The sequence below is a fragment of the Silene latifolia genome, chromosome 2, assembly GCF_048544455.1.
Source record: "Silene latifolia isolate original U9 population chromosome 2, ASM4854445v1, whole genome shotgun sequence".
NCBI classification, from domain to species: Eukaryota; Viridiplantae; Streptophyta; class Magnoliopsida; order Caryophyllales; family Caryophyllaceae; genus Silene; species Silene latifolia.
This window is the reverse complement of record NC_133527.1, coordinates 19,882,259-20,170,616: the sequence shown is the minus strand read 5'-3', so window position 1 is coordinate 20,170,616 and position 288,358 is coordinate 19,882,259. Positions and strand designations below refer to the sequence as shown.

General features: G+C 38.1%; 12 protein-coding genes and 1 long non-coding RNA gene across 25 annotated transcripts; 9 read left to right on the top strand and 4 right to left on the bottom strand.

The window, feature by feature from the left end:
* Window positions 1-99,688: 99,688 nt before the first annotated feature.
* On the top strand, window positions 99,689-100,615 carry LOC141636453 (uncharacterized). Its single transcript, XM_074446747.1, has one exon. It carries the CDS (start codon window positions 99,689-99,691, stop codon window positions 100,613-100,615), a length of 927 nt encoding a protein of 308 aa, XP_074302848.1.
* Window positions 100,616-110,831: 10,216 nt separating this feature from the next.
* Window positions 110,832-151,376, top strand: LOC141642396 (F-box/LRR-repeat protein At3g26922-like). The gene is made up of 4 exons (XM_074451182.1): window positions 110,832-110,911; window positions 145,187-146,181; window positions 150,363-150,533; window positions 150,628-151,376. The coding sequence occupies exons 2-4, from the start codon at window positions 145,204-145,206 to the stop codon at window positions 150,889-150,891; spliced, it is 1,413 nt and encodes a 470-aa protein (XP_074307283.1). The 5' UTR covers window positions 110,832-110,911; window positions 145,187-145,203; the 3' UTR covers window positions 150,892-151,376.
* A 1,499-nt stretch (window positions 151,377-152,875) lies between these two features.
* LOC141642395 (F-box protein At5g03100-like) lies at window positions 152,876-161,430 on the top strand. 3 transcript variants are annotated; one of them, XR_012543301.1, is made up of 5 exons: window positions 152,876-152,967; window positions 153,317-154,902; window positions 156,193-159,078; window positions 160,183-160,331; window positions 160,556-161,430. XR_012543301.1 is itself a non-coding variant. In XM_074451181.1 (3 exons), exons 2-3 carry the CDS (start codon window positions 159,765-159,767, stop codon window positions 160,724-160,726), a joined length of 738 nt encoding a protein of 245 aa, XP_074307282.1. In that variant the 5' UTR covers window positions 157,909-159,078; window positions 159,721-159,764; the 3' UTR covers window positions 160,727-161,430. The 3 variants fall into 3 exon arrangements, 2 of the variants coding, with proteins under 2 accessions (XP_074307282.1, XP_074307281.1); XM_074451181.1 differs by lacking the exons at window positions 152,876-152,967; window positions 153,317-154,902 and having other exon boundaries at window positions 157,909-159,078; window positions 159,721-160,331; XM_074451180.1 differs by lacking the exons at window positions 152,876-152,967; window positions 153,317-154,902 and having other exon boundaries at window positions 158,857-159,078; window positions 159,393-160,331.
* Window positions 161,431-163,300: 1,870 nt separating this feature from the next.
* On the top strand, window positions 163,301-204,896 carry LOC141642394 (uncharacterized). 9 transcript variants are annotated; one of them, XM_074451179.1, is made up of 5 exons: window positions 163,301-163,447; window positions 163,889-164,713; window positions 164,974-166,377; window positions 167,278-167,440; window positions 167,646-168,393. In XM_074451179.1, the coding sequence occupies exons 4-5, from the start codon at window positions 167,300-167,302 to the stop codon at window positions 168,126-168,128; spliced, it is 624 nt and encodes a 207-aa protein (XP_074307280.1). In that variant the 5' UTR covers window positions 163,301-163,447; window positions 163,889-164,713; window positions 164,974-166,377; window positions 167,278-167,299; the 3' UTR covers window positions 168,129-168,393. The 9 variants fall into 9 exon arrangements, 4 of the variants coding, with proteins under 4 accessions (XP_074307280.1, XP_074307278.1, XP_074307277.1 ...); XM_074451177.1 differs by having other exon boundaries at window positions 167,226-167,440; XR_012543299.1 differs by having other exon boundaries at window positions 163,316-163,447; window positions 167,226-167,440; window positions 167,665-168,393.
* On the bottom strand, window positions 171,615-172,577 carry LOC141636437 (uncharacterized). Its single transcript, XM_074446746.1, has 4 exons — window positions 172,460-172,577; window positions 172,206-172,366; window positions 171,987-172,103; window positions 171,615-171,884 (listed from the first exon to the last, which is right to left on the bottom strand). The coding sequence occupies exons 1-4, from the start codon at window positions 172,503-172,505 to the stop codon at window positions 171,615-171,617; spliced, it is 594 nt and encodes a 197-aa protein (XP_074302847.1). The 5' UTR covers window positions 172,506-172,577.
* On the top strand, window positions 184,180-188,800 carry LOC141642392 (F-box/FBD/LRR-repeat protein At5g56420-like). Its single transcript, XM_074451174.1, has 4 exons — window positions 184,180-184,396; window positions 184,711-185,654; window positions 185,852-187,595; window positions 188,417-188,800. The coding sequence occupies exons 1-3, from the start codon at window positions 184,201-184,203 to the stop codon at window positions 186,323-186,325; spliced, it is 1,614 nt and encodes a 537-aa protein (XP_074307275.1). The 5' UTR covers window positions 184,180-184,200; the 3' UTR covers window positions 186,326-187,595; window positions 188,417-188,800.
* Window positions 202,388-204,896, top strand: LOC141642393 (F-box/FBD/LRR-repeat protein At1g13570-like). The gene is made up of 3 exons (XM_074451175.1): window positions 202,388-202,547; window positions 202,758-203,695; window positions 203,954-204,896. Exons 2-3 carry the CDS (start codon window positions 202,775-202,777, stop codon window positions 204,443-204,445), a joined length of 1,413 nt encoding a protein of 470 aa, XP_074307276.1. The 5' UTR covers window positions 202,388-202,547; window positions 202,758-202,774; the 3' UTR covers window positions 204,446-204,896.
* An 18,281-nt stretch (window positions 204,897-223,177) lies between these two features.
* Window positions 223,178-227,783, top strand: LOC141642391 (F-box/LRR-repeat protein 25-like). 3 transcript variants are annotated; one of them, XR_012543295.1, is made up of 4 exons: window positions 223,178-223,367; window positions 223,799-224,724; window positions 225,176-225,790; window positions 227,093-227,783. XR_012543295.1 is itself a non-coding variant. In XM_074451173.1 (3 exons), the coding sequence occupies exons 1-3, from the start codon at window positions 223,313-223,315 to the stop codon at window positions 225,239-225,241; spliced, it is 1,047 nt and encodes a 348-aa protein (XP_074307274.1). In that variant the 5' UTR covers window positions 223,178-223,312; the 3' UTR covers window positions 225,242-226,010. The 3 variants fall into 3 exon arrangements, 1 of the variants encoding a protein (XP_074307274.1); XR_012543294.1 differs by lacking the exon at window positions 227,093-227,783 and adding an exon at window positions 226,316-227,082; XM_074451173.1 differs by lacking the exon at window positions 227,093-227,783 and having other exon boundaries at window positions 225,176-226,010.
* LOC141636421 (F-box/kelch-repeat protein At3g23880-like) lies at window positions 226,309-227,577 on the top strand. Its single transcript, XM_074446745.1, has one exon. The coding sequence runs from the start codon at window positions 226,309-226,311 to the stop codon at window positions 227,575-227,577; it is 1,269 nt and encodes a 422-aa protein (XP_074302846.1).
* Window positions 227,784-230,804: 3,021 nt separating the features above from the next.
* LOC141636405 (uncharacterized) lies at window positions 230,805-231,930 on the bottom strand. Its single transcript, XM_074446744.1, has 2 exons — window positions 231,678-231,930; window positions 230,805-231,589 (listed from the first exon to the last, which is right to left on the bottom strand). Exons 1-2 carry the CDS (start codon window positions 231,928-231,930, stop codon window positions 230,805-230,807), a joined length of 1,038 nt encoding a protein of 345 aa, XP_074302845.1.
* A 29,640-nt stretch (window positions 231,931-261,570) lies between these two features.
* LOC141636359 (F-box/kelch-repeat protein At3g23880-like) lies at window positions 261,571-262,782 on the bottom strand. The gene has a single exon (XM_074446743.1). It carries the CDS (start codon window positions 262,780-262,782, stop codon window positions 261,571-261,573), a length of 1,212 nt encoding a protein of 403 aa, XP_074302844.1.
* Window positions 262,783-276,643: 13,861 nt separating this feature from the next.
* LOC141642390 (F-box/FBD/LRR-repeat protein At5g56420-like) lies at window positions 276,644-279,572 on the top strand. Its single transcript, XM_074451172.1, has 4 exons — window positions 276,644-276,783; window positions 277,722-278,606; window positions 278,698-278,835; window positions 279,106-279,572. Exons 1-4 carry the CDS (start codon window positions 276,715-276,717, stop codon window positions 279,472-279,474), a joined length of 1,461 nt encoding a protein of 486 aa, XP_074307273.1. The 5' UTR covers window positions 276,644-276,714; the 3' UTR covers window positions 279,475-279,572.
* Window positions 279,573-279,996: 424 nt separating this feature from the next.
* LOC141628667 (uncharacterized) lies at window positions 279,997-281,673 on the bottom strand. The gene is made up of 2 exons (XR_012537174.1): window positions 281,368-281,673; window positions 279,997-281,017 (listed from the first exon to the last, which is right to left on the bottom strand). It is a non-coding gene; the product is annotated as an uncharacterized LOC141628667 (long non-coding RNA).
* Between the last annotated feature and the right edge of the window lie 6,685 nt (window positions 281,674-288,358).

Genomic DNA, 288,358 nt, shown 5'->3' with positions numbered 1-288,358 from the left:
AGAGAGCGTTTTGTAGCTTTGCAAAAACGCAAAATGAGGCTAACGAGGTGTGTGGATACCACACTTTTGACTGATTTGGGAATAGAGACGGATGTCCGTCACATATTCGAGACTTTGGGTTTTACGGGGTTGTATAGGCTGAGGAAACACTTCTACCCTTTTCTTACCTTGGAGTTTATGAGCTCCTTTAGCTATGACCCAGCTGCCCAGACCGTTGAGTTTCGGTTGATGAACACCAGTTTCTTGCTTACTATGGACCTTTTTGCTTCTCACCTTGGGTTGGCCAAGCCTCCCAAGGATTCTATCACTGATATTCCTGCTGAGTGCTGTGTCTGCCGCCTAATGCCTTGTCTGACCGGAAAGCCAGCTCCCACCTCAAGCAACATGCTGATTAATGATGTTCAGCATGTTACCTTGAGGATTTTTCTTCGTTCTCTTTCGAACCTCCTTTATGACAGACCGGATATCAGCAAATTGAACAATCATGAGGTGTTGCTTCTGATGTCTTACCTCAACCCGGAGCGGACCAGGAAGGTGGTCTTCAATGCTCCTGCCATCGTCTGTGCTAGCCTGGCTTTGATGGCTACTGCCTCTTCTCGGTACCTGAGTTGTGGCGCTATCGCCACTCGGTTAGCTGAAAAGCTAACCTCCTTTGAGGCTTCTTCGGAGTATGTGCCTCTGGCTACACCGGTGCCTACGATGAACCGTGACTACTATCTCGACCTGAAATGGTTGAGAACTTTGGCCGACGGTAGCCTAGCCTGGAGAGTATGGGGGGTGAGTTGGATGGGGATCCCAGCTCCTGAGCACCTTCCACCGACCGAGCCGTTAGAGCCGGTGGTGACAGCTGTTGACTCCGACGAGGAAGAGGAGGAGGATGATGTGCCCCGCCAGTTGCAGACCTACCTCATTGATGACGCGATTCTAGAGGTGATGCCCGAGCCAAAGAAGGGGGAAAACGCGGCGGTAAGGGAGGAGAGGCCCAGGTTGGGGAGAGGACCCCGTAGAGTGAGAGAGAGGACCGTCGAGACGAGACCACGACCGGTAGCACCACCACAGTAGCACCCTTTTCCGTGCTACCCCTACCTTGACACCCCGGAGACGCGATCGAGTTACTTGGTATAGAGAGTGTCATCTACTTTGACACTCAGAAATGTGCACGAGATGGCGTACACTCAGGGGATTGGGATAGAGGGATCACATCCGGTATGGTGGAGTGGAGTTGGGGACTACAGTGGGGTTTTCCACTCTTACGGGGTGGATCAGTCAGCTTGGGGGGACACCTCAGTCCTTTCCATATGGTGGTTTGACCCCATGGCACGTAGGTCCGGGAGATGGAGCGGGAGTTGATGCAGGTATTGGGTCATCGGAAGCGGGGACTTCATGAGGCGATGGTGGTGGTGATGAGGTGATGGAGGAGGAGCAGCAGTAGCAGCAGGAGGAGTGATACTCCTATTTCTTTATCCTAGTTATGATCGTGATGTTGGATGTTGGTAGTTGTCAGTTGTTAGAACTTTTATTTGCAGATTTGTATGCTTGGCCATAAGGCCGGATTTGCTAGTAGACTTTGTTGCAGGATTTTGTGAGTCGGGAGGTCACTCCGACTCAAGTTATGTGACGATTTTGTATCTATATGTGTTGGTTATGGCAGGTTTCCCCAAAATTTTGACCTATAGGTACTCGACAGAGTACCCCATACTCGGTCGAGTAGCTATAGGTATGGCAGAAAAGAGACATTCTGATCTCGGGGCTACTCGATCGAGTAGCCAAGACACTCGATCGAGTAGCAGGGCACTCGATCGAGTACCACTACATACTCGATCGAGTAACACTGTTACAGGAACTTTTCGAAAATTAAAATTGTTTGATTGTTATATAATTGCAAGTTTGATGTTTAACGTGGTTATTAGTGAGTAATAACATGTTCGGATCGTTTATTTCACATGTTAGAAGTCGTGCTTGGTTTCAGAGCCGTGTTTGCAGCGAATAGTGGAGTTGTGATTCTTCTAATTGTATTCGTTTTACATACGTTTTGTTTACAAGTTATATTTCACCGAATTCTATGTATACACATTCAAATGATACGCTTAACATGCTTTCTCGACGGCGGCTAGTTATTCGGATGAGTTGTGTATGTTTTCTAAATTGATGGGTATATAATTAGTGAGTAATGTCCATAGTAAATAATATAGTTTTAATTTATGTCACGATACATTTAATAAGTAACATGTGTGATACAGTTGGTGGTGAACTTCGGGGACGAAGTTCCTTTTTAGAGGGGAAGAGTAATGTCGCAAAATAAAAAGGCTGATTTTGAGACTATGTTGTTGTTCGTTTATAATGTCTTGTTGATTATTCGCAAAGTTTTCCATTACTTTGGTCACGTTGCTTGTATGAAGTTTGTAATTGGTTACTTTAGTTCGTTGAGTAATTCATACGTTGAAGTGAAAATTGATAGTATGTTTTAAAACACGGTCATGAAGAGACAGTTATGGTGCCATGTGTTGTAATGGAATCGCGTTGTTGAGTCACATGGGGGTATGGTCATGCGACATGTTGATATGAGATGTGTTCCGCGTTGTTGGATACTTTAGTTCGTTGATATGAGATGTATTCCGCGTTGTTGGTTGTTGCTAAGTGAAAGTGTAGGTTCGTGGGTGTTAAGTATTCCAAGTAATGTCTTGTAAGAGTTGACCTATATAGAGTGTTAGAAAGTGATGATGATGACATGGGGGAGGGCATTTCGGGGTAATAGTGACCTGTGTCGAAGAGTAGCGAGGTCGTTGTGTTCCCGTGTCTGGTGCTTTGAGTTAGGTGAGTTGAACTTCGGGGTCGAAGTCCTTTTTAAGGGGGGAAGACTGTTATACCCGCCCTTTTAGGGACCCTTTGACCCGCGTTGACTGACCTTGGGAGCGGGAATAGTTCTTAGAAGTGCGTGCCAAAGCTATCCTGGGTTACGAGTTATGGGTGGTACTCGATAGAGTAGAGGCTACTCGATCGAGTAGCATGGTTACTCGATCGAGTAGGGGGTCACTCGATCGAGTATGTGTGGTACTCGATCGAGTATCGGGTTTTCAGCGAGGGTTTTTAATCGCGTTTTGTTAAATCCGCAAATCATTTCCACCTCATTCCATCTATCCTTTGGTCGCCTCTTTCCCTTCCCTTCACCATAAAACCTCCATGGAAACCCTTTGAAGGTCCTTGTGCCTTAGGAGAGCGTAACTTGAGTCGGGTAGCGGTCTTTTGCCGGGTTTTTCCTTGTAGGTATGTTGTCATCATCCACTACAACGGAAACGCGGGAAACTGACGGAAAAATTAAGCCCATACTGACGGCCTTTCAGTCGATATTTCAATTTCCTGACGGAAATTCCGTCAGGAATCAGGGTCAGCTTATTTCGTCAGTAAAAAACCTGTCCTGACGGAATTTCCGTCAGTCTTTCAAAATACTGACGGATCTGTGACGGGAAATCCGTCTTTATTTTCAGCCCAAAAGTGACGGAATTTCCGTCAGTTTTTGAAAATTACCGACGGAAATTCCGTCGGAGGTCATGACACGTGGATTTTCTGTGATTTCAGTAAAAAAATGGGGATGTTAGCTAGTGACGGAATTTCCGTCAGTAATTTTAAAAAACTGGCGGAAATTCCGTCAGTTCCTGGACACGTGGCACTTTTGTGTTAATTCTGGAAAAATGAAGGGGAAGAGCAGTGACGGAAATTCCGTCAGTTTTTTTAAATTACTGACGGAAATTCCGTCGGTGGTATTAAAATACAAGCATGGAAACAGCAGCCTGCTTCCCAGCCACAATGCGTTTTTTGCATCGTTTCAAATACAGCCACGATGCCTATTTGCATCGTTTCCAATATAACCAAAACCTGCAAAACACATCCAATCGTCGACCGCCAAGCAGGAATCCATTTTCACGTCGACCGCTAATGCGGGAATCAATAGACAACAAAAGAGAAGGGGAGGCAAATTGTTTTACATAAAAACATAGTCAAATTTGTACATTGTCTTACAAATTAAACACGAAAGAGAATTGTCTTACCATGTCTTTCATACTCCCTACTAGACGACAATACTAACTAAACTAAAGTTCTAACCTAAAGGCTCTAACTTAAAGCTCTAAGTTATTATAGGCTCAATAAAACTACCAGTACCTCCAAACCCATCATCACCACCCCCAAGCTCATCCCGTCTATGTGGAGTAGGAAATTGTGAACACGTGTTTGGGGATTGAGATGCTTGCATATCAGCCTAAGCCTTTCTCATTGCCGCCATTTCTTCAGCCTATTCACGAACCTGTCTTTCAAGAGCAACTCGAGCGGCTCGCTCATCATTCATTTGGGTGGAAAGCTGTGAAATCATGCTAGGAGCATAAGAGAAAGACTGTCGGCCAGCTTTGTTAGGAGGAAGATCATACCATATTTGGGCCCCTGTATCTCCGGTCCCAAACATCCGGTTCTTCTCGTCAAAGCCTCCTACAGCCTTGTAGTAGGCCCGAATCTCGTCGGAGACTCCCGGTGGCAATGGCTGACTCATCTCCGCTTGGAAATCACGCTGGAAAAATAGAAAATCGTCAGAAATGATATATATATATATACCTATCTTTATAAGAAAGAGATTATCGTTCTTTGTAATAAAAATAAATATTAAATTAAATACAAGAATTTACCTCAATATCATCCGCTCGAGGGTTAACCCACTCGCCCTTCTTATTTTTCTTCGTCTTCATGAACATCTTATGGGGGGTGGCCTCTTGACCCTGAAATTAGTATGGAAACAAGTAAAATCAAGTATATATTTGTCAATCATATATATTAACCACTTTTTAAAAGCATATAAACAATACTTACCAATTCCTTGAAAGCATCGGAGCAACTCTTCCGACCAAGAGTGTGGGTGCCCAATGCTTTCCCATCTTTCCCACCCGACTTCCTATTTGCCGTGTTGATTTTCGAATGTTTGGCAAAAGTAGGATCATTTGGCCTATTCCTAAGGTTCTCCAACCAAGTACCAGGCACCCACTTTGGCGGTTTCTTGTTATATTTTAGTCCATTAATAAGAGTGGTAATCCGCCTCGTTACCCTCGCCTGCCACTCAGGAATAGGATCATACTCAGGATCGATGGATCTTACATGACTCTGTTTCAAAAACAAGTGTGAAATTAGTTATATAAAACTTATGAAAATTCTTATAAACTTAAGAAAATTATTATAAACTTAAGAAAATTATTATTGAAAAACATAATTACCGCAAAGTAATTCCACATCTTCTGACGCTGTGCGTTACTCGCTTCACCCCACCTAGTGAAGTACTCATCTCCTGTGTTACGGGTGAACGACCAAGTAACATATTTCTTGATTGGTTCGTCATCCCACCTGAAAAACACATAAATATTTGAAATTAAAACTGTAAATGTTAAGTTTTTTAAAAATTAAAAAATTAACATAAACTTACCAAAAATGATCTGGCCGAGCACGGGCCGCTGAGAGAGTCACCTGCATGTTCTCCTGTCTTCGTGATGGAGGTTCAGGATCTTCCTCATTCTCAATCTCGTCGTCCTCCCGATTCTATTGAGATGCATTTGCATTACTATTGCTCCCAAAAACACGGCGAAAAATGTTCGGCATAATCACTGCATGTAAACAATTCAAATTGTTAGTTCAAAAAAAAAATCGTTAGTTCAAAACAACCATTTCTGCAGGGTATATATAAACAATTGAAAAAAACACTATGGAAAACTGTGAACTAATTACCACTTGCCTCTTCTTTAATGCATTTTATTGGCTGAATTGAGAGGTTTCTTATAACCAAACCTTGGAAATTGAAACACACTATTGATGTTAAGCTAAAACGACATGTATAAAACAAAAAAACCAAATAGCCTAGAACGACAAGTAATAAAAAACGGAGGGCAAATTTTATTGAATGTTTAATAATTGTACAATTACAACTAGTCCGCCTCACTATCACTATCACTACAAATCAAAACAGGTTCATCTTCTGAAAAAAGCACTCCTACTTCTTCCTCTGATTCCTCATTTTCGTATCTAATAAGTTCTTCAACTTCATCTTCATCCCCTTCTTCTCCAACGTCTATATCTTCCAACAAAATCGGTGAAATTGAGTGATCATTCACAACCACATCTTCTTGAAAGACACTTTCTTCAATAGGAGCATCAACTTGTGATCTTGCCTTGGTTTTAAAAACCGCGGACCACTGAATACCTTGATTACCTTTCTTAATGGTTGGATAAGGAGCATAACAAACTTGATCGACTTGAAAAGCTGCCACAAATGGGTTATGTCCACGAAGTTTCTTTTTCTCGTTTACATCTACAAGTCCATAAACCTTATGGATACTAAGTCCTTGTAGGGAATTATCAAGCCAATCACATTTAAACAATATAACCCTATAAACCCTTTGCTCGGCATAATAAGAAAGCTCAATTACTTCATTTAGGGTTCCATAGTAGTCCAACCCCATTGCTTAACGTAAACTTCGAAACATAAACTCCCTCCTTATAAGCTCGAAACTTATAGCCGTTGATGGAATACCGTCTCCAAGACTTCACCATGTTACTAGGACCCAATGCTAAAGCTATTATTAGACGATCCTTCAATCTATGAACCTATGAATAAAAAAATGTTAATTAAGTTATATTTTTTTCAATATCTAATAAGAAATCTAAATGTATAGTTCAATTTCAAAGAAAATGTATCATCACTTACTTGATTTCGGAACCATTTCGGAAAACTTTTGTCATGTGATGCCCAAACATCATCAGAGGATGTGACATCAGGAAAATTGATTTTGATATGTGCCTCAAATTCCCTATAAGTAGGGAAAGCATGTTTTAGTTATGTATTAATTACCTTTAAATTCGATCTAATTTGATAATTAAAAAACAATTGAGTAATGATGAAGTATTAACTTACTTTTCATAAGTCTCTAAAAAATCTCCACAGTTCCTTAGCACATAAAAATGAGCTTCTTCATACTCTTTCTCAGTTAAGTACCTCTGTATACATTTCCCGGTTGTAGTTCCCATGTCATCATTGAATAACTCAGGTAACTTAGATTTCAACTGGTCATCGGAATTTACACCAACATCTAAGTCTTTTGCTTTTGTGTCAATGTGATCTTCGAAATAAAAAGAACAGAAATTTGAAATTTCCTCTAACAAAAAAGCGTTGCATATTGAACCCTCCACCCGAGCTTTGTTGCCAATTTTTTTTTATATGATTAAGAAATCTCTCAAATGGATACATCCATCGATATTGAACAGGTCCTCCAACTTTCGCTTCATAAGGTAGGTGAAGAGGCAAATGCTCCATGGAATTGAAAAAAGACGGGGGAAATATCTTCTCTAACTTGCATATTATCTCCGCAATGTTTGACTCCAGACGTTCCATAGAATCAACTCTAATCGTAGAAGTACACAGGTCTCTAAAAAATTGGCTTATCTCAGTTATTGCATTACAAGGACCTGTCGGGAGCAACTCTTTCAAGGCAACGGGGAGTAGTCGTTCCATAAAGACATGACAATCATGACTTTTCATGGAATGTAACACCATCTTTTTATGGTCAACACACCGACTCAAATCTGAAGCATAACCATCCGGGAATTTTAAGTTAGCAACCCAGTCACATAGAGCCTTTTTCTCCGCGGTTGATAAAACAAACCTAGATGATGTGGTCCATTTATAGCAAAGTTCATTAAAGTCTTCTTTACCCTTAGGGTCAAATTTAGTTTTACCTGGTACATCCATGATGGTGTTGATACGTTGTTCAAAAAAAATTTTCTCAATGTGCATAACATCCAAGTTGTGTCGAATCGAAACGTTTTCCAAAGAGGGAAGTTCCCGAAATATGCTTTGTTTCCACCAACCTTCATTCTGATCTTTCAATCTTTTCAATTCTTTATCAAAAGCATCAACTATTTTAGGCAAGTCTTTTACGGATTCCCACACTTCATCACCCGTTAGTTTCGATGCGGCTATGCGATTCTCGGTTTTTTTTTTTTAAGAAAATGCTTACAATTGTCGCGGAAAGAATGATCGTGTCTTAAGAACTCACGGTGACAATCAAACCAACAAACCTTTTTGCTATTTTTAAGCCAAAAAGATCCATGATCATTTTCTGGACAATAAGGACAGGCACGATATCCACTTGTGGACCAACCGAAAAGCATGTCATATGCCGGAAATCGTTGATCGTCCACATTAATGCAGCCTTTAATTGAAAATTTTGTTTCTTAGAGACATCATAGGTGTCCACGCCGGTTTCCCAAAGTTGTTTCAACTCTTTGATCAACGGTTGGAGGAAAACATCTAAATTTGACTTCGGGTTCTTAGGACCGGGAACTAGTAGAGATAAGAACATAAATTGTCTCTTCATGCATAACCAAGGAGGTAAGTTGTACGGAGTCACAATCACGGGCCAACAAGAGTATTTCGTCCCAAATTGCCCAAAAGGTTGAAATCCATCCGTACACAAACCTAGCCTAACATTTCCGGGTTCACTTGCAAAATCTGGATGCTCTCTATCGAAATGCTTCCACGCTTCTCCATCACTTGGATGTGCCATTGTCCCCCTTTCTCTTAATCGAGAGTTTTTGTAGTGCCAACTCATCTCACCTGCTATGTGCTTGGTTGCATATAGTTGTTGTAACCTTAGGCGCAAGCGGAAATAAGTTATTAGTTTACATGGAATTCGCCTCCCACTTGAATTCTTTTTACCTTTATACCGAGATGCACGACACTTTGTACATTCTTCAAGATTAGAATTTTCCTCCCAGAAAAGCATGCATCCATTGATACATGCATCAATCTTTTCATGGGGAAGTTGGAGTCCCTTCAGAACTTTTTAATCTCATTAAAATTGCGCGCCATTTGATTTTCCTTTGGAATTATGTCACCAACGAACGACACAAAACCATTAGCGCATCTAAGAGATATGTTGTTCTCACATTTGAGTGATAACAACCTAGCAAAACTTGCAACAAACTCATATCACTTCCCTCAAACACCGGTTGTTCGGCTTGCTCTAACATTTTAAAGAACGAAGAAACTTGGGGGTTCGGGGTTTCATAACGCACTTCTTCATCGTTAAGGTCATCAGGATTAAGTCGATCCTCTAAAATTTGGTCAACAGTATCACGCAATGCATTTTCCACGAACTCACGGTAAGGATTCTCACTAGCATTTGTACTAGGTAGTTTCTCACCGTGATTTGTCCATACATAATAATTATCGGCGAAACCATACGACCAAAGATGAATTTGAACATCTGCTTTCCTTTTAAAACCTAGGTTTTTGCATTTCTTACACGGACACCTCATTTCACCTAAATTCTTGTACTCACTACTTCCTTCCGCGAATTTAATAAACTCTTTCACCCCCTCTGCATATGCTTTCTTGGGTTTCTTTTTTTCGTCTAATCTTTTATACATCCACTGCCGTACTAATCTTTTCATGTTATTATATATCTACACATTTATATATGTCATTAAAAAAGATAATAACCTAACAACAATTAAAATCAAGCATAATAAACAATAATTTAACATTTTAACCAATATAAATATTGTATTTCTTTGAATTGGGTCCTTATCACTCCAACCTAAACCCATCAATGTACGTTTTAAGTCACTAGCAAACATGTACTTGTGATTTATTAATGAGAAAAAAATTCGGGCAAAGAATTCCCATCCGTTCTCCAAATACACAATATAGAATAAATAATTACTCTACATATGCATTTAGAGAACATTAAAGGAATTGTCACCAAATTCTTTTCTCATTAACAAATCACAAGCACATGTTTACTACCTAAGTGACTTAAAACGTTCAAAGACAGTCCCAAAACGGGGACTATTCAAAAATTACTCCTAGTGAGTAATTTTTGAACGGGTACTAGGTCAATATGAACAATGATTTTAACAATATTAAAAACAAAACATACAACAATGACTACTTTTTCAATTAACATAAACTAACATGATTTACTTTTCATTTTACATATCTAGTCTAATTCATATCTATTCTAATTAACATTTAACAATAATCTAATTTTTAACAATAAAATTAAATATCTATCTTAAGTCAACATGCACACATTAAAAAAAAATATAACTAATAATCTAAATTAACAACATACATTAACAACATACATCCGTCACAACATTGGCTTCTATCCTAAGTCAACATGCATCAACACCAACCCTTTTTCAACAACAATTAAAACAATAACTAATAATCTAAATTAATTAAACTAATTAAAAAAATTAAAAGGAGTAATACCTAATTAACTTGACAAAAAAATGAAAAAGAAGGGGCAGTGGCGGCGGCTGGCGGCGGAGGCGGCGGCTGGCGGAGGAGGCGGCGGCCTACTATTAACAAAAAAAAAAGATAAATAAGAAAAGGAGAAGGAAAAGGATGAAGGAGAAGGAAAAAGATAAAGGAAATAGGAAAAAAAAGATAAAGTTAATTACCTTATAGTGATGGCGACGGCGTGGTGGTGTTGGTGGTGGTGGTGGTGACGCCGGAAGTGGAGGAGGGTGGGTGGTGTCGGGTTTTAAGGAGGTTAGGGTTGACGATTTTTAATTGATTTGGGGGAAATTTGGTAAAGTAAGGGGAAAGTGTTCCCGTGTCTTAGTTTATAAGGGCATCTGACGGATTTTCCGTCAGTAAAATAGAAATCCTGACGGAAATTCCGTCAGTATTCCTATTTTACTGACGGAAAATCCGTCAGATGTCCACTTTAGCAGACAATAATTAAAGTGACTGTACACGTCACAATTATTGGCCCACTGACGGAATATCCGTCAGTTTTTTCAAAATCTTGACGGAATTTCCGTCAGTGGGCCAATTATTGTGACAGCCTGTCATCAACAAAGAATTCAAATATCTTGGCCCACTGACAGAAATTCCGTCAGGATTTTGAAAAAACTGACGGATATTTCGTCAGTGGGCTAACATAATTTCCAGCTGTACTCCAATAGATACTGACGGGATATCCGTCAGGAAACGTTACTGACGGAATTTTCGTCACAAATCCGTCAGTAACCCGTGTTTTCTGACGGCCTCTTTTTTTCGTCGGTAGGGCCGTCACTAACCCGCGTTTTTCTTGTAGTGATCATCCGTATCCTTGTTTTTACAATTAGGGTTTGCTTGATAGTAATAGATGATTGTGTTGTGGTTATAGGCCTTGCTTGACAGCTGGATATGTCGTATGTTGGCATGGATTGGTTGCGATTGCTTAAAGGTAGGTTCGCCTACTCAGTTTCTGTAGATAGTCTAGTGTGTCGATCGTTGTGTCGTTGTTGTTGTGAGGCAGCGTGTATACGATTGTTAGTTGTTGTTGTATTGCAGTGAGTTGTGATTGTTTGTCTCTGGTTCTCGAGATGCGTTCTCGGCTAAGTGGAGTCACTTGGGGGGGTGTCTTCACGCCCTAATTTCGCCCTTCGTGGAATCCGCCACGGAAGAGGGTGGTTTCCAAAAATATTACTTTTGACAAAAGAAATGTACGTAGCTTATTTCCTGCATACGTAACTCATGAATCAAATTCATGAATAAAAAACACGTGGCCTCAAAGACCAATCAAATTTATTTTGGTCCGACCTCTCATACAAACGTCTTTCCGATATTAACTATATTTCCGTGTTAGTGGACAATATAAAAAATATGTCGTCGAGATTATTTAATTAATTATCTCATAATAAATTAAATAACCTTAAACGTTAAATATCGTACCGTAAGTGTGTGACCACATAGGTTCATCGCTAAACCGGTAATAATTAATCTCATTAACTATTAATCGAGGTTGGCGTCTAACAACACTCCCCGACGGCCGGATAGTGTGAATACCAATATTCACTGTACTCGAACCTGGTAAAGGATACTGTATTTATTTCCCTCCATCGTTCCAACTCCGGATCGTCCTAGGGTATGGTTTGACTGTCAAACCCCACTAGACGACCACTATGTTACATGTCGAACATTATTGATCGGGAATGACTTTAAGAAACTTCTTTCTTAAATCATTCGTCTACCCTGGCCAAGGTTTTTATATGACCAATAAGATTAATGACAATATAGAGTTCAAACTCATTACCTTGAGCTGACGGATTCCATCTTGACTCACCACTAATTACATAGGTACTTAATTATACCCAATGACCATTCAACTACCATTTTTACATACTAGGTGTCCGATATCTAAGTACAATAAGTATTCTATTAACTACAATGATGATCTCAGGTCAAAGGATAAAATATACAATTATTCCTTAAGAGAATTTCCACATTGACAGTGCATAGGTAATAATAACCATTTGGGAAATCTCACTGTTGATCACGTTCAATAATCATATCTCCATATGCATTATTTATATTATAACTTAATGAATGAGATCCATAGCATTAATACTCATTCTATGAGTAACGTTATCAATATATTGGTCTATCCGGATTATCATAGTCCCGTTCTGAAGATCCAACGACCAAGAACACTTTTAGACTAAACTTTATAATACTCGACTCTCATTATCATAATCTCCATTATGATGTCAAATATACCAGTTTAATCAAGGATTTATCATCGTATTAATACTTTAATAAGATAATAAGAAAAAGCCATCTAATTATTAATCTCCATTAATAATTACACTGTATGAAATTTGTTCAAAAATGTTTCATAAAGATTGCTCTGGGGTATAGTTCCAACAATTTCCCACTTGACCTAGAGGCAATCGGTCATGAACCTTGATCCTTGATCCTACTTGCGCTTGTCAAACTCCTTTGATAAAAGCGCCTCAGTGAAAGGATCTGCATCATTTCTTTCCCTTACACCTGATGAATTTAAACATCTCCATGTTCGAACATCTCTCTAATCAGGTGATATTTCAGAAGAGCATGTTTAGATTGTTGGTTTGCCCTTGGCTCTTGAGTCTGTGCAATAACTTCTTATAGACACATTGAAGGGACCGCGACACATCACATATAGTAGCGGAAGACAGAAACGCGATCCTTCTGAGACCTATTGAATTTAAAAACTTGTAAAACTGGGTAAAGGGACACATACTTTATGTGTAGACAATAAATTGGTCTAACCCCGAAAATACGGAGTCTCTAGTGTATCCACACCGATAGATAGACTAACGTTCTCAACCCTTGAGACGACCTCGAATATAGAGAAAACACTTATCTCACTTTTATGTATGTATGAGAGTAGGAGGTTTCCAAAAATAATGTAACTTTTTTTTTGTGTCTCGTTCATGGCAAAGCTACACTTCTATTTATAGTGATGGAAAACTTACCCATCAAGCAATGAGACGTCATTGCTTACATAAGCAAAAAATATTATTTTTGACAAAAGAAATGTACGTAGCTTATTGCCTGCATACGTAACTCATGAATCAAATTCATGAATAAAAAACACGTGGCCTCAAAGACCAATCAAATTTATTTTGGTCCGACCTCTCATACAAACGTCTTTCCGATATTAACTATATTTCCGTGTTAGCGGACAATATAAAAAATATGTCGTCGAGATTATTTAATTAATTATCTCATAATAAATTAAATAACCGTAAACGTTAAATATCGTACCGTAAGTGTGTGACCACATAGGTTCATCGCTAAACCGGTAATAATTAATCTCATTAACTATTATCGAGGTTGGCGTCTAACAACACTCCCCGACGGCCGGATAGTGTGAATACCAATATTCACTGTACTCGAACCTGGTAAAGGATACTGTATTTATTTCCCTCCATCGTTCCCACTCCGGATCGTCCTAGGGTATGATTTGACTGTCAAACCCCACTAGACGACCACTACGTTAAATGTCGAACATTATTGATCGAGAATGACTTTAAGACACTCCTTTCTTAAATCATTCGTCTACCCTGGCCAAGGTTTTTGTATGACCAATACGATTAATGACAACATAGAGTTCAAACTCATTACCTTGAGCTGACGGATTCCATCTTGACTCACCACTAATTACATAGGTACTTAATTATACCCAATGACCATTCAACTGGCATTTTTACACACTAGGTGTCCGATATCTAAGTACAATAAGTAGTATATTAACTACAATGATGATCTCAGATCAAAGGATAAAATATACAATTATTCCTTAAGAGAATTTCCACATTGACAGTGCATAGGTAATAATAACCATTTGGGAAATCTCACTGTTGATCACGTTCAATAATCATATCTCCATATGCATTATTTATATTATAACTTAATGAATGAGATCCATTAATACTCATCCTATGAGTAACGTTATCAATATATTGGTCTATCCGGATTATCATAGTCCCGTTCTGAAGATCCAACGACCAAGAACACTTTTAGACTAAACTTTATAATACTCGACTCTCATTATCATAATCTCCATTATGATGTCAAATATACCAGTTTAATCAAGGACTTATCATCGTATTAATACCTTAATAAGATAATAAGAAAAAGCCATCTAATTATTAATCTCCATTAATAATTACATTGTATGAAATTTGTTTAAAAACGTTTCATAACGATTGCTCTGGGGCATAGTTCCAACAATCTTGGTCGTTCCCTTTGCTTTTCATCTTATTACCTATGCACTGTCTATTGTATGTGATACGGGGGTGAAGAAAAGTTAACTAATCTTTTACTTTTAGTCTGGACAACCCAGGGGGTATGACATTTATTAATTTTCTGTCACTAGAGTGGATAAACTCAACTACACTGATAGGTACGACCTGACAACCAGGGGACTATGTAGTGTAGAGCCTGAAATGATTTTATAAGATAAAATCAGATAAAATAATTTGTGAGCAAAAGAGACGGTTATTTTTGGAAGGACTACATAGTCAAACTTGTTTTGTCATACATACACAAAAGTGAGAGAAATGTTCGAACATGGAGTAGTTACATTATGTCAATGTGGAAATTCTCTTAAGGAGTAATTGTATATTTTAATAATATTGTCTAGTTAAGAAATAATAGTGATATCAAGTTTCAAATTTGTTTAGTCATACATACACCTAGTGGGATTGTTTTCTCTATATCCATGCAATGTAAAGTAACGATATGTGTAATTAAAAAGGTGACAAATACAAATGTGTCTCAGGAGGACCGCGTTTCCGTCTTCCGCTGCTACATGTAATGTACCGCGGTCCCTTCAATTGGTATCAGAGCCAATTTTGCATTTACATTTTGTAAATATGGGTCATATTTTGGCTTACGAAAGCGAGAAAAGATCTCGTTATATGTTGGAATGCAGTTTGGCTATACTTGTTTTACGTATGAGCAAACTAACTAGTCTTTTACTGACATGATGGCATATCAATTTGTTTTTCTTTGTTCAATTATTAGTGTAATGATTGCTCTAATTAACATATTGAGTATACTTCATGTCTATGTTATTTTTGGCCACATATAAGAGAAGGATTTTCTTTGTGGTGCATTATTAACAAAGTTTGAGTACTACGGTTATGTGATAACTGTGTACGACAGTTATATAAGATATAATTGTTAAGTGCTAATATACGATATAAAGCACTTGTGTTATTCAAATTGTTTGAATGACATTAAAATTTGACCAAGTAAAAATTATTGAGTTTTTTAATTGATAAAATGTGAGATATTTTGTCAAAGGTTGCCACTCAGGTAGACAATAAAATTATTTTATTTTCGTTTACAAGGTACGACCCGATAAACAGGGGACTTGTCGTTCGGAGATATAATAATATTGTCTATTGTATATGATAGTTCCAACAATCTCCCACTTGACCTAGAGGCAATCGGTCATGAACCTTGATCATAGATCCCACTTGCGCTTATCAAACTCCTTTGATTCAAGCACTTTAGTGAAAGGATCTACATCGTTTCTTTCCCATGTTCGAATATAGAGAAAACAATCCCACTAGGTCTCTTTTAAATATTAACTACAATGAACACTGATAGGTAAATTACACATACGTAAATGCACAATATTTGTTTCATTAAGGAAACAAAATAAGAGTCTCTTGTTTTACGTATGAGCAAACTAACTAGTCTTCAATTGGTATCACATACAATAGACAGTGCATAGGTAAATGGTGAGCAGTGACTTATGCTAGATATACATTGATGTAGCTAGAAGTGACATAATAGGCTAAGTTTTCTTCCATGCTACGTGTACTTGCCTTAAAGAATGCTATTGGTTGACTTATGCAAGATATACATTGATGTAGCCTTAATGGCTAAGAAAACTTTTAATTGTCATATTTTCTTTGTGGTGCATTATTAACAAAGTTTGAGTACTACGGTTATGTGATAAATTGTTGGAACTATGCCCCAGAGCAATTGTTATGAAACGTTTTTTGAACGAATTTCATACAGTGTAATTATTAATGGAGATTAATAATTAGATGGCATTTTCTTATTATCTTATTAAGTGTTAATACGATAATAAGTCCTTGATTAAACTGGTATACTTTACATCATAATGGAGATTATGATAATGAGAGTCGGGTATTGTTATAGAGTTTAGTCTAAAAGTGTTCTTGGTCGTTGGATCATTAGAACGGGACTATGATCATCCGGATAGACCAATATATTGATAACGTTACTCATAGGATGAGTATTAATGAATCTCATTCATTAAGTTATAATATAGATAATGCATATGGAGATATGATTATTGAACGTGATCAACAGTGAGATTTCCCAAATGGTTATTATTACCTATGCACTGTCAATGTGGAAATTCTCTTAAGGAGTAGTTGTATATTTTATCCTTTGACCAGAGATCATCATTGTAGTTAATAGACTACTTATTGTACTTAGATACCGGACACCTAGTGTGTAAAAATGCTAGTTGAATGGTCATTGGGTATATATAAGTACCTATGTAAATTAGTGGTGAGTCAAGATGGAATCCGTCAGCTCAAGGTAATGAGTTTGGACTCTATGTTGTCATATTGTTGGAACTATGCCTCAGAGCAATCGTTATGAAACGTTTTTGAACAAATTTCATACAGTGTAATTATTAATGGAGATTAATAATTAGATGGCTTTTTCTTATTATCTTATTAAGGTATTAATACGATGATAAGTCCTTGATTAAACTGGTATATTTGACATCATAATGGAGATTATGATAATGAGAGTCGAGTATTATAAAGTTTAGTCTAAAAATGTTCTTGGTCATGTGATTTTCAGAATGGGACTATGATAATCCGGATAGACCAATATATTGATAACGTTACTCATAGGATGAGTATTAATGGATCTCATTCATTAAGTTATAATATAAATAATGCATATGGAGATATGATTATTGAACGTGACCAACAGTGAGATTTCCCAAATGGTTATTATTACCTATGCACTGTCAATGTGGAAAATTCTCTTAAGGAGTAGTTGTATATTTTATCCTTTGACCTGAGATCATCATTGTAGTTAATAGACTACTTATTGTACTTAGATACCGGACACCTAGTGTGTAAAAATGCTAGTTGAATGGTCATTGGGTATAATTAAGTACCTATGTAATTAGTGGTGAGTCAAGATGGAATCCGTCAACTCAAGGTAATGAGTTTGAACTCTATGTTGTCATTAATCTTATTGGTTATATAAAACCTTGGCTAGGGTAGACGAATGATTTAAGAAAGTATGTGTCTCTTTACTCAGTTTTACAAGTTTTTAAATGCAATAGGTCTCAGGAGGACCGCGTTTCTGTCTTCCGCTGCTACATGTGATGTACCGCGGTCCCTACAAATGGTATCAGAGCCAATTTTGCATTTACATTTTGTAAATACGGGTAATATTTTGGCTTATGGAAGCGAGAAAAGTTCTCGTTGTATGTTGGAGTGCGGTTTGGCTATACTTGTTTTACGTATGAGCAAACTAGCTAGTCTTGTAGTTACATGATAGCATATCAATTTGTTTTTTCTTTGTTCAATTATTAGTGTAATGATTGCTCTAATTAACATATTGAGTATACTTCATGTCTATGTTATATTTGGCCACATAAAAAAGAAGGGTTCTCTTTGTGGTGCAATATTAACAAAGTTTGATTTCTACAGTTATGCGATAACTGTGTACGACAGTTATATAAGATATAATTGTTAAGTGCTAATGTATATACGATATAAGCACTTGTGTTATTCATGTTTGAATGACATTAAAACTTGACCAATTAAAGATTATTGAGTTTTTTAATTGATAAAATATGAGATATTTTGTCAAAGGTCGCCACTCAGGTAGACAATAAAATTATTTTATTTTCGTTTACAAGAAGCGACCTGACAACCAGGGGGCTTGTAGTTCGGAGATATAATAATATTGTCTATTGTATATGATACAGGGGTGAAGAAAAGTTAACTAATCTTGTACTTTTAGTCTGGACAACCCAGAGGGTATGACATTTATTAATTTTCTGTCACTAGAGTGGATAAACTCAACTACACTAATAGGAACGACCTGACAACCAGGGGACTATGTAGTGTAGAGCCTGAAATAATTTTATAAGATAAAATCAGATGAATTTTAATTATGATGAGAAGCGACCTGACAACCAGGGGACTCATGCATGTTTTAAAATTATTATATATCATTATGAGGAAGTCCATATCATGATGATGTATGATTATGTTCTTATTTTGGATTGTTTTCTTTCCGACTAAGATTTCTCAAAGAAGGCTAGTGGGAGTACAATAATTTTCTTAGTCCTATATGTGGCTAACATATTGCTAATAGGAAATGATGTGCTAACCATGAAAGAGACAAAGATTTGACTATCTGAACAGTTCTCTATGAAGGATATGGGAGAAGCGGCTTATATTCTTGGAATAAGAATCTATGGAGATAGATTCAGGAAGCGGCTATGGCTCTCCCAATCTTTGTACACTGAGATGTTGTACAAGGCCTGGTGTGGCTTACCCGCTAGGAGTAGCGAGTTGGCATCAGGCAATCCGAGTGAGGAACATTGGAAAGTGATGAAAACCATCCTTGAGTACTTGAGAAGAACCAATTCCTCATTTTTGGAGATTGTAAGCTAAAAGTGTTTAGCTATACTAATGCAAGTTTCGCATTAGATAAGGATGACAGCAAGTCTATCTCTGGTTATGTTTTCACCTTGAATGGTAGAAAAGTGAGTCGGAAGAATTCCATAAAAGCTAAAGTAGATGACTCGGTAACCAAAGTAAAGTACTTAGTCGTATGTGATGCTGTTAAGCAAGTCGTTTGGATAAGAAAGTTCTTAACTGAACTTGGTGTTGTTCCTTCAGTGGAGGAAGGTGTTCCTCTATTGTGTGTCAATAAGGAGTTATTGCATAGGCTAAAGAGCCAAGGGCCTACCAACGATCTAAACATGCTCTTCGGAAATTTCACTTGATGAGAGAAATGTTCGAACATGGAGATGTTCAAATTCATCAGGTGTAAGGGAAAGAAATGATGCAGATCCTTTCACTAAGGCGCTTTTATCAAAGGAGTTTGACAAGCGCAAGTTGGATCAACGATCAAGGTTCATGACCGATTGCCTCTAGGTCAAGTGGGAGATTGTTGGAACTATGCCCCAGAGCAATCGTAATGAAACGTTTTTGAACAAATTTCATACAGTGTAATTATTAATGGAGATTAATAATTAGATGGCTTTTGCTTATTATCTTATTAAGGTATTAATACGATGATAAGTCCTTGATTAAACTGGTATATTTGACATCATAATGGAGATTATGATAATAAGAGTCGAGTATTATAAAGTTTAGTCTAAAAATGTTCTTGGTCATGTGATTCTCAGAATGGGACTATGATAATCCGGATAGACCAATATATTGATAACGTTACTCATAGGATGAGTATTAATGGATCTCATTCATTAAGTTATAATATAAATAATGCATATAGAGATATGATTATTGAACGTGACCAACAGTGAGATTTCCCAAATGGTTATTATTACCTATGCACTGTCAATGTGGGAAATTCTCTTAAGGAGTAGTTGTATATTTTATCCTTTGACCTGAGATCATCATTGTAGTTAATAGACTACTTATTGTACTTAGATACCGGACACCTAGTGTGTAAAAATGCTAGTTGAATGGTCATTGGGTATAATTAAGTACCTATGTAATTAGTGGTGAGTCAAGATGGAATCCGTCAACTCAAGGTAATGAGTTTGAACTCTATGTTGTCATTAATCTTATTGGTTATATAAAACCTTGGCCAGGGTAGACGAATGATTTAAGAAAGGAGTTTCTTAAAGTCATTTCCGACCAATAATGATAGGCATGTAACATAGTGGTCGTCTAATGGGGTTTGACAGTCAAACCATACCCTAGGACGATTCGGAGTTGGAACGATGGAGGTAAATAAATACAGTATCCTTCACCAGGTTTGAGTACAGTGAATATTGGTATTCATGCTATCCGGCTGTCGGGGAGTGTTGTTAGACGCCAACCTCGATTAATAGTTAATGAGATTAATTATTACCGGTTTAGCGATGAACCTATGTGGTCACACACTTACGGTGTGATATTTAACGTTTACGGTTATTTAATTTATTATGAGATAATTAATTAAATAATCTCGACGACATATTTTTATATTGTCCGCTAACACTGAAATATAGTTAATATCGGAAAGACGTGTGTATGAGAGACCAAGACGTGATTTGGCCTTGAGGGCCACGTACTAGAATGCACTTGGCAAATTGGCTTTGTGTGTTTTAACATGGCATGTTTATGTGCCATTTGCTTAGTGATTTCTTAATTGTCAAGGAAACAAGTGAAAGCTTATCTAGTATGTGAGAGCCTTAGTGACTAAGCATTCCATTTCTATAAATAAATTGATGTTGTCATTAATCTTATTGGTCATATAAAACCTTGGCCAGGGTAGACGAATGATTTAAGAAAGGAGTTTCTTAAAGTCATTCCCGACCAATAATGATAGACATGTAACATAGTGGTCGTCTAGTGGGGTTTGACAGTCAAACCATACCCAAGGATGATCCGGAGTTGGAACGACAGAGGGATATAAATACAGTATCCTTTACCGGGTTCGAGTACAGTGAAGTACAGTGAATATTGGTATTCACGCTATCCGGCCGTCGGGGAGTGTTGTTAGACGCCAACCTCGATTAATAGTTAATGAGATTAATTGTTACCGGTTTACCGATGAACCTATGTGGTCACACACTTATGGTCGATATTTAACGTTTACGGTTATTTAATTTATTATGAGATAATAAAGGTAAATAATCCCGACGACATGTTTTTATATTGTCCGCTAACACGGAAATATAGTGAATATCGGAAAAATGTGTACATGAGTGGCGAGAAATAGACGGTCTAAAATTTGCCACCAAGTAAATTGTTTTGGATTTGCCTACGTTATTGACCATATCCATCATAGTTGGCATGTCCACGTGTAAATATGTTATATGTGGCAAGGCTAACATTGACCCACCAATGTTATTACTTGGAGGCTAAGTTTTCTTTTTTTTTTCCCTATAAATAGGGTTGTACGCTGCTAGTTTTAAGAATATACAAGAACAAGTTTTGATTCCGTCTTACACTCACACATACACAAAAGTGAGAAAAGTGTTTTCTCTATATCCGAGGTCGTCTCAAGGGTTGAGAACATTAGTTTATCTACCGGTGTGGATACACTAGAGACTCCGTATTTTCGGGGTTAGACCAGTTTATTATCTACACATAAAGTATGTGTCCCTTTACCCAGTTTTACAAGTTTTTAAATGCAATAGGTCTCAGGAGGACCGCGTTTCCGTCTTCCGCTCCTACATGTAATGTACCGCGGTCCCTTCAATTGGTATCAGAACCAATTTTGCATTTACATTTTGTAAATTTGGGTCTCGCGAGAATGGTTCTCGCAATTCGTTGAAAAACGAATCTATTACATGCATGCGTAATTAGCTTTGGTCTATTATGTAGATATAAAAGGCATTTCCACTTTAGTGCTAATCATTGTTTCAAGAATTGCATTTTGATCATTTATTGGTAATATAATGTCATTGTAATGTTTGAGTAACATATGAGTGTGTAAGCTGTTTTAATGCTTATGGTTGCTATTTAGCATACAAAGTATATACTGATAGGAGCCGGCTCTTGTATAAGATATGAGGGTTAGTCTTATTAGTTGGGTTATATTAGATATAGCCAAGTGTATTATTCAAATTGTTTGAGTGACATTAAAACTTGACCAATTAAAGATTATTGAGTTTTTTTTTTTAATTGATAAAATATGAGATATTTTGTCAAACGTTGCCACTCGGGTAGACAATAAAATTATTTTATTTTCGTTTACAAGAAGCGACCTGACAACCAGGGGGCTTGTAGTTCGGAGATAGAATAATATTGTCTATTGTATATTATACGGGGGTGAAGAAAAGTTAACTAATCTTGTACTTTTAGTCTGGACATCCCAGAGGGTATGACATTTATTAATTTTCTGTCACTAGAGTGGATAAACTCAACTACACTAATAGGAACGACCTGACAACCAGGGGAATATGTAGTGTAGAGCCTGAAATGATTTTATAAGATAAAATCAGATGAATTTTAATTATGATGGGAAACGACCTGACAACCAGGGGGCTCATGCATGTTTTAAAATTCTTATATATCATTATGAGGAAGTCCATATCATGATGATTTATGATTATGTTCTTATTGGATTGTTTTCTTTTCGATTAATATTTCTCATGGAGGCTAGTGGGAGCACAGTAATTTTCTTAGTGCTATATGTGGCTGACATATTGCTAATAGGAAATGATGTGCTAACCATGCAAGAGACAGAGATTTGGCTATCTGAACAGTTCTCCATAAAGGTTATGGGAGAAGTAGCTTATATTCTTGGAATAAGAATCTATGGAGATAGATTCACGAAACTGCTTGGGCTCTCTCAATCTTTGTACACTCAGTTGTGATGTTGTACAAGGTTTGATGTTGCTTACCCGCTAGGAGTAGCGAGTAGGCATCAAGTAATCAGGGTGAGGAACATTGAAAAGTGGTGAAAACCATCCTTGAGTACTTGAGAAGGACTAAGGACCAATTCCTCATTTTTGGAGATTGTAAGCTAAAAGTTTTTAGCTGTACTGATGCTATTTTTGGATCGGATAAGGATGATAGCAAGTCTACCTCTAGCTATACTTTAACTTTAAATGGGGAGCAGTGAGTTGGATGAATTCCATAAAATCTAAAGTAGCTGACTCAGTAACCGAAGTAAAGTACTTAGCCGTATGTGATGCTGCTAAGGAAGCCGTTTGGATAAGAAAGTTCTTAATTGAACTTGGTGTTGTTCCTTCAGTGGAGGAAGGTGTTCCTCTATTGTGTGTCAATAAGGAGTTATTGCACAGGCTAAAGAGCCAAGGGTCCATCAACGATCTAAACATGTTCTTCGGAAATTTCACTTGATCAGAGAAATATTCGAACATGGAGATGTTCAAATTCATCAGGTGTAAGGGAAAGAAACGATGCAGATCCTTTCACTAAGGCGCTTTTATCAAAGGAGTTTGACAAGCGCAAGTGGGATCAAGGATCAAGGTTCATGACCGATTGCCTCTAGGTCAAGTGGGAGATTGTTGGAACAACGCCCCAGAGCAATCGTTATGAAACGTTTTTTGAACGAATTTCATACAGTGTAATTATTAATGGAGATTAATAATTAGATGGCATTTTCTTATTATCTTATTAAGTGTTAATACGATGATAAGTCCTTGATTAAACTGTTATACTTGACATCATAATGGAAATTATGATAATGAGAGTCGAGTATTATTATAGAGTTTAGTCTAAAAGTGTTCTTGGTCGTTGGATCATCAGAACGGGACTATGATCATCCGGATAGACCAATATATTGATAACGTTACTCATAGGATGAGTATTTATGGATCTCATTCATTAAGTTATAATATAGATAATGCATATGGAGATATGATTATTGAACGTGATCAACAGTGAGATTTCCCAAATGGTTATTATTACCTATGCACTGTCAATGTGGAAATTCTCTTAAGGAGTTGTTGTATATTTTATCCTTTGACTTGAGATCATCATTGTAGTTAATAGACTACTTATTGTACATAGATACCGGACACCTAGTGTGTAAAAATGCTAGTTGAATGGTCATTGGGTATAATTAAGTACTTATGTAAATTAGTGGTCAGTCAAACCATACCCTAGGATGATCCGGAGTTGGAACGACAGAGGGATATAAATACAGTATCCTTTACCGGGTTCGAGTACAGTGAAGTACAGTGAATATTGGTATTCATGCTATCCGGCCGTCGGGGAGTGTTGTTAGACGCCAACCTCGATTAATAGTTAATGAGATTAATTGTTACCGGTTTAGCGATGAACCTATGTGGTCACACACTTACGGTCGCTATTTAACGTTTACGGTTATTTAATTTATTATGAGATAATAAAGTTAAAAAATCCCGACGACATGTTTTTATATTGTCCGCTAACACGGAAATATAGTGAATATCGGAAAAATGTGTACATGAGTTGCGAGAAATAGACGGTCTGAAATTTGCCACCAAGTAAATTGTTTTGGATTTGCCTACGTTATTGACCATATCCATCATAGTTGGCATGTCCACGTGTAAATATGTTATATGTGGCAAGGCTAACATTGACCCACCAATGCTATTACTTGGAGGCTAAGTTTTCTTGTTTTTTCCCTATAAATAGGGTTGTACTCTGCTAGTTTTAAGAATATACAAGAACAAGTTTTGATTCCGTCTTACACTCATACATACACAAAAGTGAGAAAAGTGTTTTCTCTATATCCGAGGTCGTCTCAAGGGTTGAGAACGTTAGTTTATCTACCGGTGTGGATACACTAGAGACTCCGTATTTTCGGGGTTAGACCAATTTATTATCTACACATAAAGTATGTGTCCCTTTACCCAGTTTTACAAGTTTTTTAAATGCAATAGGTCTCAGGAGGACCGCGTTTCCGTCTTCCACTGCTACATGTAATGTACCGCGGTCCCTTCAATTGGTATAAACTTCATGCTATACAAGTTTCTTACGTGACCTCCAAGGTCAAAACAATATGTCCCGATCTGTTTCTCTAGTGTATCCACACCGGTAGATAAAATAACGTTCTCAACCCTTGAGACGACCTCGGATATAGAGAAAACACTTTTCTCACTTTTGTGTATGTATGAGTGTAAGACGGAATACAAACTTGTTCTTGTATATTCTTAAAACTAGCAGCGTACAACCCTATTTATAGAGAAAAAACAAGAAAACTTAGCCTCCAAGTAATAGCATTGGTGGGTCAATGTTAGCCTTGCCACATATAACATATTTACACGTGGACATGCCAACTATGAAGTCAAGTATGCCAACCTTGATATGCCATCATACGTAAATGGTGAGCAGTGAGTTGTAAGTGTTTTCGGGGTTACCTTAATAATACATTTGTCAAAAAGAAATTACGATATAAGCACTTGTGTTATTCATGCAATGCTACGTGACACTTTTATTTTGTTTCCTTAATGAAACAAATATTGTGCATGTGAGCTACGTATATAATGTAGTCTTAGAGGCTAAGTTTTGTTTGGCTATAAATAGCCAACCTTTTGCTCACAAATTATATACGACTACAAAAATAATAAGATTAATGACAACATAGAGTTCAAACTCATTACCTTGAGCTGACGGATTCCATCTTGACTCACCACTAATTTACATCGGTACTTAATTATACCCAATGACCATTCAACTAACATTTTTACACTCTAGGTGTCCGATATCTAAGTACAATAAGTAGTCTATTAACTACAATGATGATCTCAGGTAAAAGGATAAAATATACAACTACTCCTTAAGAGAATTTCCACATTGACAGTACATAGGTAATAATAACCATTTGGAAAATCTCACTGTTGATCACGTTCAATAATCATATCTCCATATGCATTATCTATATTATAACTTAATAAATGAGATCCATTAATACTCATCCTATGAGTAACGTTATCAATATATTGGTCTATCCGGATGATCATAGTCCCGTTCTGATTATCCAACGACCAAGAACACTTTTAGACTAAACTCTATAACAATACTCGACTCTCATTATCAGAATCTCCATTATGAAGTCAAGTATACCAGTTTAATCCAGGACTTATCATCGTATTAACACTTAATAAGATAATAAGAAAATGCCATCTAATTATTAATCTCCATTAATAATTACACTGTATGAAATTCGTTCAAAAAACGTTTCATAACGATTGCTCTGGGACATAGTTCCAACAATTTATCACATAACCGTAGTACTCAAACTTTGTTAATAACGTACCACAAAGAAAATCCTTCTCTTATATGTGGCCAAAAATAACATAGACATGAAGTATACTCAATATGTTAATTAGAGCAATTATTACACTAATAATTGAACAAAGAAAAACAAATTGATATGCCATCATGTCAGTAAAAGACTAGTTAGTTTGCTCATACGTAAAACAAGTATAGCCAAACTGCACTCCAACATACAACGAGAACTTTTCTCGCTTCCATAAGCCAAAATTGTTGGAACTATGTTATAATAGGCTAAGTTTTCTCTTTTTCTCACAAATTATATACGACAGTTATATAAGATATAATTGTTAAGTGTTAATGTATATACGATATAAGCACTTGTGTTATTCATGTTTGAATGACATTAAAACTTGACCAATTAAATATTATTGAGTTTTAGTTGATAAAATATGAGATATTTTGTCAAAGATTGCCACTCAGATAGACAATAAAATTATTTTGATTTCGTTTACAATATACGGCCTGACAACCAGAGGGTTTGTAGTTCGGAGATATAATAATATTGTCTATTGTATATGATACGGGGGTGAAGAAAAGTTAGCTAATCTTGTACTTTTAGTCTGGACAACCCAAAGGGTATGACATTTATTAATTTTCTGTCACTAGAGTGGATAAACTCAACTACACTAATAGGAACGACCTGACAACCAGGGGACTATGTAGTGTAGAGCCTGCAATGATTTTATAAGATAAAATCAGATGAATTTTAATTATGATGGGAAACGACCTGACAACCAGGGGGCTCATGCATGTTTTAAAATTCTTATATGTCATTATGAGGAAGTCCATATCATGATGATGTATGATTATGTTCTTATTGGATTGTTTTCTTTCCGATTTATATTTCTCAAAGAAGGCTAGTGGGAGTACAGTCATTTTCTTAGTCCTATATGTGGCAAACATATTGCTAATATGAAATGATGTGCTAACCATGAAAGAGACAAAGATTTGACTATCTGAACAGTTCTCCATAAAGGATATGGGAGAAGCGGCTTATATTCTTGGAATAAGAATCTATGGAGATAGATTCAGGAAGCTGCTAGGACTCTCCCAATCTTTGTACACTGAGATGTCAAGTTGTACAAGGCTTGGCGTGGCTTACCCGCTGGGAGTAGCGAGTAGGCATCAGGCAATCCGGGTGAGTAACATTGGAAAGTGGTGAAAACTATCCTTGAGTACTTGAGAAGGACTAAGGACCATTTCCTCATTTTTGGAGATTGTAAGCTAAAAGTGTTTAGCTGTACTGATGCAAGTTTCGCATTGGATAAGGATGATAGCAAGTCTATCTCTGGTTATGTTTTCACCCTAAAAGGTGGAGCAGTGAGTCGGAAGTATTCCATAAAAGCTAAAGTAGCTTACTCGGTAACCGAAGTAAAGTACTTAGCCGTATGTGATGCTGCTAAGGAAGCTGTTTGGATAAGAAAGTTCTTAATTGAACTTGGTATTGTTCCTTCAGTGGAGGAAGGTGTTCCTCTATTGTGTGTCAATAAGGAGTTATTGTACAGGCTAAAAAGCTAAGGGAGAAATTGCTCTGATACCAATTGAAGAGACCGCGGTACATTACATGTAGCAGCGGAAGACGGAAACGCGGTCCTCCTGAGCCAATTTTGCATTTACATTTTTTAAATTTGGGTCTCGCGAGAATAGTTCTCGTAATTCGTTGAGTAACAAAACTATTACATGCATGCGTAATTAGCTTTGGTCTATTATGTGGATATAAAAGGCATTTCCACTTTAGTGCTTGAATCAAAGGAGTAGCGATACTGATGCAAGTTATTGAAGAGACCGCGGTACATCACATGTAGCAGCGGAAGACAGAAACGCGGTCCTCGTGAGACCTATTGCATTTAAAAACTTGTAAAATTGAGTAAATGAACACATACTTTATGTGTAGACAATAAATTGGTCTAACCCCGAAAATACGGATAGCGTGAATACTAATATTCAATGTACTCGAACCTGGTAAAGGATACTGTAATTATTTCCCTCCGTCATTCCAACTCCGGATCGTCCTAGGGTATGGTTTGACTGTCAAACCCCACTAGACGACCACTATGTTACATGTCAATCATTATTAGTCGGGAATGACTTTAAGAAACTCCTTTCTTAAAACATTCGTCTACCCTGGCCAAGGTTTTGATATGACCAATAAGATTAATGACAACATAGAGTTCAAACTCATTACCTTGAGCTGACGGATTCCATCTTGACTCACAACTAATTACATAGGTACTTAATTATACCCAATGACCATTCAACTAGCATTTTTACACACTAGGTGTCCGATATCTAAGTACAATAAGTAGTCTATTAACTACAATGATGATCTCAGGTCAAAGGATATAATATACAACTACTCCTTAAGAGAATTTCCACATTGACAGCGCATAGGTAATAATAACCATTTGGAAAATCTCACTGTTGGTCACGTTCAATAATCATATCTCCATATGCATTATTTATATTATAACTTAATGAATGAGATCCATTAATACTCATCCTATGAGTAACGTTATCAATATATTGGTCTATCCGGATGATCATAGTCCCGTTCTGATGATCCAACGACCAAGAACACTTTTAGACTAAACTCTATAATACTCGACTCTCATTATCATAATCTCTATTATGATGTCAAGTATACCAGTTTAATCAAGGATTTATCATCGTATTAATATCTTAATAAGATAATAAGAAAAATGCCATCTAATTATTAATTTCCATTAATAATTACACTGTATGAAATTTATTCAAAACGTATCATAACGATTGCTCTGGGGCATAGTTCCAACAATCTCCCACTTGACCTAGAGGCAATCGGTCATGAACCTTGATCCTTGATCCCACTTGCGCTTGTCAAACTCCTTTGATAAAAGCGCCTTAGTGAAAGGATCTGCATCGTTTCTTTCCCTTACACCTGATGAATTTGAACATCTCCCTGTTCGAATATTTCTCTGATCAAGTGAAATTTCCGAAGAACATGTTTAGATCGTTGATGGAACCTTGGCTCTTTAGCCTGTGCAATAACTCCTTATTGACACACAATAGAGGAACACCTTCCTCAACTGAAGGAACAACACCAAGTTCAATTAAGAACTTTCTTATCCAAACGGGTTCCTTAGCAGTATCACATACGGCTAAGTACTTTACTTCGGTTACTGAGTCAGCTACTTTAGCTTTTATGGAATTCATCCAACTCACTGCTCACCATTTAAAGTTAAAGCATAGCTAGAGGTAGACTTGATATCATCCTTATCCGATGCAAAACTAGCATCAGTACAGCTAAAAACTTTTAGCTTACAATCTCCAAAAATGAGGAATTGGTCCTTAGTCCTTCTCAAGTACTCAAGGATGGTTTTCACCACTTTTCAATGTTCCTCACCCTGATTACTTGATGCCTACTCGCTACTCATAGCGGGTAAGCCACATCAAACCTTGTACAACATCACAACTGAATGTACAAAGATTGGGAGAGCCCAACCAGTTTTCTGAATCTATATCCATAGATTCTTATTCCAAGAATATAAGCCGCTTCTCCCATAACCTTTATGGAGAACTGTTCAGATAGTCAAATCTCTGTCTCTTGCATGGTTAGCACATCATTTCCTATTAGCAATATGTCAGCCACATATAGCACTAAAAAATTACTGTGCTCCCACTAGCCTCCTTTGAGAAATATTAATCGGAAAGAAAACAATCCAATAAGAACATAATAATAAATCATCATGATATGGACTTCCTCATAATGATATATAAGAATTTTAAAACATGCATGAGCTCCCTGGTTGTTAGGTCGTTTCTCATCATAATTAAAATTTATCTGATTTTATCTTATAAAATCATTTCAGGCTCTACACTACATAGTCCCCTGGTTGTCAGGTCGTACCTATCAGTGTAGTTGAGTTTATCCACTCTAGTGACAGAAAATTAATAAATGTCATACCCTCTGGGTTGTCCAGACTAAAAGTACAAGATTAGTTAACTTTTCTTCACCCCCGTATCACATACAATAGACAATATTATTATATCTCCGAACGACAAGTCTCCTGGTTGTCAGGTCGTACCTTGTAAACGAAAATAAAATAATTTTATTGTCTACCTGAGTGGCAACCTTTGACAAAATATCTCATATTTTATCAATTAAAAAAACTCAATAATCTTTACTTGGTCAAGTTTTAATGTCATTCAAACAATTTGAATAACACAAGTGCTTTATATCGTATATTAGCACTTAACAAGAATATCTTATATAACTGTCGTACACAGTTATCACATAACTGTAGTACTCAAACTTTGTTAATACTGCACCACAAAGAAAATCCTTCTCTTATATGTGGCCAAAAATAACATAGACATGAAGTATACTCAATATGTTAATTAGAGCAATCATTACACTAATAATTGAACAAAGAAAAACAAATTGATATGCCATCATGTCAGTAAAACACTAGTTAGTAAGCCAAAATATGACCCATATTTACAAAATGTAAATGCAAAATTGGCTCTGATACCAATTGAAGAGACCGCGGTACATCACATGTAGCAGCGAAGACAGAAACGCGGTCCTCGTGAGACCTATTGCATTTAAAAACTTGTAAAACTGAGTAAATGGACACATACTTTATGTGTAGACAATAAATTGGTCTAATCCCGAAAATACCGATAGCGTGAATACTAATATTCAATGTACTCGAACCTGGTAAATGATACTGTATTTATTTCCCTCCGTCATTCCAACTCTGGATCGTCCTAGGGTATGGTTTGACTATCAAACCCCACTAGACGACCACTATGTTATATGTCAATCATTATTAGTCGAGAATGACTTTAAGAAACTCCTTTCTTAAAACATTCGTCTACCCTGGCCAAGGTTTTGATATGACCAATAATATTAATGACAACATAGAGTTCAAACTCATTACCTTGAGCTGACGGATTCCATCTTGACTCACCACTAATTACATAGGTACTTAATTATACCCAATGACCATTCAACTAGCATTTTTACACACTAGGTGTCCGATATCTAAGTACAATAAGTAGTCTATTAACTACAATGATGATCTCAGGTCAAAGGATATAATATACAACTACTCCTTAAGAGAATTTCCACATTGAAAGTGCATAGGTAATAATAACCATTTGGGAAATCTCACTGTTGGTCACGTTCAATAATCATATCTCCATATACATTATTTATATTATAACTTAATGAATGAGATCCATTAATACTCATCCTATGAGTAACGTTATCAATATATTGGTCTATCCGGATGATCATAGTCTCGTTCTGATGATCCAACGACCAAGAACACTTTTAGACTAAACTCTATAATACTCGACTCTCATTATCATAATCTCCATTATGATGTCAAGTATACCAGTTTAATCAAGGATTTATCATCGTATTAATATCTTAATAAGATAATAAGAAAAATGCCATCTAATTATTAATCTCCATTAATAATTACACTGTATGAAATTTGTTCAAAACGTTTCATAAGGATTGCTCTGGGGCATAGTTCCAACAATTGGTTGTCAGGTTGTTCCTATTAGTGTAGTTTGGCTACGAAATATGTTATTGAAGGTCGGCATACTTGACTTCATAGTCAAGTATGTGTCCTCCTGAAACGTTAACTTTGTTAATATAATACCTTGTAAATACTACAGGTCGCTTCTCAAACATGAACTTGTAAGTGTTAGTATTATGGAATAATCAGGATGATAACAAGTTTACCTCTAGCTATGCTTTAACTTTAAATGGTGAGCAGTAAGTTGGAAGAATTCCATAAAAGCTAAAGTAGCTGACTCAGTAACCGAAGTAAAGTACTTAGCCGTATGTGATGCTTTAAAGGAAACCGTTTGGATAAGCAAGTTCTTAACTGAACCTGGTGATGTTCCTTCAGTGGAGGAAGGTGTTCCTCTATTGTGTGTAAATAAGGAGTTATTGCATAGGCTAAAAAGCAAAGGGAACGACCAACGATCTAAACATATTCTTCGGAAATTTCACCTGATCAGAGAAATGTTTGAACATGGAGATGTTCAAATTCATCCGGTGTAAGGGAAAGAAATGATGTAGATCCTTTCACTATGGCGCTTTGACCAAAGGAGTTTGACAAGCATCGGTGGAATATAGGATCAAGGTTCATGACCGATTGCCTCTAGGTCAAGTGGGAGATTGTTGGAACTATGCCCCCAGAGCAATCGTTATGAAACGTTTTTGAACGAATTTCATACAGTGTAATTATTAATGGAGATTAATAATTAGATGGAATTTTCTTATTATCTTATTAAGGTGTTAATACGATGATAAATCCTTGATTAAACTGGTATACTTGACATCATAATGGAGATTATGATAATGAGAGTCGACTATTATAGAGTTTAGTCTAAAAGTGTTCTTGGTCGTTGGATCATCAGAATGGGACTATGATAATCCGGATAGACCAATATATTGATAACGTTACTCATAGGATGAGTATTAATGGATCTCATTCATTAAGTTATAATATAAATAATGCATATGGAGATATGATTATTGAACGTGACCAACAGTGAGATTTCCCAAATGGTTATTATTACCTATGCGCTGTCAATGTGGAAAATTCTCTTAAGGAGTAGTTATATATTTTATCCTTTGACCTGAGATCATCATTGTAGTTAATAGACTACTTATTGTACTTAGATACCGGACACCTAGTGTGTAAAAATGCTAGTTGAATGGTCATTGGGTATAATTAAGTACCTATGTAATTAGTGGTGAGTCAAGATGGAATCCGTCAACTCAAGGTAATGAGTTTGAACTCTATGTTGTCATTAATCTTATTGGTTATATAAAACCTTGGCCAGGGTAGACGAATGATTTAAGAAAGGAGTTTCTTAATGTCATTTCCGACCAATAATGATAGGCATGTAACATAGTGGTCGTCTAGTGGGGTTTGACAGTCAAACCATACCCTAGGACGATTCGGAGTTGGAACGATAGAGGAAAATAAATACAGTATCCTTTACCAGGTTCGAGTACAGTGAATATTGGTATTCATGCTATCCGGCCGTCGGGGAGTGTTGTTAGACGCCAACCTCGATTAATAGTTAATGAGATTAATTATTACCGGTTTAGCGATGAACCTTTGTGGTCACACGCTTTTGGTGTGATATTTAACGTTTACGGTTATTTAATTTATTATGAGATAATTAATTAAATAATCTCGACGACATATTTTTATATTGTCCGCTAACACGGAAATATAGTTAATATCGGAAAGACGTGTGTATGAGAGACCAAGACGTGATTTGGCCTTGAGGGCCACGTACTAGAATGCACTTGGCAAATTGGCTTTGTGTTGTTAGCATGGCATGTTTACGTGCCATTTGCTTAGTGATTTCTTAATTGTCAAGGAAACAAGTGAAAGCTTATCTAGTATGTGAGAGCCTTAGTGACTAAGCATTCCATTTCTATAAATAGTGGAATGGCCGTGAATTTTTACAAGCACAATCGAAATGATTTTCGATTTCGTCTTACTCTTAAAATGAGAAAAATATTTTCTCTATATTCCGAGGTCGTCTCAAGGGTTGAGAACGTTAGTCTATCTACCGGTGTGGATACACTAGAGACTCCGTATTTTCGGGGTTAGACCAATTTATTGTCTACGCATAAAATATGTGTCTCTTTACTCAGTTTTACAAGTTTTTAAATGCAATAGGTCTCAGGAGGACTGCGTTTCTGTCTTCCGCTGCTACATGTGATGTACCGCGGTCCCTTCAATTGGTATCCACATCAGACCTCGGATAATAGATAACGGTTATGCTTTAACTTATTTGTTTGTAGAAATTTGTAAATATAATCCTCTATTGGAAGTCAAGTGAATATAATCCGCGTTTCAGATGAATTTTAATTATGATGAGAAGCGACCTAACAACCAGGGGGCTCATGCATGTTTTAAAATTCTTATATATCATTATGAGGAAGTCCATATCATTATGGTGTATGATTATGTTCTTTTTGGATTGTTTTCTTTCCGACTAAGATTTCTCAAAGAAGGCTAGTGGGAGTACAATAATTTTCTTAGTCCTATATGTGGCTATCATATTGCTAATAGGAAATCATGTGCTAACCATGAAAGAGACCAAGACGTGATTTAGCCTTGAGGGCCACGTACTAGAATGCACTTGGCAAATTGCCTTTGTGTTGTTAGCATGGCATGTTTACGTGCCATTTGCTTAGTGATTTCTTAATTGTCAAGGAAACAAGTGAAAGCTTATCTAGTATGTGAGAGCCTTACGTACTTAGATACCGGACACTTAGTGTGTAAAAATGCTAGTTGAATGGTCATTGGGTATAATTAAGTACCTATGTAATTAGTGGTGAGTCAAGATGGAATCCGTCAGCTCAAGGTAATGAGTTTGAACTCTATGTTGTCATTAATCTTATTGGTCATATAAAAACCTTGGCCAGTTCGACATGTTAATTAAGAAATGATGATGATTCATTATGGGATAATGCTAATCATCATAGGCTACGTGCATGCATATGTCATTTGTGAGTTCCTTAGCCAGTTAAAAGGTGACTAATACAACCTTTGCTTGGGCACTAAGTTTCTCTTTTGCCTATAAATAGGCATGGGCCGTGATTATTAAAAATACGACAAAATTTGTTTGTAGAAATTTCTCTCTCTTATAAATACAAAAATGAGAAAAATGTTTTCTCTATTATTCGAGGTCGTCTCAAGGGTTGAAAACGTTAGTCTATCTACCGGTGTGGATACACTAAAGAAAACTAGCAGCGTACAACCCTATTTATAGGGAAAAAACAAGAAAACTTAGTCTCCAAGTAATAGCATTGGTGGGTCAATGTTAGCCTTGCCACATATAACATATTTACACTTGGACATGCCAACTATGATGGATATGGTCAATAACGTAGGCAAATCCAAAACAATTTACTTTGTGGCAAATTTCAGACCGTCTATTTCTCGCAACTCATGTACACATTTTTCCGATATTAACTATATTTCCGTGTTAGCGGACAATATAAAAAATATGTCGTCGGGATTAATTAATTAATTATCTCATAATAAATTAAATAACCGTAAACGTTAAATATCGTACCGTAATTGTGTGACCACATAGGTTCATCGCTAAACCGGTAATAATTAATCTCATTAACTATTAATCGAGGTTGGTGTCTAACAACACTCCCCGACGGCCGGATAGTGTGAATATCAATATTCACTGTACTCGAACCTGGTAAAGGATACTGTATTTATTTCCCTCCATCGTTTCAACTCCGGATCGTCCTAGGGTATGGTTTGACTGTCAAACCCCACTAGACGACCACTATGTTACATGTCGAACATTATTGATCGGGAATGACTTTAAGAAACGCCTTTCTTAAATCATTCGTCTACCCTGGCCAAGGTTTTTATATGACCAATAAGATTAATGACAACATAGAGTTCAAACTCATCACCTTGAGCTGACGGATTCCATCTTGACTCACCACTAATTACATAGGTACTTAATTATACCCAATGACCATTCAACTAGCATTTTTACATACTAGGTGTCCGATATCTAAGTACAATAAGTAGTCTATTAACTACAATGATGATCTCAAGTCAAAGGATAAAATATACAATTATTCCTTAATAGAATTTCCACATTGACAGTGCATAGGTAATAATAACCATTTGGGAAATCTCACTGTTGATCACGTTCAATAATCATATCTCCATATGCATTATTTATATTATAACTTAATGAATGAGATCCATTAATACTCATCCTATGAGTAACGTTATCAATATATTGGTCTATCCGGATTATCATAGTCCCGTTCTGAAGATCCAACGACCAAGAACACTTATAGACTAAACTTTAAAATACTCGACTCTCATTATCATAATCTCCATTATGATGTCAAATATACCAGTTTAATCAAGGACTTATCATCGTATTAATACCATAATAAGATAATAAGAAAAAGCCATCTAATTATTAATCTCCATTAATAATTACACTGTTTGAAATTTGTTCAAAAAAGTTTCATAACGATTGCTCTGTGGCATAGTTCCAACAATTCATGAATTTTATTCATGAGTTACGTATGCATGGCAATAAGCTACGTAGATTTCTTTTGTCAAAAGTAATATTTTTTGCTTATGTAAGCCATGACGTCTCATTGCTTGATGGGCAAGTTTTCCATCACTATAAATAAAAGTGTAGCTTTGCCATGAACGAGACACAAGAAAACACGTGGCCTCAAAGACCAATCAAATTTTTTTTGGTCCGACCTCTCATACAAACGTCTTTCCGATATTAACTATATTTCCGTGTTAGCGGACAATATAAAAAATATGCCGTCGAGATTATTTAATTAATTATCTCATAATAAATTAAATAACCGTAACCGTTAAATATCGTACCATAAGTGTGTGACCACATAGGTTCATCGCTAAACCGGTAATAATTAATCTCATTAACTATTAATCGAGGTTGGCGTCTAACAACACTCCCCGACGGCCGGATAGTGTGAATACCAATATTCACTGTACTCGAACCTGGTAAAGGATACTGTATTTATTTCCTTCCATCGTTCCAACTCCGGATCGTCCTAGGGTATGGTTTGACTGTCAAACCCCACTAGACGACCACTATGTTACATGTCGAACATTATTGATCGGGAATGACTTTAAGAAACTCCTTTCTTAAATCATTCGTCTACCCTGGCCAAGGTTTTTATATGACCAATAAGATTAATGACAACATAGAGTTCAAACTCATCACCTTGAGCTGACGGATTCCATCTTGACTCACCACTAATTACATAGGTACTTAATTATACCCAATGACCATTCAACTATCATTTTTACACATTAGGTGTCCGATATCTAAGTACAATAAGTAGTCTATTAACTACAATGATGATCTCAGGTCAAAAGATAAAATATACAATTATTCCTTAAGAGAATTTCCACATTGACAGTGCATAGGTAATAATAACCATTTGGGAAATCTCACTGTTGATCACGTTCAATAATCATATCTCCATATGCATTATTTATATTATAACTTAATGAATGGGATCCATTAATACTCATCCTATGAGTAACGTTATCAATATATTGGTCTATCCGGATTATCATAGTCCCGTTCTGAAGATCCAACGACCAAGAACACTTTTAGACTAAACTTTATAATACTCGACTCTCATTATCATAATCTCCATTACGATGCCAAATATACTAGTTTAATCAATGACTTATCATCGTATTAATACCTTAATATGATAATAAGAAAAAGCCATCTAATTATTAATCTCCATTAATAATTACACTGTATGAAATTTGTTCAAAAACGTTTCATAACGATTGCTCTGGGGCATAGTTCCAACAATCTCCCACTTGACCTAGAGGCAATCGGTCATGAACCTTGATCCTTGATCCTACTTGCGCTTGTCAAACTCCTTTGATAAAAGCGCCTTAGTGAAAGGATCTGCATCATTTCTTTCCCTTACACCTGATGAATTTGAACATCTCCATGTTCGAACATTTCTCTCATCAAGTGAAATTTCCGAAGAGCATGTTTAGATCGTTGGTAGGCCCTTGGCTCTTTAGCCTATGCAATAACTCCTTATTGACACACAATAGAGGAACACCTTCCTCCACTGAAGGAACAACACCAAGTTCAGTTAAGAACTTTCTTATCCAAACGACTTGCTTAACAGCATCACATACGGCTAAGTACTTTACTTCGGTTACTGAGTCAGCTACTTTAGCTTTTATGGAATTCTTCCAACTCACTGCTCACCATTTAAGGTTAAAGCATAATCAGAGATAGACTTGCTATCATTCTTATCCAATGCGAAACTTGCATCAGTATCGCTAAACACTTTTAGCTCACCATCTCCAAAAAATGAGGAATTGGTCCTTAGTCCTTCTCAAGTACTCAAGGATGGTTTTCACCACTTTCCAATGTTTTTAAATGCAATAGGTCCATGCAATGTAAATGCAAAATTTTTAAATAACCTCGGTCTTAAACAAAATAGTTTATGTGTATGTATGACTAAACAAGTTAAGAACTTGCTTATCCAAACGGTTTCCTTTACAGCATCACATGTTCTTGAATAATTTGTGAGCAAAAGAGAACGGTTATTTGTGAGCAAAAGAGAACGGTTATTTTTAGAGAAAACAATAAATATTATAATAATTAACATATTGAGTATACTTCATGTCTATGTTCAATACGGAGGTTATTTAATAATATTGTCTATTGTATGTAATTATTGTCATATTTATCCAATAGGATTTGTGCAAGTTTAACATTTCTTCATAATTAAGAAAGAAGAAGTAAAGATGAAATTGAGTTTGTAAACCCTCATGGTCATCACGTAGCATAGCCGCCGACTTTGGAAGGCTATAAATAGCCCCCTTCCCCATTCATTTTTGTTAACTCATTGAAACTTGATATCACTATTATTTCTTAACTAGGTCCATGTTAATTAAGTAAGGTATGATTTCGGGATCCTTTATCGTAGAAATAAGTAATAATGTAGTGATTATTGTATAGTATTATCGACCGTATAATGTAATATTATCATTATGTTACTCACATGTTATCTTAACTGTCTTTGTATAAATATATGACTGTCATGTCAGTACTTCTGTTATAATGTACTATTGGCCAATTGTAGCATTCGGAATACGATTACGGGAGAGAGATGACATTATAAATTTATCCTGTGTACATGGAAGGGGGCACGTCCCCATGTGAACTACGGTTCTAATGTAGTGTAGAGCCTGAAATGATTTTATCTTATAAAATCATTTCGTATGATTTTACCTGAATTTTTACAAGCACAATCGAAATGATTTTTACAAATAATCTTATAAATAACCGTAAACGTTACCTTAATAAGATAACTTCTTATTGACACACAATAGAGGATTACCTTCCTCCACTAAAGGAACAACACCAAGTTCTATTAAGAACTTTCTTATCAAAACGGCTTCCTTAACAGCATCACATGCGGCTATGTAAGTAACTTACATAGCCGCATGTGATGCTGTTAAGGAAGCCGTTTTGATAAGAAAGTTCTTAATAGAACTTGGTGTTGTTCCTTTAGTGGAGGAAGGTAATCCTCTATTGTGTGTCAATAAGAAGTTATTTTGATAAGAAAGTTCTTAACCATTTTTTTTATAAAGGTAGTGCAAACCTACGAATAACTATTAATCGAGGTTGGCGTCTAACAACACTCCTCGACGACCGGATAATAATTGTATATTTTATCCTTTGACCTGAGATCATCATTGTAGTTAATAGACTATTTATTGTACTTAGATCCCGGACACCTAGTATGTAAAAATGCTAGTTGAATGGTCATTGGGTATAATTAAGTATTTATGTAATTAGTGGTGAGTCAAGATGGAATCCGTCAGCTCAAGGTAATGAGTTTGAACTCTATGTTGTCATTAATCTTATTGGTCATATAAAAACCTTGGCCAGGGTAGACGAATGATTTTATAAGATAAAATCAGATAACTAGGTCCATGTTAATTAACTAAGGTATGATTTCGGGACCCTTCGTCGTAGAAATCATTAATATTATAATAATTATTGTGTAATATTATCGACTGTGTAATGTTATATTATCATTATGTTACTCACATAATGATGATGAGTTTAAAATGCTCTGATACCAATTGAAGGGACCGCGGTACATTACATGTAGCAGCGGAAGACGGAAACGCGGTCCTCCTGAGACCTATTGCATTTAAAAACTTGTAAAACTGGGTAAAGGGACACATACTTTATGTGTAGATAATAAATTGGTCTAACCCCGAAAATACGGAGTCTCTAGTTTATCCAGACCGGTAGATAAACTAACATTCTCAACCCTTGAGACGACCTCGGATATAGAGAAAACACTTTTCTCACTTTTGTGTATGTATGAGTGTAAGACGGAATCAAAACTTGTTCTTGTATATTCTCAAAACTAGCAGCGTACAACCCTATTTATAGGGAAAAAACAAGAAAACTTAGCCTCCAAGTAATAGCATTGGTGGGTCAATGTTAGCCTTGCCACATATAACATATTTACACGTGGACATGCCAACTATGATGGATATGGTCAATAACGTAGGTAAATCCAAAACAATTTACTTGGTGGCAAATTTTAGACCGTCTATTTCTCGCAACTCATGTCAAACTCCTTTGATAAAAGCGCCTTAGTGAAAGGATCTGCATCATTTCTTTCCCTTACACCTGATGAATTTAAACATCTCCATGTTCGAACATTTCTCTCATCAGGTGAAATTTCCGAAGAGCAAGTTTAGATCGTTGGTAGGCCCTTGGCTCTTTAGCCTATGCAATAACTCCTTATTGACACACAATAGAGGAACACCTTCCTCCACTAAAGGAACAACACCAAGTTCAGTTAAGAACTTTCTTATCCAAACGACTTCCTTAACAGCATCACATACGGCTAAGTACTTTTCTTCGGTTACTGAGTCAGCTACTTTAGCTTTTATGGAATTCTTCCAACTCACTGCTCACCATTTAAGGTTAAAGCATAACCAGAGATAGACTTGCTATCATTCTTATCCAATGGGAAACTTGCATTGATACGTGCCTAATGTATAGTCTTTTTAGCCTATTTCAGCACGTATTTCTATGCATTTTCATATTGTTTTTATGGTATTTTGCCCCGAATTGGCTACTTTGGTTCGTTTTGTCCATTTTGTAGAAATGAACGCGAAAGTAGTGGAATCGTACCCTTTTTCGTCCTTTTTGCATGCATTTAGAGGAGACGGGATTTTCCTGAGTGAGATACTGTGTTTGGAAGCGTCGTGGCACGCAATACGAGGCACTTAGACGCGGACTTGAGCTGAAATGAAGATATAGTTACTCGATCGAGCAGTTTACCACTCGATCGAGTGGTTTTTACTTCCTCTGATGATCGATCGAGTGGTTTTTCACTCGACCCTTAGCTTGCACAAAGACCAAGTCCTCGATCGAGTAACTATTTGGTCGATCGAGTGGTTTTAATCCACTCGATCGAGTGGTTTTGATGGTTTTGGGCTTTAATCAGCCCGCGTGATGTTTTATTTCGCTAAACTTATTTTCTTTTGCTATTTAAGCACGCTTTACTAGGTTAATTAGGATCATCTTTCATACTATCAAACTCTCTACTGTTAAACATTATTACGTTGCTTTTCTTCCTCTACTGTTACTTTATTTCGGGATTGCTTTTACTCGGATTTTGTGTTCTTTACGCCGGATTCGCATTGATTGTAAATCCTTCTCTTCCTTTAATAATAATTAATCATTTGGTTACTTTAATTTTTCTTGTTTGTGTCATTATTTCCTTTGCCCTAATTTTCTTTATTGCAATTTATTGTTTATTTATAATGTTTTCTGGGGAATTTAATTCTTAGTTTAATCACCGATATGAGTAGCTAAACCCCCTTCATGTTGGGATTAGGGGATCTGCGGTAGAAATGCGACGATATAGTGAATGAATTAGACGAATTGATTACGAGACTCTGTCACTATAGCAATTTAATTGTATTTATTCGACTTAGTTGAGTGCACGCTTCTATGTCACCCTTTAATCTGGTTAAAATTAATCCTGGATCGAAAGATTGGACTAAATAGGCCTGCTATAAACAGTAGACTACCCTAATGAGGATGAAAGTTAAGTTAGTGGTATTTTAGGATAGGAAGTGGACCGAAAGGACCTTTCAACATCCGTATCACATTAGTTCGTCTGAATCATTTACAAATTGAAATGTCGCAGTGTAACGCCCCAATTTTTTTAATCGTTAATATATTTCGAAAATAATTTATTAATCAAATAAAATTTGATATTTAAGTATTTAAAGTAAAAATAATTCAAAGAAATATAATTTTATTATATTTTGAAGAAAAGTATTTATTTTGATAGTTTCGAGATGTTTAAAAATAGTTTAAACCGTGTAAAACTTTTTATTTCGAAATAAGGGCGTATCGGGGGGAAAATGACAATTCTTTTGAACGTTGGGTAAACGAATTTGGAAATGGGTCGTATGAATACTCAATTTTCTTGTAATCTCGTGTTTAAGAACTTTGGTCTTGTCGGAATTTGCATTTGACTTACGGTTTTAATTATTATCAAAACGAGTCAAAACCGACTCGAAAAATCCCGACTCAAACCCGCTCTTTCCTCCTTTCCCCTCCCTTTCACGCGTCACTCCCCCTTCCCCTTCATTTTTCTGGTTTTCTTGTTCTTCATCCTCTAACATTTCCCAAAATTATCAAAACACCATTTTCATATACAATTCCAAGGTAAAATCGTCACATCTCCCTCATTTCTACTCGGATTTTCACGAAATTTACATTTCCGGAATCCTCTCGTCGAGATCTACAACCTAGTATGTTTTAATTTCAGTTTTCTTGAAGTTGTTTTAAGACGAATTTTCGGTATTTTCGGTATTTATGTACTTATTATGGTGTTTTATTGTTTAATTAGGTGAAGAATTGGAGGACGAGTTTGGGGACTCGTATATTGTCGAGGATAGCGGCTAGTGCTTGTTAGGGTTTGGGTTTAAGGTGCTAATTGCTCTTTTTCTAGCTTAAGGTAACATATTTCGAGTTACTCGACGAAAGATCGTCACATGCTTTGTTGTTTTTGGATGTTTTGTGATTTTTGGTTTGAGTAGAAATTTTCACATGTTAAAGTTTGATGCATGCATGCTTAATTTATGCCTTTTGTTAGTTTAAGTTAACAAAGTTGAATTGGGAACGATTAATTAGTGTTCAGACGATGTTATAATGAACAAAAATGGAAAAAAGAGAGGTGTAGGGGGGCGGCAGCAGGCCCGGCAGCAGCCCGGCAGGCCCACGGCTGGCCCGGGTCGGCCCGTTGCTTGTTTCGCGGTTTTCCATGCAATGTTCGTCATTTTAGGTTCATTAATGAGATAATTAGAATAAGTAACGTATGGGTAAACTTTTGAATTAAATCAAATTAGTAATAAAAATTATGTTAAAGGTAAAAATTATATTTATTTTGGTAGTTGCACATGTTAGTATAGGTTAGAAAATGAAGTTGTAAAGATTAGGCTCAGAATGAATTATATAGCGATAATTATAATGTTTTGTTGATTGTGCCGAAAACTGAGCCTTAGTCCCTTTGACTGATGCGATGTCAGTTAATTGAGTGATTGGTCAGCCGCAATTTAACCCGCACTGCCGCAGGTCAGGTTGGGTAAAAATTCGGTTGAATGAATTAGATAATCGGCCTTTTTCTTGTTTTAGGCCATTTATTATATTTTTATTTCACATGTGTAATTAGTTGATTTAAGTAGCTTCTTATATTGTAGAAACGGCCCTAGATTCCCTGAAGCCTTTAACATGGTTAATATTGTTAGAATTGGAAATTAGTATTGAATTCTTATTGAGGACACTGTTGGTTTATCTGCTGAATAGACATTTACATAGCCTTTCACATGATAGAATGTTAGCATTTAGGTTGGTAAGTTGGACTTTTTGTCCTCTTATGGTTAAGTGGGTGTCTTACTTGTCTTGTGTGGTGTGGGCTAAAGTATTCAAGTGGGACTAGTGGGACTAGGTCCTAGGTGAGTATTTCGGCCTTCATCATAGATAGGTCTTTATAGTCTTTGACGAGTATATGTTCACTGCTTGATAGCCTTTGTGTTCCTGACTAGTGGATTTATATCCAAGTTGGGGCATGACCTCATTACTTATTTTGATAGTAAGTGGTCAGTTTAAGTACTAGCCAACCCTTTGGTGGACTCCTTAGGGTACTCACTTTGTTTTAGAAAAATTGTGGGTCTTGGGTGCGGTGGTGTGTATCCGCATGTCTAGGTCTGCCATGATTTTAGGCTAGGGTTGTGTTGTGTCTTGGCCATGTTTTATTAATATTAACCGCTGAGCCAAGATACCGGTTCGATTACCTTACCTACCTCGTGGTATAGACTCGAGTTACAGAGTGACTATTGACGGTGCTAAGAACTTATGCATGTCTTTGATATATTGCCCTTTCTTGTATGGTGATTTTATGAATCTTGTAATAGGTGAGCCGTAAGCTTTGGTTACTGATTGATAAAGTTTGGATTACTATTTGTTATATGATTCACATGATAGTTTAGTTTGGTCAGTTTAGGGGTCATAGGTTAGTTTACATGATAATTACATTGTTTATCATATTGTTTACATGTTTTAATACATGTTACATTAATTTTGACGATTCGTGGTCGGAGGACTCGGTTACTCCCCACCGAATTGTGGCTTTCGTGTTTGTATAAAATGCGATTGACAGTTGTTGATGCTTTGTTGGGGTCACGCAGGCGAGCTAGTGAGCATATGGAACCTTGGACCTAGTTTTGGCTATTCTTATAGTAAACCTTTTATCTTTTGGTTTTGTATATAATTTGAAGGGACATATGTCTCCCTTTTCTATTTTGGGTTTGTATCATTACATTTTCTTATCGTTAGCTATGGCATGTAAATTAGTTCGTTAGCATTGCAGGTTTTGGCACCCGCCTCTTGGGAATGTTGGAAATGTTGTGATTGGTTTAGAAAAATTTTTGAAATTACAGGTTTTTGGCTAGTTGAACCAATTACAAACATATCCTACCAGTTTTTCCGTAGAATTTACGCCTTTATTTATCGTTAATTTTTAGGGTGTCACAGTTGGTATCAGAGCTTATTTGCTCCCGACGCACGTTTGTGCACCCCACTTAAAATCACTTGACCTTTAAATAATAAACTTGAGAGATGGGTAGGATGGGTAGATTTAGGATTTTATGTGGTAGTCTATTTGTGATTGCTAATTGTTAGGTACTAATTGATTTTCTCTTTTGTAAGATGGCTCTCCAATAGATGTAGATAATGCAATCTTACCTTAGTCTTCCAATCTCGTTGTTTATTCGTCTTTCATATTCCTCTTCTCTCGCCTTGGTAACTACCTTTCAATTCTTTCTCCCGATTCATCTTAGGTTCGTTTTCTTCTTATAATAAAGCCCATGTGGACATCTTCCTTTTATTCCGCAGGATAGTTCCCTTGTTCAAGAGAACCCGGTTTTGAGAGAATGTATCATTGGAGGGCGTGAACGAGTTGAGAAATTGATTGGTTAAGGTTTGAGTGGTATAGGAGAATATAACTTGGGATCCTTTGGTTAGACTTGTTAGTTGTGCATGATATGAGAGCCTATTGAGTTGAGGAACACCTTTGGATTTATGTCTATTGAGAGCTTATTTGTTATAGATGATTGAGCATGGGTACTACCTTAGCACATAAGATGGAATGAACCTGAGCTACTTCATTTGAGAGTCTTGATGTTTCTTATGGAGAATTAAAGGAATGATAGTTAGCCTTAATCCTTGTAGGCCTTGAAAGGAATACAATAGGACATTGACGTTGCTTAATGGTTTGGTATCGTACTTTGGAATTAGTTAGTTTGTTAAACCTTTTGAGTTGACCAAATTTAGTATAGAGTAGCCCTTGTTGACTTTATTAATCATATCTGAATTTGGGAATTTTGGTGGAAAGTTGTTCGATGTAGTTCGTGAGTTCAAAGATGCGATTCTAATTCATGGTATCGGAGACTAGAAGTATTAAGTGGTGAGATGAGGGAGTAAACAAGCCATGGTACTTGGGGATGACATAGCAAGTGAAGTTCGATGACGAGAATTGTAAAGGAGATACCTTGGGACTTGGATGGTAACAAATGAATTTGTGTGGTGAATTGATTTTGGCTCTTGGAACCAATTGAGTTGAGGAAAACCAACCATTGTGAGTCCTTGTTAATCCTATGATATGGTAGACTTTTGAGTCTTTGTTGAGCACCTTAGTGATGTAACTTTATCATAGCAATCATAAGCTTTGAGGAGTGTTTGGGTTAAGCGGTAACCCTTTCATTATGCCGCTGTTGTTCTCCTCTCCTTCTCTTTAGCATTTGTTGAACCCTGTTTTTATGCCGAAGTTTACGTATCTTCTTCTTGCCCGAAATATCTTCTTAACTCGAGTACCTCTTATTTCTGTCAACCGTTATTTTTACGGTCCGACTCCTTAGTTTCCTAACTCGTCATGCTCATGCATCCTTCGAAAATATTTTACCGTTTCTCTATTCCGTTATAACTCCTTATCTACTTAGTATAGTTGGTACCTTGTTGACCATGTTTACAGAGTTAGTGGGATATGATTTGAGGATTTTTGTATTTTGATTTTTGTCGGGAATTAGTGTAGGAGTTTGTGTCTGTATTTGACCCTGCGATATGAGAGCTAGATTTTGATGGAATTCTTATGATGGCAATGATGTAGTCTCCTTGCGAGTTAAGGTTCGCGTGTTTTGGTGGTATAAGACCCACTTTGGTTTCAATTTGATGATGAGACTAATGGGATTAGTTTACCTGGGTGGAGTATTTCTATGGTTATTTTGGATTTGTTTTGCGATCGTCGTTCGGGATTGTCGTTTGTCATTTGATCCTTACTTTACGGAATTGGGGATTGATAGTTAAGTCTGTGGATTGTTATTGTAAATTTGGACCTTATATTTAATCCTTTGAGGAATCTTTCTATTGGAATTGGAATATTGTTGGGAAGTAGGATAGTGAACCTTGAGTAAACCGATCAGATGATTTGTGTGATGAACCCATTTATCTTATAGTTAGTGCTAATTATGGATTGGATAGTGCAACTTGTTGCTTGTGGGTTGGTTTCAAGCATGAATGCGTTTGAGAATATTGAATCTTGGTAAGGGTATAATATTGTTACTAGTTTCGACTTTGGATTTTGCGTTTGTTTGATGGAGAATACTGGTGGAAACATTTTAATTGGGAAACTGTTAAGTTATAATTGTAGAGGATAGGATTGTCTCAAGGATTAGCTTATGAGTAGACTTGTCGAGGAGTGGTTCAGATGACTCTTTGGATTAGTGTGGCCTCTGGTTGTTGCCCTGTTGATGTTCGGAGGACCTAGTAGGATGACTCTGTGGTTGGATAATTGAGTGAACCTTTCTCGATGTACCGATCTTCCTAATTCCGATCTCCGACAATTGTCATTCTTGCTATTCTGGCTTGTTCCGTTGTGCTCGCCTTTATGGAACTCATTTGACCTCTTGAGTAAAGCGTCTTGTTCGTTGACATCTTTATTGACTTCATCCAAAAATTCCACCTGTAAAAGTTCAATTCCTTCTTGTCTGTTGGGTGTGAGTTCCCTATCGCGACTTGCACTTCTCATTCCCGAGTTGTTTTCCATCTTGCATAGATTCTATATAGTTTGAGTAAACTTTTGGTTCATTTACTTGGAGTAAATTTACAAATTGACCTTTTTCTATAACATTTGAAAATGATTTCTCACTCTCTTTCAACCCTAGTGTTCGATTGGATATCTAAGCTATTTCTCGTTTTGTGTAATGATTCCTTTTCTTACTCTTTTTCCGAGCTACTAAGCCTTATTTAATCATAATTAGTAAAGATAGTATTCTTACTATAGAACTCTAAACTAAGATTTTGGAAATACTTATATGATTTTTAATGGTTTTAACATTAATGAGTGTTTAATCTCGTTGTTGGTGACGTCCCAATAATGGGTTTTCTCATTTATTGGTGTAGAAATATTTTTATATCTTGATATGAATATGGATGTTCTTGTCTGATCAACAAGAGTATCACCGTTTCATTGAAAAGATACCTATATTTTCTTATAACTATAATTTCTCCTTCTAAGTTTCGAGGGCGAAACTTTTTAAAAGGAGGGGTGATTGTAACGCCCCGTAATTTCGGACCGTTAATATATTTCGAAAATAATTTATTAATCAAATAAAATTTGATATTTAAGTATTTAAAGTAAAAATAATTCAAAGAAATATAATTTTATTATATTTTGAAGAAAAGTATTTATTTTGATAGTTTCGAGATGTTTAAAAATAGTTTAAACCGTGTAAAACTTTTTATTTCGAAATAAGGGCGTATCGGGGGGAAAATGACAATTCTTTTGAACGTTGGGTAAACGAATTTGGAAATGGGTCGTATGAATACTCAATTTTCTTGTAATCTCGTGTTTAAGAACTTTGGTCTTGTCGGAATTTGCATTTGACTTACGGTTTTAATTATTATCAAAACGAGTCAAAACCGACTCGAAAAATCCCGACTCAAACCCGCTCTTTCCTCCTTTCCCCTCCCTTTCACGCGTCACTCCCCCTTCCCCTTCATTTTTCTGGTTTTCTTGTTCTTCATCCTCTAACATTTCCCAAAATTATCAAAACACCATTTTCATATACAATTCCAAGGTAAAATCGTCACATCTCCCTCATTTCTACTCGGATTTTCACGAAATTTACATTTCCGGAATCCTCTCGTCGAGATCTACAACCTAGTATGTTTTAATTTTAGTTTTCTTGAAGTTGTTTTAAGACGAATTTTTGGTATTTTCGGTATTTATGTACTTATTATGGTGTTTTATTGTTTAATTAGGTGAAGAATTGGAGGACGAGTTTGGGGACTCGTATATTGTCGAGGATAGCGGCTAGTGCTTGTTAGGGTTTGGGTTTAAGGTGCTAATTGCTCTCTTTCTAGCTTAAGGTAACATATTTCGAGTTACTCGACGAAAGATCGTCACATGCTTTGTTGTTTTTGGATGTTTTGTGATTTTTGGTTTGAGTAGAAATTTTCACATGTTAAAGTTTGATGCATGCATGCTTAATTTATGCCTTTTGTTAGTTTAAGTTAACAAAGTTGAATTGGGAACGATTAATTAGTGTCCAGACGATGTTATAATGAACAAAAATGGAAAAAAGAGAGGTGTAGGGGGCGGCAAAGAGTTCCCAGAAGAAATGGCCAGGCAGCCCACGGCTGGCCCATGGCTGGCCCGGGTCGGCCCGTTGCTTGTTTCGCGTTTTTCCATGCAATGTTCGTCATTTTAGGTTCATTAATGAGATAATTAGAATAAGTAACGTATGGGTAAACTTTTGAATTAAATCAAATTAGTAATAAAAATTATGTTAAAGGTAAAAATTATATTTATTTTGGTAGTTGCACATGTTAGTATAGGTTAGAAAATGAAGTTGTAAAGATTAGGCTCGTAATGAATTATATAGCGATAATTATAATGTTTTGTTGATTGTGCTTGCTTAAAACCGAGCCTTAGTCCCTTTGATCGATGCGATGTCGATTAATTGAGTGATTGGTCACCGCAATTTAACCCGCACTGCCGCAGGTCAGGGGTTGCGGGTAAAAATTCGGTTGAATGAATTAGATAATCGGCCTTTTTCTTGTTTTAGGCCATTTATTATATTTTTATTTCACATGTGTAATTAGTTGATTTAAGTAGCTTCTTATATTGTAGAAACGGCCCTAGATTCCCTGAAGCCTTTAACATGGTTAATATTGTTAGAATTGGAAATTAGTATTGAATTCTTATTGAGGACACTGTTGGTTTATCTGCTGAATAGACATTTATATAGCCTTTCACATGATAGAATGTTAGCATTTAGGTTGGTAAGTTGGACTTTTTGTCCTCTTATGGTTAAGTGGGTGTCTTACTTGTCTTGTGTGGTGTGGGCTAAAGTATTCAAGTGGGACTAGTGGGACTAGGTCCTAGGTGAGTATTTCGGCCTTCATCATAGATAGGTCTTTATAGTCTTTGACGAGTATATGTTCACTGCTTGATAGCCTTTGTGTTCCTGACTAGTGGATTTATATCCAAGTTGGGGCATGACCTCGTTACTTATTTTGATAGTAAGTGGTCAGCTTAAGTACTAGCCAACCCTTTGGTGGACTCCTTAGGGTACTCACTTTGTTTTAGAAAAATTGTGGGTCTTGGGTGCGGTGGTGTGTATCCGCATGTCTAGGTCTCAAGGCAGATTTTAGGCTAGGGTTGTGTTGTGTCTTGGCCATGTTTTATTAATATTAACCGCCGAGCCAAGATACCGGTTCGATTACCTTCCCTACCTCGTGGTATAGACTCGAGTTATTGAGTGACTATTGACGGTGCTAAGAACTTATGCCTGTCTTTGATATATTGCCCTTTCTTGTATGGTGATTTTATGAATCGTAATAGGTGAGTCAGTTTGCGTTCTGATTGATAAAGTTTGGAATACTATTTGTTATATGATTCACATGATAGTTTAGTTTGGTCAGTTTAGGGGTCATAGGTTAGTTTACATGATAATTACATTGTTTATCATATTGTTTACATGTTTTAATACATGTTACATTAATTTTGACGATTCGTGGCTGGGAGGACTCGAAGTTACTCCCCACTGAATTGTGGCTTTCGTGTTTGTATAAAATGCGATTGACAGGTTGTTGATGCTTTGTTGGGGTCACAGACGAGCTAGTGAGCATATGGAACCTTGGACCTAGTTTTGGCTATTCTTATAATAAACCTTTTATCTTTTGGTTTTGTATATAATTTGAAGGGACATATGTCTCCCTTTTCTATTTTGGGTTTGTATCATTACATTTTCTTATCGTTAGCTATGGCATGTAAATTAGTTCGTTAGCATTGCAGGTTTTGGCACCCGCCTCTTGGGAATGTTGGAGATGTTGTGATTGGTTTAGAAAAATTTTTGAAATTACAGGTTTTTGGCTAGTTGAACCAATTACAAACATATCCTACCAGTTTTTCCGTAGAATTTACGCCTTTATTTATTGTTAATTTTTAGGGTGTCACAGCAGGACTACCGTAGTGAACCGAATTTCCGACATGTCCCTCTCCTCTTGATAGTTCAATCATATTTTATTGCCTTTCCTGCTCTTTACTTTATTTCTCTTCCTTTCAAACTTCGTAGTTTAGAACCAAATTCAAACAACCCCCCAATTGTTACCGTAGGATTAGAATTAGACAGCTATAATTACATTACCTCCCTGTGGATTCGATACTCGACTGCCTCTACTACATTTTAGTTGAGACCGTTAGGTTTTATCTTTGATAGGGTTGCGATAGCCGTGTCAAATTTTGGCGCCGTTGCCGGGGAGGCAATTGTTCAATTTATTAGTTGTTTTATTTTTAGTCCTTTTCAGTTTAAGGAACACCCGTTCCTTAAACTATTCTTATATTCCGTTTGTAGTTTCTTCTTATGCGCAGGTCACAGGGTGGTGAATTACTACCATTCAATCCAGAGATTGAGAGAACCTTGCGCGCAAAGAGGAGATTGTTTCAAGATCAACAGTTAGAGGAAGAGTCTGGTTCTCATTCCAGCTTTTACGAGAACGAGCTGTTCGAGGAGGACCCACCTTCTTCTCCAGTTTCATATTCATCAGTTGAAACCGTTACCTCTCCAGACTTTCCCGAAATGGCTGAAGAAGCAACCATTGCTAGTCACTCTGAGCCTACAGCTGCGAAACTCTATAAGGGATTTGTGTTACCAGGGGAGGCAATAAAATCCGAGCCGAAGCCGTCCCTTATCAATTTGGTTGAGAGGAATCAATTTGGGGGAGCTGCAACTGAAGATGCAGCCAAGCACATGGAAATATTCATTGATTATTGCAGTTCCATGTCTCCACCAGCTGGCGTGACTCCTGACCAAGTAAAGGAGACTATGTTTATATTCTCTCTTCGTGATGCTGCACGAGAGTGGTATAGGGATCTGGACCGGGCTGCTCATGGGGTTACCGACTGGAATTCTTTAGCCTTGGCTTTTTATAAGAAGTACTTTTCTGCCTCAAAGACTAATGCTATTAGAGCTCAGATCACGAGCTTTAAACAGGGACCTGACGAGAACTTTCATGAAGCATGGGTTCGTTTCAAGAAGCTGGTGCGAACCATTCCGCACCATGGGTTCGAAAAGTGGAGCCTTTGCAATCAGTTCTATAACGGGCTGTACGATGATCAGAGAACTATTTTGGATGCTGCTGCCAATGGCCGATTTGCTGAGAATATGGGAGAGACTAAAGGGTGGAAGATCATCGATGATTTGGCCACCCATAAGGCTGAATATGGGAACTCCAGAGGCAATCAAAGAAGAGCTGTTGAATCTTCTTCTGTAGCTGCACTTGAAGCTCTCACTGCGAGGTTTGACAAGTATGAGTTAGGAGGAGTTTCCAAGGGAGGGATGTACCAGATTAATGCTGTGACAGACGGTCATTTCGTCTGTAGAAGATGTGGAGGAGAGGGACATGTTTCTGATCATTGTCCCAACTCTTTCGAGTCATGCGCTGCCTTTCAACATTACGGGCAGACGAATACTTACTACGAGCCGAACGTCCATCCCAATTTGAGGTGGAGCAGTCAGAATGTGCTCAATCCCACTGCTCCTCCGAACCAGCAGCAGCCGTATATTCCTCCACACAAGAATCAACAAGGCTATCAGAAGCCTCCTTCTTTCAATCCTCCTAACCATGGTGCATCATCTTCCGGTGGGGTGAATGAAATGGGTGAGCTTAAGTCCATGATGCAAGCCATTACAAAGCAGCTTCAGCTGAGTGATCAACAAAGAAGCTCAAGTGATCAACAGAGAGATGCGTCTATTAAGGCACTTGAAACTCAAGTTGCCCAATTGGCCGCGAATCAGTCCACGAGAAAGCAGGGTCATTTACCGACTCAAAATGAGAAGAATCCACATGAGACGGTAAATCTGATAGAATTGAAAAGTGATCTTTCTTATGAGGGACCGGAAGTGTCGAAATCAGACCCGAGGGAAGCTGTAACTGGTGATGAACAGTGTTCTATTAAGAGAAAAGGGCTCACGACAAAGAAATTACTCGATCGACTGAAATCTGGTGTTCGATCGAGCGGAATTGAGGATGAAAGTTAAGTTAGTGGTATTTTAAGATAGGAAGTGGACCGAAAGGACCTTTCAACATCCGTCTCACATTAGTTCGTCTGAATCATTTACAGATGAGTCGCAGGACTACCGTAGTGAACCGAATTCCCGACATGTCCCTCTCCTCTTGATAGTTCAACCATATTTTATTGCCTTTACTGCTCTTTACTTTATTTCTCTTCCTTTCAAACTTCGTAGTTTAGAACCAAATTCAAACAACCCCCCAATTGTTACCGTAGGATTAGAATTAGACAGCTATAATTACATTACCTCCATGTGGATTCGATACTCGACTGCCTCTACTACATTTTAGTTGAGACCGTTAGGTTTTATCTTTGATAGGGATGCGATAGCCGTGTCAAAGTCCTCGATCGAGTGAACAGGAAGAACAGGTTGGTCGATCGAGTAGTTTATCTACTCGATCGAGTGAAGCAGAAAGTGGAGTTGGTCGATCGAGTGGAAATTGCACTCGATCGACTGACATTGATGAGGAAACTGCTCGATCGAGTGAGCAAATTGGTCGATCGAGTAGTATTGATGACGGGAAGCTTATTCGAGAGCCTGCTAGTGCTCGTTTAAGCGAGAAATCACCGGAAAGACCTCGTTCGAGAGGTAAGAAGCGTCCAAAGGATACAGAACTTGCACCGGAAGATACATTGGAAGCGAGAAACAAGGGACTTGAGATACCTATCACGGTTCCTTTCCCGAGGAGGCTGCAGAACACGAAAGCAAATCAACAATTCGGCAAATTTGTCGAACTTCTGAAAAGCTTAGAAGTCACTGTGCCTTTCACTGAGTTGCTGACAAAGGTACCCTCTTATTTAAAGTTTATGAAAGAAATTTTGAGTCGTAAGAGGAATATTAATGATAGTGAGACCGTAGCTTTTACTGAGGTGGGGTCAGCCCTATTTCAAAATAAGTTACCTCCTAAGCAGTCAGACCCGGGTAGTTTTTCAATTCCGTGTCATATCGGTATGCATTTGATTGATAACGCGCTATGCGATTTAGGCGCTAGCGTGAGTGTCTTACCGCTGTCTCTGGCCAAGAGACTTGGTTTAACAAAGCTGAGTTGCACCAACATGACCATCCACATGGCCGACCGTAGTTTATCACGGCCATTAGGTGTAGTAGAAGACGTACCTGTTCAGATCGGGAAATTCTTTATTCCCGTAGATTTCGTTGTCTTAGACATCCCCGAAGATGCACACACCCCTATTATTTTAAGGAGACCATTTTTGTCTACTGCCCGTGCAGTAATAGACGTCGGGGGTAAGACTTTGACCTTTCAGGTAGGGGACGAGGAGCTGATTTTTCATCAGTCTAAGTTCCGGAGGGCTCCCATGCAAGCTCAGCCTTGCAATGCCCTCTCTTCTATTGTTCCTATTATTGACACTCCAGATGAAAATTTGGAGAAATGCGCTGCTATTGTTAACCCTCCGCCTCAGACTGAGAGCAAAAAGGAGGAAAGTTCGTCTGTTTTCCTTGCTGCAGGTACAGATGAAAGCAATAAGGGAGTTGTCAAAGGACGTTGTGCAACTGTTGTCAGTCAAACTGGAAGTAGGGATGCCAAAGAAGATGACAGAGGAGCAAGGACGAGGAAAGTTCGAGCCTACGTAGATTGGAACTACATTCCTCCTACTGTTTCAAATGGTAATTCAAGCTCATGGAAGTTAAAGAGGACGGTCAATGTTGCTGAGGTGACGTCCTCCAGTCAGAAGCCCACCGAAGGGCTACTGAAATTTGATGGGAATTAAACGGGGAAATGCCCCGTGTAACACTTTGTAATAGATAATTTCTGAATTTCTTTTGAATTTGTTTTATTGCGTTTTAATTAGGACAATTAGTTTTAGACAATTTTTAGCGTAGACGTAAGACTATAGACTGTGCTTTTGCGTATTTGGTATTTTGGGAAATTTTTGCATGTGTTTTTATGCAGGTTTGGGGAAGTTTTACGCATTCCAGAGGAAGAATTGACGAAATTAAAGAGCTTACGCGAGAAAAGTCCTCGATCGAGTACTTTTTGTACTCGATCGAGTGAAAATCCGGTCGATCGAGCACCTTTTCCAGTCGATCGAGCAAAGCAATAAGCTGGACTAGTCGATCGAGTAAAATTTACTCAAGCGAGCAACAGGAACATCAACAGTGCTCGATCGAGCGGTTTAAAATCACTCGATCGAGTGGAAATGAATAGGACGCAGGGAGTGTTTTCCTTAAACTCTTTCTTTTTGTTCTAAGTTCATTTTATTCCCCATTTTTTTCGTCTAACACCCCTATTTGCGATCAATTTCTTCCCCAAATCCCATATTTTCTTGCCCAATTTCCAAATCCGCCACCTACAATCTGTTTCTTGCTAATTGATCTTCAAAAGCCCCTTGATTTCCCCTCTATTTGTGCTCGTCTTCTTGGTTTTAAAAGGGTTTTAGGGTTTGCGGTTTTCATCTCGAAAAATCGCCTATTGTTCTTGTTCTTTGAAGATTAATTGCATTTGTAGGATCATTGTCATCAAGTAAGTGATTCTTTTACCTTCTTTGTATTTTGATTTCGATTATTTCAAATTTTATGAGGTAAAATCGAAGCTAGGGTTCGAAAATTCATGTTGGTCGAATTTTTTCTACTTTAATTGTGTTATTGGCCCTCATTCTTCTTGCTTGATGATTAATCCCAACTCCTCGATGTTTATCACATGCTTAATTCGAATTCCACATGATTTTTGTGATATGGGTTCAGGACAGTCGAGTTTTTCGACTGTCACTTTGGTTTTTTACTGCTGTAATTTATCTAGCTAGCATCTTTGTTGCGATAATGCTGCTGATTGTTGACTGATATCGTACCCCTGTCAATGTTTAGACACTTCCACTCTGAACCCTTTCCTAAAATATGCGATTAGGGCTGTTTAAGTCGAAAATTTCGACTTCCAGACGGTTTATATGCTGCCATGATTTATTTCATTCCAATTGTTTCTTACATGCCGCTGTTGCTAACTGCTTTTCCCGTCCCCTATCGCCATTACATGCTGTAATTCGAAAGTTTGAGGAATTTCTGGGATCACTGTGCTGTAAGAGTCGAATTTTTCGCCTGATAGGGCATTCACATGCTGTCACATGCTGGTTTTACGTGTTGTTTTAGCCACGGTTAGCAGCTATTTTCTTATCATGCCCTTTACCATGTTGCAGGATGGATACTATTTCTTTACCCTCCACTAGTTCGTCCTCCAGCCCGTCCTTGAGCGAGTCAGTGGCCCCTGCTGTTGCCACTACCTCTGCCCTAGTCACCACTGCAGCCCCAGTTTTCCTTGTTTCAGCTAGCTTAGCTGGAAGCTCAGTTCAGGTTGCCACTTCCTCTACGGTCACCACCCCTGCTAGCACTGCTCCTAGTCCCTCTTCAGTGGTGACCACAGCAGCCACTACGTGTACACCAGCCTCTACTTTTGCACCTGTGACGGACTCACCTGCGGTTGCAGCTGCCTTCAGAGCTGCCCTGGTTCCTTACACCGTCCGAGAGCGAGCTGCTGCCTTGCGTTCCAGAGGCCGGGGTCGTAGACAGTCTCGAGCTACGCCAGCTCCTTCTACCTCTACTCCCGCCCCTAGCACTTCTACAGCTACTGTTCCTGCTTCTACTTCTGGGACAGTTACAGTTCGAGGGGACACTTCCCTCGATTCTCACCCAGATTATCCACAGGTACTCTTTGTTAATGCTTTACACTGTGATAAATTTTATAACTTGCTGAAGTGTATACATGTGCCTTCCCGATTTTTGGATAAATCGGCATTAGATAAACTCGGCATTTACGAGTCAGTCTGCACTTTACTACGGGTCACGGGGATGCCTGGGCTCATTACTATGAGAGGCCACACCTTCTTAGAGCTGAGTCTCGAGTTTCTCAGCTCTTTTACCTTCTCCCCAGATGCACATAAGACTGACCCCGACTGTCTTTCAGTCTCCTTCCGGTTGTTTAACCGGACTTTTCCGATGCCTCTAGCGGAGTTTGGTAGGTTGCTTGACCTTACCTCCTCGGGTGTGACATCAGACTCGAGGAAGGTTTACCGTCAGGTTTGGCGGTGCCTGGCCCAGACCCGTTTCCAGGAGCGAAAGCTCCACCAGGTCCACCATCCCCCCGCCCGTTGTTTTCTTAGACTGATGGGGAGCTCTATTTTCGGCCGAAAGGAGCCGAACAACACTACCAACACCGAGCTCTCCATCCCGGGCGGTTATCTGAACGTCGACTGTGAGGGTCCTTTTACCTTCAACATAGCCTACTTGACCGCCCAGTACCTCCATGACCAGGGGAAAAAGGAGGCGGGAACTATTGCTTGCGGTGGCATAGCCACCATTCTTGCCCACCGCCATTTCCCTACCTGGCCACGTGACTTGCAGTACCTCCCGGGAGAGAGGTTACTGAGTCTGGACGCCATGCTCGCTCAGCATTGGCTGACCCCAGACCACCGGACTTGGAAGATTGACGGCTCCTTGTCTGTTGACTTACCTTGTGACAGTCTCCCCCGTCTTGAGCCCTTACCTACTGTGGTAAAGGGCCACCGTCTACCTGCGTTGCCTCTACTTCACCTTCCTCTTCAGTCTCGCCCACCTCCTGCTGCACCTGCCGCTAAGAAGCGGCGACTTGAGACTGGAGAGGGGTCCACACCTTCAGGGAGTACCCAGCCTTCCACGGCTACTCCCGATCCGACCCCTACTCCCACTACTACTACCACTTCTACTCCTGCACCACCTCCCACTGACCAGACACAGACTGAGCCGGTCTTCCCGGCTACTTTTAGACCACCTCCCCCCTTTGTAGCGCCCGCGGTCCAGGAGCAAGGGGGCGCCGTTTACGGTTTGTTGATCGAGCTTGCAGAGCGTCAGGCTCGTATAGAGAGGGACTTAGCTTTGACCCTACACCCTCTGTACGAGTACCACCTGCGGCGACACAGACCGATCCCGGAGGGTTGGCCACACCCTTCCTTCTTCCAGTACCCAGCTGAGGGGTACCCGGCGTCAGAGGAGGAGGAGGAGGAGGACGAGGACCCCGAGGTTGCAGTGGAGAGAGCACGCGCTGAGGAGCGGAGGAGGCGAGAGGAGGCGAGAGGAGGAGGAGGATCCGGAGTACAAGGTGGATGGAGACGACGACGACGACGAGTAGCTACTGGTCTACTCACTTCCCCAGTTTTCTGGCTGGTTTGGGGAAGTTCGTATTTTGTATGTATCTCTTACTCTTTTATTTCGTCTCCTTTATTTTATTATTTTTATTTTGTTGGTTGTATATTCCCGTTCCCCTGTATATATCTGCTGGTGTATGCTGGAGGACAACGAGGGCGTTGTCCGTTTTGGTTTGGGGAGGGTATTGCATCCTTTTGAGTCTGCATCTGCATTTGTTTTGCATCCACGTTTATTTTTCAGCCTTGCATTGTTTTATTTCATTGAAAAATCCAAAAAAAAAAAATTGAAAAATTTCAAAAATTCAAAAAAAATATTCACGTTTATTTCTGCATATAGGTAGAGTCGGAACGGTAGATTCCCATGATGACAATGCACTATAACTTGTCTTTTTGCTTGAGCCTTGCACTTTTATTGATAGTTATTAGCTTTGTCATACGCATAGTCTACGAATTTCTGTTCAAATATAGCTGACTGCTTAGACTTGACCGATAAATTGGCAAACTACTTAAAAATTCTGAGTTTTAGAGCCATAACTGGTGACATTCATGACCAGTTCATTAGGAATTGAGAGTAGTACTCCTTGCATAGCATGTTCATCATTTTTGCACATTCATGACATTCAATTTCTTGTTAAATGCACATATTCGGGTTTGTGGTTGGTGTCACATGCAGGGAGGTGTTTGCAAATTCCCCTTTCCTTATACTTTTCACCCATTTAGCTCCAAATTAGCCAAAACTTGCCTTTTTGACCCATTAGCTACATTCCAAATTAAGCCTGCCTAGTCAAGCTAGTTTAGTATGTTCTTTTGTGGTATGAGTTTTCGTCTGCAGTTTGGCCGTATCCCTTTTGTATGGAGTTGTTGGAAAGTTGAGGAGAAGTAGAAAGAAAGAAAAAAAACGTGAAAGAAAGAAAAAAAAAGGAAAGAAAAAAAAAGAAGGCTGGAACGTGTAAGAAAAGAAAAAAGAGAGGATGTGAAAATGGAGGAAACAGACGTGCTCCTCTTGTCTGAGTTGAGAAGATGTTCGAAGATGTACAATCGAAAAGTTGTTGTTTTGTTTCAGTTAGTTATTTCAGACGGTGTTTAAAAAAGGGAAATTTGTGACCGTCTGACTCCTCCGTTCTATCCCATATTTTTTTTGAGGAGATTGTGTTTTGAGTCCAGTGAGTTTTGTGCCAAATGAAGGGCACTTGTACTTAGTCTTTTAGTCAGTTGAGATTCGGATGGTTTCATTATGGTCCTGTTAGGAACTAGCTTGACGCTTTTACCTCCACATTTCCATAACATGTTTTGCCTTTCTCACCTGAACCTCACTATTCCCAAATCATTTGCAAACCCTCGGCTGTGACGGACATTATTGGTTGGAATGTGTGCATTAGTACTTGAATTGTCTTTCATTTTTGTTGCATGCATGCTATGTAGGTCGCAGTTAGGTGAGTGACTGTCTTTCCTTCTCTCGTTTACATATAACATTCACCCTTTGCTTCATGAGAGAAGAGTGACCACGAGAGAGTCCGATTTGTCGGTCTTGCAAGGTCGAAAGGTTGGCTATATTTCTGAACAGCTTACAATTCGTTTGCGTATTGACTGCTTAGATTTAACTGTTAATTTTTGTTGCATTAAATTGGTTCAAGTAGACAAGTTAAGCTAGCTCTGAGTTATCATTTCCGTTCCATTAGTGTATAGTTTTGAGTTTACTCGAGGACGAGTAAAGGTTCGGTTTGGGGAGATTTGATACGTGCCTAATGTATAGTCTTTTTAGCCTATTTCAGCACGTATTTCTATGCATTTTCATATTGTTTTTATGGTATTTTGCCCCGAATTGGCTACTTTGGTTCGTTTTGTCCATTTTGTAGAAATGAACGCGAAAGTAGTGGAATCGTACCCTTTTTCGTCCTTTTTGCATGCATTTAGAGGAGACGGGATTTTCCTGAGTGAGACACTGTGTTTGGAAGCATCGTGGCACGCAATACGAGGCACTTAGACGCGGACTTGAGCTGAAATGAAGATATAGTTACTCGATCGAGCAGTTTACCACTCGATCGAGTGGTTTTTACTTCCTCTGATGATCGATCGAGTGGTTTTTCACTCGAACCTTAGCTTGCACAAAGACCAAGTCCTCGATCGAGTAACTATTTGGTCGATCGAGTGGATTTTGCTGAAGAGTTGGTCGATCGAGTGGTTTTAATCCACTCGATCGAGTGGTTTTGATGGTTTTGGGCTTTAATCAGCCCGCGTGATGTTTTATTTCGCTAAACTTATTTTCTTTTGCTATTTAAGCACGCTTTACTAGGTTAATTAGGATCATCTTTCATACTATCAAACTCTCTACTGTTAAACATTATTACGTTGCTTTTCTTCCTCTACTGTTACTTTATTTCGGGATTGCTTTTACTCGGATTTTGTGTTCTTTACGCCGGATTCGCATTGATTGTAATTCCTTCTCTTCCTTTAATAATAATTAATCATTTGGTTACTTTAATTTTTCTTGTTTGTGTCATTATTTCCTTTGCCCTAATTTTCTTTATTGCAATTTATTGTTTATTTATAATGTTTTCTGCTGGGAATTTAATTGCTGTTAGTTTAATCACCGATATGAGTAGCTAAACCCCCTTCATGTTGGGATTAGGGGATCTGCGGTAGAAATGCGACGATATAGTGAATGAATTAGACGAATTGATTACGAGACTCTGTCACTATAGCAATTTAATTGTATTTATTCGACTTAGTTGAGTGCACGCTTCTATGTCACCCTTTAATCTGGTTAAAATTAATCCTGGATCGAAAGATTGGACTAAATAGGCCTGCTATAAACAGTAGACTACCCTAATGAGGATGAAAGTTAAGTTAGTGGTATTTTAGGATAGGAAGTGGACCGAAAGGACCTTTCAACATCCGTCTCACATTAGTTCGTCTGAATCATTTACAGCTGAGTCGCAAGACTACCGTAGTGAACCGAATTCCCGACACGTCCCTCTCCTCTTTATAGTTCAATCATATTTTATTGCCTTTACTGCTCTTTACTTTATTTCTCTTCCTTTCAAACTTCGTAGTTTAGAACCAAATTGAAACAACCCCCCAATTGTTACCGTAGGATTAGAATTAGACAGCTATAATTACATTACCTCCCTGTGGATTCGATACTCGACTGCTTCTACTACATTTTAGTTGAGACCGTTAGGTTTTATCTTGATAGGGTTGCGATAGCCGTGTCATGCATCAGTATCGCTAAACACTTTTAGCTCACCATCTCCAAAAAATGAGGAATTGGTCCTTAGTCCTTCTCAAGTACTCAAGGATGGTTTTCACCACTTTCAAATGTTCCTCACCCGGACTGCCTGATGCCTACTCGCTACTCCTAGCGGGTAAGCCACATCAGACCTTGTACAACATGACAGAGTACAAAGATTGGGAGAGCCATAGCAGCTTCCTGAATCTATCTCCATAGATTCTTATTCCAAGAATATAAGCCGCTTCTCCCATATTCTTTATGGAGAATTGTTCAGATAGCCAAATCTTTGTCTCTTGCATGGCTAGCACACCATTTCATATCACCAATATGTCATCCACGTATAACACTAGGAAAATGACTGTACTCCCACTAGCCTTCTTTGAGAAATCTTAGTCGGAAAGAAAACAATCCAATAAGAACATAATCATACATCATCATGATATGGACTTCCTCATAATGATATATAAGAATTTTAAAACATGTATGAGCCCCCTGGTTGTCAGGTCGCTTCTCATAAAATTTATCTGATTTTATCTTATAAAATCATTTCAGGCTCTACACTACATAGTCCCCTGGTTGTCAGGTTGTACCTATCAATGTAGTTGAGTTTATCCACTCTAGTGACAAAAAATTAATAAATGTCATACCCTCTGGGTTGTCCAGACTAAAAGTACAAGATTAATTAACTTTTCTTCACCCCCGTATCACATACAATAGACAATATTATTATATCTCCGAACGACAAGTCCCCTGGTTGTCAGGTCGTACCTTGTAAACGAAAATAAAATAATTTTATTGTCTACCTGAGTGGCAACCTTTGACAAAATATCTCATATTTTATCAATTAAAAAAACTCAATAATCTTTACTTGGTCAAGTTTTAATGTCATTCAAACAATTTGAATAACACAAGTGCTTTATATCGTATATTAGCACTTAACAATTATATCTTATATAACTGTCGTACACAGTTATCACATAACCGTAGTACTCGAACTTTGTTAATAATGCACCACAAAGAAAATCCTTCTCTTATATGTGGCCAAAAATAACATAGACATGAAGTATACTCAATATCTTTATGGGAGTAGCGAGTAGGCAGAGAACGTTAGTCTATCTACCGGTGTGGATACACTAGAGACTCCGTATTTTCGGGGTTAGACCAATTTATTGTCTACGCATAAAGTATGTGTCTCTTTACTCAGTTTTACAAGTTTTTAAATGCAATAGGTCTCAGGAGGACCGCGTTTCCATCTTCCGCTGCTACATGTAATATACCGCGGTCCCTTCAATTGGTATCAGAGCCAATTTTGCATTTACATTTTGTAAATATGGGTCATATTTTGGCTTATGGAAGCGAGAAAAGTTCTCGTTGTATGTTGGAGTGCAGTTTGGCTATACTTGTTTTACGTATGAGCAAACTAGCTAGTCTTGTAGTTACATGATAGCATATCAATTTGTTTTTTTCTATGTTCAATTATTAGTGTAATGATTGCTCTAATTAACATATTGAGTATACTTCATATCTATGTTATATTTGGCCACATATAAAAGAAGGGTTCTCTTTGTGGTGCAATATTAACAAAGTTTGATTACTACAGTTATGCGATAACTGTGTACGACAGTTATATAAGATATAATTGTTAAGTGCTAATGTATATACGATATAAGCACTTGTGTTATTCATGTTTGAATGACATTAAAACTTGACCAATTAAAGATTATTGAGTTTTTTAATTGATAAAATATGAGATATTTTGTCAAAGGTCGCCACTCAGGTAGACAATAAAATTATTTTATTTTCGTTTATAAGAAGCGACCTGACAACCAGGGGGCTTGTAGTTCGGAGATATAATAATATTGTCTATTGTATATGATACGGGGGTGAAGAAAAGTTAACTAATCTTGTACTTTTAGTCTGGACAACCTAGAGGGTATGAGATTTATTAATTTTCTGTCACTAGAGTGGATAAACTCAACTACACTAATAGGAACGACCTGACAACCAGGGGACTATGTAGTGTAGAGCCTGAAATGATTTTATAAGATAAAATCAGATGAATTTTAATTATGATAAGAAGCGACCTGACAACCAGGGGGCTCATGCATGTTTTAAAATTATTATATATCATTATGAGGAAGTCCATATCATGATGATGTATGATTATGTTCTTATTTTGGATTGTTTTCTTTCCGACTAAGATTTCTCAAAGAAGGCTAGTGGGAGTACAATAATTTTCTTAGTCCTATATGTGGCTAACATATTGCTAATAGGAAATGATGTGCTAACCATGAAAGAGACAAAGATTGGACTATCTTAACAGTTCTCCATGAAGGATATGGGAGAAGCGGCTTATATTCTTGGAATAAGAATCTATGGAGATAGATTCAGGAAGCTGTTGTGGCTCTCCCAATCTTTGTACACTGAGATGTTGTACAAGGCCTGGTGTGGCTTACCCGCTAGGAGTAGCGAGTAGGCATCAGGCAATCCGGGTGAGGAACATTGGAAAGCGGTGAAAACCATCCTTTAGTACTTGAGAAGAACCAATTCCTCATTTTTGGAGATTGTAAGCTAAAAGTGTTTAGCTATACTAATGCAAGTTTCGCATTGGATAAGGATGATAGCAGGTCTATCTCTGGTTATGTTTTCACCTTGAATGGTAGAGCAGTGAGTCAGAAGAATTCCATAAAAGCTAAAGTAGCTGACTCGGTAACTGAAGTAAAGTACTTAGCCGTGTGTGATGCTGTAAAGGAAACCGTTTGGATAAGCAAGTTCTTAACTGAACCTGGTGTTGTTCCTTCAGTGGAGGAAGGTGTTCCTCTATTGTGTGTCAATAAGGAGTTATTGTATAGGCTAAAGAGCCAAGGTTCTACCAACGATCTAAAAATGCTCTTGGGAAATTTCACCTAATGAGAGAAATGTTCGAACATGGAGATGTTCAAATTCATCAGGTGTAAGGGAAAGAAATGATGCAGATCCTTTCACTAAGGCGCTTTTATCAAAGGAGTTTGACAAGCGCAAGTTGGATCAAGGATCAAGGTTCATGACCGATTGCCTCTAGGTCAAGTGGGAGATTGTTGGAATTATGCCCCAGAGCAATCGTTATGAAACGTTTTTAAACAAATTTCATACATTGTAATTATTAATGGAGATTAATTATTAGATGGCTTTTTCTTATTATCTTATTAAGGTATTAATACGATGATAAGTCCTTGATTAAACTGGTATATTTGACATCATAATGGAGATTATGATAATGAGAGTCGAGTATTATAAAGTTTAGTCTAAAAATGTTCTTGGTCATGTGATTATCAGAATGGGACTATGATAATTCGGATAGACCAATATATTGATAACGTTACTCATAGGATGAGTATTAATGGATCTCATTCATTAAGTTATAATATAAATAATGCATACGGAGATATGATTATTGAACGTGACCAACAGTGAGATTTCCCAAATGGTTATTATTACCTATGCACTGTCAATGTGAAAAATTCTCTTAAGGAGTAGTTGTATATTTTATCCTTTGACCTGAGATCATCATTGTAGTTAATAGACTACTTATTGTACTTAGATACCGGACACCTAGTGTGTAAAAATGCTAGTTGAATGGTCATTGGGTATAATTCTGTACCTATGTAATTAGTGGTGAGTCAAGATGGAATCCGTCAACTCAAGGTAATGAGTTTGAACTCTATGTTGTCATTAATCTTATTGGTTATATAAAATCTTGGCTAGGGTAGACGAATGATTTAAGAAAGGAGTTTCTTAAAGTCATTTCCGACCAATAATGATAGGCATGTAACATAGTGGTCGTCTAGTGGGGTTTGACAGTCAAACCATACCCTAGGACGATTCGGAGTTGGAACGATGGAGGGAAATAAATACAGTATCCTTTACCAGGTTCGAGTACAGTGAATATTGGTATTCATTCTATCCGGCCGTCGGGGAGTGTTGTTAGACGCCAACCTCGATTAATAGTTAATGAGATTAATTATTACCGGTTTAGCGATGAACCTATGTGGTCACACACTTACGGTGTGATATTTAACGTTTACGGTTATTTAATTTATTATGAGATAATTAATTAAATAATCTCGACGACATATTTTTATATTGTCCGCTAACACGGAAATATAGTTAATATCGGAAAGTCGTTGTATCAGAGATCGGGACGGAAATGGGGATTGGTCTTGGAGACCTCCACGTTGGCATGGATATCCATGTAATGATACATGTCTTGTAAGAGGTGACATAATAGGCTTAGTTTTCTTCCATGCTACGTGTACTTGCCTTAAAGAATGCTATTGGTTGACTTATGCAAGATATACATTGATGTAGCCTTAATGGCTAAGGAAACTTGCCTATAAATACTGCATGTTCGTGTATTTTTTTAAGAAAGGAATACACAACATAATACTAACACTTACAAGTTCGTATATGGTCTTACTCTTATACAAAGAGAAAAGGTATTCCTCTATTGTGTGTCAATAAGGAGTTATTGTACAGGCTAAAAAGCAAAGGGAACGACCAACGATCTAAACATGTTCTTCGGAAATTTCACCTGATCAGAGAAATGTTTGAACATGGAGATGTTCAAATTCACCAGGTTCGAGTACAGTGAAGTACAGTGAATATTGGTATTATTCACGCTATCCGGCCGTCGGGAAGTGTTGTTAGACACCAACCTCGATTAATAGTTAATGAGATTAATTATTACCGGTTTAGTGATGAACCTATGTGGTCACACACTTACGGTGTGATATTTAACGTTTATGGTTATTTAATTTATTATGAGATAATTAATTAAATAATCTCGACAACATATTTTTATATTGTCCGCTAACACGGATCTATAGTTAATATCGAAAAGTCGTTGTATTAGAGATCGAGACGGAAATGGGGATTGGTCTTGGAGACCTCCAAGTTGGCATGGATATCCATGTAATGATACATGTCTTGTAAGAGGTGACATAATAGGCTAAGTTTTCTTCCATGCTACGTGTACTTGCCTTAAATAATGCTATTGGTTGACTTATGCAAGATATACATTGATGTAGCCTTAATGGCTAAGGAAACTTGCCTATAAATACTGCATGTTCGTGTATTTTTTTAATCTCCATTAATAATTACAATTGGTATTGGGTTTTTCATTAAACATGCATGAGCTCCCTGGTTGTCAGGTCGTTTCCCATCATAATTAAAATTCATCTGATTTTATCTTATAAAATCATTTCAGGCTCTACACTACATAGTCCCCTGGTTGTCAGGTCGTACCTATCATTGTAGTTGAGTTTATCCACTCTAGTGACAGAAATTTAATAAATGTCATACCCTATGGGTTGTCCAGATTAAAAGTATAAGATTAGTTAACTTTTCTTCACCCCCGTATCATATACAATAGACAATATTATTATATCTCCGAACTACAAGCCCCCTGGTTGTCAGGTCGCTTCTTGTAAACGAAAATAAAATAATTTTATTGTCTACCTGAGTGGCAACCTTTGACAAAATATCTCATATTTTATCAATTAAAAAACTCAATAATCTTTAACTGGTCAAGTTTTAATGTCACTCAAACAATGAATAACACAAGTGCTTATATCGTATATACATTAGCACTTAACAATTATATCTCGTATAACTGTTGTACACAGTTATCGCATAACTGTATTAGTTTTGGTTGCTATTTAGCATGCAAAGTATATGCTGACAGGAGCCGACTCTTGTATGAGATATGAGGGTTAGTCTTATCAGTTGGGTTATATTAGATATAGCCAAGTGTGTTATTAAATTGTTTAAATGACACATAAAACATGTAGTACTACGGTTATGCGATAACTGTGTACAACATATCAATTTGTTTTCTTTCCGACTAAGATTTCTCAAAGAAGGCTAGTGGGAGTACAGTCATTTTCTTAGTGCTATATGTGGCGGACATCATGTATCCATTAACAAGACCGCGGTACATCACATGTAGCAGCGGAAGACAGAAACGCGGTCTCCTGAGACCTATTGCATTTAAAAACTTGTAAAACTGAGTAAAGAGACACATACTTTATGCGTAGACAATAAATTGGTCTAACCCCGAAAATACGGAGTCTCTAGTGTATCCACACCTGTAGATAGACTAACGTTCTCAACCCTTGAGACGACCTCGGAATATAGAGAAAATACTCTTCTCATTTTAAGAGTAAGACGAAATCGAAAATCCTTTCGATTGTGCTTAAAACATTCACGGCCATTCCACTATTTATAGAAATGGAATGCTTAGTCACTAAGGCTCTCACATACTAGATAAGCTTTCACTTGTTTCCAGCGGACAATATAAAAATATGTCGTCGAGATTATTTAATTAATTATCTCATAATAAATTAAATAACCGTAAACGTTAAATATCACACCGTAAGTGTGTGACCACATAGGTTCATCGCTAAACCGATAATAATTAATCTCATTAACTATTAATCGAGGTTGGCGTCTAACAACACTCCTCGACGGCCGGATAGTGTGAATACCAATATTAACTGTACTCGAACCTGGTAAAGGATACTGTATTTATTTCCCTCCATCGTTCCAACTCCGGATCGTCCTAGGGTATGGTTTGACTGTCAAACCCCACTAGACGACCACTATGTTACATGTCGAACATTATTGATCGGGAATGACTTTAAGAAACTCCTTTCTTAAATCATTCGTTTACCCTGGCCAAGGTCTTTATATGACCAATAAGATTAATGACAACATAGAGTTCAAACTCATTACCTTGAGCTGACGGATTCCATCTTGACTCACCACTAATTACAAATTGAAGGGACCGCGGTACATCACATGTAGCAGCGGAAGACAGAAACACGGTCCTCCTGGGACCTATTGCATTTAAAAACTTTTAAAATTGGGTAAAGGGACACATACTTTATGTGTAGACAATAAATTGGTCTAACCCCGAAAATACGGAGTCTCTAGTGTATCCACACCGATAGATAGACTAACGTTCTCAACCCTTGAGACGACCTCGGATATAGAGAAAACATTTTTTCTCACTTTAGTGTAGATATGAGAGACCACTTTTAGAAACTTGGTTCGTTGTTTCTATAATTTGTGAGCAAAGGTTGGCTATTTATAGCCAAACAAAACTTAGCCTCTAAGACTACAATATAGACGTAGCTCACATGCACATTATTTGCTTCACTTATAAGGAAACAAAATAGGAGTGTCACGTAGCATTGCATGATACACTTCATGCTATACAAGTTTCATACGTGACCTCCAAGGTCAAAACAATATGTCCCGATCTGTTTCTCATACAGACGTTTATCCGAGGTCGTCTAGTGGGGGTTTGACAGTCAAACCATACCCTAGGACGATCCGGAGTTGGAACGACGGAGGGAAATAAATACAGTATCCTTTACCAGGTTCGAGTACAGTGAAGTACAGTGAATATTGGTATTATTCACGCTATCCGGCCGTCGGGGAGTGTTGTTAGACGCCAACCTCGATTAATAGTTAATGAGATTAATTATTACCGGTTTAGTGATGAACCTATGTGGTCACACACTTACGGTCGATATTTAACGTTTTAGATGAATGATTTAAGAAAGGAGTTTCTTAAAGTCATTTCCGACCAATAATGATAGGCATGTAACATAGTGGTCGTCTAGTGGGGTTTGACAGTCAAACCATACCCTAGGACGATTCGGAGTTGGAACGATGGAGGGAAATAAATACAGTATCCTTTACCAGGTTCGAGTACAGTGAAGTACAGTGAATATTGGTATTATTCACGCTATCCGGCCGTCGGGGAGTGTTGTTAGACGCCAACCTCGATTAATAGTTAATGAGATTACTTATTACCAGTTTAGTGATTAACCTATGTGGTCACACACTTACGGTCGATATTTAACGTTTACGGTTATTTAATTTATTATGAGATAATTAATTAAATAATCTCGACGACATATTTTTATATTGTCCGCTAACACGGAAATATAGTTAATATCGGATAAACGTCTGTATGAGAAACAGAATGGGACTATGATAATCCGGATAGACCAATATATTGATAACGGTACTCATGAGATGAGTATTAATGGATCTCATTCATTAAGTTATAATATAGATAATGCATATGGAGATATGATTATTGAACTGACCAACAGTGAGATTTCCCAAATGGTTATTATTACCTATGCTCTGATACCAATTGAAGGGACCGCGGTACATCACATGTAGCAGCGGAAGACAGAAACGCGGTCCTCCTGAGACCTATTGCATTTTAAAACTTATAAAACTGAGTAAAGAGACACATACTTTATGCGTAGACAATAAATTGGTCTAACCCCGAAAATACGGAGTCTCTAGTGTATCCACACTGGTAGATAGACTAACGTTCTCAACCGTTGAGACGACCTCGGAATATAGAGAAAATTCTTTTCTCATTTTAAAAGTAAGACGAAATCGAAAATCATTTCGATTGTGCTTATAAAAATTCCCGGCCATTCCACTATTTATAGAAATGGAATGCTTAGTCACTAAGGCTCTCACATACTAGATAAGCTTTCACTTGTTTCTTTGACAATTAAAAAATCACTAAGCAAATGGCACGTAAACATGCCATGCTAACAACACAAAGCCAATTTGCCAAGTGCATTCTAGTACGTGGCCCTCAAGGCCAAATCACGTCTTGGTCTCTCATACACACGTCTTTCCGATATTAACTATATTTTCGTGTTAGCGGACAATATAAAAATATGTCGTCGAGATTATTTAATTAATTATCTCATAATAAATTAAATAACCGTAAACGTTAAATATCACACCATAAGTGTGTGACCACATAGGTTCATCGCTAAACCGGTAATAATTAATCTCATTAACTATTAATCGAGGTTGGCGTCTAACAACACTCCCCGACGGCCGGATAGCATGAATACCAATATTCACTGTACTCGAACCTGGTAAAGGATACTGTATTTATTTCCCTTCATCGTTCCAACTCCGAATCGTCCTAGGGTATGGTTTGACTGTCAAACCCCACTAGACGACCACTATGTTACATGCCTATCATTATTGGTCGGAAATGACTTTAAGAAACTCCTTTCTTAAATCATTCGTCTACCCTGGCCAAGGTTTTATATAACCAATAAGATTAATGACAACATAGAGTTCAAACTCATTACCTTGAGTTGACGGATTCCATCTTGATTCACCACTAATTACATAGGTACTTAATTATACCCAATGACCATTCAACTAGCATTTTTACACACTAGGTGTCCGGTATCTAAGTACAATAAGTAGTCTATTAACTACAATGATGATCTCAGGTCAAAGGATAGAATATACAATTACTCCTTAAGAGAATTTCCACATTGACAGTGCATAGGTAATAATAACCATTTGGGAAATCTCACTGTTGGTCACGTTCAATAATCATATCTCCATATGCATTATTTATATTATAACTTAATGAATGAGATCCATTAATACTCATCCTATGAGTAACGTTATCAATATATTGGTCTATCCGGATTATCATAGTCCCATTCTGAAAATCACATGACCAAGAACATTTTTAGACTAAACTTTATAATACTCGACTCTCATTATCATAATCTCCATTATGATGTCAAATATACCAGTTTAATCAAGGACTTATCATCGCATTAATACCTTAATAAGATAATAAGAAAAAGCCATCTAATTATTAATCTCCATTAATAATTACACTGTATGAAATTTGTTCAAAAACGTTTCATAACGATTGCTCTGGGGCATAGTTCCAACAGATAAATAGTCGAATACAACAGTCTTCAAATGAGCCTCGTTTTGATATGAGGCCAAACAACTTGTACCAATTATGCCCATATTTCTCCTGTATCGTCATTGTATCGGGTCTAGTGAAGGTATGTGTAATATGCCATGTGCGTTGATTAATATTATTCCCTCCCTTTCAATTTTGTTCCCTTTATCCATTCCTTTTTATTCCACTAGTTGGTTGCACCACGCGTGTTGTACGCGGTATCAAAAGATATTGTAATTGGCTTATTTTATATTTTCATACGGTTGTTGTGAATTAGTTAGCCTTTTCATATAGGCGTAATTTAATATAATTATTATTGAAACCTTATTTTGTGCGCAACATATAAATATCCCGGAGCAACTCGTGTGCGTGTTTAATGTTGTATTTAGCAGTTATATTATGAGTATGGTTATTAATCAAAGTCTTCCTACAATGGAATGTAAAAGTTTCTCTCTAGTTTTCTTTCCCTCTTCTCTCTAAAAAACAAAACCCTAAATCCTCCCCCTTTGTTGCCGCCGTTCTCCTCCTTCCTCCCACCGCCACCCATCAACCCCCTACCATGTCGCCGGGGATGGGGTCTCTCAAGACCCTTCTCCGGCGACCCGTCTCCTCTCTTCCAATTAACCCTCCTCCCCTTTTTTATCCACACCCGGTTCTGGATCGTACGGGTCCGCCCGTTCCTCTCGGTCTGCGTGGTGTATGTGGGCTATTCGGGTCTTATCGGACGAGTTTGTTGAGGTGGTGTGGCAGGGTGGTGCTTGGATCCGGCAGTGTTGTGGGTTGGTAGGGAGGCGGTGGCTTCCGTTTTTTTTCTCCTGTGTTCCGCTTTGTTTCCTTTATGTTTTTGTTTAATTTCCGCTTTCGTTTTTGTTTCGTCTCTCTTTCTGAGGGCTCTGTCCCCGTCTATCGGTGGTGTCCTTCTTTCAGTTTGAGAGCTTTCGTTTTCGGTTCGTTTGCGCGTTTTCTAATAAGTCGCGAGAAGATCGGCGTTGTTATAGATCGTTATATGGTTTTACATATTTTGCCCGATTCATGGCTACAATCAATCACGTCAGAAGAAATGGATACTCGTCAAGGAAGATTCGGAGACCCTCTTATGGATGAAAGCCTTTTGCGGCGAATCGTTGATAGAGACTCTGTTGCAGTGTTTCATTCTTTGAACAATAATTTATTTCCTATGGTTGTAATCGATTTGTATCCGATTGAGCTTGGTATATGTTGTAAATGTCGTATGACGTTTTTTTAATGATAATGATCTTTTCTCAAAAAAAAAAAAAGTCTTCATATAATGGTCATATATTTCGTAAACAATCCTGATTAAACCCTTTGAAATATACCCATATAAAATAAATTGCCTTTGATCACCAATATTTTTTTTGGAAGAATTAAGAATGGAATCTACTCCCTCCAATTCACCATATTCTTCCCTATTTCCTAAAACGGTTATTCAGGTTTTCTTTCCCTTTCTATTTTTGGTAACTTTTTACTCTTATTTTATTCATACCTCTCTCCTATTAGTCTATTACCCCACCCACCCAACTCTTTTAATCCTATTTTATTCCTTACTTTAATATTTGTGGCCCACAATTTATTATTTAACTCTTAATTATTCATCCCTCTCTCCTATCACAAAACCCCACCCAACTTTTTATCAATATAATACTCCATTTCTTAATTCTTGTGCCCAAACTAAAGAGGAAGAAAATAGAGGATTGGAGGGAGTATAATGGTATTAGCCCTTTCATGATATGGGTCATATGAGTTTATAAAATACATTATATTGTTTCGTGAAGTAAGTTAATATAAGCCCATATGAAATTCCTTGGGCCAATGATTTAGTTTGTAGAATCTCACAGTGTTGGATTGTTTACCTATGGCCTTTCAAGTTTGTAAATTCTGGAAAAGGTTGACCTCGCATCATTGTCTTGTTTCTTACTTATTAGGCGTGCGACCATTTGTCTTCGTAGGTCATCTAAAACCCTTCTAAATGTCCAAACTTTGGAAATTCTCTCTACGAGGAACAGTAGAGCAGTAACATACGTGCTCAACATGTGATGCACAGTGTTCGTACAGTACTCTTCTCCCTCTTCTACACTGCTGCTCATTTTCTCTTCATTTCTTCGTCGCTTTGCTGCTGCTCCTTCTCTCTTCGTTTCTTCATCGCTCCTTTCTTAGCCTTATCTCATCCTCATTCTCTAAATTGATTCTCTTATCCTTATCTCATCCTCATTCACTAAATTCCCTGATATCGATTCTCTAAATTGCTTGAGCACGGATTAGTTATTCAATCTCAATCATCAATTATTGTAACCTTGAGCCAACAAAATCGGGGAGATGGTGCTATTGTTGGGTGATGAAGATGGTCATATTCTCATCTAATCCTAATTCTCTAAATTGCTCGCGATTATTTATTCAATCTGAATCGATGGTCGTATTGTTGGGTGATGAAGATCGCTTGCCATTGTTACGATTAGGGCTACAGCTATTGATGATTCCTCATAGCCTCTTCTATAATTAATCATTCAATCTGGGCACTAACTTCAAAGAGGCTGTGGATCTGGAATTTTTTCATGCGTATGGTTATAACTCGCTCAAGCCCAGGTATTGATTTCATTTGCTGATTTTCTCTTTTTTAATTTACTAATTTGTTGTGTTTTGATTTCTTTCTTTACCCATTAGTAGAACCTTTAAAAAATTGCTTGTGAAATCATATGCTTTCCAATTCCAAGATTTGGAAAGTACTATATTAATAGTATTGATCTAATTGTAGTGGGCTTGATTGCTTTTGCAAGGGAGACATTACTGACTTGGCTGTAAGCTCGGCCAATGCTTTGGTGGCTTGTTATTGAATTTTATTTTTATTTGTTGCTCAGTTGCACTTGCCAGAAATTCTCTCTACGAGGAACAGTAGAGCAGTAACATACGTGCTCAACATGTGATGCACAGTGTTCGTACAGTACTCTTCTCCCTCTTCTACACTGCTGCTCATTTTCTCTTCATTTCTTCGTCGCTTTGCTGCTGCTCCTTCTCTCTTCGTTTCTTCATCGCTCCTTTCTTAGCCTTATCTCATCCTCATTCTCTAAATTGATTCTCTTATCCTTATCTCATCCTCATTCACTAAATTCCCTGATATCGATTCTCTAAATTGCTTGAGCACGGATTAGTTATTCAATCTCAATCATCAATTATTGTAACCTTGAGCCAACAAAATCGGGGAGATGGTGCTATTGTTGGGTGATGAAGATGGTCATATTCTCATCTAATCCTAATTCTCTAAATTGCTCGCGATTATTTATTCAATCTGAATCGATGGTCGTATTGTTGGGTGATGAAGATCGCTTGCCATTGTTACGATTAGGGCTACAGCTATTGATGATTCCTCATAGCCTCTTCTATAATTAATCATTCAATCTGGGCACTAACTTCAAAGAGGCTGTGGATCTGGAATTTTTTCATGCGTATGGTTATAACTCGCTCAAGCCCAGGTATTGATTTCATTTGCTGATTTTCTCTTTTTTAATTTACTAATTTGTTGTGTTTTGATTTCTTTCTTTACCCATTAGTAGAACCTTTAAAAAATTGCTTGTGAAATCATATGCTTTCCAATTCCAAGATTTGGAAAGTACTATATTAATAGTATTGATCTAATTGTAGTGGGCTTGATTGCTTTTGCAAGGGAGACATTACTGACTTGGCTGTAAGCTCGGCCAATGCTTTGGTGGCTTGTTATTGAATTTTATTTTTATTTGTTGCTCAGTTGCACTTGCCAGATGAGTATCCATTATCAATATTACAGGGGCATACTGGAGTTGTTACTGCAATTGAATTTACTCCCAGGACTGGTGCTGCTTACCAGTTGTTGTCGTAAGTGTTCTTTACGCCTCGGGTACAACACTCACTACAAAAAGATAACATGGAGGTGATGTCCATATATAAAATCAGATATTAGCTTTTCTTTTAATAAGATTCTTTTTGTGAAGTTTTATGTAGAGAATGGATTAAATTGTATTGATAAAACTTAAAAGGTAATCTTGAATCTTGAGATATGCTTCTCCTGCACCTACTTCTCAGCAAAATATTCAGTTTACGCTGTCTGCTTGTTTTGGGCCAAAACTGAAGAAAATGAACATTGAGCAACCATATTATCGCGAGGAAGATGAGGTATGCAACATTATTGATATATCCTGGGTTATCCCTAATTCTTATCTTGGGTTTCTGTTACTTTCTAAGGGAAAAGAAAGATTTAGTTATGTTTCAGTTCTGCATCTACCAAGTTGGTAGTAATGGTAAGCCTAGGCCTGCTTATTATGTACTCTCTCCAACTCTCCATCGCATGTATTGTCTCCATTCAACTAGGATAGTCAACTAATACCGTTAATTTCTCTAAATATATGTTGATATATAATAAATTTATCAGTTTTAAGTATCGAATGCAAGCAAATTGTAAATATTTTAGAGTTTACCATAGCTGCATTTTTCTGCTTTTAAAAGGGATCTTGATAGAGTTTAGCGAGATTGGGATGTTATCACTGATACAGCAACCGCAACCAAAACTCAAATCACTATGAATTTATCACATTTGATTTCTGAAACTACTCTCTTCATATTATCATCTTTGGTTGTAAGTGCCCGGTCTGGTCTGGTCCAGTCTGGGGTCAATATCAATTTGCAGCTATTGTATAGTGTATATTTGTGTGAAAACATGGGTCAAATATGTCATTGGTTCACCAAGAAGTCAAATGTGATACGTAAATGGGATGGCTGAGTATCACCTTCTTGGTATAGCAAATATACATCAAATACAAGCAGTGCATGTATACTTCACGTCTTCACCTACATGTTAAATATAACTTTAAGCCAAGAGCATATTTAGGTCTGTTTTAAATGTATACTGGATATGGATTACATATTTATCAGTTGCACAAGTATGGTATGCTGCATCCCATCGCCTAAAACTCAGAGGTTAGCTAGGCCCTTTTAACCAAAGTTAGTTTATTGAGGATGGTCGAAGATGTGTTGTTTTATATTCCTTCTGACTTGTGCTGTATATAGAATATACCGCAGTGATTGTGTTGTGGTAGTTTTTACTGTCGCCATATTTGTTGCTTACACTCTAGCTTTTGTACTCAGGGTGATGATGACATTGACTTTATATCTAATTTGCGTACTGGAGCAGCAGTTGAGAATGTTGTTGCCATTATGCGAAAAAGGGGTTACTCAAAGCCGTGTAGGTCAAGGCACAGATTAACCCTCCGAGACGGTCAAATTTGCCGCATATTATGTTCTGTCTCTCGAAGGAGGTGATGGGTTAAATATATTGGGAGTCGCTGATAAAATACAGGTAAATGTTTACACTTGCTTTATAGCTCAAGACGGTTTTGCATACGCATTATTGAAAAATTGTCTTTGACAGAATTTTGTCGGTAAATAACCATTGGTTTTACAATATTTTGTGGTTTAGCATTTAGGCGCTGGGGTAATGTTGTTGTCGATTGTCAAGATATTGTTTGGAAGTTTAGGGCGATATCAGTATAGCAATATTTGTTTTGATTGCTTGTGTAATTATTTTGTTGAGAATTTTAAGTTATTTTGGGATTTGTATAACAAATGTGCGATTTTTAATGGCGGGTGAGTGTTAGCTTCTGCATTTTTATTTTAAGCTGTAAATTTCAGTGTTTGCTGTGAATGTGTGATTTCATAGTGCTAAGTTGTGTTGTGAACTGATCACATTTTATGGTGTAAGTTTGATTGTTTATGTTCAAGATTGAAATTTTTATAGCGGTAGCTTGATAGTTTATGTTAAAGATTTAACTAAAGTGCTTATGAAGTTAGGTGGGGAGATGCTTATACATGATTAGCTTTCAATTTATCACAACTAAATGGTCCTTTTTTGGAGTCATGTTAAATTTTTTTGAAGATTGTTTATGGGAAACACCAATTCAGTCAGTGATGCTTTTGCTAAATTTCAAGCTCATAAAGCGGTTTATTCTTATATTTGAAGACACTATGATTGTAAATTCTTCAAGTTAACGAGTCTGAGCTGCATGATTTGACCAAAAAAATAAGGTAGACTTCTCACTGAACGTTTTATCACATGGTATAGGGAAGGAGTTACTCACTTACTCCTGTAATTGTTTATGACGATATTTCTACGGGATCCTAGGATTCGTTATTTCTTGTAGAGTTGGATAAGATATCCTTGGATTTGTTATTTCTTGTAGAGTTGGGATAACGGAGTGGCTTAAAATGAAATACTACGCAGCCTTTGTTGTGTTGTTAGGAATATGAGAATGTTGTATATAGAGGGTATGAGAACCTGATTGTTGGTTTGTTGATAGGAACTCTACGAGCAACATTGATTAATAGTTTTGGCATGAACCATAAACCACTATACTGTTGTTTTACTGAAATGAGCCATATATTCAATAGGATATGCCGCATTCCTTATTTGGAAAGACCATTGAATCTTGAGGATGCAGTTGCTTGTCATTTACTGAGTATTTGTCTTGTTGTTTTCATCTTTATGGTTGATAAGAAGGCTAAGTCTTAACACAAAACGTGGCATGTTGATGATGAGTTATCAAACTTTAATGGTATATTCATTTTTTATGTTAGACAAGCTATAAAGCATGCTTATGTATGTATGTTGTGGTGTGTTGTTTCATAGGGTTGATACTGCAGTAAAGCGGAATGGTTCTCACTGTACGAGCCATGACCGTAAAATTAATGGTATTCGTCCTGAAATGATGAGCAACTCTAATGATTGATCATCTGCTTGTAGTCAGTACTATTTTGATATTTGTTAAAGGTTTCAAAGCCTCGTGGGCTTGAAATGATGACCATGTCTTATGATGATCATCTGCTTACAATCAATACCATTTTGATTTTTATTGGATTGGGCGAAAGCCATGGGTCAGTATGAAGATAATAAATCAGGCACGTTTAGGTTGTCGCTCTTAGCCTTTAAATTATGTTCTACAAGATTTAGATTGTGCTGGCAATTTCAAAGCACGAAACCGTGTAGACGTTTTTAGTTGACAAGGGCCTTAACATGAACTGTTTGTCTTCCTTCGACGCTAGAAGCAGGCATAGATAGATACAAATGCTCCAAGTAAGTATTTCTCTTTTTAGTTGACGGTCGCCTTAACATGAACTACTGACTTTGAGATGTTATTTATTTTCCGAAGCCGTTTTTCTTCCCACTGTAGAGACAATAGCTTAGCCCTTTTTCTCCCCACTTTAGAGACAGTAGCTCCAGATTATAGCTCCAGATATCATAATTATACATGTAAATATGACTCTTTGAGGGCTTTGTTTATGCCAGCCTATTTTATAAATAGACAAAATTTATGAAATAGTTCCCAGAATGTATGAGTTAGAGGGTAATAAAACATTGGCACCAATATTCTAATGTAATGCGAAGCTAAAGAGCAGTATAATATGATTTTTATGTGCATTTTTTACCGCGAGCCTTGATGAGATTAACAAAGACTCATTCACGTTACAAAAGGGAGAATTATAAAGAAATGGTTACCTCTACGCCTTTTTTTTAACGGAAATTCTATGTTGTCAATTTCATTTCCTTTTATTGCTAAGGTAGTTAGGTTGGGAGCTGATCGACATTCCCATGTTTATTAGCTTAATTACTTTGTTTATAACATAAAGTCCCGATCGACCATCTACCTTGTTAATTATTTGCTTCATTACCTTATTTATAAGCGTGTCCTCTATATTACAAAAAAAATTGTTACTTGAAGACTATGCTTAACATCCAAATTAAATTGGAGCAAGCATCTTTAGAACAGTTGGATGAGAATTGGGCTCTGTGAGCAAAGGAGCAACTATGTACGGAAAAGTAAAGAAATTTGGCAAATATAACTTAGGCTCATGAAAAGAAATACTCTGGCCGTAGTTCGGAAAACAATTATCGCCAAATAAACGGGAAACACTAAAACATCCAATTATGCTCTACTGTTGGCTATAATCTGTCAATGTCGCTACTAGGAAAGGTATCCCGTTATTAATAAAAGCACCACCTTACTCAATAATATGATTGATCACACTTCTATCTTTGTCACGTGGCTCAGAATAATCCCCCCATACATGTACCATGGTCAACATGTGAGGCCACTTCGCAGAGGCCAATATATATGCAAAAAATTTCATGAGGTAAGTAGTCACCTCTCGGATTTATGGTACCTTGTGCATAGGATTGATCATGCGTCATTTACCTTTGGTTTCGATAGTAAAGTTATTATTGAGTTTGCTTCAACAGCATAAGCCATCCAATAAATGAATGTCTTGGGACAACACAACTATTCCAAATGTTATCCACTATAGTCGTTAACTAACAGAATATTACCTACTATAGTCGTTATCTAATAACGATTTAAGAGAATATTACCCAATATAGTCGTTATCTAATAACGTTTTTGTCGAATAACAATTGCAACTATGATAAGTGGCTTAGTGTGCACCAAAAACAAAAACACAAAATCTCATTGAAGGCGGCACGTATCCGTCACTTCGATACCATTTCCTCTCACAAATGACCCAAATAGAGGAGAGAGGGAAGCACGTGGGGTGCCCCCACCTTGTCCCCCCCTATCCGTTTTGTGAGTGTCATTATCCGTCACTTGCTCTGACCCGTCTTCAGCAAGACTAACTAAAACAAAAAAAATGGCTTAGTACCTTACATATTTTACTTGGGACAACTGTTCTCTAAAAAGTATTATACAACAATCCTTTTCAAATTATACGCAAGCTTAATAGTTCGAAAAGAGACGAAGATGGACCTTGGAGCTCCGCGCGCATCGCGCGCGGAGGAACAACTAGTTTAAAACAAGAGCATGAAATGATAAAAATAATACTCCCTTCAATTTCATTTAATGTTCCCTTTTTTTTGGCTCAAGAATTAGGGAGAACATTAAAGAAAGAATATAAGGTACACATTGAGGGCAAATATTAATCATGTGGGCCAAGTTAGGCTTTGATTAATTAGTGTAAACAAATCATAATAACAAGTAAAGCTTTCCCTCCAAAACTGTAATCACGTGGGCCAACATTTTTTGCATTGAAAAGGTATCATACATTCATTCATCAGGTTTTCTCCCTTTCTTCATACATTTTCAATTACATACAGACTCAAATTACATAGCCTTACAATAGAAATTAAAATCTGAAATTATAAACCCTTAGTTTAAAAATAAAATCTGAAATTACAAACCTATAAATTACAAATTAAAATCTGAAAAGTACAAAATGATTTAACTTCAGATTTGCATGTGGGGTATTTCTTCATTTCTTGGCAGTATTATTAATCAGAACTGCATAAGTATATCAAGAGGACACACAAGTGGAACATTAATTTCAAATTTGGGACCAAAATTTCAGTTTTGCGCCAATTTGAAAATTCAGCTCTTTTAAATAATTGCGCCAACATTATCCATTAATTTGTGCAAAGTTCAAAAATGCAATTTACAACGGCTGTATATAGAAGGGTTACTATTTCAAGCTGATTATTTACAAGCAAACAAACAAAATCATCCAAAACAATAAATACAATCAACATTTATAAGCAAACAGCCAAAACCCATTTAATGCACAAATGTATAAAACTAGAAATTTGACTAACTTAGAGAGACAAAAGATAATTCAGATTCTACTTGAGAAGTGCAAAAATGGTAAACCAGCAAGGGGGTCAATGTTAAAGGTTGCTGTACAATTTGGTGTTACAAGAAAAGCAATCACTAATTTATGGAATAAAGCAAAACAACAAAGAGATGCAGGAGAAGTTATCAATGTCATCAGCAAGTTAAAGGGAAAGAAGTGTAAACCAAGGCTTGTGTTTGATGATGCAAAGTGTAACACCCCCTCATACCAAGGTGCCTTACCAGGACCACCCTACCATGAAAGTGTGTTACCATCTCGGTTGCCCGAGGTTAGTACATACCAAAAGCGTCTGAATTGAGCACAATTATTAAAGTACTGTGAAATGTAAAGTTTACAATATCCAAAACCAAATACTGTTTAACAAAAATACAACTTCAAAGTCTTAACATTAAAGGAAAACCCACTAAGACTCAGACGGTGATGCTATGACTCGTGGTGGCAAATCTCCCAAGATAATCCCCAAGCTCTCACTAGCAACACCTGTCAAGCCTGCTCACCATCCCCGAATGGATCACCGCAGATTCCACAAATAACAACGGGGTCAGTATTACTCGACTAATAAGACAAACAAATGCAATAATCGTCCCCATCATCACCAATTCCCAATCATCCAAGCTCACACAAGAATCGACTACACACCAAAGTGTGTAGCCCCGCCGATTACCCATCGCAACAGGTAATCCTCGCCGTCAGTGGGTGACCGCAGCCGATCCCACCTAGTCCAGCTCCTCAACGAGCGACAACGATCCCTGTCCCTTAATGTGCACATCCCCTCCCGTGGCGGGTTCCACGGAGGGCGAACTAGGGTGTGAAGCCACTCCCGCAAGTGACTCTACCACAATCACAATCACATGACATCGCAGTCATCTCAATCCCCTCACACCAACATTGTCACAAAAACCTCCATACTACGATGATCAACAGACAACGATAATTACAACAACATGTCATGCAAAGCACAGTAAACTGAGTAGGGAAACCCTACCTTAGCAATCAACAGTAGTATGCAACACGAACAATCAAAAAGGCTCCTCTACGAAGTCTTCTCCTATACAATGATCATGCAACACGATTACACTTTGTACAATTCCCAAAATCCCCTTCTCATATAAATGTACAGTAACCCAAAAAAAGTACAAATAATCACGAAGACAAAACTTACCAACAGTGCAACGAGAACTTATACGCAAGAATCACGACGATTACCCACACAATGACGCTACGAAATGCTTAAGAGAAGGATTAGGGAATGATTTGGGTGTGATTAGGGTAACGTAGAAATGATAAAGCTTTTAAAATGATATTAGAAACTGACACGGAAATATAAAATACCCTAAACATTCCCTAATCAAACCGTCGAAATAACACTCCGCCAAACCGGACACTCGGTCGAGTAAGTGCATACTCGGCCGAGTGTCCAATACTCGGTCGAGTATTCACTATACTCGGCCGAGTATTCCTCGGCAGAACCAAAATAACACACAACCAAAGGACTACTCGGCCGAGTAGGCTCTACTCGGTCGAGTAGTCACCAAGGAAAATCCGTAGTGTTACAATCTTCCCCCCTTAAAAAGAACTTCGTCCCGAAGTTCACACTCTACTATACAAGCAAGCGCAACACTACGTCACAAGACTATACCAACTACATAAGACAACTCCAAGGAACTATACAAGCACCACAACAAGTTACCACAAAATCATTTCCCGACTCGAACCAAAATAAAGAAAAACAAAACAAAACACCATCGCGACTATCTCCTACCCCCCTAAAAAGACAACGGTTACATCCCCATAACCAAACATACCTGATCAAAAAGGTTAGGAAAACGTTCTCGCATAGCTTCCTCAGGTTCCCATGTGGCTTCCTCCACATTATGATTAGACCAAAGGACCTTGAGTAAGACCGTCTCACCATTCCGGGTCTTACGAACCTTGCGATCAAGAATTTCCTTAGGAATCTCGGCATAGGACAAGGATTCATCAAGTTCGATGTTCTCCATCTCAAGGATATGCGACGGATCGCTCACATACTTCCGGAGTTGGGATACGTGAAAAACATTGTGCACTCTATCCAAAGCTGGTGGTAAAGCTAACCTGTAGGCTACCTCGCCAACACGGTCCAAAATTTCATAAGGACCTATAAACTTTTGGCTTAGCTTACCCTTTTCCCAAACCTCATAACACCTCGCATAGGTGACACTTTCAAAAGGACCTTGTCACCTACCGCAAACTCAATGTCCCTGCGGTGTAAATCGGCGTAGCTCTTCTGGCGATCTTGAGCTGCTCTCATCTTTTGGCGAATCAACTGGATTTGCTCAACCATATCTTGAACCAGTTGTGGCCCTAAAACCACTGCCTCGGAACTATCATCCCAACAAACTGGACTTCGGCATTTTCGGCCATACAAAGTGTTTTAGCAGGATTTTCCCTGAATGGGTCCGGCTTGATTGAAGAATAAGATGGGTATCTAGCTCTATATGTTTGGAGTATTTATAAATGAATTACAAAGAAAGACTATGTAAAAAGAATAATGCTTATGCTATTTGAATAAACTGAATACAAGTTTGGTAATTGGATGATCGTAAAATAATAAGTAGTGAAGTAATCTTATATTGATGAATCATGAATGAATTTACAAATGCTAGATCACAATATTTATAGTCATAATCATGAACGTTGTATTGATCTCCAACGTTCTTCTCTTTTGTCGGGGTTGTTGCCGGATTAATAGGGCACATTCCCTATTAATTCGGTTGACTGGTTCTTCTCCAACTGATTCTTAGCCTTTTCCCCTTTTGCACGTCTAAGTTCATGGATGATATAGTCCCATAATTAGTCTTGGTCTTCCTTGAGAATAGGACACGGTTATTTGACTTATACAACTGTATTTCTTGTTTATCTTCTTAATCCACCGCTTTAATACTCGCCAAGCTATTCTATACTTTGACCATCGGCTTCTCTTCCAGGATTTAGTAGCCTGCTTGCCATAATATTCTTCAACAGCTAAATAATAGTTAGATTTGTCCGGTCTTCGTTTTCTTCAATCACCTTGTAAGGTCGGGCCAGGTTATGGTCGGGCCAGTTAATCTGGGCCTAACAATTGCCCCTTGACATTTTACCCGTCTTTGGATCGGGCCAGGGGTGAAATGTCAATTTTACCGGGTTGAATAATAAAGAGACTTACACTTAATCAATGACTCTTAGACTCCTAGTTACCGTTGAACACTATAACGGCTAGGTGATGTCATGCTGAGAGTTTTGCAATCCCTAGGGTTTTCATACCGTTATAGATTTTCTATAAATACGGTATTTAGGGCGAGGTTATTTTTCACCAAATTTCCTCCACTTTCTTTGCTAAGTATTCTTCTGAAATTCTCCTCTATTTCCCAGAACCTTGTTCTCGCTAATTTATACTTTCTCAATAATTTCAATTTCATCACAATAAATCGAACATTCGGAGATATGGGAGCCAAGAAACGTCCCCGCATCCCGAAAGCTGCTGCTGCTGTTGAGCTGAACCCACGACACATCCAAGAGGAAGAGGTGAGGGAAATTTATCCTCCCGCTCGTCTTTGTGGCTTTCAAGTATCGTGGATTCTGTTTTTACTGCTCTTCAATCTCTGGATTCTTCCTTTCCCGAGGAAAACTTACTAAAAACAAACTATGACAAGATTCTAAGGGAGAAGAAAATAATTCCTGAATCAATCGAGGTATGGATCCCCGAGTCGTGTCCTCCAGGGCTAACTGGGTATCACCTGGCTGGTTCTGTATTTTTGAATGGGCGTTCAAAGCAGGTCAGAAGTTACATTTTACTCCCTTAATGATTGACACCATTCGTGCTATGGAGGTGTCACCTTTTCAGATTATGCCAATGGTTTGGAAACTTGTCCATTCTATTGAAAATTTATGTGCTAAACATAATCTTGTAATTACTATTAATGATATCAAGGCAGTATATCATATGAAAAATCCTGTTGATGGTCGCTTTAATTTGAGAATAAAATCGAAAATGTCTCCATTAATTACTAACCTGGACTCTGGAGATGATAAAAATTGGGCAAAGACTTTTCTGTTTGTCCGGACCGAGACTTTGGGATCAGGCTTTGATTATCTGAGATATCCTCCCTTGGAGAGTGGTAGGTTCCTTGTACTTTTTATTTTGCAATATATATTACATGAAATTAATGGATTTTGATTCTTACCTTGTAACTTTGACGGTTTTTGCAGCTCCTGATTGGAGTTGTGATCCTCTTGATGAGGAGGCTGTTTCCAGGATAGAGGCTTTCCTTGCTATTCCTGAGGAGGAGAGGACCTGCCGCTAGTTTGGGCGGGAGTTGTTGCCCCGGTATATGAAGACCAAGTGACGGGGTCGAGTACCCAAAGGCAAGCCTAGTTCTACTGCTCTTTCTGTACGTCTTACGTATGCTTTTATGTTGGCCGTTATCTTCCCGTCGTTCTTTGTTTGATACTCACGTATATTTTTTATATATTCGGTATTTAGGTCTTACGCTAGGCTGGCCAGCTTTTCCGCAAAGGATTTGAAGGCTGGGGTGGCTAGGATTGCTGAATGTCCAAGAGCCGGGAGGCTAGTGGGAGTGACAAAACGCTTGATATCCTCGTTTCGAGGTTCGGCCTCCTCAAGATCCTCCCGGGGTAATGTCACCGGAGGTCGTCCGGGCTCGAAAAGAAAGAGGGAAGATGTTATCCTGGAAGAGGAGGAAGGAGAGAAACAGCCTATCCCGGCTCAACCACTCAGGAGTATAAGGCAAGTGCCTGCTAGGATTGATGACATGGATGATGCCCGGGCACGGATAGATGAGTTTTCTGCAAAGATGAGCGACCAGCTATTGTCCGCTAGTACCCTTGAGTCGTATACCGGGTGGTTTCTATTCGACTTCTCTTGTAACAAGGGTCTGAACTTGCTTCCCAGGCTAGGGAGGTTAGTTGTAAAGGGATATTTTTTAATTGTTCATGTGCTTTTTGTTTTGCCTTGTATTTGGCTGATTGATTTTGTATGTATGTAGGGGTTGGATGCCGGGCTGGCTACTGCTTGTCAGCTTAGGGACGCCCAGGCTAGGGTTTCTAGTTTGGAGGAAAAACTGGATAAACTTAATCGTGACCTGCACACGTCCAGGGGTAATGAAGTGGTACTTCAATCTCAGTTGGGGACAGCTAGGGAGTCAACCAGGGCTGCTATAGTTTGTGAGGTGGCTGCGAAAAATGCTGAGAAGGCTGTCAGGCTGGAGTTGGAGGCTGAGAAGCAGGCAATGCGGATCGCTTGAGAAAGAATGAGGAGCTTGTTCTTTGAAAAGGAATTGGTGGAGGCGAGGTTGGTGATCTTTGCTCAATACTTCTTCGGGAAAGGCCGGGTTGATGCTATGAGAGATCCGAGAATCGGCGGGCTAATGGAATCCGGACCGGGATGAGATAGCTTTGGACGCTCAGTATCCTGATTTGGCCAGTATGGGTCAAGAAGAAGAAGTGGATTCTCCTCCTTCCAAGGCAAAGTCTGGTGATCAGGAAATGGTGGATGGTTGTGAGTCGGTTACTGGCTCGAAAATAACTTAGTTTTGTTTTTCTTTTTGGTTTTGGTCTATCTAGGGGGAATGTCCCTGGAATGAATATTTAGAAACATTTTTTTGGCCCATCCAGGGGGAATGTCCCTGGAATGGATGGTTATTAGGTGTGTGGTAAGGCCAATTATTTTGAATGAATAAATATTTGGTCAGATTTTCTTCTTGTGTTTTGAAAAGGTGATGTTGACTGTCTACTGGATCTGGCCAGTTATTCGACTGGATCAGGCCAGTTATTGTGCTGGATCTGGCCAGTTTAATGTGTTATGGGTGGGGTTGTTGCCTGTCTGGAGGGCTTATGTCCCTTGCCTGTCTGGAGGGCTTATGACCCATTTATGTCATACTGATCCGGAATAGATTTTCCAGGTTTGTATGTTGAGCTCAGTATTATAAGGCCTGTTTTGCAACTGAATTTTGGATATCAGTTGGGTATTAGTTAAATGTTGGTGGGGGTAGCCCCCAATCTTTAAGATTTGTTTTAAATAAAATGCAGTATGTAAAAACAAGTATTGAAGATTCTACTTGGTAGAGATATGGGAACATAGATCAGTACTTTGGCACGTAATTTTGAAGAAATCATATATTGCATTTATTCACGTAATGGTAAGTATCATACATGTAATTTCATATCAAGCTAGGCAGGAAATGTGAACACGAAAATTATACCTGAACCGGGAGATTTATTTTATATGTGAAATAATTTTAGGTGTGCAATGTTCCAAGCTCTTGGGATCATCTCGCCTTCCAGGGTTTGTAATCTGTAGGCTCCCTGGCCGACTATTGAGTCAATTAGGTAGGGACCTTCCCAGGTTGGGGCCAATTTGCCAGCATTCTTTTCTTTTGTGTTTTGGAAGACTTTCCTGAGGACAAGGTCTCCTACCCTGAATACCCTGGCTTTGACAGTCTTGTTATAGCTTTTCGCAACTCTTTGCTGGTATGCTGCTAATCGATCTTTGGCCGCATCTCTTAGCTCTTCTTAGGTCCAGTCCGTCCTCCATTAGAGGTATATTGCTTGTTATTGTATTCAGTGCCGCATCTGGCTGATGGAACGTCCACCTCACTGGGATTACCGCTTCACATCCATAGACCAAGGAGTAGGGGTTTGGCCTGTGGATGTTTTAGGTGTGGTTCTGTCACCCAAAGGACCAGGGGGAGTTCTTCACCCATCCGCCTTTCCTTTTTTTCCAGCTTTTTCTTTATGCACTGATTACCACCTTATTACTTTGGATTCTCGCTTGACCGTTGGCTTTTGGATATCCTGGTGTGGATGTCACCAGATTGATGTTCCATTGAGCACAGAAGGCTGTTGTTCTTTTTCCCACAAATTGCGTGCCATTATCACATACTATTTCAGAGGGGATGCCATATCTACCTGTGTTTAATGAATGCTATGACATCCTTCTCCTTGACTTGCCTGTATGATTCAGCTTCTATCCATTTGGAGAAGTAATCAGTCATTGCTAGCATGAAAACCTTTTGTCCGGGTGCTTGAGGTAGTTTTCCTACTATATCCATGCCCCACTTCATAAATGGCCATGGTGCGGATATGGAATGTAGTTCCTCAGATGGCTGATGGATATATGGTCCGTGAATCTGACAAGCTTTGCATTTAGAGCTAAAATCCAGGCAATCGGCTCTCAAGGTAGGCCAATAATAACCTGTTCTGAGTACTTTGCTTGCCAGGCTTCTTCCACCTTTGTGATTTCCAAAGTATCCTTCATGGATTTCTGATAATATCTGCTCAGCTTCCTGTGGTTCCAGGCATCTGAGGTACGGCCCGGCCTGCGATTTCTTAAAAAGCACGTTGTCAATAATAATATATGAAGCAGCTTTTATTTTTAGTGCTCTGGCATCTTGCTTATTTAAGGGAAGGATTCCCTGTTGTAGCCAGTCATAGTAAGGTTTTGTCCAAGAATTAGCAATGTAGATTGGGAAACTCTCATCTTGTTTATTTATTGCAGGTTCTAATAAATGCACGATGGGTATTTTGTCGAAGTCAAGGGGACTAAAGTTGGATCCTAGGCCGGCTAGAGCATCGGCCTGGTATTCAAATCCACGGGAATTTGGTCAATATTAAAATTTCGAAATTTACCTTTTAAAATTTGGACAACGTCCAGATAAAGCATCATTTTGGGGTCTTTTGCAGTATATATCCTATTTACTTGGTTGGAGATAAGAAGGGAATCAGTACGTACCTTTAGGTTTTGCACACCAAGGTCAATACATACCTTTAATCCGCTATCGTGGCTTCATATTCTGCCTCATTGTTGGTAGCTTCAAATGCACAGCTTATAGCCTGTACTATCTTATCCCCTGTGGCGATTTTAGTACTAACCCTAGTCCTGTGCCCCTCATGTTGGCTGCACCATCGACGAATAGGGTCCATTCTAGGTCTGTTTGGTCGCTGGTCAGTTTATTCACTTCTTTTATTAGGTCGGGTTCTAGGGTCGGACTAAAATCAGCCACAAAATCAGCTAATGCTTGTGACTTAATTGCTGTCCTTGGTTCAAATGTTATATTGTATGTGCTTAGCTGGACTGACCATTTGCACATTCGTCCGGACAATTCTGGTTTCCTAAGTACAGACTTGATAGGAAGATTGGTTCTGACTATTATAGGGTGGCTTTCAAAATATGGTCTTAATTTTGTGCAACTCATAATTAAAGCTAAAACATATTTTTCTAGTAGGCCATACCTGATCTCTGCATCCAGTAGACTTTTACTTACATAATAGACAGGGTGCTGTTGTCCGTCTGCTTCTTTGACCAGGACTGCACTGACAGCAGTTTCTGTGACTGACAGGTATACTGTCAGGGGTTCATCTTTGACTGGTTTTGCCAGCAAGGGGGGAGAGGATAGATATATTTTCAGGTCTTCAAAGGCAGCCTGATGATCAGGGGTCCATTGAAAGTCCTTGTTCTTCCTTAGCAGGTTATAAAACGATTTGCATCTTTCTGATGATCTTGAAATGAATCTGTTCAGGGCTGCTATTCTTCCAGTAAGCTTTTGTATGTCTTTGACTGTCTTTGGTGGTTCTAGTTCCAGGATAGCTTTGATCTGTTGAGGGCTGGCTTCTATTCCTCTTTTTGTCACCATGTAGCCCAGAATTTGCCTCGCGAGACTCAAGTGGCATTTTTGTGGGTTGAGCTTCATATTGAATTTTTCCAGTATTTGAAAGGCTACTTCCAGGTCTTTGACGTGGTCTTCTGCCTTTTTTGACTTGACTACCATGTCATCTATGTAGACTTCCATGGTGTCTCCTATCTGATCTTTGAACATCATGTTGACTAGCCTTTGGTAGGTTGCACCGCATTTTTTAATCCAAAGGGCATAGCAAAGATAACAATATATACCTCTTTCGGTGATGAAAGCTCGTGCTTTCCCTGGTCTGCTGGTGCATTTTTATCTCGATTGAATCTACCGAGGCATCCATGAATGTCAACATTTCGTGGCTGCAGCGTGGCATCTACCATTGCATCGATGTGTGGTAGTGGAAATGGATCTTTTGGGCAAGCTTTGTTTAAGTCGGTGTAATCTACACAGACTCTCCATTTGCCATTTTTCTTTTAGACGACTACCACGTTTGCAAGCCAGTCAGGGTACATTACTTCCTTGATCATTCCCATGTCCAGTAACTTGTCAACTTCTTGGTTGATGATTTCATGCCTCTCTGCAGCAAATTTTCTTCTCTTTTGCTGTACAGGCTTAAAGGATTTGTCAATGTTTAACTTATGAGTAATAACATCAAGATCTATACCATCGTATCAAAATGTGACCAAGCAAAACAAGACATTTTAGTTTTAAGAAAGCTGACCAGATTCGGTCTGATTGAATCGGGTGCATCTGACCCTACGAGTACTTTCCTGTCAGGGAATTCAGGGTCTAATATGACCTCTCATGTTTCCATCTGTGATTGTGTGCAAATTCTTCCCTGACAGGTGACTTTAATTGCTATGCAAGGGACTTACCTGACTTTGAGGGTTTCAAAGCCTGAGTGTAACATTCTGAGAGTCGTCCTCTGTTCTCCCCTGATGGTGGTTATCCCCCATTCTGTTGGAATTTTCACGCATTGATGGTATGTTGATGGGATTGCTTTGACATTGTGGATCCATGGTCTGCCCAGGATTACATTATACGAGGATAGGCAATCCATTACTCCAAATCTCTCATATGAAGCCACGCCTTCCACATAGGTAGGTAAGCTGATTTCTCCCAAGGTGTTCTTTGTTTCTCCACTGAATCCAACCAGGACGCTGGATTTCTTGATGATCTTCCCTTCGTCTATCTTCATAGCTTTAAGGACGTCAAGCATCACCAGGTTGATTGAACTGCCTCCGTCTATCAGGATTCTTGACACCTTTGCTGTGCCGATTTGCATGGTGATTACCAGGCTGTCATGGTGTAGATCTGATATTCCTTGGAGATCCGAGTCATCAAAGGTAATAGCAGGCAATGACTTGGGCCTGGGAGGAGGTTGGAGTCTGGTTTCCCTGGATATTCTTTTGGCGGCTGAGCTGGTCAGACCACAGATTTCTGATCCTCCATTTATGAATTTGACTTCATAGATGGGGGGAGGAGGAGGAGGGTCTCTGCTGCTTCCTGAGTCTCTCTTGTTTTGTCCTTCATCTTTGTTCTTTGGCTGCTGGATTATGTCTTTCAAGTAGCCTTTCTTTAGAAGATATGCCACCTGTTTCCTGAGTTGGATGCATTCTTCTGTGGTGTGTCCGATGTCCTGATGGAAGTCACACCATCTGGTTGGATCTTTCCTGGGGTTATCAGATTTCTTTGGCCATCTAACTGTGTCTCCCAGGTTTTCCAGGCGTTTGATTAATCCTGCAGTATTAATAGAGAAGTTATATTCAGGAATAGTTGGGAGGTTAGAAAGGTTACCTTTATGTTCTTGTGCCATATTGACTTCAGATCGTTCAGGCCTGGAATAGGGTGCTGATCTGGGATTGCTTCCTTTCTGGTAGGAACTTTTCCTGTTAGTGTGTCCATAGTCTTGCTTTCCTCCGGATGAGTTCGTTCTGAAGTTGAGGTCTTCTTCCAATCTGACATGCTCTAAAGCGATGGATTGAACAGTGGCAAAGGTTGGACATGCTTTCTTGGTCAGATCTGCATAGATGTCACTGTCAAGCAGGACTCCTTGCCTAAATGCTTCTACCGCTGTTTCTTCATCGCATCTGGGAATGGCCACCTTTTCTTTGACAAATCGCCAGAATTCTTTGAGGGATTCTTCAGGGAAGTTGCTTTACCCCAATAGGTTCTTTGGGTCTCTTGGCCATATCTCCGCTACTTGCGAATTGTTGATTGAAGGCATTGATCAATTCTGCAAAATTCTTGATACCTCCATTTGGGAGATTGATGAACCATTGTAATGTCTTTGCTCCGGTCGGGTTGTACCAAAGCCTTTGCACATGCAGACTTGCCTGAGTTCACTGGGTATTGAGGCAGCCAACATTTTTTGTTTGAATATGGCAACATGATTTTGTGAATCAGAGGTTCCATCATAAGTTCTCATGGATGGAACAGTAAATTTCTTGGGAAGATCAATCTTTGCAATTTCATCCAAAGGGTGAATCTGCAAAGTCATCAACTTCTACTTCAGCCACAGGGTCCGGCACTCCGGGTATATTTTCTATTTTGTTGTGGAGTTTTTGGATTTCTGAAGCATAGCCATCATTATTCTTTGCTTCGTTTTGTTTGTCTCATCATTGGGAATGGTTGGAGTGCCGGATAATGTATCCTTCTCCGGGGTTCCAAAATTAGAGAAGTCTATGTTTTTGATAATGGATGAGAATGGAGTTCCTGGTTCGAATCTGGTCCTGGAACCCGAAGCCTGATTTTCCAATTTCTTTTTCAGGCTAGACTCGATTCCTTCACCTATTGATTTACCTGAGCCGCTTTCTTCTCTTGGATTGTTTCCAATTCTTTGATCTTGGCCAGGGCAGCCGCTAATTGTTGTTCTGCGGTGAGTTCCACCATTTTTGTGTGTGAATATTAAATGAAAGATGATAAGGAGAATTTTATTGGTTGAAGAACTAGATGCCCCACGGTGGGCGCCAATTGTTTTAGCGGATTTTCCCGAATGGGTCCGGCTTGATTGAAGAATAAGATGGGTATCTAGCTCTATATGTTTGGAGTATTTATAAATGAATTACAAAGAAAGACTATGTAAAAAGAATAATGCTTATGCTATTTGAATAAACTGAATACAAGTTTGGTAATTGGATGATCGTAAAATAATAAGTAGTGAAGTAATCTTATATTGATGAATCATGAATGAATTTACAAATGCTAGATCACAATATTTATAGTCATAATCATGAACGTTGTATTGATCTTCAACGTTCTTCTCTTTTGTCGGGGTTGTTGCCGGATTAATAGGGCACATTCCCTATTAATTCGGTTGACTGGTTCTTCTCCAACTGATTCTTAGCCTTTTCCCCTTTTGCACGTCTAAGTTCATGGATGATATAGTCCCATAATTAGTCTTGGTCTTCCTTGAGAATAGGACACGGTTATTTGACTTATACAACTGTATTTCTTGTTTATCTTCTTAATCCAGCCTGCTTTAATACTCTGCCAAGCTATTCTATACTGACCATCAGGCTTCTCTTCCAGGATTTAGTAGCCTGCTTGCCATAATATTCTTCAACAGCTAAATAATAGTTAGATTTGTCCGGTCTTCGTTTTCTTCAATCAGCCTTGTAAGGTCAGGCCAGGTTATGGTCAGGCCAGGTTAATCTGGGCCTAACACAAAGCTTCAAAAGGTGCCATCCCAATGCTTGTATGATAACTATTATTGTATGAAAACTCGATCAAATCAAGTCTGTCTTCCCAACTGCCCCCAAAGTCCATAACACATGCCCTTAGCATGTCTTCTAAGGTCTTGATGGTCCGTTCTGTCTGACCATCGGTTGCCAGATGAAAAGCTGTACTCATTTTCAACGTTGTACCCATCAACTCTTGCAGTTCTTGCCAAAACTTTGATATGAACCTCGCATCACGATCAGAAACGATATCTTTCGGGATACCATGTAACCGAACCACATGCCTTCTGTAACCCAATGCCAGCTGCATCTTAGACCAAGTATCCTTCATGGGAACGAAATGGGCTGACTTGGTTAACCGATCCACAATCACCCAAATCATGTTGTTACCTTGTTGTGACCTAGGTAGCCCCACAATGAAGTCCATGGAGATCGACTCCCACTTCCACTCGGGCACTTGTCAAAGACCGAATCTTACCTTGTGGTCTCCTTTGTTCACCTTTGACCCTTTGGCGGGTCAAACATCTAGCCACAAACTCAGCTACATCCCTCTTTATGTTCGGCCACCAAAAAGTCTTCTTAAGGTCTCTCAGTAAAGCTTGTCACCACCCGGGTGAATCAATAAGGAGTGCAATGAGCCTCGACAAGATCATTCTCCTTAACTCGCATCGTCGGAACACACCATCTCCCATCAAAACGAACACTCCCATCTGGATGTATAGAAAACCTGGAAGCTGCTCCACTCTCTACCTTTGACTTCCACTCCTGGATCTTAGGATCAAGCTCTTGCGTACTTTTGATGTTTTCATACAACTCTGGCTCAATCGTCAAATCCCCGATGGTATCCCCTTCTCGAATCATAAAGATCCCCAAACTAGACATCTCATCTCTCAACTTCAGCAAGGACATAGCTGTACATAGCGAATGAACGCTCTTCCTACTCAATGCATCTGCAACAACATTAGCCTTACCCTCGTGATAGATGATCTCCATATCATAATCTCCAATCAGCTCCATCCACCGTCTCTGTCGCATGTTAAGCTCCTTCTGAGTGTAGATATACTTTAGACTCTTATGATCAGAGAACACCTTAAAAGTTGCGCCATAAAGGTAGTGCCTCCAAATCTTAAGAGCGAACACAATCGCACCCCGGCTCCGGATCATGAGTAGGGTAGTTCTCCTCATATTGCTTCACCCTCGAAGCATAGGCTATCACTTTCCCTCCCTGCATCAAGACACAACCAAGACCATTCTTTGAAGCGTCGGTATAGTCCTCAAAGTTCTCACAACCCTCTGGCAAGGCTAGGATAGGAGCTGTGGTCAAGCGTTCCTTTAAGGTCTGAAACGCCATTTCACAACTCTCATCCCAAACAAATCTAACTTCCTTCCTCATCAAGGATGTCATAGGCCGCGCTATGGTAGAGAAATCTTTCACAAATCTCCTGTAGTAGCCGGCAAGGCCTAAGAAACTTCCAATCTCAGCAACATTCTTCGGCGATTCCCACTTGGTAACGGCCTCAATCTTACTAGGATCCACAGATACCCCCTTCTTAGATATTACATGGCCCAGAAAAGCCACTTCCTCTAACCAGAACTCACACTTGGATAACTTGGCATAGAGCCGATTTTCTCTCAAGGTCTCCAAACTATCCTCAAGTGCTCTTCATGCTCTTCCTTAGTCTTGGAATAAACTAAGATATCGTCGATGAAAACAACCACAAACCTATCCAAAAACGGTGTAAAGATCCGGTTCATCAAATCCATAAAAGCTGCTGGCGCATTGGTCAACCCAAAAGGCATCACCACGTACTCGTAGTGACCATAACGAGGTCGGAATGCTGTTTTAGGAATATCCTCATCTGCTATCCTCACCGATGATACCCCGACCTCGCATCAATCTTAGAGAACACACCTGCTCCACTTAGCTGATCGAACAAATCATCAATCCTCGGCAACGGATACTTATTCTTCACTGTGACCCGATTGAGCTCTCTGTAATCAATGCACAGTCTCATACTCCCATCTTTCTTCTTTACAAAAAGAACTGGAGCTCCCCACGGTGATACACTAGGCCTGATATAACCCTTGCCTAACAACTCATGTATCTGCTTTTTCAACTCTGCCAACTCTTTAGGTGCCATACGGTAAGGTGCTTTAGATATAGGACCCGTTCCCGGCTTAAGCTCCACGCTGAAATCAATATCCCTCTTGAGAGGCAAACTCGGTATTTCTTCAGGAAAGACATCTTCGAATTCTCTCACCACAGATATCTCAGAAGCTGTCGGCGGTTCTACTCGGTGATCTCTCACATGACAAAGAATCAAGGGACACTTCTTCCTTAAACATGACTTTAAGGTCATCACAGCTATGAACCTACACTTAGGCTTTACCACAAACCCTCTATAGGACACCCTAACACCCTTGGGACCCTTTAAAGACACTCTCTTTTGTCGACAATCTATCCTAGCATCATACTTACCTAGCCAATCCATCTCGACAATCACCTCAAACCCATCCATAGGAAACTCTAACAGGTCTACTGGTAGATCTACCCCTCCAATCACCATGGATATACCCTTAAATAACTTGAGACACGACACAGACTCCCCTGAAGGTATGAACACATCATCTTTTACAACCTCAAACTTCCCCAAACCCATAGACACAGCATGACTTTTAGACACAAAATAATGTGTAGCCCCGGAATCAAACAAAACAAAGGACGGTACATTATGAACAAGAAAGGTACCGGTAACTACATGAGCATCATCTTGTGCTTCCTGCTTGTCCATCATGAAGAGCTTTCCACTTTGTTTTTCTGTCCTCCACCCCGAATCAAGCATTGGAGGTACTTGGCTTAGCCGCCGAATCTGAGAGTGACGCCGTTATTCTCGCGCCGATAAGATCCACCACCACCGCGGTTGTAACCGCCCGGTTACCCCCGTCCACCTCTGTTGCCCCATGAACCTCCCGGTCGGTTGCTAGCAAAACTCTGAGTCGGCCCCTGAGAAAAATTCCCTGATCGAGCTCCTGAACCATTGTCGGGCTTGTAGCTCGTGCATTCCCGTCTTTTGTGGCCTATCCCACCACAGTTGAAGCACGTAAGGTTGGTATTGTCACTTACACCCGACCCCCATTCTTTCCCCACCACGAGAACCTCCGAGAAACCACTCCACTAGAAAAAGCCTTAGCATGGTTGAAATTCCCTTTCTTGTTGGTTGGTCGATCGTTGTTCCCGCCATCACCTTCCTCTTTTCTCAGCATCCTCTCCTCGATCTCCCTTGAGAGATCCACCATTCTCTCGGCTTGACCCGCTCTCGATACACTTCCTTGAGGTCGGTAGCAACCCCACTGGCATACGGCTCACGATCTTAGCAGATAAACCCCTCTCAAAACGGAGAGCCAAACCTCTTTGCCTCGAGCCGCATATCTTCAACATAACAAGATAGCTCCAAAACCGATGGTAGTAATCGGTGACTTGTCATCTCCTCGTCATGGTGAAATAATCAAAGTCGGATCTCATCTTGTGTCGGATATGCTCCGGCACAAATCGCTCTCTCATAGCACTCTTCAACCCAGACCACGGAATAGCCCCTTCCGCCTGGTAGTAAGCTCTAGCATCATCCTTGACATTCTCGCCACCAAACTCGCAGCTTCTCCTCTTAGGTAGTACACTACCTGCTCAACAATCATGTCCTCGGGGCACTTAACCATTTCCATGAGAGCTTCAATCTCACGGTGCCACTTCTCGAGCAGCTTTGGTTCACCTACCCCGTCATATGTGGGAGGGTGGAAACGAGCAATGTTGATGCTAAGCTGGGTTGCATCCATCGTCTTCTCGTTCCCTTTTCCCACATTTTTGAGAGCTTCAAGGAGAGCCTCTTGTTGCTCAATCATGCGAGCAACCTCATCAAGAGTCATCTCTGAAGCTTGGATCTGCGCGGGAGTTCTTTTGGGCGGCATTTTGAGCTGATAAGAATTAAAGAAACGTAAACACATGCTCAAAATTTAACACTCTTCCGCCATAAGAACACTCGGCCGAGTATACATCATACTCGGTCGAGTAAAGCCAACTCGGTCGAGTATCCCCCCAGATACTCGGTCGAGTATCGACTCCAGAAGCGAACGTCAAAACACAAAAACAACACTCGGTCGAGTGTAACAACACTCGGCCGAGTGGACACTACTCGGTCGAGTATACGTTCATACTCGGTCGAGTTATCACAAACAGTAGCGACTGCTACTTTCCATCAAACAACACTCGGTCGAGTTCTTGGTTACTCGGCCGAGTACTCCATACTCGGTCGAGTACCTGCCTTGATCGGCCGAGTTACGCTATAAACAGGTTTACAGATTACAATTCCCCTATCATGCTCACTATTCCCGTAGCAAATACATAAGAACTTAAAAGCCATGTTATAATCACATCAGCATACAATGCATATGTTAAAAACTTTAATACCACATTGTAATCATATCAGCATACAATTTGTACATATGCTAAATCCAACATTGTAATCACAACCCGTTTAATCTACCATTCCTCCCATCACAACAATTAAGAACTTCAACACACATATTTGCAACTATCGACTTTTACCAACATGCATCTTCACACACATGCACATACAAAACCTAGCTCTCATCACACTCCCCCATATTACCGGCTCGAGTTAGTAAGGGCCAATTTGCGACTCCGGGACGTCTCCCGAGTCTTTGCGGTAGCTCCAAACAACTCTCCCCGGGTTCATTTTATTTAGACTCCCTAGGTTCATTAAATTCATTTGTTTAGGTGCCGGAATCTTCGGCTCTGATACCACTTTGTAACACCCCCTCATACCAAGGTGCCTTACCAAGACCACCCTACCATGAAAGTGTGTTACCATCTCGGTTGCCCGAGGTTAGTACATACCAAAAGCGTCTGAATTGAGCACAATTATTAAAGTACTGTGAAATGTAAAGTTTACAATATCCAAAACCAAATACTGTTTAACAAAAATACAACTTCAAAGTCTTAACATTAAAGGAAAACCCACCAAGACTCAGACGGTGATGCTATGACTCGTGGTGGCAAATATCCCAAGATAATCCCCAAGCTCTCACTAGCAACACCTGTCAAGCCTGCTCACCATCCCCGAATGGATCACCGCAGATTCCACAAATAACAACGGGGTCAGTATTACTCGACTAATAAGACAAACAAATGCAATAATCGTCTGATCATCACCAATTCCCAATCATCCAAGCTCACACAAGAACTACACACCAAAGTGTGTAGCCCTGCCAGATTACCCATCGCAACAGGTAATCCTCGCCGCCAGTGGGTGACCGCAGCCGATCCCACCTAGTCCAGCTCCTCAACGAGCGACAACGATCCTTGTCCCTTAATGTGCACATCCCCTCCCGTGGCGGGTTCCACGGAGGGCGAACTAGGGTGTGAAGCCACTCCCGCAAGTGACTCTACCACAATCACAATCACATGACATCGCAGTCATCTCAATCCCCTCACACCAACATTGTCACAAAAACCTCCATACTACGATGATCAACAGACAACGATAATTACAACAACATGTCATGCAAAGCACATGAACCGAGTAGGGAAACCCTACCTTAGCAATCAACAAAGCAGATGCAACACGAACAATCAAAAAGGCTCCTCTACGAAGTCTTCTCCTATACAATGATCATGCAACACGATTACACTTTGTACAATTCCCAAAATCCCCTTCTCATATAAATGTACAGTAACCCAAAAAAAGTACAAATAATCACGAAGATAAAACTTACCAACGATTACAACGAGAACTTATACGCAAGAATCACGACGATTACCCACACAATGACGCTACGAAATGCTTAAGAGAAGGATTAGGGAATGATTTGGGTGTGATTAGGGTAACGTAGAAATGATAAAGCTTTTAAAATGATATTAGAAACTGACGCGGAAATATAAAATACCCTAAACATTCCCTAATCAAACCGTCGAAATAACACTCCGCCAAACCGGATACTCGGTCGAGTAAGTGCATACTCGGCCGAGTGTCCAATACTCGGTCGAGTATTCACTATACTCGGCCGAGTATTCCTCGGCAGAACCAAAATAACACACAACCAAAGCACTACTCGGCCGAGTAGGCTCTACTCGGTCGAGTAGTCACCAAGGAAAATCCGTAGTGTTACACAAAGTTCAAAAGCCTTGAACTCGAACAAAAAACCACACAAGCAAGGGTTGCTACTGCTATGCAATGTAGCCAATCAATGGTGTCCAAATGAGTAACTGACAAAGTGATCAGGACTCATACCAATGCATTAAAACCAGATTTGGCAGATAAAAACAAACTTTGTAGGTTAATTTTCAGTATGTCACAGTTATACTATGATGATTTATGCAGTAAAGTCATGTTCAAAGATCAAAGTAATGTTATACACATTGATGAAAAATGGTTTTACATAACTAAAGATGGTCAAAGGTTCTACTTATCTCAAACTGAACCAGATCCTTATAGAAGTGTTCAGTCAAAAACATTCATAGGTAAAATCATGTTCATGTGTGTTGTTGGGAGACCACAATATTCAGAAAATAATGATGTTATTTTTGATGGAAAGATTGGGATATGGCCATTTGTTTATTTGGAACCAGCCAAAAGAAATTCAAAGAATAGGGATGCAGGAACAATGGAGACCAAACCTATAGAATCAATCACTAAACAAGTGGTGAAGGATATGCTACTAGGTAAGGTGCTGCCTGAAATCAAGAAGAAATGGCCAAAAAATGCAAGCAAAACTATTTACATCCAACAAGATAATGCACGTCCCCATATCAACAATTCAGATGCAGATTTTAGAGCAGCAGCAAGCTCTAATGGGTGGAATATACAACTAGTTCAACAACCCCCAAATTCACCAGATCTGAATGTATTGGATTTGGGGTTCTTTAGGGCCATTCAGTCACTAAAGACACTCAGTAATTCTTACAAGTTAGATGAACTGGTGGGAGCAGTAACAACAACATTCAATAATCTTGAAGTAATAAAACTAAATTATGTGTTCATTACTATGCAGGGTTGTATGTTAGAGGTGTTACAACTCAGAGGATACAATAAGTACAAGATACCACATATGCACAAGTCCAAGTTAGCAAAAGAAGGAAGACTACCTCAGTATTTACAGGCAGACATCAATGTGGTAAAGGATTGCATTAGGTATGTTCAAAATGTAGGGGATGAAAGTCATATTACTCAAATTACTGAACTGATAGATTCAGTAATGTTAGGTTCACAACAGTGAAACTAACAATTATGCAAGCATCAAATCAGATTTTTGTGAAGGTAAGACACCAACCAACATTAGTTTTGGTTGATTGTTGTACTCATTTTGTGGAAAAGTTATGTTATGTAGTACAACAACCAACCAAACCACAACTACAACATTTTGAAGATCAAGGAAACAACACTTTGTAGATAATTATAACAGCATGTTGAAGATCAAGAAAACAGCAACAACCAGTAAAGATCAATATCAGGCTGTAATATTTTACATTTTAATTAACTATATGTATGAACTTTGCACATTTAATGATGATGTTGGTGCAGTTTATTTAATGGACAACTTGGCGTACAACTAGATTTTAGAGAACAGATTTCTGAAAAATAACAAAACTTGATCTGACTGCATGCATAGCCTCATCATATTCATAGAACATGGTGGCGTAATGCATGCAATCAGAAATAAGCCCTCAAAAACAGTACCATTGGACTTTTTAAAACCCCATCTAATGCATGCAATTTATCATCAGTTAAACAAAAAACCGTAAAATAAGAAAAAAAATTAGAAATAGAAATCGACCTCCCTAGATCTTCCAGAAGAATCTTAAAAGCAGGAAAATATTTGGAGATTTCCTCAATGAACCACCGTTTATGTTCAGGAGTCTCACGCTTGGCCTCAACCTTCTTTCTTCTCTCCTCTGTCGCTAATATCCTTCTGTTAGCCTCACGATCAAGTTCCTCCATCTTTGCATCAAACTCCATGAAATCAGGACACGTTTCAGGCACAAAAGTGTCAAGATCCCTCAAAGAATCAGGAACAATTATAGAATATGGAAGATCAGGCGATTCAGCGACGCTGCAGATTGAGTCTTTCATCATTGACTCATCCTCAACCCTAGCTTCAACCTCCTCAACCTCCACATCTTCAAAATCAGTATTAACAATCTCCACATCTTTAAAATCAGTACCAATTTCTGGTTCATCAACACTCAACATGTTAAATAAACAAGGCGCATCTTCGAAAACAAGATCTGAACATTTGAGTGCATCTTTGCGACACCCTCATGTATTGCGGAAAAGTAAACACGTAATTCTAGAATAAAACTGCATGGATATGTTTGTAATAGGTTCATTTGGGTAAAAACCTGTAATTTTTAAAACCTGAACCTGTTATAAAGATATCCAAATTGGAAGGTGTCAAACATACAAGGTCTAACTAGAAGTTTCATAACCTGACCATCGCTAAAGTCGCGAATAGCAAATTATACAACCAAATGTAAAGAGGGAGACATATGTCCCTAAAATGTATGTGACATAAAAAGGGTTTTAAGGGTCACCATAAAATAAAACCAGTCTAGGTCCCAAGGTTACTTTGCTCGCTAGCTCGTCCATGTACCCCATATATGCATCACCTACCTGTCATTCGCATTTTATACAAATACGAAAGCCACATTCAAAGGGGGAGTAACTCGAGTTCTCCCGCCACGAAATGTCATAATTAATATAACATGTAAACATAAGAATATGAATATGAATCACACACTGCCTTAGCATATAGATGCTAAGGCAATCGTGCTTATCATGTGAACAACAATATAACGCCACATAGTCCTAGCATGTGAATACTAGACCGACTCATACTACACTATCATGTGAATCATCAAACAAGAAAGGGCAATATATCAAAGACAGGCATAAGTTCTTATTACCGTCAATAGTCACTTTGTAACTCGAGTCTATACCACGAGGTAGGGAAGGTAATCGAACCGGTATCTTGGCTCAGCGGTTACTATTAAGAAAACATGGCCAAGAGACAACACAACCCTAGCCTAAAATCTGCGCAGACCTAGACATGCGGATACACACCACCGCACCCAAGACCCACAACTTTTTTTAAAACAAAGTGAAGTGAGTACCCTAAGGACACCACCGAAGGGTTGGCTAGTACTTAAGCCGACCACTTACTATCAAAATAAGTACCGAGGTCATGCCCCAACTTGGATATAAATCCACTAGTCAGGAACACAAAGGCTATCAAGCAGTGAACATATACTCGTCAGAGACTATAAAGACCTATCTATGATGAAGGCCGAAATACTCACCTAGGACCTAGTCCCAGCTAGTCCCAGCTTGAATACTTTAGCCCACACCACACACGACTCACCACACAAGTCAATTAAGACACCCACTTAACCATAAGAGGGCAAAAAGTCCAACTTACCAACATAAATTCTAACATTCTATCATGTGAAAGGCTATATAAATGTCTATTCAGCAGACAATCCAACAATATCCTCAATATCAACAATAATCCAAATTCCAGTTAACCGTTAATCTCATAATTCATGAGAACAAGCTAAAATGGCAACAAGACAAGAAGACTGAAGTATAAGGCAACCAATTCATCCAACAACCAACATGTGAAATGATAATTACAAATATCAAGGCATAACATAAAACCTCCAATAACAACTAATCTCACCTCAAAGACAAACCCTCGACCCGAGTCCCGCGACGGGTCATCGGTCAAATCGAGGCTGACTGGTTTAAACCTAGCTTGACCAAACTCGTTCGGTCAATCTGGCCCAGCTCAGAGTCTTGGCCTACTTTGGCCCGAATCACAAATTTTATCGCAATACTATTCTCATGCTATTTCCAATTTTTATCATGTGAAAAACGAAAGTAACACATTATCAATCACCTAAACACTTATCTAACAACAAACACAACATCAACTACTAATGTGACATTAACTCGTCGAGTAACTCGGAATAGTTACCTTAAAAGCTAGCAAAGAGACAAGCAATAACTTGAGAAAGCTTCTAAAACCCAAAATTACTCTTCCTCTTCAACCACATATGAGCCACCTAAAATAATTATGTGAAAGGACGATATTAACGAATTATCTTTATATAAAATATGAGACGGAAATTAATTTAAATCAAAACATGTAAATCATATTCATTAGCTATTTTATCTTATGTTCATAAACCATTATGAACCTCCCTTTTGACAGGCATACCAAGAAAATTTTCACAACTTTTACGCCCTAGAAACAGTCCCATAAAGCACCATTTTATCCGTCCCAAAACTGAGCCCAAACCAGCCTGTCATGGCTCCCAAAACCGAGGCCAAAACAGCCCACACGGCCTCCATTTCGATCGTCCCAAAACAATCTGAAAGTCGCCGCAAAATCGTATCAAAACAGAGTTCAATCAATCCTAAACCAGTCCTAAACCGAGTCAAAAAAATAGTCCCAAAATGTCCCAAAGTACACCAGCGGACTCAAAAAAATCTAATTTCTTGCGCAATACCACAACTAAACAAGATCCCAAATAGCATCCCAAAACGATCTCTACATGTCGGATCCACCGTCTCAAATATACCACTTACTAGCTAGCATCCCAAATGATCCCTAGAGGTCGGTATACACCGTCTCAATCATCTCCACATATCAGTATACACCGTCTCAACTATACAACTGACTAATTAACATCCATAATGATCCCTATATATAATTATACACCGTCTCAACTATAAAACAGACTAACCAGCTTTCAAAATACACATATTTAACAAGTAATACTGAGTAACCTATCATTATTACCTTTTTCCGATTGAACTAATCATTTATGACTAACAATTATTCTACCAGACCGTCTATTTAGTACATACAACCGTCTTATAATAAACAAAGCTAAAAAATATAAATTGGGTTTGTAAAAATACATAACGAAAATGAATTTTACTTACAACGGATTGACGAAAACGACGAAAGGAGCGCTATGGAACAAAAATAGTTGAAAACGGATAAGGAACGAAGTACCGACGTCGATCAACAGATCAAATTTGAAAAGGAAATAAGAATTCGCGGAAGAAACAAAAAGAACGAAGAAGAAGAAAAGTTGACGTGAGAAATTAGAAATGAGACAAAGACAGCCTTTAGCCTTGCTATTTATTATACGTACGTTTCTTCGTCGTTAAGAAACTTCGATCGTTATTAAAATCGTTTCGAGTTAAATTTAACCGATTTAAGTAAAAATTTCTGTAATAAAACGGAATCAATAATAAATAAATTTAATGAGTGAAAATAAAATAAACTCAGCTAGTTAACGTAAATAATACAATATCAGCTTGAATCGGAATTATTAGCGATTTTTACGAAACTAACGGATATTAATAAAAATTGCTATTTTAGTGAAATAAGCTCAAAATAGCTAATTGGACGGTTTTGTTCCCAAAATCCATCTAGGGTTCACTTAAAACAACTTTCGTAAGGACTCGTAAAGAAACGGAAATTATTAAATAAATAAACTCGAACTAACTTTAAATAAACTTATTAATGATTATTAAAATTAACGTATCGAATTATGATGAAATTAATTAATTAGCTAAGCATATATATATAAATCGTTAAATGATGTAATTAAATTCAAAATAGCAATTAACAGAATTTTATCCAACTTAATAAAATACGGGGTGTTACAATCTTCATAGTCGTACAACGCAAAACAAGCCATATACGGAGAGATATAAGTGATTAAGAGATCAGAAGTAAGTATGGTTGAAGACTAAAGATGGGGCGAGTCTCAGAATGTTTGAAGAGATGAAGATGAAGACGGCGGAAGAGAGAAGTTGAATGAGGGATTGATTTAGGGAGAGATTTAGGGTTTCATAGGAAATTGAAGATCTGGGAGATACATGAAGGAATATGAAAATGAGAGTGTATGAAGAGGTGAAGATCAAGACGGCTGAAGAGATAAGGTGAGTGAGGGATTGATTTAGGGAGAGATTTAGGGTTTCCTAGAATATTCTGGAGAGTTAAAAAGGTGGGAGGGATTATAGGTTAATTAGGGTTAGTGATGGACTGGGTTGATTAGCATACACAGATTAGTGTTGGGATGGGATAATTGGGCTGGGTTAAGTAAAGTAAGTGTGGGCCAAGTAGATGGCAATTTCAGTAAATTACAAAAACTAACCAGGACAGTGTTGTAATTTTACAGCCCAAAAACATGCCAAATGGGGAAAGAGGGAACAATAGAAAAGTAGATGAAAAGGGAAAGGGGAACATTAAATAAGATTGGAGGGAGTATAAAATTATTTTGTGAGAGCGAGGGAAATGACTATATTTCTTTTAAAAAATAGAGAGGATCCTGACTCGTCATTTTATACATGTTTTCATAACAATTATACCCAATTTCAATTTATTGTTAATATTAACCATTTTATTAGTACGCTCTTTTAAATTATAGGTACCATTGTACTCCCTCCTATTCTACATAAACTTCCCTATTTTCTTTTTCATCTATTCACAATATCTTCCCTATTTCTTTATTTAGTAAAATTTTATACTTATTTTAATCACCTTACCCCACAACAATACCCCACCTCAACCCACAACAATACTTATTTTAATAAAGTTACCCCACAACAATACTTATTTTATTCACCTCACCCACAATAATACCCCACAATACCTCCCTCTCTCCAATTACCAAACCCCACTACAATACTTTACCTTATTTTAATCCCTCTCCTTAATTCTAGTGTCCCCCATGAATAGGGAGGTTTATCTAGAATAGGAGGGAGTATTACTTTTTGTACCATATTTATCTCAAATGGTAATTGATGTTCTAATAAAGTTATTTGAGACACCATCTCGCAGAGACGAGTTTAGTCTTAAATAGACTTTTGTAATTGTATATAGAATTTAATTGACAGTGAGAATCTAATATTTGTGTGAAGTGTATATTGTAAACTACGTATTTGTGCAGTCTAGTCCTAATAAAGGTGATCTATATGCCACTTTGTGTGGCATTCGATCTACTTGTAAAGAAATGGAAAATGATCTTCTCCTATTCAATAGCAAATACTCCCTCCGATCCAGATAAATTGTAACATAGAGAAAAAGGGTTATTTAAGAAAAGGTGGAAAAGTGGGGTAAATTTGGAAGCTTTGAATGGGGCCACCGACCACAGAAATAATGTATTGTGTAATTAAACATTGAGTGAGTGGGTCATTTACGGGCAAACATGTAAATAGGTGGTGGGGCATAGGGTAACTTAGTAATTTTTTAGGCCAAATAAGATATGGTATCATTGGTGAGGATCGTCTGTTTTAGGTAAGTGTTACCATTTGTCTGGATTAGAGGGAGTTGTCTATTATATACTCCCTCCATTCAATATTTATCACCACATTTCAATATAATACCCCTCATATATAATGGAGAAATGAGGTGACAAATATTGAATGGAGGGAGTAGTTTTTTTTTACAATTCTATATTTCTTCTTAATCAGACTAAGTTGTTAATTTTTTTTTTAAAATTAAAAAATTGCTAAAAAATAAAGTTTAATCTCTTAATAGAGCTAACTCAACAAACTAGACATCGTCTTGGTCGACGGAACTTCTGGAATGTTGACTGCTTACGCCATTTAGCTTAGAGGGGACTCCCAGTTGATTTCTTTCGCCTTTTCCATTGAAGTCTAGTTCTTAACTTCGTACGTTTTTTTTATCCTACCTAAAATAACCCATATTGATAATAATCTCGTTATTAACTTACCATAAAAGTCACTCGATCGACGTGGTGCACCATTAGCGCCTTAAAATAGATATTCTTTTAAGGCCTCATATAGCTATTTTTGATTGATCTTTGAATACCAATATGATTATCCCCCTATATTAAATATACTCCGTATAATATTATATATTATTAGGGTTTATCATGAAATTATCCTAAAAATCTTTCCTCATATGACTTCTTAATGTGTGCCCTTAAGGCGCACGTTAGAAAAACTCATATTATATATGCAATACAATTTCAAGAAATTAAGGACTCTATCATAATTAAATTTATCGTTATATATGTTGGAATGTCGTCTTACCTCTTTTTAACTATAAGAACTTAGAAATAAATACTACGTACAATAATAACAACTAAGTCATTAATCGTTACTTGGTTCAAAGCTGGTTGGTATTATGCAAAACCTTCAATACTAGTTTGCTTTTTTTATTTGACTCTCATTTGTCATCCGATTTTAATTAAAAGTTTTTGAAAAAAAAAATTATAGATTAACGAAAGCGGAGAGAAAAAAATGACTTACACGACACAAAATAATAGATTAACAAAAACTTGTATGAGGATATCAGTATCGTTTGGTTACTAGTTTACGACTCGTGGAATATATAGAAAATATGTTCTCTGTAAATGATGAAGGACATTATCTTGCCTTTGTATGTATATAAATCTCAGACAATCATGTCTTACAAAAATATTGTTAGTGTTATGAGACAATGTTTTGAAAATGAGGTGGTGATGACTAAAAGTTACTTTAAAAAAAGACGTCGTCTTAGTGGAATATAATTGTGAATTCCTATATAATTTTAATATATAGAGTATGTATTCAGGATAATATTTGAATAAAATAAATTTATAGCCATATGTAGAATTAATTGATCAATTTTAGTTTCTATATTATCAATCACAAATTCTCATTGTAGACATAACATATCCGTCACTCTGGAGTGACGGATACCATTTTACCTTACAAAGTACCCACTTTTTCTCTCTCTACAACACTATTCATGTGGTCCCCTTTCTCCACTAACCCATTTTGTTACCATTTTAACTCACAAAATATCCGCCACAAATGGTGACCCATCACAAGGGAGACCAATTGATTATCAATAGAATTGACGTTATCAGATACCTCGGAAACCCTGGTTACAACTATTCGAAAATATTTTCGATTCATAGATTTTTTTTTTAAAGGTATCTCCGAACAAATGAGTGATTCATATCCCGTTAAATATTCTTAGGAAAAATTACAAATAACCACCCCGTATTTGCGCATTTTTACAAATAACCACCATGTATTTGCATTTTTACAAATAACCCCCAAACTTTCATCTAAACTCCCCAATCACCACCGTATATTTGCCCCGACACTTGTTTTTCTTATTTCCCGACTCGTTAAATAACGTTTTACGTAAAATGCCCATAATATCCTTCCTTCTATTACTCCCAAACATACCAATGTCTTTGTAAAAAATCATCAGCATACTCCCAAACTTATAAACCCTAAATCCCCAAATTAATAATCCCTAATTAATTCACAAAGATCCATCAATCATTAGCTAAAATCCAATTGATTTAACCAACAATTCAACGATAAAACCTAATAATCTAAGCTGCTCATCATCAATTTCTCCCTCTCCATTTGATTCTAAACTTAGTTCTTCCGTTGTAAAAACAGAATTATTCGTAAATGCACTCAAAACATCATCTATTGTTGATGCTGATTCGGCTAATATGCCCAAATCCAAGGATTTTTCGTTGATAATTTCGCAATTTTGTGTTTAATTCTTGAAAAGGTACACTTTGTATCTATTAATAAAGTGCAGGAGACTACTGTTCTTACCAAGTGTCTACATAAAAGTTTACTCTACCCTTTGTTTATACTTCATATGTCCAAGTCCAAGGAGTTTTCCGTTGATAATCCACAAATTATCGTCTTTGTCGCCTGATTGATTGATGGATTATTCATAAGTTTGAGAGTATGCTGATGATTTTTAGAAAGACATTGGTATGTTTGGGAGAAATGGAGGGAAGGGTATTATGGGCATTTTATGTAAAATGTTACTTAACGAGTCGGGAAATAAGAAAAATAAGAGTCGGGGCAAATATACGGTGGTAATTGGGGAGTTTAGATGAAAGTTTGGGGGTTATTTGTAAAAGTGCAAATACATGGTGGTTATTTGTAAAAATACGCAAATACGGGGTGGTTATTTGTAATTTTTCCATATTCTTATTAAGAGTCATTTTAGGTTAGTTTATATCAAAATAGTTTGATCGGATGGGGGGTTATTTTAGAGCCGGGAAAGCTGAAGTCCATGTTAGACCATTTGGCGTGGACCAAATTCACCTTGGTTCGATCATCGATCCTTATTTTTTTTGAAATTTCGGTATTCGGTCAAGCGTGGTCTAAGACCAATTAGTTTAAGTCCAAGTCGAACGAATCAAAATTTTATGGCTTTTCACGACTAGAGTTTAAAAATTGGCTCATTTTGAGTCGTAAGTTTCTTTATTAGGATATTTAAACGAATATTTAAAAGTGAACTCCCTTCTCATTTACCACTGTGGGAAACTCATACTACTCCCTCCAATCCTCTATTTTCTTCCTCTTTAGTTTGGGCACAAGAATTAAGAAATGGAGTATTATATTGATAAAAAGTTGGGTGAGGTTTAGTGATAGGAGAGAAGGATGAATAATCTTATCTTTATTAATTCAGAAGACAATGCTGAATGCAGGACGCGCCACGTCATTTGTACAGGTTTTTTTTTTTTTTTGGAAATTCAGGTTATGGTGGGACCCGTTGGTGTGCAAAGAATTAATTTCTTCAAATCGTCCGCCAATACAAATATGCGACAATTTCCGTCTTAGCAAAAATACTATGAAATAATTTTACATTCGGAATAAATGAAATTAATTTAGACCAACTAGATAATTACAATAGAAATGCAAAAAAAAAAATGTCATCCAAAAACATTAATACCGGCCCAAATACATACCCGTGCAATTTAATCGCTGATTTAGACCAACTAGATAATTACAATAGAAATGCAAAAAAAAAAAATGCATCCAAAAACATTAATACCAGCCCAAATACATACCCGTGCAATTTTGCACGAGTTTAAAACTAGTTAAGAGTTAAATAATAAATTGTGGGCCACAAATATTAAAGTAAGGAATAAAATAGGATTAAAAGAGTTGAGTGGGTGGGATAATAGGAGAGAGGTATGAATAAAATAAGAGTAAAAAGTTACCAAAAATAGAAAGGGGAAGAAAACCTGAATAACCGTTTTAGGAAATAGGGAAGAATATGGTGAATTGGAGGGAGTATATTGGTAAACCACAAATAGGAGCTTTGTTCGTTTTGAGACTGCCTATGACTCCATTCACATTGGGTAACCTGTTTTTTTTAAGTTAATTTCAGTTCAGTTCAACTTAGTTTAGTCATGGTCACTTTAGATCAGTTCAATACAACTTTATATTACATATAAATTCAGATCAGCACCCATCCATTAAACTCACTTCAAATCAGTTTAATTCAATTTGCCAATTTCAATTCAAAAGGACGTGACAGGGTCAATTCCCAAATCAAAACCAGGTTGATTGACCCGACCCAAAATGTTAACTTTTGCAGGGAACTGGCAGAACACCTGATTTCCATTGTAACCCTCCTCCTCCCCCTCCTTCACTGCTTCTTCTTCTTCTTCCTCTGAATTTGCAGGCAACCATCACTCATTTTTCTTATCAGGTAATTTATGTGGCTTCTCTACTCTCAATTTTGAATTATTGATAATGCAAACCCTTATTATTGAACCCTTGATTATAATTTGAAGCTGGTCATGTTTCCTCTTTTCCATTGATTGCATGTGTTTTTAAAATTCCCCGTTAAACGTATACGATCAAATGGAACCGACATATATGGAGTACGGAGTATTATTTTTACAATTAGGTTGCAGTTATTCATTTCCATAAACCCTTAATTAGTTTGCGATTCCTTGTATGAGATATGACCACTATAAACTCAGTAGGAATCGGAAATGGTTTCTCTCCGTACCTCGTCTCTTGAATTTGGAGAATAAACTGATGCTCCGGATTTTACTGGATTGTGCAATATTTGATGTGAGGATTGGATATGTAGAAGTAAATAGGTACTCGTAATAAAGAGGGAGGAAATCAGAGGATTTTGACTTGCAATTAGAGTGTTATCTTGTACTCCCTCTGTCTCGGTCATTTGTTGTCCTTTTTCATTTTGGGTGTCTCAGTCATTCGTTGTCATTTCTATTTTAAGAATGATCTTGATGAGTAATTTGATCATTCACAACCAATTTATTCCGCTTGTCATTTATTAATTGGACATCTCCTCTTTCCTTGGTCTTTGTGCCAAAACCAAAGGACAATATATGACCGGGACGGAGGGAGTATATTACTCTTTAGCTTTTGAGTTACTCCCTCTATTGAAGCCAATTCCAGCCATTTCGATATATATGAGGTGTATTTTAATCAAACTTATATAATTGGCTTCAACGGAGGAAGTACCTTTGTTTTATTGTCCAAAGTGACCATTTTCTTGATTTTAGTGAACCTTTTATTGTCGTCTGTGATCCATTTCAATAATTTAGTCCCGTTGGCTTACTCTATGTGATGAGAAAATTGGGCAATGAGGGTAAATAAATGAAATAGAGGCACTAGTAATAAGTAGCATTGAAAGAATCTCTTTTTCTTCACGTTTAAGATTCTGTTGTTGAATCCTGTTATTAGTTTGAGATGGATTGTTATCCGACATCTGCATCACGCTTTTATTTTCACCAGGTACTCACTTAAGAACCATGAAACCTCAAAAACGTATACGTTCCTCAAAGGTTGATATTGCTGTAGATAGGTTGAGTGAGATGCCTGATCAAGTGCTTGTGCATATACTTTCATTAATGCCTACTCGAGATGCTGTTAGAACAATGTTAATTCGCCGCTTTGGATCTCTCTGGACTATGGTTCATTTTATTAGCTTTGATTTCAATGAGCACTATGCTACTCCGTCTTATGATGGTAATGATGATGATGCATATGATGAAGAACGACGAAACATGTGTGCGGCATTTTCACGTTTTGCTCGGTTTGTCCGAAATGTGCTGATGTTTCATAGAAGATTCACCATTGCCTCTTTTCACCTTGACATCGGGGAATATAAAACTGATCATATAGATCCATGGCTTGTTGACGATATTCAAGTGTGGCTGAAGTTTGCTACCGATAGAGAAGTCAGAGATCTATATTTTGCTTGTGATTCTCATGATGAATTAGCTCCACCTCGTTGTATTTTCACATGCCAATCTCTAGTTACTCTAACACTCCGTGGTAGTTTGTTTGAGCTGGATGAGCAGCAACCTCAACTCCACATGGGAACTTTAAGAAAATTGTCACTTATCTGTGTTCTGGGAAGTAATGAGGCATTCAATCAGTTGATATCTGCATGCCCTTCTCTACAAGAGCTGGAAATATATAATGCTCACGGATTTAGAGATATGAATATTACTGTTCCAAGTGCTAGTAGGTTGGACCTGACCATAGCAGACTTGCGAGACGACCCTTTTACTCTTAATTGCCCCCATGTGAAAATTTTGGACATTACAGTACAAGGATGGTCTTCCTCATTTCGGCTGGATGTGATTGATGTTTCATCCCTGCTAGTCGTGAATGTTGGGCATTTACCTAAATGTTTGTCTGGCCTAATAATAAAGGCATTTCTGAGGCACTTTCGAGATGTTGAGGTTTTTACATTGTCAGGTGAAGCGTTCGAGGTGCGTTTTATTACTTATTCGTTCAAAATTTGCTGGGACTTTGCTTGAGGATAACATAGTCTCTCTCTCCCCCTCTTATTTTTTGAGGTAAACGAACTATACACTAACTACAACACTTGAACTTGATAATAGCAAAATGGCTCACCAAACAACTGGCTACACCTCTTTTAAATGTGGAGTAGTAGTCATTTGAGCAATTTCTCGACCCAATTTTCATTCAGTTCTTGAAAAACAATCTGGGATATTTACACAAGGGTAAGGTTACTTGCATTCGACCCCCCTTACTCCGTCTTTGCCGAGAGGCTGGGAGCGGGATAAAAGGTAATGTTGTTGTTTTGAAACATTAACAGTTAAAGTTGACGTTGGTTGACCACTAAGTCATATGTGGAAAATATAGATGGGATTGAAGGAATAAGTGAATACCATCTATACTTCACTTTGTATTAGTTTTTCAGTGGTAATACATGTTAATCTAGTGGTTCTTGCATATAGACTTCCACGGTGTTATGCGCACATGGACAATCTAAATGTGCACCATGCTTGTCTGCGTAACTAAAATTTGATTGGAACTATTACAACATACAAACCAATTGCATTGGAATTTGGAACTCAGTTAGGGGACTGTCCCTTTTTTTTTTTCGTTTTAAAATTCAAATGCTGACATTTAATCGGAGGATCAATTAATGGGAGACGTATTTGTTTTCTTCTTATATCAGCAATTATGTTGCTTAAAGAAAGTGGATCTTCCACAAAATAAATGGCAGACTTTGGGTTTGCAGCCACGGTGGGATAATGAAAGATGTCTTCAAGTTATTATTGAATTGGTGAAAAGCTCAGAGGACTTGGACAAGCTCATAATATACAGTGGAGAATCAACGGCAAATGAGGTTAGTATAACTGCTTTTTAATTATTACTAATCGACTTGTAGCCTACAGTCTTCTGTTTTAATTGTTGTCGGACTTCTTTCTAACTAATGGCAGGGTAATCATGGAGTAATTAGCTTAGAGTTATCTACTTCTTGTGAGATGCCCTCACTAAAAAATGTCACCATCCATGGCTATGGAAAATATCGTGAAGGTCAGCTCCAACTAGTAGAATTTATACTGAGAAATGCTGTCATCTTGGAAAAATTGGTAATTACGGGTGAGGAGAATCAACTAACAGCTTTTGAGGAGCTTGAGTTTCTTAAGCAAGTATTAAGATTCAAGAGAGCTTCAAAAAATGTAATTGTAGACTTTGCTTGAGAAACATAGTAAGGCATCTAAGGAGAGTTATGATTCCTGGGCATTCAAGAAAAATTTTACTCTCCAAAGGGTATATGAAATAGGAATCTGCTTTTAACGTGGCACGACATTTATCCATGTGGATGGGGTAGACTTACGGGGTATACTCTTTCGGTCTGGTGTTTGATTGAACTAGGAGCTACTAACTTTAGTATCTTATGATCTGGCCTCTGGTAAAATTAGCATCGAGTTTGCGTCCTCCCATTTCCTAACATTTATTTTGATTATCGATGTTGGGCTGATGCCAGTTGAGCAATGACCAAAATTTTGCACCTAAGACTGTAAATTTGAACAATTATGTTGCTGTATGTCTGGTGTTTATGTTGATTTGAATCTTGTTTAAACATTTTGAATTTGGTTTGTTGACATCTGGTTTGAATCCCGAAGGTCTGATGTAAAACTCAAATCTGCAAAATTATGGATCCTCATTTGTTAAGTTCTATTTTTAGCGCAAGGACGATTGAAAGGGGAGAAATCTTGAATCTGATCTTGTTATTTAAAGGGTGTTGATTTTCGTAGTACAAATTTTACTCGATGTAGTACACTTTTCCCAAACTACCCCTTTCATTTCCCATGTACTCATGTTTCATACTGTGTACAAAAGAAACCAAAAAAAAAAAGAAAAAATCGTTCAATCCACCACAAGTCTCTCACCAACCACACCCTTCCTCCTCCTATGGCCACCATCCCCCTCCCCGACATCACTGCCGGGAACGCTGTCCACTGTCGGCCCGGTGGGACGGTGACTAACACATCATTACCACCCCGAACGCGCTGCAACTTCGTCCACCATTGAACCCAAAACCACCTCCGCCGCCGCCGCCCTTCTCCTGTCGTCCCTTGCCCAGACCTCCAATCCAACAACCACCAATTTCTCTTTGGCAATATTTCTTAAACAAAAACTAACTCTAATCAATAAAATAATTCTAAAAAGCACTAATTTGATTAATATGTATGTAATTAACAATTTAATTTTTGTTTTTCACTCAAATTTTCATTTATAATTGAAGAAATTCAATTTATCGGATGGTTGCATAGTTAGCCATTGAGAGAACTAGGTTAGAGTGAATTTTATTCAAGGGTATGCAAATGGAAAGTATCGCGCAAAATATACTGAGTTGAGTAAAATAGGTACTGTGAAAATAAATTACGTATTTAAATTATTTACGCGGATACTAAGTAATCACAACAGATTGGTCTTAATCGGTTTTGAAATGATCCAAACTCGTTAAATATCTTATCGGGTTGCCAATTTAAATCATAAATGATTCATAACCCCAATTTCACGGTGCATTTCCACTAGAGCTGGCAAAAGTTGACCCGCCCCGCCCGAAACTTGATCCGATAGAACCCGAAAATTGAGTGAATCAAAACCGACCCGACCCGAGGCTAACCCAATAACCGATAGCAACCATATTTTTTCCAACCCGAACCCAACCTTACCCGACTCGTGACATGACATTGACTCAACCCTATGGATTACCCGATAACGAACTAGCTTAATAATGGTGTAAAGCACCAAATTGACATTTATCATAATTGTTTTCACTTAAAACTATTATTAATACACCTATACATTGTTTAACCATAATTATCCATCAAAATGTAAGTACATAAGATAAAATATATACTGATAACCTGACCTGGTATTGACCCGCTAACCCGACCCGACTCGAAGGTAACTCAACATAAACTGTAAGGTCTGTAACCAACTCGAACCTGTGATAAACCCAATACAACCCGAATCCAATATGACACGACACGTAACCGACCTGATTATATGAGTGTAGTGGAAGGTGGTTGAAATGAGGATCATTTAAGTCACAAGTCACAACACTCATTTAATTTACACGGATTTTCATTATAGACGAGAGATATCCGTCTATAGTTATAAACGGACTAAATATTTATCTACTTTAAGCATAAGATAAGCAACAAGTTGCATGGTGGGGCTAAAAAATGTCACCACTTTAAACATATTTGATTCGTCTTTCACTTTAGACGGATATATCCGTCTATAGTGAGACTAATTGTTTAATTTATTATCTAAGTGTTATATATAGATAATATAATATAATTGGTAGATTTTTCTTTGTAGGCCCCTTTGAGCTACTAACTAGCTCTATGTAGTAGCTCAAACTAGAGGTGAACAAAAATATATGATACGATTTTATAATACGGATACGATATAGTATACGGTTTGAGTTATAAGGATTTTCGTATATACGATACGAAAATCCGTATATACGATACGGCGGTTTTACAAAAACCGTACCGTATCCGAGTTGGGCAAAAACGAAACTTTATATACGGTTTCTGACACGGTTTGAAGTTTTTGTATAACGAAAAATTAAAAAATGCAAAGTTCCTCTTTCAACTCCACTTTTTTAATGTTTTTTATGACTTTTTTTACTAACTTATCTCAATAAACAAAAAATCAGCCCTTTATAAGAGGGGGTCATGTTAGAGGTAATTATTAGCTCTTGAATAATTACAATGTTTAATTGGGCATTTGTCACCAAACCGTATCCGTATATACGGATTCCGTATACACGGATTCCGTATACACGATTTTTTAGGGTACCCGAAAATCGTATATACGGTTAAACTGTATCAGATCCGTATAGTGATTTTTGCGATTTTTAAAACCGTATACCCGATACGGTTTTCAAAACCGTATCGGGTACACGGTTTTGCTCACCCCTAGCTCAAACTAAGCTAGGCTATGTGAAACACTACAATAGTTGAACAAGTAGCTCAAAACTTTCTTTTATTTACAAGCAAGTCATTTTACTCAATTATTGAAGATGCTCTAAGCCAAAAAGAAAAACAAAAAATAATAACAAAACGTCTAATCTGCCAGGCTTGACAACCCACTAACAACCCGAGTGGGATTAAAATCTTAGCTATATGTGACAATAAATCGACTTCTATGCCTGAACCTTATTTGATAGCGAATTTTGGGTTTAATAATTGTGATTTTATTCCCAGTACAGGACTATCAGGCGGTATTGGCTATTTTGGAAAGGATCTATCTCCATGACTTTTTCGACGAATGTCATAGTTAAGTCGAAAAAATTCATTACTTGTGACTTAACGAAAAATGTGGCATTTTGCCTTATTTTTGTTTATGCTCCAGCTCAACCGGCTGAAAAGTCGGAATTTTGGAATGAGATTCAAAATTTTGTCCTTAGTCTTGATTTGCCTTTCTTATTACTAGGTGATCTTAACGAGATTAAGAGTCATATTGAAAAAGAAGGAAGGGCAAAGGTTACCAATGCGCGTTGTTTAAGGTTAAATAGTTTATTAAGTAATACTAATTGTGTAGATCTCCCATTTTCAGGTAATTTTTTTACTTGGAGAAAAAAGAAAATTGGTCGTGATAATGTTTTTGAAATACTTGATAGAGCCTTAGTCTCTCCTAATTGGATTAGTAGTTATCCAAACATGCAGTTTGTATATCATTCTTTTACTAGTTCCGATCATTGTCCTATCTCTGTGAATTTTCATGACCAAGTTCATAAGAAAGCCCCTTCTTTTCATTTTGAACTCATGTGAACTCTCCGAAATGATTTTAGTAAAATGGTCAAAAATTGTTGGCAATACCAGTTTCAGGGATCTTATATGGTTCCGTCTTTCCCAAAAATGCAAATTTCTAAAATAAAAAGCTAAGAAATGGAATCAGTCTACTTTTGGAAATATTTTTAGACAATTTTCAATTGTTGAAAAAACGTTAGAAAATATACAAAATCAACTAGGCTCATCTCATATTGCCGGCTTAGAACTCGCGCAATTGAGATGGTTGAAAAAGCGCGATGCACTCCTTGATTATAAACATGTTTATTGGCAACAAAAAACTCGTATAAACAAAGCTAACTTTGGGGATAATAATACCAAGTATTTTCAAAGTCACGCCACGGTTAGACGTAGCAGAAATGGCATTAAGCAGTTTATAAATAAAAATGGCGCTTGTATTACTGACCAAGACCTTATTAAGAATGAAATATTTGACGAGTTTAAACTTAGATTTACAAAAAAATCAGCTTCGTATTTTCGACAAGGATGAGGATTTTAAGTCTATTAGTGGATTAATTACAGACGAAGATAATAGTTTTCTTACAAGTAATATTAGTATGGAAGAGGTCAAAGAAACTGTGTTTAATTTGGCTGCAGATAAAAGTCCGGGTCCCGATGGATTTCCTGCAGAGTTCTTTCAAAAATATTGGGATATTATAGGAAATTCTGTGACTAAAGCAGTTTTAGCTTTTTCCGTTCTGGTAATTACTAAAAGAAATAAATCACACGTTCAAAGCATTGATTTCCGACAAGGCTTAAGTCGTATCAGCTATATCAAAATAAACCTACAATACTACTAACTAATAGCTAGTGGCAAGACAGGTATCGTATCCACAGGAAGGCGGTAATTATCTAGTTTGCTAATGATTAAGTCCGTTTTAAAGGTAACAATTTTATGTGGTTTGGTTTGTTTGGTTTCTAAACTAATTGCAATAAAGTAAAAGATGAATTCGATAAGATTTAAAAGTCTAGGGATCAAGTTCACTAGGTGGTTATCCGGGGGTGTGATTTAATTAATTAGCAGAGCAATTATGTTGTTTAAGGTCATATGATCAGTCGATTCTAATATGCCCTTTAGATCTAGCCTTAACATGTGGTCACAAACATTAAGTCAATCTATTTAATTGTCGCAGCCTATACTAGTCTTAACCCAGTCGGTGTAAATCCTAATTTGCAAGACTAATTAATTAACTCTTATGAGTAAATCAATTAACTAGATTCAAAACCACAATTGAACAACAACTAAAAGCAGTTTAACGATTAATTCATTAACTAAACCCCCTTCTAACAGCCTAGATCCCCTTTCACCCTAGAAGGAGAATTAGCTACGCATAACAATAGAAAGAACGATAAACATAATTAAAGAAAACATAAGAATAGAGATTAGAAATACCAAAAAACGATTAATTGGAAGATTAAAGGCGTGAACGATCTTGCAAGCAATAAGATAAAAGAATTTTAGAGAGGAAAGCTAAGCTAAACTAAACTAGACTAGGGATTTTAGAATAGTGAGAAGCATAACCTAATTATTGTGTTGGAGTTTCCTATTTATAATAAAACATAATAATAAAATAATCTAATTTAAGAAAAGTTTCGTAAAAAGTATGTCAGACTAGGATACTCGATCGAGTATTGACACACTCGATCGAGTGACTTTAGCAACTTCAGCTTATTCGTGTCTTCTCTTTTCTCATTCTTCTTGATTCTCGTGTCATTCTTCTTGTACTCCGTCTTTCCGACTCCGCGGTGCTCCAGTTTACTCTTTTGCTCCATAAAATGCATCAATCCTGCATTAAAATACCAAATGGCGAAAGTATCGATATTCTAATATAAACGGCATATAAATGACATATTTAAGCATAAAACCGTCTCAAAAGTAACTAGGAGGATGCATAAAAGTGTATATAATTATAACTCATCAATTCCTAAAATTAATAATCCTCAAACAGCAAACCATTTTCGCCCTATTAGTCTTTGTTCAACAATTTATAAAATTATTTCAAAGATATTAGGGACTCGTCTTCGTAGTGTCCTGCATAAGATTATAAACCCGTTTCAAGGTGCTTTTACACCTAATCGCTTCATTCAAGATAATATACTTTTAGCACACGAGATTTTCAACTCGTTTAAACGTAAAAAAAATGCAAAGGAGGTTGGATTGCAATTAAACTTGATATGTAGAAAGCATACAACAGACTAGAATGGAATTTCATTGATGAGGAAACGTTTAAGCAAATGGGTTTTAATGATACGTGGATTACTTGGATTATGGAATGTATAAAAACTGTTTCTTTTTCAATGTTAGTAAATGGAACGTCTGGAGACGTTTTTACACCCACTCGAGGTATTCGACAGGGAGACCCACTCTCGCCGTATATATTTAGTATGTGCGCCGAGTTATTAGCACGATCTCTACAAAAAATTAGTGATCGTAGTTCTAGTGATATTGGTATTAGAATTGGATTTGGGATGGAGAAAATCCCTTTTCTCACTTTTGCGGATGATACTATCAATTTCGCTAAAGCCTCTAATCAGAGTTGTAAAACCATCATATCTATTTTAGATAAATTTTGCACAATATCATGACAGTTTGTTAATTTTGACAAATCCACTTTTCTATGTATTAGAAAATATTGCGCGATCTCTTCGGGAATCCTTTAGAGGTATTCTCCATATAAACGAGGAAGCTCACTTGGGTAAGTATTTAGGATGCTCTATAATTGATAGCAGATTAACTAAAAATACTTTCGACGGTATTATTCAATCTTCTTGCACATAAGTATCGAAATGGAAAGCGAATTCTTTATCGCAAGCTGGTAGATTAGTTCTGGTCAATGCTAATTTAGCCTCGAAGGGAACTTTTCAAATGCAAAGCTTCCTTGTTCCTCATCAATCCATAATAGATTAGATAAGATTAATAGAGATTTTCTTTAAAATAAGAATCCTTCACAACGCTCCCCTAATTTAATTGGTTGGCATAAAGTTTGTTTAACAAAATCGGTTGGTGGACTGGGAATAAAATCTTCTGAAACAGCTAATAAAGCTCTTCAAATGAAACTTCTATGGAAAATTCTTATGGACAAGGAAAGTATATGGGCCAAAATGATAATTAAAAAATACTTGAGAAATTGTTCACTCTTTGATCATAAGCCTAATTCAGTCTCTTCTTGGCAATGACGTAAACTTATGAGTTTTCGGACTCTATTTAGAAAATGACTGAGATATAGGTAGGTAATGGTAGCAACACTAAGTTTTAGTCTGATAATTGAGTTTTTTCACACCCACTTATAAACAGTATGGTTGATGATGATAGTAACCGTGATCCTAATCTTTTGGTTAAAGATTTTATAACATGTGACAAACAATGAGATGTTTGTAAATTATCCAATTTAGTTAATAACGATATTGTAAATCAGATTACTAACATTCCACTGCCACATAATAATATTCCTGATACCCTTATTTGGGGAATGTCCATTGATGGAAGTTTCTCTACCAAAACAACAACTTGGTTAGCGTAAGGTTTGTTCGATCAAGCTCTTGACAAATGTGAATTTCAGTAGATTTGGAAATTGAATATTCCTTTATAGTTGAAATTCTTTCTTTGGAAAGCCTATATTGACGGCCTCCCAACGAAAGGTAGGGTTCTAAAAAGTCAAATTAATGTCTCACCTTATTGTATTTTATGCAACTATCCTATTGAAAACAAAGATCAATTCTTTTACGAATGTCTCTTGATTGGATCTGTTATCCAAGACATGAACATTATTAGCTTCAACAATTTTTTTGTCAAATTATGATAATATTGCAAGTCAAAGTTTTATAATGAAACTTAATTATCTCAAAGACTTAATTCCAAAAGATGATTTCATTCAAATTATTTTTATTTGGTGAATGCATGGTTTTATAGAAATGACATTATCTTTAACTAGTTTTTGAACCCGTGCACTGCACGGGTGGTAACGTAAAATGCTATTTCGGGTGAGTCTTAAATATCTATGAATGGAAGGTGTAATGTTATTAGTATATTTTAAGAGGTACTGTCCATGTTCAATTTTTTATATTTTTTTGGTGAAATATAGTGAAATATAAGTATATATCAAAAGAAACAAGTGATACACAACGGGATCGAGCCAAACAGTGAAATACGACATTTGTGAAACGGTCCAACAAATAATGAAAAAAAGCCCAATACAAAGTACCAAGCCCAATCACAAATAAAAAATTAAGACAAACAAAACCAAATTTAAGACAAACCCGATTAAACACTAAGATAAACAGTCCTAAATCTATACCTCATCTTCATATTTATCCCCAAAATACATCCTTATCCCAGAACACACCCAAAAAAGCATCCTTATCCCAAAACCCGATTAAACCCGATCAAATGCATTATTATCCCAGAATCCACCCCTGTCTCTCCTAATCTATACCTCATCTTCATCTTACTGAATCCAATACTTTCTTCCCAGCATCAAATCTCATGACATCTACCCTTTAATCCAAAAACCATCACACATATAATTTATCCTCTTATCAAGCCTCTAAAATCAATAACCAAGCCGGATCTGTGGCCGCACTCAGCGATTGGCCTTCCTCTCCCGTCAATGCACTCATTTCACGATACTGGAAAAAGGATGAATGAATGGTGGAAAAATGGAATGAATATTGGCATATTTATATAAGTTATTCAATTTTATTTTTATTAAAATTCTGTAACAATATTGTTTTTTTTTTAAATAATATGAGCGAGATTTATTTTGAGCGAAATTTTGTCAATGAGGGAAATTCTGTAGAATATTTTTGCTTTATTTTGTAACAATTTTATTGGTATGATATTTTTGGACTTTATTTTTCGGTATATATACAAATATTGCATCAATTATGAACATAGAAAATACTCGGAATATTCCATCACATAAAATATTCCGAATTTTCTTATTTGCCATTTTTGCGGTATATTTGTTATGCTAAATTCTGTAGAATGATATGAGAGAAGTTCTGTAGAATATTTTTGCTTTATTTTGTAACAATTTTATTGGTATGATATTTTTGGACTTTATTTTTCGGTATATATACAATATTGCATCAATTATGAACACAGAAAATACTCGGAATATTCCATCACAGAAAAGGTTCCGAGTTTTCTTATTTGCCATTTTTGCGGTATATTTGTTATGCTAAATTATACTCCGAATATTGTTCTTGTTAGGTTAATTTTGTACTAATTTTTTTTCCTAAGAAAACCCCAAATCAACTTAAAATTAGCAACTTCTACCGAAAATATCTCCTTAAAAATTGCGCAAATATCTCCTAAAAAAATTATACCGAAAATATGTTATAAAAATGATACTGAAAATATCTCCTAAATATTTTTTAAGTTGGCTTGTTGAAATATTCTGCCGAAAATGACTCCTAAAACATGAGAAAAATGATACAGTGAAAATATCTCCTAAATTGTGCAAACATCTCCTAACGTGATTGCAAATCTTTAATTTTTTTTTAAATAGAAAATGACACGTGGCGTTTGAAGGAGTTGTGACACGTGGCGATCAACGGGGCTTGCGGTTGTTGCTTTAATATAATATATGATGATATGATAATGTTCATATCAATATCATCAAACTTATTACCTTATGTAATAATAGCACTAAGACCTGGAATGAGACTAAACATAAGGATCTCAACAATCCCGAGAAACACGAGTCAGCTAGAAACATTTCTAGTAAGGAAGAAATCTGGTGAGAGAAACCTATAAACGGTTTTCTAAAGCTAAATTTTGACGGGTCGAGAATAAAAGACAATAAAGCTGTTTTAGGATATTCTATAAGAGATCATAATGGTAATGTCGTTTTGTTAGAAGCAAAAAAGTGTGGATCCAATAGTATTCTTGTTGCGGAAGCTCTCGCTTTAAATGAAGGCATTTTAGCAGCTAAATAATTAGGAATCTCAAAGTTAATTGTGGAGGGTGATAACTTATGTATTATTAACTCAACTAGTTGGAAAGCCCGTGCGATGCACGGAGCTCCTATTAGGATTATCTGTAAAAATATATTTTTAAGTTAACCAAAAAGTCCAACTATGTTGAATCATTGATGAAAAAAAAATTCATGGTTGGTATAGTTGATTGATGAATTATTAGTGCTTTTACCGTAAAAAAAATTGACATTCAATAGTACTTATAACATCAAGTGATTTAGTTATAATATGTACTGATGGGGCATATTCTGCACCCGCTGACCGAGTCAACATATTGACCAAGGTCAAAGCCAAAAGACAACAAGTCAAAAGAAAAGCGACCTAACCGACGAAGCCTGTCGGCCTGTCACTTGGGTCTCGGCTCGGCAACTAGCCGGCCGAGAGGCATATTCGCGTACTCACATCCAGTCCCCTCGGCATGGAGTCAACCAGGCCTGCCGGCCTGTCATGGGTCCCTCGGCCGAGGGTAAGACAGTCTTTCCACCTGCTACGCCACTTGGCCACTTGGCCACTACGTGACAAAAGGTGAAAGCCTATAAATACTCATCATCTCTCATTGAGAAACTAACTGGAAAATCTGGTATAAACTCCCTTATCTCTCTACAATATACTTTGCCAAGTTAACATACAACTTATCTCTCTAAGTTTACTGACTTGAGCGTCGGAGTGAGTACGTTCGGCCCCAAGCCGAGCCCTCAGTTTGTTCATCTTGACAGGAAAGAGTGAAAGGAAGAGACGAGCAACGACATCATTCAACAAGCTTAAGTGGTCACAATCCTGCTTCGGAATTACACCCGGAACAATTGGCGCCGTCTGTGGGGAAAGATACTAAAAGCTAGTCACCTACATTACAAAAAAAAAAACCATTCAGCGAGCTAAGAAGATGTCAAAGCAACAAGAAACTGTGATTGAAGGAACTGCATTCTTCCAGGATGACACGTTCCGTAATTCTGAGATCGGGCAGTCCCCCACCGGCCGAGTCACCGAGCCGGTGATGTTCGGGATGCCGAAAGAGCCGAACACACCGCCTACCGACCAAGTCACCGTCATGGGACATGTGGTCGATGCGGCCAAATTAAAGCTATTCCTGGACCTGATGGGTAGTACGCCGATCACCCCTGTCACGACGACGGTGACGGCAGCGCACCCACAGGTGACCAGGGCCCATAAAGTGACTCCGAACAACCTGACCGGAGCGATACAAGGAGCTGGACATGCTAGGACGCCGGAAGAGCCCGTGGTGCCAGTGGCAGACCTAAGTCCTTCCCCCACTCGCGGGAGGACAGCGTCGTCGCGGCAACAACGAGGCCAGCCCCGAAGGAATGAAAGAAGTCCGACTCACCAAAGTCGGACAAGAAGCCCTTCCCGCCAGAGGGAGAGAAGCCGGACTAAGGTTGCGAGGAGCCGATCGCCACGTGTCATTCGACACGTGGTCAGACAGCCCCTCAGTACCTATGTCCTAGAGATCCATGTGCCGACTAAGCTGAAGCTGCCGCCCTTATCATACAAAGGGGATAGCGACCCGACCGACCATGCCGAGGCTTTCGAGTCGTACATGTCGGTATGGGAGCAGCCTGATGAGGTGTGGTGCCGAGTCTTCCCAACGACCCTGCATGGGATGGCTCAGAGTTGGTACAAGGGGCTACCTAATGGCTCGGTATAATCTTTGTTATGCCGACCGAGAGACAATTTCATAGCCCAGTATGCTTGCAACAAGAGAAGGGCCGTGGAAACATCAGATCTCCTAACTATCCGACAGGGGGAGGACGAGTCCCTCCGAAGCTACGTAAAAATATTCGACGCTAAGGTTCAGCAGATCCGTGAGCTGAACACTGAACTGGCGGCCTTCGCGCTGATGAAAGGCCTCCCGAAAGGCGAGTTCAAAAACGAGCTGATCAAGTGCGAAGACCTCAACTTACACTCCGCCAGAAAGATGGCCGACCGAGCCGTAAAGGTGGAAGACTATCAAAAAACCTGGGTAGGCCACAGTGAAGCTGGGCACCCAGAGAGGAAGAGCCGCCGGGACAACGCAGATGAAGGACGCCGTGACGGGAATAGGTCACGGCCTGAGAGATTTAATAGGAAACAACATTCGGCGGGCGCCGGGGGGAGTTCGGGACCGTACAACCAAAAGCGGTACAACAGTCTCACCCCCCTGGTCGCCTCTCCAGCCGAGGTCTTCACCCTAAGCAAGAATGAAGGACAGAAGTGGGCAAGGCCCCCCAAGGCGAGGGGGGACGGTGACACAAGCCAGTTTTACGAATACCACGGCCACACCAGCCACAAAACTGACAACTGTCGACATCTAAGGAACGCCATCGAGGAGCTAATCCGAAAGGGGAGCCTCAGCAAGTATGTAGCTGGAGGCCCAGGAGCAAGCGCCGACGGGGCGAATAGAAAATCAGTATTCCAACGAATGGGAGTGATCCAGGTTGTCATCGGGGGAAACGAGAACGGTGGGTCAGCTAATGGGCACAAATGGCACCTAAATGAGTTATACCAAGCCATCAACTTTGTGCCTAAAACAGCGATCCCCGCTTCCACCATCCCCGATATAACCATCGGAAAGAAGGACTACGAAGGAGTCATCGCCCCGCACAGCGACCCGCTCGTAGTCCACCTAGATATAGCAAACCACTTGGTCAAAAGGTGCCTGATTGACACAGGCGCCTACACGAACATCATGTTCAGGGAGTGTTTTCTTAATCTCGGTCTGAAGATTGGAGACCTGAGCCCCTGCACTAACCCGCTATACTGACTTCTGGGGCCGGCTGGTACCCACAGGGGTCAATCGGGATTTGCCGGTGATGTTCGGCGAAGCGGATGCGGCCAAAAATGTTTTATCTGAGTTCGTGGTTATTGATGGTTCGTCTGCCTACAATGTTCTCATAGGCCGGGTCACTTTGAGCGAGGCCGATGCAGTGATGTCCATCCGGGCCCTGACATTGATGTACGTCTCGGACTGGGGGGAAGTACAAAAGCTCGTCTCAAAGGACGAGAGAGATGAAATAGTCAATATCCAAGTGTCTGCCAGGGGGTGCAACATGCAATCCCTCAAAGTGGCGAAGAAATCGGAGAAAGGGAAGAGCCCATCCTTACAGCAGGAGGGCGATCCGATGAATACTAATGTCGGCATGGTCGAAGGAGCCGAGACCGAGGAAGTGGAAATTGACCCGGAGCGCACCGTAACTGTCGGTGTCGACCTGGAGCCAAAATTCAGAGCTGATCTCCTAGACCTGCTGAGGAAGAACAAAGATGTCTTCGCATACTCAGCTGCCGAGATGCCAGGCGTGAGCCGGGAGGTGATCGTTCACAAGCTGAACGTACTCTCCACCGCTCGGCCTGTCAAGCAGAAGATGAGGAACTTCTCGGCCGAGAAGGATGAGGCCATCAAAGCTGAAATAGACAAATTATTAGCGGCGGACTTTATCATGCCTTGTACTTACCCTGAGTGGCTAGCAAATGTTGTAATGGTGAGGAAGTCGTCAGGGGCGTGGAGGATGTGTGTTGATTTTACCAATCTTAATAAAGCGTGCCCTAAAGATTGCTATCCCTTGCCTCGAATAGATAGTTTAATTGACGCCACGGCAGGCTACACTATGCTAAGCCTGCTAGACGCCTTCTCAGGGTATCATCAGGTATTCATGGCCGAGGAAGATATGCCTAAATGCGCATTCATCACCATTCACGGCACATACATGTATAAAATGATGCCGTTCGGTTTGAAGAACGCTGGCGCAACTTACACCTGGTTGGTGGACAAAGTGTTCCAAAATCAAAAAGGGCGAAACATCGAGGCTTACGTCGACGATGCTATTGTAAAAAGCAAGTCTGACAGCGAGCACTTAGCCGATTTGAGCGAGACATTTTGTTCACTAAGGAAATATAAAATGAAGCTTAACCCAAAGAAATGCAACTTCAATGTCCGGGCCGGCAAGTTCCTCGGCGGCTCTCGCCCGTTTCATCTCTCGGTCGGCCGACAAGAGCACTCCGTTCTTTAAAGTGCTGAAAGGGAACAAAGAATTTAGCTGGGGGGAGGAACAGAGCACGGCTTTCAGGCAACTGAAAGCCCACCTTCTGACACTGCCGACCCTGTCCAGGCCAACGCTGGGGGAGACGCTATATCTATACTTAGCGATTACCTCGGCCACGGTCGGTCTTGTAATCGTCGAGGAAGAAAATAAGCGAACACCCAATTTACTTTATCGCCATACAAAGTCTTTGGCCGCCGAAAGAAATTACCCACTAATCGAAAAGCGCCCTCGCCGTCGTCGTTGCCGCAAGGAAGCTAAAACCCTACTTCGACGCACATCCCGTGACGGTCTTAACCGACCAGCCATTGGAGAAAGCGTTGGAAAAATTCGAAAAATCCGGCAGACTTATCAAATGGGCAGTGGAGCTCTCCGGCTTTGGCATTCAGTACAAGCCGAGGCCTTCGATAAAGGGGCAAGCGCTTGCGGACTTCCCTGGGCCGAGTGTACGTATCAAGAAGAATCACATCTCGGCGTGTGGGAAGTGTACACCGACGGGTCCTCCACGGCGAAACGCTCGGAGCCGGCATCCTTATCATCAGCCCTAATGGAGACGAGTTTGAGTACGCCTTGAAGTTTACCTTCTCGGCCTCAAATAACGAATCCGAATATGAGGCGGTGATAATCTGGAGTCGAGTTAGCTAGAGCTGCCGGGCGAGAACATATTGTGGTGAAAACAGACTCGCTCTTAGTGACTAATCAAATCAGAGGAGAGTATGAGACTCGAGACGATGGGATGGTAAGGTACCGGAGAGGGTAAAAGGCGACACCTCAAAATTGAAATCCTTCCAAATACAAAGTGCATCCCAGTGTCGAGAACAACCGAGCCGACGCTCTCTCAAAACTTGCCGGTTCAAGCACAAAAAATGTCGGTCGAACCGTCTTTGGTGGATATCGAAATGCTAAAAGCATCACCGAGACCGTCGGCATGGTGGGCGACATCGAAGCCGAGACGATGTGGATGACTCCGATAATGAAATACAAGCGACAAAAGAGTTGCTTGGAGGACCGATCTGTATCGAAGATAAGAAGGATCGCCGCAAGGTACTTGGTGTTCGAAGGAGAATTATACAGAAGGTCCGTGATAAGACCACTCTTGAAATGTGTCGGCCCGGTAGCCGACGCAGAGCTTATATCTTGACAGAGATTCACGAAGGCATCTGCGGACACCACATGGGGGCGAGAACGCTAGCCCACAAAGCTCTCCGAGCCGGCTACTTCGGCCTACCATGCTTTGAAAGATTCCGGGCGAAAACCAAGAAGTGCAAGAATTGTCGGATGCATGCTCCGTGTCATGCACCTTCCCGAGACCTGCAACCAGTACTTAGCCCCCTACCATTTGCACAGTGGGGGATGGATTTATTAGGACCATTTCCGACGGCCTCCGGAGGAAGGAAGTACCTGATTGTCGCCGTTGACTACTTCACCAAATGGGTCGAGGCTGTCGCGGTACCTGCGAAGACCACGGCGGCCGTAAGAAAGGTGATTTGGGAGAACATCATAACTCGTTTTGGGTTACCCCAAGTCATTGTATTTGACCACGGCCGAGAGTTTTGGAGCGACATGGTAATGAATTGGTTGGAAGAGCTCGGTATCAAATTTGCATACTCCTCCGTCTGCCACCCTCAGAGCAACGGGCAGGCGGAGGCAGCTAATAAAACGATTCTGAACGGGTTGAAGAAGAAGGTTGAAGATCTAAAAGGAAGATGGGCTGATGAACTACCCGGCGTCCTGTGGTCCCTTCGAACCACGGAAAAGAAGCAACAGGGTACAGTCCATTTCACCTAGTCTATGGGTCTGAGGCCGTCCTGCCAATTGAAGCAGCGGTGCCGACATTCAGAACGCAAACCTTCAACCCAGCCGAAAATGAAGAAGGCCTGAGAGCCTCCCTAGACCTGGTCGAAGAAAGTCGAGATACGGCACGGCTCAACTTGGCAGTATATCAAAACCGAATGAGAAGAGCATACAACCGTAGGGTCCACAAAAGGGACTTATGAGTAGGAGATCTAGTCCTGAGAAAGTCGGTCGCGACCAACAAAGGAAACATCCATGGTAAAATGACGGCCAACTGGGAGGGACCCTACAGGGTGGTTGAAGAAATGAGGCCGGGGACATACCGGCTGACAGACATGGAGGGTGTGCCTCTAATGAGCCACTGGAACACAGACAACCTTAGGAAGTATTTCGTATGGCGGCGGAGGTGTCCGAGACCGTTGTGGGCACCCCAACGCGTGATTATATCTTATGAAGAGTGATCCAAGTTTTCCATCGAAATGCTTGTCCCCTCCGTAGTCGTACCAAAGTAGACGCCACGGCGAAAGCCGGGCAGTCACTAGTAGACGCCACGGCCAAAGCCGGGCAGTCACTACAAATGCAGTTGATACTCGCGAAAGCGACCAACATGCTTAAGAACGTATAAGTACAGTTGAGAAACGCAAATCTGACTGCCCCGGCCAATCCGGGAGTGGCAGAGGAAGCGATCAATATGTCTATAGATACGAATGCAGTCGAGCCGTAACCTCGATTGCCTCGGCCAAAGCCGGGAGTGACGGGGAAACGACCGATATGCTAACATGTTTACAACAGCAGTTGGGAAGCGCAAATCTGACCGCCTCGGCCACAGCCGGGAGTGGAGGAGGAAGCGACCGACATGCCAACATATTGCTAAGCAAATTGGGAAACGTGAACCTTACTACCTCGTCCTGTTCAGGTGCAGCAAAGGACACGACCAATATGCTAAAAACGTTTAAGTACAGTTGAGATACGCAATCTAACTGCCTCGGCCAAGCCGAAGGTAAAACGAAAAAGCGCTCAATATGTTTAAAAAAAACGTAAGAAGACAACTGAATGGAGGATGAGATCAAAGCCTCGGCCAAGCCGAAGGCAAATAAACAAACTTTATTAAAAATGTTTACAAGTGAGACAAAATCAAGTCGACGGCCGTCCCCATAGGGATAGCCTAAGCACAACCTACCAAAGTTTAACAAAAAAAAGAAGGAACAACAAAAGATTACAACATTAAGACATGAAGCGCCAAAAGGATGGCAGGGAGGAAAGGCTCAATAGTTGGCCCCCCGAACAGCTGAACTGTCCGAAGGGCCGGGTGAATCTGGTGACGACCGCCCGTCTCCCTATGCTTGTTGCTGCTCGCCACCGGCAGCAGTAGCAGCATCACCAACGATGGGCGGCCAAGAGGACGACTTGGCAGCTTCACTTCCCTTTGCCCTCTCAGCCTCCTCCCTAGCCTCCTTCACCTTATCATCATGGGCCGCATTGGCCGCAGCATCCTGAGCAGCCTTCGCCGCCTTCGCCTCGGCTGCGGCCTTGGCCTCCGCAGCAGTCGCCTTCTCATCGAGAAGCCTGTCAAAATCTTTCCACGGGAAGGTGCCTTCAGGAAGGAGCTCTTTAATCGCATCCCTGGTAGCATCTTCAGCTTGGTCCCGGTACCCGACACACATCTCAGGGATGATGACGGTTTTGAGCATCTCAATATCCTTCTCCCTCTGAGCAAGGATAGCCTTTGTGCCCTTATGCTCCTTCGCCTCGGCCAATTGCAGGGACTTCCATCTTTCCCTCTGCTCAACCATGGCCTTATAACCACCCTCAAGCTTGTTTCTCTCCTCCCGCAGCTTAGCAGCATCAGCCAGCGCAGACTCAACCTTAGCTTTCTCGGCCAGGACCACCTTCTCAGCGTCCTCCTTAAGCTTTCGCTCAGCGAGAAAGTCCTTCATGGTGGCCAGGAAGTCCTTCTTCGTCCTCTCGGCCTTCTTCCTAGCAGCGGCAAGCTCAAGCCTAAGTCGTTCGAGCGTAGGGGCAGTTTGAGCCATGAGCTTTTCTTGCTCGATAAGATGAGTACCGGCTAGTTCAACCCACTTCACCAGCCTTTGGGCCAACCTTATGCCGTCCGCCCTGAGCTGAACGGAGGAAACCTTCTCGGACGAGGAGTCGGCGGCGGCATTTTTGTCGCCCGTCTGCACAAGCTGCTTCTCCAATTGCCGTTCGGTGAGAACAACAGCTGGCGACGGCTGATCTATAAAAAACCCAGACAAAGCGTCCATGTCAACATTCATCGACATATCGTAAAGCTTTGTCATCGGGAATGCATAAGGAACCTGCTAAATCCGAGCCATGGGTTAGATCCGTACCAGTCCTGGCCTTCTTGGATTGAGGGCCGGCTGACCCCACCTCTCTCCCTGCCTCGGTAACAGCAAGCAGCAGGCGATGTTTCTTTCCTCTTACCAGAGGGAGGAGGACCCTCCAGAACGGTGACGTCCTCGTCAACATTGACGACCACCTTATCCTTTTGGACTGCGGGGATTGGAGATCGAGTTGGAGTTGAAGTCTTAGCCGCCGTAGACGTTGTTTTTTGTCTCCGGCGCGGCACGTTACCTCCAATCTCTGCTTGAGTCGCCCCCACATCCATTGCCTTCAACGCCTGCTCCATGAGTTCGTGCGGGGCCTGTCTTCGATCACGCGGCGCGGCCTTAGGGTGCAGCTCAACAACTCTCCCGTCCTGGTCAAGTCCCAACTTGTTTAGGATGGAGACAGACAGATCCCGGCCAAATCGATCTGCAAGAAACAAAATCAACAGTTAAGCAAAAGAAGTAAACCAAGGCTCTAATACAGAAGCATAAAAGCAAAGGAGGGCCTCACACCGACCCCACTAACCCTGGCTGACGGCCGGTATGAGACCGACGTGGCAAAGCGGCTCGTCTTGAAGGACGATCTGCGTCGGAGGCATCCATCCCTTCGGCGTGCCATCCCTCTCAGCCTCGAACAGGCTCATTGCCCGCACTTCGTCGTCCTTAAGATAGACCTTCTTGGCGTCCATCTTAATCTTATTACGGGAGACATATCTCTCATGCTCCCCTGACTCTCACACCGCAAATTGACGCGGCGCTGGAAGGACCGGGGCAGTGGATAGTCCTCCGGAACCTCGACATATACCCACCACCCCTTCCAGTCTTTGCAGGATGTCAGCTTGGAGACGGTCACGTAACCCGGCTCGGTCTGCACGCTGTACCACCCCGTGCCGCCTAGGGTAGACTGTCGAAGATGGTGGAGCCGGCGGAAAAGGTTCACCGTTGGGGCCTCCCCTTTAAAAAGACAAAACCATATGAAGCCAATAATCGTCCTAATGGCCAACGGATGCAGTTGTGCCACGGCGACATTCATGGCTTTGATTATGGCCGCGACGTGTTCATTAAGAGGAAATCGGAGCCCATACTCCAGATGTCTAATATACACGCCGATACAACCTTCGGGAGGGCAACAGACTGCCTGATCACCCTCAGGGAAAATAATTCTATACCCCCTGCCGAAGGAGTAATGGTCTTCAAAAAGTTCAGGCCCGGAGACAGAAGCGAACTTGCTCGTCCAAACGCGATCAGGTTTAATCGAGCAGGCTTCGCCGTGCCACAAGTAATGCGGCCTCTCTGAGTCAGAGTGGGTCTTTTCATCATCATCATCATCAAAATCCTCGAGATATTTCTCGTCTATTTCAGGAGAAGGCGACTTGCGACCCCCGAACCCTATCGAGGTGACAACCAGTGGCTCCTGTTCATCGGGACGCGACGGTTCGCCCCCCGGAGTTGAGGTACTAGGCAGAGCATCAGCAGCAGACATGGTGGCAACAATTAATTAACAAATAAAAGTTGGGGAAGAATTTGTTTGTTTACCTTGAAAGAAAGCGTTACGCCGAGTAACGCTTCGAAAATTAGAGAGAAAACGCTTCGAAAATTAGAGAGAGGAAATTTTTTAAGAAAAAGAAGTTTGCAGGTCAAAATGAGGGGCATACTGCTCTATTTATAGAGCAAAGCCCATTCAGTGGACCAATCAGAGCAAAGCCCATGAAGCGTCCACCAATCAACACCAGGCCACGTGTCAAGCATGCAGCCACGGAATGTCAATCGACATACAGTGACCAATCTTCTTCGACACGCTCCTTGGTATCTACTTGCCAATGGCCAGCTGATCAACCAAGCTTGGCAGCACCGGCCGGGGGCAATCAAAAGCACACGGCACTCCCAACCTTGGTCTCGGCCAGCGCCATTTTCTTTTCCACATTCGATGTCTATTACACAACCATGTGGAGGGGGGATATGGTACGGCCTGAACAGAACCAAGCCGAGGAAGAAGTTCGACATGCGCAGAATACGCTCAACACGCATCGAAGGTCCATACCACGGCATAGACTACGCTGGGGGCAAATTAATGGGGCATATTCTGCACCCACTGACCGAGTCAACATATTGACCAAGGTCAAAGCCAAAAGACAACAAGTCAAAAGAAAAGCGACCTAACCGACGAAGCCTGTCGGCCTGTCACTTGGGTCTCGGCTCGGCAACTAGCCGGCCGAGAGGCATATTCGCGTACTCACATCCAGTCCCCTCGGCATGGAGTCAACCAGGCCTGCCGGCCTGTCATGGGTCCCTCGGCCGAGGGTAAGACAGTCTTTCCACCTGCTACGCCACTTGGCCACTACGTGACAAAAGGTGAAAGCCTATAAATACTCATCATCTCTCATTGAGAAACTAACTGGAAAATCTGGTATAAACTCCCTTATCTCTCTACAATATACTTTGCCAAGTTAACATACAACTTATCTCTCTAAGTTTACTGACTTGAGCGTCGGAGTGAGTACGTTCGGCCCCAAGCCGAGCCCTCAGTTTGTTCATCTTGACAGGAAAGAGTGAAAGGAAGAGACGAGCAACGACATCATTCAACAAGCTTAAGTGGTCACAATCCTGCTTCGGAATTACACCCGGAACATGTACTTTGCTTTTTCATTGTCGCGGGCACAACTGATTTTTAATTCAATAAAAAAACGCTCTCTTTGTAAACATGTTGCAGCTCACCAAAATAATCTTTAATAACGGAAACAAACCTTTATGAGTCTTGTAAATTATTTTAACCTACAACAACTACGTAAAACTGAATGATATTACGTAAAACAACAATTATCATAATTATATATAGTGTGTTCAAAGAAAATGTTAGATCTCTAAAACATAATTTTACCTTGATTATATATCTACAATTAAGAGTATCGCTCCTTATAAACTTCTCGCAACATCAAATCCAAACTGAATTCTAACAGAATTATTAGTCTCTAAACAACATTCAAAAATACCTGTGATTCTATTGCATAGAATGCACAGGGCAACATCATTTATTAGTTTTATGACATCATTTAAAATCGTTGAGTTACCAAGTTAGTATTTTATGGCAACGCTGAAACGTTGGTTTACCTTACCATGGTCTGGTAATAAAAAACTATTAAATTTAACAAAAAGTCAAACCATACTGAAAATGAGAGCAAACAAAATTTCGGGAGTTGATTTAGATGAGAAGTGATTAATCATCAGTTCCCCTCACAAAAATGCAACAAAAATGTTGGCATTTGGTATTGACTATATCAGTTGTATAACATTCACATATATATTTGGGTTGTAGAGTCATTATTCTTATAATCTCACGTTTCATCGGTTTTTAACAGAAATAGCTATTTACAATTAGGGTTTTTTTGTCAAACACAACCTTTAAAAAACTTTTTTTCCCAACACCACCCTTAAAAAAAAAGTTAGTGAAACACAACCTTTAATAATTTCTTTTTTTGTCAAACACGACCTTTTGGCCGGGGGGGTTTTTGTGAGACTTTTATTAGGGTTATGATGCTTTGTTTGGTCTGAAATTTGGTATGTAGGTAGAGGGGAGTGCAAGGTAGGTCGTAGTTGTGGTGGTTGCGGTGGTTGTTGCTTTCAAGTGGTGGTTCGAGAGAAGTAAATTGACTAACGAATAAGTCATACTTTAACTTTTTTTATTTGTATTTATCTCCACTTCGCTCCTCCATCCCTACTTTACACACCGATAGACCCCATATAAAGCCACTTATTGCCACCATATTGATAACCCCTGGAAAGCTTACACTCCCACCTTTCCAACGAGTCTAAAAACACCTCAAACCGACCTCGTTTGTTATCTCAAACATCGATTGAAAATCACCCCATTACAAGTGATCAAACTTTGGCCAAAAAGTTGTGTTTGACAAAAAAAAATTTATTAAAGGTTGTGTTTGACAAACTTTTTTTATAAAGGTGTTGTTTGGGAAAAAAAAATTTTTAAAGGTTGTGTTTGACAAAAAAAAACTCTTACAATTAAAACTACTTGTCCTTAAAAGCGTCATACAAAATATATAATACGACACATAATTTGATAAATTTGTGAAAACTTCTTTGTAAATAATGTCCTTCGTTTGGCCTTGATACATTTGGTCTCTATCACGATGAGAACCTTAATCCCTTGGATGACGTTATTCTTGACGCTTCTACGTAAAGGTAGTCATTACTAAAAACTGGTTTCAGCACATAAATTCCAACATGATTAAGTGATTGTCCCCGACTCTTGTTTATTGTCTAGCGTAGCATAGCCTCAATGTATATTGTCTCCGCTTAAGAACGAAAGGAATATTTGTGTCCGAGGAAATCATTCCTATATGCTCGGTTTAGTACCTTTTGCCAACTTTGGAACCCGTGATTATCTTCCTTTCTATTTCGAATTTCCCAAGGCGATTGATAATAAGACAATGTCTCTTTAGATAGACCTCTTATGGAGTTGATGTTCCTCAACAACAAAACCGACATACCACACTTGGTAGAACATACCATTATGAGTTATGTTAAAAAATTCATCATGTATACTCCCTTCCCTTCTTAATGAACATCTTTCCCATTGCTTCTCAAGAGTCAAACATCGTTTATAACTTTGACCATTAATATGTCAAATATCATGGTCAAACTAATGTATTGACGACTCTGCAAAAATAATACATAGGATCATTGCGAAGAGGATGACGTACATTTAGTGTGAAATTCCTAAAAGATAATGAATTGCTCCCAAAGTCTAACGGGACTAAAATACTCTACCAAGTCTCGAATAATAGGAAAAAAAAACGATTCCTAAAAACAAGGATGTCATACAGGCGAGGGGACAGGACGAAGGTAGGCTTTCTCATACCCATATTAATTAGAAAAATTATATGCCTTTAGTTGTCACAAGTAAAAAATTTCAAAACCATAGATCAACTTGTGTAGATCTTGAATTAGTTTGTTCCATATAAATGTTATATTATCGCTTACTCTATAGTTTTCAAATATTTCAGATATTTTATTTACCCACGACTAGCTAACACTCATGGTTGACATGACTTAAAATTTAGTTTGAGTCTGAAACTTTATTTATATTCGCTGCATCCAAGACAAAAGATATATAATTGGATAGACAATTGTGATAGATTTTGCTTTTGATCAAATTTGTTTTTTCTTATTGTAGAGTTAACAATTTTCTTATATGGAACGCTATTTATTTTGAACCAATTGTTTATTTATTCTATTTCTCACGATTATGATATATACGTACTTTGTGTTACAATGTCTCATTGCTAATGTTAATTCTGAACCAATAGCTATTTATTTTATTAATCAAGTTTATAAAATTAAAAATGGAACATGAGATTAACTTCTAACAATAGGTTCAAAAGTAAGTAAACATGGGCAAAAAAAAAATAGAAAAAGAAATTAATTTGATATTATGAAGATTGAGAGATCATGAAATTAAAAATCTCATATTTAGGCTCTGTTTCGAAAAAAAAATAAGCTTAAATTTATTTGACCAAAATTTCATTTATCTTCTTTGTTGTAAGTATTTGGTGGATAAATTATTTACCAAAATAAGCGAAGCATGTGAGAAATAAGCTACATGTTTTTTTTGGTAATTTATTTTCGCAGTACGATTTTTACTCATTAGAGTACTTTTTACCCCAAATTTTCCATTTATCTACCCTTAACTAAAAACAGTTCAAATTTAATTCTCTCTAACTTCTCTCTATTGCTAAATCCATTCTTTAATTATGAACGATAACTCGAATATAGAGAAGGTATTTAATTCAATTAGTCCATTATTAATAATTAAATCGACTTATTTTTGTTTTTAATTAGGGTTTATGTTATAATTAATTAATGATTTATTCGTTAATCATTATAAAGTATGTACTGCGTTGTCCATCATCTACATGTATGTCACCAGAGACATGGGCGAGGGGCGTCGATGGTGATGTTGGTGGTAGTTCGGCGGTGGTGGTGCTATTGGTATTGTAGGTGTTTCGTTGCGGAAACTCGGGATCAGAACTCGAAAGGGATAGATTTGATAGATACCGTGGCTGTTTGACCGTGGTTACGGTGTTGGTTGGCCGGCGAAAGTTGGCCAGTATCCGGCGCAAGTGGCCACCGGTGGCGGTGCTATTGGTGGTTTAGACTAAGTAGTTTACGGTAGTAGTTTGTGTGGTAGATCGATTTTATCTTTTTTTTTCTTCTCCATTGTGCAGTACACTATTACTCCTTGATAATGGATTTGTTTTTCTTTCTTTTTTATTTTTTTAATGAACACTTACAGTGCAATACTCTGATTGTAGTACACAGGCCACCAACCACCGTAATCCACCCACCTGTAACCTAGCATCGACGACCCTCCGCCCTAATGACAAGAGTAACGGAAAATAGGATGATGTGAAATTAAAGAAGAGTTGGTATGTGAAATTAGAGAGGGAAAATGAGAGGGGGAAATTAGAGGGGGTATAATTGTCAACTGTGTACTGAGATGAGCAAAATGTGTACTGCGAAAACCAGCACCCTTTTTTTTAATACTTCAATTTATAATATTAAATATGGAGTACTTACTATGTCCTTTTATGCCATATTATTAAAAAAAACTATCTTTCCGGTTAGTTTAAAAAGCAGTTTTTATTTAATCGGTTAACTGATCGGCTCCGAATTTTCAGTTATCTTTTAAGCTTGTTTTTTAGGTTTCAGTTAATTTTTATAATGAAATATGAGATATAGTATATGAATAATGTGTATGACATTAATATACCATATAATTAGTTACATAATGTATTTTGAGTATTTAGCACCTACTAATGCGTGAGTCTAGAACCGATCATCCCCTATTTACTAAAAGAATAGGCGAAATTCCAAATTTTCCCGCCTAAACATATTTCCTAAAATAAAGTTTAGTTATTTTTAGCATATTCTATAAGTATGGTGGACTATATAATACACATAATCTTTCAGATTTATATATTTATGTCATTTAGTATTTTACATTCTACACAAAATTATCTCCAATCTTTTTATGATTTAAAAAGGATTTTTTTTTTGTTTAAAGAATCATACGAAAAAAATTCATTGATTTGATTTTTTATGATAAAAAGTTGCGGCCAAAAATATATTATCAGTAAAATTTTATAAAATAACACCATTAATCTATCGGTAATAGGAAAAACTTTCATTGAAATACTCATTTCATGATTAATACAATTTTGACTTTGATTTTTCAAATCAAAATATAACGATGAGAAATGTAAAAAAAAAAAGATTAATTAATTTAAATTTCATAAATAAAATACACTAAAAAAAGTAGAACTCCACATATACCGTGCATACATTGCACGGGAGCTAAACTAGTTGATTCATCATATGAATAACACTATGAGTTGTTCCATTGTTACACAAAAGCTTTGAGTTGTTTAAACCCTCAAATTCTACTTCAGTTTTTCTCGGTTTCATTCCTCCATCTAATGATCTCCACATTCTTATAGAAAATAAATTAGTTAAACAAAAATATTAACATATATAGATTAGTGAAATGTTTTATGTATTGATAACTTGAATGTATATGGAGGCATTTATGTTTATGATTTCTATACACACACTCCAATGATTATTTAGTGATTACATTTTTGATAAAATCGTAACTTATATTTCATGTAACTACGTAAGATTACACTACATCATCTTAACATAACACTTTAATAAAATAAATTCATCTTTTATCCGCCAGCTTCTTGAATTTTGATGCGAGAATACAAAATAAAAATGTATGAGACCGTAAGTGGGGGAAAATAAATACGATAACTTGAACTATTATGAATTTCTATTATCTGTTTGATAATTTTATACTTATATTAGGATAATTTTATTAAAATATATTTGATCTACTTATATTAGGATAATTTTATTAAAATTTGTTTTAAATACTAAGAAATCTACTTTTATTAGGATAACTTTATTTTTTTAATTTTTTTCGAAATCTACTCTTGTTAGGATTTCTAAGAAAGTTGGACTCTCTAATATCGCTCGTTCGAAATCTACTCTTGTTAGGATTTCTAAGAAAGTTGGACTCTCTAATATCGCTCGAAAAATTTCTGCTTTATATATATGTATTGATTCGTAATACTTGACTTTTTTATTTGGAAAATTTCTAATATTATCAAAGATGTAAAATTAGATCTTCTCTTTCGATGAAGTGATAATTAAACATTGTTTTCGTAAAGCCAACAAGGTTGCTGACTTCATGACTTCTATTGGACATTCATGTCCAACTCTTTCAGGGTGGTTTGAAAGCCGGTGGCTTCAACTTACCTCTCTCATTCGAAATGATGAAATAAGCTGGTCCTATTCCAGAGGATGAATATAATTTTCTTACCTTATAAAAAAAAACCCGAATCGGTTCAGGGCCATTACTTCCCCAGCCCGACCTGCTATGACTCATTGACACGGCCACCCTTGGCCCGAGTTGTGGGCTCAGACATCCTCCACACCAGCTAGGCCCGACCTGTCCAACTTGGCCTACTGTTCACTTCTGGGAGTAAACCTAAGCCATGAATACTAGCGTTCATAACTTTATCAACTTTAAAATAGATTAACCCAACTCAAACAACAAGCACAGTTGACTGTTTACTGAATACAGTAGGGGGTTTCACATTGGTGGCAGCAAAACCCAAGTTCTTCTTCTTCCTCTTCCTCTTCCTCTTATTCAGGTAAATTGCGTCTTATACTCAATTTCGATCATATTGTATTTACATTACATTCACGATTATATATGTTCCCGGACCGTATATTGTACCGCAATAGGTATTGCTTACGACGGTCTTGAGTTATGAGCTCAGATCCCCTTTCATTTTAACATTATTTTAATCGGCTGTGAACCAAGAATTTGTGATTTTACTTATTTTATTCGATTTATATTGTTCATTTTTGCATTTCAATAAGTTCCAAAATAATTGCTGGCTTTGTAAATTGACGTTTTTCTTCCAATTTCCAAATATACTCTTTCCCTATAAAATACGGAGTACAGAACTTCAAGTGAGGGTATACGCGATAATATAAATGGGACGGAGGAAGTATTGTGTTGGATAGCGAAATTGTAGACTTGTTGGAAATTAGGACTAGTATGCGGGACGAGGGGACAATATAAATTGGATGGAAGGGACAATTCATTTACACTCGGTGTTGAATAGGTACTCGTAATAAAGAGGGATTTTGACTCGAAATCAGAGTGTGTAATCTTGTACCAGTATACTAATCTGTAGTTTATGAGTTAGTTCCTCCGTTGAAGCCAATTCCAGGCGTTTCGATATATATATATATATATATATATATATATATATATATAGAAATTGCATCAAGTGAGTCTAGGTATCTTAGGTGAGTCTAGCATTTTAATCTCATCCATTAGATCTACTCCTAATGAATGGCTGAGATTAATTCTAGCTCACCTATATAAACCCCAAATCATCATTTTCTACCGTCATAATTAAAGATTACTTTCTCTCTATAAGCACATCTCTCTCTAAATCTCATTATTCCTCTCGTAAATTAATTCATCTCCTTCACAATTCCAAAGAAAATTAATCTCAACCATTAACGCTGCAACTTTAAAGATTTTTACATTCGCACGTGTTTCACAGTTCATCCACGATTTTTGCAATTTACGATTCAATAATTCAGAGTAGATTAGTTAAACTCTGATTTCGCATCCTTCGATCGCGCATCTTCAATCGATCGATTTTCAGGTTAGTTATATTTGCTTTCGAAATTCTTATTCAATTACAACAAATCGATTTATTATTGAATTTCAATTTTTTTAATTGATGTTCAACTTAGAATGTCGATTTTATGAATTCAAGCAATTCGTGATTCTATTAGTTTAATCAATTCAAGCAATTTATGATTCAAGCAATCCAAGATTGAATCGGTTCAATAATTTAAACAATTTAATCAATTTCCGATTTCATATCCTTTAATTAAAATCGCATATTTAGATCGCATACCTTCACCTAATTTTTAGGTTTTTTTTCTAGATCTACACCTTTGTAGTTGCTTTTAAATTTTTATTCAATTACAGCAACTCGATTTGGTTATTGAATTTGAATCATGCTACTGATTGTTCGCGTTTTGTTTGATGTGTCATTTTTTTAAACTAGTTTTAGCGCTGTTACTTACATGTTCATCAAGTTCGTTGCGGATTTCATTGCGGATCGTAATATTATTATTTGTAACATTATTATTTGTAACATTATTACTTCATGGAATATTCGTGTTTGACAAATCATATTCCTTCTTGTCAAGGCATGAATAGAAGGTATAACTTAATAGCGTAAAAATATGATTGCGGTAAATGTGAGGATTCAATTAGTTTTCGTAAAATAATCAACGACACTTTATTCTTGTAATAGCGTTACGATAACATTAAAACGCATGATGATGAATTGAACTTAAAATATTCTTACAACATTGTATATTTGATGTTATGTGATTTTTTTCAAATAAATATGGTTTAACATTGTCACAAACTCACAATGATGTTACTGTAATGATGTTCTTTGTAATATTGTTATTCTTTGTGAAATTATCATTAATAATGGACCACCAATTTCGCATATGGTTTATCTAGTAATTGTCGAATGTTTTGTTTTTGTTGTCGTGAAATTGAAGAAAGAAGAAGGTTTGAGAAATCAACCAACATAAAAAAAAGGCGCACATGGATACAATATATACAAAAAAAAGCAAGACGTTGAATAATCAATCACGGAGATAGGCATGAAGAAAGCAATGTTATTGAAGTGGGAATGCTAGTGGACACTTTTACCATTGTTGTGTTGTTTGTTGTATGGTTAACACCACTTTATTGTTTTAATTTATTAGATAACTTTGTACTTTCCTCCTAATTCCAATCTCAGTATTCCTTATTCTACCACGTCAAAAGAATAGTGCTACAAAGAACATCATCATTAATCAAAGTTACATTACGCGTATTCTTTGTAACATCTTCGTTATATTTAATTCATCAATGGTATATCAATATTATCAGTAACAATGTTATTTGTAAAAACATTAATTCATTAAACTAACATGACAACAATGTTACAATAATTATTATTTAGTTCGTGTATTATATAAGACGGTGTATAATGTAGTTACAAGTGTAATGATAAAGATTTTTTTGCATTTTTAAAGTGACGGTTATTCTTTGAAACATCATTTACGCAACAAAGTAACAATGATATAGCAATTGTGTTATCTTTGTAACATCATTACATTTACGCAACAAAATAACACCGATCTGATGGTTGTGTTCTTTGTAATATCATTCATTTATCAAAGTAACACATATACTATGTTAAACGATCAAACTTTAATTATTACAATAATAAAAAGCAAGTGAATACTGATTCGTCCTGATATGCTAAAATGTATGTGAAAAGCCTACAACAAGTATATATCATAATCATACATAATAAAAGTCTCTACTAGTATTTCAATTTCAATAACGTTGTTTTCTTCACGCCTATCTTCATGACTGATTGGTGAGTGTGGTACTTTTTTTATATACCATCTTTTTGGTGACTTTTTTTTCTGTAACTTGATTTCTCAAACTTCTTCTTCAAATTTCCTGACATTCAAAACAAAGCATTGGATCATTAATAATAAAAAAATATGCAAAAGCCGGTGGCCCTCTATTAGTGATCAACAATAATGTTATACCATCAAATTTAATTGAGTTAAATCTCACAACATCAAAGATACAATGTTTTAACACTATTTCAAGTTCGATTCAATAATGATTGACCATTCCTCAATATCCATTATATTATGTAATGCAGTAACAATATTACAGTAATATTGTTAGAGTAACAATACCACAATAACAATGTTACAGTAACAGTATTACAGTAACATGTGCCGAGAATTTTACAAAACATAATTTAATCGTCACTGCTTAGCCCCAATTTTCATGAAAATTATCCAGATATGAATCTCACAATGTCATAACCCTAAATTTTTGCCAAATACTATTTATACTTAGAATTGACAATTAACAGTAAAAATGATATTATAACACGATTTAACAACTCATAAAATCGCAATCATTACATAATTTAATCGTAAATTAACCAAAAAAACAAATTAAAACTATGAGTTTCTAACAATTTTATACCAATATTTCAGATTCAATTCAATAACAACTGATATTCCTCAATAATAACAACTGATATTCCTCAATAATAACTACAAATTAAAATTATTGCTCAATTTCACCATCTCATAACCCTAACTTTTCGCACAAACACTATGAATACATACAATCGACAATAATAATATGAACAATCGACGATAACAATAAGAACACATAAAATATCAGATCGAATATATAGAAAATAAGAATTAAAATAGCGGAAAGAACGTTGATTCTTACCTCTTCATTTGTGTGTAAGAAACGCGATTCTTGATAAGAAGCATATTTGATTAATTTTTGCAGATTTTCGATTGATTTACTTCTTCAAGATAAGAAGCATGTTTGATTTTGAGAGATTTTGATTATATTCTTACATCTTCAATCGATTTTCGATTGATATTTGCATATTCCTTCTTGAATTTGGGGATTTTTTTAGCTTTTTTTAGGGTTTTGAGAGAGAGAAAAAAAAGTTCCAGAAATTTAGAACACGTGAATGAGAAAAATCACTGGTATGGGTTTTCTTATGAGGATTTCTTTAGGGTGACGTGGAAGAATGAGGGGCTTTGGATCTTGTTGATCCAACGGTTCTTATTGATATCTTTAGGCTATCTAAGATCTTTAGACTACGATCTTTCACTATATATATATATATATATATATATATATATATATATATATATATATATATATATATATTTTATTAGGTATATTTTAATCAAACATATATAACTGGCTTGAACGGAGGAAGTACTTTTCTATTGACCAGAATGACCATTTTCTTGATTTTAGTGATCCTTTTATTCTTGTCTGCCGTTGGCCCACTCTATGTGATGAAAAAAGGCGGGTAATAAGACCAAATGAATGAAAATAGAGGCGCACATAATAAGTAGCATTGAAACCATTTCTTGAGCTCCATGTTTAAGAATCTGTTGTTGAATCCCGTGATTAGTTTGAGATGGATTGTTATCTGAATCTGTTTCACGCTTCTATTTTGAAACTCACCAGGTACTCACTTAAGAACCATGAAACCTCAAAAGCGTATGTGTTCCTCAGAGGTTGATATTGCTGTAGATAGGTTGGGTGAGATGCCTGATCATGTGCTTGTGCATATACTTTCATTAATGCCTACTCGAGATGCTGTTAGAACAATGTTAATTCGCCGCTTTGGAGATCTCTGGACTATGGTTCATTATATTAGCTTTGATTTCAATGAGCATTATCGTAGTCCGCGTTCTGATGATCCTGATGATGATGATGATGATGCTCATGATGAAGAACGACGAATCATGAGTGAGGCATTTTCACGTTTTGCTCGGTTTGTCCGAAATGTGCTCATGTTTCATAGAAGATTCACCATTGTCTCTTTTCACCTTGACATCGGGGAATATAAAACTGATCATATAGACCCATGGCTTGTTGACGATGTTCAAGTGTGGCTGAAGTTTGCTACCGATAGAGAAGTCAGAGATCTATATTTTGCTTGTGATATTCGTGATGAATTAGCTCCACCTCGTTGTATTTTCACATGTCAATCTCTAGTTACACTAACACTCTGTGGTAGTTTGTTTGAGCTGGATGAGCAGCAACCTCAACTCCACATGGGATCTTTAAGAAAATTGTCACTTATCTCTGTTCTTGGAAGTAATGAGGCGTTAAATCAGTTGATATCTGCATGCCCTTCTCTACAAGAACTGGAAATATATAATGCTTACAGATTGAGAGATCTGAATATTACTGCTCCAAGTGCTAGTAGGTTGGACCTGACCATAGCAGACGTACGAGGCGGCCCTTTTACTCTTAATTGCCCCCATGTGGAAATTTTGGATATTGCACTATGTAGATGGTCTCCGTCATTTCTGCTGAATGTGATTGATGTTTCATCCCTGCTAGTGGTAAATGTCGGGCGTTTACCTAGATGTTCGTCTGGCAGTATAATAAAGGAAATTTTGAGGCACTTTCGAGATGCTAAGGTTTTTACATTATCAAGTGAAGCATTCGAGGTGCGTTTTAGTACTTGTTTGTTCAAAACTTGCTGGGACTTTGCTTGAGGATAACATATTCTCTCTCTTTTTTTTTTTTTAAGGTAAACGAACTATATACTGAACTACAACGTTTGAAAGTGATAATAGCAAAATGGCTCACAAACAGCTGGGTACAACTCTTTTAAATGTGGAGTAGTAGTCATTTGAGGAATTTCTCGGCCTAATTTACATTGGTTTCTTGGGAAAAAGCCTATTTGGGATATTTGCACAAGGGTAAGGTTACTTGCATTTGAAACCCCTCCCCCTTATCCCGGCATCGCCGGGAGCGGGATAACAACAACAACAACATCAGAGTCTTAATCCCAAAATGATTTGGGGTCGACTCACATGAATCGTCCTTTAAAAACGTCCATGGGTGAACGCACACCTTAAAATGCGAATAGAAAAGGGAAAATGAAAAACAAAAGGGAGAGCGAAAATGTAATGGAAAGTCAAGGTAAACTTAGAGGTTTTAAAATCGAATTCCGGATTTCTTTTATAAAAACTTAAAATTTTAATCGAGAGAAAAAATTAAAACGATTTTGAAAACCGAAATAGAATTAAGGATCCGGAATGCCTTAAAAGTAAACCAAGTAAAATATATAAGAAAGTGGTTGGTAAAAAAGTGTAATAAAGGAGAGAAGAACAAATAATTTATTTTTTTTAAATTAAATAAAAACACTAAATATGTCAAAAAAAAATATCAAATAATAAAAATCCACATGTATCCTTTCACTCCATTGTGCCATCTCCGTCACCATACTCTCCTCAAGCCCAGAAATCTCATATCGTGCTCTATCACTCTCAACCATGTCTGTCTCGGTCTTCCTCTACCTCTAGGGACCTTTTCTGTTCTCCAAATCTCCAGCCTCCTAACTGGTGCGTCCATAGGTCTCCTTCTCACATGGCCAAACCATCTTAGTCGGTTTTCCATCATCTTGTCCTCTATTGGCGCCACTTACCTTTTCCCTAATCACCTGATTCCTTAATCGATCTTTCCTTGTATGTCCGCACATCCACCTCAACATACGCATCTCCGCCACACTCACCTTTTGAATGTGACAATGTTTCGCGGCCAACACTCGGAACCGTAAAGTAAGGCAGGTCTAATTGTCGTGCGATAAAATTTTCCCTTTAATCTTTGGGGCATATCTTTATCGCATAAAAACCCTGAAGCACTCTTTCATTTCAACCATCTCGCTTTAATTCTGTGAGTCACATCTGCGTCTAACTCCCCATCTTTTTGAATAATAGATCCTAGATATTTGAAGAAATCTGACCCCTCAACAACATTCCCAATGAAAATAATACTCCCCGTCTCTGTCGATCTCAACCCCTCTACTTTAGTGAACTGACACCTCAAATACTCAGTCTTACTCCTGCTCAGCCTAAACCCACGAGTCTCTAAAGTCTGCCTCCACAATTCCAACTTTCTCTCCACCCCCTCTTTCGTCTCATCAATCAACATAATATCATCAGCAAACATCATACACCAAAGGATGTCCTGAATATCCCTTGTCAACTCATCCATAACTATAGCAAAAAGAAAAGGACTAAGTGCGGAACCTTGATGCACCCCGATGGTAATGGGAAATTCTTCCGTTCTCCCAACATTAGTGCGAACACTTGCACTAGCCCCCTCATACATGTCCTTTATGAGGTCAATATATTTTCGAGACACACCCTTTCTCGCCAAAGCCCACCAAAGTACTTCTCTTGGTACCCTATCATATGCCTTTTCCAAGTCAATAAAAACCATATGCAAATCCTTCTTCTTGTCCCGATGGTGTTCCATCAACTCTCTCATGATAAAAATCGCATCCATAGTCGATCTCACGGGCATAAATCTAAATTGGTTATCCGAGATGTCTACACATCTCCTAAGCCTTTGCTCGATTATCCGCTCCCATAACTTTATCGTATGACTCATAAGTTTAATTCCTCGATAATTGGAACACTCTTGAACATCACCTTTGTTCTTATACAAAGGAACAAGAGTGCTTCTCCTCCAAGCTGATGGCATCTTGTTGCTGCTCCAAATCTTGTTGAAGAGCATGGTTACCTATTCGATCCCTTTCTCCCCGAAGCACCTCTAAACTTCTATGGGTATACCATCCGGTCCCTCTGCTTTCTTTGACCCCATCTTCCTTAACGCCTTTCTAACTTCACTCTTCAGTATTCTACGCACAAATTCCCGATTAACCATGCTTGGTGTTACCTCTACATCCCCAAAACCTTGTTCTTGATGTCCATTGAATAAAGTATTAAAGTAAGAACTCCATCTAGCCTTTATTTCGTTATTCTGAACGATAACCTTGTCGTATATATCTTTCACACACCTAACTCTCCCAATATCTCTCGTCTTTCGGTCTCTTATGCGAGCCAGTTTATAGATATCCTTCTCTCCTTCTCTCGTGGTTAACTTTTGCCCTCGCATCTCGTACTGCCTTTTTAGCGGCTCGTCTAGCCTCCTTGTACTTTTCAAAGTTCTCATCACTCATGCATTTCCCCCAAAACCTGAAGGCATTAACAACAGAGGTTCATCAAGAGGTTTGTAGGATGACATGTCTATCATTTTAGAGGTTTGTCAACAAACCTTCTATTGTTGGTGATGAGTGTTAGGCTCATGGATGAGAGGGGTTACAAATTAGTAACCAGGTTTGTGGAGAGAGAATGTGAGAGGAGAAAAAGTATAGTGGACCATCATATAAATTTTGAAGAGATTTATTTGTTGTTGGTAGGAGGTTGGTAGGTAAATGAGTTTATATATTAGCTTATGTGGCATGAAAACAAACCTCTTAAAGGTTTGTCTATTGCTAATGCCCTTATAGCATTCACGTTTTGTCTTTATCGCTTGTCTCACCTCATCGTTCCACCAAGATGTGTCCTTACTTGATGGTCTATTCCCTTTAGATTCCCGTAACACCTCCCTCGCCAAATCCTTTACAACATGCTCCAATTTATCCCACGTTGCATCAATATCCTTCTCCTTGCAATTCGACCAAATATCGCTACTTCCAACCTTATCCAAAAACGCTTGTTGGTTTTCCCCTTGTAGCTTCCACCACTTGATTCGTGCCTTACCGATTATCTTTCTCTTCCTCAAGTCTCTCTTACCCCGAAAATCAAGCACCACTAGTCTATGTTGTGTTGCGGCACTTTCCCCGGGTATGACCTTGCAATCGGTGTACTCTTTCCTCCACACATTCCTTACCAAAAGGAAGTCAATTTGACTAGCATTTCCTCCACTCCTATAAGTCACCAAATGAGAATGTCTTTTCTCGAACAAGTATTCATTACACCCAAGTCATATGCCAAAGCAAAATCTAATATGTCACTTCGTGCTTCATTTCTCTCCTCGAACCCAAAACCCCCATGAATATTCTCGAAGCCAACTCGACTAGTACCCACATGCCCATTGAGGTCACCACCAATGATCAAAAAAAGGTAATTTTTTTTTGGAAACATTAATGGTCAAAGTTGACGTTGGTTGACCAGAAAGTCAAATGTGGACAATATAGGCGGGCTTGAGGGAGTAACATCAAGTCATCAATATTTCACATTGTATCAGTTTTGTTAGTGGTATTACCTGTTCTGTCGTTGTGAAACATTAACGGTCTAAGTTGACGTTGTGACCACGAAGTCAAACATGGACAATATAAATGGGATTGAAGAAGTAACATCTATATTTCACTTTGTATTAGTTTTTCAGTGGTATTACATGTTGATCTGGCGGTTCTTGCATATTGACTTCCATGGTGTTATGCACACATTGACGATCTGAATGTTCGCCATGCTTGTCTGCGCAACTAAAATTTGATTGGATATCACAACAGACATAACCAGGTGCTTAGGAACTCATTTAGGGGACTATCCCCCTTTTTATTTTTATTTTTGTTTTTGTTTGATAGGAAGGCAGCCTCTATTAAAACTTCATTTGTCGAGATTAAGGCGGAGGATCAAGTAATGGGAGACGTATTTGTTTTCTTTAATCTGTTTTAGGTGACTATGTTCTGTGGTACTGCTCACTGACAATTAACATGAAGTTGTTTGTTTTCATCAATCTCTTTTTTGTTGTTACTGTTAGTTTGTTGCAAATTTGTTAGGACACTTGCAGAGAATCGAGTAAACTGAGACGTATTTGTTCTCTTCTTATTCAGCAATTGTGTTGCTTAGAGAAAGTGGATATTCCACAAAATAGATGGCTGACTTTGGCTTTGCAGCCATGGTGGGATATTGAAAGATGTCTTCAAGTTATCATTGAATTGGTTAAAAGCTCAGAGGACTTGGGCGAGCTCATAATATACAGTGGAGAATCAACGGCAAGTAAGGTTAGTATAACTGGTTATTTATTCTAACTAATCGACTTGTAGCCTAGAGTCTTCTTTTTTAATTGTTGTCGGACTTCAATCTAACTAATGGCAGGGTAATCATGGAGTACTTAGCTCAGAGTTATCTACTTCTTGTGAAATGCCCCTACTAAAAAGTGTCACCATCCTTGGCTATGGAACATATCGTGAAGGTCAGCTCCAGCTAATAGAATTTATACTGAGAAATGCCATCATCTTGGAAAAATTGGTAATTACGTGTGAGGAGAATAAACTAACAGCCGTTGAGGAGCTTGAGTTTCTTAAGCAAGTATTAAGATTCAAGACAGCTTCAGCAAATGTAATTGTAGAATTTGCTTGAGAAACATAGTAAGATATCTAAGGAGTTATGATTCCTGGGCATCCAAGAAAACATTTACTCTCCCAAGGGTATATGAAATAGGAATCTGCTTTTAATTTGGCACTACATTCATCCACAGGCATGGAGTAGACTTACGGGGTATATAAGCTTCTCTCTTTCGGTCTGGTGTTTGATTGAACCACGAGCTACTATAACTTCAGTATCTTATGATCTGGCCTCTGGTAAAATTAGCGATGTTGGGCTGAAGCTGGAGTTGAGCAATGACCAAAATTCGGCACCTAAGGCTGTAAATTTGAGCAGTTATGTTGCTGTATGTTTCGTTTATTTAGATTTGAATCATGTTTAAACCTTCGTTGGATCATAATGTGTTGAATGCCCTAATTGGTAGTACAATGTCTGAATTTTGTTTGTTGGCATCTGATTTGAATCCCAAAGATCTGGTGTAAAACTCAAGTCTACGAAATTCTGAACTGCAAAATTATTGATCCTCATTTGTTTAGTTCTATTTTTAGCACAAGGGCGACTGAAAGGGGGCAAATCTTGAATTTTTAATCTTTATAATTTAGATGATATAAGCGGATACTAAGTAATGTTAACAGATTGGTCCGGATTGGTTTTGAAATGATTTAAACTCGTTCAATTTCTTTTCGGGTTGTTAATTTAAATCATAAAATGATTCATCCCAAATTTCATGGTGCATTTGAGATATAATATTTTATTTATGTTATCCATACTCAAATCTAGGCTAAAACCCAATTCAAAAATCTAATCCAAATGCAATCCGAATTCGGCCTGAGAAAACCCTTTAAATCAATCAAGTCTTAGCCGATCAAGGAAAACAATTGACTTAGACGTGCCAAAATTAACTGACAAATCCTTAAAAAAAACAAAAATATCTTCTTAAATCCCTTCTACCTCTTATGTTATTAGTGAATATATTTACACTTTGACCATTTTTTCCATGGGGAACAACTCGATATTCTAACATGGTGGAGAAATCACCCCACCTAATTTCCCTTGGTATCCAAAATTGCTAGGTATGTACTAGTACTCTAGTATGTAGTACTTGCAGCTGGGTACGCCGGAAGGTTAGAGAAGTCTAGATGAAAAAAGATCAAGCTTGGATCCTTATCGTCAAAATTGTGAGTGTTTTAAGAAAAATTGGGATTAAGCGGAAAAAAGATGTCAATGAGTTATTAATGTGGAGATGAAAGTGAAGGAGGTGAATTATTGATGCCCAATTGTTCATCAGTTGAGGAGAAAACCTCTATGAAGAGTGCTCACCGGCCAACACCCGCACTCCGCCATAAAGGTAAGTAAATAAAGGTATGTAAGTTAAGTAAAAACGTGGACATTGATTCTTTCGAAATGCCTTAGACATCTTAATTGTTGTAACCCTAAAAAAAAAAGTTCAGCACACTGACAAAGCGGGCCGGTTCAAGCCCATCACTTCCCCAACCCTGCTATGGCCACCCACCCTTGGCCCAAGGTATGGGCTCAACTAGCCGCCTCCACACTAGCCTGCCCCCGAGTCTTGGCAATCAATTTGGCCCGGCTCACATTCCATGTCTACTAACGGGGAGGTTATGAGTAGAGCTGGCCATCAGCACGGGCTGTCCCGGCCCGGCCCGCCTTGACCCGTTATTTTATGCAACTTGGCCTGACTTGGCCCGGCACGGCCTTAGCCCGGCGTTAACCCTGGCCTGGCCCGGGTCTTGAAATCCCAGCCTGGCCCGTCCCTGGCCCGCCACTTTAGCAAAAATAAAAAATAAAATGGTAAGGCATGCCAGCCCGGCCTGCCCTTGGCCCACCTCGGTTCCTGGCCCGGGTCAAGCATATCCCAGCCCGGCCAAGCCTGTCCCTCCCCCTGGCCTGGCCCGGGTATGATCAGGAGAGCCCGGCCCAAGTACAGGTCTAGTTATGACTTATGAGTACACGTTTATAACTTTATCAACTAAATTATTTGACCTTTTAAATGTTAGTTGGTCAGATGCCCAATTAGATTAATCCAACACAAACGGGCAAACCACTGAATACCTAATTACATCTTCTTCTTCTTCTTCCTCTTTTATTCAGGTAAACTGTGTCTTATTCTCAATTTAGATCATATTGTATTTACATTATAATATTACATTCATGTCATAAACTACTTAACTGCTTCTTCTTAGTCCACCACGATTGTAACGCAATAAAGGTATTGCTTAAGACGGTCTTAAGTTAAGACATCTCGCAACCTCTTTTATTTTAACATTATTTAAATCGGTTTTCAGTGTCGTTTTAACTCAAGACACTCTTAAGTAAGGATTTGTGATTGTACTATGCTTGTCCCCCATCGCTCCGTTATTGTTAAACATTATGCTAATTAGTTTGATATAGGTTTTATTTTGAAAGCTGAATCAAGGTTTTATTTTGAAATTGTTATTAGGTGGTAATCACTTGAGAACTATGAAACCCCAAAAGCGCAATTGTTGTTCAAAAAACTATGTCGGCCGAGATAGGTTGAGTGAAATGCCAGATGAAGTAATTGTCCATATTCTTTCTTATTTACCCACTGAAGATGCTGTTAGAACTATGTTGATTCGTCCATTTGGAAACCTTTGGACTTTGATTCCTACTCTTAAGTTTGAAGTTGAAGATGATCCGGATGATACATCGAGAAGCAATGATGTTGGGTGGTTCAACATTTTCGTCAACAATGTGTTGATGCTTCATAAAAGAACGGTCATTGATAAATTTCATCTTCTTTTAGCGCAGTTTGATGAACGTAGAAGAAATAAGGCTAGTGATGATATAAGAATGTGGTTGAGGTTTGCTTTGGATAAACAAGCATAGGAAATATATTTCTGTGATGTTAGTTATGACTTTACTAACAGTTCCGACTTGCCCCATTTCACAAGTCAGTCACTTGTTACGCTTGAACTCTGTAACTGCACTATCTATCCCCAACTTCAAGTGAACTTGGGATCTTTAAAGAAGCTTATACTTTACAATCTGCATATCTGTGAGGAGGGATTGCGACAATTTATATGTGGATGCCCTTCATTAGAAGGGCTGCATATTTTGGAACCTTATTCTATAAAGAATCTGAGATTTAGTGCTCCAAAGATCCTTGGTTGTTGGATTTCCCCAATCTTAAAAGTTTGGATTTGGAAATATATCGGAGGATACCAGAAGTCATCAATGTTTCATCTGTTCGAGATGTCTACCTGAAAGAGCTGTTCTTTCATATGGATGATGAGAATAAAATTAAAATGTTTCTGGAGAAGTTCTCATGTAGTGAAGTTTTCCAATTATCACTTAAGGCTTCTGAGGCAAGTTCTTGGTCTTTCTTGAAAATAATATAATGCTTTTCATTGGTTTATGGTTGATATTAGCTTTCCTTGATTATTGACGGTCTTGCTTACCGTGTGTGGTCTACCGTCTACGTTATTCTACTGATCATTGATTATGTTGCTTTTTACCAATCTTTTATTGATTGTTTATGGTTTAGCTTATTCCTATATGATGTCAATGTCTCCATTTCAGCCGTTCATTCATTCAATAGGTGGTTTGCATCTTTTACGAATCAGATGGAAGCGTGTAGTGTTGGGATTAAGGGTGTTTTGTCAAAGCTGCCTCTTGGGCTTCTACAAATTGATGAGAAGTTCAAAACACTTGGAAGAACTCACTATATATACAACCAAAGAGCTAACTTATAGGAGTGTATGCAATACCCCTAATTTATTTTCTAGTCAGGGTTTTCATCCTCTTACTGTTTTACCTCCTATAGAGCTTCCTGATTCTTGTGTGATGTCAAATCTGAAGATTGTCACCCTCCATGGCTATGCAAAACCTTGGAAACATCAGCTTCAACTAGTAGAATTCTTGCTCAAAAGCGCCACTGTCTTGGAGAAACTGGTAATTGTTCCGAACCAGGGTAGATTAACAGCAGTGGAGAAGCTGGATTTTGTTATGCATGTGTCGAGCTTCCAAAGGTTTTCACGAAGTGCCAGGGTACTTTTTCTTTGAGTGGTATGGTTGCTTTTCTCCCCCACACTCTATTAGGTTCCATAATTTTGGGTTTCCGTCTTTGGTAATTTTCACATCACGGAATTTTTTCAGAATTTTTATTAAACATGAATTTGTGATGACTTTAAATACGGTGGTTATCGTTTGCCTTTGCCATTAACAGACTGCAGAAGATTGAGCTCCCTCTTGCCTCTCGACTAACAACACAATTACCTCCATGGGTTTCCCAACCCGTAATGGTAAAAGCTGAATTTGGGTGTTTAATTGGATAAAGTTTTAATGAGAATTCAGAGGTTTTTTTTTTTTTGATATTTTTCGGTCTTCAATCCGAGTATCTGACTTGTTTTGTGATCTGATGCTTCCTTGGTTATCTTATGCTGAAACAATGTTGGAGATAATGTGACTTGAAAATGTATGCGCAGACATTACCCTGATTTATAGTTTTATGTTTTATATTTCGGAAAAAGCTAACACAAGTGTAAGGCTGCGTACATCCGACCCCGGCTTGCCTCGAAATTTGCCGAGCTATTGAGGCACTAGGGTAATGTTATTGTATAGGCATTTGAAAAAAAAAATAGTAAATGATTGATATATTAAGATATCAGTTAGTTAAAGGCAGTTGCACTACATCACAGTTTGTCCGCACAATGGTGACAGAAAGTTGCAGGGCAACCGGCAACTACGCCAAGTTAATTTGGAATGTCACTAAGAATCGGAGTATTATATAACTGTCATATGTACAACTATAAATATATCATTGTTGTACTGTAGTTCTATGCAATTCATTAATAAAATCGATAAACTTTGATCAGTTATCGACTGTAATAGTTTGAGCTTCCATATGATCACAGCAGTGATGATACAAGATTTTTTTTTTTTATTTTTTTTTTTAACTTTCTTTAGTGCAAAAACTTGGTAACACCATAGCAGAATACATAGTTATATTGGGGTAATTTGCCTTTTTAGTTTCTCTACTGCAAAAACTTGGTAAAACCGTAGCAGAATAGATATGTAGTTATAAGTAAACCCTGCATCCACAGTTATATCAATAGCAATAGCATATGTAACATATAAATGCAGATGGACATAAAGACATGAATGAAAATGTCGAAATAAGCTTCTAAGTTCTGTTAACTACAACTTTATTTTTTGTATCTGAACTGATGATGTGTTTGTATTTTGAATCAGCTCATGTCCACCTATATATTGTCGGTACGGTATGGATACGTTATAGGTACTGTGTTATAACGTCTGTGGAATGTTGGGCGGTAAACTAATGATCATTTTGTGCAGCTATTGTTGGTGGTGAAGTATAGTTTGTGGTGCTAAAATTCGATATTTGGGATAATGAACATCATCATAGATCTATTGTGGTATCCCTACTGGCAAGGGTCTTCATTCTTGAGCAAGACAGACAAGAAAACCGCGATTCCAGACAGAGACATGCTGACTCTTGGCGAGAGTTCTTCCATTTCCGTCTTATTAGACAACTTGTTGATGCGGTAGATAAAAATCCATCTGCAGTGCCATTTTTCAGTACGATCTGAAAATTTCTGAGCCGTCCTACAAAAGGAATCCCTTCCTTTGTGATCGCTTTCAGGAGAACCTTAACCAATAAAAAGTGTAACTAGGGAGATTGAGGGATCAATTTTCGCTCCTCCAAGGTAAATCAAAATCTCTCTACAATAGGCAAAGTTTTGGTCAACTGAGATTTATATTCGCACGACTAATCTTAACTTCGTAAACAAATTAAATATTTTATACTTTAACAAGTTTATTTATCATATATATGCACTAAATACCGACATATCTTACTTCTCGGTCCATTTTAGTCTAATACTGCATTGAGTTCGTGTTCGGCCCGGTTCGACCGAAAATTTTCGATCTAAGGTCCACCAAACTTCTTTTTTCGATCTTTGGTCCGATATTGTTCGGTTTTCGACCCATACTAATCTCTAGCTTATTTTGCGTCTAATAAAATTAGTTATACTAGACCGCATTAAGATAATTGTAGACCATTTTAAATTATTTCAAGACTATTCAAATTGGGTCATTTCATGTTGCAATATTACATGAAGTCATTTCATAAATAGAGGTGAAAGTAAGATTATAATATAAGATGAGTCTCACAAAAGATTACTATAATATAAGATGAGTCTCACAAAAGATTATAATAGAGATGAAAATAAAAGAAGCTTGAGACATTAAATTGAACGTGATCATAACTCATGCTATATATGTAGGTCCTCGAGTAAGGACAATGATAGGTAATAGAGAGGGCAAAACACTTGTTTTACCGAATTTCAGTACAACTCGGTGTGTTCAGCTAATTGTAGAAGATTAATTAATTAGGTGAGTAAAAGCATCTTCAATGGACAGCTACAACGTAGTGTAGCTTGATTTGCAACATCGACTTAAGCTACATCGCTCTTCAGCTACGTATCCGTCCAATGATAAACTACAACACTTTGTAGCTTACACGGGCCCACAATATTCCTTTTAACCAATGAAAAAAAATTATTTTTATTTTTAAAATATCAAGCTACATGGCTTGGTTGTAGCTTGGTAGAACTACATGGCTTGAAAGCCAAACCAATTTTTTCAATTTCCTATGGTAAGCTACAGTTTACAAGCTTTTTATTTTGCAAATATTGCAAGTAGGTCCTTTAGATGAACCATTGGAGATGCTTTAATAGTTTGACTTCATGTTTTAAGATGTTATATTCTTCCTCCTATTCAGCCTATACTTTCCATTTTATTATAATACTCTTCAAATATATTAGAGAAATGAAAACAAAAGGTTGAATATGATTAAGTATGTATATCTTCAATTAAATCAAAAGGGTCTCATTTGTAAGGTTTAAGTAGACAAATGACTCATTTGAACCAAAATATTAGGTTGTACTCCCTATTAAGATACGTTCAATTTAAACCCTTTTTACTCATTTCAAATTATAGTTGTTCATAGATGGGAATTGGGATGATCCATTAGCCCCGTCCCGTTCGACCCGCTAATAAAGCGGGTTTGAACTATGTATTTTCCAAAATTTACAAAGGTCCGTCCATAAACCCGCCCAAAATCCGATAACCTGCATGTCCGTGGGAAAAAAAATCATGCTAACCTGATCCGCATCGAGCCCAAATCCCAAGCCCACATGTGAGCACATCTATTTCAAATCTCTGCAATTGAGTAAAATATAATACCATTTTAACACTTATAAAGTCTTTCATTAAATTATCGGGAGTACACTTTTTTAACATGCACCTTTGTACGTGTTTTTCGTTCATTCTTCTATTCTCTCCGCCCCAGTCAATAATTTATATTTGTTTTATTTCTCCCTTATAAAATAAAGTAAACGTAAGCGTAGGAATATAAGATTATCGATAAGACTCTTCTTAAGACACTGTCACATCAACTTTCCACTTATTTTTATTATTTCTTTATTACTCAGATTCATCTCATACTTTATAGATTATCCCCGTCAGACTCACCTCAGATTAGACCTAGCAAAATCAACCCGACCCGATTCACCCAACCTAAAAAGGTTGACCCGAGACCCGAAATCGACCCAAACTGTCGCACAAGAATGACACCGGAAGCCCGAATCGATCCGACCCGCACCGAAAATGACCCGAGCTTTCATGGACCCGTAACAGACCCGACCCGAAACCACTCAACCTGAAAATGACCCGACAAAATATAACTCTAATTGACCCCAAATGATTTGAAATGCCTTTCTCTCTCTTAATCATTGACCCGAAAATGACCTGACCCAAAATAACATGACCCGTTTGCCCCGAAACAAACCCGAAATCCAAAATGACCCGTTCCGATCCGAGTTAACCCGAAAATTTGAGAAACCCGAATTGGCACGACCCGAAATATCCCGACCCAAATCCAACCCGTTAGCCCGATTTCCCAGGACTAACTCACATTCAGTCATTGAATAATTTCCGTAAAAGTGGGTGTAGATTATTGGGAATATTTTGGCCTTTTGGGTGAGTCGTATCAAACACAAAAGTCGAAGTAGTATTGGGAATATTTGGGTGAATCGCGTCAAACACAAAAGTCGAAGTAGTACAAGATGCAACACACCCCCATCCATTTCTGATATCCTTCTCCTAAACATCTCTAAATTCTCAGGCGTCCTCAAGAATCGTGTTGCTCATTTAAACAAGGTAATTTCGATTTATCATTTTTCAATTAAATTTAATTTGAGATTCTACTTCTATTATCCCTTTCAACTTTTTTTGTCATACTCATTCTGTAATTTCTTTATTTATTTCATCATACTCCCTTTGTAACATTCATTTGTTTACCTTTGATTGAAATACCGCTTACGTTGATTACAAGAGTAAACAAATGATGATTGACACACACATATGATTATGCTCCGCTCCGCTATTTTGAAAGTGATTATGCTTGTGATTAGCTTGGTATGGGTTGGTTTTTTGAAATCTGAATCAAATTTTTATTTTGAAATTATTGTTAGGTAAACAAATGAGAACTATCGAGCCTCGAAAGCATAAGTGTTCTTTAGGGTACTATGATAGGTTGAGTGAAATGCCGGATGATGTAATTGTCCATATTCTTTCTTATTTGCCCACTGTCGATGCTGTTAGAACTATGTTGATTCGTCCATTTCGAAACCTTTGGACTTTGGTTCCTACTCTTAAGTTCGATGCTAAAGAAGTCGTCAATAAGATGGTTCCGGATGGTAAATGGACAAACAATGATGTTGGGCGATTCTACGTTTTCGTCCGCAATGTGTTGATGCTTCACAAAACACCCCTTCATTGATAAATTTCATCTTTGTTTAGGGTGCTGTGCGGGCGAAAGAAGGGAAACTGGTGATGAGATAAGAATGTGGTTGAGGTTTGCTTTGGATAAACAGGCAAAGGAAATTGTTTTCGATGGTGTTAGTTATGAGTACTCTGACAGTTCCGACTTCCAAAATTTCACAAGTCAATCACTTGTTACACTTGAACTCCGTTACTGTATTATCTTTCCCCAACTTCAAGTGAACTTGGGATCACTAAAGAAGCTTATATTTAACCGCACAGATATGTGTGAGGAGGCATTCGAACAATTTATATGTGGATGCCCTTCCTTAGAAGAACTGTGTATTGTGGAACCTTATTCTATAAGTAATCTGAGATTTAGTGCTCCAAACATTCGTAAATTATCTCTTGTTCTTACTGAAGACGAACCATCTAATGCTACTTGGTTGTTTGATTTCCCCAATCTTAAAACTTTGGAATTGGAAATTGTGCGGATACCAGAGGTCATTGATGTTTCATCTGTTCTAGATGTCTACCTCAAGTGGTTGTACGTTGATGAGTATGATGAGGATGAACTTAGAATGTTTGACATATTTTTGGAGAAGTTCTCACATTGTGAAGTTTTCCAGTTATCACTTGATGCTTCTGAGGTAAGTTCTTGGTCTTTTCTTGAAAGTAATACTAGAATGTTTTCATTGATTACTATGAGAGTATGAGGGTTAAGTTATTCAGCTAATTCTTCAAATACGCTGCTTTGAACCAACCTTTCACTGATTATTTATGGTTTGGCTTATTCTCTATGATGTGATGAGTGCTTCAGGAAAAGATTATACAGTATATTTATATTACTAATTTGAATGTCCTTCCATTTCAGCCATTCTTCCACGCAATAGATGACTTGCATCTTTTACAAATCAGATGGAAGTGTGTAGTTTTGGGATTGCGAATATTCTGTCAAAGCTGCCTCTTGGGTTTCTATCAATTGATGAGAAGTACAAAACACTTGGAAGAACTCACTATAGTTAGACACTACTTTGACTTATGAGAGTGTATGCAATACCCCTGATTTATTTTCTGGTCAGGCTTTCCGAGCCAGTGCTGATTTGCCTCCCGTAGAGCTTTCTTATCCTTGTGTGATGCCAAAACTGAAGACCGTCACCCTCCATGGCTATGCGAAACCTTGGAAACATCAACTTCAACTAATAGAATTCTTGCTCAAAAGCGCCACTGTCTTGGAGAAACTGGTAATTGTTCCGAACCAGTGTGGATTAACAGCTGTGGAGAGACTGGATTTTGTTACGCATGTGTCGAGCTTCCAGAGGTCTTCGCCAAGTGGCAGAGTACTCTTTCTTTGAGTGGTATGCTTGCTTTTCTCCATCATACTCGATTAGGTTCGATAGTTTTGGGTTTCTGTGTTGGTAATTTCTACATGGGATGTGTCATGTGAAGCTTAACGTTTGGTCCAGTTCAGACGAAATTGTCATGAATCTGTGTATTTTCTTTATTTAGGCTTTCTTTTTTCAGAACTCATGGAATGGAAATCTGTGATGATGTCAAATAGCGAAATGTTGGTGGTCAATTGGATTGAGCTCCTTCTTCCTCGGCAACTCTCATACCAATTGCCTACGCGGGTTCCCAAACCCGCAATGTTAATAGCTGAATGTAGGTGGTCAATTGGATAATGTTGTAATGAGTAAGAATTCAGAAACTTATTTGTGTCTTGCAATATTACTGCTTTTTATGATTCAATGTTTCCTTCCCTGTGAATGTATGATAAAACAATATGTTGGATATACTGCCTCAAAATTATGGTGATTTATGATCATCATGTATTGATGTATAACTTGAAATGCCCAAACAAATATGAACCCAAATCGAACTTAATTCAATTAAACTACTTCGTTTGTATGGCTAGTTCAGGCAAATGAGTCATTCGAATCGGGTTTGGATATATGATGTTATAAGAGTCAATTCAATTACTTCATATCGGGTTAGTTTGTTTCAGATTTTTTTAAATCTCAAAATATATATTACTTCCTCTATTCAACTCCACTTTTCATCTTTTACAATATTCACAAATGAACGTTCTGTTTCGATTTTCTCTCAATAAATAAGTGAAAATATATTTACGTGGGTTCTTGTTTGATTCGTCTTTACGAGTACATTAAAATATCTAACTTTATAAGTTTTGCAAATACGTAGTTAACGATATTTACCGTATAAAACACGTGTTGACAAAGGTGAAAAAAATGGAGTGGTGGAGTGGAGTAAGTAGGTTGTAGTAAGACAACCGACTGTTTTTAACTCAAATTTAAGTCCATTCAAATTAGTGAGATATTAGGGTTGTAGCTTATTTGAACAAAATTACAGCTACTTATTAGTGTTGTTTCCATCTTATTATATCAAGTCATTCCCATCTTAAATTGTTAGTAATAGATTCAAATCAAATTCAACAACCATTAATTTTTGTTTAAGACCGTCCTAACACCAGATGACTCTCACGAAGAATTATAATAGCGGTGAAAATAAAAAGGAGTTAGTGAGACATTTTAAATTAAAACAATCTTAAACCAAACATACCCCCGGCTACATACTAAAATACTACTCTCTCCGTCCCGGTCATTTGTTGTCCTTTTCCATTTTGGGGTGTCTCAGTCATTTATTGTCCTTTCTATTTTAAGATTGAATTTGATGAGTAATTTGATCATTTACACTCAATTTATTCCACTTGTCATTTAGTCATTGGCCCCTTCCCCTTTCCTTGGTCTTTGTGCCAAAACCAAAGGACAACAAATGACCGGGACGGAGGGAGTACAATATTCCTACAATCTACAAATATGTGCATATTTGAACTGAGTCCATTTACAATAGGCAAAAATTCTCATCTAAGATGGACGGATCCAACTTAAGCTTATTAGAGCAAGTCCAATGGTTTGGTTTGAGGACTTGCTTGCAATTTCGGAAAATTACAAGCTAGTAACTCAACCATTGGAGGCTTCCATTTAGACTAGCTTAGTTTGGGCTAGTAGCTTCATGAAGCTACTAGCTTAAATGGCCCCACAAAAATAAAGCAACCAATAGGAAAATAGTGTTCACTTAAATAAATAAGAAAATATGATATGTGGTTTTCATCTAAGCTACTAGTACATTGGCTAAACCATTGGAGTAATTTGTATCTTAAAATTATTGTAGCTTAAAATCTAATGTGGCAAAGTTAGGCTAGTCCATAATTGTTCAACCATTGAACTTGCTCTTAGAGTCAAATACCATGAGTAAGACAAAAGAAAAGTTTCTAGGAACTAGCAAAATAATTGTCATATTTAACTAAGTGGTACAGTATTTGACCTGTTAATAGATCCTATAACCAGTTATATCCAGTTGTATGATCTAGAACCCGAGCTATATAATAAAGTTTTCGAGTTTTGTTTTAGAGAAGTCGAGTTATATACTATAAAATTTCTGAACTCACTCACTTAAACCTACAAAAAAGTAACTTTAAAAAAGCTCAACAAAATTATACATAAGCTCAATAAGATTTAACTTGGTCTATAATACTATTGTACCACTGAAGGTATAATATTTTTTCTGGTATTTGACCCACTTTATTTTTGAGATGATAGGGGACATACGGTCTTAAGAGAGACCAATTGACATACCACGGCAAAAATTTTCACTGTTCGGTGAAAGGGGTTTTACAACTTGGTGGCAAGTCTGGCAACAATACCTAATTTCTTCTCTTCTCCTTCATCTTCTTCTTGTTATTCAGGTAAATTGTGCGTTGCTCATTCTCCATTTTTGATTTATTATATTAAATTCATCTCATAAATTATTTCATTTAGCCTGTAGTCACACTAGATTTACGATTCTGCTATTTAATCGTCAGTAGTCTGCCACAGTTTTACTATACTCACTTCATCCCATTTATATCTTTCCCTTTTTCATTTCGTTATGTTCCAAATTAATTGTCGCCTTTCTAATTAATTTCCCATAGACGGGGGAAAAAGCGGTAATATAAATGGGACGGAGGAAGTTTTGTAAATTTATAGCAACAGTATTAGCAAAAAGGGAATAATAAAAAATGGGATGGAGGGAGGGAGTTGTTGATTTACATTCCGTGTTGGATAGGCATGTTATTATAGCTAATTAGCTTCATATGGGGTTGTTTTTTTGAAATCTGAATCAGGGTTTTTTATTGAAATTATTTTAGGTAATCACTTGTCAAGTATGAAACCCGAAAAGTGCAAGTGTTCTTCAAAGTACTATGATAGGTTGAGTGAAATGACGGATGAAGTAATTGTCCACATTCTTTCTTATTTGCCCGCTGTTGATGCTGTTAGAACTATGTTGATTTGTCCATTTGGAAACCTTTGGACTTTGATTCCTACTCTTAAGTTTAAAGCTGAATATGATGGTACATGGAGAAGCAATGATGGTGAGAGGTTTTGCATTTTCGTTCGCAACGTGTTGATGCTTCACAAAAGACCCGTCCTTGATAAATTTCATCTTGTTTTAGAGTGGTTTCATGAGAAAGGAAGAAGAGAGGTTGGTGATGATACAAGAAAGTGGTTGAGGTTTGCTTTGGATAAACAAGCAAAGGAAATTGTTTTCCATGATGTTGTTAATGAACTTGGGATCTCTAAAGAAGCTTATATTTTGCCATACGGAGATGTGTGAGGAGACCTTCGGACAATTTATTTGTGGATGCCCTTCCTTACAAGAACTGCATATTGTGGAACCCTGTTTTTATCCAAATAATATGTGCTTTAGTGCTCCAAACATTCTTAAATTATCTCTTGTTCTTGTAGTAGAAGATTCTTCTTATGATCCTTGGTTGTTGGATTTCCCCAATCTTAAAACTTTGGATTTGGAGATAGATCAGATACCAGATGTCATCGATGTTTCATCTGTTCAAGATGTCTACCTCAAAAATTTATTTATTATGGATAATGAGAATGAACTTAGAAGGTTTAATATCTTTTTGGAGAAGTTCTCGCGTAGTGAAGTTTTCGAATTATCATGTAATGCTTCAGAGGTAACTTCTTGGTCTTTTTGGGAAATAAATAATAATATAGCGCTTTTTGTTGGTTTATGACATATGTAATCCTCCTCTGATTAGTGAGTATTGTGGTTACTGTGTGGTTTAAATTAATCAGCTAATTCTTTGTTTATGTTGATTTTTACGAATCTTTTACTGACTGATTGATCTTTGGCATATTCCTCTATGATGTGCTGACTGATGAGTGTTTGAGAAAAAAATATTATATTACTCATCACAATCTCCTTCAATTGCAGCCATTCCTTCACTCAATAGATGATTCACGTCTTTTGCAAATCAGATGGAAGTGTGTAGTTTTGCGATTGCGGATATTCTGTCAAAGCTGCCTCTTGGGCATCTATCAGTTGATGAGAAGTTCAAAACACTTGGAAGAACTCACTATATATACAACCAGCGAGTTAACTTACGAAAGTGTTTGCAATACCCCTAGTTTATTTTCTGGTCGGGCTTTAAAAGACACGGTCGATTTGCCTCCTGTAGAGATTTCTAATCCTTGTGTGATGCCAAAACTGAAGACTTTCACCCTCCATGGCTATGCGAAACCTTGGAAACATCAGCTTCAACTAATAGAATTCTTTCTCAAAAGCGCAACTGTGTTGGAAAAACTGGTAATTGTTCTGAACAAGCGTCAATCAACAGCAGTGGAGAAGCTGAATTTTGTTATGCATGTGTCGACCTTCCAGAGGTCTTCACCAAGTGCCAGGGTATTTTTTCTGTGAGTGGTATGGTTGCTTTGCTCCACCACACTCGACTAGGTTGCATAATTACGGGTGTCTGGGTGATTTTTCTTATGGGATTTGTAGCTTAATTGTTTGAACCAGTTCAAATGAAGTTGTGGTGAATATGTTTATTTTAAATTAGGTAGGCTTGTTTCCAGAAATATGTGATGATGTTCAATGGGGTTGTATCCTTCATCATCCAAAATCTGGAGAAGATGGAGCTCCTTCTTGCTCCACGATTATCAAACCAATTACCTCCACGGGTTCTTGCACCACGACTTTCAAACCATCTCCCGTGCCATTTTTCAGTATGATCTGAATATTTCTCAGTCATCCATACATAGGGAATCCCTCACTTTGTGATTGGCCTGATCGCTGTCGGGGAATCCCTCACTTTGTGCCATTTTTCGTCTTATGTTAGCCATCGATTCAAATCAAATTCAGCAATCGCCAATTCTTGTTTAAGACCGTCCTAACATAAGACGACTGTCTTAGAGAAATTTGTAATTGTTCCTAATAAGAGTTTCCAAAGGTCTTCACCAAGTGCTAGGGTACTCTTTCTTTGAGTGGCATGGTTGCTCTACGAGGTTCCATAATTATAGGTTTCTGTACTGGGTGTCTGGGTATTTTCGGCATGGGATCTGTAGCTTAATCGTTTGGTTCACTTCTGATGATATCGTCATGAATCTGGTTAGGTTATTTTAGTTGGGCTTCCTTTTCAGAATTCTTATGGAACAGAAATCTGTGATGATGTTCAGTGAGGTGGTTATCTTTTGCCATTAACAAACTACAGAAGATTGAGCTCCTTCATGCTTCACAAGTCACAACTATCAGACCAATTACCTCCACAGGTTCTCAAGCCGTAGCTGAATGCCTGAATGCAGGTGCTCAATTGGATAGCGTTGTCTTGCAATCTAACTGGTATTTGTAACCTGATGTTTCCTTTGTTTATTGTATGCTGAAACAATGTTTGACATAATGTTGCGTGAAAATATATTAGCGGCCATACCCTGTTAACGTTTTTATGGTTTATGGGCATTCAAAAAATATTAGTAAATGATTAGTATACTAAGACTGAGCCTGCAGCTAGTTAAATGCAGTTGCAGGCACAGGGATGGCGGAAAGTTGCAGGATAACAACAACTACGCCAAGTTAATTAGGAATGTAACTACTAATATAACTATCATATGTAAATTTGTGAATGTAAATGTAGTATCGTAGTATTGTAATTCTTACACTGTCTGTTATTAAATTAATAAACTTTGGTCAAGGTTTCGATTCTAACAGTTTGAACTTCAACACCAGTAATGATAAAAGATACAACCCAACTTAAATTCAGAATCACTAAGCTCAAAGGGGAAGAAGCTTTTTACCTTCTCTAGTGCAACTACTTGTGAAACTGTAGCAGAATACATAGGTAGTAGTAACCCAGTGGTTGAGGTCTGCTTTGGATAAACAAGCAAAGGAATTTTTTTTTCTGTGATGTTAGTTATGACTTTACTAACAGTTCCGACTTTCCCCATTTCACAAGTCAGTTTCTTTATTTACGCTTGAACTTTGAAACAGCACTATCTATCCCCAACTTCAAGTGAACTTGGGATGTTTAAAGAAGCTTATACTTTACAATATGCATATCTATGAGGAGGCATTGCGACAATTTATATGTGGATGCCCTTCATTAGAAGAACTCCATATTTTGGAACCTTATTCTATAAAGAATCTGAGATTTAGTGCTCCAAACATTCGTAAATTATCTCTTGTTCTTGTAGATGATGAAAATTCTAATGATCGTTGGTTGTTGGATTTCCCCAATCTTAAAAGTTTGGATTTGGAAATAGATCGGATGCCAGACGTCATCAATGTTTCATCTGTTCGAGATGTCTACCTCAAAGAGTTGTTCTTTCATATGGATGATGAGAATAAACTTAAAATGTTTAAAATGTTTCTGGAGAAGTTCTCATGTAGTGAGGTAAATGCTTCTGAGGTAAATTCCTGGTCTTTCTTGAAAATATTACAATTCTTTTCGTTGGTTTATGACAGATGTTAGCTTTCCTTGATTACTGACGGTTTTGCTTACTCTGAGGTCTACGTTATTCTACTGATCATTGATTATGTTGCTTTTTACCAATCTTTTATTGAGTGTTTATGGTTTGGCTTATTCCTATATGATGTCAATGTCTTCATTTCAGCCGTTCCTCCATTCAATAGGTGTTTTGCAACTTTTACGAATCAGATGGAAGCGTGTAGTGTTGGGACTACGGGTGTTCTGTCAAAGCTGCCTCTTGGGCGTCTATCAATTGATGAGAAGTTCAAAACACTTGGAAGAACTTGTTATACATGCAGCCACAGAGTTAAATTTTAGAAGTGTATGCAATACCCCTAATTTATTTTTTAGTCAGTGTTGTCATGCTCGCACTGATTTAGCTCCTGTAGAGCTTTCTGATCCTTGTGAGATATCCAAACTGAAGACTATCACCCTCCATGGCTCTGCAAAACCTTGGGAACATCTGCTTCAATTAATAGAATTCTTGCTCAAAAGCGCCACTGTCTTGGAGAAACTGGTAATTGTTCCAGACCAGTGTGGATTAACAGCTGTTGAGAAGCTGGATTTTGTTATGCATGTGTCGAGCTTCCAAAGGTCTTCACCAAGTGCCAGAGTACTCTTTCTTTGACTTTGAGTGGTATGCTTGCTTTTCTTCACCACACTCGATTAGGTTCCATAGTTATAGGTTTCTATATTGGGTGGGTACTTTCGGCCTGGGATCTGTAGCTTAAATGTTTAGTCCAGTTCAGATGATATCGTCATGAATCTGGTTATTTCATCTTAGTTAGGCTTTCTTTTCAGATTCTTATGTAATGGATAGCTGTGAATCTCTGATGATGTGCGAACATGTCTTGATCGATATTTGAAAAGTATTATTAAATGATTAATGTAAAGCAGGTGCAGGGCATCATAGGTTGTCTGCACAAGGATGACGGAAAGTTGCAGGACAGCAGCAATAATGCCAGGTTTGGAATGTAACTAGACCTAGTAACATGGGTAACACTCGCTAGTACCACGACCGGACAAGAAAGAATTTTTTGAAATAATTTGCACAAGGATGACGGAAAGTTGCTTTCCAGTAGTATAATTTTTTGAAATAATTTTTCATCTATGATCAAAGAATGAAGATATGAATAGAAGATTGTAGAAAAGACTCGGGAAGAAACTAAGACAGACTTATTTAAAGTCACATTCTTCCCGGGCAGCATCCTCACTTCCAGAAGCAGCAGTGATAAAGAGCTCAGAAAGTGCCCAGCAACCTGTACCGAGGGCTACGAGTGTGGACAAGGCCAGGACGTGTGAATTTGTTCAAGACTTGCTTCTCTCGTTGATGGTGGGTGACATTTCATGAACCCGAGAGGCGGGAGGAGCAATGAAATATCCAAATTGTGAGGTTTGAACGTAAGGGGAAGTAGGACAAAGTCACTGTGCATTGCTAGAGAGAATGAATGGGATTAACAATTTACAAACTATTAATATACTACAAATTTCTAACTTACATTTTTAACCAATTTCTAACTTACATTTTTAACCAATTTCTAATATTCTACTGAAATATTAACTTTAACAATATCAACAACAATAATTTCTAACTTATATTTTTAACTAATTTACAACATTTTTGACCAATTTACAACATTTTACTAATATATTAACTTTTATAACTAACATAACAATTTACAAACTATTAATATACTACAAATTTCTAACAAACATAACAATTTCTAACTTCCATTTTTAACCAATTTCTAATATAATAATACACACAACATCAACTATAACAACATAAACAATAACAATATCAACAACAACAATGGCTACTATCCTAGAGTCATTAACATAATTTAAATAATAATTAGTAATTTTAAAAGATAATTAGTAAGAAAAGATTACCTAATTAACTAAAACTGAAAATGGTGGTTGTTGATTGCGGTGGCAGCGAGAATAGGTGGCGGCGGCGGCAGGAGGGCGGCGGCGGCGGCAGGAGGGTGGCGGCGGCAGTCTTGACAGGTGACGGTGGTTGATGGGGTGAACAATGGTGGGTGGTCGATGTTTTGGGGTAATAATTAGGGAAATTGATTTGGGGAAAATGAGAAAGGTAAAGGGGGACGCGACTTGGTTTTATCAGAAAAATAAAACTTGTGACGGACTAGCCGTCACAAAGTCCGTTGCAAACCCGCTTTTTTGAATTTTTGTGACGGAATATCCGTCACAAGTTTTAATTATTCCGTCATAGGTATGCTTTTTAGATTCCCTCTGCAAGAGGTGACGTGTGTCAGTTAAAGAAAACTTGTGACGGACTAGCCGTCACAAAGTCCGTTGCAAACCCGCTTTTTTTTGAATTTTTGTGACGGAATATCCGTCACAAGTTTTAATTATTCCGTCACATGTATACTTTTTAGATTCCCTCTGCAAGAAGTGACGTGTGTCAGTTAAAGTAAATTTGTGACGGAATATCCGTCACATATAGTTGTTTTTGTGACGGAATATCCGTTACAAATCTTTGTTTTTGTGACGGATCATCCGTCACAGACTTTGGCGCCCTTGTTTTTTCAACGCGCCAAATTCTTGTGACGCTATGTGACGGCTAGTCCGTCACAAGTTTTTGTCCGTCACAAATCCGTCACAAGTCCGTTGCAAACCCGTGTTTTGTGACGGGATTTTCATCCGTCCCTACTGTTCCGTCACTATGCCGTGTTATCCTTGTAGTGTGCGCAGGGAGAGAATAGAGTGTTATATTAGGTTGCATTAAGACAAGTTTAGGCGTTCAGCTCAGACCTTTTTACTCCTCTCAACTCTCTTCCATGTTATATAAAGATAATTTTCAAATCGTTTTCACTCATTACACGTTTATTTTTAAGTCGGATCATTTTGTGTTGTACAAGTAGTTATCATGTCGATTCCACTCAAACTGTTGACAATCAATTCGAATTAGAATCCCCCTTTAAGAGAATAAAAATTCTCTTAATTTCCCTCCAAAAAAAACATCTACTTAAATAAGGAAATAAGTAAAACTTTCTTTCATTAAATTTTTATATTTTCGATGAATACATTCTTATAATTAAACTCTAATCTTTTAATTAAATTCATAATTATGATTTTTTATTAAAATAAAATAAAATTGGTATTAATTATTAAACTATAGACTATAAGTTGCTAAGTAGTGTAATAATTATTATGATAAATAATAATTTGACATACTATTAGCTTTGTGATAAAAACAAATTCATTCAAAAACAATTCACAACTTAACTTAATTCTCTTTGATTAGTTTTTCATTTTCATTTTTTTTTTGTTTCATATATAAAAATACACACTACAACAAATAAGGTAATTGGCGACCATATAAGGCGACTGAGAACAGTCGCCATTAAGAATAAAGCGACTAAGACCCGTCGCCCGCACTTCGTAGAATAGCGGGTTTGGTCGCTTTTGGCGACAGCGTTAAATGCGCAATTTTGGCGACTGAAATTTTTTAAATCGGGCAACCGAAATTCGTCGCCAAAATTGGCGACTGTCATTAGTCGCTAAAAAGGCGACTGCTATTAGTCGCTTTCATAAAATCCATGTCATCTCCATAATTTTAAAAAAGGCGACGGACTTTGGTCGCCATTTTGGCGACAGACTTTGGTCGCCATTTTGGCGACAGCTTTTGGTCGCCAAAACCACTGTTCCCCGTCGCCAATGCCCATAAAATTAATTCATGATCAGAGACTTAGCGACGGTTTCCCGTCGCCAAATGCCCAAAGATCCGTCGCCAAATTTACATTTTTTTTAGCGTAAAAATCGTTTTGACCTAGCCAAATACGTAAAAACCCGCAAATAAACCAACATTTCCAAAGAGAGAACACATGGGAAGCCAACACAACCAAACTTGATAAAGAAAATCATGTTCCATACACACAACTACGAGTTCTACGAGTTTTGGTCATCTAACATTATCCGGGAATAACATGTTTTCTAAAAAACTACATAACAGGGAAACTTGCTCCCGCTCCACTACCACCTCCATGATTAGGATCTCTAGGATCCTTTGGTTGCGGCGCCACCCGGTGTGTTGCAATTGGCGAAGAAGGAGTTCATCCGGTCCATTTCCTCCTTCATCCTCCGAATTTCAAAGATCTCTCTCGGCATCCCGCCTCTCCCTCTCGGCATCCTGCCTCTCCCTGGCGGCTAATTGAGCTTGGAGCACACTCACGACACTTGGGGTATAAGGTTGTTGTTGGGAGGAAATTGACCCTCTTCTTCTTGTAGGAGGGTATAAAATCTCCTTTGCCGACCCGGCTCCATACACATCTCCTCTTTGGAACCCCTCAACAAGATCAAACCATAGCTCATTGTCATCAATTTCCGGGTTGTTCTTCCTACGGACAAGGAATTGTTCCTAAAAAATTGATAAAACATTAATGGTTAGAGGTTACTTATCTAAAAATTGATAAAACATATACTTTAAAAAGCTAAGAATTTTTTATTTTTTGACACTTACATATAACTGTTGATCTTTTTCCTTCGCGAAGATCAACTTGCCCTTGCTTGTCTTCTTTGCGTGAGTGTCAACAAAGAGATCAACAATCGTGGGTACCTTACCCTTATTCTTCTTGGTCTTCCCGAAAAAAAACAAGGAAATTGTTACTCAAACATGATAATTAATGAGACTAATTAAATTAGAAGACTATTAAATTAAAAGCTAAGACAAATAACTTACATCTAACACCACACGATCATGAAAAGATTGAGACCCTCCATAATGAGTAGGCTCAACTTCCGCATCCTTATCTCCTCCTTTCCTGTTGATCTTGTTCCGGGCCGATGCTTCCTTGAACTCAGGACTGTTCCGGTACTTGGTATATTCCTCATATGACGAACCTGTAATCAATAAAATAACAATTATTAATTAATATATTTTCAAAATATGTAATGAATTTTAACTAATTACGGGTATTAAAAGAAACTAAATACCTTTCATGAAAGATGGCGCCTTCTTCCTCTTAGACACCTTATACATGTTGTCCCTTAGCCTCTTCTTGCCAATGTCATTATACCTTTGCCAAACTAGGCGCTCAAGGTTGGTTGGCCAATAGAAAACACGCTACAAAAAGTAAACACATAGATGAGAAACAAATTAATAATAAGGTAAAAAGAATAAATAAATTATATTTAATAATATATATTTTATAAATAGATACCCTAAGTTGTTGAACCACATCTCCTTATCTTCATCACTAGCGTTACTCCAACAAGTAACGCCGTGTGTCATGTTCTCTTGGGTGCTATTAGTCACACCACGAACAACTGTTTGACTTCTAAACCTGAAATCAAACATGTTAAAAACATAATTATATAGGAAAAAAATAATGTATAATTAACATATGTCTAAAAAAAGTCATTTATTACTAAATAAAAAAATTACAAAATAGAATGAATAAAAAATTACCAAAGACCATTCGGATCAAGGATCATCCTGTTGTCGCATATGTCGGGGTATAGCAACCTCCTCCTCCTCCTCACTCACCTCCGTAGTAGAACGGTCAACGTCCTCCTCCTGCTCTCGGGAGCTACTACCTCCCTCACTATAGCCTCCGCGCTGCCTACTTCCTCCAGGAGCCATGTGTACTACAATTGAATAAAAAGTGTTAGCAAATATTACAGGATAATTATTATAAGATACAAAAAAATAAAACCTAATAAACAAGTATAAAAGACAAAATAAAACGCTAATAATTGTTTCCAAATTTTGATATGTATACTTTTAATACCTTCTCTTACTCATCATCATCATCATCCTCATCTTCTTCTTCTTCTTCTTCTTCTTCTTCTTCTTCCTCCTCCTCCTCTTCTTCTTCTTCTTCCCCCTCTTCTATCCCATCCCTCTCCTTATCATTCTCTTCTTCTTCCTCTTCTAACTCCTCCTCCGCTTCTATCTCATTTGCATAAATAATTTCATCATGATCAACTGGGACAAAACTGTTTCTGATACAACCTCTTCTTGGAAAAAAGATGTATCAACTTCTGATCGTGCCTTTGTTTTAAAAACGGCCCACCATTGCTTTTGTTGTCTATCATTGCTTGTGCTCGGAAGAGATGCAAAATAAACTTGATGAGCTTGTTGTGCAAGTATAAATGGGTCATATTGAGAGTAGGTTCGAGTATGATTCACTTCCACGAGTTTGTAACGATCATGGACTCTCGTTCCAGCTACGGAATTATCCCTCCATTGAATCTTGAATAAGACGATTTTATAACTCCTATCCCGGCCATTGTAGCACAACTCAAAGATATCCTCTAATATGCCATAATAATCATTGCCATCAAGAGAAGAAATAGTAACGCCGTAGTTGCATTTAGCCTTACTTTTGCCATAGTCAAATGTTTGAAACTTAAACCCATTAATTGAATATCGATTCCACGTCACAACCTTTCGAGAAGGACCCAAAGCCAAGCTTCTTATCACATCATCTTGAATATTTAGCTTACATACATGCTTCCGAAACCAGGCTGGAAATTGATCCTCATGCTTATGCCAAACATCCTCTCTGTTCACATTAGGGTGGTCTTTAATGAAATCTATCACAAATTGAGCTTCATATGGCTCCAAAACCTCACAATTAGATAGCACATAAAGGTGGGCACGGTTATACTCCTTGTCATCCGAAATCTTGTTCCCCAACTCGATGAACACCCTATTTCATCCTGCATTTGGAAACACTTGGGTATACTTGTGTCTAGTTCATCCGCTTCATCAATATTCAAGTATTTTGCTTTGGTCCCAATATGTTTTTCAAAATAAAGAGAGCAAAAATTGGCAATCTCTTCCGTTAGGTAGGCATTGCATATAGAACCTTCCACACGAGCTTTATTACCAATTTTTTTCTTCACATGATTAAGAAACCTTTCGAAAGGATACATCCACCTATATTGGACGGGTCCACCAACTTTAGCTTCATATGGCAAATGGATAGGTAGATGCTCCATCGAATTGAAAAAAGAAGGCGGAAATATCATCTCAAGTTTACACAAAATTTCTGGTATTTGGTCTTCTAAACGACTCATGTCCTCAATCGTATCGTGGAGGAACATAAATCTCTAAAAAATTGACTTATTTCTCAGAATCGCATTCCAAACTGTAGTCGGGAGTAAATTTTTAAAAGCCACGGGTAATAAGCGCTCCATGAAAACATGACAATCATGACTTTTCAACCGTTTCAACTTCAGTTCCTTCAAATCAACACAACGGCTCAAATCGGATGCATATCCATCGGGAAACTTCAAGTTTCTTATCCAATCGCACAATACCTTTCTTTGAGCTTTGTCAAGAGTAAATATGGCTTTTGGTTTAGCCCCATCCTTACGAATATGAAGTTTAGGACGATCACAAAATTTCTTCAATTCTATTCTTGAATTAATATCATCACGTGTCTTTCCTTTTACATCCATAATCGTATGAATAAGTAACTCAAAGAAGTTCTTCTCTATGTGCATCACATCCAAATTGTGTCTCGATCAACATTGTTTTCCAAAGAGGGAAGCTCCCAAAAATACTTCTTTTAAACCAACCATTTTTTTTCTTTTTCAACTCTTTAAACTCTTCTTCAATCCCATCGACAGTTGTTGGCAAATCACGTACAGCCTCCCATATCTCATCCCCTTGAGTCGAACCGAGCATTGTCACGCACCTCCTTACCTTTTAAGAAAGATTTCTTGTTCTCTCTATGAATATGTCCATCCGGTAAGAAACATCTATGACAATCAAACCAACTAATTTTTTTGGAATTAGGAAGATAAAATGCTTTACTCCTATCCATGCAATAAGGACATGCCTTTCGCCCAGCGGTTGCCCATCCTGATAGCATACCATATGCGGGAAAATCATTTATAGTCCATAACAATGAAGCTCTTAGTTGGAAATTTTGCTTCTTCGACACATCAAATGTTTCTACACCAACTTCCCACAAATACTTCAGTTCCTCCACCAACGGTTGTAAATAAACATCCAGATGGTTTTTTGGGTTATCAGGACCGGGAATAAGTAAAGAGAGGAAAATAAATTGTCTTTTCAGACAAAGCCAAGGAGGTAAGTTGTACGGCGTGGTCATTACGGGCCAACACGAGTAGTTTCTACCAAATCCCACCAAAAGGGTCAAACCCATCCGTACACAAGCCAAGTCTCACATTGCGAGGTTCCTCGGCAAAATCGGGATATAACCTATCAAAACGCTTCCACTCCTCCCCGTCACTCGGATGACACATCTTTCCTGGTGTACGAGGATTTTCTTTGTGCCATCTCATTTGGTTGGCAAGATTTTTCGTGGCATACATTCTTTGAAGTCTAGGAGCTAATGGAAAATAAATTAATGTGTTTTCTGATATTGGTTTCTTTCTCTTTCCACTCCTTTTATTACCCTTCTTCCCCTTCAAAACAATATTTCCTTCACTTGTCTCATATCTATCCCTTTGACATTTCTTACATTTGTCAAGCAAAGCATCATCTTTCCAAAAAGCATACATCCTTTAGGACATGCATCAATCTTTTCATGTGGAAGTTGAAGACCTTTGACCACTTTCTTGGTATTATAGAAATTTCGGGTCATAACATTATTATCGGGTATAACATCCTCAACCAACGTAGCAATACTATCAACGGCTTTAAATGGCATATTATACTCACATTTTAAAGAAACTATCCTGGATGCAACTTGTAACAATGTCATTCTACTCCCCTCATATAAGGTTTTTTCGGAAGCACTTAGCATGTCAAAAAAGGCTTTTGCTCTTGGGTTTGGTTGTTCTTCATCAATCATTGGTACACGATCGTCATTAATGAAATCATTAGACTGAAAGGCATCAAGTACCATTTCTCTATATGGGTTCTCATTTTGTTGGATTTGAGGTTCTTCGGGATAATATTTTTCTCCATGGGAGATCCAATTGTAGTAGTTTGGAAAAAAACCATTTGTAACAAGATGCTCTTCTACTTCAATGTCAAATAAATATTTTAAGTTTTTACATTTAGTACAAGGACACCTAAGTTTATGTTGTTCCAAATCATATGAATCTTGACATCTAGCAAATTCAATAAATCCACGAACTCCCTTTACAAATCTAGCGATAGGACGTTTCTTCTTATCTACTCTTTCTTCGTACATCCAACTACGTTCAGATCTCTTCATTTTAATCTATAAGCAATATATAGCAAACTAACCATTTTAAATAATAATATTTAATTTCAACAAAAAAAGCAATGGTTATCTCATCCTCCATTTTATGCTAATTTCAAGATTTCAATTGGGTCCTTATCACTCCAACCTAAACCCATCAATGTACGTTTCAAGTCACTAGCAAACACACATTTGTGAATTATTAATGAGAAAAAATTCGGCATCAATTCCCCTTAGTTCTCCAAATACACAATGTGGAAAAGATACATATTCCACATATGTATTCAGAGAACATTGGAGAAATTTGCAACCAAATTCTTTTCTCATTAATAAAATCACAACTATGTGTTTACTACCTAAGTGACTTGAAACGTACAAAGACAGTCCCAAAATGGGGACTATTCAAGAATTGCTCCTAATGAGTAATTCTTGAACGGGTACTAGGTCATTATATATTAAACAAGTTGTCAAAATTATAAGGCAAATTTATACAATCCCCTAATCAAATGACATTACTAATTTAACAAATTTATACATCATGCTCATTCCATTCAAGAAAAATGCTAATTAATTAACAAAAATGCTAATTAAATCATTCTAACTTAATTAATTTGGTTAATTATACAAGTTGTCAAAAATGCTAATTTCTAACCCTAACTCAAATTAATTAACAAAAATGCTAATTAAATCATTCTAACTTAATTTGGTTAATTATAAGGCAAATTTATACAATCCTAACATTATACTACCTTCATAAAACTATACTACCTTCAACAATACTACTTCAATATTACTAAAACTAAGCATCACTAATCAAATCACATTACTAATTTAACAAAAACCCCAATTTCTACCTTCATAAAACTATACTACCTTATACAATCCCCTAATCAAATCACATTACTAATTTAACAAATACCCCAATTTCTAACCCTAACTCAAATTAATTAACAAAAATGCTAATTAAATTACAACTACATACAATAATAAGCATCACTAATGTATAAATTACAACTAGATACTAAATAAGCATCACAACTTAAACAAAATATGAAGGATTGAAGTAATTAAATCGATTTGAGTCGAAAACAAACCTTTATTATAAACAAAGGGTCGGTAGGGATGTAGTGTGCGGATGGCGGCGGCGAGTGGTGGCGTCCGGTGGTCGTTGTAGTTGGTGGTGGCGTCGGGTCGTCGGATTTCTGGGCGTTTTTTTTTTTTTAAGTTGATTGAAGTGAATGAAGGGGACGGGGTGAAGAATCTGGCAAAAAAAAAAAATACGACGATTGGCGACCGTTTTTGGTCGCCAAATTGGCGACGGGTAATGGTCGCCAAATTTGGCGACTGATTTCGGTCGCCAATTTGGATAATATTGCGTCGCCCGTGGATTTCATACGGATTTTTGGATAAAAAGGTATAGTCGCCAAATTGGCGACGGATAGTGGTCGCCCGTGTCTTTTTTTCTGTCGCCAATTTGGCGACTGTAATATGTCTGTCGCCTTTGTCGTGTTTTCTTTTAGTGACAATAGAGTGAAATATTAAATATTAATGAGGTGCAAATTTATAAAAGATAAATATAATAACTTAAAAAATAAAAAACTACTCAAAATACCACGCATCATTGCGCGGGATCTATACTAGTAGGCCATATAACAAAATTATAAGTTTTCTAGGATATGCTCGTCTTCAATGAAAATTTGTGCTTTTATATTGATTTTGGCTCAAACCATGTTTCATTTGGTACATGTTCCATTGTTTCATGACAAGCTTTCGCCATTTATCTTAGTAGTAAAATCTTTTAGGGGGTGTTTGGTTCACCCAATATAGGTATGAGGTATGGGTTTGGAATGAACCAAACTCATACCATGTGTTTGTTTGACAAAAATGAAGGTTTCATACCCATACCTGAAACCCATGAGGTATGGGTTTCTCATACCCAGGTAGGGGGGTGGGTATGAGATTGATACCCATGGTATCAAATTAGAAAAAAAACAATTGTAAAAAAATCTTTTTATATATTTATTCGATTAAATTTTCTCTACATGATTTAATAGTATAAAAATTATTATTAAATTAAAAATATTTTATTTTGAATATTTTTTAACTTTGATTGATTTCTAACCCCATACCCCTAAAATTGAACCAAACACAAGGTAACTATGAGGTATCAAGATCCAACCCGATACCACTCAGGTATGATTCCCGATTCCAAACTCATACCCACGCGTGAACCAAACACCCCCTTACATTATATGAAGTTTAATTTGTACACGGAGTTAGAGTTGGCATAAAGAGCTGCGGGCCGGTGGGCAGCCCGGCCCGGCCCGACGAGAAAATCGAGGAAGCACAAGCACGGTACGACTGGGCTTGAGACGGGCTCCGACGCGATTTTCTTCAGAAATTCGTGCCTAAGCACGGCACGGCCCAGGCACGGTGGAGCCCGGCACGCACCAGGCACGACGGATTTGGCACGGCCCGACACGAAGAATGGCCCGTTGATCATTATTTATTAAACAAAAAGTACATTAATATTTAATAAAAATATATATTTAAACCACTAATTATCATTTATTAAACAAAAAGTACATTAATATTTAATAAAATATATATTTAAACCATTAATCATCATTTATTAAACAAAAAGTATTACAAATATATCAATTATATCACATTTTTTTTAAAATAAAAAAAATATTAAAGCACATGGGCCGGCCTTGGACAAGGCACGAAAAGCCCATGGGCCAGGCACGACCCGAGCACGAAAATGGTCGTGCCTTAAGCGGGGCGCGGCGTAGGTTTGGATTAGTGGGCCTGACACGGCACGACCCGAGGAGCCCAATATCCATGCCTGTGCCGGGCCAATTTTGGGGGAAGGCACGACGGGCCGGCACGCGGCCCAGCCCAGCACGACCCATTGCCTACTCTACACGGAGTACCATTTTACTTGTGTTAAAATTATACGAATTGATCATTTAATAAATTTATTGAGAGGGCTTTCATCTAGATCTGGCAAGTCTGGTTCGACCCGGACCCGAGCAAACCCGATATCCTGATCCAGCAGAACCCAAGAATATTGCAAACCGAAACTGACTCTACTCGAACCGATGACGACCCGTAACCTAACACGACCCGATACTCTGTGATCCGAACCCGAATCGATATGAACTCGACTCGATATTGACCCGATAACTATTAAGCTTATTATTGATGAATTTGAATGCGATTTAGTGTTTAACTTGATACCTAAGTTAATAATGATAATGAAGTAATTAAACCAAATAATCGTCGAAAACTAATTTTAATGGTGAAAAATTGAAATAATGCGATAAAATCACTAGACACGATAGTAACCCGACCCGATATATCTTTTGACTCAAAATGCCCGTCTCAGTAATAACCCAAACTGAACCCAACTCAACTCAAAAAAGTATGTTAACCCGATATGACCCAAACCTACTTAACCCGATCCAAACCAATCCCAATCTTTGTAAATTATCATTCAACTTCCGATTTCCAAATAATTTCTCAGACCCGAATTGAAATGCACACAAGGGAAAGGGGATGGTAATCGCGAGAATATAAATGAGACGGAGGAAGTATTGGATTGGGTGGCAAAATTGTAGATTTATAAGAACAAAATGGGACACAAAAATGGGACGGAGGAGTAGTACATTAACATTCCCCTTTGAATAGGCATCCTCATGCTAATCCCTCGTTGCCCCGCTATTGTAAAAATGTTTAAGCCTGTGATTGTTACTCCATACTTATTATATTAGCTAATTAGCTTGATACGGGTTGTTTTTGTGAAATCTGAATCAGGGTTTTATTTTGAAATTATTTTAGGTAATCATTTGAGAACTATGAAACCCCAAAAGCGTGAGTGTTCTTCAAAGTACCGTGATAGGTTAAGTGAAATGCCGGATGAAGTTATTGTCCATATTCTTTCTTATATGTCCACATTTGATGCTGTTAGAACAATGTTGATTCGTCCATTTGGAACCCTTTGGACTTTGGTTCCTACTCTTAAGTTCGAAGCTCAAGAAGTCGTCAGTAAGATGGCTCCGGATGGTAACTGGGGAAGCAATGCTAATGGGCGGTTTTACATTTTCGTCCGTAATGTGTTGATGCTTCACAAAAGACCCTTAATTGATAAATTTCAACTTCTTTTAGGGTGGCTTTATGAAGACAGAAGAAGAGAGGCTGGTGATAATATAAGGATGTGTTTGAGGTTTGCTTTGGATAAACAAGCGAAGGAAATATATTTCTCTGATGTTAATTTTGAGTTAACTAACAGTTTTAACACTTGAACTCCGTTACTGTAGTATCGATCCCCAACTTCAAGTGAACTTGGGATCTCTAAATAAGCTTATATTTTACCGCACAAAGATGTGTGAGGAGGCATTGGAACAATTTATATGTGGATCCCCTTCCTTACAAGAACTGCATATTGTGGAACCTTTTTATATGAATCTGAGATTTAGGCCTTGTTTGGATAGAAAAAAAGGAGGGAAAAGAAGGGGAGGGAGGAGGAGGGAAGAGAAAGGAAGGTAAGGGGAGGGGAGGGAGAATGGAGGAGATGATTTTCCCTCCAAATCTTGCCTATGTTGGTGGGGAAATAATTTGCCTTGTAGAAGGGAAATAGAGGGATCCATTTTCCCTCCCCTCCAAATCCCTCTACCTTCATTTTGCTAACCAAACAATGGATTTCCCATCCTTCTAATTCCCTCCCCTCACTTTCCCTCCAAATCTCTCAATCCAAACACACCCTTAGTGCTCCAAACATTCATAAATTATCTCTTGGTCTTTTTGAAGACGAAAAATCTGATGATACTTGGTTGGTAGATTTCCCCAATCTTAAAACTTTGGAATTGGAAATGATGCGGATACCAGACGTCATTGATGTTTCATCTCTTCGAGATGTCTACCTCAAATGGTTGTACGTTGATGAGAATGAACTTAGAATGTTTAACATATTTTTGGAGAAGTTTTCACGTTGTGAAGTTTTCCGGTTGTCACTTAATGCTTCTGAGGTAAGTTCTTGGTTTTTTCTTGAAAATAATATAATGCTTTTCATTGGTTTATGACAGATGTTAGCTTCCTCTGATTACTATGAGGTTTAAGCTATTAAGCTAATTCTTAGAATACATTGCTTTGAACCAACCGTTTACTGATTATTTATGGTTTGGCGTATTCCTCTATGATGTGATCAGTGGTTCAGGAAAAGATTATACATTATTTTTATATTTCTAATATGAATGTCCTTCCATTTCAGCCATTCTTCCACTCATTAGATGACTCGCATGCTTTACAAATCAGATGGAAGTGTGTAGTTTTGGGATTGCGAATATTCTGTCAAAGCTGCCTCTTGGGCGTCTATCAATTGATGAGAAGTACAAAACACTTGGAAGAACTCACTATAGTTACAGACACAACTTTGACTTATGAGAGTGTATGCAATACCCCTGATTTATTTTCTGGTCAGGCTTTCCGAGCCAGTGCTGATTTGCCTCCTGTAGAGTTTTCTTATCCTTGTGTGATGCCAAAACTGAAGACCGTCACCCTCCATGGCTATGCGAAACCTTGGAAACACCAGCTTCAACTAATAGAATTCATTCTCAAATGCGCAATTGTGTTGGAAAAAATGGTAATTGTTCTAAAGAAACATCAATCAACAGCAAGGGAGCAGCTGGATTTTTTTATGCATGTTTCGAGCTTCCAAAGGTCTTCATGTGTCGGGGTACTTTTTCTGTGAGTGTTATGGTTGCTTTTCTCCACCACACTCGACTAGGTTGCATAATTACGGGTTTCTGAGTGATCTTTCTTATGGGATTTGTAGCTTAATCGTTTGGACGAGTTCAAATGAAATTGTGGTGAATGTTTATTTTAAATTATCGGTTTTGATACATACAACCCTATAAGCATTAAATTTAGGATTTGTAGCGTAATCGTTTCAAGAAATATGTGATGATTAGTATTGGTGTCCGGCTTCGCCCGGGCTAACTCTACTTACCATTAATTTTTAATTTTGAGACAAATTCACTACTTCCGCTATTAATATTTTACTCTTATTAATAAATCAATAGTAATAACATTTCACTACTTGCCCGTAATCATTGTTGCTTTCACTACTCCGCCGTAATTATTGTTACTTTCACTATTGCCGCATAAATATTGATTATTTCACTACTCCCGTTGTTGTTTCTATCACTTTCACTAATCTCGCTGATAATTTTGTTACTTTTACTATTCAAATAAGTGATTACTATCATATAACTATATCTAGACCTGGCAAAACGGGTCAACGGGTCGGGTTCGGGTTGGGTCAGTTCGGGTTTCTCATTGATTTCGGGTTAACTCGGGTCGGGACGGGTCATTTCGGGTTTCGGGTCAAGCGGGTCGGGTTGTTTTGGGTCGGGTCATTTTCGGGTCTATGAATAATAGAGAAATTGTCATTTCAAGTCTTTTCGGTTTAATTAAAGTTATATTTTGTCGGGTCATTTTCGGGTTTGGTGGTTTCGGATCGGGTCATTTTCGGGTCAGGCCAGTTCGGGTCAAGAAAGCTCTGGTCATGTTCGGATCGGGTCTGGTCAATTTGGGTTTTCGGGTCACATTCGGGTGATGTAGTTCGGGTCACTTCGGGTCTCGGGTCAGCTTTTTCGGGTCGGGTCAATCGAGTCGGGTTGCTTTTGCCAGGTCTAACTATATCCAATGTTACTACACTTCTTTTCACTGACGAAATTACTTTTACTACTTAGGCATGCAATTTTATGAGGATTATATATTTATATAAATATATTACATATATGCATTAAATCAAATCGAAAGAATTATGCAATTTTATATATTATGAAATCTAACTTGAATTATTTATAAGCTACTTATATTATATTTTTGTATGTTAAATAATTAACATATCTATACATCTAATAAACTATAAAGTTTAATAAAATTACATAGATTTTAAATTTAACATATAATTTTATGATGATAATAATTAATACCATAAGTGTGCATGTTTATACTAATTAATTATTTTATTTTAAAGAAATTTACCATCTTCTAGTTTTCTATAAATATTTAGGAAAATTAAGCATCGTCTTTCTTTTAGTCCATGAAATTGACCATCTTAATTAATTATTTTATTTTAAGGAAATTGATCATCCTAATTAATTATTTTATTTTAAGAAAATTGACCATGTTTTAGTCTCTTACAAATTTTTAGGAAAATTACCAAGCTTCTATATAATTTAATTTTAACCCAAACTATATAATATTTGCATTGAGATCCCTTAATCGGGTCCATCACACGGTGATTTAAAACTATATAGTATAATTAATTTGTATAACTTTATTTAATTACATTGAAGTTCATTGGTTTTTGGATTAATGCTTAAAAACTAAATTTAATAGTAAAAAATTGAAGTAATGTGATAAAGTAATCGAACTCGATAATGACCAGACCCAAACCCGACACATCATTTGACCCGAAATGGCCCGATCCCCTATAACCCGATCCGACTGACCCGATTGCCACCTCTTGTGGTTATGTGGTATCCTTCGTCATCCACCAACTGCAGAAGATTGAGCTCCTTCTTGCTCCATGACTATCAAACCAACTACCTCCACGGATTCTTGCTCCACGACTATCAAACCATCTCTGGCGCCATTTTTATTTCCGAGACATCCCATACAAAGGGAATCCTTCACTTTGTGATTGCGTCGTGTTGCTCATCTAAACAAGGTAATTTCGATTTTATCATTTTTCAATTAAAATTAATTTGAGATTGTACTTCTATTATCCCTTTCAACTTTTTTGTCATACTCATTCTGTAATTTCTTTATTTATTTCATCATACTCCCTTTGTAACATTCATTTGTTTACGTTTGATTGAAATACCGCTTACAAAGATTACAAGAGTAAACAAATGATTGACACACACATAGTGACATAGGATTATGCTCCGCTATTGAAAGTGATTATGCTTGTGATTTGCTTGATATGGGTTGTTTATTTTGAAATCTGAATCAAATATTTATTTTTGAAATTATTGTTAGGTAAACAAATGAGAACTATCGAACCTCGAAAGCATAAGTGTTCTTCAGAGTACCGTGATAGGTTGAGTGAAATGCCGGATGATGTAATTGTTCATATTCTTTCTTATTTGCCCACTGTCGATGCTGTTAGAACTATGTTGTTTCGTCCATTTGGAAACCTTTGGACTTTGCTTCCTACTCTTAACTTCGAAGTTGAAGAAGTCCTCAATAAGTTGATTCCGGATGGTATATGGACAAATAATGATGTTGGGCGATTCTACATTTTTATCCGCAATGTGTTGACTCTTCATAAAGGACCCTTCATTGATAAATTTCGTCTTGATTTAGGGTGGTATTATGAGGGCGAAAGAAGGGAGGCTGTTGATGATATAAGAATGTGGTGGAGGTTTGGTTTGGATAAACAGGCAAAGGAAATATATTTCTCTGATGTTACTTATGAGTTCTTTGAGAGTTTCGACTTCCCAAATTTCACAAGTCAATCACTTGTTACACTTGAACTCTGCAACTGCAGTATCGATCCCCAACTTCAAGTGAACTTGGGATCTCTAAAGAAGCTTATACTTTGCGAAATGAATATGTGTGAGGAGGGATTCAGTCAATTTATTTGTGGATGTCCTTCTTTACAAGAATTACGTATTGTGGAACCTTATTATATAAAGAATTTGAGCTTTACTGCTCCAAACATTCGCAAATTATCTCTTGTCCTTGTAGAAAACGAATATGATGATGATGATAATTGGTTGTTGGATTTCCCCAATCTTAAAACTTTGGATTTGGCACTAGATCGGATACCAGATGTCATCAATGTTTCATCTGTTCGAGATGTCTACCTCAAAGAGCTGTTGTTTCATATGGATGATATGAATAAACCTATAATGTTTAGAATATTTTTGGAGAAGTTCTCATGCAGTGAAGTTTTCCAATTATCACCTGACGCTTCTGAGGTAAGTATTTGGTCTTTAAAAATAATATAATGCTTTTTGTTGGTTTCTGGCAGATGTTAGCTTTTCCTTGACGGTTTTGCTTAGAGTGAGATCTATGTTTTCTACAATTTCTGTGATTATCTTGCTTTTTACCAATCTTTTATTGATTGGGTTATTGCTTGCCTTATTCCTCTATGGTGTCAATGTTTCCATTTCAGCCATTTCTCCATTCGATATACTTTTCGCGTCTCTTACGAATCAGATGGACGCGTGTAGTGTTGGGATTAAGGGTATTCTGTCAAAGCTGCCTCTTGGGCTTCTACAAATTGATGAGAAGTTCAAAACACTTGGAAGATCTCATTATACATACAACCACACAGCTAACTCATAGAAGTTTATGCAATACTCCTAATAGTCAGGGTTTTCATGCTCGTACTGACTTACCTCCTATAGAGCTTCCTGATCCTTGTGTGATGCCAAAACTGAAGACCATCACCCTCCATGGCTATGCAAAACCTTGGAAACATCAGCTTCAACTAATAGAATTCTTGCTCAAAAGTGCCCCAGTCTTGGAGAAACTGGTAATTGTTCCGAACCAGTGTGGATTAACAGCGGTGGAGAAGCTGGATTTTGTTACGCATGTGTCGAGCTTCCAGAGGTCTTCACCGAGTGCCAGAGCACTCTGTCTTTGAGTGGTATGCTTGCTTTTCTCCATCATTCGATTAGGTTTGATATTTATTGGTTTCCGTGTTGGGTAATTTCTACATGGGATATGTCATGTGTAGCTTAACGTTTGGTCCAGTTCAGACGAAATTGTCATGAATCTGTGTATTTTCTTATTTAGGCTTTCTTTTCAGATCTCCTATGGAATGGAAATCTGTGATGATGTCAAATAGCTGAATGTTGGTGGTCAGTTGGGTTGAGCTCCGTCTTGCTCGGCAACTATCATACCAATTGCCTCCGCGCTTTCCCAAACCATAATGTTAATAGCTGAATGTAGGTGGTCAATTGGATAATGTTGTAGTGAGTAAGAATTCAGAAACTTATTTGGATATTGTTTTTGTCTTGCAATCTTACTGTTTTTTTGTGATTCAATGTTTCCTTCCCTGTGAATGTATGCTAAAACAATGTTGGATATAATTAATTAACGGCCTCAAAATTTTGGTGATGTATGATCATCATGTATTACTTGTAATGCCCAAACAAATATGAACCCAAATCGAACTTAATCCAATTAAAGTACTTCGTTTGTATGGCCAGTCTAGACAGATGAGTCATTCAAATAAGGTTTGAATATGATATTAGAAGAGTCAATTCAGTTTACGTATCAGGTTAGTTTGTTTCAGATTTTTTAAACTCAAATATATATTAGGTTGCAGTAAGATAACCGATTGTTTTAACTCAAATTAAGCCTATTCAAATTAGTAATATTAGGGCTCTAGCTTATTTGACCAAAATTCCAGCTACTTACGGGTGTCCTGTCAAAGCTGCCTCCTGGGCATCTATCAATTGATGGGAAGTTCAAAACAATTGGAAAAACTCACTGTACAATGTACATACAACCAAAGAGTTAACTTCTGGAAGTGTATGTCGTACCCCTAATTTATTTTCTCGTCGGCATTTCCAAACCAGTAGTGATTTGCCTCCTGTAGTGATGCCAAAACTAAAGACTGTTATCCTCCTTGGCTAAGCAAAACCTTGGAAACATGAGCTTCAACTAGTAAAATTCCTGCTGAAAAGCGCGACTGTCTTGGAGAAACTGATAATTGTTCCGAACAAGCCTCAATTAACATTAATGGAGAAGCTGGGCATTGGGCAAGCTGGGTTTTGGTACGCATGTGTCTAGATTCCAAAGGTCTTCACAAAGGGCCAGGGTACTCTTTCTCTGAGTGGTAATTTCCAGAGCGGGGAATCTGTAGCTTAACTGTTTGGTCCAATTCAGATGAAAATGTCACGAATCTGGTAATTTTATTTAAGTTACGCTTTCTTTTCAAAATTCTTATCAAACAGAAATATGTGATGATGTTAAATACGGTGGTTATCGTTTGCCATTAACAGACGGCAAAAGATTGAGCTCCCTCTTGCCTCTCGACTAACCAATTACCTCCATGGGGTTCCCAACCCGTAATGGTAAAAGCTGAATCCTGTTGTTCAATTGGATAAAGTTGTAATGAGATAATCCAGAATATTTTTTTTGATATTTTTTCTGTCTTCAATCCGAATATCTGGCTGGTTTTTGTGATCAGAATTCAGATGCTTCCTTTGGTTATTTTATGCTGAAACAATGTTGGAGATAACATGACTTGAAAATGTATTCGCAGACATTACCCTGATTTAAATTTGTATGGTTTATATTTCAGAAAAAGCCATTGTGTTGCTAACACAAGGGTAAGGTTTCGTACATCCGACCCCGCCTTGCCTCGCAATTTGCAGAGCCATTGAGGCACGGGGGTAATGTGGTGGGGTTTGTATATGCATTTGACAAAAAAAATAGTAAATGATAAATAAATTAAGATAGCAGCTAGTTACAACCAGTTGCACGGCATCACAGGTTGTCTGCACAATGGTGACAGAAAGTTGCAAACACCAGTAACTACGCCAAGTTAATTAGGAATATCTCATTGTTGTACTGTAGTTCTATGTGATTGGTTAATAACTACAGTACAACTTTATTTTCTGTATCTGTCTATCTGAGCTTCTGATGTGATTGTGTTTTGTTATCTAAAGCATAGATTACAACCGAGGCTATCTAACTTGTGAAGATACCAACGTCTTCCAACCAGTTTTCTTACAGGTATTATGGTTGCATCGTAAGTCTAAAGGGTTTAAATATATCAAAAGACCGACAGTCCAGCAAAGAAGTTTATCACTAATGGGAATCGTGAAGATGCACTGAAGTCGCATTGATTTCAAGTCGCACGAACAATTCAGCTGTTCATGCAAACACACTGTCCCATTTTTTAATCAGCTCAAGTCCACCTATATATTGTCGGTATGGATACCTTCTGGGTACTGTGTTAACTTCTGTGGAATGTTGGGTGGTAAACTAATGATCATTTTGTTCTGGGTACTGTTGGTTATCAAGTATAGTTTGTGGTGCTAAAAATTCGATATTAGGGATAATAATTAGCTTTGTTTCAGCTTAATAATATGTGATGCTAAAAATTCGTTTTTTTTTTTTTGCTATAATGAACATCATCATAGATCTATTATGGTATCTCTACTGGCAGGGGTCTTCATTCTTGAGCAAGACAGGCAATAAAACCGCGATTCCAGACAGAGTCTTGCTGACTCTTGGCGAGAGTTCTTCCATTTCCGTCTTATCAGACAGCTTGTTGATGCTGTAGATAAATCCACATCTGCAGTGCCATTTATCAGTGTGATTTGAAAAATTTCCAAGTCGACGGTTCCTTTGTGATGGCTTTCAGGAGAACCTTAACCAATAAAAACAGTATAAGAACAGAACTGCCATTGAAGCAGTAAAAACTTGGTTTTTTGAGCATGTTCTTAGAACTACCGTCCAAAGTCATGTCATATATAAGAACTACCAATCATTTGAGCTGGATCTCCCAGTGATTCACAAAACTTCATTCAATCAATTATTTGTTATTCATTTTAATTAAAAGTTTTCACATAGCGCTATTACAAAAATGGAGAAACAAACAAATGATTTGGATCAAAACTAAATAGGTCAGCGAATAACTTGTTGTTATGAAATATTAGTTAGTGTGGATGTCCATTGGGCTTATACCCATTATATATGTAATTAGGGTTCCGTTTTACTCTTCTCCTATGTACTATTTATACCCCATCAGTAATGAATAATGACGTACTCTCTGACCTCTCTCAATCGATTTGCTTATTTCTCTCTAAGTTCTCTCTACCATTTCATCTCTATTTTTTTATTCTATAACACGTTATCAGCACGATAGTCTCTGCAATACTTTCATTCTCTTTTTGAATTCTAATCGTACGCTTATACACCAATGTTGAGCATTATCACCATTGACCATGAATTATTAAATCCATACGTCAATCACTATACCACCATCATTGGCTTTAGAAAGATCCGTAATCCAGGTATGTTATTACACTATTACTTATGCTAATTGATTATACAAATCTTACCATTAAAGCAATTATTCTATCATAGTTACCTTATAATTTTGTATAATAACGGAAAAGGAGATATTTGGTTAATTAATGTTTGTGTCAAATAATATTATGTTAAACGGCCAAGGAATTACGTTATGTATGCATATGTTGAAGTTCAATTATGTTGAAAAGGGTTAATGTTAGGGAATATACGGTATATGGTAATATACCGTGACCGATATATGTTAGGAAATATACGGTATATGGTAATATACTGATATTGTGATAATATATTTCTGTTATGGAAAATTGTCTAAGGTTTCTAGTGTTATAATATTCTAAGTTATTGATATATATACGGGTCAATGTATTATGTATGAGTCACGAACTATTATCAATTATCAATACAATCGTCTTATGAAATTTCCTTCCCTCTCGAATTTCTACATGGTATCAGAGCCTCACGCTCTTGAGGCCTAAAAACGCGAAAATCCGCTGCCCTGCCGGTGGGTCTCTAATATATGCAACACCCACCGGCGGGATTTGTTTAGAATGATACAAATTTCCACTAGTCTCATAAATTTTGTCATTATCTTTGATTTCGTTGAACTTGTTATTATTATCAAACATCAATAGTTTATTTTTCATTCATAAAAAAACCATGTGTCAGTTGTGAACAAAGGTGTTCATGTTTTTGATCCAAGCAATAATTATAGTTTGGAGAGTATGGTTAATCTTTGTTAACATTCTATTTCCAATCTAGAGTGGTTTTGGGGAGTTTGATGCAACCGTGATTGTACGCTCTGATACCATGTTAAATTTAACAACGGACTTGGGCCGCACCCAAAAGAAGGAGAAAGAGTCCACAACACAGGCCCAAGAAGGTTCCACTCTAAAACCAATTGGCAATAGAGGGGATAGCCCATTGCCTTATAAAGTGACAATAGAGGGGGTAGCCCATTGACTTTTATCAATGTGGGACAACCCTCACATGTGGAACTTTGGGTTTCTTCACACTCCCCTCACATGTGAGGCCCACTTTTCACACAGACTGAACAAATTCAACAGAGCAACTTTGCTCGTCCAGCTGTAAACTTGGCCCAGTATTAACTCAGACCGGACAAATTCAACTGAGCAACTTTACTCGTCCGACTGCAAACTTTGACCCATGTAACCCAGGTCTTTAGCCATGGGCTCTGATACCATGTAGAAATTCGAGAGGGAAGGAAATTTCATAAGACGATTGTATTGATAATTGATAATAGTTCGTGACTCATACATAATACATCGACCCGTATATATATATATCAATAACTTAGAATATTATAACACTAGAAACCCTAGACAATTTTCCATAACACAAATATATTATCACGATATCAGTATATTACCATATACCGTATATTTTCTAACATATATCAGTCACGGTATATTACCATATACCGTATATTCCCTAACATGGGAGAAGCATACCACCAGTTCTATACAAACAGAGAGTGAGGCATAAATCGTACAAAAGGAGCAAACCCCTCATGGATTAACAGATGACAATAGGTGAAACACAGGAAAGCAGGGAGACTCTTTACAAAGAATCTTCCTAAAAAAAAAACGAATATGTTGAGTACTTGAACTAGGGATGTCATTGGGGCGGGGCGGTGGTGGATATAGGCTCCCCCGTACCCGTACCCACCAAGAAAAACTCGTACCCATCCCCGCCCCACCACCCGTGACGGGTAGAAGTTTCCAAAACCATCCCCGCCCCAACGGGTGGAAATATAAAACCGTACCCGTCCTGCTTACCCATTAACCCGTTACACCATAATTTTATTCTATAAATTTTTTCGTAAAAGTTGGTTTAATCATTATTAATTTCTATTTTTTTTAATTTATCTTTATAATTTTAAATTTTCACCAAATAAGTTAGTAAAAAACTTTATAAAATAGTTATTATTATTATTATTATTATTATATCTTAATTATAACTAAATAAGATTTATAAAATTATCATAATCCTACTAGGTTTTTTAATGATTGGCGGGTAGAGGGTATTAGGTGGGTAAGATACAAAAACCATCCCCGCCCCATGACCCATGGCGGGTACAATTTTCGTACCCGCACCCGCCCCACCACCCGCCAAAGCTCTATCCATCCCCACCCCAATTGGGGCGGGTACGGGGCGGTACCCACTTGTACCCGCCCCGCTGACATCCCTAACTTGAACTCAAAATGTCAAATGCTAACCTGAAGTCTGTACAAGTGCGAAAAGTATACTCGTCATTTGGACAAGTGATGATAATAGATTGGGCTAGATTGATTTGGAATGATCCAAACTCTCGATCAGTTTCTTATCGGGTTGTCAATCGGAATCCGAACTTAGATCCATGATTTTCATGATACAAACCTCGTCATACTGTAGTACTAGTTTGGATGCCCGTGCGTTGCAACGGGGTAATTAACTTAGTTAAAAAAAATTGGTTATAAAGTCTTAATATTTACATCTTATCTCTAATCATTTATTTAGATATGATCAAAAGTCAAAACATCTTATTTAAGAGATGCAAAAGATGTTAGGTTGATAACTAAGTTCCAAGGATGCCCTCATATTTATAATCATAACTCATAAGACCACTACATCTTATGTTAATCTTTCGATGTGGGACAATTCTATTATTTTTATATAATCCTACATTATTTTTCAATGTGAGACATATAACATACTAAAAAGTACACAATTTTATATATATACAAATTATATGAAATCTATACGCTAATGATATCATTTTTACCACGAATCAAATTATGTTATTTTCATAATTTTCTTAATGATATTTTTTTTCCAAATGAAATATAATTTTTTTTATATAAAAATTAGAAACATCACTTGAATATAATATAGGAAATAAATTTTATAATAATTAGAAGATTCTCCACTTTATTTTTTACATCAAAAAATAATATTTATAATACTTTCCTAAATTAATTTTTAAGATCACCCCCAACTTATGATAATTTTCTGATGTGGGACAATTCAACTATTTATATGTAGTATATTTACCACACCTACATTATTTTTCAATGTGGGACAAATAACACACGAAAAAGTACACCATCTTTTTTGCACCTATTTCGATATCCAACCCGATTTAATAATGAGAAAATATTATACTATCTATTTATATTCGTACATTTTTTTCCATTTTTTGTCATAATTAAAATATGTACAAATGATATGATTTAAATTACATTTTTTTTCCTAACACGACTTTTAAGATGTAATTGAGGGAGCAATAGAATGTATAAACAAATGCAAAATATTTTCTTTTCCTGGTGCGATTTTGATTAATGGTTAAAAATTATGATGTATTTTAGTTACTCAAATGTAATGAGGCATAATAATTACCTATATTTGAAATTTAAAAAGATTTAATTCTACTATTTATCAAAGTAAAAAAGCTCATTATTGATTTGTTTGTGAATTCAAGATCTTTTTATGCAACACTTGATTGTATTATAATTCATAAATTTTCTATTTTAGTGCAGAGATTATCATTATATGACACAAACAAATTTATGTATATTTAGCACCCATTTTATTTTTTAATTATGACTTTGTTTTAATTAATGTTATTATACTATCGACTGTCTTAAAATAAACATTATAATATCACTAATATAGTAATATATAATCGCTTTTATAAATATATACGTGATTAATATTTGTATGGTATTGTTGTAACTAAGGTTTGCCGTTAATACAAACTCTTATAAGAACTCCCTAAGATAATTTTTAAGCGATTCAAAAGATTTTGGGTTGATACCCCTAAGTTATGACTCATATTTATAATCATGTGATACCTCACCTCATGATAATCTTCTAATGTGAGACAATTCAACTATTTATATGTAATATATTTACTACACCTACATTATTTTTCAATGTGGGACAAACAATATACTTAGAAATACACCATCTTTTTCACACCTAATTCGACATCTAACCCAGTTTAATAATAATAAGCAAATACTATAGGAGTACTATTTATTAATATTCGTATAGTACATTTTTTTTAACTTCTTATCGTAATTAAAATATGTGCAAATAATATGATACTATATTCTAATGCTAGCATTTATTTACCACGAATCTAATTATATAATTTTTCAAAAAAAAAAATTATGTTACTTTTTTGCTAAATGAGATGTATAAGTTTTTATATAAAAATTATAAACATCACTTGGACATAATATAAAAAATATATATATCATATCGTGGAGTTAATGATATAAACTCTTAAGAGCTCTACTATATTCTAATGCTAGCATTTATTTACCACGAATCTAATTATATAATTTTTCAAAAAAAACAATTATGTTACTTTTTTGCTAAATGAGATGTATAAGTTTTTATATAAAAATTATAAACATCACTTGGACATAATATAAAAAATATATATATCATATCGTGGAGTTAATGATATAAACTCTTAAGAGCTCTCCAAGACAATGCTTAAGAGACTCAGAAGGTTTTGGGTAGGTATTTAGGTTCTAAGGATGCCTTCTATTTATAATCATATGATCACCCACCTTATTCTAAACTTTCGATGTGGGACAATTCTATTATTTATACGTAATATATTCACCACACCAGCATATTTTTCAATGTGGGACAAATAACATACTTAGAAATACACCATCTTTTTCGCACATAATTCGACATCTAACCCAGGTTAATAATAATGAGCAAATACTATACTCCCTCGATTCAAGACCAAATACAACATTCCTTTTTTTTACACTATTCATGAACGAATAGAATTTTTACGATTTCTTGCAATATGTAAGACAAAATATGGTCATGTGGGATCTTATTTGATTCACCTATAAAGTACAATGAGAACATCAAACTTTAAATTTTTTATAATGTAAACTTAAAGATATTTACGTTGTAATTTGTGTCTTGGCAAGCTAAGTGTGTAAATGAAAATGTTGTATTTGGTCTTGAATGGAGGGAGTACTATTTATTAATATTCACACGTTTTTTTATAATACTTTTGAGGCAAATGAGATGTATAAGTTTTTATATAAAGATTATAAACATCACTTGAATATAATACATAATATAGAAAAAATATGTATATATCATACTGTGAAGATAATGATATAAACTCTTAAGAGTTCTCCAAAACAATACTTAAGAGACTCAAAAGGTTTTTGGTTGGTATATAGGTTCCAATGATGATTTCTATTTATAATCATAGGATCACCCACCTTATATTAATCTTTCGATGTGGGACAATTATATAATTTATACGTATTATAATCACCACACTAACATTGTTTTTCAATGTGGGACATATAACATATTAAGAGAAGTACACCATCTTTAATACTCGTATGTGCAAATCATATGAAATCTATACTCTAATGAAAGCATTTTTTACCACAAATTTAATTATATTATTTTCATAATTTTTATAACCATTTTTTTGCCAGATGAAATGTCAAAGTTTTTATATAAAAATTAGAAACTTCTCATGAATATAAAATAGGAAATCTAGATATTATAATAATTAAAAGATTCTCCACTTTATTTTTTATGTGGAAAATATTATTTATGAAACTTTCCTAAATTAATTTTTGATGATGTGGACGCTCTAGAATCGCTCGAAAAAACTCTCTTTTATATATATATACTAGACTAGACTAGTTTGAGTGCCCGTGCGTTGCAACGGGGTAATTAACTTATTTATAATGGAAAAAAAATGTTATAAGAGTTTAATATTTACATTCTATGTCTAATGATTTGTTTACATATTATTAAAATATCTTTTTTAAAAAAAATAAAAGATTAATATATACGTGAGTTAACTCTTATTTATAATCATATAATCACCCCACCTTATACTAATCTTTCGATGTGGGACAATCTACTATTTATAAGTAATATATTCACCAAACTTGAATTATGTTTCTGATGTGGGACAATTCTACTATTTATACGTAGTATATATTCATCAAACGTCCATTGTTTTTCAATGTGGGACAAATAACATACTCAGAATTATACCATCTTTTTTGCAATTAATTCGACATCCAACCAGATCCCGAATACCGAATACGGACAATTGCTACTCATTATATATAATAGTTATATTTAAATTTAATAATATGATCAAGTATTCTCCATTAATATTTGTACGTTGTTTTTCTTCATTTTTTTTATCATAATTGAGATACGAAAATGTCCGTGGTACCCCTTAATTTTGTCAGATTTTCCATGTTACCCCTACTTTTAAGAATCTGCCTATGGTACCCTTAAGGTTCCATTTTTTTGCCTATGGTACCCCCTAATGTAAAGGTTGTTAAATGGACGTTAAGTTTGATGGCATGACAATAAAATAACAATTAAAGAATAATATACCCTTTATTGTTTTATTGGTACGGATATCTCTCTCTTTTAAATGAAAATTTAATTGACTATATCATTATAATATTGGAAATTTCCCATGGTACCCTTGAACTTTGATAGATTACACATGGTACCCCTAATTTTAAGTTTCTACAAATGGTACCCTGTGTTACAAATGGTACCCTGTGTTCACCTTTTTCTTTCCAAGAATACCATTTGACAACTTTCGTCATTACTCCTATGACTTATGACTCCTTTTTCTTTTGTAATCTATTACACAAACATTTCATCATCTAATTCTTAATTCCATATTTTATTTATAATCATGGGATCACCTCACCTTATGATAATCTTCTGATGTGGGACAATTCAACTATTTATACGTAGTATATATTTATCACACCTACATTATTTTTCAATGTGAGACGAATAACATATTTAAAAGTACACCATATTTTTTGAACCTAATTCGACATCCAACCCGATTTAATAATAAGCAAATACTATATTATCTATTAATATTCATACGTTTATTTTCTATTTTTTTTTATCATAATTAAAATATATGCAAATGATATGAACCTATACTCTAATAATAGAACTTTTTTTAATACAATTTTAATTATATTATTTAAACGTAGTATATTTACCACACCTATATTATTTTTCAATGTGGAACTTATAAAATCTATAGGTAAAAAATAATGATATAAACTTTTAAGAGCTCTCCAAGACAATATTTAACAGACCCAAAACATTTTGAAATATGACTTCTATTTATAATCATAAGATCACCCTGCCTTATGGTAATCTTCCGATGTGGGACAATTCTAATATATATATACATAGTATATTCACCACATTTACATTACTTTTCAATGTTGGACAAATAACATACTAAGTACACCATTTTTTTACGCACTTACTTTGACATCAACTCGATTTAATAATGAGAAAATACAATAGAATCTACACTCTAATGATAGCATTTTTTTGTCACCATCTAATTATATAATTTTCATACGATACTTTTTTGTCAAATGAAATATAAAATTTTTATATCAAAATTATAAACATCACTTTAATATAATATGAAAATGTATATATATATGAGACAATTCTATTATTTATACATAATATATTCACCACACCTATATTATTTTTCAATGTGGGACATATAACATACTAAAATGTACATATCTTTTATATATAATTTTTTTTGTGTTAATACCTAAGTTTCAAGGATGCCTCCTATTTAAATTTCACCCTACTAAAAAGTACATATCTTTTATATACTATTCTTTCGATGTGAGATACATAATTTAATTATTTAGACGTAGTATATTCGTCATGCCTACATTATTTTTCAATGTGAAAGATATAACATACCAAGAAGTAAATGTCTCTTCTTAAAAAAAGCCATTATTGTATACGTATTATTTTTCTTTGAAGGTAAACCCACTTAGTCTCGATCGATGTTTATTAGATAAGGATTTCTATATCGTACATATAATGACACATTAACGCTCTATTAGTGCATTCAGGAGACAACTATTAGTAAAATCTTTAGTTTTGTACTGTGTTAGGAGACAACCATTAGTAAAAACTCTTTGTTTTGTATTGTACTTTAACTTTGTGTATGTTGTAATATTGTTCATTATAGGTTGTCTATGTGACACCAATATTAAGTGATTTTTGCTTCTCTTGTTCATGTTCTTAACTCTTTCCCGAGCAGTTATCATCAATCTCCACTTTATTTTTTATATCATATCGTAGAGATAATAATAGAAAATTTTAAGAGAGCTCTTTTAAACAATATTTAAGAGACTCAAAAAATTTTGGGTTGATACATAAGTTCCAAATATGTCTCCTATTTATAATCATAGGATCACACTACCTTATACTAATCTTTCGATGTGGGACAATTCTACTATTTATATGTAGTATATTCATCACACCTACTTATTTTCCAATGTGGGACAAAACATACTAAAAAGTACACAATTTTACATATTAAAAAGTACACCATCTTTAATATGTGCAAATAATATGAAATCTATACTCTAATGATAACATTTTTTACCACAAAGCTAATTATATTATTTTCATAATTTTTTTAACGATATTTTTTTGCAAAATGAAATGTAAAAGTTTGATATAAAAATTAGAAATATCACTTGAATATAATTTAGGAAATATACATATTATAATAATTAAAAGATTCTCTACTTTATTTTTTACATCAAAAATTATACTTTCCTAAATTGAATTTTGATGATGTGGACGCTCTCAGATCGCTCGAAAAAACTCTCTTTTATATATATATAGAGATTTCTAGACCGGGCAAAAGTATACCGAACTCGAAAAACCGATCTAAAATACTTAAATCGACACCTGACCGTACACCCGAAAGGTATAACTGAACCTCACCCCGAAACCTGAATCGACCCGAATTGATTCGAAATCGAACCGAATTTGTAATATTCGAAATAGACCCAAGATCGAATGAACCTGAACTGTTTCAACCTGAATTGTTTTAATCTGAACCGATATATACCTGAACCGATTTCAACCCGTACATTGATGACAGAAACCCAACATTGAAATCCAAAATGACCCGAATGTATTTAAGCGTTACATCTAGGGTGTCTTTTTGTACATGAGTGTCACCTTCTTGACATCAATGAATTAATATTATATCGTAGTTATACAAAAAAAACATTACTTATTACTTTTTAAAAAAAAAAATATTTGTATTATATCCAATGTTTTAAATAAAGACCTAATCCCTTGACATTCGATCAGATTATGATCTGACTCGAATATCATCTGCTCTGATATTGACCCGATTCGAACCTTATTTGCACCGATATTGACCCAACTCGAACCTGAACCGACCCGAAATATCTACAACCGATTATAGGTGAAAACTGAGTCCAACTTGAGTTGAACCGAACTGAAATCGAAAAAAAGATAAACCGAAATAACCCGATCTGAAAGAACCTGAACCGAAATGTCTGATTGACCCGTTTGTCACCTCTAAATATTTTTATGTAATCCATATGGTCGGTCGATGTAAAACCAAATACGAAATCTAATCCAACTAATTTTTGTAAATTGCACTCCGTAAAACAATTGCAAAATCATTATTTTCTTTATTTTTTTACTTCCAAAATCAATGTAAAAATAAATATATTTTGACAAATAAAAATATAAATTACTGAACAATTATAATAAAAAAATATAATCATAAACGAGCCATGTTAAAATAACATTTGATTTATGTACCAAAAAAAAAAAAATAACATTTGATTTAAAACAGGGGAAGTGGTGATTTAGCCCCATAACTCTTTACAATTGTGAAATTAAGCCCCATAACTCTCAATTGTAGTAATTTAGCCCCATTACTTATACAAAAAGTGCAATTTGGCCCCAATTTAAATTCTCACCAAATTCTCCTCAAAATCTCAATAGCTAAACCTCAATTTCTACCCCAATCTAATCTTACCTTACTCAAAAGGTAATATATTCTTGTTATTATCATTTAGATCGTCTTATTTTGTTACTAAATTAGATTAATTAGAGAAATATTTATGTTCATTAGTTAGTATATCAATCTGCCTCATTATAAACGGACACTATCCATCTAAAGTTGTAGACAGTGACTCTCTCACAAAATGCAACTGAGAGGGCAAGTGGGACAGTATCTGTGTACAACTTTAGACGGAAAGTGTCCGTCTAAAGTGAGAATTTGTGTTGGTGTATTATATGGTTATTCAATATATAGACATATCAGACATGGGAGTGTTTGCTTATGGTTGCTACTCCTTTGATTTTTTTTTGTTACAGAAGTTTGAAGAATGTATATCGTTTATGAAGAAATAACTATGTACGGAAAATGTGAAATTGTAATACGTATATGGAGAGTACAAGTTTTTTTTCTTATTATTTTAAGGAGAAATTGAGGAGATATTGATTTCAAGGGAGATATTAGATACAATTTGAATTGGGGTCAAATTTCACTTTATATATAAGTACTAGTATGGGTGCCCGGCTTCGCCCGGGCTAACTCTATTTATAATTAAAATTTATTTTCAATCAAATAAAACTACTTTAAAGTTACATAACTTATAAATTTATCATTAATATATTTTTCTATGATACGGAGTATATCATAAAATTACAATGAAATAAATTCTGAGACAAATTCATTACTCCCGCTATTAATATTTTACTTAAATCGATTGGTTAGCCAATTGTTCGTATATACTTTCCATTGTTCTTAGTATTGTTACTTTTATTACATTCGTTATTACTATTTTACTTTCACTACTCACGCCGTAATTATTGTTACGTAAGTATTGTTACTTTCACTACCTGTACATAAATATTGATAATTTCATTACTTCTGTTACTTTCACTACTACCGCTCGCTACTAATATTGTTATTTTGACTATTCAAATGGGTGATTACTATCATATTACTATATCCAATGGCAATTCTATGGCTTTCACTACTCGAAATAAATATATTACATATATGCATTAAATTAATCAAACTGAAATAATTATGGAGTATTATATTTTTTTTGGAAATCTAGCTTGATTTATTTGCCTTTTAATAGTTTCCAAAATATTATGTACCAAAAAAAAAAATTGTTTCCAAAATATAATATACTTATATTATATTTGCTTATGTTAAAATAATTAACATCTTTATACTAATTAATACCATAAATGAGGCATGTTTATTTTAAGGAAAATCACCATATTCCGTTGTTCTATAAATTTATACTTCAACCAAAACTATATAATATTTACATTGAAGTCTGTTAGGGTGCAAACCCTTGTCCCACATCGGTAGAATAAAGATGAAGATCATCTTTATAAGTGTCCAGAAAATATAATAGTACGACTTGGGAAGGAGCCCAAGAGTAAATCCGTGAGGGCTTGGCCCAAAGCGGACAATATCGTACTATTATGGGTTGTGGACACAGATGCAGCAGAGGCCCAACACAAGGTATTCACGCTTCCGCACAACAAGTGGTATCAGAGCCCAAGGTTTGACTTGGGCTAGACACGAGGATTCATCAGCAAGCCCAAGACTTGAAGTTGTACACTGTAAGGCATGGAACTCCTAGCTCGGGGTGAGTCCTTGAGCAGACCCGGTCCAGGGTTAAATGGATTAAAGGCGTCATAGGTCTTGCGGGACAAAGACCATTTGTGTACTAGAACTGTTGATCAGGTGGACCCTTCATCGTTGGGTGCCACAGTCCAGTGGGTCCTTTCCGGGTTGGATGCCGAGACCGTTTGTGTTCTAGGACTTCGAAGTGACGGACCCGATCCGGGGTATATTGGATGCGAGAGGATGTTCGATATGCATGTGTAGCAAATCCCCAAGAAGGGCACATGGACGGCTCGTGGTAGCATGGTGTGTCGGCTAAGGGGAGGTTATCAAGACTTGTGATGTTTCGGTTGTCTAGAAGTTGGGGCTGTAGAGTGGGAGAGATTGGGTGCCACAGGTCTGGTGGGTCCTTTCCAGGTTGGATGCCAGAGACCGTTTGTGTTCTAGGACTTCTGAAGTGACGGACCCGATCCAGGGTATATTGGATGCAGAGGATGTTCGATATGCATGTGTAGCAAATCCCCAAGAAGGGCACATGGACGACTCGTGGTAGCATGGTGTGTCGGCTAAGGGGAGGTTATCAAGACTTGTGATGTTTCGGTTGTCTAGAAGTTGGGGCTGTAGAGTGGGAGAGTCCTCCAGGGAGGTCAAGGTCCGAGTCAAAGATGATGGTCCTTGGTTTGAGGGAGCCCAAAGCGGACAATATCGTACTATTATGGGTTGTGGACACAGATGCAGCAAAGGCCCAACACAAGGTATTCACGCTTCCGCACAACAAAGTCCCTTGTTCAGATCCATCGCACGACCCTAGCGATTAAAAACTATATGGTATAATTAATTTGTATATATTTATTTAATTACATTGAAGTTCCTTGGTTTCTGGAATTAATATATAGTCTAAATTACTCCAATTAAGAGTTATGGGACTTAATTTCACAATTATAAAGAGTTATGGGGCTAAATCACCACTTCCCCGAATTTCAAACTACTCCCTAAAACAATTGCAAAATACTTAAATTATTAATTAAAGGTTAATAAAAATAAAGAACAAGCCTAAATAAACTTCCCGATCCGATGCTGTATTTGAAATTTGTAAAGCTCGAATTGAAATTGACTCTAATCGGTTTTGACAAATTTCGAACCGAGCTTTGACTGACCTCAGTCCAAAGACTTTACGAGTAACAAGCCTACTACTTTGGCATCCCAACTCAAAACGAGATTGACCCGACACAAACACTTCACTGTCAACTGAAAAACGAAAGGATTATTTCTTCTTCTTCTTCAGGTAAATTGTGCCTTGCTCATTCTCCATTTACGATTCTGCTATTTAAGCGTCAGTAGTCTGCCACAATTTTACTATACTCACTTTATCCCATTTATATCGTTCCCTTTTTCCAAATTAATTGTCGTCTTTCTAATTAACATTCTGTGTGAAATGATTTAGGGTTGTTTTTGTTAATTCTGAATTAGGGTTTAATATTGAAATTATTGTTAGGTAATCACTTGAGAACTATGAAATCCCAAAAGCGCAAGTGTTTTTCAAAGAACCGTGATAGGTTGAGCGAAATGCCGGATGATGTAATTGTCCACATTCTTTCTTATTTGCCCGCTGTTGATGCTGTTAGAACAATGTTGATTCGTAGATTTGGAAACCTTTGGACTTTGATGTCTAATCTTATGTTCGAAGATAAAGAAATCCTCAATAAGATTGATCCGGATTGTACATGGGAAAACAATGATGCAGAGTGGTTCCCCATTTTCATCCGCAACGTGTTGATGCTTCACAAAAGACCCGTCATTGATAAATTTCATCTACTTCTGGAGTGGGTTCATTCAAAAAGCGAGGCTGGTGATGATGTAACAATGTGGTTGAGGTTTGCTTTGGATAAACAAGCAAAGGAAATTGTTTTCCGGGATGTTGGTTCTGAGTTCATTAACGGTGACGACTTTCCAGATTTTCTAATAAGTCAATCACTTGTTACACTTGAACTCTCCCACTGTTTTATCTGTAAACTACCTCAAGTGAACTTGGGGTCTCTAAAGAAGCTTATACTTTGCCATACGGACATGTCTGACGGGATATTCCAAGATTTTATTTGTGGAAGCCCTTCCTTACAAGAACTGCGTATTGTGGAACCTTTTTGTTGCAAGTATGAAAGTATAAGTGCTCCAAACATTCGTAAGTTATCTCTTATAATTATAGAAGATGACAAAGATGTTGATCCTTGGTTGTTGGATTTTCCCAAGCTTAAAAGTTTGGAATTGGGAATAAATCGGATACCAAAGGTCATTGATGTTTCATCTGTTCGAGATGTCTACCTCAAAGAGTTGTGCTTTGATATGGATGATGAGAACGAATTTGCAGGGTTTAATTTATTTTTGGAGAAGTTCTCATGTAGTGATGTTTTCCAATTATCCTGTAATGCTTCTGAGGTAAGTTCTTGGTCTTTCTTGAAAACAATATAGTCTCTAGCATTTTTCGTTGGTTTATGACAGATATAAGCTTCCTCTGATTAGTGACCATTGTGCTTATATCGAGGTTTATGTTATATAGCTAACTCTTTGCTTATGTTGTTTTTACCAATCTCTTACGGATTGTTTAATGTTTGGCATATTCCTCTATGATGTAATGACTGGTGAGTGTTTGAGTAAAAAAAAAATATTACTAATGTCAATCTCCTTCAATTGCAGCCATTCCTTCACTCAATAGATGATTCACGTCTTTTACAAATCAGATGGAAGCGTGTAGTTTTGCACTTGTGTATATTCTGTCAAAGCTGCCTCTTGGGCATCTATCATTTGATGAGAAGTTCAATACACTTGGAAGAACTCATTATATACACAGACACATCTTTGACTAATGAAAGTGTATGCAATACCCCTAGTTTATTTTCTGGTCTGGATTGCAAAGACAGTACTGATTTGCCTCTTGTCGAGCTTTCTAATCCATGTGTGATGCCAAAACTGAGGACTGTCACCCTTCATGGCTACGGAAAAGCTTGCAAACATCAGCTTCAACTTGTAGAATTCTTGCTCAGAAGTGCGACTGTCTTGGAGAAACTTGTAATTGTACCTAACAAGAGTCAATTAACACTAATGGAGAAGCTGGTCAAGCTGGATTTTGTTACGCATGTGTCGAGTTTCCAAAGGTCTTCACCAAGTGCCAGGGTACTCTTTCTTTGAGTGGTATGGTTGCTTTTTCCCACACACTCTACGAGGTTCCATGATTATAGGTTTCTGTATTGGGTATTTTCCGCATGGGATCTGTAGCTTAATCGTTTGGTTCAGTTCTGATGATATCGTCATGAATCTGGTTAGGTTAGTTTAGTTAGGCATCCCTTTCAGAACGGAAATCTGTTATGATGTTCAATGGGGTGGTTATCTTTTTCCATCAACAAACTATAGAAGATTGAGCTCCTTCTTGCTTCACAAGTCACAACTATCAGACCAATTACCTCCACAGGTTCCCAAGCCGTAGCTGAATGCCTGAATGTAGGTGCTCAATTGGATAGCGTTGTCTTGCAATCTAACTTGGTTTTAGTGATCTGATGTTCCTTTGTTTATTGTATGCTGAAACAATGTTTGACATAATGTTGCGTGAAAATATATTTGCGGACATACCCTGTTAACGTTTTTTTGGTTAGTACGTATATGATTAGTATACTAAGACTGAGTCAGCAGCTAGTTAAATGCAGTTGCAGGGAGGGCATCATAGGTTGTTTGCACAGGGATGGCGGAAAGTTGCAGAAAGTTTAAATTTTTAAACTTTGGTCAAGTGGTCGATTCCGACAGTTTGAACTTCAATACCAGTAGCAGAATATAGAGGTAGTAGTAACCCAGCATCCACAGTTATATCGATAGCATTGAATAGGTTGCAGAAGATGTACTGTAAGGCTGAGCTAGTTTGTGTCCTATCGGAAAAACAGTCCGACCAAATCATTTGGCTTGGATTGAACCCAGACTGAATTCCTTTAGGAATTTGGGGTAATTATTTTTTAAGGTGTCGGTCTTTACTTGGGTCCGTATTAAGACTACTTAATTTAAATCTGGACTGAATTAACTAAAATTTATGTTTATCACGACTAATCTTAACTTTGTAAACGAATTAATATTTTACATTAAAAATTTTTTACTCATCATATACACTAAACACCGACATAGCTTACTTCTCGGTCCATTTCAGTCTAAGACCGCATCAGGTTAATGTTCGATCCGATTGAGGAATGAAAATTTTCGAGTGTAAGGTCCGCCAGATTTCTTTTTCGGTCTTGTTCGATTTTAGACCAATTTCCTGGCTTATTTCGTGTCTTATAAAATTAGTTATACTATAATGCAGTAAAATAATTATGGACCATTTTAATTTATTTCAAGACTATTAGACCACCTCTAAGCAAGAGTCAAGTTAATTAGGTCACCATCCATTTTTACTCTTAATCGCACCTTATTTACCTTGACTCATTTGCACCCTTTTATCTAGAAGGCGACTTATCGATCACCTTGGTAATCAACTCACTCATTTTTCACTTTCCAATTTTTCTAATCATTTGCTTTTTGTCACCTATTAGGTCATCAAATTAGCCAAATTGAGCAAAAGAGGTCATTACTTACCTCTTTACAACAGTCCGTCTTGCTTCAGACCGCAAGATACCTCTGAAACAATAAGACCTCTCACAAGTGGAAATCACATGGGTGATGGGACACCCCATGTACTTTCCCACTCACTTCCTAAATAGGTATTTTGTGAGATGAAACTGTCTGTCTTATTATTTCAGACGGATCTGTTGTGCTTTTACAAAAAGTTCATGTTAACTTTTTGTTAGCTATGGATTAAGGTGGCCCAAAATGTCATGACTTCGCAACTGATCTTGTTTGAGAGTGGTCTTAAAATTGGGTCATTTCGTGTCTCATCTTAAATTGCTAGCAACCGATTCAAATCAAATTCAACCATATATTCCCTCTATACCAAACCAATGGTAACATTGACCTTTTCACACTTGTCAAGAAATGTTTTGCAACGTGAATATCTTTAGTTACACATTATTAAAAGTTATAAAAATTTGATATTCTTATAGCATTCTGGACGATAAATCAAACAAGATCTCACATGACTATATTTTGTCTTATATACTAAGAATAATATCGAAAATTCCCTATAACCATGAATAATGTCAAGATTCTCAATGTTACCATTGATGTGGTATGGAGGGAGTATATATTATTCCTGCAATTTACATATACACTAGTGATGAATAGCATTTTAGTCACTTTTTACCCCGCATTTATATCTTATTACGACTCAATTTTGCGTGCTTAATTGTCTAATTAGCTCATTTATTTATTAATTTATAATAATTAGTCGTTTTAATTATATTTAATAATTAGTCGGATTTCAATAACATTAGTATTAATATTATTTTATTGTTTATAATTTGTAGGCGAGGCGATATAATAAAGTGGAGATTCGAGTAAGAATAAAAGGGAACGGAAATCGAGGAGTGAGACGGGTCATGGAGCAAAGCATGTGAATCAAATGAAAACAAAAGAAATGGTCAAAGCTGACCATTTGACAAAGTCAACCCCAACACGCAACAACTACACCAATCTTGCCACACCACCATTGACATACCACCAACTTCATCATCACCATTCCCTGCCCACCTCCATTAAACCAACAGCAGAGCACCATTTAACCCGACATTAATTCACGCCACCTTCATCATTCATCATCAACCCGACATCACCATACTCCAAACCCGTCTTCACCTTCACCATCATTCACCAGTCATCATCGTCATTCATACTCCCAACTCCATCTGCGACATCTCAGCAGCAACGGCTTCAATCACCATGGCTGCCACCAGTCCAGAAGCTCGACATCACCACCGCCATTTTCGAATATCACCATTGTTGTCCCATGCGTCCTTCACCTTCAACCCGCAACAACCTGAACTCCATCCTCCGTCAATCCATAATCAATCCTCACCATTAATCAACAACAGCAACCCCACCATCTCCTATGCATAATCAGATTCGAACTCGCACTGAGTTTTTATGAAGCTTTGTTCTCCGTGCCGGTGCCCCGGCAGTCGACTCCCTCAACCGGCAGAACACACACTTTTTTTCCTCCTTTTTGTGAAGTCCTCGCTACCGGCATAGGCACCGGCAGCCGGCCAGCCGGCACAACGCACCAAATCAACAATTTAGCATCAGTCTTGCTGTTCTCTACCGGTGCCCCGGCGGTCGACTGACCGGCAGAACACACATCCCACTTGATTTCTGCTCTTTTCTCATTGACCTCGCTACCGGTGACATGGCCGGCCGCCGGTGGACCCGCAAAGAACCCCTGATCGTCCTTTTTCCTTGTTTTGTCCTTTTTTGTCTACTTTTTGTTCAATTATTTGGGGAGCCGTGTAGTTGGTGTGGTGTGTTAGGATTATTATTATTATTAGTAGTAGTAGTAATTAGTAGTATTATAATTAATAAATTAGTATAAAAAGAACTACCCATTAACACACACTTAGACATTATTACCCATTACTTTACCTTAGAAATTAGACTAGTTCATCTTATTCTCTCTCAATATTGTAAAACCCTCATATTTCCTCTCTTATTTCCATTCAATAAAAAGTTGTTATCTTTCTTTAATTATTAGTTTAATTCTTCTTTTGTTCATTCAAGTTCTTCTCTTTTCATTAGTTTACAATTAATAATTTTGGGTTGTATTTGGAGAATTGAAGAATCCTTCCATATTTCAATCCAAGTTCCTTTCTTTGCTATTGAGTTGGTATAATTTCTCTTCTTAATTTCATTTGTTTACATTTGTTTTTCTTTCGAGTTTAATCTTAATTGTTTATGTTAGATTGTTGTTATTCTCTCTCTTGTTCATCTTTTCTCTATTCACCATTGTTGTTTACAAGATTGAATCTTTGAATTTCTCATGTTAAAGATTGAGTCTTTGAGTTTATTGAGTTAAAGTTTGTGCCTTTAGTTTAATCTTCATTGTCTCTTGAATTAAATTGTTTTTCCTTATAATTTAAGTTGGATTATTGCATGATTAGTAGTAGAATTTGTACTTCCATCATGATTATGCATAAAGATTCCATCTTTATTGTCTCTATTGCCTTTAAAAACATGATTAGTGAGTAGTCTTCTACTAGGACTCGATTTGACCCGACATGAGTAATTTCACTAATTGAATCTCATGAAGGCTAATTATTTGGGGAAATTGGTGAGGGTAGTTTAGAGGAATTACATGGTTTAAGGATCGATTTTTGGGTAGTGTCGACTTGTGACCCTTGTCCACCAACGAGAGTTGGTTAGGTTGGGAATCGGGTACCCGGAATTTGGTCTTATCGCTAACCTTAGTTGAGACCGAAAGGGAGAACTAAGGGAGTGTACCTCTAGACTAGCGTTTGAAATCGACCCTCGAGAGAGGGAGTGGGATGACCCGGAATACGATGGGGGCTTAATGACCTTGACCGATTTCTTGACCTCCTTGGAAAAGTGCACGTTTTTGGGTTGTTGGGTGTTGAGTTAAGGATTCCGACCTTCGAACCCGAGAGGAGGGTTGGTGGGTAGTGCTACTGTCCTACTTCGAACCCGAGAGGGGGGGTCTTAGGCGAATTAGAGCCATCTCCTCCTTACTTGTCTACCCGAATGATTAGCCTAGGGAATTAGTATGTGGAATTACGAATTGTTGTGGGAGAACCGAGTTCTAGGCCTTTTAATCATTTGAACTACACCTTGTCCTTCTTTCTTGCTCATTTACCTTTGTTTTGTTAAGTTTGCATTTCATTTTGTTTTAGGTAGCATTAATATAACAACCTCATCTTTTATTGGCGACTTAGCTAAACATAAGAATTTAAACAATTAGTAATCACCCTTGCTCCTTGTGGATTCGACCTCGACTACCCTACTACATTAGTTGAGTAAATTGTTTGATTGGGGGAGTACGACAAACCCCGCTATCAACTAGGTAGTATCCCGCGCTTCGCGCGGCCTGTTTGAAACTTTTATTATTATAATTGAAGAAAAATAATATAATTCATATATGACATTTAATATTTTTGTTTATAAATAAAATAAATTAATCTTTCTCAAATCTTATTTTTTTTAGTTTTAACTTCAATGTATTTGATGGAGCATATTCTGCACCCGCTGACCGAGTCAACACATTGAGCAAGGTCAAAGCTAAAAGACAGCAAGTCAACGTATTAGACAGCCTAACCGACATAGCCCGTCGGCCTGTCACTTGGGTCTCGGTCTCGGCAACCAGCCGGCCGAGAGGCATATCCGCGTACTCACATCCAGTCCCCTCGGCATGGAGTCAGCTAGGCCTGCCGGCCCGGCATGGGTCCCTCGGCCGAGGGTAAGATAGTCTTTCCACCTGCTAGTCACTTGGCCACTTGGCCACTACGTGACAAAAGGTGAAAGTCTATAAATACTCCACTTCTCTCATTGAGAAAAGGATCCAAAAACTAACTGAAAATCTGGTATAAACTCCCTTATCTCTCTACAATACACTTTGCCAAGTTAACACACAACTTATCTCTTTAAGTTTACTGACTTGAGCGTCGGAGTGAGTACGCTCGGTACCAAGCCGAGCCCTCAGTTTGTTCATCCTTACAGGAGAGAGCGAAAGGAAGAGACAAGCAAAGACGTCATTCTACAAGCTTAAGTAGTCATAATTCTGCTCCGGAATTACACCCGGAACAGTATTAAAATAAATACATGCAATTTTAATTATACGGAGTAACTAATAAGTATAATTATTTATGCATGATCAACGTTTTATAAATAATTTTGTAACTAATCAAATATCATACTCCCTCCTATGTACAATAAACTTCCTCTTTCATTTTGACACAAAAATTAAGGAAACACATTATTCCACCATATAAATAAATTTGGACCACACAAATACACTACCCCACCATACAATGAAATTTGGACCACACAAATACTTACCAAAAAAGGAAATAGGGAACTTATTGTGAATAGGCAGAAAAAAAAAATAGGGAAGTTTATATTGAATAGAAGGGAGTATTAATTATAATAAAATGTATTTGAATAATGTAACAATCAACATTCAGTTCTTAAATTAGATTTATGCTCCAAATTAGCTAATATATGTTCAAAATGATGTGAATATAATTATAGACACTTTTCAATTTTTTTTGTATACCGTGTGAAATTTATGGAGCAAACATATCAGGTCCAAACTAAACTTATTCGAATGTTTTGGTTGTGTCTTGCATGTGCTATGTATCAAACATAGCTATTAGCAAACATATCAGGTCCAAACTAAACTTATTCGAATGTTTTGGTTGTGTCTTGCATGTGCTATGTATCAAACATAACTATTAGAAATTTGCACATTTTTTTTAAACAACTACGGAGTATATATAATGATGTTTAAGATTTTACCTATAAATAAAATATGTTGAACATTCTCAAATATTATTTTTTGAGGTTTAAATTAAAAGTATTTAAAAAATACGGAGTAACATATAAAATATTTAACTAAAAGTAATATCTAGTTAGCCATAATCAATGTCGTTTTATACTTGACGTATACATATTTAATTGAAACTATTAAAGAAAAATGTAATATGTTTTCTACTTTTTCATGTCGTTTATAGCACTATTGTACGTAATAATCATTACTTTTATTTTGATTATTCGAATGCACTCGTGATCACTGTGTACATACATACTCTTTATCACATTACTTAAACCCTCACAAAAAAATCTCTAGTGTATTTATTTTGTCGCAATATAACTTTTTCATTTCCACACTATAAAAGCTTATCTTTTGTAGTTAGCTTTAAGTTTTGTTTGTAATAAATACAATGACTCTTCCAAATATATTTTTCTTGATGGATTTAATGGTCTAGGTTTTATAATTTTCTTAAATGTTTTTTTACATAAATGTAAAGCATTTTGAGATACTCACTTTAATCATCTATGCATATCAAAATATTTCATTAAATATAATGAAAATTATACTCTATTGAAAGCATTTTTCGCACTAAACGCAATGATTTACATTTTATAATTTTTGTCAAAATAGTTTTTTAATAATTTAAAATTAAACCACAGTAATTATTTGATGTAATTTTATAATAACATTTATTAAACTATAACTAATACTTTGCTGAGATTTATGCTGCATTTATTACGTTCTTATTTAATGATCAGCTGTAATTAATGATGGTAATTAAAGTTGAAATGCCACGTGGCGCATCCACAGCGTTTAAACCCAGTTATATATATATACTAGGTAGTATCCTGTGCTTCGCACGGCCTGTTTGTATAATTTTTTATTTTAATTGCAAAATAAAAAATATATAGTTAATATATAATAATGTTTGAGATTTTATCTATAAAACAAATAAAACTTATTGTGTTTCAATTTTTTTTCTCAATAAAAAGAGAAAATCTCATTATAATGAGCATTTGTTTAGAACATTTATTCTTTAATTTTCAAAATGCATCTATTTACTCTTTATAATCTATAGGTTTGATGAAGCCGCATTACCTTTGTTCCGGGTGTAATTCCAGAGCAAGTATTGTTACCACCCGTGGTTTGTAGAATGATGTCTCGAGTTGGATTCCTCACGTCTCTATCGTTCCTCTCGGCCTCTCCTGCAACAATGAACGAACTGAGGGCTTGGCTTTGTGCCAAACGTACTCACTCCGACGCTCAAGTCAGTGAACTTAATGGGATAAGTTGTTAGTACTTGGCTAAGGATATATTGTAGAGAGATAAGGAAGATATTACCAGATGAATAGTGATTCTTAGGTTAATTTGTGGATTCCCTCCTCAATGAGGGTTGAGGAGTATTTATAGACTTTCACCTTTTGTCACGTAGTGGCCAAGTGGCCAAGTGGCTAGCAGGTGGAAAGACCGTTCTACCCTCGGCCGCTGGACCCATGGCAGGCCGGCCGAGAGTCTTGGATATGAGTACGCGGATATGTGTCCCGGCTGGCTGGTTGCCACGCCGAGACCGAGGTGACAGGCCGATAGGCTTCATCGGCTAAGCTGTCTGAGTCGTTGACTTGTTGTGGATATCCTTGACCTTGCTCAATATGTTGACTTGGTCAGCGGTGCAGAATATGCCCCATCAATTTGCCCCCAGCGTAGTCTATGCCGTGGTATGGGCTCCGATGTATGCTGAGCGTATATTCTGCGAAAGTAACTTATGAAACTTTTCTGTATCGACTTCTTCTATCTCGGCCTGGTTCTTATCAGGCCGTACCATATATATCCCCCCTCCGCATGGATGTGTAAAGGGCATCCGATGTGGAAAAGGAAGTGACGCTGGCCGAGACCAGGGTTGGGAGTCTTAGCCGTTGCTTTTGATTGCCCCCAGTAGGTTGCTCCATAGCATGGTTAATCGTGTGGCCGGCGGAGAGCAGATACCTAGGAATTTGTTGAGGAAGATGAATAGGCAGAGATATGAAATGGCGTGTTGAAGATGCTTGATCACTGTTGCGTTGATTGACGTTTAACTGTTGCGACGATTGACATTCCGTGGTTGCATGTCCGACACGTGTCTGCTTGCTGATTGGCTGACGCTTCATGGGCTGTTCTCTGATTGGTCCTTCTTTATGGGCTTTTTTTCTATAAATAGGGCAGTTGTTCCGTGAATTTGGCCACCAATTTCATTCTCCAAAATTTTCTTCTCTCTAAACTTCCAAGGCCTTCTTTGTCTTCTAATTTTCAGGGTTGCTACTCCGGCGAGTGTTTTTCTTCAAGGTAAACAAACAAATTTCCTTTCTTCTCTTGTTAAATAATCATTGCTATCATGTCTTCTGCTGACGCTGGGACTAGCGCTTCGGCGCTGGGGGGTTCTCCGTCGCGTCTTGATGAGGAGGAGAAACCAGATGCCATCCCGATAAGGTCTGGGGGCCCTAGGTCTCCTTCTCCTGAAGTTGATCCTCGATATTTGGAGGAATGGGATGACGATGATGAAGTCGATGACGACGCGGACGATTTTGGTGGTGATGCTGAAAAGGCTCGTCCTAATGAGGAGAGGCAGTACGTTATGGATCACGGCGACGCCTGTAAGGTCCGCCTTGACCATGCTTGGACCCATAAGCTCGCCAGTTGTTCCGGCGAGAGATTTTTCGAGGGCCATTTTTTCTTTGGCAGGGGATATAAGATTGTTATCCCTGAGGAGGGTCAGGCCGTCTGTTGCCCTCCGCCGGGCTACACCGGTGTATACATGCGGCACTTGGAGTACGGGCTCCGGTTTCCGCTGAATGAGTACGTTATGGCCATTATTAGGGCCATGAACGTTGCTGTTGCCCAACTGCACCCGTTGGCTGTGAGGACCATAGTCGGCTTTGTCTGGCTTTGTCTCTTCAAGGGAGAGGCCCCAACGGTGAATTTATTCCGCCGGCTTCACTCACTCCGCCATCAATCTCTCGGCGCGTCGGATGGTACGGTGTGCAAACGGAGCGGGGTTATGTCTCTGTTGGCAAGCTTTCTTCCCGCAAAGGCCGGCAAGGTCGGTGGGTGTATGTTAAGGTGCTTGGATGACTACCCGCGCCCCGCTCCTTTCAAAGACCAAGTTAATTTGCGGTGTGAAACTAAGGCGGAGCACGACGGATGGGTCACCGGAAGAAGCTCAAGATGGATGCTTGCAAGGTCCTTCTTAAGAAGGATGAGAAGGCGCGATGAGGCTCTTCGAGGCGGACAAGAGTGGGGTGCCGAAAAGATGGATTCCCCCAACGCAGATCATCCTCCAGGATGAGCCGCTCTGTCATGTCGGCCTCATACCGGCCCTAGCACAGGGTGAGTGGGGTCGGTGCGAGGCCTATCGCCGCCCTCAATGTTCCTGTTTCTCGAGTTTCGATTTATTTCTTCTATTTAATTCTTGCTTTGTTTCCTTCGCAGACCACTTTGGACCGGACTGTCCGAGAATATTCTCCGAGAGAATGGGCCGCACAAAAGATAAAACCGTTGCTAACTTGCACCCCAAGGCTCTTGCCCATGATCGCAGGACGTCGCCGAATGATCTCATGGATCAGCGGCGGCTGAGGAGCTTGAATGTGGTGGAGGCCCAGGCGAAGGTTGTTAGTAACATGCCGCGCCATACGCGAAAAACAAAGTCTTCGGCGGCGATGGCGTCGACATCAGTTCCACCTCCTACTCCCCCCGTTCGAAGGCAACGGTGGAGATCGTTGATATCACCAATGGGGAGGACTCGACGAGGAGGGGCCTCCCTTGTCCGTAAGAGAAAGGGGACACCTCTACCGCCGTTCGCCGCTTCGCTCATCGGCGAGGAAATGCGTCCTTCGGCCAAGAAGGCCAAGCATGGTACTGATCTACTCTGTGGCTCAGATTTGGCCGGTTCATTAGGCGCTGCTGATGAAGGGTTTTTCGGCGTGTCTGTATGTTGATACTGATGGTTTTGTTAAATTTTGCAGATCAGCCGCTGTCGGCCGTCGCTCTTAATGAGCAGCAAGTGGAGGAGAGACCCGCACATGCCGGTGATTATAACGTCACCGTTGACTCTTCATCCCAGAAGGCTTCCCCCTCCCGACTGCAGGCTGGTGATCGAAACGTCACACTGACCCTTCATCCCAGAAGGTTTCCTCCACCCGGCTTGTAGCGGAAAGCGCGAGGTTGATCGAGGAGTCGGCGAGATGGAACGAGCGACCGGTGCTCGTATTATAGAGCGAGAGAAGGCCGTGACTCGGTCCGCTTTTGAGCTTGATGCCACTAGGAAGGTGGCCACGAAGGCGAAGCGGATCTCCTCAATGAGCGAGGCTTAGGGTAGATGCTTTGAGAAAGCGCTCTTGGGCGAGAGGAAGCTCGGGAGGACGCTGAAAAGGAGGTCCTTCTTTGAGAGAGCCAAGGCCGAGGCTCGCTGCGCGCCGAAGTTGCAAAGTTCTTGGATAAGTGCGACCTTGTTCGAGGCATGCCGACCTTTATCTCCAAAGCAGAGGAATGAATTCAGGGGCAGATTTCAGATCCAGGGGAAGGTGATTCGGAGCAAGGAGGCCATTATTAGACAAAAGGAGGACGACATCGAGATGCTCCAAACCGAAATGCTCCCTAACATGTGCACCGAGTTCCGGGATCTGGCCGAAGAAGCTGCCAGGGAAGTGATTGAGGAGCTCTTCCCTCTTCCTGGTTCCTTTCCGTGGGCCAAATTTGACGAGCTGTTTGACGATAAGCTCGAAGCCAAGGAGAAGGCCGTGGAGGAGAAGGCCAAGGAGGCGGTGAGGGTGAAGATAGAAAAAGAGGCGGCCGCGGAGAGTGCAACCCTCGCTGAGAAGACTAAGGCGGCCAAGGAGGAAGCCGTGAGGGCAAGGGCAGCTGATGCTGCCGAGGCTCAGGCTGAGGCTGCTGAAGCTGAGGCTGCTAAGAACGCCGCTGGGCTGCCCATCAAAGAAGATGCTGCTACTGCTGCTGATGGCGAGCGAAAGAACGGCATAGGGAGACGGGCGGTCGTCACCGGGCTCACCGGCGTCTCGGACGGCCTTCAAATGCTCGGGAGCCAATTATTAAGCCTTCCCTCCCTGCCACTTTTGGCGCTTCATATGATACCTGTAATCTTTTGTTTTTCTTTTCCTTGTATTTTGTACAACTTTGGTAGGTTGTGTTTTGGCTTATCCTTATGGGGACGGCCGTCGTCTGTATTCTCCTCACTTGTAACTTATCATTTTTAATAAGAGTTCGTTTCCCTTTTATTTTCTTCGGTTTGGCCGAGGTCTTTACTTCACTTTGAGTTTCCTTGCGCTAATAGTTGAGCGTATCAACTGTACTTAGCGTCTTCACTTTGCCTCTGGCTTGGCCGAGGCAGTCTAGAGTGCGCATCCCAACCGTGTTTAAACGCTTTTAAGGCGTTTTGATCGTTCTCGCGAGTACCAATCGCGCTGGCCGCACTTTGCCGCGGCACCTGCTTCCTGAGGGTGATTGGCGCTCTTGTCGGTGTGACGGTGTGAGCCAGCGTCTGCTTATTGGTAATGGCGGCCGCTCTTGTCGGTGTGACAGTGTGAGCCAGCGTCTGCTTCTTCACGGAGACTGCCGCTCTTGTCGGTGTGACAGTATGAGCTGGCATCTATCTCTTGATGACGGCCGTGGTGTCTACCACTTGGAGTGACTGCGACGGCGTCTACCTCTTGGGGTGACTGCCGTGGCGTCTACTACTTGGGGTGACTGCGACGACGCCTGCTTCTTTATGGAGACTACCGCTCTTGTCGGTGTGACAGTATGAGCTGGCATCTATCTCTTGATGACGGCCGTGGCGTCTACCACTTGGAGTGACTGCGACGGCGTCTACCTCTTGGGGTGACTGTCGTGGCGTATACTACTTGGGGTGACTGCGACGGCGCCTGCTTCTTTATGGAGACTACCGCTCTTGTCGATGTGACAGTATGAGCTGGCATCTATTTCTTGATGACGGCCGTGGCGTCTACCACTTGGAGTGACTGCGACGGCGTCTACCTCTTGGGGTGACTGCCGTGGCGTCTACTACTTGGGGTGACTGCGACGGCGCCTGCTTCTTTATGGAGACTACCGCTCTTGTCGGTGTGACAGTATGAGCTGACATCCATTTCTTGATGACGGCCGTGGCGTCTACCACTTGGAGTGACTGCGACGACGTCTACCTCTTGGGGTGACTACCGTGGCGTCTACTACTTGGGGTGACTGCGACGGCGCCTGCTTCTTTATGGAGACTACCGCTCTTGTCGGTGTGACAGTATGAGTTGGCATCTATTTCTTGATGACGGCCGTGGCGTCTACCACTTGGAGTGATCAACGACGGCGTCTACCTCTTGGGGTGACTGCCGTGGCGTCTACTACTTGGGGTGACTGCGACGGCGCCTGCTTCTTTATGGAGACTACCGCTCTTGTCGGTGTGACAGTATGAGCTGGCATCTATTTCTTGTTAATGACTGATGGGAAAAAAATGGACACTTTGATGGAAGACTTGGACGATTTTCCATTAGGTGTAAACATGCGTTGGGGTGCCCACAGCTATCTTGGACACCTCCGCCGCTATACAAAGTTTTCCCGAGATTACCAGCGTCCTAATGGCTCATCAAAGGCACACCTTCCCAGTCAGCCGCTAGTTGCATCCATGAGGTCGCCCTCGTGTTGTAAGGATGAACTTTTTCCTTTCTCTGACTTCCTTGCCACTTTGAGGGACTGCATGTTGCATCCTCTGGCAGCTATCTGGACGTTGACCACCTCGTCCTTTTCGTCCTTGGAGACGAGCTTATGCGCTTCCCCCCGGCCCGAGACGTACACCAGTGTTAGGGCCCGGATGGACATCACATCGTCGGCCTCGCTCAGAGTGACTCGGCCTATGAGAACGTTGTAGGCAGACGAGCCGTCAATGACCACGAACTCGGCTAGGACATTCTTAGCCGCATTCCCTTCGCCGAACATCATAGGCGATTGATTGACCCCGGTGGTACCAGGCCGGCCCCGAGAAGTCAGACGGTGGATTAGTGCGGGGGCTTAGGTCCTTGACTTTCGGGCCGAGGCCGAGGAAGCACTCCCTGAACATGATGTTTGTGTAGGCGCCTGTGTCAATCAGGCACCTCATGACCAGGTGGTTGGATATGTCCAAATTGACTACAAGCGGGTCGCTGTGAGGAGCGATGACTCCTTCGTAGTCCTTCCTTCCAATAGTCATGTCGGGGATGTTGGAAGCGGGGATCGCTGTGTTGGGCACAAAGTTGATGGCCTGATATAGCTCGTTCAGGTGCCGTTTGTGCCCATGAGCGGACCCTCCGTTCTCGTTGCCCTCGATGACAACATGGATCACTCCTATCCGTTCGAAGACGGATTTCTTATCTGAACTGCTGGCGTCAGTCTTTTGGCCTCTGGCCACGTACTTGCCGAGGCTCCCCTTCCGGATCAGCTCTTCAATGGCATTCTTCAGGTGCCGGCAGTTGTCAGTAAGGTGACCGGTGTGGCCGTGGTACTCACGATCGGCTCGTGTCACCGTCTCCCTTCGGCTTGGGGGCCTTTCCCACTTCGGCCCTCGTGCTTGCTCGGGCGAAGACCTCGGCGGCCGATACGACGAGGGGGTTTTATCATTATACCGCCTCTGGCGGTACGATCCCGAACTCCACCCGGCGCCCGTCGAGTCCTGTTTCCTGGCAGATTTATCAGACCGCGACCTGTTATTGTCACGGCGTCTTTCACCTGACCGTGACCGATCATTGCCACGGCGTCCTTCGTCCGGGTTGTCCTCCCGGCGGTTCTTCTTTTCTGAGGGCTTGGGCTCGCTAGGGCCTACTCAGGTTTTGTGGTAGTCTTCCACTTTAATGGTTTGATCAGCCAATTGTCTGGCGGCGTCAAAGGTCAGGCCGCCGCATTTGATAAGCTCGTTTTTAGGTCCCCCTTGGGAGGCCTTTCATCGCGCGAAGGTGCCGGTTCATTGCTTCGGCTCACGAATTTGTCTTGAACCTTGGCATCGAATCTCTTCACATAACTCCGGAGAGACTCGCCTCCCTCCTGTCTGATAGTCAGGAGGTCCGATGTCTCCACGGCCCTCCTCTTGTTGCAGGAATACTGGGGCTAGGAATGCGTCCTTTAGGTCGGCGAATAAAGATATCGACGACCCGTCGGGCAGCCCCTTGTACCAACTCTGTGCCATCCCATGCAGTGTCGTTGGGAAGATTCGGCACCAAACCTCATCAGGTTGCTCCCATACTGACATGTGAGACTCGTAAGCCTCGACGTGGTCAGTCGGGTCACCTTCCCCTTTGTATGCTATAGGTGGTAACTTCAGCTTAGTCGGCACCGGAGTATCTAGGATGTAGGCGCTGAGGGGTTGCCTGACCACATGTCGGACGACACGCGGCGATCGGCTTCTCGCATTCCTAATCCGGCTTCTCTCCTCGTAGTGAGAAGGACTTCTCCTCCGACTGCGCGAGTCGGGCTTCTCTCCAACTCGACGAGTTGGGCTTCTCTCGCTCCTCCGGGGTGTGCCTCGTTCGTGCCGCGGCGACGCAGTCTTCTCACGAGTGCGAGAAGGACTTAGGTTCACCACAACCACTTTGGGCTCCCCCGGTGTCTTGACAGGGTCGGTTTCTCCCAATGCTCCGTTCAAGTTTCTTGGGGTAACATTTTGGGCCCTGGTCTCCTGGACGGTTTCCGCCGCTCTTGTCGGCGTGACAGTGTGAGCCGGCGTACTCCCGATTAGATCCAGGAGCATCTTCAGTTTTGCTACGTCAACCACATGTCCCATGATGGTGACCTGGTCGTGACGGCAATGGAGTGTCCGGTATTATTGGCATCCCGTACTCCGGTTGAATCACTTGACCGGCGGAGGGTTGCACAACTCCCGATTTGTGGACGGTATCATCTTGGTAGAATTCGGTTTCGTCGGTCACGAATGCCTCTTGTTCTTTCGACATCTTCTTGGCTTTTGGGGTGGGTTTTTGTGTGTATTTTGTTTGGGAATTAATGTGACTAGCTTCTAGTGTCTCTTCCCACAGACGGCGCCAATTGTTCCGGGTGTAATTCCAGAGCAAGTATTGTTACCACCCGTGGCTTGTAGAATGATGTCTCGAGTTGGATTCCTCACGTCTCTATCGTTCCTCTCGGCCTCTCCTGCAACAATGAACGAACTGAGGGCTTGGCTTTGTGCCAAGCGTACTCACTCCGACGCTCAAGTCAGTGAACTTAATGGGATAAGTTGTTAGTACTTGGCTAAGGATATATTGTAGAGAGATAAGGAAGATATTACCAGATGAATAGTGATTCTTAGGTTAATTTGTGGATTCCCTCCTCAATGAGGGTTGAGGAGTATTTATAGACTTTCACCTTTTGTCACGTAGTGGCCAAGTGGCTAGCAGGTGGAAAGACCGTTCTACCCTCGGCCGCTGGACCCATGGCAGGCCGGCCGAGGGTCTTGGATATAAGTACGCGGATATGTGTCCTGGCTGGTTGCCACGCCGAGACCGAGGTGACAGGCCGATAGGCTTCATCGGCTAAGCTGTCTGAGTCGTTGACTTGTTGTGGATATCCTTGACCTTGCTCAATATGTTGACTTGGTCAGCGGTGCAGAATATGCCCCATCAACCTTATTCGGAAACGTTTTTCCTCTTTCATTTTCATAGTTTGTTTGTTTTTTGGTCAATCATTCATTTTCATAGTTTGTGTAAACTTTAGTTTTCAATTGAAAGTGCGAAAATTGTGAACTATAAAGATACCATACATTATTAGCAAATAAAACAATACTTTTTTTATAATGAAAACATGATAATTGTAGCATTAAAAATTAGAGAAGTGCTAAACTTCGCTTTTCTACATTTGCTTCTATCTTTTTCACTCACAATCGATTAAAATATTTAGTAAATTAAATTTACTCCCTTTTGAAATCATCTTTTTTAAAATTACCCCCTTTTGATTTTTTTTTTTTAAAATTACACCCTTAAGTTGCATTTTTTTTAATTACTCCCTTAAATTGCATTTTTTTACTAAAATTGTTTCAAAATTCTAATTTAAGTCGAATTATTTCCTCTATTTTCGAACTCCCTATACATTAGTTATAGCTTTCAAAGTATAGATTGGTTAAGCCACAAACATAATAAGTTCAAAAACAGACGAAATAAGTCACTTAAAGTGGAGTTTGAGCAATTTTAGCAAAAAAATGCAACTTAAGGGAGTAATTTTAGCAAAAAATTTCAAAAAGGAGTAATTTAAAAAAAATTGATTTTAAAAGGGAGTAAAATCTAATCTACTCAAAAATATTATGTATCATGATACGTATTAGTTCAACCGATTGTGACTTGTGAGAGAGGAAATTGAGAAGGTTAGAAGAATAAGGTAGATAACAAGTGTCTAAAATTTATATTAACTATTTAGATAGATGTTCTTACTTTCATTGCTTAGCTTTTAGTTATGTCCCTAGACGTTTTAATTATGATGCCCATCGTCTTGCATGTAAGGCGATGGATAGTTAGGTAAACCTTTATTTACAGCTGCCAAAAAAAAAAAAAAAAAAAAAAAAGATCCCAAGTATTTGCTTTGTCTTCAATATTGAGTCTTATTAATATTATTATCTCAATGACCATTTCCCACCCGCCATTGCATAATATAAGATCAAATATTGTTTTATTGTAAAAAAAAAATTGAAATAATTTAAAATTAAGGAGCTTGTTTTTACCTTTGTACTCTTGATGAACCTATAATCTATATGATTTAAAAATCATTTGGTTTGTTTTTTTTTCTTCTTCACACGGTAGTATAAACAGAGATGATAAAAAAATTGTGATGAACCAATAATCTTCTTGTTACATAATACTTGAACTTGCATATCTCAAATATTTATATACTACGGAGTACAATTTTGTTCAATGCACCAATAACAATAATGTGTTAATGTGAATCAGTGCAGGAAATACATTAAATATATGTTAATACACTACCCATATCTCCAATCCGTTCAAATGACTTATTGGCTTATTAGTTACAAATAAGAGTAGGTCTCCTGAGAGACGGTCTCTTAATAAGCTTTATTGAGAGAACATTGTATCATTTTAAGAAAATGTGGTACTAAAGGCAATAAAATAGGTACAAATCATGATTAATGATAAAATGGGTACATTTATTATGTAAATAGGTACGAAATTACTATGCCACGATCAACAATAAAAAGGGAACGAAATACAAATAAAAGGGTACGAAAGATTGGTCTCTCAATAACTTACTGAAAGACCGTCTCTCCTAAGTTTGAGGTGTCGTTTGGTTGTCATGCTGGAATTAATCTCCTGTTAGTTTTAAAAACACGTGAATTGAAGAATTCATGTGAATTGCTTAAAACTCGTTTGGTTGATATGGCGGAATTAAATGGACACAGGAGTTTCCAACTACCTAAGGAGGGCTAGGTAATTAAACTTCCCCATAATGGAGGAGTTGACAACTCCTAGGAAAAAAGAAATCATTGGAATTTGGGCAACCAAACAACACTATATTTAACAACACAAAATCTCATTGAAGACGACGATATCCGTCACAAGCTGAAGACGGATACCATTTCCTCTCACAAAATACCCATGAGAGGCAAGTGGGGAAGCACATGGGGGATGTCCCACCTTGTCCCCTCTCCCTTTTTGTGAGAGGTCTTCAGCTTGTGACGGGATTAGCCCGTCACAAGCAAGACGCTTTGAACAACACAATTCATGGGATTTTCCAATTCCCCACATTTAGAGTGGCAACCAAACAAGGCCTTAGTGTACAAATAATTGTTTAATTTTATTTAGTCAATGCATTTTGAATTTTCAAAAAAAAAAATTTGCGTAAATCAACATGTACATATTTAATCATAAATACATGAATCCTATGCATCTATACATATTTATTCTAATTTTATAATAAAATTTATTAAAATATTTATACAATATTTATTATATTCATACTTAATGATTAGTTGTAATTAATGACCGTAATTAAGGCTGAATTGACACGTGGCGCATCCACAACGTTTTTCAACCCGCTTTTATATATATATATATATATATATATATATATATATATATATATATATATATATATATATATATATATATATATATATATATATATATGTGCATATTTCAACTGAGTCAGTTCACACAAGGTTAGTTCAGCACGAGGGTGTAACAAAGTTGTTTAAATTATTATTTTCACTTTTGAAATCAAATTTAAAATAAATAAAATTTGAGATAAAAATACTTAACAATTATGGAGTTTAATTAAAAATGTTAAAATAACAATTGATTCAAAACTAAACAATTGTAAAAAAAAAAAAAATTGTAAAATACTTAAATTAAAGGTTAATAAAAATAAAACAAATCTAAACGGGCTTTCAATCCGATACTCAATTTGAATTTTTTAAAGGTCGACTCGAAAGACGGTCATTTTGAATTTTGACCGATTTCAAGTTGGAGCTTTTACCGAGCTCAATCCAAAGGTTTTACGAGTCGGCTCGTGTCAGACCATCGCCACTTCGCCAGTAGTCCACTACTTTTGGCAATTCCCAACTCAAAACGAGATTGACCGGACACAAACACTCAACTGTTCACTAAAAAATGGAAGGGTTTTACATTTCTTCTTCTTCTTCTTCTTCTTCTTCATCGTATTCAGGTAAATTGTGCCCTTGCCGGCTTCCCCATTCTCCATTTTGATTTATTAAATTAAATTCCGTCATAAATTACGAGTACTTCATTTAGCTTTATGTTTACGATTCTGCTATTTAATCGTCAGTAGTCTGCCACAGTTTTACTATACTCACTTCATCCCATTTATATCGTTCCCCTTTTCATTTCGTTATGTTCCAAATTAATTGTCGCCTTTCTAATTAATTTCCCATAGACGGGGAAAAATCGGTAATATAAATGGGACGAAGGAAGTATTGTGAATTTATAGCAACAGTATTATGAGCAAAAAGGGATGGAGGGAGGGAGTTGTTAATTTACATTCCGTGTTGGATAGGCATGTGATTATAGCTAATTAGCTTCATATGGGGTTGTTTTTTTGAAATCTGAATCAGGGTTTTTTTATTGAAATTACTTTAGGTAATCACTTGAGAAGTATGAAACCCGAAAAGCGCAAGTGTTCTTCAAAGTACTGTGATAGGTTGAGTGAAATGCCGGATGAAGTAATTGTCCACATTCTTTCTTATATGCCCATTGTCGATGCTGTTAGAACTATGTTGATTCGTCGTTTTGGAACCCTTTGGACTTTGATTCCTACTCTTAAGTTTGAAGCTGAAGATGCTCCGGATAGTACATGGAGAAGCAATGATGTTGGATGGTTCTACATTTTTGTCCGCAATGTGTTAATGCTTCACAAAAGACCCGTCATTGATAAATTTCGTCTTCTTTTGGGGTGGTTTCATGAGAAAGGAAGAAGAGAGGCTGGTGATGATATAAGAATGTGTTTGAGGTTTGCTTTGGATAAACAAGCAAAGGAGATACATTTTTCGGATATTACTTCTGAGTTAACCAACAGTTCCGACTTTCCAAATTTTACAAGTCAATCACTTGTTACGCTTGAACTCTGTCACTGTTGTATATATCCCCAACTTCAAGTGAACTTGGGATCTCTAAAGAAGCTTCTATTTTGGCATACGGAAATGTCTGAGGAGGCCTTCCAACAAGTTATTAGTGGATGCCCTTCCTTAGAAGAACTACATATTATGGAACCTTATGATATAAAGAAGCTGAGATTTAGTGCTCCAAACATCCGTAGATTATCTCTTGTTCTTCTAAATGATGAAGACACTGATGATCCTTGGTTGTTTGATTTCCCCAACCTTATAAGTTTGGATTTGGAACTAGGTCAGATACCAAATGTCATCAATGTTTCATCTGTTCGAGATGTCTACCTCAAACAGTTGCTATTTAATATGGATGATGTCAATGAACTTAGAAGGTTTAATATCTTTTTGGAGAAATTCTCATGTATTGAAGATTTCCAATTATCACTTAATGCTTCTGAAGTAAGTTCTTGGCCTTTCTTTTAAATAATATAGCGCTTTTCGTTTGTTTATAACAGATGTAAGCTTCCTCTGATTAGTGACCATTGTGGTTACTGCGTGGTTTTAGTTAATAAGCTAATTCTTTGATTGTTTTAAGGTTTGGCATATTCCTCTATGATGTGATGACCGATGAGTGTGAGAAAAAAATATATATTACTAATGTCAATCTCCTTCCATAGTATTGTAATTCTTACACTGAACTCAAAGGGCATTATGCTTTTTTGTTTTTTTTAGTGCAAATACTTAAGAAACCATAGCAAAATACATATCTAGTTATAAGGAACCCAGCATCCACAGCTATATTGATAGCATTCGCAACCTATAAATATATTATCTGTGTGGATACGTTCTGAGTACTGTGTTTTAAATTCTGTGGCATGTTGGGCGGTAAACTAATAATCATTTTGTGCAGCTACTGTTGTATATGACTGGGAAATTTTCTACCGTACAGTGGTTGTTGTTAAGACATGTATCCTGAAAGCATCCCTAGTGGCAGTGATCTACATGATTGAGCCTTGGTGGGAGTTGTTCCGTTCCGTCTTATCAGACAGCTTGTTGATGATGTAGAAAATTCCATTTTCGGGACCATGTTTCAGTACAATCTGAAAATTTCCGGGTCATTGCATACAACGGTAATCCCTTTCAGGGACATTATTTGGGGACTGCCATGGCAATCCTTGCATTTGTGGCCCCATGTCATGAATGTCAGACAGCCTGATCAGAAAACTCTATCAGTCAGGACTATCTCTTCGTTATCAGATTGGGTTCCGGATATTTCTGTTCATTCTTCTGATCATGTATGTACGGAATATAGTCGGGTATTTCATTTTCAGCAACGATAAAGGATAAATTAACTCGGAGTTGAAAAGCTAGCAGCACAACATTCAGTCGGGAGCTTGTTAATGACCACATTTGTTAGAGAAGCAGAACCAGTTCAGAGCCATTTCATGCTCTGCCATCGACGTGCTTGACGATAAACAGGCTTATCATGCACTGCACCAATTACCGGGTCATCGCTTAAACCGAGGTACATTTATTTTATACCATCTACTCACATGCAAATGGTAGCAATGTAGCACCCATCATTGTCCTGACAATGATATTTGTGTCTACCCTTAGTTATCTCGACTTATCGTAAAAATGTCACGATTTAGCACGTAAGGTCATGATTGAGCGTATGTGTCACTTCAGACTTTATTTGGTTCAAATATTATGGTAACACGATCTAAGTCTTACTCCTTACCTTATCTTTAGAATAAAATACGCGTAATATTTAATTTAATGAGTATATTCCCAACAAATTAAATATATGGGGCTTTAGGAAACGGAGTCCTAGCAATAATCAATTTCCTAATGTCAAAGATAATAGTTGGTTAGATATTCTTACCATAATACGGAGTGTATATATATATATATATATGGACTGTAGCCTTTAGGTTAAAAAATACAAGTAGCCACCCAAATTACTGCCTTGGAGCTTAAGCTTATAGGACCGTTGAAATATTGTTTATCAAAATTCCAACAATTTATTGTGCTACTCTTGGAATGGCAGCTTATCGAATCCCATCAGATTTGATGGCTGAAATACTGGTTCGTCTTCCTGTGCGATCACTACTACGTTTCAAAAGCGTATGCAAAGATTGGTACACTCTCATCAATAGTTCCCTCTTTATTCAACTCCATCTTAACAAATCCCTCCTATTCAATTTTCGACACAATCATACCCTATTCTATACCGCCTACGATTCCCTTTGTGTTGTTGATGATATTTATGGCCCCTCGAAACCCATCAAATTATATTGGCCTACAAATATCGATATCATTAGAAACAGTGTGGACAATATTAGAAGCTGTTTGGACGATGTGTGCGTTGATGCTGTAGGGTCATGCAATGGATTGGTTTGCTTATGCGTTAGTGGAGGCGGCTTCTTTTCTTTGAATGTTATGTGCTTCCTCATATGCAACCCTTCAACTCGTACTTTCAAATTCAAACCAAACTTGCCTTTTTCGAAGTTCAACTGCTCGGAAAATGAGAAGTTATCATGTGGTTTTGGTTATGATGGCGAACATGATGATTATAAGATAGTTGTCACACACACATATTTTAAAAAGAATGTAAGAGACAATGATGTGTATATTTATAGCTTCAAGGCTGATTTATGGAAGTGCGCTACTCATACTCCTGCCGAGGGTTCGACTCGGAGTTATGATCTAAAAGTAGACAACAAGGTAGTATGTGCAAACAACATGCTACACTATATTGTTTCTTCACATGTGAATTACAATAACGATTCAAATTGTAAAATAGCGCGTTTTGATTTGTCCTCAGAAACATGGAAGGATAATGACTTGAGTTTCCCCGCTGTAGTAGATCGGGGTTGGACATATTTTGAGCTTGGAGTATTGGATGATTGTTTGTACCTATGTCTTGAAGAAAAGAATGGTCTCCATAATGTATGGGTGATGAAAGGATATAGAGATGAAGATTATTCGTGGAGCATCAAGTATAATATTCCTGGAAATTTTCACAATCTTGCTCTTTTTTCGCCTTTAAAGGAAGGGCCTCTTCGTTTACTGTTTGTGTACAGAGATTTTGATTACCGCGACCGCACCACCCATCGCGTATTGTGGTATAATCCACAAGATGCCACAACCGAAACATTCAAACTCAAACTAGAACAATTATCATTGTACTCTTTACTCCGTCTTTGTATAACAAGTAGTCTCGTTACGATTCCAGGGAGTTCCTTCGATTATATAGCGCAACCCGGAAACGATGAAGATGAGAACAAAAATCATCAATTGCGCTTTTGATACAGTTAACCATCGGGTTCAATTCAGATGATATCGTCATGAATGCCAAGCCGTAGCTGAATGCCTGAATCTAGCTAGGTGCTCAATTGAATAATGTTGTCTTGCAATCTAACTGGTTCTTATGATCTGATGTTTCCTTTGTTTATTTATGCTGAAACAATGTTCGACATAATGTGATGTGAAAATATATATTATGATGCATATTCATTATTCAGTCCTTCCCATGTATTTATCAACTACTGAAACTTTGTTGAGTTATAGAATTAAAATTAAAATTAAAATTACACTCAAAAAAACTAAAACGAGTTCTTGATCTGAGCCTTGTTGACCTTGGGATCATCTAGGATTGGTTCAGCTAGCATCATTGTAAAGCAATAAAAACACACTTAATATTATTTACGATTCCAGGAACAGTCTTGCCGACCCTTGTTAGGGAGTTTTTCCATTTCCGTCTTATTAGACAGCTTGTTTAGGATGTAAAAATCTGAAAATTTCGGGGTCATCACATACAACGGGAATCCCTTAAATATCGCTTTAAGGGGGACATTGACCAATAAAAACAGTGTAACTAGAGAGACGTTGAGCTGGATCTCCAAATCATTGGACACGGACTTGATAGAACTATTTGTATGATCAGAACTGCCATTATTGAAGTAGTAAAAAACCTGGCATTCAGAGAAAAAAAACTTGTCTCTAAAACGCTCTCTTTCACCGACCTTCTCTCTACCTTTCCCAAACCCTAAGTTTCTTTGATCTACTGCCACCGACCTTCTCTCTACCTTTCGATGCAGCCGACTTTTGGCTGATCTCCGGTGGTTCCTAATACTTGACCATGATTCTTAATGCTTTGATTTATTTAACCCACCTGTTTTTCTCAATCTCTTTTATAAATCTTTCCTTGGGCTGAGATTTGTCTTCTCCGACATGTTACCGTTTTCCTTACTTGTACGTCGATCAATCGAAGTTGGTATCTTCCTGGATCGTTCTTGTATGTCGGTCTATCGTAATTGGTATCCTTTCTTTTAATCATGTTTAATAATCGTTGGTAAAGCTTCGTTTTTAACCCCAGAAATTTAGTTGGGTCGTTTTTTCGGATTTCAATTCGTTTACGAGTCTGGTTGTGCTAGGCCTGCCTTATCAATTATCCGTCTTTTATTCCTCTTCCGCTCTTCCTAAATCAATTTCGTTCGTTTTGCTACCTTGAGCTTTTTTTGAGCTTTTTTTTGAGCTTTTTTTGAGCTTTTTTTTTGAGCTTTTTTATTCCGCTCTTCCTAAATATAGGACTTTTAATTTTTAGTGTATTAGTTATAAATTTTAGATTTATATCTCGCGGATTTTTATAAAAAATAATTAATATTAAAATTAATCAAAAGAATTGAATAATTCCATGAATTGTGTTTTTTATGAAAATATTTTAACTACATCAAAGTTTTTAAAAAAATCTTTTTTCGTCACGAAGTTAATAATAGGAGATACATTTTTTTATGTATAGATTATTTTAAATGGAAAATTAGTTTAATAAATGAAAATCTAATTTGTTTCCATATATAAGTTTGAGCACTTTGGAGGGAAAACTTTAGAGAAGTTGTATTCTCTTAGTATATAGGAAGATTTATACTTTTAAAATTTGCACCTCATTAATATTTATCAGTTCACTCCATTGTATTTTGATATGAAACAAAAAAAAATTGAAATGGAAAACTAATTAAAAAATTTATTTAAGTTGTGAATTTTTTTTAGTGAATGTTTTTTGCCACGAAGCTAATAGTAAGCATGTGTCAAGTTATTCTCTACAGTAATAATTATTGCATTACTGAAAAATTTAGCAACTTATACTATATAATTTAATATCAATTTTATTTTATTTTAATGAAAAAATCATAATTATGAATTTATTTAAAAAATTAGAGTAACTTATACTTTATAATTTAATATCAATTTTATTTTATTTTAATAAAAAAATCATAATTATGAATTTATTTAAAAAATTAGAGTTTATTTATAAGAATATATTTATTGAATGGATAATAATGTAATGAAAGAAAATTTTATTTATTACCTTATTTAGCTAAATGCTTTTTGGAGGGAAAATTAAGAGAATTTTTATTCTCTTAGTAGTAGGGCGATTTTATGGAGATTTTAACGAACATATACAATCAATGACATGACATAAAGAAAATATGGTTTTTCTATGGTATACCCTCCAGTTTTTCACTTTTCCATTGTGTACCCCTACTTTTTCCACATTCCCCTATGTACCCTTAAACTCAATTAACTAATCCTAAACGTGACCTATTATTCCTAATCCGTCAACTTTGCCAAGTTTCCGTCAAATTTGTGCTTAGGTGGCATGTTGACTCTTTATGACTGCTGACTCATCAATTACACCCAGTTTCCCTCCAATTTCCCTCCATTTTTGTAAAATAATCCCTCCAAAATATTTGTCCCTTTTTTTTTCTTACTTATTTATTACCCTCACACTCCCCCTTCTTCTTGTCTGTCTCCCTCTCCCTTTTCTACTTTATGTTATTTTATTTTTGCTTCTTTCTTTTTGCAACTTCCATTCTTCCCATTATGTCATCCTCTTCTTCATGGATGAAAAATAACCCAATTAAAGGGCTCGAATTCAAAAATCAATCTTGCAATCGATGCCGTAGAAATGCGGTTCTCAAAATATCTGGGTCGGTTGATAATCCAAGGAAGGCGTATTTCAAATGTCAAGAGTGTAATGTGTTTGTTGGGTGGCTTTCTGAAGAACATATCATAATAACACCATATTTCGAGATGAAAAATATCAATGAAGATGACTCTTTTTCAACCTCTGATGGAGTTATTGATGAAATAAGAAGTATGAAGACGGATTTGTATGAATTAACTAGGATTTCAAAGCTTTTTATCAAGTTGTATGTTGTTATGTTATGTGTACTTGTGCTAGTTGTTGCAAAGATGTAAGACATTTTATGGAGCAATAAAATGGTCAGTTTTTAATGTTGACAACATGTCTTAAATTTGCAAAAAGAAATACATTCTTGTTTGTCTGCCAACAACAATTACCAACTTAACAGATACAACCCAGCAAACGCTTTCACCAAAAATTAAGAGCAACATGTCAAGTTTGCATTTCACAATAACAAACAACAACTTAGTAAAGTTTGTGTTTCACCAAAAACTAACAACAACAACTTAGTAAAGTTTGCTCTTCAAAATATTCTTCTTGTGCTTGAACTTCATTTGGTAGTCTTCCTCCTCTTTACCAAACTGAGTTGTGCATGAGTTGATGTTGATGTTGTTGCCTCTTCCTGGCTGCCAAGTAAAGTTGCTTGTGAAGTTCTCACTATATCTCTTTCTAACTCTCTTAGTGATGGATACAATGAAGTGTATGAGTCCTCTGTCAGCCCCTTCTTGGATCTACGGTTGCGGATATTTCCTTGCATTTCATCCCTCTCCTTCGCTGTATAACCTCCCTTGCAAGTTTTAGAGTTGTGACCAAAACAGTTACATTTCTTGCATTTCACAGTAATTGATCTTTTGCCCTTCCTTTTCTCCCCTTGCTCTCTTCTCCTGTTTCTTGATGGCCTTCCTATGGATCTCTTTAGTGTAGGGGGCTCAAGAAAAGGAACATCAAACACTGGCCATTGTTGTGTATCAGGCATAGGGCTAATGTTAAAACCATATGCTTCTCTATACCTTCTCACTGAAAACCAGTCACTAACATAGTCAGATGGTTCTTTGTTAGAATCTATTATAGCTCTAATGGCATGTCTACATGGTATTCCACTTATCTGCCATAAACCACAACGACAGGTTCTCTTGTTTAGAGATACTGGTAGATAAGTCCTTCCCTCTTTAACCTCATACTCACCAGGACCAGAAAATAATGCTTGACACCCTCTTGAATTTTTGGTTAGTTTTTGTAGCCTAGTATGTATGTTTGGACAGATTCCGTCATCATACCATGTATCAGCTATGTGTTGTCTTGTGGCATGTCTCACCATAGCAAGTCTTCTAATGCCTAATTCACAAATCCCAAAATAAATAAGGAGTTTAATTATATGGATTTTATGTATAAAAAACTTCCATGTAAATGATAGTGAACTTACCCTCAAGTAGACTCAAGACTGGATTTGTTCTATGTATTCCCAAAGTGCTATTGAAACTCTCAACAAAGTTTGATGTATTATCCTCAGCACATAGGTTGGGATCAAACATGTGTTTGGTCCACATCTCCTTCTCCCCTAAGTCCAGAAACCACCTACCAGCACCCCTTCCTCCATGTTGTACCACCAATTCAAGAGCCTTTTTGAAAGTAAACTCAGAAGTTGCATTAACTACTCTCCAAAATAAATTATGCATTAAGACTCCAGGATATTCTGATTTGAAATTTTTGCACAGATGCCTGGCGCAAAACCTTCTATATGCCTCAGGCCAAATTGTATTCAAAGTTGGCTCAACACCCTGTAAATGAAGATGAAGATAAAGTCAAATGGATAACATTAACTTGATGAAATTGAACAATATATTTAACTGTGAGAATAAATAGAAGAAAGTTACCTTTTGCCTGTCAGAAAATGATAGTCCAGTTGTCTCTGCCACTATCCTTCAGAATGTTCTTCAAATGGTAGAAGAAATTGGACCAACTATCCTTGTTTTCAGACTCAACAACAGAAACTGCTATTGGAAAGATCTCATTGTTGCCATCAAGTGCTACTGCTGTTAGTAACACACCACCATGGTTTCCCTTCAAATGAGTTCCATCAACACCAATCAAGCTTCTACAACCTGCTGCCAGCCCCTTAATTTGAGCATCAAAAGCTATGAATATGCTTTTAAATTGTAGAGGATGTTCTGGCATATTCATATTAACCCAACTACAATGAGCATAGCTTCCTGGATTAGTTTCTTTAACCATTTCACAATAAGCTGGCAGAAGCTTATATGATTCATCATGACCGCCATTGATCTCTTTCAATGCTAAGTCCTTCATCTTATACACAGTTGATCTCTTCAATTTTAGACCAAACCTTTCCAAAAGGAGATCTTGGATTGACTGCCCTGTTATGGCAGGATTTGCTCTAATATCACCCAACATTTTTCTAGCTACCCATTCTGAGGTGGCCATAGGGTTGTGATGCCTGACACCAACACAGCCATGTCTAAGATTCCTTATATTCTTAATTGCCCAACTCATACCATCAGGGAGGACACTAACATGTATCCTCCACTCACAATTTAAGGTTGCACATTCTGCTGTGTATCTCTTCTTATCTGCCTTCACCACCACAACATAAAAACCCTCTTGTATGCAATATTTTTTTAACACATCCTTAAAGTGATCTCTGTCCATAAACAACATCCAAGGTCTGAGCCTTATTGAACCAAATTCTTGTTTGTCATACAATTCACCATTTTCTAAAAGTTTTGAAGAATGTCCTCCCTTATCAGCATGCCATTCCATATTTTCATATGGATTGTAACCATCATCAATATAATCAAGAGAAGACAATATTTGATTATCCTCCTCTTCCAAATCTGTCATATTAGCATCATCATCCTCCATGTCATCATCATCAGATGGGTGAAAACTATCATCACTTTCAGTTTCAGAGCCCTCATTTCCCAAGGCCATAGCTTTACCCCTTGATGACAGCCTACTACTTCTTCTCTTCTTAACAATTGCAGAGGCGGAGGTCTTAGCAGCAACAAATATGCCCATCTTCTTAGCTGTAGGCATCTTAAACCTTGACTTATTAACTTGGGTATGACATGATGTGATTTTTGGAGTATTCTGGGTATGAGTCTGAGTGCACTGAGATGGATTATAAGGGTTTTGGCCTACTCTTGCACTTCTTCTAGGAGATAAGGATGAACTGGCTGTTTCTGTTTGAGAGGGATTTAAGATGTTTTGAGAGGGAATTTCATTATGTGAGAAAGATAATGCATCAACAGTTTGAGAGGAGGGGATGGTTTCATCTGCAAATGAAATAGCAATAGAAGGTGGTTTTGGTGGCCTTCTAAATGGTAACTTCTCCTTCAAACCAGTAGGCAACACATTATTCACCCTAGTATTTGCATTTTGTGTCCCTTCATTACCCACTTCACTACCCTGGGAAACACCCTCTTGACTTGCCCTTAGATTCCTAGCCAAAGTAAGAACATCAGATGGATTTTCATCATACCCAATCCAAATATCAATCTCTTTCCTCCCATCTAGCCTACTAAACATCTCCATCAGTGACTTGTCATCCTTTAGAACATGGTTTTTCATCTTATAACTATAACCCAAAGATGGATATCTAGGTAGAACAACATTTTTCTTCTTAGCCCCATCAACCAAGTCATTGACCACATCAATCAAGAGACTTTTGTCAGTGTCATCTATTTTGACATCAACACAATTAGCATTGAAACGCATTTTTAATACAACACTCTCCATTCTGCAAATAATCATCAATTTTAATTCATCAACAAACAAATAATCAAATGAAATTTCAGTATACTAAATATCAAAAACAAAGCATGCTACTTTACCATCATAACAATGCATATAATATAGAAGAAAGTAAGAAACACCAAGAACATTAACTGATCACAATATTTGATGCTAATAATCAACAGAAAACAAAATAATGAGAGTTTTTCTTAGAGAAAGTATAAAAATTTCAGTATTCAACTAAAAATTAGATATATATAATACATAATCTAAGGGAAAAAAGGAGAAAAAATTATCATCAAACCTGAAAATGGAGATGGATGGATGAAAGACTGAGGCAGATTGTTAGCGTTTAACTTCAACAGCTTTTTTAGGTTTTGGAAAAAGGAGATTATGAGAATGTGAAGGGTTTGGTGGTTGCGTTTATGAAAACAGAGGGAAGTTTTAATGGGTTTGATTTAATTTTCAAATAAAACTATGTGATGGGTAATAATCCATCTCAGCATACATGTGTAATTGATGAGTCAGCAGTCATAAAGAGTCAACATGCCACCTAAGCACAAATTTGACGGAAACTTGGCAAAGTTGACGGATTAGGAATAATAGGTCACGTTTAGGATTAGTTAATTGAGTTTAAGGGTACATAGAGGAATGTGGAAAAAGTAGGAGTACACAATGGAAAAGTGAAAAACTGGAGGGTACACCATAGAAAAACCCAAGAAAATATAACCAAGTCAAACTATAATCAAGCGTTTACTAGGGATTGCCCTTATCAAAAATTGAGAGTAGAGAATGCACAAAATTTAGCTGATGAGAAATATGAGAAATGGTTGCCATGCAAATGCAAACGCTGGTTCGATTTGCGGGGGTTTCGTGTTGGATAACTCTTACGTGTAGGGCTGCAAATAATTTGAATTGCTGGTTCGTTGGATGCTTGGAATCGGGTCGGTCAAAACTCCGTTTAAAATCAGTCAAACCAAATTCGAGCCTAAACATGAGCCGAGTTTAACCAATCATATAAGGCTCTCTCTCTAAATTAACCTCCCCCCTCTCTCTAAACAAAAAACCCTAATTTTTATCTGATCCGCCGCCTCTCCTAACCATCCACTCCCCCTCTTTCTCCCCCTACCATCGCCGGAGATGGGGTCCTTCCTTGACCCATCTCCGGTGATTAAACACGGTTCCTCTTCTCTGTGATCCCATGTGGCCTGATTTTGCTCCATTTTCTTTCGGATCTTGCTTTCATTCCTGATCGGCCGGTGGGCTTGGATAGTGTTTCGTGTGGTCGTTCTGAGGTCGTTCCGTTCCGCGGTTCCCCTGTCCTGTCATCGAATGTGTTGCATGCAACCCAGGGGTGTCCCCCTCTCCCTCGTCCCTTTCCCCACCCCTGGTAAGTTACTGTGTCCTTGATTGTTTGTTCGTCTGGTCGATGAGTATAGCTCATCTTTGTGGTTTTTTCTGTTAATGGTGGTGGTCAAGGGACGATCTGGTGTTCCCCTCCCCCTCGCCCCCTCCCCCACCAGATCTGTCCCTTTTCCGGTTGTTTGTGTCGGTCTTCGGTGTCTTTGGTCAGTAGTGTTGCATGTGTGCCGATGGTCCTGGGGGGGTCCGTCTGGAATTTGGAGTCTCAGTGGTAAGGTGTTTGTTGAGGATGTTGTGTCCGCCGGGGATGGATTGTTGAGTCTGTTTGCTGATAGGTTGGAGCGTGGTCATGGGTGTTGGGGTTCGGGTTTGTATGTTTTGAGGCGTGTTGGGTAGGGTGGTTTTGGGGTTCCGGTGTGGTGTTGGTTGGGGTCGGAGGCGGTGGCCCTCTTGTCATTGTATGATTCATCTTGTCAGTTTGTTGTCTGCGTTTTCTCTTTTAATAACCTCCTTTTTTAGGAGGCTTAGTCGTATCTTTAGTGGTAAGCCAAGTCCTGGTGTTGGTGAGGTGCTTGTGTCTCAAGGGGTTCGTGTTACTCTTTGCTTGCTGGCGTTCTCGGTCCGTTTGTCCTATGATCAATGGGTGCGGTCTCTAAGGTGTAGGAGATTTATCTCCGTCGAGGGCAGACTTCGTTTTGCCTTTCATCTTTTCTTTCTACGTTCTTTTCGCAAGAGCGTAAGTACACCTGGTTATTGTCACTCCGGCGTTCGTATGTACCGACGGTATTTGGAGATCTTCCATGTTAATGAAGATGTTATCAACGTTCGTGACCAAGCTGCCGCCTTTTGCCATTCTACCATCGTTTATGCTGCTTACCTTAATGTCGTAGTGTTAATTTTAAAAAAAGATTATGTTATCTCGGTGTATGGCTTTGTAGTGCTAGATTTAGTTAAGTGTCTGGTGCTACTTAGTCGAGTAGCTTACTATGTACTATTTACAATAATGTAAGTTATTCACCTGTTGTCAAAAAAAAAAAAAAAAAAAAAAAAAAGAGTTTAACCAATCATAAATTATCGTAGCCGATCCCATGATCAGATCGAAAACTCGCTCGTTTTAGTTTTTTTTTTTTAAAAAGTGCAATTTTAATTCAATGCCTGGCATGTGAGAAACCATGAACTACCCTCAATAAAGTTTAAGTCTTTGCTAAATATAGTAGAATAATACCTTGTGCATTTTTTCTTTTTTTCAGTCAATCGAAGCGCGCACAAAGTCGCATTACAATACAGGGGAAGAGGGATTCGAACCTGGGACCTATTGTCCACAATGCCTCCGTCTTAACCACTAGACTAAGACATCTCTAGTATAATACCTTGTGCATTTGAGAACAAAGGAACCCATCATTCATATATGTGAAGAAAACATATATGAATGGTGGAAGGTTGAGATTGAAAGCAAAAAACACACTTAACACTAATTAATTCACTTCTCTCTCTAGTTTTAATAATACATTCACTAATTCATTATCATACACAATTAATACCATATTTTGTCTTATACTTCAAAGTTTATGAAAATTTTGTTAAAATTTTTCCTGTTTCGGTTTTTTTCGATTTTTTTTTTCGAGACAAGTTTTCGACATTTTAGGATTTTACGAGTGTAATTCTAACAGGAAAAAGTGTAATTTTAAGGAATATTTTCGAGAATTTAGCGTTTTACAAGTTTAACTTCAATCTTTTCCGAGTGATTTTAACGAATAATATTTTGAATTTTTGTCATTTTATCACAAGTTATTGTAATTTAGCATTTTACGAGTGTTATTTTAAGGCTAAATCATCAATTACTCCCTTTTATAATGCAATTTTTCAAAAGTACTCCCTTTTAAAAAAAATTTAAAAAATTACACCCATAAAATTGTAAAATTTTTGAAATTGCTCCCAAACTCCTATATTTCTACTTTTATGACGAAAATGCCCTTGATTTATTTTCTTCTCCTCCTTGTCTCCCTATTTTCTATTCTCCTTTTGTCTTAATCCCTATACACCGTTCAACACCGTCTTTCACCGCCAACCACCACAATAACCCATTCTCTCTAAACTCAACCTTTCAATGATGAAATGAAACCCAACAACATATCTAATAACAAAATAATCAACAAATTAGCCGAATTAAGCGATATGAACCAAGTAATAAAACAAATAAGCAAGAGAAGAGTAGAGAAGGCAAAGAAAGAATGGAAAATTGGAAATTAAGGAGAGAAAGAAGAATGAAAAAATAATATGAAAATCAAGGGCATTTTCGTCCTAAATGTACAAAAATAGGGATTTGGGAGCAATTTAAAAATTTCAGCAATTTTCTGGGTGTAATTTTTAAACTTTTTTTTAAAAGGGAGTAAGTTTGAAAAAGTGTACTATAAAAGGGAGTAATTGATGATTTAGCCTTATTTTAATGACAAAAAGTGTTATTTTAGTCCAGGTAAGTGTAATTTCAGTCCAATGAGATTGTTATTTTTAGTCAAGGAGAATGTAATTTTAGTCCAGAAAAGTGTAATTTTAGTCTAGAAAAGTATAATTTTAGTCCACTGAGAATGTAATTTTAGTCCATTGAGAGTGTAACATTAGTCCAATGAGAATATGAGAATATGACCAAGTCCATTGAGGGTGTAACATTAGTCCAATAGAAGTAAGTGTAATTCTAGCAGAAAAAGTGTAATTTTAACAGAAAAAAGTGTAATTTTAGCGGAGAAAAGTGTAATTTTAACAGAAAAAAAGTGTAATTCTAACAACAACAAAAGTGTAATTTTAGCAGAAAAAGTGTTATTCTAACAGAAAAAAGTATAATTTTAACAGAAAAAGGTGTAATTTTAATGAAGAAAAGTGTAATTTTAAAAGAAAAAAGTGTAATTCTAACAGAAAAAAGTGTAATTCTAACAACAAAAAGTGTTATTCTAGTAGAAAAAAGTATAATTTTAACAGAAAAAAGTGTAATTCTAACAGAAAAAAAGTGTAATTCTAACAACAAAAAGTGTAATTTTAGCCGAAAAAAGTGTTATTCTAGCAGAAAAAAGTGTAATTTTAACAGAAAAAAGTGTAATTCTAACAGAAAAAAGTGTAATTCTAACAATAAAAAGTGTAATTTTAGCCGAAAAAGTGTTATTCTATCAGAAAAAAGTATAATTTTAGAAGAAAAAAGTGTAATTTTAATGGAGACAAGTGTAATTTATTAGATCTAAGACTAAAATAAAACGATCTAATATAACAACAATTGAAGATCTCACAAAATTAAACAACTTATGTGAGATCTTTTTTTCCGATCTATTTCAAAAACCTAGATCTAAAATTTTAAAAATAATAAGAAGCCAACAATAAGGAAAAAAAAACCACTGAAAAACAAAACGAAACACAGATCTAAAAAATCGACTTTTACTAAAACAAAACTAAACGAGATCTAAAACTTCCACTGCCCTCATCACAATTAAAAAAAAAATACTAAATGTTAGATCTAAAACTGGTAGAAAGGAAAAAAAAAAAAAAAAAAAAAAAAAAGTAAAGTAAACGAGAAAGAGACAGTGGAACAAGACAAAAAATCAAAAAATCAAAAAGCAAATGGCGAGACCGATTTGAGGCAGAGAAATGGATTCAAAAAAAAAAAAAGAAAAACAATGGATAAAAGAACACATGAGGCAGATTTGAGAGAAATGGATAAAAGAACAATGAAAACAATGAAAGGTTGGTGTTTGAGGCAAGAGAGGAGGTGGTGCGGTGGATGGCGAGATCGCGTTCTGGTGGGGTGTGGTGGACGGGGGAGCAGCAAATAGGAGAGGAGGGTGGTGGTTGCAGAGGTGACAAGGGTGTGTGTGCGGTGTGGTGGTTGAGGAGAGGGTGCCACAGGCGGTGGATGGCGAGAGCAGGTTTGGCGTGGTTGATTGTTGTCGGGTAGATCCGTGATGGTGGTGTTGTTGTCGGTGGAGGTGGTAATGAGAGGCGTGAGTAGAGGTGTAGGTGGAAGTGCGGGTGGTGGTTGTGATTGTGGGTTGTCGTCAGGTGGAGAGGGCGAGGGAGGTGAGGCTGTGAGTGGTTGGTGGTGGTGGTGGTCGTGGGGGTCGGATCTGAAGTGGTGGGTCGCGGCTGTTGTGGGTGGGCGTGGGTGTGGATGTGAGTAGGTGAGGGTGGGTGGTGGGGGTATGGAGGGTCAGGGCGGTGGTCGGTAGTAGGGCCGGTGGGGGTGGGTGGGAGAGGAAAATGGAGGGAATTTTTTTAATTTTTCAGATTTTGAATTTTTTTGGTTTTTGAGAAATGAGAGGTTTTTGAGAGATAAATGAGTGAAATTGTGTTGATGAGAGATAAGTAAGTGTAAAAATAAATTATATATAGTGAATTAGTTTTTAATTAGGAGGATTAGTAAGAGTAGAGTGAGAAAGTGTTAAATTGGCTAATTAATCACCTTTTTTCCCTTTTAATCTCAACCACCCATCTCCCTCATCCAATGGCCCTAAAGAGGACTTATGGACTCAAATGTAAGACATGGACTCAATTGATCTTATTACTATATATATATATATATATATATATATATATATATATATATATATATATATATATAGGGTCAGGATCCGGTGAGAACCACTAATATAATGAGAACTGTGAGAACCTCTCACAGCCCTTAGATCTTGGACAAATGAAGGGTTAAAATCATACGGAGTACCATAATTTCGTCCTAATTTGGAAGGCCTGAGTTATTTAACCAACTTACTTTCTCTGTCCAACATCTTTTTGTCTCCTCGAGCACCAAATTGTTTCCTGAAATTGAAGACAAGCATTGGTATTTTGCTTCTTCCTTCATCAATGGAGACTCAGGTTAAAGGCATCTTCATGAATGCGGCAAATTTGATCAGGTTTGTTGATATACTCCATTAGTTTTTCAATAAATTCGCCTTTATTTGCTTGGAATTTGTTCATTCGTCAACAAATTGGGTTATCGAATCGTTAATTCGAGTTACTTATAGAGGTATAGAATTGAATTTGGTGGCTTATGTTTATGAAATTAGGGTTTATGTTCATAAAATTGGTAAATTAGGATTAGGGAAATTGAGAAATTACCTCAATTTGTTGATACATTTCACATAGATTTAAGCGAAAAGGGTTCGCCTTGATGATTGGGATATCGTATTCCTATATTAGTTATTAGATGTTTATTGAATTTGGAAAAGAATAGAGTACAACTACAATGGTTTAACAGACATTGATGCACAACCTCTGAAAATGTAACAGGATGGTATTACATAGGGAGTCTGCTCGGCGTTCACGAAAGAGAAAGCAAGCACAACTTAACGACTTGGAACAGCAGGTAACAATGCCATCACTAAATTTCCTACTTTGTATATCTAAGCTCGTCCAATGATTGAATTTCCTCATGTAACCAACTGATGTGGCTTATCTTAGCTCGTTCAATGATTGAATCGTAGTACTCCTGACTTAAGTTTGAAAAAGCATTGAAAAATTGGTCTATGGCTAATTAATCAAGTTGTGTTTTCAGGTAGACCAATTTGGTGGGGAGAATGTGACTCTCTTTAAGCAGCTGGCGGAGGCAACAACGCAGCTCAAAGAAGCGTCAACTAACAATAAAGTGCTTTAGTCTGATGTCAAAGCTTTGAGAGCTAAGGTACACCCCTAGTTTGAATAAATCGTACATTCAAAGGCGTAACACGAAAATATCAGATATAGAGGTTCACCATTCACTACTATATATAGGTTCCGGAAGCCAAATTTTCAACTTCCAAGAACTTAAATATGGTAAAATATGATGTATATTTTGCTTCATTGTGAACATAAACCTAATTTACCAATTTCATGCTGCAAATTTACGTATCACATAGTAGCCATTATTCTATTAGGACAAAAAGCAATGGGTAAGTCCTTATTTTAATATTCTTTATAATTATTAGTCCTCCATTTTTCTTAATGTGATAATGCCTCTGATTGTGATGGTGTTGCGGCAAGCAGGCCGATGACGGAAGGTTGTAGGTGTAGAAGACAGATCAACATATTAGTTATTTTGCAATTCTCTTTGCGGGTTCATTTTGAATTTTACAGTTTCGTAGCAAAGAATGTAGATTTTGGAAACTTGAACCTCCGACCTATTGTGTGTGCATAGGATGTACTGGAAGACATTAACTTGTTATTAACTGTTGATCCTCACTTTATTTTGCTCTGGGTTTTGCGTACCAATTTCCAAAAGGTGGTTCCTCTGGATGTGATATGAAAAACCATGTACATATCTTTATTTGCTTGTGTCTGAGTTGTTTGAGTTTGGGGGCTGAAAAGGTATGCACAAACATTAATATAAAAGAGAATTGAAAACATTGTGATTCTTATTTGTCGCAAGTTCTTTATTCAAAGTGTAGGGGCGGCATTTGCCCCGTCTAGCCCCCTCTTCCCCACTCCCCTGGTCTTGCCTTCCATTCTGCTAGATCAGTATGTGTCTTGGCTATCTCTCATTTGGATTCTGAATCAAGGATGGATGAAAGTATTTCTTCCTTGTAGGCCCACTAGTGAATTTCCACATCCTCTGTCCCGTGTGAGGCAGCATGTTGCTTACAGAGTGAGTGCCGATTTCGCTAATGTTCTGATACTAACTGCAGAGTTTGGTGGCCTCTTTAAGATCTATTTTAATTAAGCATATGCTTTCAGCTTTCCTACCAAGTTGTTGATGTGCCTCTGGTGTTTATTTGTATTCAAATGAACCATCTCATCTCTTTTTGAAGGACTAAAAGCAGAAGCTATATTGATGAACAAATTTATCAGTTTATAATATCTTTGATATAGTCATTACCGTTTAAACATTGCGAATATATACATTTTACTCATTCAAAAGCCAATTAGCTCAAATGGTAGAGCATTGTGCTATGCACAAAATGTGGGTTCGACTCCCATATTGGCTATGAAATACCATTATTTCTTTTACTTTAAGATTGAAAAATTATACTCCTTATGTAATTGGTAATCCTATTTCAAGTATGGAATGTATGGTAATAGTTTTGACACATATGCTAGTCTTTAAAATGCTTGTCTTGAACTTCTAATCACTGCAAAGCTAATTAAGCTATTACACTCCCTCATCATTCTCTTCTCGCTTGAGTTTGATCATGGTCTACACGTCCCCGAATATGATAATGGCGTCCTTAATCATAATAGTATGGTATTGCTCGGATCACGAGTTCATGACACGTTCCTATCATAAGATTATGCGATTTAATAGGCTATATGGGACTCGAACCCATACCTTTGTGCAAAATTTGCACATTGCTCTACCATTGAGCTAATAGCCTCCCGAAGAATTATTTCATTCACACATAACCTTATTTCATGCACATAGAGCCTTATTTCATGCACATATAATTTCAACAATCCCCCAAAACAATTGAAATTCAAACAAAAATCATTCAATTGAAGAACTTTTTAGTGCACATAGAACCTTATTTTATGCACATAGAACCTTATTTCATGCTATGGGACTCGAACCCATACCTTTGTGCAAAATTTGCACATTGCTCTACCATTGAGCTAATAGCCTCCCGAAGAATTATTTCATTCACACATAACCTTATTTCATGCACATAGAGCCTTATTTCATGCACATATAATTTCAACAATCCCCCAAAACAATTGAAATTCAAACAAAAATCATTCAATTGAAGAACTTTTTAGTGCACATAGAACCTTATTTTATGCACATAGAACCTTATTTCATGCTATGGGACTCGAACCCATACCTTTGTGCAAAATTTGCACATTGCTCTACCATTGAGCTAATAGCCTCCCGAAGAATTATTTCATTCACACATAACCTTATTTCATGCACATAGAGCCTTATTTCATGCACATATAATTTCAACAATCCCCCAAAACAATTGAAATTCAAACAAAAATCATTCAATTGAAGAACTTTTTAGTGCACATAGAACCTTATTTTATGCACATAGAACCTTATTTCATGCTATGGGACTCGAACCCATACCTTTGTGCAAAATTTGCACATTGCTCTACCATTGAGCTAATAGCCTCCCGAAGAATTATTTCATTCACACATAACCTTATTTCATGCACATAGAGCCTTATTTCATGCACATATAATTTCAACAATCCCCCAAAACAATTGAAATTCAAACAAAAATCATTCAATTGAAGAACTTTTTAGTGCACATAGAACCTTATTTTATGCACATAGAACCTTATTTCATGCACATATAATTTTATTTCATGCACATATAACCTTATTTAATGCACATAACCTTATTTAATGCACATACAATTTTATTTAGGACGGGAAAGAGTTTAGACTTGGATTAGGCGGCTCCACGGTAAGTCCATAACCAACAGGAATTCAGTTGGAGAACTTTCTAATACACATATAACCTTATTTAAGGCACATATAACCTTATTTAATGCACATACAATCTTATTTCATGGCCATATAACACACTTATTTCATGCATGTACACCATTGTTTGATGCACATATATTGCTTTTTCATGCATCTACAAGGCAAAATGATAACTACTTAACTACCAAGCTAGCAGCTCACCAACGAGATACTTTATCCTGACTCAAGAGACGAACAACTTAACGAATGAAATCTTCTATGATCATTATACACTCAAGACTAACAACTTTAACTGAAATTATTAATGGCTCTATTCCTGAGTACTAGCTTCTCGAGCAACTACAAGAGCAATTAGATTATTAGAATAACCAGCCAAAATTGAGCACATACTAGTATACCTATGCTTCTTTAGACAACTACACATTATATATTGATGGCTAATACCAACTGAAAGAAACATAACCGAATGCAGACAAGTTCAAAACTTTGTCTCAGGCTTAAAGCTAAGTCGAAGATCAGAATAAAGAGAGGTGCATAAAACTCCACGTAGCACATTACTCCGAACTAAACCATTAAAGTACTATAAGAGTCTGCTATAATCTAACAAAGCTGTAAACTTTAGTATGAGAACAAAACATCTCTAATCAAATCGCTATGCAGAACAATATTCGCAACCATAGAGCATACAACTACACGTCAAGAAAATTAACATAAGAGAAGAGGGGTTGGGGGCGTATACAGTTGTAAACAATAAGCAGATATTTTTAGTCAATAATTTAAGGGGAAATCACAAGCAAATCACATTTTGGAAAACCACAACGAAAAAGCATTATTTTTGGAAATGAAATGCCTCTAGACTTATAAGCCGATCACGGAACTCTATCAGTCAGCTACATAAATTAAACACCACATAACAAAATTTACCGAAGAAACTATGAAATCAACTGCAAGCAATTGGAAAACTCATACCGCTGCTCATTAGTAGACTCTCGCAAACAGAAGCTTGGAAATGAATCTCCAAGGGAATGAACTATAAATCATTGTAAAACTGATTTCCTAATCACCAATAAAAAACCGGTTTGCTTGTAAAACCGAGCATACAACTCATGAGCAACAATACAACTAAGTAACTGTAAACAAAAATGTATAAAACAGATAATCGAAAGAATTCGTAATGTGATGAGAAGTTCTATACCAGAAGGGGTGGGTATTGCTAGGTGATTTCTGCTAGATTCACTTTTTTGTGCGGCTACCTGTAAATTTCATAAAGAAAAATTCACAAATAATCGAAACCTCATGACAAGTTGTATGATCGATAAGTTATATGATTGACGAAGCAAAATGAAGCATTTTTGTATATTGAAAATGAAAAGTAACAACGAGATGACAAATTAGAATTCGATTATTGCTTAACTGTACTGAAACTAAAATTCTACATAGGTTAAACAATAATAAGACTACAAATATAAGAATTTGCCACATAGGAACAATGAATTAGAAAATTTATGAAAATTAGGTTTAATTGCAGGACAAAAATTGATGAATTTCAGGAAAAATTACATGAATGAAGTCATGAACAAATTAGGGAAAATATGGAGTATAATCGCCATTACCTGAATCCGAAGAAATGTGCGGTGGAGGAGCAAAAACGGTGATGATCGATGAATTCAACCCTAATTTGAGAAGCAGTTTGAGAAGAGTTGAAAGGAGAGGGTGATTGGAGAATGATTGGAGAAGACGGTCGAAGAGAGAGAAAGAGGAATTGGGAATGTCAGTGAGTTTGGAATTTTCGGGACTTATTATTACCAACAATCTCAATCGTCAAATTTTAGTTAGATCTAAGGGCTATGAGTGGTTCTCATGGTTCTCATTATCTTAATGGTTCTCATAGGATCCCGAATCTATATATATATATATATATATATATATATATATATATATATATATATATATATATATAATAAATTAATAATCTAAGTAAAAGCCGTTAGGTTGTAACACATCCTTGTCGTAAAAATCGCCTCTAAAATTGATGGAACACCCTTGAATTCTGACAAGACTTGCAATACAAAGATGGAGTAAACTATCCCTTGACGACGATCTTTCTAGTTTGAATGCTTCAATTGTGTCAGCATATGGATCATACCATACGAGATTTGGACCGTCAAACAGTAAACGAGGTCCGTCCTTTAAAGGAGGAGCAACAAGAGTACAGTACTGAAAGTTTACTGGAATATTATACGTTCTGCTCCATAAATCTTCATCTCTATATTCTTTCATGATCCATATTTTATGATAACAATAAGGTTCACCAATACGCAAGTATATACATCTATCCAACACTCCAAACTGTACACGAGTTGATGTCTTTACGGCAACAGGAAAACTCAAGTCACCCCTCCATGTTTCAACTCAAGTCACCCCTCCATGTTTCCGAGGACAGGTCTAAACGCGCTATTCTATAACGGATAGTTACTTTCTTGGACATCCACGGTTGAAACAATATAGTGTAGCATGTTGTTTTCATATACTACGCTGCTGTATACACTACAAGAAATCCTGTTTCGGGCGACTGAAAATGGCGACTGAAAAAAAATTCGGGCGACTACTAGCTGTCGCCAAATTGGCGACTACCAAATTCCTCCAAATAATTGAAGCGGGAGACTGATTTTCAGAAAGGGCGACTGAAATCAGTCGCCAATTTGGCGACTACCCTTCTGTCAGTCGCCAATCAGTCGCCCTGTCACTTATTATACGCAACAACACGGGACTCTTTCTCCCCTCTCTCTTAATTTACTAAAACATAAACACACAAAAATCGTCCCAACCGCAACACCTATTCCGACCACCACTCCGACCACTACTCCGACCACCATCACACCGACCACCTCGACGCCGGGAAGAAGAGTTGGTGCCTTATTTCGGTTCATCCTAAGCTATTTGAAGGTATAATTTCTTTATTTGTTTTAAATTTCAATTACTTTGTTTAATTTTAGATTATTTTTGTTATTGTAATTAGTATTAGGATGATTTGATATGTTTATATAAACATTTGTGTTGATTATTAGGTTTTTAAATGTAATTTAATTAGGTTTTGGTGAAATTGGGATTAATTTGTGATTATTGTAGTTAGAGTAGTGTTGTTGATTTTGTTTAATATTAGTTTTGTTAGTGTTGTTAGTGTTGTTGATTTTGTTTATTGGTTATATTGTTTAGTGAATTAGTATAATGTTAGTAAGGTGGAAATTATTATATGTTAGTAATGTTAGTGAATTAGTATAATGTTAGTAATGTTAGTAAGTTAGTATAAAGTTTGGTTTTTTAAAGGTAGTAAATTATTTTAATTAGTTTGATAAGGAGTATTCTTAAAAGTAGTAATAAATTAGTATAGTTAGTATAATTTTATTTAATTAGTATAATTTTATTTAATTAGTATAATTTTAGTATAATTACTATAAATTAGTATAATTTTAGTTGATTAGTATAATATGAGTTAATTAATATAATTTTAGTTAATTAGTATAGTTAATTAGTTTGTATGTTGGAATAAAACTCTTAGGACTCGATTTTTGGACAGAATTAGAACCAAATGGACTTGAAAACAGAATTTGAATTGGACGGAATAAGACGCACAAATGGACTGATTTGGACTCAAAACCAAGACTAACTAAATGGTTTAAGGATTAAGAAGATAAAAGACTCAAGTTTGCACGATTTTAAGACACGACTAAACTGATTTGGGACATGACAATCAACACAATTGAAACGATTAGTTTGAATGACAACAATGGAAAAAGGGTTTGTAACTTAAATGCTTATGAACTAAACATTCAAATAACAATTCCCACAATGACTTAAGGTAACAAAACAGAAACTTTGGGACTGTTTTGACACGAAAACAAGAACAAGTAACCGAGATATGACTTAAACTAGATCACGAAGCAGGTTTAAGCCTTGGAATTAAACTCAAGATCACGAAGCAAGAGCTTAATCCCGCCTCAAACACTAAGTAATGAGGGGTTTTCTGCACTAAGCAAGAAGAAAATTGATTGAAAACTTTAGTTTCAAACTCATATTTTAATTCACTCAAATCTGAAGTTCTCAAGTGTTTAGCTTGGTTTATATAGACCAAGGCTTACAATCTTGACCCTTGATTACTAAGTACATCTAAAGGTCACAAAAATAGCAGCTAACAACCAAGAAAACGGCAAAGATAGGCTATGACAAATCTGAAATGAAAAGGACATAAAGCAAAGAAAGTAAACTAATAGTCCAAACTTCCTTGTTTGTAGCTCAACTTCTTATTTATGATTATATGGACTGAAATGGGGCTTGAGGAAACCGTGTAAGAGTCCTTGCTGCAGCCATAAAGTCCCTTGAGCTTTGTTGGTTCAAAAGAGGAAGGTTGATAGCGACATAATGCACAAAAAACTAAGCTTGTTCCAGCCATGGTCCTGATTGCGCACGGTTTTAAAAGCTTGGCAAACTCTATGATAGGAACGGCTTTGGGATATAAGTTCCCACATAAAAACGTCCCAAACTCACCAAAGATTAATCCCATGCTGGAAAATGGCACGACTTCTTAGACGGAATTCATGTTAGACCTCAATCTTGTGCAAGGTCCAAAACCGGGTGAAATGTGGCCTTTCTCGGTTTGATTTGTTTCAATCTCCCCTTCTTCAAAAGGACTTGCCCTCAAGTCCTGGAAATCATCATCCTCATTCTCCACATAGCTTGGACTCAAGTCCCCAACATCAAATGTTACATGAATTCCCAAGAGATCAACTTTGTACTTATTGAACCCAATTTGCTTGATGACTTTGAAAGGACCTTCTTCACTTGCTATGGACTTGTTTCTTCCTTTCTTAAGGACTCTTTGCTTGTTGATTTTAACCCACACAAGGTCCCCGGGCCTGAATATGCGAGCTTGCTTAGGAACCATAGACATTTCCTTGCATTTCATGGCCTTAGCATGGATGGGAGGATCTCTTTCAACCCGTTTCTTGACTCCTTTCCATTCCTCAACAATTGGTTCGAAATTTTGCACTTGGGCAGCCTCATTGCCGTGGTCATTGCCATCACTAGCCTTGCACTTGAATTCAAATGAGTTAGTTAAACTTGGATTAGGAAATGAAGTAGGCTCACATTGCAAGCCTTCAAAGAAACCCTCGGTTTGATCTTTCCATTTGAGTAATGCTTGAACCCTTGGCTCCTTGAACTCATCTTTGGCATGGACAACATGGTCAGTCCCCATGCCGTCCTCCCCTTGACTCACTTTGTCTTCATTGATCAATAATACTTTCTTGGGTGGTTCAAACAAGGACTCGGGTGGTAGGGGTGCTAGCACAACTTTCTTTGAACCAAGCTTGAAAGTATAGGTGTTGTCTTGACCATTATGCATTGAATCTTTATCAAACTCCCATGGTCTTCCAAGTAGAAGATGGCAAGCATCCATAGGTAGAACATCGCAAAGAACCTCATCAACATAGTTCTTGCCAATGGAGAAAGACACTAGGCATTGCTTATCCACCTTAATTTCAGCCCCTTTGTTGAGCCACCTCAACTTGTAAGGATTAGGATGATCTTGTGTAGGCAAAGAGAGCTTCTCAATGAGAGTATTAGAAGCCACATTAGTACAACTTCCTCCATCAATGATAAGGTTGCACACTTTCCCTTGAATGGTGCACCTAGACCTAAAGAGTTGTTGTCTTTGGTTTACTTCCATAGGTTGGGTACTCAATGCTCTCCAAATGACCAAACTCATTCCCTCATCCGGTTCTACCACCATGGCAGCCTCCTCTTGCACCGTTTCTTCCTTACTATCATCACAAACAAGGATCTCATCCTCACCCCAATGAACTACCTCAAATGTGCTAAGGGCTCTCTTGGTTGGACACTCTTTAGCATAGTGACCGAACCCTTGACATTGGTAACATTTTTTCAGAGATGTGGTGCTTTTGGTTGGAATCATGGGTGCCTTGCCTTTGTCAAGAGTAGGTGTTTTGTTTTGAGGGGTTGGTTCATCAACCTTGGTCTCGGTTTGGGTGGAGTAGGGGGCTGTTTTGGCGGCTGTTTTTGTGGTGGCAGCTCTCCCCTTTCCCAATTTCTCAACCCTTAAAGCCATATTAACGGCTTCATCAAAGGACCATACTTGTTGCATTCTAACCCTATGAGCAATCTTGGTATCTAAACCTTCAACAAATCTAGCAATTTTCTGTTCGGGCTTCTCATTGAGTTCACATTGCAAGGTAAGTTGTTCAAAGTCCCTAAGATATGACTCAAGTGGTTGTTGGTCTTGTTTAAGTTGTGTGAGCTTAATGAAAATGTCTTGAGTGTACTCTTTAGGTATAAACTTCTCATTAAGCTTCTTTTTCAGTTTTAACCAAGACTTAATAGGTTCCTTACCATCCCTTCTTCTCTGATTTTTTAAGTTCTCATACCAAAGGGAGGCATAGCCTTTGAGTTTCAAGATTGCAACTTTAAAAGCTTTGCCATCAGAATAACCTTTAAACTCAAAGGCTCTTTCAATGGTCCTAAACCAATCTAACAAATCCTCGGGGTTTAAACTACCATGAAAATCAGGAATTTCTACCTTTAAGTCTTTGTTGGGCTCTCCATGAAAGGCCTCGGCCATGGACTCCTCCGAATCAGAAAGCTCTTCTTCCTCATGGCCACCATGAGCTCGTCCTCTCCCCATGAGGCCACGGCCTCTACCCCTGCCTCTAGGTGGTCGTCCTCCTCTTGGTGGTGGTGTTGGAATATTAGCCATGATAACATTGAGAGATTCTAGCAACAAATCACATTTTTCAGAAAGTTGAGTAACTTGTGTTTCAATTCCAGCAATCCTTTCTTCACTCATGGTTGTTTTTTGTGTTTTTAATGTGGTTAGGAAAGATGAACACTCAACCAAAGCTCTGATACCAATTTGGAATAAAACTCTTAGGACTCGATTTTTGGACAGAATTAGAACCAAATGGACTTGAAAACAGAATTTGAATTGGACGGAATAAGACGCACAAATGGACTGATTTGGACTCAAAACCAAGACTAACTAAATGGTTTAAGGATTAAGAAGATAAAAGACTCAAGTTTGCACGATTTTAAGACACGACTAAACTGATTTGGGACATGACAATCAACACAATTGAAACGATTAGTTTGAATGACAACAATGGAAAAAGGGTTTGTAACTTAAATGCTTATGAACTAAACATTCAAATAACAATTCCCACAATGACTTAAGGTAACAAAACAGAAACTTTGGGACTGTTTTGACACGAAAACAAGAACAAGTAACCGAGATATGACTTAAACTAGATCACGAAGCAGGTTTAAGCCTTGGAATTAAACTCAAGATCACGAAGCAAGAGCTTAATCCCGCCTCAAACACTAAGTAATGAGGGGTTTTCTGCACTAAGCAAGAAGAAAATTGATTGAAAACTTTAGTTTCAAACTCATATTTTAATTCACTCAAATCTGAAGTTCTCAAGTGTTTAGCTTGGTTTATATAGACCAAGGCTTACAATCTTGACCCTTGATTACTAAGTACATCTAAAGGTCACAAAAATAGCAGCTAACAACCAAGAAAACGGCAGCATAGGCTATGACAAATCTGAAATGAAAAGGACATAAAGCAAAGAAAGTAAACTAATAGTCCAAACTTCCTTGTTTGTAGCTCAACTTCTTATTTATGATTATATGGACTGAAATGGGGCTTGAGGAAACCGTGTAAGAGTCCTTGCTGCAGCCATAAAGTCCCTTGAGCTTTGTTGGTTCAAAAGAGGAAGGTTGATAGCGACATAATGCACAAAAAAACTAAGCTTGTTCCAGCCATGGTCCTGATTGCGCACAGTTTTAAAAGCTTGGCAAACTCTATGATAGGAACGGCTTTGGGATATAAGTTCCTACATAAAAACGTCCCAAACTCACCAAAGATTAATCCCATGCTGGAAAATGGCACGACTTCTTAGACGGAATTCATGTTAGACCTCAATCTTGTGCAAGGTCCAAAACCGGGTGAAATGTGGCCTTTCTCGGTTTGATTTGTTTCATATGTATTATTGTTAAAGATGGTTCTATGTTTTATTGTTAAAATTATGGTTTATATATTATTTAGATTAAAATGAAGAGATTGGAACGTGGATGGATGTACGAAGAAAGGGTAGATAAGAAGAGACGTCCTACCGCTAGATTTATAAAGGGGGTTCGTGGATTTATTGAATTTGCTAAACAAAATGATAAATATGATTTGGTAGAAAATAAACTTAGATGTCCTTGTACTAAATGCAAAAACGTGAAATATCTACATGACATAGAGGTAGAAGAACATCTTTATACAAATGGGTTTTGTCCAAACTATTACAATTGGATTTCTCATGGGGAAGCATATTCTCCCGAACAACCTCAAATCCAACAAAATGAGAACCCATATAGAGATATGGTTGTTGATGCCTTTGAGTCTAATGCTTTCAATAATGACGATCATCTTGCAATGAATGAAGAAGAACTATATGTATGTTTCGTTTAATTAGTCAATTTCCTTTGATAACATTATATATTATAGGTAAATTTTTCATGAAAAAATAACCTTTAATGATATTTGGTTTCACTTGTAGGATGCTTATTTGCGTGAAAAAGAGAAGACCCCCGATAGGCCCGATAATGATATTTGGTTTGACTTGGTTGAGGGGTACAAAAAGGGCTCGGTGTATGGAACCGGAGAAGCTCATGGAGTTTTCTTCAAGGCGCCAAAAGCAAGGACTTATTCAAAGTCCAAACAAAGTTATGAGCCGGGAATTGTAAGTGTCTTACAATCACAACTTGATGAAGAAAGGCGCCAAAATGCCGAAAGGGATGCCCAAAAGGATCAACAAATGCGGGAAATGAAAGAAAAGTTCGATCAAATGCAAGCCTTCTTCAGTTCGTGCAACTCCGGTCCCCGTCCCCATTGGCAAGATCCTAATGATCCATCCGGAGGAGGTGGATTTGGCGCGGGTGCTTTTTTTCCTGTTGCTTGACTTATGTGCCCCTTTCCCAAAACTTAAGAACATGTTAGTGGGTAGTGTTAGTTAGACTTGTGACGGATTTGGTTTGTTGAGGATTTGTTGGTAACTTGTTAACTTGGTTTATTCTCATTTTATATATGAGATTTGGTTATTGGTGTTCCATTTGTGTTGTGTTGTGAGTTTGGTTTGCTCAAGTTGGTGCTGTAGTAATAGAAATGCAGGTACGAGCAATGAAAAGGATAGGGTAGTATGAAAAAACGAATTTTCATACCAAAATTACAGTGGAATTGGTGACTGAAATGTAATTTTGGCGACTACTTTCAGTCGCCAAAACAGAGTACCCAAAACAAAACCTCCTGATATGCCAGGGCCAAAGGCGACTACTGGGCGACTGAAAGTAGTCGCCAATTTGGCGACTGATGGAAAAGTAGTCGCCAAAGTGGCGACTGAAAATAAAAAATGGCGACTGATTTCAGTCGCCAATTTGGCGACTACTTCACCTTTCAGTCGCCAATTTGGCGACTACTTTCTGTCGCCAATTTGGCGACTACTTTCTGTCGCCAATTTGGCTATTTGGCGACTACTTTGTCAGTCGCCAATTTTAGCGACTGACTTCAGTCGCCCGATTTCCAATTGGCGACTAAGTGTTGCTACTGTGCTCTGGCGACTGATTTCAGTCGCCATTTTCCTTTTAGCGACTGATTTCAGTAGCCAAACGTAGTCGCCCGAAACAGGATTTCTTGTAGTGATAGTTTTTGAAGATAAAAACTAGACGAACCCTGAGCAGGAGCAAGAATAACACACTTCCATAAATCGTCCTTGAAGCTATAAATATACACATCTCTTACACTCTTTTTATAAACTCTGCGTGTCACTACTATCTTATAATCATCATGTTTACCATCATAACCAAAACCATACGATAATTCCCCTCTTTCCAATAATTTCAACTTCGAGAAAGGGAAGGTTGGTTTGAATTTGAAAGTATGCGTTGAAGGGTTGCATATGAGGAAGCACAAAAAATTACAATTAATGACATGCGGGTGAGTAAGTTGAGGAACGCATAGGCAAACCAAGCCGTTGCACGACCTTACAATATCTGGATACTCAAGATTACTTATGCTATGTTTAGGCCGATTGATGGTTTTTAGGGGCAATATAATCAAACAAGGAGAGAAAGATATTGATAGAATATTTTGTGTTGTATTTTTCTATATCAAAACAAGCTAATACATTCGCTATTTATACTAGTAGAAGGGCTTGCAACTTCCCTATAACGTTTAAGGTGTAAGTCTAAACTCCCTCTACATTAAACTTATAGGACTAGTAACTCTAATGACATTGAGAATGACACAAAACTTCCAAGTAGTAGTAATGTATAATGAGTTACTTTGTAACCTTATTAGATTAATTGTCATATTTCAACACTCCTCCTTGACAATTAATTCTGACATTCCTAGCCGATTCCTTAGTTCTTCGAACTTTTGCTTAGGTAATGCCTTAGTGAAAATATCAGCAAGTTGATCTTGTGTAGGACAATACTCGAGATTGATTTCACCTTCTCTTTGTGTGTCTCTCACAAAATGGTACTTAATCTTGAAGTGCTTGGTCCTCTTGTGGCACACTGGATTCTTTGCAATGGCAATAGGTGATTGGTTATCACAAAATAACTTGGTTGGAGTAAATTGCTCCTTTCCCATATCTTTGAGAACTTTCCGCAACCAGATCGCTTGATTTACAGCTGCACATGCTGCTATGTATTCTGCTTCAGCTGTAGACTGAGCAAAATTATCTTGCTTTTGTGATTGCCATGAAAATATTCCACTTCCTAGAGTATATGCATATCCGGATGTACTTCTCATGTCATCAACGGAACCACCCCAATCACTATCAGTGTACCCGACAAGTTCAGAGTTTTGAGTTGGTTTGTACCAAAGACCCAAATGTGTACTACCTCGAATGTACCTTAAAACTCTCTTCGCTGCGGTGTAGTGAAGTTGACTCGGATTTTGCATAAACCTTGATAAAAGACTTGCCGAGAACATTAGATCAGGTCTTGAAGCTGTTAGATAAAGCAAACATCCAACTATACCTCTATAAGTGGTAGGGTCTGCCTTTTCAGCCCCATCATCTTTAGAAAGCTTCTCATTTACTCCAAGTGGTGTTGACATAGCCTTGCAATTATCCATCTTGAATCTCTTAAGAATAGCTTCTGCATATTTCTTTTGTGAAATAAAGATGCCCTCCGATGCTTGCTTAACTTCTAAACCGAGGAAAAAACTCATCAAGCCTAGATCAGTCATCTCAAATTCCTTTTTCATATTCTTCTTGAATTCACTAATCATAGCTTGATTGTTTCCGGTCATAATCAAATCATCAACATATAAAGAAAGGATCATCAAATCTGATTTTGTTTTCTTCACATATAATGTTGGCTCACTTGGACTTGTTTCAAAACCAAACTTTAGTAAATACTCATCAATTCGACTGTACCAGGCTCGTGGAGCTTGCTTCAACCCATAAAGGGCTTTCTTGAGCTTGAAAACTTGATTTTCCTTCCCTTTTATGACATATCCTTCTGGTTGGTCAACATATATCTCTTCTTGGAGATAAACATTCAAGAATGCTGACTTTACATCCATTTGATAGATGTTCCACTTATGTTGAGCAGCCAAAGCAATCAAGGTTCGTATTGTATCATGTCTTGCAACAGGGGCAAACGTCTCCGTGTAATCAGTACCGTACTGTTGAGAATAACCTTTCACGACGAGCCTTGCTTTGTACTTTTGAACTGAACCATCTGGATTGAATTTTGTTCTAAAGACCCACTTGACTCCAACAACATCCTTATGTTTTGGTCTTCCTGTGAGATCCCAAGTATGATTTTTTTCAATCATCTTAAGCTCATCCTCCATTGCATCTCTCCATTCTTGATATTTAGAAGCTTCATGATAGTTGTTAGGTTCATAAACCGCAACAAAACATGATTCAAATGGATTATCTTGGATTGCGACATTATTATCATACAAATCACCTACAAGTCTTTTACCTCTCGGCCCGTAGCATTTTGAGAATCTGGAGAAGATTAAACTTCATTCCTGGAAGAACTTGCTTGATCTCTGTATACCTCTCTCGGAGTTGAAGGTGAATTTTGTGGTGTTCTAGGAGAATTTGGTGGGGACACATATTGAAAAAGATCCTCATTCTGATTTTAGCCTTGTGAATTTCCATCTTCCTGCATAAAATTCCAAGGTGTTGGTGGTTGTTTCACCACCTTCTCTTCTTCCTAATTCCAGTAGGAATTTTCATCAACTTCAATGTCTCTACTAATCACCAACTTTTGCGTCTTCAAGTTTAGAAGTCGATAACCTTTAGATTGGGAGCTATAACCCAAAAAGATGCCTTGTTCAGCCTTCTCTTGCATGTGTCTATTTACTGCAGGAACATGTATGTAACACAAAGAGCCGAATACTCTAAGGTGTTTCACAGTAGGCTTGTGATCTGTCCATGCTTCAAAAGGTGTTTTATCTGTCACTGCCTTAGTTGGACACCTGTTAAGAAGATATACATCTGTGTTTACAGCCTCAGCCCAAAACCTTTTAGGCATTTTCTTCTCAAACAGCATGCATCGCGCCATCTCCATAACAGTTCTATTCTTCCTTTCGGACACACCATTTTGTTGTGGTGTATAACCAACGGTAAGCTGATGTGTTATACCTTCATCTTCACAAAATTTATCAAACTCGTTTGATGTATATTCCGTGCCTCTGTCAGATCTGATTCTTTTCATGCTACAACCACTTTGGTTTTCAGCCATAGCCTTGAACTTCTTGAAAACGGTGGGAACTTCTGAGCGTTCTCGAAGAAAGTAGACCCATGTCATTCTTGTAAGATCATCAATAAAAAGAATGAAATACCTATTTCTCTCATCAGTTAATGTTCGCATGGGGCCACAAACATCAGTATGCACTAACTCGAGTTTCTCTTTAGCTCTCCATGCTTGATCTTGCGGAAAAGAATCTCTATGCATTTTCCCCAATTGACAACCTTCACAAACGTCTTTTTCAAGATTCAACAAAGGCAAATCTCTTAGCATATCCTTTTTGTGGAGAGTTTGTAAAGCATGAAAGTTGTAGTGACCAAGTCTTTTATGCCATAGCCAAGAGTCATTATCTTCTACTCGGGCAATAATTTCTTTTGGGTACGTCCATGAAAGAAGGAAACTTTTGTTCTTCATTTCAATTCGAGCAATCTCCTTTCCATGATGATCATAAATGTTACATGTATTTCCTTCAAAGTTGACATTGTAACCATTTTGCATCATCTGGGGGACACTTAGCAAATTTGTGGCAAGATTAGGAACTAACAAGACATTGCTAATGTAACGCGTTCCTTTCTTTGTTTGAACGGTTATAGTTCCTTTGCCTTTTGCCTCTATAATGGAACCATCGCCCATCCTTACCGGAGTCTTCAATGAAGTATCAATATGAGTGAATATACTTTCATTGTTTGTCATGTGATTTGTGCAACCACTATCGACTAGCCACAAATCTTTATTGCTTTTCGTCGAGGCTTGACCGGCAACAAATAGATGATCTTCAAAGATTCCACTTTCGGAGACATTAGCCTTTGCTTGTTGATCTTTAGACCAACAATCTTTTTGTTCATGTCCAAACTTTTTACAAATATCACATGGTGTTTTATCTTTGTTCCAACAATTTTTCTCCATGTGATTAGTCTTTTTGCAGATTCCACATGGTGGAAATCTTCCTTTCTTTTCGGTACCATTAGTACTCAACTTTTCTTTTGACATTTGCTTATTTTTGTTATTTTTGAAATTTTGGGACTTTTGTTTATGTTTTGCTTGAAAAGCTCCTTCCGATGAACCTTCGTTTCTACCGGACACCTTTGACTCATGGGCTTGTAAAGACCCAAATAATTCTTGCGGAGACAATGTATCAACATCTTTTGATTCTTCTATAGCGGTAACAATAAAATTGAATTTGTTGTCGAGGCTACAAAGAGTTTTGTTGACTATCCTCTTGTCAGAAATATCGTCGCCATAAATTTTCATTTGGTTTACTATATCAATGATTCGAGACGTATACTCCTTCATTGATTCAGATGGTTTCATTTTCAAGTTTTCAAAATCTCTTCTCAAGTTTTGGAGTTTAATAGCTCTTACTTTTTGTGAGCCTTGAAACTCCACCTTAAGAATGTCCCATATTTCTTTTGCCGAAGTTGCATTGACGATCCTTGGAAAAATCGCCTCTCCAATTGCAGAATGTAAGTATGCAATTGCTCTTGCATTCTTCGTCGTCTTCTCTTTTACTACCTTTTGTTCATCAGCTGATATCTTTTGTTCAACTGTTGATTCAGGTAGTTTAAACCCTTGTTCGATAATCTCCCATAAATCTAGAGCAGTTAACAAAGCCTTCATCTTGATACACCAAAAATCATAATTTTCACCTACGAAAATTGGTGCGGAAGGCATCGCTGAACTTGATGAAGCCATGCTTATGTTTTTTTTTTTTTTTTTTTTTTTTGTTTGTGGGTGTTTTTGATTTTTGGTCCCGAAAGATCAAAAATGCTCTGATGCCACCTGATGGTTTTTAAGGGCAATATAATCAAACAAGGAGAGAAAGATATTGATAGAATATTTTGTGTTGTATTTTTCTATATCAAAACAAGCTAGGTGTAAGTCTAAACTCCCTCTACATTAAACTTATAGGACTAGTAACTCTAATGACATTGAGTATGACACAAAACTTCCAAGTAGTAGTAATGTATAATGAGTTACTTTGTAACCTTATTAGATTAATTGTCATATTTCAACACCGATATACTATGATGGGTTTCAAGGAGCGATAAATATCATCAACAACACAAAGGGAATCGACTTGGGTATAGAAAAGGGTACGACTATGTCCACGGTTGGATAGGAGGGATTTGTTAAGATGGAGTTGAATAAAGACGGAATTATTGATGAGAGTGTACCAAATTTTACATACGCTTTTGAAACGTAGTAGTGATTTCACCGGAAGACAAACCAGTATTTCGACGATCATATCGGATGGGATTTGATAAGCTGCCATCGTCCCAAGAGTAGCACAATAAATTGTTGGAATTTTTACAGAGGAATTGTGTAATCTTGATATTTATGTAATCCGGGTGGCTGCTTATATATTTTAACCTAATATATCATCTTTCACTTTAGGAGATTAATGCTAGCAGGACTCAGTTTCCTAAATTAAAGCTCCTTCTATTTATCCCTTTATTTTTCATTACAAGATCTGAAGATGCTCGGGTGAAAAGGTGTTTTATGACACATCGATCAAATAGTGAATATTTAGAAACGGATCAAATCAATTTTAGAGAGCATTGTTTTATGGATATTTTATTTTGTTCGATTTTTATAGATTTGTATCTCGTCAAATTTGACATATTTTATAGGTGTCTTATGACTTTTTATTATTAAAATATACTCTAATGATCTATTCACTCTGTAAATATTGCACGTATTTTACATTAAAGGGAAATTCCCACTTGTACCCCTCTGGTATGAGCTAATCTCACTTGTACGCCTACTTTTCAGGAAAGCCCACTTGTACCCTCCAACTTCCTAGTTATTCTCACATATACCCCTTAAGTATATTAAATGATGAATATTGAAGATGAAGTGTGGTAAAAGGGTAAAAGATGAACTTTGAAGATGAAGTGGAGGCATATAAAAATGAATTTGGAGGAAAAACGATGTTTGTTTGAGAGAAAACAAATATTTCAATTAAAGTATCATATTGTTTACATAGCTCTTAACATCGTATGTAAGGGTAATTAACACTTCTTTCCCGCTTCATAATGACAAGCGAGAATTCACTCAACGTCTTAGTTGTTGGTTCTTAGTATTATGATGTTGTAGTGTGGATTTTTCTTAAAAGTAAGGGTATAAGTGACTTGAGGGATATAAGTGTGAATAACTAGTAAATTAAAGGGTATAAGTGGGCTTTCCTGAAAAGTAGGGGTACGAGTGAAATTAGCCCATAGCAGAGGGGTACAAGTGGAATTTCCCTTACATTAAAGATAATAAGTGGGTAAGATTTAGATGGTGTTACTATAATGTTTGAGCCAAATAAAGTTTGAAGTGACACAATCAATGACCTTACCTGCTAATTTGTGTGAAATCTTCAATAAGTCAATAATAAGGATTTAGGGTAGACACGAATATCATTGTGGTATCGTATCACTTTCTCATATACATAATAATGTAAGCCCTACACAATGAAGAGTTATGATCAGTTGCAATTTTATGTGTTGCCTGAATGTAATCAGGGAACTGTTTCGACAAATCTTTACCAACTTAATTGGATTAAAAAGGATTTTACAATTAAAAGGTTTGCGAGCGGGTGGTCTGAACACTGTGGCAGACGAGACCAAAAGTGATGTGTTGCCGTTACCTTCTATGGTTTTTAACAAGCCAACTGGTTTTGATCTCGCTGATGAGAAAGCTACTTCAAGTTTATCCCGTGAGCTCGTCAAACACCAAAATTTATGGAGCTTATATGGTGTTACTTCTCATCAACCTCCATATTTCGTCTTCACATCATCGAAGTTAAAGGTTCCTAAAGTGTTCCGTGCTAGAAGACAATCAACAAAAAATGCAAAGCCGAAGAGAAGAATCTCCAAGACGCAATGTTTATATCTACCCAGGTAAATTTCCACGTTCTCGTGACGTGAGTGTGTCTTGTTGCAGGTACTCTCCTAAAGCTCAATTACCGAAGAAAAGGAAAGGACTGACATCCTCAATGTGCTACTTTAACAACTATTTGAAGAAACCTCGTGTGTTAAGTAACCCCACCCCTAATTTAAGTTTAAGTTTTTGTACCAATAATGTAGTATTAGCACCGGACCTATCGAGTCTTATGTGCTTTATGTAAAAACTTTCTTTACAGCTGTCAAAAAAAAAAAAAAAAAAAAAGTATGCTGGTAGATTTGTCCAACTTATATCATTGATGAGAGTGCACCAATATTTGCATACACTTTTGAAACAAAATAGTGTTTTCACTGGAAGCCTAACCAGTATTTCGACGATCGCATCAGATGGGATTTCATAAGCTGCCATTCCAAGAGTACCAGAGTATTTTAACGATCCTTAAGCTCCAAGGCAATAATTTTACAGTCCCGTCCGTATTATGGTAAGAATAAACATATTTGATATTTCCATGCCTTTACGATCCATATGATATTTTTATTGGTTACAAATGCCATCGATATAACTATGAATGCTGGGTTACTTATAACTAGATAAGTATTTTGCTATGGTTTACTGATGTTGAAATTCAAACTATTTGAGTCGACAACTTAATCAAAGTATAACGAATTAATAACTAATCGCGTAAGAATTATAATACATTCATAAATTTACAAATAATAATAGTTACTCCGTATATAGTAGTTACATTCCTAATTAAATTGGCTTAGTTGCTGTTGACCTGCAAGTCTGCAACATTCCGTCATCCTTGTGCAAACAACTTGTGAAGCCCTGCAGCTGCAATTTAACTAGCTGCAACTTTCCGTCATCCTCGTGCAAAAATATTTTCACATCACATTATATCGAACATTGTTTCAGTAGACAATAAACAAAGGAAACATCAGATCACAAGAACCAGTTAGATTGCAAGACAACATTATCCAATTGATGACGATGTCATCTGAATTGAACAGCTTGTGAAGACAACATTATCCAATAGATTCAGGCATTCAGCTACGGCTTGGTCTGATAGTCGCAGAGCAAGAGGGAGTTCCATCTTCTGCAGTATTCATGACAATGTCATCTGAATTGAATCCGATGGTTGCTCTATATAATCGAAGGAACTCCCTGGAATCGTAACGAGACTACTTGTTATACAAAGACGGAGTAAAGAGTTGGATGACGATAATTGTTCTAGTTTGAGTTTGAATGTTTCGGTTGTGGCATCATGTGGATTATACCACAAGACGCGATGGGTTGTGCCATCGCGGTAATCAATATCTCTGTACACAAACAGTAAACGAAGAGATCCTTCCCTTAAAGGCGCAAAAAGAGCAAGATTGTGAAAATTTCCAGGAATATTATACTTGATGCTCCATGAATAATTGTCATCTCTATATCCTTTCATCACCCATACATTATGGAGACCATTCCTTTCTTCAAGACATAGGTATAAACAATCATCCAATACTCCAAGCTCAATATATTTCCAATCCCGGTCTACAGGGGGGAAACTCAAGTCATTATCCTTCCATGTTTCTGAGGACAGATCAAAACGCGCTATTATATTATTTGAATAGTTACTGTAGTCATTCACACGTGAATAAACAATATAGTGTAGCATGTTGTTTGCATATACTACCCTCTTGTCTACTTTTAAAAAATTACTCCGAGTCGAACCCTTGGCAGGAGTATGAGTAGCGCACTTCCATAAATCAGCCTTGAAGCTATAAATATACACATCATTGTTTCTTACATTCTCTATCAAATATGGGTGTGTGACAACTATCTTATAATCATCATGTTCGTCATCATAACCAAAACCACATGATAAGTCCTGATTTTCCAACAAAGGCACGTTTGGTTTGAATTTGAAAGTACGCGTTGAAGGATTGCATATGAGGAAACACGAAACATACGAATAATACAAGGCGTCTCTAGTAACGCATAAGCAAACCAAGCCATTGCACGACCCTACATCATCAACATGTACATCCGCATTGTTTCTAATGATATTTTTAGGCCAATATACTTTGATGGGTTTCGAGGGGCGATAAATATCATCAACAACACAAAGGGAATAGTAGTTGGTATAGAAAAGGGTATGATTATGTCGATAATTGAAAACGAGGGATTTGTTAAGATGAAGTTGAATAAAGAGGGAACTATTGATGAAAGTGTACCAAACTTTGCATACGCTTTTGAAACGTAGTAGTGATTTTACCGGAAGACAAATCAGTATTTCGGCCATCAAATCTGATGGGATTCGATAAGCTGCCATTCCAAGAGTAGCACAATAAATTGTTAGAATTTTGATAAACAATGTATTTCAACGGTCCTATAAGCGTAAGCTCCAAGGCAGTAATTTGGGTGGCTACTTGTATCTTTTAACCTAAAGGCTACAGTCCGTATTAGGGTAAGAATATCTAACCAACTATTATCTTTGACTTTAGGAAATTGATTATTGGTAGGACTCCGTTTCATAAAGCTTCTTCTATTTAATTTGTTGGCAATATACTCTCATTAAATTAAGTATTACGCGTATTTTAAACTAAAGATAAGGTAAGGAGTAAGATTTAGCTCGTGTTACCATAATATTTGAACCAAATAAAGTCTGAAGTGACACACACGCTCAATGACCTTATGTGCTAATTCGTGACATCTTTACGATAAGTCCAGATAACTAAGGGTAGACACAAATATCAATGTCAGGACAATGATAGGGTGCTACATTGCTAGCAAGTGGTGGTCTATCACTTTCTCATATTCGTAATGTAGATGGTACTAAAATAAATGTACCTCGGTTTAAGCGATGATCCGGTTTAAGGTTGCACACTATTGCTGCAGTGCATGAGCCTGTTTATAGCCAAGCACGTCGATGGCAGAGCAGGAAATGGCTCTGAACTGGTTCTGCTTCTCTAACAAATGTGGTTATTAACAAGCTCCCGACTGAATGTTGTGTTGCCAGCTTTCCAATCCGCCTTACTCTGAGTGTATTAATTTGGGTGAATTCTGGGCATTATCTAGGAAAGAGGGAATTAATTTTTGGGGTTCACACTTTATTTTGGCTTTTTATTTTGTTTGGTTTGTTTTAAAGTTTGGGTTAATTAGACCTGGCAAATAGGGGTGTGTATCGGTTCAAGGCGGATTGATGACCGAAATCGTGAATTTTGTGGATTGAAGACCGGAACCGTGGGTTGTGTGGAGTTAATGGTGGCAAGTGTGAGTGGGCACCAGTGATAACAAAGAATGAGAAGAAATTAATATGAATTAGGGTCAACGAAAATATGCTTCATGTGCCAACTCCATTTGAGACCCGCTTCAAAGAAAATATTAGGGTCAAATTTACTACACGTAGTGTAACTTGGATCATGTCCTGCGAGAGATTCGAAAATCGAATATACATGGGGTGGACACTGAAAACCCATTCATCCTTAATGTTCAGGGAATGGAAACACGAGAGTGTCTTTCTTAAAACGAATTTACCAAGTCATTACGAACTTGGAGCTTCGACTCAAGTAAAATATGAATGTTCCAATACTTCTTTTTCTGTTATCCTTCCATAGTTCCATTTGGATTCATGCAGAGTAACCTCTACAATTATAGAAATTTAAACAATTTAGGTACAAGTAATATTCCTAAAGAGAGAAATGGTGTATTCACCAAAAAAAAAAAGAGAGAAATGGTATTCACATTCAATCTACACATATGGCAAACTTGTGTAGAACACAAATCTTTTTTTCAGATGGGTATATCCGTCCTAAGTTTAAGACAGGTTAAGTAATATGTATAAGACAAAAACATAATACACATGGGAAAACAATAGTTTTGTCTTATAGTATGCACATGTGGGAATTTAGAGTTGTGCATCGTAGCGGGTCAATCCGACCCAACCCAGTCTCGTGGGCTGAGTTCTAGTGGCCCACTGGCCCTGTCAACTTGTAGGTCCGCTCGGTGTCATCCTAGGGTTGGGCTAGTGCCGCAACTTCCTCGGCATGGCCTGTCCAAACTAATTAAAAAAAAAAATATGAAGGCCCGCCTCGGTCAGACTTTGCTCGCAAATCAGTGGATCGGGCTCGAGCCTGACCAAATCAACCAAGCACAAGCCCGGCCCAGCCCAGACATGTCCTCATTTAATGTCGTGTATGGGTTGCTGGCACATAGCCCGACCCGACCATTGGCCCGACCCAACCATCACCAGTTCACCCTAGCGCACATCTCTAGGTGGGATAATACTTAACTCATTTTAATTTTAAAATAGATATTCTTCTAAGAGAGACTAAATGTATAATCCCTTCATATCAATCCAAAAGTAACATTGACCAAAATGGCAGTATTTATGGTTGTAGATAATTCTCGATATTTTTCTTAATCTATAAGACAAAATATAGTCATGTGAAATCTTTTTTGATTTATCGTCATGAATGCTATAAGAATATCAATTTTTTATAATTTTTAATAATGTGTAACTAAAGATATACATGTTACAAAACGTGTCTTGCAAGTGTGAAAAAGTCAATGTTATCTTTGGATTGGTATGGAGGGAATATTAAAATCCAGCTCATCTAACTAATTTGTGAATAACTATAGTTTCCCCTTTTCCAAACACAATCCAAGATTTAAACACTAAATTCACCTTCACACCGTCATGTCCTATGGCTCCGAATAGCCTCCGCTAGTGCCGCGTAGAGTTGCAAAAGCTGACCCTATTTGAGGAACCCGACATAAATTGTCTGAAACCAAACCCGACACAGCCCAAAAATTAGGTGAACCGAAACCTTCCCGACCGAATGGAAGGTCAAACCGACAACTGGAAATTACCTCTTTTATCTAAGGGTGTTCACTCAGTGGTACGAACCAAAGACTGGACCGGACCGGACCGGACCGAATTTTATTTGGTCCGGTCCATGGTCCACCTATTTACTCTACTTTGATCTTCGGTCGATCCTGGACCAAATCCAATGGATCGCGGACCAGACCATGGACCGAACTTGTATAAGAAAAGAATCTTAAAGTTTTTATATTGATTTTATTTTCTATTTTGTTTACGCGCAATATAAGACGAGTAATTATGTACTTAAATGTAGTAAGAAAATAATGTTGGTTATTTTAATCGTTACGAACGTCTCGAGTTCTAATTTTATATGCTAGGTCAGTGACAATCATATTTGGTCCACTTTGGTCCATCTGGTCCGGTCTAATCCAGCCCACGCATTTTTCTGGTCAGACCAAACCGAACCTGATGGGGCATATTCTGCACCCGTTGACCGAGTCAACATCTTGAGTAAGGTCAAAGATAAAAGACAGCAGGTCAACGTATTAGACAGCCTAGCCGATGCGGCCCATCGGCCTGTCACTTGGGTCCCGGCTAGGACAACTAGCCAGCCGGGATACATATCAGCGTACTCATATCCAAGACACCTCGGCCGGCCTGACATGGGTCCATCGGCCGAGGGTAGAACGATCTTTCCACCTGCTAGCCACTTGACCACTTGCCACTACGTGACAAAAGATGAAAGTCTATAAATACTCCTCAACCCTCATTGAGGAAAGGATCCGAAAAATATAACCTAAACCACTCATAATCTGGTATAAACTCCCTTATCTCTCTACAACATACTTTGCCAAGTATCACACAACTTAATCCCTTTAAGTTTACTGACTTGAGCGTCGGAGTGAGTACGCTCGGTGCTAAGCCGAGCCCTCAGTTTGTTCATTGTTTCAGGAGAGGCCGAAAGGAAGAGTCAAGCAAAGTCATCGTTCAACAAGCTTACGTGGTAACAACACTGCTCCGTAATCACACCCCGGAACAATTGGCGCCGTCTGTGGGGAGTTTGATACTAAAAGCTAGTCAAATCCCTTAAAAACACAAAACAAAACCCACCCAAAAAGCTACGAAGATGTCAAAACAACCAGAAATGATTGTGAGCGACGAAACCAATTTCTACCAAGATGATACAGTCCCTAATTCGGGGATCGCGCAGTCCCCCACCGGCCGAGTAATTCAACCGGCGTACGGGATGCCGATACTACCAGAGACACCGCTGCCCGCCGACCAAGTCACCATCATGGGACATGTGGTTGATGCAGCGAAACCGAAGCTATTCCTGGACTTGATGGGTAATACGCCGATCACCCCCGCCGCAACGACGGTGACGGCAGCACACCCACAGGTGAACAGGGCCCAGAAGGTGACTCCGAACAACCTAACCGGAGCAATGCAAGAGGTTGGGCGTACCAAAAAGCCAGCGGTGCCCGTGTTGTCAGTGAGTGACCAAAGTCCTTCCCACACTCGCGGGAGGACAGTGTCGCCGCGGCATCAACGAGGTCACCCCCGAAGAAATGAAGAAAGAAGCCCGACTTTCCAAAGTCGGAGAACAAGAAGCCCTTCCCGCCACGGGGAGAGAAGCCGGACTAGGATGGCGATGAGCCGATCGCCGCGTGCCATTCGGCACGTGGTCAGGCAGCCCCTCAACGCCTTTGTCCTCGAAGTCCCGGTGCCACCTAAGCTGAAACTGCCGGCCATATCATACAAAGGGGATAGCGACCCCACCGACCATGCCGAGGCTTTCGAGTCGTACATGTCGGTGTGGGAACAACCCGATGAGGTATGGTGCAGAGTTTTCCCGACGACTCTCCACGGCATGGCCCAGAGTTGGTACAAGGGGCTACCCAATGGCTCGGTATTATGCTATGCCGACCTGAGAGATAACTTCATAGCCTAGTACTCTTGCAACAAACGAAGGGCCGTGGAGACCTCAGATCTCCTGACTATCCGACAGGGGGATGACGAGTCCCTCCGGAGCTATGTCAAGAGATTTGACGCTAAGGTTCAGCAGATCCGAGAGTTGAACACTGAACTGGCGGCCTTCGCACTAATGAAAGGCCTACCAAGAGGCGATTTCAAAAATGACCTCATCAAGTGTGAAGACCTCAACCTGGACACCGCCAGAAAGATGGCCGACCAAGCCATAAAGGTGGAGGACTATCACAAGACCTGGGTAAGCGACCGCGAAGCCGGGCGCCCAGAGAGGAGCAGCCACCGAGACAACAGAGATGAAGGACGCCGTGACAATAATAGGTCACGGCCTGAGAAAGATAATAGAAAGCAGAACTCGGCGGGCGCCGGGGGGAGTTCGGGACCATACACCGCGAGGCGGTACGGCAGTCTAACCCCCCTGGTTAAATCACCAGCCGAGGTCTTCGCCCTGAGCAAAAATGAAGGGCAGAAGTGGGCAAGACCCCCCAAGACAAAGGCGGAAGGCGACACAAGCCAATTTTGTGATTACCACGGCCAGCCCGGCCATAAGACCGATGACTGTCGGCATCTGAAGAACGCCATCGAGGAGCTAATCCGAAAGGGGAGCCTCATCAAGTATGTAGCTGGAGACCCGGGAACGAGCTCCGACGGGGTGGATAGAAAATCCGTTTTTCAACGGATAGGAGTAATCCAGTAACGCCCATCCGGCCCCTGACTCTAATGAACGTCTCGGACCGGGGGGGAGCACAAAGGACATGGAGGGTGCCATTGGAACACGGATTTTCTAAGGAAACACTTTGTATAGCGGTGGAGGTGTCCGAAACCATTGTGGGCACCCCAACGCATGATTATTCCTTATAAAAAGTGATCCAAGTTTTCCATCAAAATACTCGTCCCCTCCATAGTCACGCCGAGTAGACGCCGCAAATTAAGCCGGGCAACAAATACGACATGTTCACAACGGTGGTTGGGATAGCAAATCTGACCACCTCGGCTAAGACCGTGCGCGTAAGAGGAAGCGACCAACATGCCAACATGCACAAAAGCGTATAAGCACTGTTGAGACGCAAATCTGACTGCCCCGGCCAATCCGGGAGCAGCAGAGGAAGCGATCAATATGTCTACACATACGGAAAGCAGTCGAACTGCGAACAAGCAGCTGTTAACTCGCCACAACGACCAGCATGCTTAGGAACGTATAAGCACTGTTGAGACGCAAATCGGACACCTCGGCCAGACCGAGAGTGAAAGAGGAAGCGGTCAACACGTCTACAGATACGAACACCTCGGCCGTTAACCCGAAGAATGACGGGAACACAACGACTGATACGTAACATGTTCACAACGGTGGTTGGGATAGCAAATCTGACCGCCTCGGCTAAGACCGTGCGCGTAGGAGGAAGCGACCAACATGCCAACATGTTTAAAAAAGACGTTAAATACAGTTGAGATACGCATTCTAATTGCCTCGGCCAAGCCGAAAGTCTCAACTAATAACGCAGGAGGACAACTCAGAGAAATATGAGATAAAGACCTCGGCCAAGCCGGAGGCAAAATAAACAAACTCTTATTGAAATATTTGCAGGTAATACAAAGAAAGGAGTCGACGGCCGTCCCAATAAGGGTAGCCCAAACTCAACCTACCAAAGTTTTACAAAAAAAGAAGGAACAACAAAAGGTTACAGACATAAGACATTAAGTGCCAAAAGATGGGAGGGAGGAAAGGCTCAATAGTTGGCCCCCGAACAGCTAAAGCTATCCGAGATGCCAGGTGAGTCTGGTGACGACCGCCCGTCTCCCTATGCTTGTTGCTACCCTCCATCAGCGGCAGCAGCATCATCTTCGGTGGCCGGCCCAGAAGAAGGCTTGGCAGCTTCGCATGCCCTTACCCTTTCAGCCTCCTCTCCGGCCTCCTTAACTTTTGCATCATAGGCCGCCTTGGCCTCAGCTACCTGAGCAGCCTTCGCTGCCTCCGCCTTCTCCGCCGCCGTTTTCTCTGCAGCATCGGCCATCTCATCCAGATGCCGGTCAAATTCTTCCCATGGGAAGGAGCCTTCAGAAACGATCTTCTTTATTGCCTCCCTGCTAGCCTCTTCAGCTTGGTCCCGGTACTGGGCACACATGTTAGGGATGACCTCGGTTTGCAGCATCTCAATGTCCTCCTCCCTCTGGGCAAGGACAGCCTTTGTGCTCTTGTGCGCCTTTACCTCGATGGAATGCAAAGACTTCCATTCTTCCCTCTTAAGGACCGCAGAGTTGAAAGCATCCTGAAATTTGGTTTTCTCCTCCAGCAGCTTGGCAGCGTCAGCCACCGCAGCCTTAGTCTTGGCTCTCTCGGCTAGGACCGCCTTTTCAGCGTTCTCCCTAAGCTTTTGCGCAGCCACCGCTGCCCCAGCCTTGGCCTCCTCGGCCTCCTTCTTAGCAGCGGCCAGTTCAAGCTTCGTCCGTTCAAGCGCAGGAGTAGCTCGAGCCATGACCGTCTCTTGCTCCAAAATATGAGCGCCGGCTAGTTCATTCCACCTAGCCAGCTTCTTGCACAACCTTGTGCCTTCCACCACAAGCTGAGCAGGGGAAGGCTTCACGGAGGAGGAGTCAACGACGACATTCGGACTGACCGCCTGCGCTGGCCGCTTCTCCAATTGCCGTTCAGTAAGAACAGCGGCTGCCGTCGGCGGATCTGCAAAATATTCACACAGAGCATCAATGTCAACATTCATCGACATGCCAGAAAGTCTGTCATCAGGGATGCCCAATGAACCAGCTAAGTCTGAGCCACAGGTTAGATCCGTACCAGCCTTGGCCTTCTTGGTTGGAGGCCCCTTTTCTTTACCGACCTCGGTAACCACAGCGGCGACAGACTCGGTCTCTTTTCTCTTATTCAAAGAGGGAGGGGCCTTCGCAACAGTGACCTCCACATCCTCGACATTGATGACCACCTGCTGTTCTTGGATCACGGGGATAGAAGGCTGAGCCGGAGTTGACGCCGTCGCCGCCGTAGACGTCGTCTTTCGTGCCCGGCGCGGTACGTTACCAGCTACCCGCGCTTGAGCCGCCATCACGTCCAGTGCCTTCAACTTCTCCTTCATTAGGTCGTTGGGGGCCGGTCTACGATCACGCGTTAGTTTCAGCCTTAGGGTGCCGCTGAACAACGTTCCCGTCCTTATCGAGCCCCAACTTCTTCAAGATCTCCTCAGACAGATCCGGGCCAAACCGGTCTGCAAGAAACCAGACAAGGGTTAAACAAAAGAAGATAAACCAAAGCTCTAAAGCAGAAGCATAACAAGCAAAGATGGGCCTCACACCGACCCTACTCACCCTGTTTGAGGGCCAGTATGAGGCCGGTATGGCAGAGCAGCTCATCCTGAAGAATGATCTGCGTCGGGGGCATCCATCCCGTCTCAGCCTCAAACAACTGCATTGCCCGCTTCTCATCCTCCTTAAGATGGACCCTGCTTGCGTCCATCTTAAGCTTACTCCGGGAGACATACTTTTCACGCTCCCCCTATTCTCACACCGCAGGTTGACGCGACTTTGGAAGGACCGGGGCAGCGGATAGTCCTCCGGCACCTCGACGTATACCCACCGCCCCTTCCAGTCCTTACAAGATGTAATTTTGGACACGGTAACATAACCCGGCTCCGTCTGAACGCTGAACCACCCCGTGCTACCTTGGATGGACGGCCGAAGATGATGAAGCCGGCGGAATAGGTTAACCGTAGGAACCTCCCCCTTGAACAAACAAACCCATACAAAGCTCACAATCGTCCCTAATGGCCAACGGATGCGGTTGTGCCACAAATGACGTTCATAGCTTTAATAATGGCGGCGACGTGTACATTCAGAGGAAACCGGAGCCCATACTTCAGGTGTCTGATGTATACACCGATATGGCCCTGGGGAGGACAACAGACCGACTGACCCTCCTGAGGTACAACTATTCCATACTCCCCGCCGAAGAAGTAATGGTTTTCAAAAAGTTCAGGCCCCGAACAAGCGGCGAACTTGTTTATCCAAGCACCATCAGGACTGATCGAGCAGACGTCGCCGTGATGCGAAGGATGCGGCCTCTCACCACCAGAATCAGTCACCTCCTCATCATCATCATCATCCTCCCATTCCTCCAAAACTTTTGGATCAACTTCGGGAGACGACGACCTCGAACCCCCAAACCCTACTGGGGTGACAACTAATGCCTTCTCTTCATCAGGACGCGACGGGGAGCCCCCCGGCGCAGAAGTACTAGGTCCGGCATCAGCAGAAGACATAATAACAACGGATATTTAACAAGAAAAAAGATTGAAGAATTTGTTTGATTACCTTGGAAGAAAATGTTACACCGAGTAAACGCTTCGAGAAATTAGAAAGAAAAAAAAAAAAGGAACTCTGCGAAAGAGAAGGCTAGAAAGAAGAAATTTTTTGAGAAAATGAAAATTTGGTAACCAAAATCCCTGGCTAACTGCTCTATTTATAGAGCAAAGCCCGTGAAACGGACCAATCAGGGCAAAGCCCATGAAGCGTCCACCAATCAACGCCGAGCCACGTGTCAAGCATGCAGCAAGGGAATGTCAATCGACGAACAGTTACAAAGCTTCTTCAACACGCTCCTTGACGGAATGCCAATCGACGTATCTTCTTCAAACACGCTCCTTGGTATCTACTTGCATAACGGCCCGCTGTTCAACCAAGCTTGGCAGCACCGGCGCGGGGGCAATCAAAAGCACACGGCACTCACAACCTCGGTCTCGGCCAGCACTATTTTCTTTTCCACATCTGATGTCCATTACACATCCATGTGGAGGGGGGATATGATACGGCCTAAGCAGAACCAAGCCGAGGAAGAAGAAGCCGATGGAGAAAGCCAACATGCGCAGAATATACGCTCAACACACATCGGAGCTCATACCACGGCATAGACTACGCTGGGGGCAAATTGATGGGGCATATTCTGCACCCGCTGACCGAGTCAACATCTTGAGTAAGGTCAAAGATAAAAGACAACAGGTCAACGTATTAGACAGCCTAGCCGATGCGGCCCATCGGCCTGTCACTTGGGTCCCGGCTAGGACAACTAGCCAGCCGGGATACATATCCGCGTACTCATATCCAAGACCCCTCGGCCGGCCTGCCATGGGTCCATCGGCCGAGGGTAAAACGGTCTTTCCACCTGCTAGCCACTTGGCCACTTGCCACTACGTGACAAAAGGTGAAAGTCTATAAATACTCCTCAACCCTCATTGAGGAAAGGATCCGAAAAATATAACCTAAACCACTCATAATCTGGTATAAACTCCCTTATCTCTCTACAACATACTTTGCCAAGTATCACACAACTTAATCCCTTTAAGTTTACTGACTTGAGCGTCGGAGTGAGTACGCTCGGTGCTAAGCCGAGCCCTTAGTTTGTTCATTGTTTCAGGAGAGGCCGAAAGGAAGAGTCAAGCAAATTCATCGTTCAACAAGCCTACGTGGTAACAACACTGCTCCGTAATCACACCCCGGAACAGAACCAATACTAATATAGTGCGATCCTCGGTCCACCTTTAACCCTTATTCAATCTTCAATCTAAAGAGTTTGGTCCGATCCGTTCCTGCACCAATAAACACCCCTACTTTTATCCCATGGTGAGGCCAATTAAGAATCAACTAGTTTTTGAACCCGTGCACTGCACGGGTGGAAACGGAAATTATTATTAAAAGTAACAACTTACATATTTTTTGCATTTAGTAAATTATTAAATTTTAAAAAATTTCCCTTTGTCTACTACCCATACACTTTTGATAATATGATTTTTTTTATTCGAAATACTATGATTTTTTTCTCGAATTTTGATAAGTTATTGGCAAGTAGTCGAAGTAGGCGCCTGAGGTAACTTAGACTTGTCAAAATTGAGCTGATCCGAATAGCCCTACCCGACACCCAAATTCAGGACCAAAGCTTGATCTGAACCCGAATTGTGTAAAACAATGGATAAGTAACTTCTTATATGAAACTCCCTTTGTCCCACTCATTTGTTTGCTTATTCCATTTTAGGTTGTCTCAATCAATTGTGTGTTTTTATATTTTAGGAATGCCTTTGATAAGCAATTTGATACTCCACACTCAATTTGATCCACTTGTTATTTAATAATTGACCCCCTCCTCTTTTCTTGGCATTTGTGTCCAAAGCAAAGGCAAACGAATGATTGGGACGAAAGGACTCAAGGGAGTATGAAAATTCATATTTTATTTACCCAATTGTTATTACACAAACTAAAACTATTGCAATGCGACACATGTTATTTTCCTACCCCGTTTACGTATCAATGTTTACGTTCTCATACACATTTAAGTAAAGATGTCTAAAATGGTTTTCCTACCCCGTTGGCATATCAATGTTTACGTTTTAATACTCCGCCTTAAACTTAAAACGGATCAAATAAAATCCATATGATAAAAGAATAATATCTAGGGATTAATAATAAGCTTGTCCGATCCATCCAATTACGGTGTTATTTAACCCCATTTTAAGAAATACCTTATGCATTTTATAATGTGAAGTATCAAAATGGTGGTAAATACAAACCATAACCGTTGTGAATTTCTACGTCATTGAATTTCTATGTTAGTTATATTTCTTCAAATATACTCTTTCGTCCAATTCATTTATTTCTGTACCTTTGATTAAAAGACCTCACACAAAGAATATCAAAGATAAACAAATGATTTTGACATTGGAAAGGAATCCCTTTTTGACGTTAATGAGGATAGACATAATTGGAATAATCATAATCCAAATCATTTTGAATGAATTTGGCCAAATTAATATGCTAATTTTCTAATTGGAATATTAATTGGAAAGTAACCCTTTTTTTTCTTAATTTTGTGGGAGATGCGTTTGAAGTTAATGAGAATAGTATTCAAATTACATCTACTAAATTTAACGCAAATCACATTATTGTTATTTGAGGTAAATTTACAATTCTTAACAATTAACAGTTTAGGAAATATAATATATGATTATGATAATATATGGTAATAATATTTTAATATATAGTCTTTCACCTGGTTATGACACGTGGCATTCAATACGAAGTATATATACATCAAGATGTCCTACTATAAAAGAACATTTGGAGTTGCTTATGATAAAACAGTAACATTGATGTGAAATACCAATAACATTATCGAGTATAAATTAACAATTTAACATAGATAACATCTTTCCTATTATCTTATTCTATCTAATATTCTCTAATATTTCTTATTCTATCTAATATTCTCTAATATTTGAAGTATAAATATAAAATTATAAAAAAAGGAAGAAGCGAAAAACGTAACTAAATAAAACAACACAATCAATGGCTCCCAACAGTTATCAAGTCTCTTGTTGGGTCTAATGCACTTTTGCAAATTGAAAATGAACAATATGATAAACAAAAAAAAAAATGAAAAAAAAAATGACATAATTCTAATTTTTGTTCCTTAAATAAAATTTACCTAAACGAAGGTAACAAATTTATTTGTCTACTATTGTGATATAAAGTGTAGATTAGACGGAATCTCAACAAATCACGATTTAATTTCAAATTTAATTTAATAATGATAATTTCTCCTATAATCATGTTAATTCCTCAAATAAACTCTCCCTATTATGGAAATAATATCATATCAAATATTCATGTGTTTAGAAAGAATCAATATTATCATTCTATTTTAGGATTTTGTACGTGATTTAATCTTCCTAGCTATATGACCTTTAGACTTTTGAGACGTGTAACTTTTGGTGTCATCGTCGCTAAAATCAGGCATTGCCACAAGGCACATGCTTCACTTGAAATCTAGACACATGAAAAAACATAATAGGAGTATTAAAAAAGACATAGATTTAAGTGGATTCTAATTCGAAGAGATCGCAGTAGGTAATTCTTCTTACTAATTCTAATTCAAGATGCACTCCAACCCGAGTCCCCACGCCTGAAAAGGAAGTAGTATTTACCATATCTTTTCAACCGCTGCTTGAAGTGATTCTCGCATGATGTATAATACTCGTTAGCATCGATGTCAATATTTTTTACATGAGCATGTGTGACACACAATATACCACCTTGATAATTCTTGCGCAATAAATAATACACGTACCATTTTCGAACCACATTTTCTTGAACATTTAGGTATATGAGGTATCGTTATGATTGTGATGTCGTTGATGGTGGGAACTGGTGGTAAGTAGGCTACTTTGAGATATTTTGGGTGAAAGTTTAAAAGTGAGTAATGGTGGTTTTGAAAGTACGATGTCGACCTAGGTAAATGGAAGTGGAGGTGACAGTCATTGACACGACCCGAAAACATGACACGAACCCGACACGAAGTTAGCGGGTTAGGGTTAAGACGTTGTGCCCCATTTAAGTAATTGGGTTGACACGAACACGACACAAAACATAAGTGGGCCAGGTTAGGGTTGAGCTCTTTTGAAACGAATAACCCATTTATTTAAAAGTATTTTAATATATTTGGGTTGAATCAATAACCTAACCAAACAATTTAAAAATAAGCATTTTCATTCATCGTTTTTTGGATATTAGGGCTGCAAAACTCGGTTTATTTTATTAGTTTATTGGGTTAAACGGGTTAAGTGGGTTAAAAATGACCTGCTAAAAGATAAATGGGTTAAACAGCTCGGGTTTGGTTATAGAAAAATTAAATGGGTTGGGTTAGGGTTGAGACAAGTGACCCGTTTATGTAATTGGGTCGGGTTAGGGTTGAGGTAGTTGTGACCCGTTTAAAGTTGACACAGACACGAACACGACACGACTCGATCCGATCGATCTGTTTGCGAATCACACGGATCAAAATAAGATGAGGTATATTTATCTTTCTTTTTTTGGTACATATGAGGTATATTTATCTTGAATGTACTTCATTTAAAATATGTATAATTTATTTAGGTAAGATTTTATCAGAATAATCTTTTTTTTTTTAAGAAAATATCAGAATAATCTTAAATAACTTGATTTTTACCATAAATTATTTTATTAGTAAGGCCAGGTTAATATTCCAAGATTGATACGCAATTGTTTCATTAGGAAAGATCTCAATATTCTTCTTGCCTTGATGGTCGGCTATTAATTATGGAGTAGGATATTAATACTTATATACTTCCTAAATTACTAACGTTAGAGATTATATGTATAACTGCTATAAATACGTAAATATACATATATTGACAAATTTAAACAGTGGACGACACGTGGCATTCCAACATGTTGTGACACGTGGCGATCAAAGAGGCTACCGGTTATTGCTTTAATATAATATATGATATGATAAGGAGGGCTTTAAAAAGAATGTTTATTTCCAAAACGGAAAAAAAAAATCATTGAAGGGTACTTAAATATTGCTTTCTCATTAAGAGGAAAAATATTGCAATATCGATCCTAATTTTTCTTTTTATTTTTTTTTTTTTTAAAAAAAATATGAAAACTCTTGCATATTCAGGTAATTTTGGCTCAATCAAGAAGCTAAAGCTGGATAATTCGGAAGCGGTATGTTGAATTTGTTGTTTACTTGATTATTTATTTTTTGTTGGGTTATTCCAAAACGGTATCTTTGTGCTGCTAAGTGGTAAAACAGTAGAGCAAGACGGCCTTTAACCGATCCCCTTGCTCGCTATCTGCGGGAGCCCTTGAGACTCTGGGATAAAATTACCTATTTTATTATGAATTTTTTTTATATTTATTTATTAGTGTTTATGTGATTTGCAAATTTCTTGGGAGTTTATTATGGATACAAGCTTAATTAATTGAAATATATGAGTAATTAGAGAAGCAAGTTTGATCACTTGTACTCTCTCCGTCCCAATCATTTGTTACACGGTTATTTTGTGTGTGAGCATATTTTAATCAAAGTTAAACAAATGATCAAGACGGAAAATTTCATCATAGGCAAACTAGTATGATCGAGCTTTGACGATTTGCAAAATACTGTATATTGCTTTGCAAATTTTTTAGTTGTTTATTTATTGTGAATGAAAGTTTGACTCGTTGAAATACGAGTGATTAGAGAGGTAAGTGTGATTACTAATGTGAATGTAGTGCACACAAACGAGTAGTACAACAAGTTTCGTCTCAATCATTTGTTTAACTTTTCTATGTTGTGCGAGCGGTATTTTAATCAAAGTTAAACAAATGTTTAGGATAGACGGAAGATTTCACCGCAGGCAAACTAGTTAAACAATAAGATAAACTTAAAAAGTTTGAACTTTTAACTAAAATTTTGTCTTAATTGAGCTTTGACATATTGAACAAGATACAGTCTTTTCATTAGCTGCAACAACAACAACAACATCATTACCCCAGTGCCTCAATGGCTCCCGCAAATTGCGGGGTAAGGGGGGGTCGGATGTACGCTGCCTTTCCCTTGTGTTAGAAACACAAAGAGGCTGTTTCCGAATGACCAAGACAGAAATTGCGTAATGTGTCAGGTACTGGGATCCATGATGACTGACCGGTTAAGCGCGTTACCTGATGAGATTCTCGGCTACATGCTCTCCTTTTTGACATTGAGGGATTCTGTAAGAACAAGGTTATTGTCAGCGAGGTGGAGATATCTGTCTGATTACCGCTGTGTTCTCCACTTTGATGCACTTAATGTGCTGGGAAATGAAAACAACAACCGCGAGTTATATCAGTCCAAGTTTGTAAGTGTTGTTGATCATTATCTAGAAATATGGAAAGGTTGGAACTTAAGTGCGCTTAAAATCCATTTCTGTCTGCACAATAAACACGCTTTGCATATTGATAAGTGGGTTGAAAGTGGTATTCGGATGGAAGTTGAGGATTTAGATCTCAGATTTCCGTCAACCAATCCCGAGGAACGTTATGTGCTCTCTGATCAACTGTTTCACTCTGGAAAGGCCTTTTCTTTCAAGTGCTTACGGCTGAGATATTGTACCCTAACATTCTCTTCTGGGTGCACAAGTTGGATAAGTTGTTTAGCTACGCTTGAGTTATATTTTGTACCTTTGTGTCAAGAGGACATAGAGTGTCTCATGTCTGGTGGCTTGAATCTCACATCACTTAGCCTGGTTCACTGCTTCAACACAGATATCTCGTCTGTAATTGAACTGCCCCGTTTGAAGAAACTCTTCCTTAACAATACGTTCACAAAGATTGAGCTCAAGTGTCCCAATCTTGAGTCACTTAAATGTGAAGGCCGCGTAGATTATTTTAAATTTTCAAATGTCCCTCTTTTGAAAAACGTGAATCTGAGACTCCAATACCATTATCGGGGCTGCTCACTCACATTTGAAGACCTCGCCATACATGCTCCTAAGCTTCAAAAATTGTCGCTTTTGGTGATGACTCTGGTCAGTAATAAATGATTTGGATACTTTGTCCGGAGTAATATTATTCCTCATTGTCACTTGCTTTATGACATTATTTCTTGTTTATCTTCAGGTACAGCCGCGTCCTGCAAATAACTCTCTGTGTCTAAAGCGCTTGGAGCTTCTAACTGATGTACCAACTGGCTTTGACCTTTTTACCATCACTAGTTTGTTAAATGCTTCTCCGTTCCTCGAGATATTACATCTGCAGGTTAGTATTTGGTTTCTAAATGCTGGTTTTGAAGTGAATTGTTCTCGATTGTTTGTATTTGCTTCATTTCAACCTTTGATCTGTTATTGATTTGTTCTTAAAAATTGCATCATTTTATCCTTGGAGCATGTTTTTTTAATGTAGGGTTCTAGCTAGCGTTACTATGTTACTCCACCTATTTTCCTAAATCAGTTTCTTAGGAATGATTCTTTTTAGGATCTTGTACTTGTCTGTTATTAATATTTTAAATCTCCCTTTGTGCACAAACAGTTGCGGATGCGTAACTACACCAAACAGAGTCCCCATATAGAATATTCAGACTGTCCGCATTTGAACTTGAAAGAAGTCAAAATTGATGGATTTAGAAGATGGTGGAACGAGATGGAGCTTGCTCGATATTTGTTGAAAAATGCAGTGGCTCTTGAGCGAATGGTCATTGTATGTCTATGTGATTGTTCCTCGACGATAGACGGGAGTGTTTCTAGCTACTGTTCCTCAATAAGAGAAGAAATCGCTACCACCCTACTGCGAGACATGAAAACATCTACAGAATTGGTGTTTACGACCCCAATTCCATGTAGTGTTTCGAATGGATGGGATATTTCCAATTATGGGGTGCGAGTTTTTTGTGGAGAATGAGCTTCTCAGTCAGTCGGATCGTGATCTTGCTTCAAGTTGAAGTATTTTGGGGTCTCTTCTTCTTCAGTATAGACCAACTTAAATCAGAAGACTTTTAACTTACTTTATATTCATCTTATATGATAACAAACTCGCTCTCTACTTATCTCTTCAACCTTCATTACTACTATTGTATGTGATCTTCATTCTTCATTATTCTCTTGCACAATTATCATATACTCTGTACCTCCAACATACATATAATGCTTGTCAATTAGTGAACATATCTATAATCATTAACTACAATACTACACATTAAAAAAATATTTCAAGTGGGGGGTTACACTTTGACCCAACAATTCATGCATTTTACTCATTTAAAACCCCCTGTAAAGTGTAATCCTTCAATTCAATGTCATACAAATCATACTCACTTGTTCATTCCTAATCGACGAGACTTCCAAGAGCAAACTAGTCACCACTTGATAGAGGGATGCAACTGCTCTCTTAACCATTCACTGCACTTGTTTACGGCAACAATAATAGTCTCTAAATCCAACCATTTCCATTACAACAAACCAATCGTTTCTTATGGGTCAAAGTTATACATTAATTAACTTAGTCTCATACTACAATACATACTAACTATTACAACCAAACAAATCAAAGTCGCTTGCATAACAACAATACACAACAATACATGGGCTTCATGCTTCATCCACGACTCCAAAATTCAACCACCACTTCTCTAGTCAACAACGTTGTTTTTACTCCCATTCCACAAACATTGATAAGCTCAAGTTCGATCTTTGGATTTTATTTAACAAGATTTTTGAGTCTTCACGCTTCACGTGGTTGAATGTTGCCTCGTATGTATACTTACCGCCTCCCATTCATCTTGTATTAGCACGTAAATATGCGCTCTCACGACAAGTGCACCATTTAAGGGAACAACCACCACATATTTCGACAGCGGTATTTCACTACCAACTATCTTCCCAGGACGTGTCTCGCTTTTATCAAATAGCGTGGTTTGGAAGAATTTTTTCTCATAGTGTGTATTGTACCTAAAATTCGCATATCTCCCATTTATCCTCCCAAAAACTCGTCCCATTACAGGATTACCGGAGTTAGACTTAAGAATAAACTTGAGCTTTGCTTGAACAGCATCGGCAAAGATGGTATAGTGAACCGTCGCAAAACCTCTTTCACCTCTAACAATTGAACATAAGCGCTTATTTAGCCAATTTCTCACTGAGTGGAAGTTATATGCCACATAACCATTACAATCTCATCTCTTTCAATATCCTTCAGGTCAATTTCCATGGTAAAATACGGACCTTCAATACAACGGCTAGGAGAAGATTTTAGTGGAATAGGTTCATAAGAGCGCAAATGCTTCGGGTTTGTCTCGGCTCTATAAAACATCTGCAAATCTCCATTTGAATGCTTGACATTAATTGTCCCGTAAAGATTCAAATTATCCATATCAACTCAATTACCATATGCACAAACTGAGATTGAGAACACTTCCACCCGCATTTCAGGGAAGCTCGACATAATCCTGATAACACCAAAAAAAATTAATCAACAAGAGTTTTTGAATACTATTACATTAATGAAAAAACACCTATTAAAATAGCTTTTACATACTATGACGTAGGCGCTAGCTCCTTCAAAAACAATTTTACTTCACATCAAAATGCGGAGTATAATAAAACAAATAAGTTATGATGCAAAATGCAAAATTGCGAAACACAATACAGATCACAAGAATCACTAAACTTAAAAATATCAAAAGTTATATTTAGGATCCTCTAAAGAAGATTAAAAACATTTTAAAACATCAGAAATATATAAATCGACCATAATTTTTTTTTTTGACAAATCACTTGAGAGAAGAGAGCCACATACCAATTTCGATTTCCCAATGCTTCTAGTCTTGGGTGAATAGTAATGGGCTGAAAGTTCTCTTGGTTTATATATCTAAGCCTCTTTTTACATTTCTCAATGAGTCTACTCGATATAATAGACTTTTCTTCTCCTTCTTCCCAATTGCGATCTTCTATTACTTTGCTTCTACTACGATCGAGCCACTCGCATAGTTTAGCTTCGCAGAGAAAAAAAGTTGCATGGCCCCATTTAACTAGTATCCTCAAACGAAACTTTTGTCCTAGCAACTCTTAATGTGTGCCCTTAGGGCACACTTTAGAAAAACCCTAATAATATACTATTCTCTCAATAACTTTCCTGTTTCTTTTTTCATCAATTCTATTGACTTTCCTTATTTCTATTTTTTGGAAACTTTTGTATTATGGTAGAAATTTTTGAGTAATCCTCTAACAATAATTTTTAGGGCTTGTTTGGATTGAGGGTAAAAGGAGGGGAATGAATATGGGAGTAATAATTAGTGAAAATTACAATTTACCACCTTCTATTTGCCGTATTTTACAACTTACCACCATGTTTTTCATTTATTACAACTTAACACCTACGTTTTACCGTATATTCCCGAACTCCCACCGTATTTCTATCCTGATATTCATTTAACATAATTTCCGACTCTTTTAAAAGAATAAACTATGGGATGACCGAAATACCCCTATTGTATTCCCTCAACCTACCTCCCACCCTGCGACCACATCCCCACCAATTAACAGCCACCAACCTTCACTCCTCCTACCGCGCGCCACGACCACCCTTACGCTGTGGACCACCTCCATACACCGCACATTTAAACACCCCATACTAACCCACCTCTTTACCATCCCACCAACAACCCATTCCAACCGCCGAAGCTCGCTTCCTTGTCAAAAACTCACAAAAAGGTCCTTTAGCACACCCATACACATCATGTGTCTCAAATCTGGTACCACCACAATTACAGCCGCCGCACCATTTTTAGAGACATTACAGCTTGAAGATTCTTCTTCTTATTGAAATCTGAAGAATTTGAAGTTTACAAGAGAGAGCAAAGATGGAGGAAGATTAAGAAGTCATACTTTTTATGGATTCGGAAACAACAATCTTCTTCCTGCAAAATTCGAGATATTACAAACAATTTTTACCCACTAAACTCCGGCGAAGACACCCGAGATTCGCAGCCTAAGTTGTTGTCGGAGAGAAGGCAATGGTGTACTTACCCCTCTCCATCCCTTAAAACCGTAGATCTAGAGGTTTCGTCGATTAAGGTGGTGACGACGACAAGGTGAGGTGATGGTATTTGGAGCTAGGTGTCGGGGTGTGCACTACAAAACAAAGGTTCCATAGCGACGGAAAACTCCGTCGCAAATATGTCAATCCCGTCGCAAAAATAGATCTTGCGACGGAATTGCGACGGATTTAATCCGTCGCTCTATTTCGTAGCAAATTTTGGTTTTGCGACGGGAATTCCGTCGCTGCTAAATACCTGCGACGGATCAGTACGTCGCAAATACCCGTCGCAAAAGAGTGACTTGCGACGGAAAATCCGTCGCTAATCACTGTTCATTGAAGGCCACGTGGTCACTAAAGTCAAACAGAAAGTCAAAATCTGCGACGGAAAATCCATCGCAGATTACTGTTCATATGGGACACGTGGTCACTAAAGTCAAACAGGAAGTCAAAATCTGCGACGGAAAATCCGTCGCAGATCACTGTTCATATGGGACACGTGTCCCCAAAGTCAAACAGGAAGTCAAACCTTGCAACGGATTTTCCGTCGCTAATTCCGTCGCAGGGATTAAATGCCCGGTGGGTTTACGGTGAGCTTTTCCGGCGCCCAAATTGCTTTGAAAGCAATTACATTACTCCCTGTCCTACAAACATACGGAAAATCCAAAGAATTGACAAATTCACAACTCGTTCAAGACGAGATTCCCAAACAACGTCTTCGCATTAACTTAAAATAAAAGGTTTACAACCGTTTAGTACAATAATTGTTCAACAAAGAAAGCCAAATAAGTCCATAAACTACGGGATAGGAATGATAACTACTAATCAACAAACAACTACATCAATACACGGGAGTGGGAGTAGGAGTAGGCCTAGCATTGTCGCCACCATCATCATCATCAAAGTCATTCCTAGTTTGAGATGGACCTCCGGGGTTACAAGTTTGAGTGGTAAAACCTTGTTGGCTCAAGAACTCCTCTATTGCCGCAAGCCTTTGAGATTGTTCGGCCTCGACTTGCTTAAGTCGGGCATTCTCTTTTGCGACTCTACCAACAAAACCCGGAGTATGAGGAGTAGAAAAGAGGTTACCAGTCGAGCGGCGGTGGTGCTCCCAAATTTATGGTGCTGCATTTCCCGCGCCAAGTACTCTACCTTTCTTATCAAATCCTCCATGTTCTTCAATATAAATCTCATTATCATCGATGTTCTCGACCCCTTGACTCAAGTCGAAGTTTTCTTTGTGATTATTTTACCCTATATCAATAAAAAACGAAAGATTAGATACCATCTACTAAATAATCATGATTGAAAAAATGAGTTAAAAATTAAATAATTTTATTAACTTACGAAGAGTTGACCAGTTTTTTTGGATAACCATCCTTTTGTGCTATGCTTCCTTGTCTTCTCCAACACTTGCAAAGCGGACGGAATATCTCCTTTCCCATCTTTATCAATCTGCAATTTTGATACTTGTTAAATATAATTAGTAACTTTAAATAAAATTAAAGAAAAAAAAGGTACTAAGTTAAAAAAAAAAAAGTGAAGAAATTACCATTGAGTCCATATATTGCAAAGTGTTTTTTCGACCCATTACGTGAGTAGCCAACGCCTTCCCTTTCTCGTCACTTCCCGACCTACGGTTGGCCGAATTCTGCTCCGATCTTGGCGTGAAACTAGGATCTTCAAGTGGTCTATTCCTCAATCACTACTACAGATACAGGCTATAACAACGGTTAAAAACCGTTGTTATATAAAAAAGCGGACGTTGTTAAAGCGTCCGTTGTAGAAGGTTTTAACAACGGTTGGTTTACTTAACGAAACCGTTGTTAAAACTATTAACAACGGTTTTATGTATAAAAACCCGTTGTGGAAAGTGTGACTCAATTTTGGGGGGAAAGTTGTAACAACGGGTTGTAATATACAAAACCGTTGTTATAACTAAAGACAACGGGTTGTTTTAAAATAACCGTTGTTGTTTGTTCTTAAAAAAATAAAAAAAAATTAAATTAAATATTACTAGATGCATGCATAATTACGGCCTGTTAGAATTCCGATGCATGCATTATTACTGACATCACTGTACATATGAACGGATAATATGGAATGAGAAGGGTTAGTAATAGGATTTGAAGCAGCATTATTGAGAGATATGATGATGATTATTATGGCACAACTTCCTAACATATATATTAATTAAAAAGCAATTAACTCAACCCACACATTGCTTAGTATAAATAAATTGCATATCTCAACTAACATTTCCATTATCTCATATATTCATCTCCAAACTCTAACTGTTAAAACAAACTCTACTTAATCTTTCAAATCAAACTCAAAAAACTCTAACAAAATGAATGATTTCATCCTAAAGACTCTTACCATGATCGAGAACAACAACAACTTCATCCGCCTGTTCCTCCATATTGAGGAAAGTTTCAGAGCTACCTTGCGGAAGCTCGATCCGCACCAAGCACACCAAAGAAAATGGCTTGACGGAGCGGCGATTGCGGCTATATGACGATATAGCAACTGCTGAACGGAACCTCCAAATAGCCAAGGAGGAGAGGACGGATACGATAGAGCACAATAAGATCCTCCATGAAAATATAAGAATTGCATTTTTACATATGTAATTTTTTTTTTAATTTATGTATTTATAAATATATATATATATATTAATTATGTTTATCTTACTTCTTCATCTTGCTTCTTCATTGTTTTAGTAACTAATTATGCGAACAATACTTAAACAAATAACATAATGGTCGATAAAAACACATACATGCAAAAGAAATAAATAGAAAAAGAAAATAATGACGATGAAACTAACAGTGACGGCGAGATTTACCTGATAAATACAGAACGTAATAGACGATGAAATCACAGTGACGGCGAGAAGATAAAGCGACGATGAGAAAGAGAGAAATAGAGAAAGAGAGAAAGAGAGTGTGTATGTGTTTTGTGTTTGTTTGTCTGCTTTGTTTTTGTGTTTGTGTATTAAGGGTTGTGTTTTGTGTGGCACAGCAGACTTCTGTTTATTTGTGTGGTTTATAGTATGGAAGGTATTGACAACGGTTATTAAACAACAACCGTTGTGAAATATGTTTTAACAACGGTTGTAAAAAACACCCGTTGTTAAATAAGTTTTAACAACGGGTTTCAAAAATAACCGTTGTGATTACTTTTCACTAACTTTGCGCCAATTTTGCGCCAAATTATTAACAACGGTTGTGCATGTGTGACCCGTTGTTAAAACTAATAACAACGGTTTTTATAACCATACCCGTTGTAATTGATTTTAGTAAAATTCGCGCCATACATTCTACAACGTCTATTGTGATTTTCGTGAATAATCGTTGTTAAAGGGGCGTTGTAGTTGCCTGGATTTGTAGTAGTGAATTGACAGTGCAAGTCAACACTAATCCAATCCGGCTTTTCATGCTCTTCCTTATGATAAGCTCGATAAATCATTTGCCGTAAACGGGTCTTCATGGCATCTTCCCAAGCCTTCTTAACCCTTGCCTTGTCACGGGGATCGTAACTAACACGCCACTGTTCAATAAAAAATAAAGTTAGAAAATAAACTTTATTGTAAATAAATATAAAATAAATAAATAAAATACCTAGTATTAAATTAAATGACAATTGCTAATACCTCAAACCAATTCCACCAATCCTTCTTTAGAGTAGATGACGCCGATTTCCAATTAGGAGCATGTTCTTTGTAGTTGCATCCAATAGTATCCGATATCAAGCTCACAACTTTTTCATTCTTTGAACCTCGAAAAAAAAAGAATGAGAAGATAATAAATATTTATATATATATATATATATATATATATATATATATATATATATATATATATAAAGGAAAAAGTTAAAAAACGCCCCAGAGGCATTCGTTTAGCTAACATTAATTTACATATGTACCCCTATGATACCAAATCTTTACCGTCATTCAAGCACTCTTGTTCCTTCTTTTTCTCAACCTCCCCTGTGAATCTCTCTCTTTCTTTACCAAATTCCCAGTGACCTAATTTTCTCCCATAAATATTAAATACTACTCCACTATAATTCTAGGTCCATTAAAATGAAATTTGTATCACGATTACCAGCCATTCATGGACTTTATCCCTTGTTCAGTGTTCTTTCGGTGCCGCGTAGCAGCGGTGATCAACCTTAACTCATTACCTCCGACGTCGTCATTCCCAAATACCACCAAAACCCTCTTTTAACCTCATTCTCAAAAGGGTTCACCATTCCCCTCATAGGGTGTCTATTGTTCGGAATCCGGCGGCTTCGCCACCGATGGACTCATCCGGAAAAGGGTTTAGGGTTCAATTTTTTTTCGAATGAATTTTCGAGCATGAGAGAAAAAACGATTTGATTTAATGGCTGGTTTGGGTGGTCAGGGACGGGTGAGGGTGCGGTGGTGGTCTTGGTGAGTGGTAGTTTACTATTGTAATGGTTGTAATGGTGATTGGAGATAGTGGCGTAGTGTATAAGGAGTTTTTAGTTGAGAAATTTGCGGGAGACAAATAAAAGAACCGGTCTTTTTTAATTTTCATCTAATATATTAATGTCTGAATATTGGGCTTAACAAGTGCCCCGGGGCACTCGTTATCAATATCCTAATAGTAATCACTCTCCTCTTCATTTGTGTTGTGCCACACGACACACCCCTTCTACAAAAGCCAAAAACACCCTTTGTCTTTTACCCAAGACCACGTGACTCAGGAAACAACTCCCTCAAAATTTGTACCCGACCGGGCAACATTACACCCGCCCGGGCAACATTCGAGTCGTACATGTCGGTGTGGGAACAACCCGATGAGGTATGGTGCAGAGTTTTCCCGACGACTCTCCACGGCATGGCCCAGAGTTGGTACAAGGGGCTACCCAATGGCTCGGTATTATGCTATGCCGACCTGAGAGATAACTTCATAGCCTAGTACTCTTGCAACAAACGAAGGGCCGTGGAGACCTCAGATCTCCTGACTATCCGACAGGGGGATGACGAGTCCCTCCGGAGCTATGTCAAGAGATTTGACGCTAAGGTTCAGCAGATCCGAGAGTTGAACACTGAACTGGCGGCCTTCGCACTAATGAAAGGCCTACCAAGAGGCGATTTCAAAAATGACCTCATCAAGTGTGAAGACCTCAACCTGGACACCGCCAGAAAGATGGCCGACCAAGCCATAAAGGTGGAGGACTATCACAAGACCTGGGTAAGCGACCGCGAAGCCGGGCGCCCAGAGAGGAGCAGCCACCGAGACAACAGAGATGAAGGACGCCGTGACAATAATAGGTCACGGCCTGAGAAAGATAATAGAAAGCAGAACTCGGCGGGCGCCGGGGGGAGTTCGGGACCATACACCGCGAGGCGGTACGGCAGTCTAACCCCCCTGGTTAAATCACCAGCCGAGGTCTTCGCCCTGAGCAAAAATGAAGGGCAGAAGTGGGCAAGACCCCCCAAGACAAAGGCGGAAGGCGACACAAGCCAATTTTGTGATTACCACGGCCAGCCCGGCCATAAGACCGATGACTGTCGGCATCTGAAGAACGCCATCGAGGAGCTAATCCGAAAGGGGAGCCTCATCAAGTATGTAGCTGGAGACCCGGGAACGAGCTCCGACGGGGTGGATAGAAAATCCGTTTTTCAACGGATAGGAGTAATCCAGTAACGCCCATCCGGCCCCTGACTCTAATGAACGTCTCGGACCGGGGGGGAGCACAAAGGACATGGAGGGTG

Coding starts and splice junctions, on each gene's coding strand:
- LOC141642391 (XM_074451173.1), top strand. CDS start 223,313: ATGGAAGGGTTTTACATTTCTTCTTCTTCTTCTTCTTCTTCTTCATCG. Junction 223,368..223,798: donor TTCTTCTTCATCGTATTCAG/GTAAATTGTGCC, acceptor AAATTACTTTAG/GTAATCACTTGAGAAGTATG. Junction 224,725..225,175: donor TATCACTTAATGCTTCTGAA/GTAAGTTCTTGG, acceptor CATTTTGTGCAG/CTACTGTTGTATATGACTGG.
- LOC141636421 (XM_074446745.1), top strand. CDS start 226,309: ATGGCAGCTTATCGAATCCCATCAGATTTGATGGCTGAAATACTGGTT.
- LOC141636359 (XM_074446743.1), bottom strand. CDS start 262,782: ATGGCAGCTTATCGAATCCCATCAGATTTGATGGCCGAAATACTGATT.
- LOC141642395 (XM_074451181.1), top strand. CDS start 159,765: ATGTGGTTGAGGTTTGCTTTGGATAAACAGGCAAAGGAAATTGTTTTC. Junction 160,332..160,555: donor TATCACTTGATGCTTCTGAG/GTAAGTTCTTGG, acceptor CTTCCATTTCAG/CCATTCTTCCACGCAATAGA.
- LOC141636453 (XM_074446747.1), top strand. CDS start 99,689: ATGTCACAGTTATACTATGATGATTTATGCAGTAAAGTCATGTTCAAA.
- LOC141642392 (XM_074451174.1), top strand. CDS start 184,201: ATGTGGTATCCTTCGTCATCCACCAACTGCAGAAGATTGAGCTCCTTC. Junction 184,397..184,710: donor GTGTTGCTCATCTAAACAAG/GTAATTTCGATT, acceptor AATTATTGTTAG/GTAAACAAATGAGAACTATC. Junction 185,655..185,851: donor TATCACCTGACGCTTCTGAG/GTAAGTATTTGG, acceptor TTTCCATTTCAG/CCATTTCTCCATTCGATATA.
- LOC141642390 (XM_074451172.1), top strand. CDS start 276,715: ATGAAAACTCTTGCATATTCAGGTAATTTTGGCTCAATCAAGAAGCTA. Junction 276,784..277,721: donor AGCTGGATAATTCGGAAGCG/GTATGTTGAATT, acceptor GTAATGTGTCAG/GTACTGGGATCCATGATGAC. Junction 278,836..279,105: donor TCGAGATATTACATCTGCAG/GTTAGTATTTGG, acceptor GTGCACAAACAG/TTGCGGATGCGTAACTACAC.
- LOC141642394 (XM_074451176.1), top strand. CDS start 164,291: ATGATGTTGTTAATGAACTTGGGATCTCTAAAGAAGCTTATATTTTGC. Junction 164,714..164,973: donor TATCATGTAATGCTTCAGAG/GTAACTTCTTGG, acceptor CTTCAATTGCAG/CCATTCCTTCACTCAATAGA.
- LOC141642396 (XM_074451182.1), top strand. CDS start 145,204: ATGAAACCTCAAAAGCGTATGTGTTCCTCAGAGGTTGATATTGCTGTA. Junction 146,182..150,362: donor TATCAAGTGAAGCATTCGAG/GTGCGTTTTAGT, acceptor CTTCTTATTCAG/CAATTGTGTTGCTTAGAGAA. Junction 150,534..150,627: donor GAGAATCAACGGCAAGTAAG/GTTAGTATAACT, acceptor AACTAATGGCAG/GGTAATCATGGAGTACTTAG.
- LOC141642393 (XM_074451175.1), top strand. CDS start 202,775: ATGAAATCCCAAAAGCGCAAGTGTTTTTCAAAGAACCGTGATAGGTTG. Junction 203,696..203,953: donor TATCCTGTAATGCTTCTGAG/GTAAGTTCTTGG, acceptor CTTCAATTGCAG/CCATTCCTTCACTCAATAGA.
- LOC141636405 (XM_074446744.1), bottom strand. CDS start 231,930: ATGCATAATTTATTTTGGAGAGTAGTTAATGCAACTTCTGAGTTTACT. Junction 231,590..231,677: donor AGTCTTGAGTCTACTTGAGG/GTAAGTTCACTA, acceptor TTTGTGAATTAG/GCATTAGAAGACTTGCTATG.
- LOC141636437 (XM_074446746.1), bottom strand. CDS start 172,505: ATGTATAAGGTGTCTAAGAGGAAGAAGGCGCCATCTTTCATGAAAG. Junction 172,104..172,205: donor ATGATCGTGTGGTGTTAGAT/GTAAGTTATTTG, acceptor TTTTTCGGGAAG/ACCAAGAAGAATAAGGGTAA. Junction 171,885..171,986: donor AAAAAGATCAACAGTTATAT/GTAAGTGTCAAA, acceptor TCAATTTTTTAG/GAACAATTCCTTGTCCGTAG.